Source organism: Diplotaxodon limnothrissa, linkage group LG5 (assembly GCF_057381915.1).
Source record: "Diplotaxodon limnothrissa isolate DT_005_m linkage group LG5, D_limnothrissa_male_GT1.1, whole genome shotgun sequence".
Classification (NCBI taxonomy): domain Eukaryota; kingdom Metazoa; phylum Chordata; class Actinopteri; order Cichliformes; family Cichlidae; genus Diplotaxodon; species Diplotaxodon limnothrissa.
Genome location: NC_140600.1, coordinates 13,282,710 through 13,499,974, shown reverse-complemented (window position 1 = coordinate 13,499,974; position 217,265 = coordinate 13,282,710). Strand labels below are relative to the sequence as shown.

At 41.9% G+C, this 217,265-nt stretch overlaps 1 protein-coding gene across 1 annotated transcript; it reads right to left on the bottom strand.

The window, feature by feature from the left end:
* Nucleotides 1-42,971: 42,971 nt before the first annotated feature.
* magi1b (membrane associated guanylate kinase, WW and PDZ domain containing 1b) lies at nucleotides 42,972-180,508 on the bottom strand. The gene is made up of 38 exons (XM_085353074.1): nucleotides 179,690-180,508; nucleotides 122,120-122,236; nucleotides 98,953-99,072; nucleotides 97,054-97,296; nucleotides 93,971-94,196; nucleotides 93,037-93,119; nucleotides 92,419-92,454; nucleotides 89,127-89,184; nucleotides 88,085-88,218; nucleotides 86,873-86,992; nucleotides 84,073-84,258; nucleotides 83,291-83,950; nucleotides 72,722-72,753; nucleotides 71,575-71,619; nucleotides 71,099-71,143; nucleotides 69,550-69,594; nucleotides 69,187-69,231; nucleotides 68,936-68,980; nucleotides 68,440-68,484; nucleotides 67,571-67,615; nucleotides 66,674-66,718; nucleotides 66,125-66,169; nucleotides 65,759-65,803; nucleotides 65,508-65,552; nucleotides 65,065-65,109; nucleotides 64,610-64,654; nucleotides 64,328-64,372; nucleotides 64,090-64,129; nucleotides 62,045-62,296; nucleotides 58,046-58,137; nucleotides 57,085-57,277; nucleotides 55,153-55,530; nucleotides 53,296-53,499; nucleotides 50,799-50,892; nucleotides 50,616-50,700; nucleotides 49,622-49,765; nucleotides 47,520-47,658; nucleotides 42,972-44,345 (listed from the first exon to the last, which is right to left on the bottom strand). The coding sequence occupies exons 1-38, from the start codon at nucleotides 179,997-179,999 to the stop codon at nucleotides 43,051-43,053; spliced, it is 5,871 nt and encodes a 1,956-aa protein (XP_085209200.1). The 5' UTR covers nucleotides 180,000-180,508; the 3' UTR covers nucleotides 42,972-43,050.
* Nucleotides 180,509-217,265: the final 36,757 nt, after the last annotated feature.

Below are 217,265 nucleotides of genomic sequence, written 5' to 3'. Positions count from 1 at the left end.
GGGTGTGCGGGTGCATAGCTGAAATTAAGCACCTCATATAGAATGCCTGTGTTGTTCAGAAGACTCTAGAGCGGCTCTTCCTCAACCTCCTCCGACCACAGGTACAACATGCCCAGGACCCACTACAGTTTGCATACAAGGCGGGTGTCGGCGTGGAGGATGCCATCCTGTACCTCCTACACAGAGCCCACTCACACCTGGATGGGGGAAAAGGCACGGTCAGGATCCTGTTTCTTGACTTTTCCAGTGCCTTTAATACCATCCGGCCCTGTATGCTTCAGGAAAAACTGAACAGGATGGAGGTGGACCCCTGCCTGGTCGCTTGGATCTCCGACTACCTCACCGACAGACCACAGTACGTCAGGCTGAAGGACATCACGTCTGACACTGTGGTCAGCAGCACAGGAGCACCACAGGGAACTGTGCTGTCCCCTCTTCTCTTCACCCTGTACACCTCTGACTTCGGCTACAACTCTGAATTATGCCACATTCAGAAGTTTGCAGACGACACAGCCATCATGGGGTGTATCTGGGATGATCAGGAAGAGGAGTACAGAAGTCTGGTGAGGAACTTTGTCGCATGGAGTCACACAAACCACCTGCAACTCAACACCTCAAAGACTAAGGAACTGGTTGTGGACTTCGGGAGGTCCAGAGAAGGTTCACTGCCGGTTCAGATAGAGGGGGAGGAGGTGGAGGTGGTCAACAAGTACAAGTACCTCGGGCTGTGGGTGGACAATAAACTGGACTGGTCATGCAACACAGAGCACCTGTATAAAAAAGCCCAAAGCCGACTGTACTTCCTCAGGAGCCTGAGGTCTTTTAACATCTGCAGGAAGCTCCTGAGGATGTTTTACCAGTCGGTGGTTGCTTGAGTACTTTTCTATGCTGTGGTGTGCTGGGGGAGCAGCACAGCAAAGAAGGACTCATCCAGGCTGGAGAAACTGATCAGGAGGGCTAGCTCTGTGGTCGGCATGAAGCTGGACACTCTGGTGACAGTGGCAGAGAAAAGGACATTAAAGAAACTGATGGACATTATGGACAATGCTGGGCATCCTCTGCACACGGCCATAAACAACCAGAAGAGTCTGTTCAGTGACAGGTTGCTTCTCCCAAAGACAAGAACTAACAGACTTAAAAACTCCTTTGTCCCACACGCCATCAGACTGTTTAACTCCTCTCTGGAGGGGAGAGGGAGGGGAAACAGGAGGACAAAGGAGGGGGGAACAACTAAGCTGTAGTGCCTCTTCATCTCACTGTGCAATACCTTTTGTGCAATACTTTTGTAAATAGTCAACAGTGCAATAGACCTCAATACTTGAAATGTGCAATTCACTTGTATTTTTATTTTTTATTCCTATTTATTCTATTTATCCCCTTCGTATATTTTATTTATATTGTCTCTGTATTTATATATGTGTGTGTGTGTGTGTGTATATATATATATATAATATTCTGTAACTCTGTAACTTCTATCGGTGCTGTGCTTTTTTGGAAATCGAATTTCCCAGAGGAACCCACCCGAGGGATTAATAAAGTTCTATCTTATCTTATCTCTTATCTTCAAAAACACAAAATAAAACAAATAAAAGTGGAGAAAATAGCTCAGTTGCTTCTGTAATTATGTTGATTTCATATGCGTGTGAAATCTATTTTTCTTTCTTTCTTTTTCTTTCTTTCTTTTTTAATAGAGAACATCTTTAAATAAATTCACACCAGCCTTTTTAATCATGGCTTTTTCCTCTTCACAAAATCAACATTCTTGGCGAAATGGCAATTGGCCACCCATTTGCACCAGTAAGGGCTAATTTTGTATGATGGATGATCCACCATGAACAAGTTTAGTATGATCATAGGGGTCAGTAAAATGTTAGCATTTGAGATCACTGGTTGTAATGACCCACACTTGAGGTTCCTAAGAATACCTTTACGTCATGACTTAAAAGAATTCCCGAGCCTCCTAGCCCTTCCACTGGAGCTGGAGCATGTTTTTTCTTTTTTTTTTTCTTTTTTGGAAAACCATCCCAAATAACAACCCAGGGACAGCTGTGGGTCACAAACCCCTTTTAAACACACCCCTTTTATCTCCAGTTAGTCTCTTTTCCAAGAATTCTTTTTAACACAGTTTTACAGCACACTGGATCACAGGTAAGTAATAACAGTTGGGAGAAAATGTGCTTAGGCAGCATGTTTATGTACAGCAAATACAACTTCAGAGGGCTATTTACTCTTGTTCCAGTTGCTGCATTGTTACAGATTCTATTCATTTAAAAGAAATTATAATTATGTTTTTCAACGAATGGCTAGTTGAGTTACTGAAGTCACTGTTGACACAGCGTTTATGAAAATGGATTAAAAAGCTACTTTTCCACCTTAAATATCAGCATATGGTTAACATCTTTGGTGGGCTGATTTTGATTCTCAACAAAGCGGTTACTACAACTGGGGGCGTGTGTAGTGTGTGCGTGTTCTCAATGAATGGTGGTCACTGAGGTCATCAGAGTCACCCTTCCTGATTTGTGTGCGGGCAGCATCATTCAGAAGAGCTATCAGCAGTGTAAACTTCACTTCCCCTCCAGATCAGATAAAGAGCTGATAGGAGGCGGAAAGCTTGAATGAAGTAGCCAAGCCTGGCCTGGGATTTCAAAGAGATACACTTTAATTGTTTGGCTTTTAAAATCTCCCTTTACTTGATCTTACTCTCAGCCCCCACCCAACAGACCTTCCAGGCCCAGTGATCTTGACAAGGCAATATCCCTGTGTAGTGTAGTGAATGTGAAAAAGACCAAGTGCTGAATCTTTATTTCAAGATCATTCATTTATAGGCATGCACACCAAAATTGACTTCAATTAGGTCTTAAAAAATAAAAGATTTTCATGATGAAGCATGAAGGATGAGTTCAGTAATGCGAGTGAAGAGACTGTCCAAAGTTTGGTCGCATGGCAACCAGTATTACTTGTCAGCTGGTTGCCGGGTGAACAGGCTGTGGGTCAGGTGGGGTTCCCTTTCCTTTTGTCCTGTTTTTTTCCTCTTTACATCACTTAAGTTTTAATCAGTGTTAAAGGAAACATAGTTCTTCTTAAGATGGAAATTAATTTGTGTACCAAATGTATTGTTGAGCACTCCAATATTTGTTGAGATATTTCACATTAAAACACATGTGATGCTAAATTCATGATCCCACACCTGTTTGCATACGGACAGACTGACATAGCTACTGTGACATCACCGCTGGCTTCTGAAAGTCTCGAAATGAGCGCTGGTTCTCAAAAAATGGATGTGACTTTGACATGGCATGGTCATTCACCAATGATGTGATTGACAGTTAGTTAGCCAATAAGCATGCTCTCTCTTATGAAGATAATTCTCCATTTTGAAACATGGTATGACCAAGATTTACAAAACATACTAAAATATTTTTTCAGTATAATCGAAAATGAGTGACTGACCCTGTCAATTTAGCAGGAAAGTGTTAAAGAGGTCGACACAGAAAGGCATTTTCTTGTAGACTTATATGTGACTTATAAGTATTTTTGCAGCCACAGCTATCGCCATCTGGTGGTCTTCAGCTGAAATGCAGTTTTATGTCACTTCTGCATTGGCTTCACTTTTCTACATTATTTTTTTTCTGTGTATGAATTCAACACATAGCATAGCATAACCAATGCATTGATTGAATAATCAAAATAATCAAATGATCCATGTATTTTCTTTATACTGCCCCCTGGTGATAGTGTATAGGCATAACATGTAGTCATAGGTATGAAAAGCTCTTTATAGCTCCTGCTGACTACCCATGCATGATTATGCTGGTTGTGTTCATTACATGAATTCATTCAGGAGTCTTTGAGATATTACAGTGGACTCCAAAAAAAGTCCACTTGGCAAACATTGCCATCCATTAAGCCAATGTTTTACCATAGCCCAACAAGGCAGAAAATACATATCGCTATTTCTTGAGGAGTTATTTTGTTTGCTGAATATTTTGTGATTCCATTGCATACGTCTGTTTGTGTTTGTGATTTCTAAAATGGAAAAATGTCTCAAATAAATACCTCAGAGCTTCCATTTCTGTGGCCTGTACATAATATACATCAGTATAATCCACAGGCCATGAAACAGATGTATTCCTAGGAGAAAAAAATATGGTTTCTGTGGCTGCACACTTACTACATCTTTCAACATGAGACTACTTGGACTTCCAACAGTACATTGGTAAATAACCAGACACAGAGACGCATGGCTTCCTAAGACCTGCAGGCAAAGACGGGCAACCGCACACAAACACAAATGGGTGCACATGTTCAAGCTAAGTCACATGCTCTTATTCTTTAACTAGCAAAGCAGACAGCAGGCACTGAGAGTTTTACCAGGGAGGAATGGAGGGAGGGGGAGGTGATCCTGTAAATGGGCTTTTTAGGATAGTCTCAGGCAAGTTTATGTTGGGTGAGAGCTTGAGCGAAAACATTGTTCAACATCTGAAGTGCAATTAAGGCTTTGGTGGAGCTTTCACAGACCACAAGATAGAGGTCTGGATTCTGCCCAAGTCGTACAGCAGCTGTCAGCAGGTCTCTCCAAAATCAGAATGCTTCCCAGATTCTCTGGCTCTCTGTGGAATGGCAACAATAGACTTCATGCCAGAGACCAAATTAATCACTCCACAGATTCAAGAGGGGAGGGGGATAGTCATCAGAGGTGTAGTGCAGCACAGCTTGTGTAGCACTGTGACAAAAGGTACCATATTCATACAGTAGGGGATCCAACCTCTGTGATCCTTTAAAATCCAAAAAGCTTTCTTTAATGAACTCTTTTGTTTACAGAGGAGTGAGCAAACAGAACCACTTCATCACTAAGTCTTTGTAGAAGGTAATCCATTCTTTCACACCAATATTATGATGCATCCACAGGGTGAAGAGTAAAGTCTGCAGTAGGAGGTTCTGGACAACTATGGTGTTATGATAAGAGTTTTAGTAGTTTGGTCTTATTCACGTTTGAGAATGCTTTTTCTCATGTGAAAGTGACTCTGCGTATTAGTACACACAACAAATGTTTCAGTCATGTGAAAAAGTAGGAACATCAGATGGAAATTGTTGGCTTTCAGGCCACCACTTCAACTTCTTTGAAGCCGAGTCTAAAAATAAAGACGGTATATCGAGACAAATTACATGTAAAACTGACATTTTATGGTGACTTTTTTATTTGACATGACACCAACTATGAATCACACCGATTATGAATCTTGGTGGTGGAAAAGTCTTGGTTTGAGGTTGTTTTGCTGCCTCTGGAACTGCAGCTTGGAGTCACTGGTTTAACTATGAAATCTGCATTATATCAGACAGCAATTTAAGAAAAAAAGATACTTAACTAGTTGATACACGGTTTCATACATCACAGTTGCAGACAGGCAGGCGTAAAGCCCCACTAGCAGCTGAACACACGAAGGCAGCACAACAAACTTGGAATCTTAAAGACTGACAACCAGTATTGATGAGGAATTTTGCAAGGTTAGTAAAGCTCCTGTTTCAGCAGCATTTAAGTATTCCATAGTTATCACACATGTTAACCTGGCCAGCACACATGCTAACGTTAGCTGTTTAACTATTAGCACTTACCTGATAGTCATTATTAAGATAGTTGGTAGTAAATTGATAATATTAACATGGGAGTTAGGCAGCAAATATTTTCCTGTCCACCTGTAACATCAAGAGATAGCTTTTAGACAGATATCAACACATGATCTTAAATAGTATATAGTAGCATACGTTGAGATGTTTGCACAGACCAATATTGTTCTTTAATCGTTCTTTTTTTTAAATGCATGCCTCTTTATTTCGTCATTGTTATTTTTGTCATTAATTTTGATATGTTCCCTTGTGTTGTGATATAGCTGAGGCTCGGGTGGTAGAGCAGGTCATTTACTAAACAGAGGGGCCGCGGATTGACCCTGGACGCATTCGTCGGAGTGTATGATTGGATGAATGATACTTGTTGTAGAAAGTGCATTGAGTGCTTAAAATTTGTAGAAAGGTGCTATATAATTCTTGGTATCAATGGTACTTAGTATAAAATCTAGTATTGTGACAACTGTATTAAAGATAATGTGCAGATAAATATCTGTCTAAACGTTGTGGTTAAATCGAAAGATTAAGGCGGTGTAAAGAAAATCCATGGATCACCGTGTTTGATTTGTTTTTTTCAAACAGAAGAGGACATCTTAAGCGCATTAGCATATCCACCCTCCATTTCACCAGAAAGCAGAAATGTGGAGGTAAAGTCAAACACTTTTCAGTGAGGTGTTATTTGTCTGTGAGCCTTGTTCAAAGGGGGATTCCTTGTCTAATTTTTCCACATGACTGTATGTCAGAAACTTGTAATTGTGTTTAAAGACACTGACACTAAAACCTGCATACTCTGCATCGCTGTATGGTTGTGGGATATGTATGGGTTTTCACGTTTTTGTTTTTTTTTTCATTAACAAGCCACTCATCAGTCTGCAGTAAGATCCATTTCTCCTCTGCTTCATCTACTTCTTTGTCATATTGGATATAGTTTAGTGTTCTGGGTCAAGGATTCTATTTTGTGCCTGTCAGAGCTTGTAGAATAGGCTAGCCTAGGTCCTGCTGGCAAGGCCATCATATAAGTGGGTCATCTGGGACCTAGAGGAGCCAGCAAGCTCACTATAGCTGACAGGCACACAGCAGTGTGCACCAGTATGCAGCCAGATGTCAGGGGGAGTGCTTTACCACAGAGAAAATTTGCGATAATACAAAGAAATTTTCAATGAAAAGGGTATGAAAAAGGTCTGTGTGTGTGAGGGGGGGGGGGTTAAGGGCTTATAATAGGGGTGCATGAAACTTCTACAAGGAGGAAAATTTAAAATGTCTTTGTAAATATAAAAATTCTCTCAACTTGTCACCTGAAATGTTTCCATCGCGGGGCCATAAATCCTGGTCTGCCTTAATCTAATCTTTCAGAGGCCATTTAGGATTAGCTTCATCAGCTAACAAAGAAATAATTTTTTGGCCAAATCAGATTTCATCAATCAATAATCGCATCATGGAATTAACACAGAGAGGTGAATGGTACCAAGGCCACAGTGACTTTGACTGACAGCATGAAAGTGGAAAATATGAGCACACACACAGAAATATCTCACTTGCATTACGTCATGCTACACACAAAAGATTTATAATGCTTATAAATGGAAGCAAAACTTTAGTAAAACAAAAATGTAGTATTTTATTTGCAAACATAAAAAAAAGAACTGGTGGAGTTAAGATATGAAATCCAACTCAAAGAATGTAGTTAAACATATTTCTCACAATACAGTAGAACCACAAAAACCTTGTTCTACAACTTTTAAACAATCCAACATGATGTATGCTGCACTGTAATTATGAAGCATAAAAAATGGTAAACAAAATGACAAATTTGGTATAAACAACCAACCAGCAATGCAGCTTTTCAAGTGCAAACTGCAACGTTCAATCTAAAAGAAAGAAGGAACCACCAATTTGTTGTTGTCAGCTTTGTCTTGGCTGCTCTTATTGGCTCCATATGCAGAAGCTGTGAGTCACCTCTTTAATGATTTCATGTTTTTCTGTTTTGTTTTTTTCCAACAGGATGTAAAGCAGAATATTCATCGGATATACACAAAAGGCAGCCATCTTTAAAATTAAATTAGAGCAGTCGTAGCAGGCTGATCCTGATTATATCTGGGATCAAAACTATAGAAAAAACCCCAAAAATCTCTGTGGCCAGAGGGTGGTGGATTAGATCTGGGCTTTGCTGTAATGTCATTAAAAGTCAAAAATCTGCAGCTCTAACACAAATGTCTCTATATGTTGTTGCACGAGCACGGACAGTCACTTTAATTTTGACTCTTGTTCGACACCTGGCCGTGCCGTTTTGACAAATGAAGATCTGTGCTGAAAAAACTGTTGTAGAAAAATTGGTCGTCTTCTATACTGTGCCTTTGTTTTGTGTACCTTTCTGTTTAAGACGTCAGCGGTACAGGTAATATCCCATTTCAGAGATCTAGGATTCCTTTAGATTAAATGCTAAGGAAACAGCCATTCCAGACAGACACAAAGGTAAGAGCACTGCACTGCAGCCGAATAAAAAATATGTCACATGGACATGCTATGACAGCTTGGCTCTTCGTGCAGTTCAAGTGAAACGTCCAAAATCTGCAAATGAAATCGCAGATGTTTCATACTTCATTGCTTCTTATTGCCTCCAGATACACAGGGGAAGGCAATCGATCCAAAGAGATCAGGACTGCCCACACTTGCTCTGCTCTCTCCGTCTTCTTTGTCGTGTTTTTTGCATTTACTCCTACCTGGATCACCCTGAGGTTCAGTTTCTATCCTGTTTAAGCGTTGGCGTCTCATAGCTGAGGTCACATCATCACACATTAGTTTGAAACTAGTTGTCATCTTATTCGAGCCTCACAGGTGACTTTTAATTCTAGTCGGTCTCTTTGTAAAATGCCTCTGGTTTTTGTTGTTGAGTAAATCCAGACATTCTGAAAGTGTGACTCATCGCAAACAACATACTCTATTATGGTACTCTCTTATTATGTGTAAGCGTGTTTTGTTGTGGGGGCCGTGAACATCAGCGAGCCAAAGTAAGGTAAAAATTCTTCATATCAATCTCATTGTGGCACCTGTTTCTTCATTTTTGAATGTCTTATTATGACAGGTATGACAAGTTAGACACAAAGACAAAGCTAAAAGTTAAAAGGCAGCGTGTGGAGTTAAGAGAGGTGGAAAGCTGCTCTGTTAATGGCTGTGTAGGCGGAGCAGGCCTCTGTTTTCGACATCAGACAGTGCAAATGTAACCATTTTCATAAGGAATGCACAAATATCAAGGAGTAGGGATGAAAGTTTAGGCTAAACCAAAGAAGTGTGCCACAATCGGCTAATGGTGGTCACGTTTGGGCTGGCTTTTAATCTGCACTGCTGGGATCTCACGTCATTTCCCATATGAAAACGAGCAACACTGACGGGTTTTTGGCAAACAAAGAGAATTTGAACATATTCATGAGCAGCACTGTGGACGCAAATCAATTTACACTCCATTTAATGTGAAACCATATGAGAGGTAAGCCATTTTAGAGCATAAGACTTACATTAAGCCATACACTCGGTGTTGACAGGAGCCAGTCCACAAGAAAATAACTTTGGGAAGTGAAAGATGGAGACGCTTTGCCTGCCTCTGTCCCAGACCAAAAGTTTGTTCAGCTGTTATTAGAATTAGAATAGTGTTTCAGGTTTTTCTACTCTATTTCATATATTTGGGTTGCTATTTTATCAGCCGTTCTTTATTAGAATTGGAGAAACTTTTTCAGAGCTCTGAAAAGCACGTGTGGCATCATCCCAAAGTAAAATCTGTGACCTGAGCGGGAAAGCATGGGCCAGTATTAGAAACATAAATGCATGTCTGCAGTGAACCATACAAAGCAAAAGAAAACCTCAAAGCCAGATTTTTTTTTTTTACCACTTAAGCGCTTAGTGAGCAATTTTTCAGTAATTTCAATTGATCAGATGATTACTGGAGTGGTTTTTCAGATCATACTTTAATATTATAGCAGAAGCTCAAGCAACTGTGGGGAGAAAGCCTTGCTCCTCTGTCCTTCTCATGCAGGTTTCTGCTCTCTCCATCACTTGCTTGCCATCTGTTGGGCATCCTGCTGACACTATTTTAGCCCATTTCACAAGGGTGTGCTGACCACAGCCTTTGTAGTTTGTATACTAAATGCACAGCAGAGAGGGAGCCCTTTTGGACGTGTGGTTTTCTGAAACAAGCCATCTGCAACTGCTCTGCTCTCTGTGCATAGCCTGAGGAAAGAGGACAGACACAAACAAAGCAGATTCATATACTGTATGGCCCTCCACAAGGAATTCATTCTTTTTCTAGTCCTTACTTTGGTTCATAAAAATGCTTTTGTTTTGGTTTTTTTCCTCATCTCAATTAGAATCTCTGTTAGAAAAGTCCTTTACCTCAATATGAATATCTGCTTTAAAAAGAAAAACTGAGGCACATGAATGGTCAAGGCCATCTCTCGGTTTTCACTTTGTTCCTTTTTCAGTACTTATTTCTTTATTCTTTTCTCTGTATGAGCCCAGTTTTAGTATTGATGATGAATGATGGTCCATTATTGTTATAATTAAAGTTGTAGAATGGTGAGCAGTAGCACCAGGGAAACGCGATTAATGTTTGACCTCCTGGAATCAGCAGCCTCATATCTATAGTTCTAAAATATTTCAGGAGCTTGCAGTCTGGATTCAGATGTGCTGCGGGAAAACAGGGAAAAGTGCCCAAGTGACTAAGTGAGTGCACTATGGGAGGTGATGAGAAAAGAGTCACTGCTTCACTATTTATCCAGGAAAAAAACATCCACAGAGAACAGAAAATTACAAACCCTTTCATTTTGCAGCTGGGGCTTAAATTGAGTATCACTTGAAAACCACAGCAAGAAAAGATGTCATGCAGTGATTCCAATTGAGGACTTCTTGGTAAAACCAGTAAATAATTGTTTTATACGACAATAGCACATGCATAAACATGTCAAAAGTCACTGTGGAAAATCATTTTTATTGTAACACTGTCTCCCCAAAGACTTTGGCCTCTGGGGGAAACGGTGTTCTGTGTCAGAGTCAAAGCAACTACAAAGACCTTCTCAAGTCATTTTAATTCTAAAGTTGCTGATATCAGCTGTTAACTCTGTAAAAGTTGGTCATTCAAAGCCAAACAGAAAACTTGAGTTCCACAAAACTTCAGCCCACACTGAGTGAAGCAGCCACAGTTGGCTGCAGCTTTTTCTCTCTCATCAGTGTTTGCAAACTTCACTCAGAACACCCCCCAGAGCCCAAGTGGCTACACGAGGACCGGTCCATCAAATGAACAACAGATGAACCGAATTATACAATTTCCATCTCATTAGCAGAAAGCTCTTAACCTGGTTATTCCTCTAGTTTTGTTTTGTATCTGATAAGACAGTCGCTGAGTGCCCTGCAGGGTAAAGGGCAGATATGTGCCAGGCCAACTTCCCCTAGCACGATTACTAAGCTTCCATCCGACATTAAGGCATCCCCAAAGAGTCAGTTAAATAAGCTTTAACAGATTTATTTGCAGGTTTTCACATTTGTCCACGTAGCTACGGATACCGAGGGGAAAACCTGTACGTGGCAGCACAGTGTTGACACAGAAACGGGTCTTATTACAGTTTGCCAGTATTCATCTAAGTCTTCATTTGTTTTCCCACACTTCTGATGAAACGGCTCTGGAAAAACATTTACTGTTCTCAACATGAAAGCATGGATTTATCAAACACCCATATGTTTTAGGTCTGTCTGTTGTGGAATTTCACAGCAGTTATCACACAAATGTCCAGCAGTTAATTCTAAAACACTATCTTTGTGTCATTTCCATTACTTCACCCTGCAAGTATGAAATTCAGTCATCATCTCTAAGTAAGAAAGTAGGAGAGGTGCTGCCAGATGAAGCTGCACTTTCATACTTATGTTACTGTGTGTCATAAACACCATCAGAGAACTTTCCATACGGGCTCCATGCGGGGCTCCAGATACTGACATCAGCCACCTTCTTTCAGTCTCTGGTTTCAATAAAAGTGCAGAAATCAACTCAGAATTCCCCCTTGAATCCGCGACATCTGTTTTTCAATGCTGAGATAGGCACGGTCGTGCTCTGCATGCTTTGATGTTGTTAGCGATACATGACATGTCGTTCTCTTTTACAGGTTTAAACACCATCCAATAAACAGGAGAGATGACAGAGATAATTAGGGAGAAAAAAACAACTGAATTTCTGCTCAACATTTAGATTTAAAGCCATGGTTAAAAAAAAAAGGAAATGGGGAAATGAACGCTCACATAAAAGGAGTAAAAATGTATCTGTAGTTAAAGATATACAGAATATACATAATGGAGTTTAATTTCATTAGAGTTAGTCTTTCATAGGCTCAGTGTTGTTGGATCTTTGCAGCGTCTTTTAGCCAGGCTGTCATTTCCAGCCTTTTAATCAGTGTTTATATGAGAATCTGCCTGTGCCTGATAAGGGTTGGATGTAGTAGCCCAGGGGAGCATCCTCCCCTCCCATCCTGCTCGCTGAATGGAAATCAATGAGATTACATCTTCAAACACAAAAAACGGACCATATTACTATACAACCACATCCCATGGTCAGAGGAACTATGGATACTACTCATCATAATTTTTCACAGGAGTCAACATCCACTGCCACCCACCCCAAACACCAGCATCCCTCAACACACCCCTTCGTAATTTGGCAGGAGTGGCGGCCCCGCTCTGCCGGGTGAACAAATCGTTTCCAGCTCAGGTCCCATTCGGGATGTTTGAATCTGAGAATGACGGGGGGTCCAGATGTGCTTTCAAAACACATTGTAAGCCTCTTTGTTTATGGAAATCGCAATCTTCTTTGAAAAATGCTGATGCAGGGTTTCTTTCTTGAAAATAATACACAGAATCAGTGACTGTTATCAAAACCTCCTTGGTTTAGCAGCAGAAACATCAAAATGTGCATCTGAGCAAAACACAAAGTGTTCCAACTCCACGTTTCACTGCAGTCTCACCAGTGAGTGAAACATTTTATTGCCGAGTTTCCCAACTGTATTTTTAAACGCTGTTAATTATGCTTTGTAAGTACCCTTCATCTCCTTCAGCTAACTCGACCCCATAAGGAGGAAAAAAATCAGAAAGTCCCCCCCAGAAACGATACTTTTCCCTGTTAAGGAATGAAAAAACAAACAGAAAAAAATCCTGTGAACCTGGGTTTAGTCTTCAAAGACCTGGACTGTTAATCCTTGCTCATAAAATGTATAATATTGCAGTGTTTTCATTCTAAGCTAGATTGTGTGTCAGTCTGCTTCTAAAACTGGTGTGCTTGCGAAATGCTACCATATGGCAGTGTTTCTAGGAAAGTTGAATGAAAGGACATGAGATGAGCTCACAAGTGGAGAGGAGCTGAGCCATATGGTCTGTCACACTAAAAAAAAAAGAAAGATGATATGATAGAAGTTAACATTTATGGTATCCACTGAAATGCAAGTGCAGATAGATGCGAGTGTATGTGTTAGGACACATCACATTACATGTGTGCCAACACATGGAGGAAAAAGACGAAATCACTGGGTCAGAACAGCTACTATTTAACATCCTTTTTCTCTTCAGAACATAGACTCTTGACTAAAGATTGATATTGTTTTTCTGGTTTAAAGCCTTAACATTAGCTTCGTGGCTGCTGCACGCTTGGAGTTTTGGGGCTATGAATAAACATATTGGAGGAGAGGGTGTATATAACATCTATATTCTGTTGGCTTGTAACATATGGAGCTTTTAAAGAGTAGTTGCATGCCAGTCTGGTGAAAGCTATATCCTTGAGACTGTCATTGAATCCTCCATTAGTTACACTCCAATGGACCCACAATGCATTGGGTGTTTCTTCTCCACTCACCTTTTTTCTCTATCTATGTGTTTATACACCACTCTGCCTTTAATCATTTGTTTTTAATAATGTCTGGCTCTCTTCCACAGTTGCTCGTTTATTCCCCAAGGCCACCACTGTAGATGGATCCACATGTTGATTTGGCCAGGTTTTACAGATGTCCCCCCTTGACACAACTCCCCCATTTAACTGGGCTGGGGACCAGTAACAGGAGTACACTGGGTTATGACCTGTGAGGCTGAGTTTATGTCTCCTCCTGGTTTCAAACCAGGGATCTTTTCCATGTAAGGCACATGTGTTAATCACTACAATACAAAGCCTCTGGAAAGAGTTTTTTTTTTTTTTTTTTTTGCTTATGGTGCAATCATGATCAACTGATCAGGCCTGTGGTGGAAAAAAATGTCTCTGTTTATTGTTATATTTTCTCTTTTAAAGAAATATTAAGGTTTTGGAACTGACTCGCTCACACAACACACAAGTACAGAGCGTATACACACATACCCACAAAAAGGTGTCCATCTGTGATGCCATTACCTACATGCTTCTTTAGTTGTAACTCAAAAATCCTATTCTATGCAGCCTTGGGGAAAAAATCATTAGGGCAAATATGGGGTTAAGATTGTTGTGCTGACAGATCTTTATTTTTCAGTCAGATACATTTGAAAACATTACTGAGATTAACAATTGCTGGGTGTCATTTCTACAGCGTAGCCACCACTGGTTAACACCTGACAGCATATGACATCTAGTGCTACAGCACCTGGGGTGTGAAATAATTTATAGGATTTTCAAGTTTAAAGTCCTATAGGTAGAAATGGCAGGATCACTTGGGACCCGCCGTCTCTGCCTACGCCTCCTCTGACACGCAGGAGAAGCTAAACAGAAAAAAGTATCTCCAAGAACACAAGTTTGTGGATTTCCGTCATGACTGCCATACAGCTTGTAGATTTATTGTCCAATTACTTTACTTATTTACTGTGGCTTTTTAGATCTAGTTTGGGTATGAAGATTGATGAGGGTGTAATGCTTATTTTTTTGTAAAGCTGTTTATTTACAGCTGCCTTCTCATCTCCCACTGTTTTTGGAGCTCAGCATAATAATAATGTGTCCTAAAGTTAGAATGACAGTACGTGTGTAAATCCAGTAAACAAGATCAGTTGACAACGAACGGAAGAAAAGGGGGAGGAAAATGGGAGGATAGGAGGCAATGAAAGAAAACAGGAGGGAGAAAAGGAAGGCAAAGAAGAATATTCTAATAAAGCACAACTTCAGATGTGACAATAGTCGATTTAATATGGTTATTTAAATCCAATACATTCACTTTGAAATAGGTAATTTATTCAATCAGTAACTACCGAGGAAACAAAGTGGATGAATAACAGACTGTATCCAGACGTTTCAAATGTCTAACATGAAATAAAAACAAGGACTTTTTCTGGTCTTTTCTGTTTCTTGTTGCCAGTAAGTAAAGATGACTTTATCAAGCTGTAACCTCCAGGACTGAAAAATGACACTAATGCCACTAGGGCGATCGTGGCTCAAGAGTTGGCAGTTCATCTTGTAATCGGAAGGTTGCCGGTTCGAGCCCCGGCTTGGACAGTCTCGGTCGTTGGGTCCTTGGGCAAGACACTTCACCTACTGGTGATGGCCAGAGGGGCCGATGGTGCAATATGGCAGCCTCGCCTCTGTCAGCCTGCCCCAGGGCAGCTGTGGCTATAACTGTAGCTGCCTCCACCAGTGTGTGAGAGTGAATGAATCGTTTTTTTGTCTGCTTATTTAGTTGGTTTTTGTTTTTTTGCCCTTTATCCCCGTCCCTCTTCTCCGCTGTTTTTCCCCCTCTTCCTTTCTCCCGTTTCTTTTCCTCATTCAAGTCTGTCCCGTATCTAGCAAGTGAAAATAAAAACAAAATAAAATAAACAATAAAAGGTGAATCAAATAGACCATTACGGCAAGGCTGGGATGGTCAATTTGGTAAAGTAAATCCGTTGGGCATCTTTCTTCGCCTTTAGACAATAATTCTGATGGCAAAAGAACCAAACGGGACAGGCAAAAAGAAAAGAAAAAAAAAGAGAGAGTGAATGAAGAGTGGAATTGTAAAGCGCTTTGAGGGTCTCAAAAAGCGCTGTATAAATGCAATCCATTATTATTAATGCCGAAGTGTGAAAAACTTCATTTCCGCAATGGCTGCTGGTCAGATGAATTTCAGTCAGATTTCAATTAGAAAGCAAACATTTTGTAGCACTGGAAACAACAAATCTAGATAAGATAAGATAAAACTTTATTAATCCCTCGGGTGGGTTCCTCTGGGAAATTCGGTTTCCAAAAGCACAGCACCGACAGAAGTTACAGAGTTACAGAATATTATATATATATATATATACACACACACACACACACACACACACACACACACACACATATAAATACAGAGACAAATATAAATAAAATATACGAAGGGGATAAATAGAATAAATAGGAATAAAAATAAAAATACAAGTGAATTGCACATTTCAAGTATTGAGGTCTATTGCACCATTGACTATTAACAAAAGTATTGCACAAAAGGTATTGCACAGTGAAGTGAAGAGGCACTACAGCTTAGTTGTTCTTACAACATATTTTAAGACACACAAACATGGAACAGGAACAGAAAAATAGAAATGTACAAAACGGGAACACGACTGAATAAACCTCCACTAAACTGGCACTGAGTGCCAGATGAAAGCCAATACTGAAAAAGGACACCATGGACCCATGTTTGGCATCACCTGGTACCAATCTGCAAGTCCATGTTTTAGACTGAACCCCATTGCTCCAGACTCCAGTAGATGGTTTGTTTATTATATGCAAGAAATGCTGTAGAACTTCATGTGTTTACAACCTCAAAATGAATCTGGGCTGCTATTCTGTCATTACAAAAACCTTCTGCCACACACTGAATTCCTTCAGATTTAAAACGGGATCTCCAGCTTCCTGACAAATACATCAGAACATATGTGCTCTGGGGATTGTTTGACCACAGCGTTGCTTGCGTGTCTGAAAATATTACAAAAACTACAAAAATGCAAAACTCGTTTGTAATTACACTGTTGAAAGGAATACAAGCATTTTTCTTTGTTTGTTTGTTTTTGTTTTTGCTTTTTGTCAGCACTTCCAACATTGCCCATGTGGAATCTATGAATCTCCATTGTGGTCATTCCCATTTTTAGCACTGCTGTAGTTAGTTATATAATGAAATAGTTTTAATCAGGCATATTCTTTCATGTTGTGAGGGAGAATAGCCACATATGTGCCTCTCTCTGTGAGAACACAGAAGACTCACAGGACTGAAATTGTGCATAACGAGCCGTGATCATCGAACCACAAACCACCAATGGGTTTTATCTGTCTGCTGCATCCATCAAGAAAACCCCGAACGAGGTCAAAAGACTGCCAAACACTACTACACTACTACGCACTAAACCTTTTTTTTTTAATGCTGTAACCCCTATAGACATGGTTACTAGTATTTTCTTGTTTTTACCTGGTATTATTATTTCCGACACCCCTTGACACACTTTGATTTTCCGTAGTTCAGTGAATGCAACAAAAGCACGTTGCTGGGCTTTGGAGTTGACGTCACGCCGCAATGCATTGTGGGAGCGCGGCACCATTTTCGGGGTCTACGAATCAAATCAAACACACTGTGTTGGAACGACGATTACAAGATGCTTAAAAGCAGCTCAAACGAGAATGGACTGTATAGAGACCGATTGCGTCCAGAGGCGAAGCGGCGGTACTTGCAGAAAATAGCCTGCATTGGAAATGTGGACCCATATGAAATACGGCCGTGGAGTAGAAACCCTGAAGACCAACCGCTATTGACGTAGCCTGACATATTTCATACCTTATCTGTGGAGTCCGCGCGTACAAGTCGTCATTCAAACAAAGGTAAGTCAGCTCGAGTACTGCGTGTGAAATGCGTTTGATTTCCCTGCAAACATTCACATTACTGCAGCATAAATTCATTCATGAGGGGAAATTACAGTGAGAACATGTGGAGGCTGTTAGGTGGATAACATAATGAGTTCAGTGCACTGATGTGACACTGTCCTGAAGGATTTAGTTATTCTGTATGGTTAAAGAAATTGCACTATTCATATTTATTATAAATAATCCTAATTATACATCTTGCTTCCATATTTGTATCCTGTGTCACTAAAAATACTTTTTATTTTAGTTTTATACATTGATTAATGACCTGCAGAATCTCCTTATCATATTAAGTGATTCATAATTGTCACTTTATGCTTTCTCCATCTCTAAAGTGATGACATCCTTGCATTACATACTTTAGGTTCATTTTCTGCAGGCAGGTTTCTGACAGAGAACAGACAGATTTAGACTATAACATGCAGCGTTCTATAGATGGACACATAAAGAAATGCATAATTACATGTATGTGCTAACTTTCTAGACACTTTGTTACATTTATGATAAAGTAGATTAAACACATTTGTGTCGGCCTTGGCTCATAGTTCTTGTCTTTAAATGAACTTTGTCTGTGTGTGTTTCAGGTGCTGCTCTCTCAAAGACTGAATGAACCAGCATTGCAGCCATGGGTCACTGTGAGCATCACAGGGAAGGTTGAAGTCGCCCACTGCAGCTGTATGGCCGGAGTCGCAAAGACCTGCACCCACGTCGCTGCTCTTCTGTCTAAAGTAGACGGAACAGTGTTGATCTGTGGCACAAGGACTGTTACAGATGAACCTGCATACTGGGTTTTGCTGGGTAATATTACCAAGATACAGCCAGAGGTTGGCCATAAGATAGACGACTTCTCTTCAGCTGCCCAAAAAAAGGCTCTTGATCAAAACATACACAGACCATCTGTAGTGACAGGTAAAAGGAGCCGTCCCCAAAACAGAAAAATCCCACCTGCTACTGTGGAGGAGTTGTCACTGCTATAATGCCATCATGTTTTATCTAGGGGTCTAGATGTATGCCTGTAGTGCACTGCTGTGTAAATAATTTGCATTTACTGAATATGTACTGACTGAGTCCCGCTGTTCAAAACTTGAATAAAGAAACAAAATAATTTTGCCTTTTTTTTTTTTTTTATTAAAACCACTTTATAGAGCATCACATCAGTTACAGTGTAGAATCCATGTCATTTACAGTTTACAAATGACAAAATGTTTACACCAAATCATGAGTGTTTACATGATATCACCCACTACTAACATTACTTTATTTACTGTATCTTTTGAAAAAATAACAGCACAATACTTAAGAACATTTAACAGGAGCAGGTTTCATTCTTCTCTGGTTTTATTATCACACTGTTCACCAAACGCAGCAAACCTTCACCATCTTATCCAGGAGGGTCACCTCTTCACCCTCACATGGAAGAAGTAATCTGATTGGCATGGTGGTTTGTTTGAAGCAGGTCCCTCGTGTAGCGCTGGAACTCAGTCATGATGTTTCATCCATTTCATCGGCTGGTTTGCTGCAATAATGCCAAATAATTAGCAACTCTATAAATAGACGGTAGTTCTGCAAAATCACTCAGTAGGATGTTTGTTCTAATTTGCTACAACCTCAGAGCGCATAGAAAATGAAACTAATAGGCTATAAAGAGTGATATGAACATATTTAGAACTTACCGGAATGAAAATGTCTGGAGCACCAACAGATATTTGGAGATGGAAGAGAACTGCACGTCAGCTCGTCTCACAGCTGCTCTCCAGGCTAGACGCCTTCGTTTGCTAACATCGATACACAAGCCGCTCATGTTGCTTCCAGGTTGGGAAAGAATGAAAAGATAAACCATTTTCAACCTTATTCTCTTGCCGGTCGTGCGATCGAACATTGCAGCCGACCACACAGCAAATACGAACCGTGGCTGTTGTGTGTGCTCCCTTTTCACTTGCGCTAGACCCCCAAAATGGCGGATCGGGCCAAAATCCTTTCCACGCCCACCCCCGTGACATCACGCTCCAAAGCCCTATTAAGCTAGGCAAAACGGAGCAAGACACCGAGAGCAAATAACAAGCTACACAGTGAGTCTTTTTTACTCTCGACCAAAACCAGGCAGAGCGTGTATTTGTTTCTTGGGAATTCCGGTGAGTTACTAGAGATGATAAGTTAGCAGGAAAACTTATGCTAATTTTACATGTGGTAAACACTGCAACAGTGCGAATTCCGTATTGTCTAAAAAAAGCTAAAACCAGTCGGAGTACTTGAATCGTGTGTGAAATGGAATGTCGTATTTTATTTTATTGTCTATTTGATTGGGCATCTTCACAAATGTGCAAAACTAATGCAGGATGCACTTTTCTTTTAGCCATAAATGTTGTCCAGTGCCTTTCCTGCACTTTGTAATTTCAGTTATAGGTTAATACATGTAAATAAGTTATTTAAAACTAGTTACGTTACAAACATTTCATGATGTGATTACATATGCCTTAAAAAGGGGTATTTAAATACAATTGATTGTAATGCTGTAAAGCAATACAAATGGAATTCGTAGAGACAGAACAATGTTAAAACAACAGTGTACTTGATTTTGAAAACTTTATGAGATCTCATTTTATTTAGAAAAACTGTTAAGAACTATTTTGTTTATTGCTCTGTACTGTATGTGCAGACTGGTTTTTTGTGATCCTGGATCTAAAGTGGTTCTGGATATGGATGGCGAGCCAGACCCTGTGAAAACTCTTGGCGAATCCAAAAGCAGTGTGGCCAGCTGTTCTGGATGCAGGGGTAGAGCTACAGTCTGAATTACTTCGAATCGCAGGATTTCAGATAAGCAAGAGCAAAAACTGCTTACTTCATACGGATTGTTTCTCTGGGAAACTATTGAACTCCCAATATCCTGCTCATCAGGAGTCAGGTCTAAAGAGACTACTTATTTTATTTTATTTTGTTGTTATTTTCAAAAGAGCGCTCTTCTCTGTTGATTTTCTGTTAATTTTCTATGCTGTTTACATTGGATTATTGCACCACTGTAACATTGTAATAAATCTGCCGGCTGTTCAACACTCAATTCTCTCAAATTTATTTTACTCCTCTCGAATCTAGTCTATAAGTTTAATCCTACTATACTAAGCAGGTGTTACAATGCCATCATACAATTAATTCCCTTCACCTTTTGCAGGAGCCGAGTCTCCTTATCTGTCAGTGCTGGTGGACCGTGCGAACAACATGCCCAAATATTAGCGAGCAAGAGAGTGTGGAAAAGCAAATGGAGCCGGCTGACTGACGGTAACACATTAACCAGGCTTAAATGAATAAGCGGATGTGTTATGTGTGACGATATGATGAACGGGGCCAGGGCTTTCTTTGGAGGATGTGTGGCTAATTCTTCCTTCCTGGCCTCACTACGGGCTGCTGCATTGTGTTAAGGCAGATTTCATCAGCAGAATCTGGCTTCCACCACCATAAGTGGAGGTATGAGACGCATTTTTGGCCTGAAGTTCAAGGTTAGCTGACACAAATCTTTAAAGCATGTACTTAAGGAAAAAAGAGAAAGGGAAAAGCTTCACACAAAGTACAGATAACCTTTAGGTAACCTTTATCGCTATCGAAACACCTACATATGGATGTGACCGCAAAGTTCTGTAAAAAGATGACTAATTTTTTTCAGTCACAGGTACAAGCGGAGGAGTGACGTTTTCAGCTTTTTACTTCTGTATTTTTGTAGTGCACACCCCAAAATATTTTTGCATTAGTCATCTACAAGCCACCTAACATCCTTGTTTCATTTCATCTCAGTGACAGCCACCTCTAAAGTGTGTTAGAACAGCATTCTCCGGGCCTGCTGACAGCATGTCAGACAAATCAGCAACCAAGGGAGAAAGATGAGTTCCTTGAGGAAAGGTTGAACTGATAAGAGCGACAAAAGCAGAAAGATGGAGTTGGGATGTGCAAGGGAGAGGACAGAGAAAGTTTATTTACACTTTGCTGGAGCAGGGATGAGCTCACAGACCAGCTGCATCTTACGGGGTGTGCTTGAACATGAGTGAGGGAGGAATGAGAGGGGTGGGGTGGGATGGGGAGTGGAGGGGGGTTGCCAGATCAAAGATCATCCCTCATTCCCCAGACTCGGTCCTGCAAATGCAGCAGGGAAGTGAAGCCACAAATATGGCATCCAAAGCCATGGGGTGAAATATATCTAGTCTGTGAGCTTCTTCAACAAGACCATAAACACAAAAATGGAAATGATGTGAACATGTGCAAACATGGCTTGGGGTCACAGACAAAACCAAAACTGGAACGGTTTTGTCAAGTCTATGAAATGAGCAGTTTGGTCTCAGAGTTAAAGAAAGCGTGCAGCCTCTGAATCGCACAAGCAGCAGTCTTTCTGCACTTCTAAATCTGTTTGAGAATACCCGATGAAAGAGTTCACCTGCATACAACTGCAAAGCAGTGCACGGTGATTGTAGCAGACAGAAAGAGGTGACAGCAAGTGTTTGTGGCCGGTTATAGTACCGGCCATTTTTCAGCACAGGCAGACAGGACATGGTTATTCGTAATGAGCAGTTCTCCATTCTCAGGCCCTGTGTGATATTCCCACAGTGCAATGTTGTTATTTCACATTCCACAAAGGTATTGTCCCATTTTTGTGCCGAGGTATACACCAGAGATTTCCCAGTAAGTGGTGTAATGAGCAGGGGTTGACAGGGTTTAACAGGAGAATTAGTGCCTGCAGAGTCAGTCAGTTGGGGGCAGATGAGGTCCAAAGCTGTGGGCTTTTGTCTCCATCAGCAGCTCCCAGTTACCCAGTCCAGGCACTACAGGGAACTACTGAGCCCCAAGCATTTGGTATTTGCTCTAGCGCCAGTATTACCAAGAGGTCTTTTTTTCCCTTTTTCTTTTTTTACATTTCCTCAACAGAAACTGGCTTCAAATCCGCTTAACCTTGTCTAAAATCTGGATCTCACCATAAACACTTCCTTCTGAAACCCAGTGGAGTGGGTGCAACACAGTTAAGCTAACCTCAACCCTTTGCACAAACACAAACACACTGTGAGCAGCCACGAAGATGTGGAAAGTCCGGTTATTTGAAAATCAGCTAATCCTATACACTGCCCGATGGGGAGAGCGGGGCTTCAAACCAAAGTCTCCCACAACTTTTCAGTCCAAATAGTCCAACGTACACTAAACTAACCTACACATCGTTTCCACCCTGATCTAAACGTCCGCCCACAAAGATGAAAGATAATTTGTCTAAATAGCTTCACTCCCGGGGTGGGAGGCTAAACTGAACCTGGTGGTGTGGCAGAGGACCAGAGAGTCAGATGAAAAGCTCCGTAGGCTGATAAGGAAGCCTGGCAGACTGCATGATGAGAAACCTGGCCTGTAATGGAGTATTGGCGATTTACCGGGTCTGCATGTGTGCAAATGGCTGCGGCTAGATTGAGCAACAAGACAAGGCCACCTACAGAGAGACAGCAATAGAGAGAGAGAGAGACAGAGAGCAAGAGAGAAAATCAGAGGAAGGGGCTGTGCAGATAAGACGGGATTAGATTGTGAGAGCAGAGAGAGAAATTGGTCAGCTCAAGCAGTAGTCTTTTCCGCTTTGTAAACTGCTCTCAGAAAATACACAATATCCTGACTGTGCCTTCTTAATCAACTGATTTAAGAAAGGAAAGGCTTCCCATTTACCTCAAGATAAGAAGGTAAAAAATATCATTTTTCCAACTGTCAAAATATTTCTTCATGTTCGTCTGTAAATGCAGCGCTGAAAAGACTTTTTATCTGTTTAACGCCTTCAGGGAGCAGAAGACACTGGGCTGGCCTAGGAATAAAAATAAAGACATATCTTCAAAGAGCATCTCAGTGGAGTCTTCGTCTCATTCTACATTTTCCATACCTTGTGGCTAGAATACACAAGCTCACAAAAAGTGGTAAGCATACAGTACGAGCGGGTATGAATTTAAGGAGGAAACGTGAGTGAAGGCGTGAATATAAAAACAGCTTTTTATGATCCCTGAGACGTTGGAAGATTGGAAGTACGGTGAACACGGAACAAAAACGTGCCGAGCAGGAGGAGGAAGAGAGGAAAACTAAAAGTGGAATAACATAATAATGTTGCCGCGTCTTCACCGCCAGTTTATCCAGTGTTCTCAGCCTGATCGTACCCGCCTCACTGTTCCTCTGTTTACGATCAGGCCCCATAAATTCACACATAGCACAGACTCACGCAAGCTCCCACTCGCCCGCTGTTTGTGCTGCTGGCATCCTTTTACAGTACTGATAGTTTGAACACCCAGGGATTATGCCTTCATAAAACACTCCTTGTCTAATTAACAGCCTGAGAGACACATGAAAGGGAAAGGATTTTTTTCCCCCTGCCTCTTCTTCCCTTTTTTCTTTTTTCTTTTTTTGCTCCTCTGGCCTACCTTTTCCGGCAAATTTGGAAAATACAAAATGATAAAAGACAAAAAAGAGAAACAGCTATCATGTTAGGATACAACATAGGAGATGTCCATCATTTGCAATGTACACTTGTAGTGTGGATTGCATGTTTTGTCATACTGTTGTACTCTGTAATCGATGCTCTCATTCATTTACTCAAACATTCATCTGCAGAGTCAGCCATATTATGTGCACTAGCTAAAGCTGCCTGTGTCAGCATCCGTGTGCAAAGTCAAGGACTCAAATGCATAACTTTAATACAATTAAAAACAGGTCACAAAGGGCGCCTGGCTCTACTTTAGCCAGGCTAAACACAGTTTCCACATTAAAAAAAGTTGTGTATTTTAACCTTCTCTGGGGATCTACTTGGTATTCACAGTTACCCTTGAATGGTCATAGAAGAAACTGTGGTTCTTGGCACCTCTACTGTATGTTTGCTTAATTTTTAAGCCCCCAGATATTGATACGTGGCTGCACTGCACAACCTCAACCCACTCCGTGTCATAAATAAGAAACTACAAAAGTGGATGAGACTTTGTTCCTCAGCATCCTCCAAAATGAAAATGAAAAATATATTTAGAAAAAGAGACTGCAGACACTCTGTAGAGCCACACTCCAGACTCTTTTCATCTGGTAAATGATGGCTTTCCTCACTTCAAAGGGCAAACGCAACAAAACTCGATGACCCTTAGAAGCTCGACTCATCATCCACGCGGGCGCTCTGCAAGTTTACCAAGCTGTATGGGTGTTAAACATCTGAGGGCTCCTGGCAAACATCATCAGCTCCATAGAGAACTCACTTACGCCCAGAGCCTCTCACGAGTCACACCCCATTAAGATCAAAGGTCAAACGAAAAAGCCTTGTAGACCTTGAGAAGTAAAGTAGCGTAGAGAATCACCACACAGACACACACAGAAAACATCCAGGGTTAAGTCTAGAGACTCCAAATCAGGAGGTCTGCTAGTGCTCAAGGGCCACTTCATCCCTCGTGTGTGTGTGTGTGTGTGTGTGTGTGTCTGTGCTTGAGAACGGGGGACGCTGACTCAGCGTGGAGCGGCTTATTTGACCGCAGTCAGTCTCGTGGGAGCGTTCAGAACATCAGGGGCCAAACTGCTCTGAGAGTCATGCGATAACCTCTGGTGACCTCTTTGTCTGACATCATCACTGACAGATAGATGTAAGCGGGGCGCTGGAGTGACTTCCCTTATATACACAAAGGGGAGATTTAGGGTGTTTGAAGGAAAAGAAGGACCTTGTGTCAGCTCGTGCAGTCAGGCAGTTTTCGCTCTAGTGTTTTTAGCGGTTTTTATGTTTCTTTCACACAAGTGGATATAGAGCATTTTCACAGTGACAGCTCTAATAAAAAAAAGAAGGGAGAACAACCTCTAACTTGCTGCCAAAGTCAAACCCCAGAGTAGGAAGCAAAGCCAAAAAAACAAGTGCAACAGAATGTCTAATAATAACAAGGCCTAGCTACCGTAAACGCGTTGACATCACACTGCTGCTGTTCTTATGGGTGACTCTGTACCAGTGACACAAATCAGACCCCACTCCTTCACTCAGCAGACGTCACAGTGCTATTAGTCCCACAGTGCTTTCGCAGGCATGTGACATCAGCAGGGTGAAGTATGGGCGGGGAAATTTTGGGTTGGGTACACTCTTTAAGAAGATACGATCTTCTGAGAAGCATCTCTGCGAGTGTTTTGCTCACTTTGTACAGAGCTGTCTGTACTTTCTGTCCACACACAGAGGGCCAGACAAATACACAGCGATTAGAAGAAATGATGCACATAGCGAGCGTCAACATAAGCAGAAATTAAATAAACGTATCCTTCCTGAGAGAACTGCTGTGTAAAAACATGCAGAGAGAAAAGCAAAAAAGGGTTTTTTTCTGCACAGCAGGCAGAGCAGAGAAATGTCCTCTGGGGTTCTTCCTCTTGAGAAGTCCCCATCAGAAAGTGGACAAGCTGGTCAATGGGGGTCACGGAGCATGCTCAGTGCTTCTTTCCCACAGAACTGCCTCAGTTTATATCCTGGCTCCTACATACCGTGTAATGCTGCCCAGAGAACTGTCACTTCCTTGAAACCACTGGTCAGCAGAGGCCCTGCCAAGTCAGCGATTTTATAACACATTGTTGGCCCGAGTTTGCCTTGAGAATATTGGCAAAACACAAAACCTGTGATAAGTTGATAGCAGTGTCTTTCTATATTCGGGGGGGGGGGTCAGTAGTTATAAATAACCCCTTCCCGTGCGCCATTTACTCCCTCCGTCTCAAACTTGTGGCTCCGTGAGTCGCTCCAGGATGTATGTCCCCAGTCAGACATGCATGGGGAAGTACACGTTTGAGCTCACAGGCGTTTCACACAACACATCCGGCTCCGCCAGGTATGAGACAGACCACGTTCTCGTCCAGCCACAGCCCTGTCCTGTTAATCACCAGCCCACCACCCTTGCATTGTCCAACACAGGGTGGGATGTGGGTGTGTATTGGCAGTTACCTTTGACCCACTGGAGCAACTTATGCACACACCTTTCACAGTCTTCATTCATCCCTTGACTGCCGGGCGTCAGATCCTGGACACACACGTGCTTACTCACACTTACCATCAGAGGATACCCTGGAGAACGGAGAAGAATTCATGGAAGGAACATGGACTCTCTCTCCTTTATACACACACACACACACACACACACACACACACACACACAGAAACTTGTCCAATGCTCGTACAACATGAGACGCATGCGATATCATCACTCAATAACTTTTATTGCTCAAGAAAATATCCTATGAATCAGAGTTTGCTGGCTTAAGATGCGGATTTCTAAACAGAAGCAGGAAGCGCTCCTGTTTGTTCTTCTGATCTTAGTACATGAAGTTTTTATGATTTCCCAACTGAAAGAGATCAGTCAGGATTTCTGGTACAAAACAGAGAAAAAAAATCCCCACCCCCTTTCCCAACTTTCTTACACCCCTTTAAAAACTATTGAGACATCCTGTGGAGGATCACCATACTCACACAAAAATGCACTACAGTCACACGGTTGCCAATAACAACATTAAATCCACAAAGAAATCGAAAATATTAAATGCAGTTTCTTTTTCTCCATAGCTGTGCCCTCTGTGATTCGCTGCCATGCCTCTACAACTGCACTGCGAGGATTTCCCGTGTAAATCAGTAACAGGTACCAGGGAGATATTTTCTGTTTGAGCCTCAGGTGACAAAGCTGATTCCTGAGAATGGCAAACTTAACAGTAAATGTGGACTTTCTCAGTCATTGACTGGCTATTGCCTTCTGTATTTTTACTGTAAATGTGGGCCTCTTACAATGGCAGTGATAATAAAACCACTTTTCACTCCAAAGATGAATAAACAAAAACTGTCTTCTCACTGCTTTAATTTGCTAATGGCTGTTATCAAATACAGAATTAAAAGGCACACATAATGCCCTCAAGGATAGTTGTCACAGAGATGCATTCTTATAAACATTGCCCCCTCTCCCAAATCACAGCGACAAACGATGTTCTCTGTGTTTGTAGAAATCAGAAAAGAAGGGAAGATTAATGAAGAGCGCCTGGTAACTCCTGTATTTTACCTGTAAGCCTCCTTGATTTATCTCCTCTCGCTTGAGGACTCAAACGGGCCTCTGTCTTTCAAATTGAAACTGAAGTTATTTCTTTTGGGCTGCAGCTGCCATAAAAGGGTGCACAGATCACTGGTCCTTTTAGATTATGGCCAGGACAACTCCTGAGATGTGAAACCAGCTTTTTAGCTGTTAAGTTCTGAATTCAGCAGCAACTTTGACTCCTGTGTGGTTCTGATAGGCAGTCAGTCTATCAGATGTGATAACTGTATTTGATTTTCTGAAAATATCTGAAGATGGAAAAAAAAAAACCCACTGAACTGAAAGATGAATAAATATTTTGTAGAGCTGAGGGAATCTACGAAGTGTTGTGACTTTATTGTTCCAGGTCAAACCTTTTTCATGCTTGGAATTTTACTGGAGAAATATGAATCATTGTTCTGAAAGAATACAGTAATCTCTTTTCTATCTACATTTTAATGTTGCTGCCATTGAAAATAGAGAAAGTCATCTCTTTGCTCCAGGATCTTCCATAGGTATAACTTTACTAACCTTAGTGAGTTTGATTCACAGTTGTTGCTACTCAGTAATTAGCCAGTCATTCAGTTGCATATATAACTTAAGCTGACAGAGATCCGACTGGGATCAAAATGTTAAAGCTGTAAGTAACAATGCAATTTTTTCACAGGGAGTGATCCAGACCATGATGTTTAAAGCTCCCTATTTTAACTCTTTTTCACCTTTGGATGTGTATTAGAGGTAACTTTTGTCATATTCCACCCATGCTTCCTGAGCTAAATGACTGGTTCTGCATCAGAAGTTAGTGAAGATAATCTCTGGGCTACTCTTGGAAAAACCCGGAACCTCTTCCTGTGCTAAAACGTGTCACTAAGGGTACAGCGGAGGTTGTCTAATGTCATCTTTATGGGGTAAAGAGTCAACAGTTCAAAAAATCCTTATTCATCTTCTACTGGGCCGCTGTGCTGTCCATTTATTCTACCTTCAGTTCGATGTTTAGTTCAGATCTGTTCTAAGGCCGCCCTCTCTTTAAGCCAGCTTTCTCCCAATTGGGTGTCCCTCACAAATTTGACAGCATTTAAGGCTAGGTCACCTTTCACAATTAATGTGTTTTGATCATAGCTAACCCAATGTATTTTAAATATACGCACAGCTGTAGCTCAGGGGTGGAGAGAGTTCTCTACCAATCACAAGGTCGGTGGTTCAGCCTTGGATGCTCCAGTCTGGTTGTCTAAGGAATTTTACTTGGACCTCAAGTTGCTCTCCGGTGCATTCATCAGCAGTGTGTATGAATATATGTGTGAAAGAGTTAGATAAGTAAGCGTTTGTGTGAATAGGTTAATGAGGCATGTTTTACGGAGCACTTTGAGTGCTCAAAAACAGTAGAAAAGCACTATATAAGAGCTAGTCCATTTACCATTTAAAATTTTTATAGTTAGGTATATATGCTGACACAACAGCTTCCTTTCTACAGTTAAAAAGAAAAGAAAAAAATAATAACTTACTAGTTTATCACTAGATCTTCCCAGCTGTAAAAATCTACCTACTAGTTGGGATGCAGCCTGGTTTTCTGAAAGGACCGCCTTTGCGTGCCCACTCCAAAGAACCCAGTTTCCTCTGGTCAGCCACTTTACACCAGTAGAGCACACTGAGCAGGAAGTTTACAGCCACCACAGTCAACTCAAAGCATGTCTATCTTTGTTCAAGCAACCAAACAGTCTTTGTTCTGCGCAACAAAGGAGAAGCCTTAAAAACAGAGAGCACAGAGAGTGTCTCAGGACTGTTTGGTGCCATGATACAACTCAATACTGTGCAGAAAACAACTACAGTCTCCAGATCTCCACAGCCTCAGGCACACTGACAATAATCAGGCCACACTAACTCTATCATTTGTGGAAATGTTTATTCCAAATGTATCGTTCATTATTTCTGCTTTGTATTATGCAGCAAGCCATTCGAGGTCAGAACGCAGATGTATATCTGATTTGTGTTTTTCTTGGCCGACTGCAGCCTTATTAGCATGCTGTGGAACTTCTTGCAATTCCCTCTGTGGTGGAGATCAACTGTGTGTATGTATGTTGCACTGAAAAACCAATTTAATTTGTGTACACAGTATATATATACTGTATGTGTGTTGTATATGTTAATGCATTCCCAGATTTGCAGCTTTAAGTCAGTTATTGCCTTATGTTCTCTTAACTTTGTGTGGATTATGCATTCCAACTTTATCTCATTGTGTTTATGGGGCTCTCTAATACAAGCTGTCACTCCACATGAATCTTTGCTCTTAACCAGAACTCCCTACAAAATGGTCCTTACAGTGGAGCTGCTGTTATAATGGGAATAAAAACTCTGAAAGGGCCCATGAGAAATCACTTAACTTGTGTTGGCTCAGCATAATTCTGTAGTGGGTTCTGCTGATGACTGTGTGTCCGGTCCTCACAGCCTGTCGTTAACTCTGCCGTGTTAAAGATGAACTAGCACTTTGATGTAGTGATGCATAAAGGGCCATGGAAAACGCACCGTGCAGTGGTCGGGTCATAACTCAACTTGAAAGCAAACCATGTGTTAATTGTCCGTGAGTGTGTTTGCTGGATAGACGCACAGTGTATATAGGGAGGCATGCAATCATTCTTTTTCATGTAGTAAACACCGAATCGACCCACGCAGGCCTTCCAGCCCTCTTTGCAGCCTAAGCTAGAAGACTTTTATATCACTCATTAAAGGAAACAGTCTAAGAGGCCTTATACAACCTTTGGCATTTGGCAATCTGTGATTTGAGTTTGCAGAGCTTCCAAAAAAAAGAACATGTAGTGTGCTCAACTCCACTGATAAGATTCATCCTCTTACCCTTGTACAGTGAGACCAGTGTATTACCAGATGGTGTGTGTTCTTTAAAATCCAAACAGGTCAACGGAAAATGGGAAACCCTGAACCACCGAGAACTATGCATGCTTCAAAAAGCACTTGAATATCCAAACACAAGCAACAGTAGAGGGCGTCTCACCACAATATCACTGACCCAGAGTCAGCATTTGCCCCAGTGGAATCTGCTCACACTCTGTTGGACTGAATCAATACTGTGAACAAAGAAGCTTCAGACGGTCATCTCCTCTCCAACCCTGGCTTTGATGAATACAGTCAAACACACATACATGCACAGAAATTCCTTCGGTGACATATTGATCCGTTTCTCTGATGGAGTCCTTGGCCTCAGATGTGTGACACAGTGGCAGGGAACCCAAGGTTTTTATAATGGAGAACGGGGGCGGGAAACGCAGATTGCTCTTCTTTTCGAGCATCAGTCACACTCAGCTTCGTGAGTTATGGTTGGCGAGGCGACGGCATGTTGACACCATTTGCCACAAATCTGAAAACAGTCTGTTCACACAGCTTTGAGGGCATAAGACTGTGATGTCTAAAACTGGCCACAAGATGCCACTGTGGGACACAAACCTTAACTGATGATTTTCCCTGCTGAGACAGCATTTTATAATCATGCTTATGTTTATGTTTGTAAAATCTTTTCATTTATAAATCGGATATAAAGTAATCTGTCTTTTTTCAAGACAAGTGGTGGGTTAATTCTTTTTAACAAGTGCAATGTAACCACAGTCTTCTGTAGCAACTACAGTATTTAAACGAAAGTCTTTTTTTGGCATATCCCACATTAGAAACCAAAGAAAGTTGTAGTTTTCACTTTATTTTTTTCAATTGTTACCAATACATAAACTGTCCCAATTGATTTTCAAGAAAGCTGATGCACAATAGGATCAATAATTTATTGCCTGTCTATTTTACCTTCAGAAATCTGAGTTTCATGTCATATTTTTCTTATATATTCATATAAGACTAAGAGTTTGTGAAAGTCTAATCTATTTTTATTAAAGTTTAAAATATTCCAAAGGAAGCATCTTAAATTTCCTGTATTGCAGTGGCTGTTTTTGTTTACAATTTTAATTACGGTTATGCTTTCAAACCCTAACATACTTAACCAAAGAACGGGTTGCCAACCCAAAATTGCAACAACCCTGATGAACAACATGAGTTTTACTTCTGCTAAGAAAGCTTTGTGATTGATATGTCCATCTTTTAGCTAGAAGTGATTCATTTTTTGAGTTTATCTGAAGCCTTGAGTTTAATTTTTATCATTGTGGATTATGGCAACATTGTACATTTTGGATCGTATCTTTACAAATACAAACAGTGTGTGTACTTGCAGTGCTGGCCTTGATTGTCTGAAGAAAATATAAAAACTAATCTGCAGCTGGATATCCTTTTTTATCCAGGAATGCCATTCGTGGATAGTATGAGAGGAATCTTCAGCCTTGTTGGAAGTATGCTGCGCTTCTTTAATAATGTCAAGTTACCAGTCATAATATAATAATTGTACCAATTTAAATTACATGAGTCATTTCACAGAAGAATTAGTGGAAATGATTAACAAGTGTGGGATATGAGGATATTATTATTTGTTGCTCTCTAGGCCTGGATTTTATAACGGAAACCATAGCAACATTGTGCAGGTTATACGGTTACAAACACTGAGTCGTTGCAGCTCAACTCCTTATGAAAATGTGTGTAAGTAATTAATGTATTCAGCTAATCAGCCGAGTTCAGATAAGCAGCTTTTTTGACTTTTAATAAAACACCTGCATTAAAGATAAATTGCAGCTTAATAACTGCTCGTTAAAATGCATTTGATTTTTACAACATTTTTGCATTTTGTATGCATTTTCTAGAAGATATTGGGATTTTAGTGTTGTGCCTTTAAAATAAATATCCTTTTTTTCAAATGTTTAATTATTAAATACAACCTGATCTATGACAGACTAAGTTAGGTGGCAGTGCAAAATCTTTCACACTGCCAGAACATTGTGATTTCGTGTCCTCAGCTGCTTCTTCTAGCACTAAACCTGCTTCTCTTCAGCACTGTCTTTGAAGTGTCACAGGAGTGTTCTGGGAGTTTTCTGCCATCTCATCAGCAAAAAGGAAAACCAGCACTCATCCACTCAGAATAACAATAATGAAGCCACTTCAGCTGGATCCTCCACATCAGCCAGGTCAAACTGTAGAGCTCTTACTCCCTCTACTTATGTGGCCAACCGGTGTTGTTTTTTTCAGCCGAGGGACAAATTACACTCTGTGAGAGCTCATTTGAAGACATGACTGTAAATCAAGATTTTTTTTTCTTAAACAAAAACCCAACATCACCGAGACACCTAGTGGCCAGCTAGTGAAACGGTTTAGTGTCTATCAAGACCCTGAAATAGTTTATCACAACCTCATATAGCCTGAAGGAGCAGCAGCTGTTTGCAGGAGTTCTCATCAGGAATAACACGAGTTAGTCTTCAAACACCTGCCACCCCATTTAAACACGCCTGTCATAGCCTAATTACAAAAAAGCAGTCAGCCAGTAGGAGATCCAGATCATTTTAAATATTACAAATTCAAAACTTTGTGTCATATACAGTCCAAAAACGACTCCTAACCTAAAATACGTTTTTTTGAACTTTGGATTCCAGTGCTGTTCTTAGTGCATTGGTTTGATGTACAGTAAGTATTAGAATATTTGATTACAATGTAAAAATGTCAGCGGAAGAAATGTTTGCTTTTGCTGGAATATATTACAGCCCATTGTCCAAAAACGACTGGACCCTATACGAAAATTTACAAATTTTATAAACTCATGTTTTATTAAGGAGAACGTTAGAAAAAACATATGAAATGTTTAAACGTAGAAAATATCCCAGTTTACAAAAACATTAAACATCTTTGAATTTAATGGCAGTAATGTGATTCTCAACTTTTTTGAGATAAAGTCAGTAAAAAAAGAAAAAAGAGCAAGAAAAGTGAGCGGTACAAAAAAGAAACAGCTGGAGGGAAATTAGGTTAACAGGCAACAGGTCAATAACATGCTTGGTTGTAAAAAAAAAGAGCATCTTTGAGAGGCAGCATTTCTCAGAAGTGAAAATTGGCAGTGGTTCAAGAATCTGCAAAAAAAATTAATAAATAAAAATAAACATATCTTCAAATTTCAGAATAATGTTCTTCAATGTACAATTTCAAAGAATTTGAATATTTCATCATCTACATTACAAAATATCATGAAAAGATTATGAAAATCTGAAGAAATCTCTGTGCATGCAAAAAATCCACATTGGATACCCAATATGGAAATGTACCAAATGTCCCCAGGCGACCTCTGAGCATTGGCTCAGAAATCACTGTCCGTGAACATAATTTTCTATGCCATCCAAAACGCAGGTTAAAACTCAAAGATGCTATGATGTGAAAATGGTTCAGGAGAAAACCTCTGCAGTCAGTCAAATCCACACTCAATTAAAAAGCTTATTTTTGGTCCTCATAAACATAAAGCAACCATTTCGAATGACATGCAACTGAAATATATGAAATCAAAGATTAATTACATGGAAAATGTACATGTAATCAGATTACTTAAAGTCAACATTTAGGACATAAATGTAGAATTAGTTTTGGAAAATATGGATGCCCCATCCCTCCAACTGAAGAGGAGAATGACCATCTGGTCATCAAAATGACTATTTTTCCTTTTCCTTGTAAATCTTTTCCTTTTCCTACTCTTTTTTTTTTTGTGTGCCTGATCTAAAAACGTTGCAAATCACATTTTTGGCATCCAATTCATAAATGTGTTAATGTGTATTTTTAGGTACATTTTCCCAGGTTAAACATTTGATATGGTTTCGGTTTTCTATTGTAAATAAAATATGGGTTTTAGAGATTTAATTGCATTGCATTCGGTTTTCGGCAAATTTTTGAAAGCAATTTTCCTGCTACCCCGTAGTCTAGTGTCCTCCTCCACCTCTGGAGGTGTTCTGGGCATGTCCCACCAGAAGGAGGCCCAGGGTTGACCCAGGACACGCTGGTTATATCTCTCAGCTGGCCTAGGAAGACTGGGCAGAAACAGTTGCAGGTAAACAGTTTCATCACCAAACCGAATTACCAACTGTCATAAGATCTGAGTTGCTCATTTGTGGAACCAGGAAAACATTTTAAAACAGTCACAGAAGTATAAATTGTATGTACATGTGTTGCCTGAGCATTACAATAAAAAGATTTGGCATTATTTTTGGAAACAATCTTCCTGGCACCCCCGTAGTCTAGTGTCCTCCTCCACCTGGTTTCAGTCTCCACTCCTGACTCTCCTCTTCTGTCGTGTCCTACATATGTGGTACTGTAACTCAGGCCAGAATTCTACTCTGCTTTGCTCACTTTCTCTCCAGTTACCTGAGTACCTTGTACTTGTGCTCGTCTTCTCCCTCCTTGAAATCCCAGTCTCACTCTGTCTCAGATACTTGCCAGTCTTGGAACTTGTGGGAAACTGGAAGCTTAGACTTTTTGCTGGAAGAGTGGAAATATATATATATATATATATATATATATATATATATATATATATATACATACATACATACATACATACCGGTACTTTTTCATTGCTAGATAGTGCCAATATTTATTTCTTCCATTTCCACCATACAATGATGCATAAAAATCACAAATCGGTGCATTAAAATTCACCAGATGGTGGAAAATTAAGTATCTGATGGTCAAAATTTCTTGAAAGACTGTAGGCCCTAATGTGTTTTCCTCCAAAGCTAAAGCCAAACCTACACTGCTGTTGCCAGGTGCTATTTATTAATGTATGAAGGTTACCAAAAAGAAGTATATTCAAGCATTGCAAATATACCATTTGGTATCATCTGCATGCCGAGTAATGGAATACAGGTGTTTGGTACTTGAATAAAGGGATTTAGCCTTGAGAAGTAGTCTCATCCAAAAGATGTTTAAGAACAAGCCCGGGTGTAGTTGTGAATTCAGTTCAGACACTTCACCCGTTGCCTACTGGTGGTGGTCAGAGGGCCCGGTGGCGCCAGTGTCCGGCAGCCTCGCCTCTGTCAGTGCGCCCCAGGGTGGCTGTGGTTACAATGTAGCTTGCCATCACCAGTGTGTGAATGGGTGGATGACTGGATATGTAAAGCGCTTTGGGGTCCTTAGGGACTAGTAAAGCGCTATATAAATACAGGCCATTTACCATTTACCATATGAATTTGTATAACACTCAGAACTAATAAATCCAATGTAAAAGGCATTACTAGAACTTGTTCACCTCTATGTGTATGAATGAGAATAGTCTATCTCAGGTCTTTTTGTTTCCTCCTTTTCCAAATTCCTCACCCAGTTAGCAAAACTCTCAGTACTCCTTTTGTACGTTGCCAAAGTAACGCTCACTCCCTCTCTCCTCAGCTCCTTTGAAGCAACTTCAGAGCATCAATATTTAACCTGACATTGTCAAAACTAAAAAAAGAAATGATGCTGAAGGGAAGGCAGCGCTTTGAAGCATGTTTGCCTGTAGACCTGCGCCGAACATGACTGATTTCCTCTCCGAGTTTGTTGACAACACAGGCAGGCAGTGCGGATCATACAGTCGTAACACACACATTACAGTCATTACTGAGGAAGTGCTTGATTAAATAGCAACTAATGGGATTTGGTGTTAACCTGATGGATTGCTCACAATGGCACAAAACAGGAAGGCTACATCACATGCGTGACGGACTGTTCATGTGTCCTCCTTCTGCTGACAGGACAGGGCGGCCAATCTCACATGTAATACTGACAGAAGGACCAAGTTGCGTCCCGTGAGCTCATTGCAAAGTAAAACTCAAAGGTACCATGAACAGAAGTGGCAGATTTGACTCATACAAATGAGTGTGAATAGTGCGGCGCAGAGTAGAGGAGGAAATCTCGAATGAGTTTGCCGCTCGCTCTAGCTTCGCTCATTAAAGTTGAAAAATTAATGACCATCGACTATGTTGTCGTGCATATTCACCCCCCACAAACCAAGATGTTATATTACCTTTCAAACAAAATATTTCACAGTGAGCATCAGTAGCTGTGCACATCTCCATTCAAATGCACTTCCCTGCACGTCAGCACTTTCAGAAGCACCAGACTTTCAGACTAGATACTGTGGCTCTGTTCAGAGTGCAAACATGTGGGCGTGAATGCATGTCAGCACCGCATCTGGATGAGGACATGAGTGAAGGTTACATGTAGGGCTACTGGTTCGAGCTTTGGTCTCGTGTGTGGTTTTAATCAGTATTGTCTAGTATTAATATTTCAGTATGCATTTCTCTTTTTTTTTTCTACAGTTGTTCGGGGTCTATGACACACCCAGATGTGACCCCATAAACCTTTGAAAACAATTGCATAAGACATAATTCACGTGCATCTTTTGAATGAGAGAAATACATTTTCATGTGTGACAACTGATATCTGGAACATGAAGGTCCCAGACCTAATTTGACAAGGGCCAAATTGTGGGCAACGTTCTGCTAGGAAACGTTGGGTCCTGCCATCCACGTGGATGTTACTTTAACCCATCCCACCAACTTTATCTTAGCATTTTTGCAGACCATGTACACGCTTTTCATACTCCATATGCATACTGTGCATGCTCAAAATATGGTGTAGAAGAAAGTCTTCCTGAAGTAACCATGACCAAATGGCCTCACACAAAGTTTTTCAAATGAATCATTCAACAGTGCAACAGGAAAGCTGACATCTCCACATGCATTTCTTATGAAAGTATAACTATTTCATTGCCTCAGCTCAGAGCACCTTTCAGTGGGCCACTTCTCTTCTGAAAGGGAAGAAGACAATCTGAAAATTCTATTATTCTTTCCATGAGGTGTTAGCCATACCTCTGATCAGGGGAACTGCTTGCATTCAAGGGGACACAGACCTGAAAAAGACTTGACGCACGCTAACTGCACAAAGTGAGAGATTTATTTATTAGACACTCACGCATGGACACGTTTGAGCAAAGGAAAGCCAGAGGTGATGCCTCAAGGGAAGGCAAACGTTCAGTGTCTTGGCATTGCTGAAGGAAGGGTCATTCAGGGGACACGAACCCTCCACTTATGAAGTCACATATGGGACTTCAAGATCAAATCACAAGTGATATTTTGTCAACTTAAACAATCAAGACTTCCTCTAGATGAGCCCTGATTCTGATGCATGCCTCAGCTCTTGCGTGCTATTACTGGAGTCCACCGATCCTCTTTTTAAGAAAACAAACAAGTTTCAATATAATCACACGCCTCACCCACAGCAGCAACACTTGCACATAAATGAGTACTTACAGTGCTGTGAAAAAGTCTTTACATTTTGCTTTAATGGAGTCAGACTTTCTCATACTTTTTAAAGCTGTCTTGAGCAACAGTTCTCCAGGCTTTCAAATCGTCTTTCAAAGTTTTTCTTTGGACATTGGTTGCTTTTACACTCATTTTCAGTCCAGTCTTCGGCCATTTTTCAGATGTAATTTCCTTTTTGTTGTTCATTAACCCTTTAAGACCTACCATAGAACCAAGGCCGCCAGAGCTTACTTTATATTTTTACATGCTGTAGTGCCATTTTAGGGAGCATTTCAAGTTGCTATACATCAATACAACTGTTATAGCCCACATTTTAATAATATGTATGCATTAAGTCCATAGTAACGACATAAATTGCAAAAAAGTGCAATAAACTACAAAAAAATTGAAAATCGTTTTTGATTTTTTTACATATATTTCTACTTGGAGAAATTTAAGAGGTTTATCCCTCAAAACTTTAAATACAAAAAAGTTGCAAAAAATAGTTTACAACAACAGGAAATTTATTTGGAGTGGCTTCATAGTTTTATTTTTGAGATACACCAATTTTTATATACTGCAGAAAAAACGAAAAACAATCTTATGATGCAAATTTGCAAAGAAAACAGCATGTGCATCAAAATAAACTATTTTAAGCAGTGCAATTTGAGTTCTAAGCATCACAGAAACTATTCAGAAAAGCATAAAGTTAAACATGACTTATAAAAATACCAGTATAGGCTTTTAAGGGCTACAAGTAAAAAACTACATTTTCCGCGAAAATGACGTCACTTCCGGTTTCGGGCAGGTAATGGCGAACATGCGATCGTTCATGCTGACGTCTATTTCAATGTGGGAAGTGTTATGAACAGCTGATCGGATCGAAACATACTGAAAGTCATGCCTTTAAGAATTCGAATAGGAAAAAACAGCAAAGACCTGACACAGGACCTGAGAGACACACTCGGTGTATAAATGCTCAGTCAACAATCTCTTTATTCCATACAACACTTTGAGCATTACAAACGTCCAGACGGGAGATGTGGACAGGAGGGTGTCCGTCAGATCTCGAAGTGTCTAACCGTTTTGTAATTCTTATAGCTTCAGCCCCCTCCAAAGTCATAAAACCTAAACATCCACATTCTTTCTCTCTCAGTGAGCCTAAGTTATGACCTCGGCTTCCTGTGCAGTATGTTCTGTTCTTTCTAATCAGACAAATAAGGCCATGATTCTCTGAAAACAGTATTTCTTATAAATCAGCAGTATAATGCATCATAAAACAGTATAATGATTTCACAATCTTTAATCCAAGGCATAATGTGGCCTGTAGCCGTATAATGATTCAACAATTCTTTGATTAGAAGTATAAGGTGGTATAAGATAGTATAATAATCTCACACAAGAAAACAGGACTGTTCAGGAAAAGGAAAAAAAACACCAATTATGTATAAACTAGCTCTACGCTGCTGATTATTTGACACAATGCTTGTGGATTTATTTTTTAACTGACCGATTACAGCTGGGACCAGGCTCCTCACACTTTGCTTTTGAATAGATAGCTTTAACTCTTTGAAAAAGATAAATAAATACAATTGTGAAACTTTTTCTTTCTTCTAAGTGAAATCATCTTGGTCCTCAGCACACAGCCAAAAATAACCCAGTGCTGTTGTTTTCTCTTCTCCCCCCAGCCTTCGTATGTGCACGTCTACAATTCTTGTCTGCTGTCAGCTTAAGGGAAGAGCCCGTTGCATTAGTGTTGCCATGGCAACAGGGCAGTAGAGGATATCTAAGGTCAGAGCAAGAGCACCTGAAGCTTAGCTGATGGGAGAAAAGAGGCTGTCGGTGAACACTCATGTTGTTATTGGACATTTTATTACTGCTGCTTCCTCCTGCCTGACACTGACATGATAAATTGTCCCAAGACACGTGTTGTTAATCATTTCTGGGATAACACAAGAAATAAAACCAGGGGCTCTGCTCCTGCGTCAGATGATGGAGAGTGGAATAGGTCTTGATAAAGAGGGGGCAGAGATATTTAAAGAGAAGGGAGAAGAGATTTTCGGTGCTGGAAAGTGGATTGCATCCATTATTTAGGAATGGTTTCCTCTTCTGTGAGGGGACAGGGAAGAGAAATGTGTTTGCAGGATACAAACTCCAGCCCTCTGTATTCTGTAGAAATACTAAATAACACATGCTTCTCTAATAGGGAAAAATGTCGGCATCCAATGAAAACAATGCAAATCGTATAGCCTGCATTAAATATACTCAAATGGATATTTGCAACTTGGATTTTTGCACTTACTAAAAAGTGAGCCGAAGAATTTCCATGTAATGCTTCCACACTAGTGCACATCCCATAAATGTAGCTATGCAAAAACAGTTTCAGATCATTGCATCAAAAGGAGTGGAATGCATTGAGGCTCCCTTGAATTGCACAGAAACTGGGCCAGAAAAAAGCTCTGATATGTTACCGTTTGATCACGATGCTTTAACTCTGTTTCACATTTCCTCTTATGAGCTGCACAGATTGTGTCCACAGGGTAATCTTGAATGCAGATTTTTGAACATATGGCATTAAGTACCTTGGCATGTGCTGCAGGAAAAAGCACAAACTTCATATGATGCAAGCTCAGAAAATCTTAAATTCTCCCCATATTTGTGTAAACATACAGTTAGCTCCATAACATTTCTTTTTCCTGGCTCATCTGTTTTTTTTCAACAGCAAAGTGGGCTTAAAAGCAAACGATCAATGCGACTGAAGTGCAGGCTTTCAGCTTGAGTTCAAGGGGCTTGCAAACAAACCGGAACGACAGCCATTTCAATAGTGAGCTCTAAAGCGATGGGACGATTGACTGACAAGGGGTTTCATAGACAGGTGAGGCCTGCTGCTGCCATTTCATTTCAGAGTTGATTCCAAGTCTTACATTTTGTAACTCTCAAAACGAGATTCAAAGTGAGGCTGACGCAAGAGACTGAATAAAGATAAATTTGAAGAAAAAAAAAAAGCAAAGAAAAAAAAAAGCCTAATATCGCAAAAATGGACGACACAGAAGACAACTGAAGCAGATGACTGCAAATTCTTTCCTCTGTAATGAAAATCATTCATAACTTTTAGAACACTCAGAGGCATATCACTGTAAAAGAGACGCCTTTGGAAATTGGAATACAGAGTTTCATCTAAAAACAAGCTTTGGACAGATGAAACCACATGATGGGAAATAGTGGGAGGAAAACAGTATGGAGAAGGAAAAAAAACACATCATGATCTGAAACATATCACATTATCTGTCAAACAAGGTGGAGGCTGTGCGGGCATGTGTGCCTGCCAGTGGAGCTGGGTGACTAGTGTTTTTCCCTGACAGCAGCAAGTAGCAGGAGGAATTCTGAAGTTGCTCAGATTCATCCAAATGCTGTGAAAAAGAACAACAGACGTTGCTTCACATTTCAGATGGATAGTAATCCAAAGCATACTGCAAAAACAATCCAAGACTTTCTCAAGGCAAAGAAACGGGATATTATTCAACTGCCAAGTCTGCCTTGACTACAGCCACCTTCAGCCTGAGGGAGGAAACATTTGGTGACATCTATGAGTTTTAGACTTGAAGGATTTATCATTAAAAACAGATTTATTTCCTGTTTATTACCATAATCACCTTTGAGGTCTTTGAGAAGTTGGTGAAAATTCCTTTTTTCTTTTTGTAAATTAAAGCTGAAGTCGGTTCAAATGTTCAAATTAAATCCACTGTGGTGCAACACAAAAGGGTGTCATTGTCCTAATGTGTAGGGACAAAACTGTATGAGCATCTCATGCCTTAAATTAGAGTGTGAAGAAGGTAGATATGAGAGGTCATCCCGATTTCTTATCGCTGAATGTTAGGAAATGTTAAAGAGGTTAAAATGCACTTGTGTATCTTTCAGGGTTTTGTTTTTGTTTTTTATTGCCGTGGTGAAGTATATTGTGAATTGGTATTTACCGCTCACCCAGGGTGACTTACTTGGTTTTTATCTAATCTCCACATTGTTTGTCCCAGCATCACCACCTTCCTTCTGCCGTCACCGTCCTGAAATAGACACGCAGCATCCCCGCTGTTTGTTCTGTATCAAATGACAAATCTCGCAACCACAAGAGTGGATGGAGGAGGAAGGTGAAGGACCGTAGAGGGCGATGGGAGAAAGAGGGCACTGAAAAGGCACAAATCAAAGTAAGCTGTGAAGAGGAGTGAAGGAACATTTTTAAGATCGTCCTTTTGGGCTTTGATGTTGGGGAAAGGACAGAAGCTCTTTGCTTTACTTTTCTTCAAAGGCTTTATCTATATGCATGCACTTTTGGCAGGGCTGAGATAACAATGTTAGTCTCCCCACTGTTTTGTTTTCTGCCTGGCAAAATGAGAGCTCAAAAAAAAAAAAAAAAAAAAAAGCTGTTAGTGTACATCTTTCTTCCCATCCAATATCTGCATTTTTTTCATGTTACTTAAGCAGGTCAATCAATCCCAGAATGACTCCAATGGCAATAACAAAGGAGAAAAAAGATAAAACAACTGTTCATTTGTTGAATATATTATTTTATTTTAACATCATCATCATAGTTTAACTTTTTCATTTTCCCTTCCTTCATTTAAAATGATCACCTCTGAATGTACACATACTGCAAACTGTCAAAAATATACAAACAAATGCAGGCTTGTGCTATAGTCTGGTCAAATGTCTAAAAAACAGTGGCACTGGAAGGAGAGAGAGTACGAAGGCAAGAGAGAGAGAGACAGAGAGACAGAGCAAGAGAGCGAGAGAGAGAGAGAGAGAGAGAGAGACATTGAAACCGGTAAAGACATGCACAGCATCATTGTGAGCACCTGTTATGGTGACCCAGGTGCGCAGTACTTCCAAGGGATCTTTGTGGAAAAGTACATATATTTCATCATCTGACAGTGGGGCACACAAACTGCCCTCCACATATCAAACCCGAAACAAAAATGTTGTTTGTTAATGGAACTGTTGTTAGGCACATCATTGTTTTTTATGGTTTTATATTTTCTGGAAAAGTCTGAGTATCTGTAAATGTAGAATACTTTAACAAAACAAAGAAACAAAAAAAAAAACAACAACCCCAAAACAAAATGAGAAAACAAAGAAAATCAAATATACAGTTTAAAAAAAAAAAAAAGAGGAAAAAAAAACAGCTTTCAAAACTACGACCTTGTTAGTAACTCAGTGTTGTTACAGTGTGTGTGTGTGTGTGTGTGTGTGTGTGTGTGTGTGTGTGTGTGTCAGCATGTCTACACAAGTTGGGTGCGTTTCTGTAGAACAAAGTGGTAGTGATGGTGAGTATTTGAGGTGTTTTGTGGATGGTTGCTGTGATCAGCTGACAGCTGTCCAATCAGATGCTCAGGTCTTTGGGATTCTCCTTGTAGGTCTTCTTGGGCTCAGGGAGCGTGGGCTTGGATGAGCGACTGGTGTTGGTCTTGTTCTTGACCGTGCTGTAGTATTGCGTCACTTGAGCCGCCACAAAATTGTCATCGTCCTCTTCATCCTCCGAGTCGTCCCTTCTGAAGCTCCTGATCGGGGATATGTCTCGTCCGAGACTGCGGGAGCGGTACCAAGGTTCAGGGGTGCTGTCTCGGCTGGGGTAGCGCTCATCCCTGTCAAACCTCTCAGTCGAACGACCCCTCAGCTGTGTGCTGTCAAACCTCTCAGTCGAACGACCCCTCAGCTGTGTGCTGTCAAACCTCTCAGTCGAACGACCCCTCAGCAGCGTGCTGTACTTCTTGTAAGCTGAATCTGAATCTGGAGTGCGTACTCTGGGCAGGGTGATGTCTCTCTGGTTGCGAGACGCCATGTCCTTCAGCAGGTTATCCCCCCCTCTGTAGGACCTGTCCAAGGTAGAGGCTTTCATCAGCAGGCTATCTTCTCCATAGAGGCGGTCTTCCCTGCGCAGTGGCGGTGTGACCTCCCTGTTTAAGCGGTCTAGGGCTGGGGACTCTCGCAAGATGCTGTCTTCCAGACGGAAGGTGGATTCAGGAGTTTTGATTGGCTCCTTTAATACAGGCTCATCCACAATAGGCTTCTCGGTGCTGCGGGTCTGTCTCTCTGGGGAGCGATACCGGCGGTAGGGGTCTGAGGATTGGGCCCGGCGTCTGGTGGGGGACTGCTGCCGAGTGCGGTAGGGGGACCGATGGCGATGAGGGGAATGATAGGGTGAGCGACGGGGTGAGCGGTGGGGCGAGCGGTTGGGTGAACGGTGGCGGCGGTGGCGCCTGTCTGGAGAACGGCCTCGGCGCTGACCCCCATGTCGGTCGTCCAGGACGTTATCTGCACTGCGCGACCGGGTGTGCCCCTTATGAGGTGACCGATGGCGGCTGCGGTGGCGATGGCGGCCATCACTTTTCTTGTCATCTTTCTTCTTAGGAGTGTTCTTCCCTGTCGACTTTTTGCCCTTGTGTTTTCCCGTGCTGGTTTTCTTGCTGGGGGAGTGGTGGCGGTGGTTGGAATGTGTGTGCCTGCCAGTGCCGTGGGAGCGGCGGCCTGGCTCCTTCTTGCTGCGGGATGATTGTTGGGGTTCTGGTGGGTCGCTTGACTCTGATGGTGCACCGTTCGGGGGAAGAGTGTTCACTTCCGCAGCGTTTTGTACCCCTGAGGCTGGGTTGGCTGCGCTGATGTTGTTGGTGCTGTCGTCTGCAACACATTGGGACATACAAACGAGGGCAGGGGGATCAAACATGCATCGACACACTAAAAGCTTCTATCTGCTTTCACATTTATCATGCTGAGTCACTCAGACATGAAGCCGAGAACACTTTCAATGGAAGCCATTCTGATGTTAATACCAGCAAAGATGGCAAGTTGTTGGATGGCACAGCAGCAGCCAATGGTAAAACAGTGTAGCTTACACAGATTAAAAAAGGCAGTGACAGAGTTATGAAGCAGCCATTTCTTGAAGAAACCCACAACAAACCTGCTCCTTGGTCTAAAGGGGGAAGTCACCTCTGTGAAGCAGAACGCCGGCTTCTCTGGTGGCTGGACCGGATGCTGGTTACAGTCAGTGTAACTGCTGCTTCATACTGATGATGCTGCTAGATTTGACTCATTAGCCATGCTCTTTCATGTACTGTCAGGGCACGTTGTAAATCTTTAGAATAAATTAAATGGTCGTGATGAGATCCAGAGACTAGAAGTTGCTCTAAGTGCATTGCAGTTGCAGCGGGTGAAATTTAGCATTTTGCTAAGAAAAAACAAAACTGTATGGAGCGCTTCCTCTTGCTAAATCTTCAACAAAAGCTGCGACAACAATGCTTTGATCAATATGGCATTTTTAAGACAAAACTTTACAAGTGCTGAGATGGCAGAAGAACCATTCACTGTTCTAAATACTTCACATCGTCGGCCCTGAGATATAGTGAGTGGGAGTAAAACTCTGGCTCCTGTCAATTGAGTAAATAGTCTCCACCTGTAAATATACACTTTTTAACATTATAGCTTAGTTTGAAAATGTACTGCAAATGATTCTGGAGACCTTCAACAATGGATCATGGACAACTCGAGGAGAAGAGTTGACTCCCAAAGAGAACCACTGGTCTGAAAGTATCAAAACTAATTCCCAAAGATAAAATAATCTGCATTTTCACTTTTGACTTGTTTCCAACAGGTTGACTGCAACTAGGACATGAATGAAGTATCCAAAAGAACGGCTATGGCAGCGGTGACACTGGAGATGTAGTTGGGTGAATGGATTTGTATGCATGAAGCAGCGCACAGGCACGGTTGAACTGAAGCGACACCACGCACATCAGGACATAGAAGAAGAGAGAGAGGAAGACAGGAAGTGGGAGAGAGAGCCGAGATGAGAGGGGAGGACAGCTACAAACCGTGGTCTGATTTTGGAGGACAGAGGCCTCCCCCATCTTGTCATTTCTCATACATGCAGTGAGATGGGGAGCGACCATCCCTGAAGGAAGACAAGAGCCCAGCACAATACGAGAGGAAAGGGAAGATACACAGAAACAGAAAGGAAAGAAAAAAAGAAGAGCACAGTAGTTTAGAAAAATATGGAACCAACTAGAAGGAAGAAAAGGAGAATTATTCAGTGTTGATTCTTAATGAAAAAAAATGTGTTTATTTGATCATCGACCCATTCAGAATAAAGAGACAGTCCAGGAAGTTGCCCAAACCCAGTGAAGACCATCAGTTACAGAGTAAAGTCCCCTGGAAACAAGCGTGCACACATCGGACATAGGAGTTGCCACACCCACCCACAAACAAGCGCACACACACGCCTTAGACACGTTAATGAAGAAGCAGCAGAAAATCAAAAAAATGAAACAGTGAGACTGGTGCACAGACACACACACGCACGCACACACGCACACACACACGCGCATACACACACACACGCGCACGCACACCAGCAAATTAAGCAGTTTTACAGTGCTGATAGAAATCAAAAGAAATACTGGCGAGACTGTCAAAGGTTGTGCCAACTAAAAAAAATAAAATAAAATAAAAATAAAGATTTTTAAAAAGTACAAACAATGATCCAAAATATACAAGTTCACATGATGTCACATCGGTGCAGGTTTTGACAGCACATTCTCAGCTCAAATAAACTTTACATTGATGAACTTTTCAAAACAGGCAAAATGTATCCAGTCAAAAAAAAGCAACAAAATGAAAAAGAAAACATTTAAAATGACTTGTGACTATCAAAACTAATCAATACGATTAGAAAAAAAAGGAAAACAGAAAAGAAAGAAATGTTCCATAAATATTATGGAAAGTAGACAATAGAAGGGGGAAAAACAATTTACACTTTTGACATGTTCATGCAGCAATAAACTTTTATCCATTAATATGTGGCTTTGATTCATGGCTCTGTACACTGAACAAAAATACTTGTAAAAATGCCTCTTTTTTTTTCTTTTTTTTTTTAAAATCATCACTATAAAAAGTTAATATAACTGGAACGAATCAACGTCTTTTTAAACGGGGATGGGTGGAGTCCCTATCTTCACAGCTTTTCCATAACACTGACAGTGGGTGCAAAAAAAAAGTCCATGGATGAGTGAGTAATGTCAAGCACAGTATAGTGAGATTTACTGAAAATGGCAAAGTGGGAAAAAAAAGTCTTAGACTGTCTTTTTCTTCGCAACACAGTTCTCACTTGGAAAGGAGTTCAGTAGCTTACATTCACCTTCAATAAATATCATAAATATGTTTGTCACATCCTATCCAAAGCTGTGAAAGGTCCCATTTTATCACGGGATGCCACGGATCAAGTTTTCTCTTCCTTTTAATGCTAAATTAGCATGTAATGAGAAATGAGAGACATCCATATTACTTCTCACCCACAAGAAACATTGATTTTCTTTCCTTTTTCTTTACTACTCAGGTCAAACCCTGTAAACAGTTTCCTTTTTTTTTTTTTTTCCATGTAGCACTGAAAATCAGACCCACCACCTTCCTGTTAAGTCCCAGCAGAGTGCTTTTGCTCAGTGCCCAGAAGGTGAAAAGTGACAGCGAGATGACATGACAAAACTGAGAGCAGGTGACAGCAGGAGGGGGTGAGAGCACCCACAGGAGCAGCCTCGACCCCCTCGCTCTCCCACGAAATCCCAAAAAAGCCCAGGAGTGACCGCCACCACAAAGAGACCAAAAGCGCGAAGCAACACCCCCCACCCCCCTGACTCCCCTCTCCCATCCCTGGTAGGTTTGCTCCAGGGAGGGGTGAAGGATCCTTGGGGAGGGGGAGCGATTTAGTTCCTTCACCTTCAACCCACCACCATCCGCTTGAGTGTCCCCTGGCTCAGGGTGTGAAGATGGGCGAGAAGGGAATGTTTTCGTAGATTGACCCACCATATTCAGGCACAGAGCCGTCACCCCTCTTGAGCACCAGATGGACTCGCCGGCCTCCATTCTTGATGAGCTCGATGGCTCGCGCGTGCTTCATGCCCTTGGTGCTCTCGCCGTTGATCTCCAAGATTTCGTCGCCGACCTAGTGGGAAGGAGACCAGGGGGGGACAAGAGTGACAGATGAAAATGGAAAAGAGAAGAGGTGAATCAGAGGGAAAGGTGAGAGACAGCAGGAGCCCAAATAAGGGGAGGAGACCGCAGAGCCACACGCGGTGCAAAAGAAAACAAGTGAGAGGAGGGAAGAAGGTACACAAGGAGAAAGATAAGGTTCAAAGGGAAACAATGACACGAAGGGAAGGGTGGAGGGGATGAGGAGGAGTTAATTATCAAATCTGCTGAATGGTAATCTGCACAATAAGAAAACAAGTATATATGGAGGGCAAACTGCATCAAAAAGCAGCAAGCGTGACACGGAGAGTCAGAGAGGGAGAACGACAGAGAAAAAACGAGAACTAGAAGAAACATTTTTGCTTCCTGATTCTTTGAATCCACTCCTCAGGTTATCTGTCAGTGCTGACTGCGTTAAGGGAATATTTCTCTGGCAGAATACGGATCCTCTCGCTGACACCTCTCCCTGCCTCACAGAGCTGCGACTATTAATATCTCTGCTAACAAGGTGCACACACACACACACACACACACACACACGCTCCCACACACTCCCTAACTGCAGCATATTAATATATATGAAAAACTATATCTCAGATTCTAACAGTGTCTGCCAACAGGCTCCCTCCGTGCAAACGCACAGTGAGAGAATAAATAAAAACACCTCACACTTCATCAAGCACTCCGGGGAAAGTGCTATTATTTATGTACAATTAATCAGATGGAAAGGTTAAATATTGCAGTTTCATCACAGCTTTTGTGGCATGTATGAATGCCACTTTACGAGCTTGTCGTGAAACATAAATTAAAATGTGCATATTCTGTTTGCGTGTCTTCATATTACAATCAGTGAACCGTCTGCATGGCCGAGCCCGGAGGTGACTGTTTGCGAGTCAGTGAAGCATGGCTTGCAGTAATTGGGGGTACATTATGCAAAAGCAATTATACTGATAAATAATATTATTGCGATGGCTGTAAGGTCTACAAGGCTGCCATCAACCCCCCCCCCCCCTCCTGCCCCCAGCTAATCAATAAAGTCAACTGGCTTGTGCTGCACCTGAAGGCAAGGATTTATAAAATTATTATTGGTATTTATAACAACGGTTACAATCAGCAGTCGTTTTTCAGATATGCTGTTATGTGCACCCCCGACAAAAGATAATTTTATAGCGTTCAGGCAAGCTGACGGATTAAGGAATGAGAAAATTTGACAAATAGTTAAATTAAACATTCATTTTAAAAACACTCTGGATTACTAAGGGAAAAAAAACCCGGAAAGAGACGTAATTTTTCTTAGCTAAATTGCAGAGCTAATGTCTCGCACAGCTCCACCAAAAATAATTAAGTCCGAACATTTCTCATTAACATTACAATTATTCCACTAGAACGCTTTTTTCAGATGATTTCAAACTATGCTGACAAATGCCAAGACGACTATATTACAGAAAATTAACTAAAACAACCGAGGGAACTGTCCGCCGTTATTTCCAGACAATCTGTTGGCTGTTTCCAAAGAAAGCAGGCTGTTAAAAAATAAAACTTATTTGGAGGTATTCTAGCTACTGAGGGAATATTGGCATCCCTGTTGACACAGCTGCATATAACCTTAAATTGATAAAATTACATCACAGTTTTCCATAATTAAGTATAATATTAAAGGGGTACAAGCAGTGGTTACATTTCAATAGGCCGTCCAACATTTCCTGTAAAACAGCTCCATGTTATGTGGCTGCAAAAAAGGCTGTCTGTCATAAATTTGTATGGTCTAAATATGAGCACAGACGACGAGATTGCAGTGTTACTTGGGTAAGTGCTGTTTTTCCAGCACTAGTTCTTATGATGGTCAAACTAAACTTCAGTGTTTGGTGGCGTGACCCTTTCAAGACCCCGAGAAAACAACCTCTGAGCTTCTGCGTTTCCCATTTGTGTGTCCATACCATCATCTTTCCGTTGCGAACAGCTGCTCCGTCCTCGGCTAACCTCAGCACGTACAGGTCCATGTTGTACTCGCGGCCTCCTCGCAGGCTGAAGCCGAAGCCTTTGTTGTCTCGCTCCAGGTCCACGGAGTAGAACTCAGAATCCTGATGGAGTCAGACGCCATGTGTGGAGGGAGAGAGAGTAAGAGGAGAAAGGAGATGTTTGCATCAAAGTCACCTTTGTTTCAAGTGTGCGCATGTGTCTGCGTTTGTGCGTGCTTGTGTGTGCGTGTCTCCTTTGAAGGGGGATCCTATTTCAGAGGCAAGGGACAATTGCCACCTTCAGGCAAGTCTCACCTTAACAGTTGTGCTACGCTTTTCCCCTTGGTGTGTGTGCGGGTGTGTGCGTGCGTGTGTGTGATTGCGTGTGGACATGCATATGCTCAGGTGTAAGGACGCTGAATTATTGATGCTGTGGGCCCTGGCCTGAAAAAGTAGAGAGGGCGCAGACGAAGAGAGAGGAGGAGGTCTGGGAACCACACAAGGACGGGCAGACAGCCTCAGCAGCTCCTGTCTTTACGCCCTCCTAATCTCCTCTGCTGGAGGATCAATGCTATCTGTGAAAGCCATCTCCACACCAGCAGATTAATTCAGCGGTGAACAGAGTGGACTGAGGGGCTACTTTGAAAGCAAACAGGCTTTCCTTAATATGCACACTCAGATAACGCCAGCAGGTCGGCGTAAAGAGATAAATAAATAAAAATGCACTTGGTTTGTCCTTGGGAAGGTAAGTGGGTATATTAGTTGATAGATGGAGGGACAGGGGAGGGGATGAATGACGGTTTAGATATCGCGAAACAGCTGAATGGATGTATGAAGAGACAAATTTAGATTAGATGTGGGTAGAAAAGTTGATGGAGTGTAGAGGACTGGCGTGTTTTGATGGAGACATGAAATGGATGGGTGTCCGCATGACTGATGTAACTGCTAAGACTGCGGCGCCTCTCTTCCTCACCTGAGTGCTTGGGGGTTGCTGCGTGGGGGGCTGGGGAGGGGCGGCTTGCGGGGCAAATGACTCCTGTTTTGGTTTAGTGTTGGTCCTGAAACAGAAAAGGCGTGACATATGAGGCCTAAGCAAGGGGTCGCTCCAAAAGACATTTCATTATTAGGCAAGTCTGTTTTCTGCCGTGCTCCTCACCTGGCCTCCGGTGCGGCCTGTTGCTGAGCGGTGTGAGTAGTGGTTATAGTGGCGATCTTCTCTGCATTCGTCAACAGAGATGCGTTCGATGACTCTGCGGAGGGCGGAAGAAGAGCAAGTATATCGTCACATGAGATAACACACAAAACAAAAACAAAGAACGAGAATGATTGTGTTTTTCAACCAATGAGGAGACGGGGGAAAAGGCTTGTAATTGAATATGCTGTCATTTTGTATAGACATACTCTAACAGAAGCCTCTCCAGTTTCCTTGAAAGCCTGGGCGATATAATTTAATTTCACATGTGGAGACATTTCATTGTTTTCCTTGTGTCAACCCGACCTACAGGGTCCACCACGAGGCTCGAAACCAGTTTCCAGGCTTCTTTCACCACTTAGCCATGTTCCCGCACACTTGGGTAATACTGCGGTTTGTGCCATCAATCATTTGGTAAACGTCCAAAGGCTGTACATCACATTTAGGACTGAAACTAATCCTTTCTGCCTCTGAATTGTCAAGTAGGGAACATCTACGCCAGTGGCATTAGAGCTCGTGCTTACTCCGTCTTTTATCTCTGCACTGATCCACTCATTTTCAGTTATCAGTGAAAAACACCAGACAGGCCGTCATCACGCGACACCTGCTGCATAAAGAAACCTTTGTTTTATCTAACGACCTCATCCTTCTTGGCCATCTACCGGCATCCTACATTCGATTACAACTCTGCACCTCCCCTTCCCCAGTCTGCTACTCGCCATTCTTCTCATGGTCACTTCCCTTCTCACCTATTAATCTCCTTTCCCTCCGGTACTCCACTGGAGCCTGGTGGCTCAACCATTCCTTTGCCCGCTGCTCAAGATCTACAGTGTCGACCACTCGAGCGGGAGTGCAGGTGAGGTGAGCTTCACTTGAGACGGCAAAGAGGGGAACCACGAGGAAAACCTTCGACCACCCTTTCAGTTTTGCAGTCTCACGTTAAACTCCTGTAAAAACACTATCACTATCTTTCCCTCTGCCTGATTTGCATGAATCACTTCCTTCTTTTGTCGCCTCTCTTCATTCGTCTCTCCTCCGACTGCTTTCTCTCCGGATATTACTTCTATTCTGCGTGCGACCTACTGCCTGCTTTCCCCTTTCTCGCTTAACTAAATAAATAAGTAAATAAAACGTGCACAGAAAAGGAACTGAAGCGTTCTGTAATTCGTCTGTGGCTTTGACCACGCATTTGCCCTCCAGCCCTGAATGGCGTGAGCCGGGAAGGACAGCAGGTACAATCAATTCAAGGGAGGTAAAGAAAATGAGCACTACAGAGGGTAAAAGGATACGAGAGCTACAGATTACACTTAAAATACAACATGTGCTAACAATAAAAATCATATCACATACAGCACGTCTAGCTCTCTTTTCTCACACAGTGGAAAGAATGAGGAGGGCTTTGTCTGTGCTCCAAGGGTTGAGCTGAATCAGACTTCACCTTTAGAGGAAGCTCTCGCTATGGCGCTTGTTCCCATCAGAAAGCTTAAAGATTGGACTGATCCACAAAGAAATTGGCGATGCTCAGCCATTTGTAAACGGAGGCAGCCAGAACAGTCATTCAGAGGCACAAGTTTAGAAACACAAGCCACCATCTCTGCCCGACACTCTTTCTGCCTCTGTGTCAGACGGCGTCTGGTTGTTTGACACATGCACATAAACACAAACCAGAACTTTTCCGATAAAGCATATCCAGTTATTCCTCGCCAGCGCCTTCTCTCTTGCTCTGTGTCTTCTTGGCAGAGCAATTTTGGCTCACTGTTCTCATCAACTGCTCTGAAGGGAGAAACAAAAAACCCTCTCCATCCATAAGAAGCGAGGCGGAAAGCAACGAGCGGCGGACAAATAGCTCCTATTCCTACCAGTGTGCAGGTTGACAGGGAGTATTGCCTTTCCATGAGCACACACACACGCACGCTTAATTAAATAGCATTTGTGAAGCACGCTAGGGTGATATGTCAGCACAAAACACAGAAAGTTCTCAGCTGCACAGCGCAACATACAATGCACACAAACTTTTCCTTAAATCCACTTTGACAGAGGAGACACACCCACATGCACAGAGGAAATTCAGCATCTCTCGGTGCCTGTCTCGCTCGCCCTCTCTCCGCTCACGCACGCATACACACCGAAATCTAAACGGCTCTTGCATGTTTTAAAAATGCGGGCACGCCAAAGGCAGGAAGCTAAAAAATACCAAAAAAACAAAAAAACAAACAAAAACCCAGCAACCTCCCAAATATCCCCAAAGAATCACTCCTGTCAACACTGCGGAGGCGTTATAGTCACTTTGAAAGCCACTGAAGAAAGTGCACTTTACATAACGCCGAAGGAATACTTAATAACAACAACGACAACCCAGGAAAGTGAGAACAAGTCTCCTCAAACATAATCAGGAATCTAATAATAGCTGATATGAGGAAAAAATTCGGACCTGGTTTTGGATTCACTTTTCTCTACTCACCATCTCCAGGAATGATGCGTAGTGTAACTGTGTTTCCAGCCTCCTTGATGAGGTTGACGATGTCCGAGTGGGACTTGTTGGTGATCGAGCATCCATTCACAGCCAGGATGCGGTCGCCGACTTTCAACTTCCCGCAGCGGTCTGCTGGGCTTCCCTCAATGATGCGTCCTATTTTGTGGGGCATGGCCACACAAGCATTTCCAGCTATGGTCAGCATCGATGTGGATGTGTAATGCATGCGTGATTGAGTGTGTGTGTGTGCGCGTGTAAATGTTGGGGGATTGTGTTTGGTGAGAGGAGGAAAACGGGAGGGAAAAGTGGGGAAGGAGCAGAAGAAGAGGACCAAGAAGGGTTAAGGTTAATTGACCCGCAGCCAACAGTCAGCCAAGCAAAAGTCACTGAGAAGAAGAAGAGGATAATATGCAAGCACTGGAAAAGAAGGGTCAATTTAAATGTGCACTGCAAAGAAATAGGAGGATTTGTCTTACTATTTTCTCTAAATAGTTTTTCCAAACGATTCTCAACATCTAAAAAACTCTTAAGTTAGAGCTCTGTTTCATCTACATCCCAAACACCTGCAACTGCAGAAAGTTAGACTCTGCAAACATACATCAGAGCTGACATCTCACCAGCTACCCTGAAGTCTCTGTTTGTTTCACTCTGCAGGCCGACATCAGTCACTACAGACTGACGCCCCCAATCACTCATTACTCTCGCCACCCTCTCCCCTCCTTACTTTTCATTATTATTCTTCCATCCTTCCCGCTGCATTCACACTTTTAATACACAACAAACTCATCTGATCCCAACCCGTTTCTGTCCCCCTGAATAAACCTGACCATCTAGGACTGTGAAATATCAAGAGCAGCGGAGAGATAAATCTTCCTTTACATGTTAACTGAAATGAAAGCTCATCTACTAGCCTATGCTTTCTGCTTTGGCCTGTGAAAAGGAGCTTCACTTTACAAAAAGAAGAAAAAAAAAAGCCAATCTGTAAAGCTAAGCGTTCACAGACCTTTCCAGTGCTGTACACCCACACAGGGAGAGAAGAGCATGGTGCAATGTCCTTCTAGTGTAGGTAGGAAGCCATAGCAGCGAGCAAAAAACGTACCGGTACATGGAATACGAGTAGAAAAGATGCAGTGCTACGAGTTTGTAAAAGCAACGCTGAATCTGATTTACTTGCGTTGCTGTGCAATATCAAACAGAGAAAAACGACACCATTCACCAGCTAAGCAATGAAAAAGAACCTCACAAAAAAGAAGAGAAAAGAAGATAACGTTTGAGTCAGCGAATATCTCTAATCACATGCTGGAAAATAAATAGAACCCATTCACGTTGATCATTTCCCCTATTTATCTTTCTTGCAGTGCTCATTCTCATTAAACTGCTATTAGGATTTTAGTGCCAACCTGCTCCGCACAAGCCATTTAAGTTCAGCTGAATAATACAAGTGGCTTTATGTAAGACCTACTTCACTTGTGATCAATTATGAAAGCCTTATGTGAGTGTGAGCAGCAGCTGCAGGCAAAGAAAGGGTTTCAGTGTCTTGGTTTGACAGGCTCAGATGAAAATGAGAAAGAAGAACCACTTCTTTGGAGAGTGTTGATATTGATCTGGTGGGACTGTAAATAGCCAGACTGTGCACTGGCTGTCAGGCTATTTAGCATTCAGTGGTTTTTATAGAGGATTCAAAGGATTCCCGTAGTGCAGACGAGAAGATAAAAGGCCCCGGTGATGAGGCAAAAGCCAAAGTGTGATTCGGGTTTTTGCGGAGTAGAAGTGATTTTTGAAATAACAGCATGAGCCGCCATCAACGGTGCGCTGGTGGTGGTGTTTGCGGGTGCTCGTGCTTACCGAAGGTGGTGCCAGCTTCGGGCCTCGACACCGACGAGACGATGACGAAACCGAATCCTTCGTTCTCGCCGCGGCGGATCTCTACGTCGTAGGGCTGCAAACCGGATGAGACGACAGCGGGGGTGGCGATGGGCGGCTGAGAGGAGGTGGTGGCGGCCGCAGCGGCGACCACGGCGCTGCCGCCGCCCCCGCCACCCACTCCGCCTCCTCCACCGCTGCCGATGCCAGAGGTGGAGCCGCTGCCGGAGCTTACTGTGTTGAGGGAGTTCTGGCTGCCCTGTGGGGTGCGCTTCCCAGTATCTTCTGTGAGACTGGGCGCCTGGGTGCTGCTGTGGTGCGAAGATGCCGGCGATGGAGGCATGTCTCCCTCTGCTTTAACTAAAAATGGCAGGAGGAGGAGGATATGGTGAGAAAGATACATAGATGAGGTGCAAAGTGCAAACAGGAGGGTAAGAAAAACACAGATATAGAAGATTAACAGTAAAAGATCACAAGGGAGGTGAAACCAAAGGTGAGACATTCAGGAGACAATCATGTACAAAACAGAGTGAGAACCTAATGTAATGAAAGCAAAGCTGTGCAAAAACATATGACAACATCCCTAAACGTTACGTGAGCAGTACAATATTAAAGGAGGCAAATAACAGATATTTAGCTCCTCTAGCACACCTAGTTTATCTTATGATTTAAAAAAAAGGACAGCTTTGGAAGAAGGCCTCTTCACCAATCTCTGCTCTCATCTGTTTCCAAGAAAAGATGAACCGAGGACGTGTTCTGCCTGCTCTATCTGGACATTTCATTCCACATTTCATTTCCTGTACAGCTGCTCAAGGAAGGCGCCTCATATTCTCGACGCTCCGAGGCAGACAGGGAGCAGCAATGCACTAATGTCTGGCTGCTGTCACTGGGCCGAAGGTTGGCCACCCTCTCCATCATATTTATGGGCCTTTTTTTTTTTTTTTTTTTTTTTAAAGGAGCAGAGCTGTGTTGACCGGAGTGAAGTCAGCGGTGGGGCGTGGGTGTTAGCTCGTGGTAGCGGCTGACCACTTCCACACCCACACTAAATTCTAAAAAGGTGAAAGGTTGACCTTAGATATATATTAAGAAGGCCTCTGGGCTCCTGATGGAAGTATGACTGACATAAATGTGGCTGTTGGTAAAGCAGGGAGTGCATTTCTAAAACTGAACAATGTTTTACTGTAAGCAAAGCTGCAAAATCCGAATATAAATGAAGCCATCTCAGACTGCTCTCAAAACTGATTCAATACACATTAAAATTCACTGACATGTTATCAGTGAATACACTATATGTAAACAAACTGATCAGTTAGAGATATTTATACTTTTTGCAATTTATAAAACAAAACAAAAAATTACAGTTCTGCTAATTCTGAATCCTGCATAAAGGAATCTAAATAGAGAAACAAATGATGGTCATTTTTGGACTATTGGTCAACAAAGCTACTAGCTTAACTTGAAACTACTTGAAATTGGATCCTGACTGTTTATAAGAGGATGAAATTAACTGACTTAATAAAACATGTTCTGATTGGTTGCACTGTGGACGGATATACCCGTTTGTCTTTTGCAGTACACTTTAAAAGTTCTGCAGTATTATTTGTCACTGTTATTTGAAGTAAAATCAGTAGAATTCAATAATAAATGGACTGCCACATTCTTACGGTACTATTTTCTATCCATCTGTGTATTTTCACAGAACCACATATTGGTGGATGATGTATCAGAATCAGTTTTCCTTTCAGTATCTTACACACTTTGCTATGTGGACTGGAGTAAATGACCTACTCTACGTCCTGAGCCACAACAACCTGAGTGTATTCTTGGACTTCAGTAAAAAACCTCTCTTGGACCTCTTAGGAGGTCTTTAAAAAGCTTAAACTACTCCTCCATCTCGAGCTGCTTGCTTCTCACCAGCGTAAGTGCTTTTGCGCCGCACTGTGAGGTTGACATGGCCCTGCTTGGCAGCCTGCTGCATCAGCTGGACCACCAGTTGGTGCGACTTTCCCACCACCGCCGTTCCATCCACGCATATCAGCTCATCACCGGATCGCAGGCGTCCATCTTCATCTGCAGCCCCGTACTTGACTATGTGGCCAATGTAGATCTGAAACGCAGCAGACGAATGAGGTTGCCGTGCATTCGAAACCACGCGTCGACAAAGACTGCGCAGCTATACGTTACGCCGCACCTTTGCAAAATAAATGCATGGAAAGCGATCAAGCGGTATTCTAAAAAGAAAAAGTACGACATTAAAGTGCATGACATATAAAAATGTGTCGATTTTCTCAGCGGCCATAAACTTGGCATGCTGCACAGCTACAATTTAAACTTCAGCATTAAATCTTTACTATTCTCTCAAGCCTGTAACAGCAGTAACCCAAGCCAAGCTCTAAAGTAAATCATTATTTTTTTTTCCCCCTTCAAGAAAAGCAGGGGGGGGGGGGGGGGGGGGGGAGACGCAGTGCAGGCTAGTGTAAACAAGAACAAACAACTTTGACTCTTTAAAGGAAAAGAAAAAAAGAAATGGTGTGTGTGCAGGGTTTTTTTTTCTTCCCTGACTGGTTAAGGCTACATTGGTCAGATCAGAGAGAAGCAATCACAGATATGAAATTGCTGAATTCCAATACACAAGCATGGACACGCACACAAGGGGAAGATAAGAACTGTTGTGTTGAGACTGTTGAAAGAAAATCCTATAGCTGCTGCTCCCACTAGTGCTGGGAATATAGCATCCTTTTCATCATTCAAGCTACACAATCTCGTCAGTTTATCCATTTCTTCGGAGATGTACGGTGAAAAGTGAGGAAATTGAAACGCAAACTGGAGAGATTTCAGCCGTGAGATTGAAAAAGATTGAGGGAGAGAGACTCACAGGCTCTCCTGGCTCGTTGCCTCCGAGGATCCTGAAGCCGAACCCCGTGTCCTTTCTCCACAGGAAAATGTCCTGCTCCTGGAAGTCTGGAACTGTGAAATCAACAAGCTGCCATAAACACTTATGCACAAGCACAGTTGGCCTTGTGGGATCTCTATTCCTGCACCGTGATGCCTTCAGACATTTCATTTAATACCCTCAGGTACACAATAAGCCAACCACAGTGTGAGCATAATGAATACACCTGCTCTTCTGAGACAATCAGATATGTTTGTTTATATCAGCATGTAAATACTGTCATCATTTGTGTTCAAAGCTTTGTCACTGTGGTAGCACACTGCACAAAGACAGTAAAAAAAAACAAAAACAAAAAACGAGCCATCAAAAGATAAAAAAAGATCTATTTTGGGCCAAGAGTATAATTTTAGAGCGAAAACAAACTGAAAAGACAGGCTGAGAAAAAAGATATCGTGTCCATCGTTCCCATAATTAGAAACGATCAGATTATAATTCCCTTCTGATCGTTTCAGAGTATAGTTTCACTTTCTTGCAGCTTTTTGAGACAACCTTAGAGATGCTCAAATGGGCTACAGTGTTTGTCTTGTGAGGTGATGTGTGACACGCGATGCATCATTTGGCTATGCTGGAGTGCACCTTCCACCTGACCCCCCACCCTGAGTATGGCTAGTCACAGCACACTCGTAGCCACGAGGCAACCGTGTGCGTACGCTAGTAATTCGAAAGGTGTCGCGATATAAAAAGAGGCATCGCACCGCAGCGAGTGACAGCTCATGGTTAATGTAGCAGGGGAGACTGAAGCGAGCTCAGAGCCCAGAGGACAGGAGGAGATGATTTGCATGCGTGTGGCCTTATCCCATTGTACATAGGAGCTTCTTTGCTTTAAATACGCGGCTTTGAATCCCCATATGAGTACGTGTGCATGCATTTCCATGGGCGCAGATGTGTTATGTGTGCAGACAAACATCTCTCAGGGAGATTTCCTTTTTTGCTCCAGCTGAAGCTGCTGCTGCCAAGGCCGCTAAAACCACTAAGAGAGGGTGGGATGGCAGAAAGCATAAGCAGTCTGCTTCCAATCTGCTCCTTCAGTCAACACTTAAAATCCCCACGGAGCGCAGCTATCTCTTCCAATCTATCACAGGGTTACTGTGGAGGAACCAGAGGAGGAAAGAGTCAAAGGCTAACTGTCGCAATCTGCACCCGCACTCAGGAAGGTCAACTGCACACGCTGCTCCTGCCCATTAATAGACCCATAAGTGATCCCCACAGTGAGGCAACTGGGCATGAACGGATCAATATTTTCCCAAGATAGACGGCCCTATTCAAAGCTGTGAGTGATGATGTTACAAAAAAGGAGATAATTTTTTTTTTTTTTTTTAAACCCCAAAATAATCGTAATGAAGCCCAACAAAAGCACGAGCAAGCTTCCTCCGCTTTTACAGCAGGCTAATGCTGTGCGAGATTTTGGGACGTTTTCTTCCTGCAAATGGAAATCACTCCCTGCACGGTAAGTTTAAAGACCTTGATCTCGGCAGAGTTTTTCATTATAGTGAATGCTGCATGGAAAAATGTCTCTGCCCTATCCAAGGCCTGAGAACTATGGAGTGAGTTTTATGGAGAGAGCTCAATGAAGCGTGAGGAAGTGGAGGTTTTACACCTGCTGTTCATCCCGTGCTGTTCAAGGTATTTCGCCTTGTGACTCTATACCTCAGAGTGCTCAGCTTTCTCTTATATTTCTCTTTACATCCCCTTCAAATGTTTTGATCAACTCTCCTATTATTATTCTTTGTTTTTGCTTTTCTAACATTTTACCAGATCAAACTGGCTGGGCAATTTAGAAATCCCCTATTGGGATGTCATCATATGAGGGCGGGTATGTAGACAACATCCCTCCCACCCTTGGTTGTGGATTCTTTCACTCCATTTCTATTATTGTTATTCATTTATTTATTACAAAATCAAATACTATTGACTCAACTAATCATGGCAGCTTTCCAACAGGTGTCTGAACCACTGCCTACGCTCAGCCCTTCATTTTTCATTCTTCTTCATCTAAATAATGAAAATCCTCAACAAGTGCGCCTGGAAAACTGATTAGATCTTTAAAAAATAAATAAATGAAAGAATAAAAACCCTTTGCAGATGTCTCTCTCTTTTTTTTTTAACTTGACAATGAATATGATGGTTATTCTTTTTAATTAGTGCAATCCCCTTGCTTTGCCAAGGCAGGGGGTGGGGAGGTTTACAATCCGCCAACATCTACTCCACTCTTGTACTAATTATACACCATGTGCCTCTTAAGGGAAGTCTAAAATAAAAGTGTGTCAGTGGTGCTGTTGTCTGGCACTGGGTGAAAGCGGCAACTAGTAATTTTAAGAGGACACAATCAACAACACACTGGAGGCCTACATGTCTACAGCTAGTAACAAAGTAGCATGCTAGCTCTTTTGGCAAATACTATTACTATTCAGTTTCTTGTGGAGTCTCAGTTTCAAAGACTGACACCACTTTGATAGCTGAATGCTAAATGTGAAAGAAAAGCCAATTAGCTTAGCTTGGGGGAAAAAAACCAAGGAGATGCTTGCCATGGCTATGCCAGAAAAAAAATACATGTACCTGTAGACATAAAGCTAGATTCTAGTAATTTTACAAGACAGCCTATATACAAATAAATGTAAACTGCTTTCTTTATTAGCTAAGCTCCTCATCTACCATCACGGACATCTATCAGCAGTTTTCCTTCAAGGCAGTGACGGAGTACATATGAAAATATGTAGGTGAATTGATTTTACATTCTACAATGTCCTCCCAATGTAAGGTTTATGCCCTAAATTAACAGTACTGATAACTTCCAAAATCTTTATTTATTTATTTTTCTGTAATGGTAAATCCACCAGCATGCACAAGCTCTTTTATCTAAACCAGCAGTGGGGAACTCCAGGCCTCAAGGTCCGGTGTCCTGCAGGTTTTAGATCTCACCCTGGGTCAGCACACCTGAATCAAATGATTAGTTCATTACCAGGCCTCGGGAGAACTTCAAGACATGTTGAGGAGGTCATTTAGCCATTTAAATCAGCTGCGTTGGATCAAGGACAGGTCTAAAACCTGCAGGACACCGGCCCTCGAGGCGTGGAGTTTGACACCCCTGATTCTAAACCATATATTTAACCTCCTAGGACCTGGCGTCCACATATGTGGACATCGCATTTTGGGTTATTTAGACCAAAATACTCAATTTTGCTCTACAAGGGCCTGATATCCACGTACGAGGACATTATACTGCTACTGTTCTATCGAAATTTTAAACGAATATCCTCATATGTGGATCTCATTTTTCTTAGAAACAAAAATTAGGTAAAAAAAATTAATCTGGTAATTCTTTGTTTTTACATTCATTGGGTCCCAATCAGCCCAAATATCAAAGAGAAGTTAAAAATGCATGCTGTGGAAGAGTTCGGGTCTTAGGAGGTTAATGCCAAATGTCAATATTTTACATTAAAGAAAGCTGAAAAAAATAGCAAAGCTCAATTATGCTCATTAATTTGCACCCCTGAACAGAAAAGTTTTACTGGTTGATCAGAACATCAGACTTTAAAAAAAATGTATATATAATTTCTGACTTCTCTGTGAAGTCCAGTGTGCCAGCTCAAATTTGGGTATAAAAATATGAATTCAATTTGTCATTTGCCTAATAAATAATAACAACAAACAAATTTCTTTGACAGACTCCTACAATATTTATGTTTTATCACAGGCGGTATAATATAGTTGTTAATCACTATGTGTAGTGGAGCATTTGAGCGCAAGCCAGTCTTTAGTAAAACATAGATCAATAAATAAATATAAATATCTGACCCAGCTTACTTACAAGCACAAAACGTTCCCCAAAATGAGCAGTACCACCAAGACACCAAGGGTCTGCACCGAGCCAATACCCCATGCTGCCCTCATCCAACCGCCACCAGAAATGAATATACTTACGCCTACTTTCATACATGCTCCTGGACTGGGCCCAAATCTTAAAGGGGTCCGGTTTTCTCTGGATGGTCCCGTCTCCTGGGGAGTCCTGGATTGGGAGTCCCGGCAAAGGCTGCGAGGGAGGTGGGGGCGCGTTGCTCTCACTGAGAGCGGGTGCCAGGGAAGAGTGCACAGGCGAGTCCGTGTGCGCGCTCCGGTGGCTGGAAACACTATGCTGGGAGCTGTTCTGGCTGTCCTTTCTTGACAACTGCTGTTGGAGAAGCAGATCAATATCATTTGACTGTTTCAAATCTTCTGCACAGGAGCATGGAAGCTGAACTCAAAAATGACTGACAGGAGGAGACAAAAACATTAAAAAAAAAAAGAAGGTTATTGCATCGTCAACAGCGGAATAGAAAATATGAATCTGGGTTGTGGTTTGTGAGAGGAACAGGGACAGCGGAGATGTGAATACAGAGCAATTCTGAATTAGAGTTCAAAAAGATTAAACATGGCTTCTCCTTGGGGTGAAAGGAAGCACATTCTAAGAGTATAATGTCAACCATTGTCGTATTGCTCCCTTATTTAACACAAAGAATAATCAAGCTGTTTTATGCAGAGAATTCTTTTAAAGCTAACAAAGAAGGAGAAAAAAAAAAAGAGGACCTCAATGGTTTCTCATGATTAAGTCATTCAGCTATGGGAGAAAACTGTGGAACTTACAAGAGTACATTGCCTATTCCTTTTGTTTAACAGAGTGGAATGTATTAAGAAGGAGCTGCATTCCGTGCTGTATATGGAGGGATAGTCACAATGAATAAAGCACTCCAGGGTTTTAAAAAGAAGAGAGGACTTTACTGGTGAAGGTAGAAATGTAAAACTGCTTATAAATTGCCACTCGCCCCTCAATAACATGCGCACTTAAGCATCTGTTCGAGGATTCGAGCTGAGTAAACCTCACAATCCCGAGCTCAGGCACAGATACGCTGCGAGTATCGGTAAAGATCCTGTTTGTCATCCTTGTCACAGCATCTCTCCTTTGCAAGCATCACATCGTCACCATTGGTCTGCAAATTCTCCACTGCTGCGAAGAAGCCAGCGACGTGAAAGGGTTACGGGGCAGAGCTCGGGAAAGAAAGGCCGATATTTTAAGACGGTAAGCGAAAATGACAGCAGTTCAGTCTCTTCACGTCACGTGACTGCACATTACTTTGGACGCTGAGGACAAAAATATACCAGGAAAGGGTGGAGGCAAGTGGCTCGTCTGTTCTCAAATATCAAAGTGTTTGGCCTTCAAAGTGCAGTCATGTCTTCACACTCATTACTCACTGAATCACTCTCCTACACCTCTGCAATTCATGTTTATATTCATCATCCTTGTTAGACATAAAATAAGCTTGATGCTTTAGGAAATATTAAGTCGGGGCTGTGGCTCCAGCTGGAATGCTTACTCTGCTGGTGCTGCAAATAACCTCACTAGGGTTTGTGGTGTACTTAAAAAAAATAAAAATAAAAAAAATCAATAGAGTCATATACTTAATCAGAAATGCAGGTCGTGTTGATGCTGAAGTCAGACCTGAGGACTGATTCTCAAAAGAAAAAAAAAAAAAAAAACCCAGGCCAACCAATCTGTGTTTTTTTCTTGTTGTTTGATGCACCAAATCCTATCCCCCTCTTAAATGAAAACAAATCTCCTATACTTGATGAATCTATTAGATTTTGACCTTCTGCAGTCATTGCGTTGTTCCTCGGTGGCCTGCGAGTAGTTTAATACATGGGTTTGTGCTGCTCCAATAACTTATTAAAGAGACAGAAGATGGGACGCGAGAGGCATTGGTAGGTGGGGCAATGAAAGCAAATCCTCACTGCTTCCTAAGACTCAGCTCAGTCCTGCTTAACGTGACGCATCACTGGTTTAGCACACATACAACTTCTTAACATAACATGCATTTAAAAAGCATACCCATCACCTCGATTATCTGCTATAGAAATCCCATCATAATCATATACCCAGCATTAATATCATCACACATCCCAACAATTTTCTTCCCTAGCTAACTGAAATCAGATAGGGTGGTCTCTATAAGTAGAAGCCAGTGGAAAATCATCCTGCAAAACTATTCTATACTATTACTGTACTTTCACTCAGACACAGCTAATAGTGACTTGATGGTTTAGCACTGGCAACTTTTCCATCACCTCTGTTACGCTTTCAAGAACACCATCACCATTACCTAACTAGCACCACCATACATGACATCAATCTCCCACCAAAATTCTGTACTGTATCTAAATTATATCACATACCCTGCTTCCATAAGCTCTGTACCGAGGATCCATCTCAAAATCATCCTGCAAAACAAAATTGGCAATCACAGATTGAGTCTACAAAGTGCTTTAATAATCAAAGTTCTAAACTTCGAGCATTTTAGCCTCATACACTAAATGCAATGTTAAACATTATGTAATGCTAAAATGATCATCGGCACCTTTTTCGTTGTGTCATTTATCAGCCTAGGATTATCAAACCAACACCAATATCACAACTTATTTCTAAAGCCTTCACCCCATCTGAACAATATCACATACCCTCCTACTGTTATCTGTGTATGAAGATTCCGCATCAAAATCATCCTGCAAAACAAAACAAAGTTTAGCTCCTTGACTCTTTATTGAAGCCTCTTGATCTTGTAATATGTGCAGAATTTGGTTTAGCATTTGAAGGGCATCATCAAACGCAATGTTAAACATTATGCTAAAGATTATGCTAAATATTATGTAAGGTGGGATGCTAAAATCTACATATGTCATTCAGTATTAGTGGTGCTGTCACAGATATACACTATATCTGTCCATATGTACTACTAAATTAAGAGCAATAACTATATTAAAATATTAAAATTAAAATATTCTGTTGAAACTTCATGCATTAAACCCATGATCTTTGGCACCTTGCCCATTCCCTCTATTGTTTTTATAAGCACCATCTACGCACACAAGGTTATTCGCGAAAAGTTTCAATGTATCTAAATGACATCACGTACCCTTATTCTGTTATCTCTGTATGGAGGAGCCATCGCAAAATTATCCTGAAAAATATATATTTTTAAATGGATACAAATGAATACAAAAGAAGCTCCTGAAATACATACAGAATGTGGTTTGGCAATAACTTGCTTAAATAAGCTATCTGGGTAGTAGCATTGGTTGCTTCCAAAAAAAAAAAAAAATGCATTAATGTGTACAATACAATCATGAACACTGACTGTTAAATTATGTGCTTGTAGTGAGATAAATGTTCCTCTCTGTTATTGAGCCTGAAGGATGCAATATCTCCCCAAAATTAAAAGATTAGCTGTGTCATGCCAAGCTGCCAACATCATCACACAACCAAAGAGTAAATACAGTAAAAACATTATGCATTAACACATTTATCATTGGGAGCTTAATCCTAAAATCTTCACGTCATGTAAACAGCATCACATACCCTCCGAGTGTTATCTCTATATCGAGGACCCGGCTCAAAATCATCCTGCAAAACAATATTGGCAAACACATTTTCAGTTACATACAGTCTGCAGAATCCCTCTATTAATAAAGGCATTACATCATGCAGCATTTACACTGCTCTCCCAGGCACCTTATCCATCACCTCTCTTATGAGCTAAGAATTATAGAACCACCACCAATGACGGCTCATTCCTAAAACCGTCACCCCATCTAAACAATAACACATACCCTCCTAGTGCTATCTGCGTATGAAGATGCCACCTCAAAATCATCCTGCAAAAGAAATTGGCAAACATGTCCAGTCTAATAATGCCTGAATGACACTTCTAAACTGCAACAAGGCCAGTGTAGCACCCGAGCTCCATGCTATGGCTCCATGCTCATGTAATATGTACATTTATGTAGCACAGCATTAACAGTCATAAGTAGTTTGTTGAGTCACACATAATATCGTTCTGTGTGAGACAATTTAAGCCTGAATGCATTAAAATATGATCACTTTGTATTAACATTATAAGAATACCATCTCTATCATCTGCCCAGCACCAGTATGATTACACCTCACTCTCAAAAACTTTAAATGGCATCACGTACCCTTCTTCTATAATCTCTGTTTGGAGGAGCCATTGCAAAATTATCCTGAAAAATAATAATAATATAAAAATTAATACAAAAAAAAGCTCCTGAAATACATGCACAATGTGGTTTGGCAATAACTTGCTGAAATAAGCAAGGCTGTCTTTTAAAGCACATTATCTGGGTTTGGCATTGGTTGCTTCACAAAATAAAATAAAATAAAAAAAATAAAAAAAATCATTTTTGTGTACAATACAATCATGAACACTGACTGCTAAATTGTGTTCTTGTAGTGAGATAAATGTTCCTCTCTGTTATTGAACCTGAAGGATGCAATATCTCCCCAAAATTCAAAGATTAGCTGTGTCATGCTAAGCTGGCATCAGGCCTGACTATGTTTTTTTGTCTTTATGGGCTACAGAATTAACAGCAATTTAGTTTTTGTGTCGCACACAGACAACATCACACAAGCAAACAGTAAATAAAGTAAAAACATTATGCATTAACACATTTATCCTTGGCAGCTTAGTCCTAAAATCTTCACGTTATGTAAACAGCATCACATACCCTCCTAATGTTCTCTCTATATCGAGGATCCGGCTCAAAATCATCCTGCGAAGCAAAATTAGCAAACACATGTTTAGACTATAGGACCCTTTTATATTATCAAGAGGAGGGTTCTATTTTAGTTTAGCAACTAGACTTTTTGCAATGTATTCATGATTGTGTAACATAGGCAGATTGTAGTTTGCTAACATCTTGCTAAAATAAGCAAGGTGTTCCATTAAAAAGCATCATCTCAATGATGGCATGCATTGCCACACCTGAGAAGCTATCATTTGAACTCTAAATGGCTCCTTCCTTTTTAACATGATGGTATCGGCCTCCAACAGGAATGTTAAAGTTTAACTCTGTCACCAGCAGGAATGACTCATGTTCACTGTCTTTATGCACTGTAACGCAAGGAGTCATAATTTCTTTGAGGTGTGACACATAAATAGCCTCATACACTAAACGCAATGTTAACCTCCTAAGACCCGAAGTCTTTCATGACATGCATTTAAATGTTTTCTTTGCTATTTGGGTTTATTGGGACCTGATGAATGTAAAAACAAAGAATTACCAGATTTTTTTTTTACCTAATTTTTCTTTTTGAGAAAAATGAGATCCACATATGAGGACATTGGTTTTAAATTTCAATAGAACAGTGGCAGTATAATGTCCTCGTAAGTGCATATCAGGCCCTTGTAGAGAAAAATTAAGTATTTTGGTCTAGACATCCCAAAATGTGATGTCCACATATGTGGACACCGGGTCCTAGGAGATTAAACATTATGTAATGCTAAAATGATCATTGGCACCTTTTTCATTGTGTCTTTTGTCAGCTCAGGATTATGAAACCACCATCAATATCACAATAACTCATTGCTAAAACCTTCACCCCATGTGAAGAATATCACATACCCTCCTACTGTTATCTGTGTATGAAGATTCCACATCGAAATCATTCTGCAAAACAAAAATTGGCAAAGACATGGTCTGTTAGACACAGTCTACAGGGTCCTTCTAACAATATCAGAAAGAAAGATCTGCACTAAAACCAGCCCAGTTTAGCACTTGGCATTTTTGATATAGAGTCATGCTTGTGTCCTTTGTTATTTCAGCATTGTCTTGCTGAAATAATTTAAGACTTTCTTGAACCCGCCTTGAATATTATCTGTGAGAAGAATCCACATCAAAACCATCCTGCAAAAACAAATTGGCAGCCATGTTCTATCAGACAAAGTTCAAGCAGGCAAAGTTTAGCTCCTGGACTCTTTATTTAAGGCCTCTTGATCTTGTAATATGTGCAGAATTTGGTTTAGCATTTAATGGGCATAATCATGATGGTGGGATATGTTCCTCTAAAACCTAGATATGTTGTTCAGCATTGGTGGGGCCGTCACAGATATACACTTATACAGTGCAATACCATCATGAATGATAACTTGAACTGTATGCCGATCACAAGATGGAAGGTTTCCGTTTCATTTAGCCTGAAGGTACAGCACCCAAAGGGAGTCTTAGTGCGGTTCTGAAAAATGAGCAGCAGGCCTAAATTGGGTTCACTGTCCTTATGTACTACTAAATTAACAGCAATAACTAGAATGCAGGGCCTCACATAAACAGCATCTTGCATTAAAATATTCTATTGAAACCTCATGCATTAAACCCATGATCTTTGGCACCATGCCCATCCCCTCTATTATCTTTATAAGAAGACCACACCGTACCATCTACGCACACATGGTCATTCCCGAAAAGTTTCAATTTGTCTAAATGACATCACGTACCCTTATTCTGTTATCTCTGTATGGAGGAGCCATCGCAAAATTATCCTGAAAAATAAGAATGTGCAGAATGTGGTTTGGCATCGTCTTGGTGAAATAAGCACGTCCCTCCTTTAAAAGGAATGATGTGGATCGCTCTAAAACCTATACATATTATATTGTAATCCAATGCTGTCACAGAAACAGCTTTTTAAAACGATTTGTTTTTAATGAGATTGATAGTTCCTCTCTTAATTAACCTTGAAAAACATTGGGTTAAGCAGAACTTCAAAGTTTACCATTGTCCTACTAAGCTAACAGCCAGCTTGACTTTGGTTAACTGCCTTTGTGTACTACAGAATTAACAGTCACATTTACTTTTCTGACAACCAGACAGTTAGTAAAACCAGTATGAACATGATTATCACTGACAGCTTATTCATTGCTTTCATCCGTTATAAGAACACCATAGCCATTGTCATTCACAATACTTCCACCACCTCTGATTAATATCACATACCCTCCGAGTGTTATCTCTGTATTGAGGACCCGGCTCAAAATCATCCTGCAAAACAATATTGGCAAACACATTTTCAGTTACATACAGTCTGCAGAATCCCTCTATTAATAAAGGCATTACATCATGCAGCATTTACACTGCTCTCCCAGGCACCTTATCCATCACCTCTCTTATGAGCTAAGAATTATAGAACCACCACCAATGACGGCTCATTCCTAAAACCGTCACCCCATCTAAACAATAACACATACCCTCCTAGTGCTATCTGCGTATGAAGATGCCACCTCAAAATCATCCTGCAAAAGAAATTGGCAAACATGTCCAGTCTAATAATGCCTGAATGACACTTCTAAACTGCAACAAGGCCAGTGTAGCACCCGAGCTCCATGCTATGGCTCCATGCTCATGTAATATGTACATTTATGTAGCACAGCATTAACAGTCATAAGTAGTTTGTTGAGTCACACATAATATCGTTCTGTGTGAGACAATTTAAGCCTGAATGCATTAAAATATGATCACTTTGTATTAACATAAGAATACCATCTCTATCATCTGCCCAGCACCAGTATGATTACACCTCACTCTCAAAAACTTTAAATGACATCACGTACCCTTCTTCTATAATCTCTGTTTGGAGGAGCCATTGCAAAATTATCCTGAAAAACAATTTTTTGAACACATGAACACAAAAAAGCTCCAAAATACATGCACAATGTGGTTTGGCAATAACTTGCTGAAATAAGCAAGGCTGTCTTTTAAAGCACATTATCTGGGTTTGGCATTGGTTGCTTCACCAAAAAAAAAAAAAAAAAAAAAAAAAAAAATCATCATTTTTGTGTACAATACAATCATGAACACTGACTGTTAAATTATGTGCTTGTAGTGAGATAAATGTTCCTCTCTGTTATTGAGCCTGAAGGATGCAATATCTCCCCAAAATTAAAAGATTAGCTGTGTCACACTAAGCTGCCAAAATCATCACACAACCAAAGAGTAAATACAGTAAAAACATTATGCATTAACACATTTATCATTGGGAGCTTAATCGTTAAAATCTTCACGTCATGTAAACAGCATCACATACCCTCCTAATAATCTCTCTATATCGAGGATCTGGCTCAAATTCATCCTGTGAAGCAAAATTGGCAAACACACATTACTCTGCAGGGTCCTTCTAATAAAACCTCAAATGAAAGTTATAAAAAGGGTCAGTTTTGTGCCTGGTCTCTGATGACAGAGTCATGGTTATGTAACATTTACAGAGTGTAGCGTGCGATCAACTTGCTTTAATAACAAGAGGCTTTCTTTAAAAGTCATGATCGGGATGGTTGCTCCAAAACTTGCATATATAATGTATCATTGGAGCTGCTCTCACAGATGTGTGGATCAACCATACTGTATGTAATAGCACCATCATGAGTGCTGGCTTTTCAACAGCGCACTGATAATGAGATCAATGGTTCATTTCATATTCAGCAAGAAGGACCCAGCATTCAGAAGGTCCAAAGCTTGTTGTGTCACACCTAAGCAGCCTCGTAGAGCTGAAATGTATTATGCAATAACACCAGCACTACTGGCACTTTATCCATAACCTTTACTATTTGCTGAAGACACCAGAACCATCATAAACCCACCACAGCCTAAAGCCATTCTAAACATGATCACATACTCTACTAGTGTATTTTCTGTAAGGCTGATCCAGCTCAAAATCATCCTGCAAAACAACCCCCCCCCGCCCAAAAAAAACAAAAAACATGCTCAGTTTACAGACTCTTTCCCAGAACAGGTCAGGTCAGCACCTGGACTCTTTAAGAAGAGAGTCCTGCTCGTGTAATATGTGAGGAATGCCGTGCATTATTTTGCTGAAATAAGCAAGGGCTTTCTTAAAAAAAAAAAAAAAAGGCATCATCAAGATTGTGTCATGTGTTGCTCTGAAATATGTTTTTGTTCTTCAGCATTACTGGTGCTTTGAAAGACGTGGGGATTACTCCTGCACTAATGCACTCCATCATGATTGCAAGCTTTTGAACTGTGTGCTGATAACAAGATGGATGGTTTCTCTCTTATTTAGCCCGAAGGTACAGCACCCAAAAGGAATTTTAAGTTTTTCCAGTTTAGCTCAGTCAAACCTTCTCCCCATCTTAAAAAAACATCACATACCCTCCTAGTGTTAACTCCGTATGGAGGATCCAGCTCAAAATCATCCTGCAAAATGAAATCGGCAAACACGTTTTGTTAGACACCGTCTACAGGGTCTTTCTGGTAATACCTGAAATAAAGACTTTTGAACTGTACGCTGATAAAACGATGGATGGTTCCCATCTCATCTAGCCTGAAGGTACGGCACCCAAAAGGAATTTTAAAGTTTAGCTCTGTACTGCTCTGTCACCTGCAGACTCATGTCTTTATGCACTGCATTATGTAGTGACATAAGAGTCATGATTTGATTTGTCACACATAAATAGCCTCATACGCCTAAACACAATGTTAATGTTAAACATTATGTAATGCTATAATTATCACCGGCAGCTTATCCACCATCTCTTTTATCAGCTAAGGATTATCAAACCAACACCAATAATATCATAACACCTCATTTCTAGAAACCTTCCCACCAACTAAACAATATCACATACCCTCCTACTGTTATCTGTGTATGAAGATTCCACCTCAGAATCATCCTGCAAAACAAAATTGGCAAATACATGGTCTGTTAGACACAGTCTACAGGGTCCTTTGAATAGTGCCACCAAGTAAAATTACTGAAAACATTCTGGTAGCTCACTGCCCAGACTGTCCTGTATTTATAAAACAAAGTTTTGGTTATTCATAGATTTTTTTAAAAGTTGGTTATAGATAAATATTTTAAAAAGAAAAATTAGTAGTAGATAGAAAAGCTCCTTTTTTTTTTTTTTTTACTAATATTTAACAGTTTATGTCTTACGTAACTGCTTTGGTGTAGTGAGAATGGCAATGGTGAAAGTCTTTAAGCTGTAAAACTTATGAAAATACAGTTAAAAGTTTCCTTCACATTTTCCAAAGCCAGATTAGATTAGAGTCTTTGCTAGGCCATTTCTGCCCCCCTCGCCTTATGTTTAACATCGCTTCTCTATAAAACTGTAAAATATCCTGCACCTTTAGTGGTGCCTACACAGTGGGGGGGCTTACCCATGCTGTGCGCATCATGAGTGACGCTTGAACTGTACCACTTATGCACAGCTATGAGAATACCATTAACTACCCAACGCTAATACTACAGCACCATCATTTCAAAAGCACCACTGCATATCCTCCTAGTGTAATCTCTGTGTGGAGAGTCAAAATCATCCTGCAAAACAATATTGGCAAACACGCCCTCAGTTGCAAAGTCTACAGGGGTCTCTCTTTTAATAAAGACATTACAGGATGGAGCAGTCTCTCAGCTGTGATCATACATCAATGCTCACACTGCAAACTTAGCACCCAGTGTGATGCGATCATCAGCGTGTTAGCAACCCAGCTCACGCGGTGCATCAAAGCTCCTCGTCCCATCCCCCGTCAGAAGGGGGGGGCTGATGTGAAGCTACAGGAATCCGCCCCCGCGCAGTACAGTATCCCATGTCCACAAACCGACCCACAACATGAGCACAAGTTGCAGCGCACAGAGAGGAGTTAGAAATGAGGTGGGAAAGGGAGAGATGATGATATTGAAACATCCCTCAGAAAGATGCACACATGTGGTTAGAGGACTGAGGTGGACAGAGGTGGATGGATGTAAAAATTAAGATTAAAACAACTACTTACCAGTTTTGGGCTCTTCTTTGCAGGTGCCACTCCTGTGAAGCCAGACAGAGAAACAGAAGGAAAAAAAAAGAGAAAGAGAAAAATGTTACCAAAGGAGTTAGAACATTTATTTCACATTAAAATAAAGGGGAAATTTAAAAAAAGACATGGGTGGAGGAAAAAAGATTAACGCAGACTCCCCAACATTGTCACAACAGAGCAAATCTAGCTCTCGTCTCATTCTCTTTCCTTTCCTCTCTTTCCCTGCTTGATTTCATTCGCTCGCCCCTCCGTGGCTTACGTTTTGGAGGAGGGGGGGTGTGGGGGAGGTGGGGAGCAGGCAGCGCGATCTATCTGCATCGCTGCCGCGGCCAGCGTTTTGGCTTGACTGGTGCGGCAGAAGAGCGCGGCCAGCGCCGGGGGGCTAACCCAGCGCTCCCGAGACCCTGGCTACCCAACGGAGGCGCGCACAAGTGTGAGCGTGTGTTTGAGGGAGGACGAGTGAGAGTTAAGGGGAAAGACAGGATCCTGGAAAGCACCTAAAGCGAATAAAAAGAAGATTGTCAAAGAGGAGAAAAGCAAGCTTTGCTCCGGAGTTCCTGGCCGTAGCATTACCCATGGAGAAGGAGTCCAAGATATTGAACATTAAATTATAGGCAACCGTCAGTTCCCCTCTTACTGAGACCATCTTCCTGTGTCCGCTGAGCACCGCGCTCCGCTGTCAAAGGCTCCAACATCTATAGGCAGTTGGCGCGTCCTCCCAGTCTTTCCCTTCCCTGCTGCCTTTTCCTTTTTTCCCTGTCCCTGTTCCTTTCTCTCTCTTCCTCTCTCTCTCTCTTACTTCACTGCACACTGTCCTCCCTCCCTCCCTCCCTCCCTTTTCTTCCCTCAGCATCATCACCCTCCCTCCCTCTTCTTCTTCTGTACGCTCCATCCCAGCCTCCCCTCCCACCCCCACATGCTGGTAAACATCTACGCAGCTACACATGCACTCTCACAGGCAGGCTTCTGACACAAATCAAGGTGTGCTTATGACAGCCACGCTGCTTCTGCCCAAGTGAGCAGTGACCAGAAAATATCGTTTGCAGCAAGATCGTTGTACCCGACAAAGCGCGCGCACAGACGGAAAAGACTGACAGATTACTGAAATACCAACACAGCTCAGCTCCGACCAGGTAAATGCGCTCCTTAAACACATCGCTCCCTCCCTCGGCTCTGCGTGAAAAAAGCAGCAGTGTGAAGTCACGGATATGAGAACGCGTGGAGGAGTGCGTGAAAGAAAGAAAATACAAGAAGTGTGGTTTTATTTCCCTCTACAACGTTACAGTTCAGCAGCGAGTGGAGTGCTGGCCAAACACAAGCTCCTCTGACATACAAAAGATGTGTTAAAGCACGCACAAGAGTAGGCTGTGCTTCATCTGCGAAAATGGGCCACTACTGTGTGTCAATCCTTTAGGGAAGATGAGAGGATAACATCTCTCACACACACACACACACACACACACACACACACACACACACACACACACACACACACACACGCTCTTGTCTTCTTTATCTCTCAGACATCTGGGTTCATTCACAACTGACAGCTCCAGCTGTGTTGCGTCTGCAGTTCTTCCTTCTTTCCCCGCTACTCCCCTTTTCAAATCGATAGGAATCGTTCATTCAGAAGTGCGAAACAATCTGATATAAAAAAAAAAAAAGTTAAAAAAAAAGGATGCATACTAGACATAATCCCACTGAATCCCAAGGTTTTCTCTTTGGACCGAGGAGGCTGTCAGTCAAGGACTCAGGACAGTGTTTTACTATCCTTCATCTGTCCACTGCAATTGATCTGCCGCTGCTCCCTCTCAGTGCCTCTTAGCGGCTCTGCAGCCACACAAAATTCAGAATTTCATAATGTGCAGCACATGTTTTTTGCTTGCTTTTTTTGATTAACAGCTTTAAAAATTGAAAGACAAACTGAATATGTTTGTTATTTAAACAATAACAACATGACAGGCGTTCATTTTTGTGCTTGCAAGCTGCATAGCGATATTTCTAGTCTTTTAATGATGCTGTACTCTAATTAGTTGCAAGATACTCCACTAGGTGTTTTGACAAGCGTGCCACAACTTCCTCAGTCTTTTGTTGCCTTCGACTCAAACCTCACTTGAACATCAAATTCCAGTTTAATAGACTGAAATCTGCAAGTGCATGAATTCCATTTAGAGTTTATGCTTTTGTTTAATATTCCAACTTTTTGGAGAAACTACATCGGATAGGAAAACCTGAGATAAATCAATTATTGAAATAAATGTCGGTTTCAATCATAAAGCAAATAAAAACAGGGAAAACACAACTGTGCAAAGGTTAGCTTTACATCTGTGTGCGTCTCTCAGATCAGAAGGGATTGTGAATGTTTGGGCCAACTTCCGGTCCTAATTACACACACGAGGAGGGAAAGAGCATTTTTAGACAGGTGGGCAATTTGGCCTGGCCGGCAGACTGACAGCCTGAGTGAGAGAGCTCAGCTAAATCCTCAGCGCCTCCAGCTCTCAAATAATGGACCAGAACCACTGTGGGCCCTTTTGCTCATTTTACTCTGCTTAACAAATCTTAAACACAAGTGGCACGAGACTCTTTCGTAAGAGCCAATAATCCAACTACTAGGATTTTTCTTTTTTATGATTGAAGATATCAACAGAGCGGCGTGAATTTCAAAGACAGGAAAGTAATGAACTCTACTGCATCTTTGAGGACTGTGACAGATTAATTTAAGTAGCTTGAAGTAATACTTTTGTTTGATTGCCAGAGGAAATAAAACACCTGAAGTTGAGGGAAGATGACTTGGTTTTCTTTTCATATGAACACCCTGAGTTTACCACAGCAAAGAATTTTAGGCAAAAACTAGCACAGTTTAAAGTAAGAACTGTTACTAACAGAATCAATATATAAAAATCGAAGCACTGACACACCAAGTCAAAATCTGTGTGCAAAAAATTCAGCAAAACAAGCTGCCAAAGGTGGGTACAGTCTGACAAAAGGCAGTACACCTTGTACACGACCCTGCAACAGATAGGAACTGTTGCACCAACCTGGCAACCCAGCAGTTACTAAACGGAAGCCATTACTAAGCAGATTATGTTGTCTGTCCACAGTGCGTGTCTGTGTGTATGTGCTACTAGGTCTCGGCGAGGAGTGATGGCTTCCAACAGGCAGGTCCATCTGTCACCGTGGCGACAGTGCCTGGTGACCGTGGGGAACTGACAGATGGTCTCTAAGCAACGCTTGTTGTGGTGAGCTGCTTTCTGCTGTACAGTGAAGGAGTGAAAAGCTCATATCAGCCGTGTCCATCGGCATCCTGAGTGTGACAGTCATGATAAGCGCAGCGTTACTGAGGATCCTTCTATGTGTGCCTGTGTGTAAATAGAGAAATTACAAGTGCCAGTGTGGCTAAATAGCAAAGAGGACCAGGTTGAACAGGTTAAAAAAAGAAAAAGAAAACGCAGTGGAAGGTAACAGGTTTTCTTATGGGGAAAGAAACTGTCCTTTTTTCCCTCTTTAAATTAAAAATGGTGAACTGGGGAGTGTTTCTCTTCTAGAACTTTAAATCTGGGGTGAAATCCCCTCCTCCCACAAATGCACACATCCGCCCAGGGGAGACCCCAGCGCAAATTATCTGCGGAGCATTATCCTGGAAACAAAAAGATGGTGCAATGTTGGAGATTTACGACTCGCCCAGTGGCTACAGAGGTGTGAAGACATGGGAGATTGGTATGGGCTCGGAGAGCGAGAAAGGCTCACTTCGTCCCCGCCGTGCAACAAGCAATGATTCACCAACTCGAGCCCCTAGCGAGCCAAAAAAACGAGCAGAGGTGAATCGTGGGCACCCGGTGGGCAGGCTGCTCCCGCGATCATTGCTTTTCTGAACTGCAATGCTGTTCGTTATGGTGCCACTGGAACGTTCAGTCAGCAGAATTTTTAATGCGAAGTGGGCAAAAATACAACACTTCCTGCCCATACAGTGAATTGATTTCCTGCTTTAGTCTGTGCAGGGAGCCATCATCAGCGTTTATCTCTTTCTAATGGCTGTGAAGAAGACTGGAGACACTAAACGAGTCTTATGAATGTGCGTGCCGGTAACTCTGAGTTTGTTTATGTGGGTTATGCAGTTTCACATAATTGTGTTCCCGTCTATCAGTGTGCGCCCTTAAAGAAAACAGATCCGTGGAGTGCTTTTTGACAGGAGGCACTTACAAGCCATCAGTGCACTTGCCCACCATTACGCCAATAAGAGCCATCTACAGTGACAACGACCCACTTGGTGTTTTTACCTTCATACCTTCCTTAATCCTAAGGTTACCCTCCTTATGTTCCTTGCATGCTGATGGAAAACACATAGGGAAACTTGTATTTAAACTGTGATTGTCTTTAAGGGTACATGAAGTCACCTGCATGCTGCATAGAGATAAATAAGGGGATTTTGCCCTCTTGCTATAACACCAAGGCTTCGATTACAGTCTTTTGTGGACCCGGACATGCTGGAGACACCACATCTCCTGTAACTTCTCTGACGTCCGTTACCTGGTTAGCAGGCACGCGGATGTTTTCACTGACCCTTGTGGTCGCTTTCAAATGAGGAAATTTACATCACTCGGTCCCAAGTGAACTCTAGTGGACTTGTGAATGCTGTTTCTAGGATGATTTGTAAGTGAATGCTAATAGAGTTTTCCAAGGAGCCATGCAGTTAATCTAAAGTCTTGGACACGTCTTTGGGCCCCTCATTTATTCAAAGGAAATAAAAGAAAGTAACTTTACAGGCAGCGGGGGTTCATCAAATACTTTGACACATGAAATAATTTAAACCTCTTGGCTGTTTCACTCCTGTAACCCGTTGCTTGCTACGGAGAGAAAGGGTCCATATCTCACTTTGAGAGCAGAGACGCAAGAGGCCTGATTGCCAAGCAGGGACTGTTGTGTCACTGATGATTGATGAGTCATGAAGTAGAGGGAAAGAGAGGAAAAGACAGAGAGCAGAGCATCATGGGGGTTTCTACACTGCTCTTTCATCATCTCTCTGATCCTCTGACATCGTTCCTGCCACCATTTTTTTCCCCTTCTCCCCTCATCCACTGCGGCTCCAGTTAATTAAAGGAAAAGCCTAAAGCCTTGCCCCTACGGTAAGGGACTCCATGGGCTCTGTTATGCTTTACGGGTTTTTTGCTGGCTTGTTTTTAGGCCTTTTGTCCCCTTAGAGGAAATGGTCGGAGCAAATCAATGCAAAGTTGTTTTCACTGATTAGATTTATCCTATAATTAAACCTTTCCACAGTGGTTTAAGAGGTGTCTTTCAGTATGACAATGTCCTCATCCATAGAGCTCGAGGAGGTTACTGAATAGTTTGCAGACTATGATGCAAATGCTGGTAATCACATGATATACCTTTTACAGTCACCTGATCTCAATTCAATTAAATACCATTGAGTGACTTAACACGTGTTGCACAGCATTGTCCACCACCATCAAAACACCAAATGGGGGAATTGATTGATACACTGTATTAGTGGTTATTTAATGCTTTAAAAATAAGAAATTCAGTAACCTATTTTGTTCTGGACATAAACTGCTGTGGATGCTGGGAGGAGGCGGCACTGAGACAAGAGCACGCAGAGCAGAAGGGAGAGAATTTTCTCCTCTAATGTTAATTTAATTGGAATACCAGAGGAAAGCGCCATCAGAACATATCAACAGCCAAGGCATGTTGTTTTTAATTTGTTGGAAGAAAGTTTTAATTTGTTGAAGCTTCCGAATCAAGAACGTCACAAAAGCCACTGTATCCAAACCTTTATTATTAACCTTATGATATTTTTGTCCTTCTTCTTATTACTAGGACATCAAGCAGAGCTTTAATAATCCCTCTCAAAGAAAAAAACTACCAAGAAATACATGGAACTGTCAGCTTAACGACATTCAAATGACCATTTTCATTATTTCATTGTAATTAGTATAACAGATTTCCACATTTCCAAAACTGTCCCTTGTATCTGGGCTTCTCCACTGTTCACACAGTCACTTTAGCATTCACCTTGACCACAGTGGTGTTGAGAACTCCCTTTTTATGAGCCAGTTTAAAGTATTGTTTTCCTAAGTCGTTCCTCTATTAACACCTCCGGTTTCCACCATTCTTCCGCCTCCCCCTGGCCCGTGTTGCCAAGCTGCTTCCTGAGCGAAATGTGGGTAAAACCTACGCTTACATTATGTTGTCAGATTACAAGTAACAAGCTGTGTCTGTGCTGTTAGTCGATTACTCACACCCTCATCGGGCCTGCTTGTTTGCAACCCTATGCTCATTTGCGCTGCCATTAGTAAACTACATTAGGTTATTATTGAGCTGAAGTGGCTGCGCCTGTGTTTATAAATTTACACTGTGTTAATAGATTACCCGGAGGACTTTCCACTCCCATTGCTCCCATTTGCCCTGCTTAGTGAATCAGGCCCTTAATGTAAGTTGATTTTTCCTTTAATTTGTCATCCAGAGGTACGTATCCTTCCCCCTTCATGTACATTGGTATGACCAGTTTGCTGCTAGCCCAGCGCGCATTACCGTGCATTCCTGCCTAGATTTTCAAACAGGTAAAAAATGAAAGAAAATAATGCAACTCTGCATCCATGCTGAGACAAATAGATGTATTTTTTTTTCCTGAGCTGACTAATGACACGAGCTGCCGGAGCTGCTAGGAAGCTATGTTTCAGAAAAACTGCACCGAAACTAGTTTTCACTGACAAACAGCTATACAACAGGTGTATGCACTCCTATGGACAAAAGAGAGTGGGGTAATGGAAATTAGCATCTATGCAACGGCAAGACATCAGGGGCCAAAATGAATTATGCTGGTGCATCAGTGGGGGCAGGAGAAGACAGGCAGGGGAAAATGAGCCCATTACAGGAGTGTAATTAGACAAATGAAAGCACAATGGATTAGGAAACCTGACTGAGGTAATAAATCATTCCTGCGCGCTTATAGGAAGTACATGACAGAGTGTCAAGTGTCTAAAACCCACTATTTAACCTACGAAGCACTGTTAAAGTGTCTCCACGCTGACCCATAGCTCTTCCTCCAAATCTATTAAATGAGGGAGAGAGGCAAGTGAGAGGGGGGGCATACTGTTGCACGCAGCGGCTTTAACGAGTTCGCTTCTTCGCGCGCTAGTCCTCAGGGATTGGCTCCCATCTTTACGTGGGCGAGCAGGTGTGAATCTCCATCCTGGCAGTGGGGGAACAGAAACGGAAAAGGAGGGACGGAGGGGCGGAGGAGAGGTGGATTTCCACCAATTAAGGCTGAACCAGAGTCTTTCTGCCTTTAATCTATAATTGGATGCATGATCATGAGACTGGCTGAGTGAATGCCTGTAAGCAAGCAGCGTTTGGTTGGAAGGAGAGAGACACAGAGAGAGAGAGGGAAGCAAAGAAAAGACGTATGTGTATTATAAGCAAAGCTGACATCAGGACCCCAATTAGAGGCCAGTGTGCTTTGCTGCTACTGGTGGAGTGATCCTGATTGAGACAGCAGTGAAGAGAGTGTGAGCAGGACAGTAATTAAGGCACCATGACTAGAGCCTTAGATGATGTGCTCCCCAGAGTGTAAATGTAAAAAAAATAAAAAAAAGAAATACACATGACAATCGAATGATGAACAGCCGCGCACACACACACACACACACACACACACACACACACACACACACACACACACAAAATGTGCAGCCTAAACATGCTTAAAGACTCTAAAGGATGGGAAACGTGTGGGAGGAAGGGATACACAGTGGGACACTGTAAGCTTTGATGGAGAAAAAGGGACCCAGGTATTCGCTCATTCTCTTAAACTGATTTAGCCAGCCATAAGATCTAAACAAAGTCTACTCATCAATCCTGCCACAAAAAGGCCATAGGAAAAAATGATTTGTCCAGTGAGAACACATTGGAGATGCGATCAAAAATGGTGCTAAAGCAAACATTCAGCGAATCAGCAGAGAATTAATTAGGGGAAAATGAATTGTCAACTATTTTGTTAACTTCAAAGTGTCATTGCTCAAGTTATTTATCAAGACAATAAACATCAATAATCTGTGTCTTCCAGTATTGGAAAGGTCAGAATTTGCTTTGATAAAATTGAAAAAAATGATCAAAAGCAAGCTACACCTCACATCACGCTACTAGATTGGCGCTACATCATGCTCACATACCAGTATCCCTAAAAGAGCTGGAATTTAGTTTTTGGGTTTCATGTGGTTTATTCTTGACTAGCTAGCACCCAGGAGAGAACCACTGCTGTGCACCGGGTATTTTTAGTTGTCTTTGTGAGTTTATTCTGCAGGCTGCTGTCTGTTTAAATGAAAACTCATTATATATTGATTTCAGATTCACGGCCAGAAAAAACATCTGAGGATGTCTGCTTTATTTCCAGGAAACTTAAACTTACATTTTCTTTCCTTCTTTTTTGATAACTTTTATTCTTGCATAGACTTCATAGCTTCACAGCTCTCAGAATTCAATTGTTGGAAAGACATGAGATTTCTCAGTACTAATGTCAACATGACTGGAGTATTGTCATGAGAATTTCTGATGTCTTGCTTTTAGGAGCAGAAACATGAAAATCAACATAAAATGCAGTCCAAAGTCACAAAGACTGATTTAATTTGGAAAAAAAAAGTTTAGATGAAGAAGGTGAAGAACTAATCTAATTTGTACCTTTGCTGTCCTATTTCTACGTTAAAAGTTAGATATCTGATGTTGGAGCCATCAAGTCAGCGGATCACTTTCTAATAATAATCTGAAGGAAATGTGTTAGTTTCCTGCTTTTGTATCCACCCTTTTGTAAAAACTCTAGTGCAATAAAAGCCACCATAAAGCGCATTCAGTAATGTTGGTTCGCTTACAATGCTCCTCATACTTTATCCATACCATCCTTGTGTTTCCTCCAGTATCATTCTACTGTCATAGTCTGTCTGTGTCGATCGCAGCCAGCCAATGCATTTACAGAAGCCCAATTAAACTGACGTCTGTTTCCTTGACAGCCCATTAAGCTCCTGCCTGAGATGAGATGAGGCCGAATCGCTTTACGTGCTTGTGTACACAAGCGTGATGAGGAAATGCTACTCATTACCAAAAGCCAGAGAGGAGGGTAGAGAAGCCGTTTGGTCTGCATAGTTTTTGGAAGGTTTAGCCATTTGTTGAGAAGTCAGACAAACAGACTGTGGCAGAAAAAGATTGAGATACAACTTCAGAAAGAGGAAACAGAAAAAAGATTCCATGCGAGATTACAGTGCGAGCTGCCTGCCATTCATCTGACCAATTTCCCTTGGCAGTTCTGAGCACTTAACCTTATGACGGAGATAAACTGCATGCGTGTACACAGACACACACAAAACCTTTTAGTAACTAGAATTAATAAGCCCTAAAGCAAGCAAAAGGAGAGTCTGGCAGAGAAAATGGTCCAATTACTTGTATCACACGGGGCGTTTAGAGCGGCGGAGGTCTGCGTGTCTGAGGGGGGATTGGAGGGAAAATACTGAAATTCAATCATTTCAGTTTTATCCTATTCACAGTTGCTTTGTTTCCATTTAGTGCTCCTCTGCTACCGTGATTTTCAATCAGAAGCCATGACAAACGCTGAGTGGCGCACGGCGAATTACAGGCATTTACACGCGGCTGCACCATTTTCACAGCACTAACGTTGACCGGCTAGCACCGAATTTTTTTACGTTAAGGGCAAAATGTCGCGGGCTTATATCGAGGCGGAGAGCCAGGTGGGTGGATAAAAGGCATGCCGGCACAATTGGTGGCATCTTCAAAGTGATGATCTTGAACGTGGGACTACACTAAAACCCCAAAACACACTAGACATTCTCTCTCCCAGCAAACACAGCAAAAAGAAACAGAGCAGACTGCAAATGAACAGAGACAGAGAGAGAAACTGAGTTTTTCTTTTTGAAAAGGAGCGAGAATATTCATACTCTGACCTCAAAACACCAACTAAACCTGAATTTCTCTCCTCTGTTTATCCCTCTTTCGATACTTCTCCCATTTAACCTTTTAGTCTTCCTTCTCCACTTCCGCCTGTCTTCCATTTCAGGAAAGCAGCTATAACTGGCTTGTCAGAGCCGATAACTGTAAACACCTCGCTCTCTCTTCACACTACACTACACCACATCCTCAAATGTTATTTCAACTTCCTCTGCGGCTCCTTCCTTACCGTAATTATCCTTCTATCTTTCCTCCTTTGCAATCTCTTGTATGCTTCCACCCTCTATTTGCATGAATAAATAAATGTGTGTCAATAAAAGAGCACGGTGAGCGGGAACAGCCTGTAAGGCAGAAGCCTATTATTTTTTTTCTGTCAACAGCATCAAGCAGATGCATGCGAAAGGTTTCTTTTGCTTTGCGCTGCTTCAACATATGGGCACATAACTCAGAAACTGCTGCATTTCTACTTGACACCTGCTCCCAACACGTTCCTCATCTCCATCTGCTGTCACAATTTACTAGACGAATGACAAATTTACCGACACGGCGAGTGAACGCAAAGAGAAGTTAGCCTTCACTCACCTCTTTGCACCAGCATGGTGACCTCACTGCCTTTGGGACACTTGCTGAGCAGGTCAACCACCTGGTTGTGGGACATGCTCTGCACATTTCTCTTGTTCACCTCCACGATGATGTCGCCCTCCCTGAGACCGCGGCAGCGTGGGTAGTCCACGATCTGTTTCACTCTTTGCCCCCCACCCCCGGGACTGTCAGCAATGGTGAATCCGAAGCCCTTGTCTCCTTTCTCCATGTGTACGGTGATGAGCTCTGGCTGCGTTGCGATGGATGAGGCCAGGGTGACTACATCACTAGGGTAGCCATGCTGGGAAGAGGTATCAGAAGCCACCTCTGTGGAGGGGCTGTGGGGTCGGGGGAGGCCGTTGACGGGGACCCCGCTGTTGGTTGGACCATTGTTGTTGTTCTGACTGCCGTGGCTGGACGGCGAATCGTAGCTGTTAGAGGGCTCCTGGCCGTTAACGATGATGGGCTCCTTGTTGTCGAGGATAGCCACTGAGGTAACCAGGCTGGTGTTTGGGTCGTCGGGGTCAAAAGGCAACGGATAGCCACGGCACAGCTCCAAGTTGACCATGGAACCAATTGGAATCGATTGGAAGATCTTCACAACTTGAGCATGGGTGTAGCCGAGCACACAGGTGTCGTTAACACTCACAATCACATCACCTTAAAGGGGTGAGAAAGAATGAAGTCCATTTATTTTTGTCAAGTAGAACATCCATCCATGCGTATCCAATTCAGGGTCACCTGATGCAGCTACCCTTTGTTAATAAATACAGGATACTTACCAGTCTCCATCTTGCCATCAAGGGCGGCAGGGCCATCTAGGACTAGGCTCTTTATCTGCAGGAACTCATCTGGCTCATCCCCTCCCACAACAGTAAAACCAAACCCCCTACGACTCTTCTTCAGTTTGGTATTTATGAATGTCCCCTTCAGCTCAGATCGGTTCCTGGTAAAGAAAGGCTTCCCTCCTAAAAACACAGACACAGATAGCTCAGCTTTCACCACATTGGATGCCACAGCAGATACTCAAGAACTGGGTTAAGCAGCAGTTGGATTCAGTTTGCAAAGCCCTGGAGCTACTAAACCTCCTCAGGTAAAGAATTATTGCTACAGTGAAGAGCCTTTGCTCGCTTGTGTCAAACCATCTCTGCGCAACCATCGCAGCAGGTATCATTAAATGCACAACAAATCTTCTCTGATTGGTGTTTGTCTTGAACAGGCAAGGACAACTGTCACTGCTTGACGATTGCTCACATGGTGCAAACAGGTCAAAACAGACCTATTACAATAAAATGATTAATCAGGTTAAAGGGAATGTCTGTCCCGTTTGTAGCAACTGAAAATAAAATAAATTCATAATTATAATAAAGGTCAATCAAATGGACCAATATGGCAAGGCCATGATGATCCACTTGGTAAAAATAAATCCGCTTGGCATCTTTCTTGGCCTTAAGACAACAATTCTGATGGCCAAAGATCCAAACGGGACAATAAAAAAAAAAAAAAAAAAGTTAAAGGGAATGAACAGAATCATAAGCATCAAGTCAAACTGAAGGCTTAACTGATCCCATTTGGCAACTACATTAAAAGTTCATATAGAAAAGACTGAGTATGGTTGAATGACTTTCTTCAGCACATGCAACTCAGTGAAACATTGAGCAAAACCGGAAATAAGAAGCCCGAGTATAGACATGCAAAGCCTTTAAATCTGAACTCATCTACTGTTATCGCCGCTGGAATCAGTCCATATTAACTTTTTGATAATAATGATCATTTATTACTTATAATTTTAATTTACAACGTGATGATGTGATGGGACAAAAACAGTTTAGACAGGAACTTATTTCAAAATAGTATGACACCACTTCAGCTCTTTGAATGTCTAATATGCAGGCTGCTGTTTGCTTTCACTGGCGGTTTGGCATTTGAAGACACAACAGGCGCACCAGATATCTGTAGCCTGAATAGCAATGACATTGCTTCAGATGAAGGTCACATGACCGTCGTGTTCGCATAAGCGATGTCTCCGGCTTGTTTCAATCAGCTGCTGAAATCTCATCTGAGAAGACATCTGTATCACTCCACACTGGTTGTGAGGGTTTAACTGAGACACATCTATATGAAAAAAATTTGACAGTGATCTTGTGAAAGAACAACTGCTCAAACGACGACAACGACATCTAAACTCGATTCTCTTTTTCTTGATTTTGCTATCTAATTATACGGCATTAAGGATAAAGTTTATCTTTTCTACTAGGAATGAAAAACAAACAGATGAATACACAGGCACAGGCTGAGCTCCGCTTCTCTATTAAAGGACACGATGCATGCCAAACGCACAATACTTCGGATACACAAATAATTGAGGAGATGTTGGCAGAGAAGAAAATAAGAAGAGAGAGGATGATGAAGACTAAAGGAACGTCTGTGTGGTGACCTGCAGCACCACATTAGGTTATGGCAGTGCTACAGCTTACGCATTCAATGAAAAATGCATTACCCTTGGAGTCGGTCTGTGCCCTTGTGTTTTATTGTCTACATGCATGTGTGTTTTCATGCTCAGTGCCTTTTGAATTGGATTTTTTTCCCCTAGACTAGGGAAAATGTAACTAAACTGTGTGCTGATATGGGTGGCTTTATCCACCAGGGATCTAGAGATGTAAGAACAGACCAGGAAGCGGGGGGAACATGAAAAGCAAGTGTGTTAGATTAAAAGATTTCAAAAGTGATGTCTTTCTATGGAGTAATATGGAGTGCCGGCACAGTCGAGCTAGCAGGAGTTTGAGACTGGGGGTGTGGAGGGAGGGGTAAGACAAAAAGATGGACAGCACCAAGCAGTTAAACCAAAGCAGAAAGCTGGGTGGGACCAGACAAAAGGCAGCGAGACGACAAAAGGCAGCGAGACGGCAAATGTGCGCTATAAAATAAAGAGATCGATGAGGGAGAAGGAAAAGGCTGCCGACAAAGCAGCAAGAGAGAGTAAGAGGGAGAGACAGGGTGAGGCAGTTAATTCTCTGCCATGGCTGTGCTAATTAGACAAGCTGCTAGTGGGAGGCCGGTATAAAAGGAACTGGCAACCAGGAGAAGGAAACCCACTGTAACGGCGAGACTCTCTATTTGTGTGTGTTTGTGTGTCACTAAATGATGGGTGAAATCAGGCCATTATGTGGAACAACACAGCAGAGGTTTCCTGAGAATCAACACGTTGCCACGATAAACACAGGCAGAGGGACATTTATGGAAGGGCACTCGGCAGAGCGTGTCTTCGTAAAAATATGCAGACTGGACGCAATTTTGTTTAGTGCACGTGTCACGCGAGTTCAATTTGACTTATAAAAAATGCATGATGTGATTTATACAGAGAGCAGCTTTACAGTGTCAGTTCAGTTCTGGTCCTCCATCACGACAACTCAAACAGGGCCTGAGGCGCTGGCACAGGAAAACAAACTAAGCTGTAAAAGATGAATTTTGTTTAACTTATAATAAGTCGCTCTGGGTGACGCCGCCTGGAAACAAAAAAGTTATGCATAATCCTCATTTCGCTTGGTTGCAGGCTTTAGCTCTCTGAGGATGACAACTTACGTTTTTGTCCCATCGCGTTGGGCACTGCGGGCCCTGTCTGAGGGTCCCTGTAGGTCTCCTGGTGGTTGGCAGCATAGCTAGCCAACGGAGCCCCTGCCATCGTCGAGTCTTCGATCCATTCTGCAACAGCGAGAGGCACATGTTCTCGAGATGGAGTCTAGACAGGTGCAAAGTTGTCCTACTTGAACGAAACTGAGGCTAAGACAACACGTCCTGCTGTGCTGTGTGCTTGCAACAAAGCAAATGCAGCTCCGATGAAGCCGACAGAACTACTGTGCAGCGTGTTAATTACAGTGGATGAAAGATTGATGTGAAGCCTTCTACCCACTACAGATTCATGTTTCACTACTGAGCTCAGTATGAACACAAGCATTAATATGGTTTCGCATCTCTCTTCTCAATAAAACTGGTGGTGTGGGAAACCAAAAACAACTGATTCCCTTTTTCTTGACTGCCTACCACCTTTGATTAATCACCTTGCTAGCCTGCAGTTTGTCATAATATTCATAACAGATAGATGAAGTAAACACGTGTTTGAAAAACTGATTGGGTTTTTTTTTTTTTTTTTATCTTTTACAGAGAGATTCAACCTTCAATTGGGGGGAAAAAAAAAATCAGCAGGTGAATCTAATGTTTTATGCTGAATGAGCAGAATGTGGAGTGCAATAGGAGAATTCCCTCTTGAGTTGACCTGCATTTGCAATTAATTTCACTGTAGGGTGTCCTGTGAATATGCAAAGAAAGGAGGACAAGAGCATCACTGAGCTACCCGTTGCTTGGTTTTGGGCAGCTGTCTCAGAAGAAGTGTTTGGGAAGAGTTCTTATTAGTGTTACAACTGGCAGCATTTTATTAAGTAACACAAAATTAAGGGTCTCCACTCCAGCTCTTAAGCAGGCAGGTGGGAGCCAAACTTACCTTCGTCCAAAGCAAACAAGAATCAAAAGGTAGCACAGAAAACTGAAATTAACTTCAAAAAGGCTGCGTGGTGCAGCCGCAAATAATAGTTATGCCTTTATGGGAGGGCACTTAGCAAATCATAAGGCAGGAGCTGGCAGCAAAAATAAAACCGTAGCAGTAATAGGCATTGGCAGATAAAGTCACACTCGCTCATACTCACACAGACAGACACGCAGAGCATGCAGGCAACTCATTTATACACATGAATAAGAAAGAAAGAAAATGACGCCCCTGGTGGGGGCTTGTGAACGAACCTCGGATGTAGCGCTCACCTTCAGGTGGCTGCTGGCTCTGGGGCTGAGGCTGCTGAGGCTGCTGCTGTTCCAGCTGCCTGCGCTTCTTAGCCTCTAGCACCGGATTTTCATACTGGGTCTTCCTGTTGATATGACTTTGGGACGGTGGACGGAGTGGATGAAAAGAACATAAGAATACAGAACAAGATGTAAGGGGGGTAAAGATCAGCAGGAGAGTAGAGCACAGCAGGGACACGGAGAAGAGGATAAGGTAACAGCAGAGCGGGAGAGGGTCAACAAAGGGCGAGGGGATTGGGGTGGGGAGTGGAGAAACATGGCGATAAGCTTTGATTAATACATGGTGGCACAATGCACACACACCCACGCTTACACAGAAACCTCTCTTTGAGATGCACATGACACAGCCGTGCCTACAAATCACATCAAATAAATCCTTTTGTGCTGATGGCTTAATTTCGCTGAAACCACAAACATCTTTCACATTACAGCCTGGGAGGTTTCCTACTAGCCTAACTAGCACTGAAAAATGGAACCTGAAAGTGCCAAATTATACAGCAAATGAAGGAAACTGTGAATAATGTATATTAGAAAAAATATTGCAGAAACAAAGAGGGGGGGGGGGGGGGGGGATGCCACAGCCTTGGGCCCACAGGTGCTGCTTTGAACAACATAAAAAAAAAGAAAAACTAAAAAAACCCAGCATAAAACATATTTGTATTAATGCTGAGGCCCAGGGGCTTCACACAATATGAGATACGCACATATGTGCTCGCACAAACACGCTCGCTGCATATTTTTGTTCATTTATTTCCGAATGTTAATGACACAAACAATGGCCTACATTTTCCAGGACACAAAAGGACTGAAATAGCTGAAGCAAGAATCTGGCTGTGATGTCTTCCATTAGCAGTGAGGTTAAGAGTTTTTGTTGCTTGAAAGAAAAGAAAAAAAGAAATGTGTGGATGTACTTCTATTTATGCACACGAAGAAGAAGCTGGGAGCTATTTCTAGATTTTTCTGCGGTGTCAGCCTGTGCACTTACTCAACATAGTAGACTCCATACACTGGATCATCTATTTTCTCCCATCCTGGAGGAAGTTCTGTAAAGAAAAAAAAAAAAAGATAATGAGACAAAGGAAGTAAGTAAATCTTGACTTGCAGGAAGCCGTGTATTGAGCCATTTGTGGCAAAGCCAGGAAAGACCTTTTGCCACGCCATTGTAATCGGCCCGTCAGTCAGTCTCCGAGGCCAGAGCAGCTCAACAGCTTCACAGGCTGTCTGGCTGTTCTCACCTCTGTCCCCCTCACAATGCTGACATTTCCACCCATCAGATAAGAACAGAGCAAGACCCCCATCGGCACAGGTGGATGTATGAATGCGGGGAGGGGGGTAGAGAGATGAAAGGCACATGAGAAGGAAATCGTGAGAAGGAAGTGGACAGGAGCACGGGAAGTGGGAAGAAATACAGGGAAAAAACGGCAATGAAGAAGAGGCAGCTAAAGTTATAAATGACAGGAAGCAGGTGGAAAATTCCAGGCTTAGAAACCTTTGTGCAAAATACATTGAAGCTAAATTCTGTGAGATGATTGGTTGGTTTCTGAATGAACGACTTCTCTTCTTTTCTTTCCCCTCATACAGAAGAAAAACAACATTCTACAGAATATCACACAGAAACACACGTCTCTAATCAGTGCGCTGGAAAGGTATGGTCGAAAAGTACCTGTCCTTGGCTAAACAAAGGCTCTTTAGTTTTCACATGGATCGCTAAGTGTCTGGTAGAGATTGTTGCAGATTTGACTTCACATTCGTCTCTTTGTGGGCAGAATTAAAACCTGCTTGAGTAGAACTGAAAGGGACACTGTTCACACTGATGTAAGGACACGTGTGCGAACGCTAAAACACGTGAAAAGGTGAAACTTAAAAGATGACCATAGAAAGACATGAATATGATGCCAATGTGCAATCATCCAGTGGTGCAAACTTGCTGCAGCGCAAAGCTGTTATCTTCAACTGAGCCATCTGATTCACTTCTCCCGCCTGATTACAGCAGCATTGATTACTGGCCATTCTCCACACAGATAATGTCAGACGCTTCTAATTGGCTACAAACAGAGATTGTCCGGTAATCCTCTCCTGTGACGAATAAGTTCTACATATTACCATTATAATTATTATTATTGTATATATATTTATATTTCTTCATACATTCTTATATATTTCTATACTGTGTATTTGTGTATTGTGTATTTTGTTGTACAGTTGTTTCATTTTATTCCTTCCTAGTTAAATTTACCCTTTTTAATTTTCATATTTATTTCCTATCTTATTCATAGCCTTTTTTTTTTCCTTTAGGTCACGAGCAGTTGTGTAAGCATTTCACTGCATATTGTACTGTGTATGACTGTGTATGTGACAAATAAAATTTGAATTACCCCCAGCCAATTTCTGCTCTGCCCTGCGTGCAAGTAGATGGTAATTACAATCATCCAACTTGGAGAGCTTCCCTCTGCTTTTTAATAAGGAGGACCTCGGCTGGAGTGGAATCAGCTGCAGATGCAGACACACAGAAACACGCCGCCGCGGTCTACATATTAATTTATCATTTGTAAGTGAAACCAGAGCCAACAGCTCCGTGCGTGTAAGCGGCTCGGGCTTCTGTGGGTTCCGTCTTTTTCTACACCTGCTGAAGTGCATCTAAAAGCACAAGCGGCAAAGAAGAAATGCAAGGTTACGGGAAAGAGATGTCGCGAGGGTGAACGTGCAAGGCGAGCACGGTAAATTATCATTTAGATGTTTTGAACTGGAACGTTAAATGGAATGCGGTCCCGCCTGGCGTCACGCACAAATTTGAATCACCCACGTTATTTCACACTGCACTAGTTCCAGTCCGGGAGGACCACCTGTGTGTGTGTGTGTGTGTGTGTGTGTGTGTGTGTGTGTGTGTGTGTGTGTGTGTAAGCGCACAGAGAGGACGTTCTGTGCTGCAAACCTACTGAAAGCCTGGTTTCGCTGTGTTTGCAAACACAGATGACAACAGCAAAGACAAAGGGAGGGAAAGTCGTCGCTCATTAAGCCGTGTTTTGCTCTCACCCCGTGTCCCTCTTCCCACTTTCTAGAACATATTGTGATTTCGAGGGGGAGACGAGCGTGATGAGTTACGCGTTTAACTGTTCGCATCTCATTCTGTTGATATAGAGCTGTGATTGATTTCTCCGGAGGAAGAGTCTGCCACAGAGAGGCACTTCTCGCGCACGTGGGTGTACGTGAGAATTTGGGCATGCGTGCCGGCGTTCATAAAAAGGCTTTCGTCTGCTCGTCTCCTTCGAGAGCAGGATTTAATTGCGGTTTCTGTGCCCACCTGCATCGGAGGGTGCCGATCGATAATTATTGAGCATGTTCATCCAGTTGAGGATGTCTTGTGGACAGGGTTGGGGGGGGTTGTCTGACCTGAAGATTTAAGCGCTGTTGATGCTTAGCAATTGGAGTGGGTTTAAAAATAAAGAAATAAAAGCGTGATAGATTCTCCGTTTTCCTTGGCAGCATCTCATCAACCTGTTTGGATCTGGTGTGCTCTCTTTTTCCTGCTTTTATTGCTTTTTGCTGGAAACACCTTCTGCTGCTCGGGAAAAAAAGAGCTGGAGAGACTAAATCGAAGCCGTTTCTCTGTAGTTGAACCCTTTCATATTACATTTAACCATTTTAAACAGTGCTAATATAGAATATATTTACTAAAGCAGTAATGACGGTGATGAAAACATCCTACATTCATACAGATTTTCATCACAGTATTAGATGTGGGCATTTATATTTTTCCCCCCTTGTATTGCACCGTGTACCCCCAAGTGAAGTCCAAACATGTCAATCATTATTCTGATATATTTCCTCTAATGGAATAATTCATTACAGGTGCATAACAGTGCGGGGCATCATCTCCAGACACCATTTATCCTGCACAGGTGGCCTCACCGCTCTGTCTGAGAGGCTAGTTAGTGTGCTGATGGGCATCAGAACAAAAAGACCTGTAGCTGTCTGGCTCAGACAGGCACATTAGGAAACCATCATTACAACAATCTTCTCTGGATCAGCTTTTTGCCTCTTATGTCTGATATGATGGCCTTCTGATGTGGGAGTGTTTTGTAAGGCTGTGTAGTGGGTGCATGGCTGGTGGCATGGGGGTTTGATGACAATTATGTTCAAGGCCGCATACAAACGCACATTTAAAAATCCCACGTACTAATGGAAGGGCAGACAAATGTCATGATGTGTCATTTCTGAATGATTAAAGTCACAGTAACCTAACTGATACATGTCAAAAAGATGAGAGAAGTTCCTACCTAGGTCATTATCCAGCTCCTCTGTATGTACCCCTTCTACTCAGTTGAGTGGACGGCACAGCAGCGCCACAGGATTGTTGTTGGGAAGGCAAAGGCAGGGGGGGTGGATTGAAGCAGAAAGACAAACATCTGTGAGTTAGGCGGCTGTAATAACAACATCTGGACACTGGGTGGCAAGATTTAACCAAAACCAGAGCAACAACCTCTGAAAAACCATGTTTACTAAAATCAGGCGGCACTAAAGACTGGATCTCTGAATGTGGTTTGACATCATAATGGAGTTGAGCTTGTGACCTTTTCTTTTTCTGTATACTGTAACAATAGACTACAAAATTGGGGAAGGCAATTAATGGAAGTTGTAGGTCTTGTTGCTCCAAGAAACAGCTGGAAGAAGAGCAAAGGTGGCACCAGCCAGTGGACTGCACACCATTTTCTGTGACCCAATACTGACACCTAAAGACTAAAAGGGTGAACCTCTCAGATGTGTTATGAGAGTCTGAGTTTTTGGGTGCGGTGTAGAAAAACATGCTCTAAACAACGGAACAAAACAAATGAAAAAATATCACCTCCTTTAGCTTACAGAAGATTTTGCACAAACATTGACAGACAGACACGTACCATCATCTTCAGATTCTTCCAGGGGTTTCTGAGGTTTGTCCAGGCACCGAGGGTCTATCCAGGAGGTCGTCCTTGTATTGTGGCTAAGCAGAACACACAAGACAGGCCAGACAAGACAAATTATTAGAGGGTAGCTAATAGACGTCGGAAATTTGACCCTGAAACAGGTGGAATGAATGATTTATAAAAAAGGAAAAAGTGACACACACGGCACTTGATCATTAACTGAAAGCCCTGAAAGTCTGGTCAATATTGCTGAGAATAAACAGGAAACATTTAAATCTGAGCAAATTGGAATGCTTTTACCATGTTAATAATAGTAAAAAAAGAACATTATGATTGTTCATTTTAATGGGTGTAGAGAAGAATAACACAGCTGGAAGGATCCTAAAAAAAGAACAATATAAACGCAAGTAAGTTACAGTGGATATTTAAAGTTTTATGCCTCATATTAAGGAATTTCAAATCTATTAGAATCTGTTTGACAAGTAACAACAACAAGGAGTAAGGCATCATAGATGACCAGGTAATCTGTAATAAATTTCTTGCAGACTTTAAATTGGTTAAAGGTTCATGGCTGTAGGAGCGATGCAGGAGGAACTCTTTGGTATCCTGAATTATGCTTCATGTAGCCGCCGGTAATGTACGCTGCATTCTTTAAACTTTCATGCTTCCTAAAGCCTTCGAGTACTCTCCACAGCGACACACGTCTGTCACATTAAGATGAAACCTGGATCTGGTTTAGACGGTGCAGACGATGGTTAATACAGAAAGAGAGTCAGCCATGAGAAAATGTGTCACGTTAGATAAAGTCATGTCCTATTTTAAACAGAGTTTAATCGAAAGGAAGCTTCATTCAGCCACATTGACAGTGAACACTGATAATATCTGATTTAAGAGTAAGCACTACTGGAATCCGACCTTTGGTACTTACTCTATAAAATAGACCTCTCCGTTCTCGGTATAGGCCATCTCCCAGTTGTCGGGCAGAGGTCCCAGCGGATCCTCTGGGGGAGGATGGCTCAGGTGAGTGTGTGTCTGCTGTGTGCTCTCCGTGATGGCCGGTGGTGAGGGGGTTGTCCCAGCGTAGGACAGGTCACTCTGGCGGGGGGCGAAAGGGCGCACCGAGTGATGAATCTCGTCTAATTCACTAGAGTCTCCTGGAGGGACAAAAAACCCAGAACACACACAGCCTGGTGTCAAAAATCTGTCAACTAAAGGACGCCAGTAACACTTTCAAGGAGCAACAAGTAGCTGTGAAAACAATGAGTTAACCTTGGGACAATGGTGCGCTCCATTTCAAGCTGGGATTTCCAAGCTACCAGTTGTCAACCGGAAAGCTCCCACCAAACCCAACTCAGCAATCCAACATGGCAGCAGTGCACGTAAACATGAGTGAAACTGTAAAACTTGCAATCTGCTGCACTACTGTTGTGCATCTGTGACTCGCTGAATGAGCCACACACAGAGCACTGACCGCACTTTACTAGGATGCACTCAATTAGGAAATTCCATTTGCTCTGGAAGATGGCCGAGGCAAATGGAACGCATCACGAGATCAACTAAAGAAAAATTTATTAACAACTGTCTTCAAACAAACAAGTGCTCCTGTTGATTACACCGTTTTTTTAAGTATCGTCACAAGATACAGCCTATTATGTAACCTTAAAGTCTGTGCGGTAATAGAAAAAAAACATACATTTCCTAATACATTAAGAATTATTGAAACATCATTTGAATGGGAGTTTGGAAGAATTCCAGTCATTTAGTGTATTTCTGTAATGTTTTAAATTTCCACAGGAATAAAAATATCACCTGCCTGAGCAGTCTGAATAATTTAAAGACTAAAATATTTGAAAAAAGTTTCATGAGGCTGTAAAAATCCACAACTAGATGACAAGAAAGCCTCATGTCAGTGAGTTTTTGCATCTACTTATTGAATGAAATCAGTTATGTTGCTATAGCATGTTTCCATTTAGCCCAATAACTTCCTAAAGACAGAAGTACTTTGGGCTTGTTTCTTTCCTCCTTCAGTAAAGAATGCTGAGTGGGCAGTTCACGCCTTGAAAGTGCTAGCACCTTGCTTCCTGCCGGTTCATTTCCACACTCACACTCGAGTGGCACTTGTCACACAATCACAGAGAGTTAAACAACTTCTGGTGCCACATTTGAAAAACACATGTCAGCCACAGCTTTAAGGCGGAAACTCCTTAAATTTCCTACTCACCGACTAACAAGGAAATCCCAAAAATTACTCCAGTTCATTTCTTTAATGTCAAACAAGCAGCACTGCTGTCATTTTACCAACTTAAACTTAATTTAATGGACTATTATCCCCCCAAAATCAATTTCACATATGGAATCTGCTCAGGTGTCTAATGCTCGCAGCCAGATGGCACTATTTTACATGTGTGGATGCAGATACGCAGGCAGCAGATGTAGTCAGAGCCAGAGACCACTTACTCACCAATCAAAGAAGTTCTTGTATTCTGCAGCCCCTCTCCACAGCAAAGGGCTCTTTCTCTCTCCACTTCTTTTGTGCTTTCTCCTACTTCTTTTCTGAGCTTATCCTTTTTCACAGTATAAAAACCTCCCCTGCTTGTTTCTTTCTCCCTTTTCAGTCGTTGCTTTTTTAGACTTGCCCTCTTTCTCAGTCACCTCCTCTTTCTATTTAATTTCCTGCTACCTTCTCTCCACTTCCATTCGCCTCCCACTTTATCCATCACCTCTCAAATGATTTTTCTCCCCCGCTTCTCCTCTCCCAAAAATTAAAAGTGAAAGAAAGTGATTCTCAGGCTGATCTGCAGGGTCTGTTTGCTTTGGTGTCCAAATCAGCTGAAGGAGCGGTGAGTCCCGTGAAACAAGGAGGAGTTAAAAACAACCACAGATGCTAGGTGGTTACAGGCAAAGTGTGAGAAAGAGGAAAGATCTCTTTGAAAATGCAGATAAGCATTTATAAGTGTCAGATGTGATGTATCACTTTGGGTCTTCTCTGTGAAAAGAAGGCAAATTTAATTTAGCTTTGGGTCTGCTGCCAGCCTTCTGGGTCCATTCTTTTATCTTCTGTCCAAAGTTGTATTCAAATGAATGTGAGACAAAAATGCTGCTCTTAACACCTGGCTTCAAAACATGGCTTACACGCATCTTGAGTGACCATTTGCTTTTTGATTTCAGGTGCCAAGCTCACACCCTACTTGAGAGAAGGACACACACATCTGTGCTGAGCTGGCCAGAGAAGATGAGTGCACTGTGTGGTGCCACAGCTTGTGTACACAGCTACCAAGGCGTTAGTGCGGGCAAATCAACTGTGCTTTGGTTTGGTATTCACATTATTTTATTTAGTATTTGCTTTTCTGGCTCCACTCATATAGTATTCAATACTATATTGGATAGAAATCAATTATCAGTTCCTCCAGGAAACACTTTTCAGATTAATATTTTTTATGGAGTTAAAATGAAATAAAAATGAACAGGAAATCATTTGAGATGCTTTAAAAGATCTTATTTTGTCAGATCACTTATCTGAAGTCTAACACCAATTTATGTAAAGGAGGGTTATCTGCAAGCAATCAAGTATTAATGTACTCAGTGTACACGCAAAAACAGTGCTCTGTCAGTGTTCCCTTCATGACTCAATAATGGGATATTCTCGTCTCATCAGTTTAAAATTTTAACCAACTATAGTTGTTATTCATTTAGAGTTATTCACTTCAGTCTCCCTCATGTTTTGCTAATCTGACTTGAGTAAATGTACCTTTGCAGATGGTTTAAACCGTGGCTCTTATTATGCATTTGTTATAGCAGAGGGTTATTTTCTTCAACATGGCAGCGTCCTGACAGAGCCATACATGGTCATTTATACACGTGCTGTTGTACTCTTCACTAAAAGCAAACAGCAGAGTGCTTCTTCAATGCACAAAATCATAGAGATACAATGCTCAGTGTTACTCGAGTGTCAATCTAAACTTATAAGAGACTCTCCGCCCATCCGATTTCCTCTCCTTCCTCCGCACGTACCTGTAAAGCTGCTGTTCATGTCATGGAGGTCCTCGTCGTCCTCCTGCTGCTGCTCTCCAGGCACTAATCCAGCATTGTGCATGTCATTGTAGGACTTGGAGCGTCGGGGAGTGGAGTGCTGTGAGCCCGGCAGGCTACTCCTGAGCCCGTCTGGCAGTGGGGCATCACCGCTGTTACCACTACTGCTAATCACTTTCCCACTGGGGGGCTGCACTGGTGGCTTGGGTGTCCCATAATAGTTACCTAGGTGATGAAGGAGGCAGAAGGGAAGATGGGCGGGGATCAGAAAGACACAGAAAAGAGTAGTGGGAGGGCATAAGAGGAGGGGTCGAAGGGCCTTTTGTGTGTGAGTGAAGTGTGTGTGTGTGTGTGTGTGTGTGTGTGTGTGTGTGTGTGTGTGTGTGTGTGTGTGTTGAAGGGGGTTTAGTCACAGTCTTTGTATGCAAATTGTGAAGTTGAGTTTGTCTGTGGGAGAATGCTAATCTCCAAAGCAAAACTGCTTTTGTTCTTTTTTTGTGTTTAATCTCAAAAAAGTTTCACAAGCAGCACCCCCCCTCCCTTTTTTGTTTTATAACTAAACAGTTACTTTATTTCTCAAATCACTTTTTACTGCTATAGCTTAATTAGGCTGATATTTTCTAAGTCAACCTTAAACACCAGTTTCTCAGATAACAGATACTCTGACACATGCACAGCACCTGCTTTCCTCCATAAAAAATCCTCTCCATTTCTTCAGTGCCAGTGCAACATTTTGGTTTAACTGAAAAATTCTAATTCAAACACACAGAAAATCACTCATGCTCATCCAAAGAGTAACCAGGCAGAGGTAAAGAGACTGTACCATCTGCAGACCAGCATCTAAAGCCACAGTCTTAATGAGCGAATGGTGTTTGCTCCAAAATATAAGTAAGCTATACTGAGCTAGTCTAATTATTTTGCATTGGCTTGAGTACAATTAATCAACCGTGCTCACAGACCTAAAGGATAAAATAATTAAATTCTAGAAGCCGATAGTTACAGATGATTCATAGTTTGAACTTTACATTATCAGAGGTGAAGATATAATAACAGCGAAAAACCTGCAGTCAAACATGATGGAATTATCCAAGAGGATAATGTTTCTGCTTTTCTGTAAGAGCAAAACACCCAGGTTTACACCATGCACAGACTGAAGAAGGTGGACTGATGTTTACATACTGTAGTTTCAGTTGTCAGTTATTATACGCAGTCTCGAACCACATTTTAGATCCTAACCAAGCTTCAGACTTTACTCTCACACACTTCAGACCTGTCTGAGTTTGACAGGCATTTCAAAACATTATGTAATAGATATGATGGGAAAAGCAAACTACATGACGGTTAACTTGTCATGTTGCAGAGCTCTGTGTGTGCCCTCTGCTTAGTAAAGACACGGAGGCTTTTGTGCTCTCTGCAAGTTTCATTATGGGCGTATCTTTGTGTGGAAATAAATAAAGTTTAAAAACTCGCTCAGAATAAGAGTAAAAGCTGTCTGAGATTTTATAAAATGGGTCTGTGTTGAACAAATGTTCTGTGTAGAAGTATACGCCTGTGCCTTTGTATCTCTTCCAGGAAACTGTTAGCTCAGTACGGTATCTAAATGTTATTCAGTTAATTTCAACCTTTACACTGTGTCTCTTATTCAGAAAAATAGCAAAAGCTCCAACAAACTACAAAACGAGTCTTCTAATACAATACAAGCAGCAGGTTTTAAAGTGATTTAAACCCTGTTTGTGTTATATTGTTGTTGGTAGAGATGGGAGGCTCGATCTGCTGGTTCTACTTCTAAGATTCACCTGTCCAGGTGTCTGCAGGACGGTGGGTTTTTTTTTCTTTTATAGTTGGCAAGGTCCAACAACTACAGCAACCTTTCTAATTTACCATCATATGTTCCTATCTCCAAGAGGGTCCCACTTTTCTCCAATTCCAGGAATTGCTCTACTGAGAGGAATTCGTAGTCCACGCCAGGAACTTCTCCTTCACGTGGGGCACGGGTAGTACCTAGACAGAAAAACAGAGAGAAACGTAAAGTTAGACGACTTCTTTTTTTCCCATTTCATTATGTGACATTTCATCACCTTGGGAATCTGAGTGCTATGATGTCAAATGAACTGCCATGTGAACCCTTTGGGATTTCCCACACACACTCGTTCCACCTTCCTCCCCATAATGCTAATCTTTCTGTTCCTATATCCTCTCGTTTAAGTTGTGCATATATATCCACATGCATTAGAAGCCTCCATCGCAATTGGTGCAGAGCGAGTTGCAAACAGCAGAGCCTAAAAGAATGATTATCAATTGTCTGCTATGATGTTATTTCTCGGGTGGGGTGTATTGTAGTGGCACCTCAGTGAGAGCCTGCCATATGTGCCGGGGTGGAATGGGAGTGTGTGTGTCTGTTTCTGAATTGGCATGCAGCCTGTGAAATTCTAGCACTTGCCTTTAATGGCTGCAGACAGTTGGCCGGTGTGGCACCAGCGGTAAACAGCTTTACACATGAAACGCTGTGTTTCTATTTAACCATTCAATGTTTGCCTGACTAATGCGATTTCCACGCTATTGTACGCGCCGCTCTGAAGTTCTCTTTAGCGTTATCTCACTCTCTACCTAATTGATTTTATCCTACTCCAAAAATCGAATTATTCTGGCACAAATAAAAGCATCCAGTGCCCATGGCAAAATATCTTTTTCTTCTATTTAGTGACAGCAGAGGGCTTTCCCTGCTTTGCCTTCTTCCCTTGAAACCCCTTTCTTCCATCTCCCGATCTGTCTTATCTTGCAATCATTTTGTCTCCAGTGGGCTGCTAAGCAATAAGCTGGTAAAAATAGATGTGTGAGAATACGGGGAGAGGCTCCCACTGCAGCCACGTTCGGTGACACTGGTGATAAATCACAGATGCGCACATCCTAACTCGAGCAAGCGTACAATGCACACAGAGAGTTTCCACGTCTGAAGATAATGAATCCCTTATACAAATATTCTTGACGTGCATCAACTCAATCATCTATTACAGTATATCGCCTATTCTATCACGGTTATATGCCATTGTATGAAGGACACAGACAGGGATAATCTTCTTGTGCATTACCAGAATTCGCAAGTAGCGCCCGCAAACATCTAATCGCTTGCGCACCAAGAGGAAATTGATTTAAAGTCAATTGGATACCAGTCGCTCTTTGCACGTTCCCAGGCAGAATTTCTTTTTGCCGAATGTCAACCGTAAAGAGTGCTCAGACAAGCCGGAGTGTCCAGCCGACTGTCAGTTCGCTTCGCATACAAAAGCGGCCATTGATTCGACTCCATTTAGACGGTGCTGCTCTTAGAAAACTAAATAGGAAGAATTGTGACCAGTGTTTCAAAGGGGGTGTTAAAAAAAAAAAAAAAGGGAGAAAAAAAAGCAGAGCCTTGGCTTATACCCAGGGTTGAGACACTGTTATCACTATAGGCCTAATTAATTCAATATCCCCTCCCCACAAAAGCTCCATTGACCAAACTGTGGAATGGTACGAGCAAGAAAGACAGGTTGAGAGCCGAGCATAGAGACTCCTGCGACTGTGCTAAGAGTTAATGTAATCCAGCTGCTGGTGCACACAACGAAGCCTCGGAGGGTGTTCATCTAAAGCTGGCTGCCTTGGGGCTTAATGGTTTCAGCGTATTCACGAGTTGAGTTGGGTAGGTGGGTGTTATGTAGAAAGAAAAAAAAAAAATCATCATTAGCATTTCAGGAAGATGATCAAGGAAAAATGGTAAGACACTGGCAGTCACACTGTAATGCTGCCGCTGCATCAAAAACATCCCTCCAAAAAACTTAAAGCATTGCAGCCTGCAACTGTATGACACACACAGCAATGAAAAACTGTTTTTTATAAGGACAGAATAGAAACATTTAAGTCATTTATGCTTCTACAAGCATCCCGGGCCTGAGTTTCTGCTAATGAGAGGAATAATACAATGTGGGCAGGAAAGTTGCTAACTTGTGAGAGAAAGAAGTTTGTTTTCCAGTTACAACTTCTTTAGCTTCACAACTTCCTTGTCAAAAATAGGACCACATAGTTATGGCTCCATTAGAGAAAGCATGCACGATGTAAGGCATGACACGCCAGCATTTACATCACGCACAGTCGGTTGACCCTCTGAATGGTACTTCCTGTGGTCAGTTTTGGAAAGCATCGATAAAGCTGCTCACCTAAACTGTTCAACTTACATTCCTGCAGGATACTGAGCACTACCCATTAACACGTTGCATCCCACTTCAAGATACTGCCACACTTCCCCTGAATACTGAACTTACCACTAACTGTGTGGAAATTCTGCAAAACACTACATTTCAAGCAATGTCAAGTTTCTTTTTCTGAAGTATGCAGTGGCTGTGACTAGTCAATCCCAAACACCTTACCTAATATCAATAGCTTCAAAACATGTGTATACAACAGCCATCATAGAGGTTGTACACAACAAAATGAAGGAATTGACGTCTTTTTAAGAACAGAATTCATCAGCAATCCATTTATAAAATTAGTGAGAATAAAAAGGTCCAAAAGCGAACACATAACCTCAACCTCCAAACACAATCTCGACAGACCGAGTAGAAGGTTTTTAATTTTATATTAGATTAGTGTGTCAACTACCTTAATCTCGCACAGCTGAGCTAACACTTATTTTAGGTGAAACTGCAAAAAAGCCAATAAGCCTGTGTTTGAGGGTCAGCACGGAGGCTTGGGACTAGTTTTATTCAGCAAGGGGCTCTCTGCTGTGATTGGTGAAAATATAATAATGCATATCTGACTGAAGGGTATTTAGACCTGTCCTCACAGACACTTCACTACAAGGGCAACTATCACTGCTACTACTGCAAATGGAGTAAAAGAAGCAGTACTATAAGAAAAAACACTTGCCCATAGTGAGAGCAGGGGTCCGTGTGCATGTCTGCACACAGAGCAGGTCAACAGCCTCAAAAATACTGTCGCTGTCATAATGTGTGTTTTTTTAAAAAGTGTGGCTTTAAAGCTCTGCTGGTTTTTAATTTCTCCATTACCTGAAAGTGCTTTCACTAGAGCTTATATTTGTTTGTTAATATGTGTATGATTGTTGTTTAGAAATATGTACACGACTTTTATTAATTACACTTGTTCAATTGCTCTTTAATTCACATATCTAATCAATGGCAGTGCATTCGGGTGTGTAGATATAATCAAAGCAACCTGCCCGAGTTGAAACTGAGTGTCAGAATGGGGGAATAGAGGTGATTTAAGTGGTTGGTGCTGCCAGATAAACTCTTGTGAGCATTTTAGGAACTGCTGATCTACTGGGAGTTTCATACACACAACAATCTATAGGATTTACAGAAAATGGTCTACAAAAGAAAAGATTTAATGAGCAGTGATTCCCTGGGTGAAAAGTCTTTCTTGGCGTCAGAGGAGAATGGCCTGATTGTTTTGAGCTGTCAGGAAGGCTTAAATAATGACTTGTTTCACTTTTTGTATTCAGAATAGCATCTCTGAATTTGCAAAACATCAAATGAAGCAGATGGTCTAAAAGCAGGAAACCGAGGCTACATATTCACATGGGCCGGGACATGAGAAGATGGGAAAACGTTGACTCGTCTGATGAGTCTCGATTTCTCCTGCAACATTGCTGGGGTCAGAATTTGACATAAACAACACGGAAGCAACCGGTTCATACTGCTGGTGCAATCGGTTGGGAGATATTTTTTTTAGCACACGTCGGGCCCCTTAGTACCAACTGACCCATCTTCTGGTGGCTGCTTCCAGCAGAATAACACACCATGTCACAGAGCGCAAATCATTGGAAAGTGCTTTCTTGAACATGACAGTGAGTTCACTGCACTCAAATGGCCTCCACAGTCACTGATTTCAATCAAACGGGGCTCCTTTGGGATGTGATGGAACGAGAGATTCACATCGTGGATGTGCAGCCGACAAATCTGCAGCAGCTGTGTGATGCTGTCATATCAATATGGATCAAAATCTCTGAGGAGCATTTCCAGCATCTTGTTGAATCTCTGCCATGAAGAATTAAAGCAGTTGTGAAAGCAAAACTGGATTCAAACATGTACTTGCAAGATGTAACTAATAAAGTGGCCATTAAGTTATATGCAGTATTTTGTTTTAACTTGGGGCCCACTTGCAAGCAAGATCTTGATCACAATTAAACTTCTTAATTAAATAAATAAAATAAAAATACATTTGCATATCCTCCTGGTAAAACAAACCACTTTGTGTAGGATCAAGACTTTTTGCGCATGTTTGTGTGAACATATGGAGCTGTGCCTGACCTTTATTCCTTCCTGTCCGCCTGACTATCCGATTGTCTGTTCCTTCCCACAGATAAGAAACCAGCAAGCTGAGCCCAGCAGAAGGTTGACTCAGATACCCACAGTCAGAAGCAGTCTTCTGGCTCATATGTGAATGGCAAACATGCGCGCGCGCGCGCACACACACACACACACACACACACACACACACACACACACACACACACACACACACACACACCTACCTTTTGGCCTGTAATAGTATAAACAGGTTTGAGAAGCAGACACTTCCTACTCAGTGTCCTTGTCATAATCAGCAGCTGTTCCCCCTCTGCCAGCCAAAACATGCATATGTAAGTGCCCGCACACAGACAGTGGGGAGGGAGGTGTCACCAAATGGCATGGTCTACGGATAACGGGGGTGTGGGTGGAGGGTAATCACCTAATGGAGCTTTATGCAACGATCTCCTTTGCAGCACACACATACACTCATAAACACCGCTTCATTATCATAACAGCTACAGAGGGGGCGCTGCCCTGTCTAAGCCGTGTACCACCTATGGCGATCGGATCAGACTCTACGAGGAGAGCAACTTAAATTCAGCACATCTGTACTTATTGGGTGCGGGGTGGAATGGATACTGGCCACCTTTGCTAAAAAAATGTTTTTGAAAAGTCAATGATCATATTGCTTCGATGCCCCTTAACTTATTGGCCAAATAATTAAGAAAAGTAAAAGCAGAAGGTAGACAAGAAGCAAAAAGGGAGACAGAAAAGATATACTGAAAGCATTCAGATGAGGCAAATAGTCAACATGGCACCCAAACTAGAACAGGTATTTCCACCCAAAAAATTTGATAAAATAAACAAATAGTGTAAATAAAAGTGGTACTAATGATTTTAACTAATATTGGATCAAAACATGGCTTATGGCAACTTAACTGTGTGAGAGCACAACAAGATGAAAGTCCTTTGAAAAGGAAGTTTTAAGGCTTTTGAAACATGAACACATTTATTATCGGCTTACTTTAGTATTTCAAAGCGTTCCAGCAAGGCCTGTAAAACTTCTGTGATTTTTAATGTTGCCATCCTCAACAGTTGGCAACATCATGTCCACTATCAAACATGGCCATGGCTGGCTTTATCAACTGTGAACCTAATTGTAACCAAGTGACAAACTTCACTTTGTACGTTGAGCTTAAAAAATAAAAAATAAAAAAAAAGGTAAAATACCATTTTCAGGTATACAATTGTTCCTGGCTAACAGAAGGCCCCTTCAGACTGAATTTCTCAATCATTTCAAAGTGAGGACATTCTGTCAATCAGACATGTGTCACCTTCACTATAACAATCTTCAGTAGTATCATCTGTCGTTTGTGAGATTTCATAGGACTCCGTCTGACCTATAACGCACGAGGTCAGATTTGTCAAACCTCGGCACCTTAATTCTGATACCAGATTTATGACTGAGGATTTCAAATTTTGAAATGGATCCATAAACTTTAGTAAATGGATTAGTCAACTATAACTGACAGCTCAACTGTCTGTAGTCAAATATATAATCAGTCATTTTCTGTTAGATATGAATCGATGCTGTCTTCATGACGGGATTAATTTAACCTACACAGGGATGCTGCTGCATCAGGGAGTGCAATTATTTCCCTGTTTGGTTTCCTCTATTTGGTGCAGCAGGTGTGGAATACAGTGGTTCCTCGCTGTTTCGATTGCTTTTGGTGCAATTTTGCACTTTTTTGGTGGTGGTGGTGGGGGGGGGGGGTGTTTTGTTTGTGTTTTTTTTTTTTTTTTTTTCACAGCACATTGTGTTCTGCGTCCTGATCGACTGTAGACCATCTTCAGTCAATCAATCTCGTGCCGTGTCTCCTGTACAGAACAGAATCCGTCCAGCTTGTCAAATTTACATAAACCTTTGCTAGCAGAAGACAACAAACGCAACAGTGTTGACGTCAAAGGATTATAAGGCGCATTAAGTTAAACCAAACAGTCAGATAAGTCAAATTTTACTCATTCTTCTTGCTTCCTCCACTTCCGTACCATTGATTCATTAATGTTGAATTCTCTCGCAGCTGCTCTGTTCCCACGTTCTGGACCTGAAATCAGGGCTTGATCTTTGGTGTCATTCTATAATACTGGACTTGGTTTGAACTTTGAGAGCATTTAAACAAGAAACGTGTGAAAATGTCAACGCCTGTCTGAGAAAAGTGTAGAAAGTGTGCAGTGAGGGGTTTTACAGCCTTAAAACATCTATAATAATTGTAAAAAATAAAGTTAGCTATTTTGCGGATTTCACCTATTGCGGGTTATTTTTAGAACGTAACACCCGTGATAAACGAGGGACCACTGTAAACCCAGAGGAACTATTTCTGGAAACAAGTATCAGCAAGGCTTTGTCAAAACTCAGATTGAACGTCATTATTCTGAACTGTTGTAATGTGTGGAAGTTCCTTCCAGGAAGTTTGTTTTTCGGGGGGATTTTTTGTCAGGGAGTGAGCAAAAGCAACATACAAAAGGTATATGGTGAGGTCAGTGTGTGCCTCAACGTTTGTATTCGGTTGCATTTAGGCACCAGCGTTGATAACACGTTCATCTTTGCCGTCTGAACAAAAATTAGATTCATCTCTAAAGAAGGCAGTTTGGACAAAGTGAGACTGTGAGAGAGGTTAGAAAGCAGTCATTTCTTTATTTTGCTGTGCTTTAAATCAATCATTTCTGTCAGTGAGCTGCGAATATCACGACAAGACACATGAGCACAGCTGTTATCTTGTGCACGCCAAGCTCTTAATGGGATAGTGTTCAGATGTGCCGTGCTGAAAGTGATGTGTAAATGTTCGTAACACACTCTTCCAGAAATGTATTTAGGGTGTGCATCCAGCGAAGAAGCCGCCACGTTCAGATAGTGTCAAATTAACCGAAATGACTGCACGTTCTTACAGCAAAAGCATTGAAGTCCTCTGACTTTGAACTTTACTACATTCTAATAGGCACAATCAAAAACGTATTCACTCACTACAACAGTATCTGCTTCAGGGTCTACACAGCCCATCACCGACGAAACTAGATCACTCCGCTCTTCATTCAAGAAACACTCCCTGTAATTCTTTCCATTTTCTCCATGTTCCTCTAGCATTACAGTTAGAGGTTTCATAGGCAGATAAGCTCATGAACTCTGTGACCTCCCAGTCATCATCCTGAAATGTTTAACATCCCTCTTCCACTATAGCCTAAGACTCCACGTTCCTCCCTGCAGCAACTCCCCCAGCTCCTGACTCCAAAACAAGCCCATTGCCATTTTCTCGTAGCATTGCAACACTCAACATTAGTCAGCGTTCCTTGTAAACACTTGGGAAGATATTTGCAATGACAATTTTGTTGTCAGTGCTTTGAATTGAATATTGAATTGAATTAAGTGCTGTCAGGTTTCCAGTGTTGTCCACCTTACGGCTGCACTGAAAACTACTGATACTAGCTGAAGTTTTGTATAAGCCCCCCCTAGTTTCACTATATTAAAGTTGCTAAAACCTTAGTGATAAATTCCTAACTTGGTAAGCAGATAACATTTCAGGGCTTCTTATTTGAGTTGCTCTTGAACCTTTTCTTGAATGATGCAGTGTTCAAAAGTTGTTTATAACACTTTTAAATCAGCTATTTTGATCGTGTAAAGATCTGGATTGCACATGCATGTTTCTGTTGGCAAGTAAAAGTAAAAGAAACCTTCATAATTCTTGAACATCTGAAGTTTAATGTATTTACAAAACAAGTGAATGACGACTACTTTAGTGACCTTAGTAATAATCAGAATTTCGCAGAATCGGGTTTATCAGCAATCAAGGGCATAATGTTGCACGTGCACGTCTTTCAAACCACAATCAATAGATGACAGCAACTAGCCACGACCCTCACTGTGACCTTGGCCTGCCCACTTTGTCTAAACTGTCACTCGGCTTACAGCAGATCAATATCAGACTGCCTCCTTTTGTGCCAATGTCCCATTATCCAAACTGAACCGGGGTGTTCAGGGTTCATATTTTGGTTCAACGACGAGGAGAAAAATAATTTGATGTGTAATGGTGACACATATTACATACCAAAGGAAAAAAAAATCAAGACTTCACACAAGATGACTAACAATAACTGTCTCTTTCACAAATACACGGCCTAAGAATTTACATGGAATCTCATTACTTATCAAACAAAACATGCATGCAGTACACCTTATGATTTCCTGCTCTAAAGCAAAAAACTGATATAATGATCTTTACAAACTAACTTCAAGCACAGCTGACACTAGTGCCAGAGAAATCCAAGCAGCTCATCCATATTTAATTGATGGTAGACTATTTTGAGGGATCGTCTCCCCAAAGCAACCAAGTTGCCAAATAAGTCGGGACGCTGTGTGGAGACTGAATCTAATGTTTTATAATCATTTATAAATCACTCGTGTTTTAATTGGGAAAAAAATATTATTTTGGGGGGGGAAACCCAACTTATTAAACTAGGTGATATGTTTGAGTCCAATTTTGACAGAGCCATATTTAATAATAATTATTAACCACCTCCTCGAGAATATGCATGGTAGACTTAACTTGACGAGGCAGTCTTTCACAGCATGGTGAACACTTCCACACCTTCACCTCTAAAAAGCTCAACCTTCTATAAGACACTAACCAATTATTGTTACTGACCTGTTTCTTAATAATGTCATCAGCTGTAAAATGTCCAAATAGCTGCTGTTTTGATCATTTGTCTCCATCTCACCCTATCCCTAATATCCTTTCTCACCCCAGCCCTCTGCATGTCCTCCTTCACCGCATCCACGAGTCTTCCTCTGCTCTTTCCTGCCAGTTTCCTCTTCAACATCCTTTGTCTAGTGTATCCAGTACTCTGTTCTGAGCGCGTCTGAACCATCTCTTGCCTCTCTAACTTTATCTTCAAATTGCTCAACCTGAGCTGTCCCTCTGATGTACTAATTTCTAATCCGCTCCCTCCATCCCCTACCGGGTCGGCATCCTGTCCAAACCACACATCATAGCAGGTCTCACGACCATCATGTGAACCTTCTTTTTCACTCTTGCTGCCATCCTTCTGTCGCAGATTGGCACTGGCACTCATCTCCACCCACTCCACCCCACCTGCACTCTCTTCTTTACGCCCCTTGTGGACTGTCCATTGCTTTGGATGGTTGACCCCAGGTATTTAAACTCTTCTACCCTCACCACCTCTGCTTGTTGCAGCTTCACTGTTCCACCCATCTCCCTCTCATTCACACTCACAGCTATATGTATTCTGCCAACGTTCATTCCTCTTCTCTCTAGTCCATGTCTCCATGTCTCCAGGCTCTCATCCACCTGCTCTCTCCTCTCACTACAGATCACAGTGTCGTCTGTGAGCATCATAGTCCATGGAGACTCCTGCCTGGCCTCATCTGTCAACTTGTCCATCACCACTGCAAACAAGAAGGGGCTCAGAGACTATCCCTAACATAATCCCACCCCACCTTGAATCCATCCGTCACTGCTGCCCCAGACCTCACCAATGTCTCGGTGTCCTTGTACATGTGAAGTGTCATCTTTGGGGTATTTTTATAAACCACTACATTCTGTTTTAATTATATTTTATGTAGTTTTTTTTCTAACCTTACTGGATACAAGGTTGGACACTAGGTTTAGCAACATTTGAGAAGTCAGTGCATGATATCTCAGTTAGATTTGAGAGTACAATGACACAAGAGCATGACAACACTGTTTAATTATTCTTCACTTAAACATATTCCACAACACTATGAAGGACAGAAGTCTATGAGGACTTGAACCTTGATGAATTATATAGGAGACAGAAGACCTAACATAGGAGATGTTCTAGTAGACAGTAGCTGGGCAACAACTGAGTCAGATGATAGTCAGTGACAAAGTAAAAGACAAAAGTAATCTTAGCCATATTTCCTTAACACAATGACATTAAGGCAGATGAAAAAGAAGTAGAAGGAGGCTCTACAGGCACGCACACAGCTTCTAAAAATAGCCACGTGTGATAAATCTGTTTATTTCCTACACTTGCATTCCCCCAGAGCAACAGAGGACCCTGGGCACATATCCCCCCAGGCCGAGGCCGGGCCTTTCATTTTGGTGGTGACCTACATTTAATTCCTTCCACAAGGACAACGCAGGGCTTGACTCCACGGATGACTTTGTCATCATAGCTGGGAGCTGGGAAGTCGCCCTCCTTGACATCTTTATTTGATCCAGTTTGAAGCTTTAGTTTGGCAAAAATCATTAGGGCATCTTCAGCCCGCTTAAATCTTTAAGCTGTCATGGTTTAAAAAGAGGCAAAAGAACCAGGCTGAAATATACTTCTTTGATATTACTATCAGCTGGTCTTTTAACTCTTAACCCCTTGGACGCTAACTTGGAGTAACCCTTGAGCTTTTTTCCAAAAGCAGTTTCAGTCATATTTCAGGCCTATGGTCTCTGCCTCTGCAGCTACCCTTGGAAAAACTCTGAAACTATTCTAATGATCATTAAATCATGTCTTTACTGATATAGCAATAAAGGGTATGGAAGGGTCTTCAAATGTTGTCCTTAAGGGGGAAAGATTTACAGCAAGAAGGTTCTTAGTGCAAATCTCAAGGTTTGAGCGTTTCTAGATGATGGTGATGATGAAGGTCACCATGGAAATATAAGGTTCAACTTAAAAAAAAAGCAGTGACCCAGGTCAGGATATCCAAATAACACGATTATAATAGTTCTAACCTTGAAAAACTGTTCCACACAATTACTGTGTACCTGATATTTGAATTAAAAGACTTATAGGTCAAGCCTGTCCAAACGGCATTTCTTTATGAATTCTTTCACAACGACATCCAAGACAAATTACTGCCGCACACGTGCCGACTTTTTAAACATGTTTTTGCACGTGATCGATACCTGCCTAATCTGCAACAGCCACACCAGAAAGCAGAAGTTATTTTGTCACTGCTGATGACGCAACAGTATTGTTAAAAAAGCAACATGAACTGGGTTAATGCACACATGTCACACTGTATGGTTATAATTAGCAATAGTGTGCACACCGCAGCAATTTCTGTATAAAAAATTTGCAGCATCTATGTAAAACCATGATGTATTTGATTACACACACGCACCCTTTCAAAATAAAATAATTTTTGATCAATCACAACAATAAAGACATCTTTCTTTATTCAGTGCAATTGTTTAGATATCAGATATATCAATAAAGGATACTGTGCCACAGACAGGCACAAAGGAGTGTATTTGCAGGCTGTAGCAGTTCAGGTGAGCGGTTTAGGAAGCATGCAGAGGGTTCTTTCACGTAGAGATAGCATGAGAAAATACATTTAATGATTTTTTTTGTATGGAGTCATTTTAAAAACTGACAGCATGATTTTTGTATTTTTGGTTTGTTTGTTTTTTTTACTGGAAACTGTCAAATTGACTCCAACTAATCTGTATTGGTGCTGAAAATAACTTATCAGTTTTGTAATGGGGCACTTCAGGGTATGCCCACACTATATCAACAGACACGCTATATCAACAGAATGACCAGTGTGACCTAAAAAACAAATGTCATTCAAACATCGAGGTTCAGAGAAACAACATACAGATTAGTGGGTTTCTGGATTTAGAAATAAAAGCAGCATATTAAAACAATCATTGTTTGTTTCAACACTTTCACCACTGAAGTGATCAGTGCTGTGAGTGAAAAGTAGGCCATCATAAATGTGTTTGGCAATGATTCATTATCATAATTGTTCTATTAATAGAGCCAGCTGTTCTTATTCGGCTTCTGTGCTGCCATTCAGGTCACTCAGGACAGGAGTTATTTGAAACGGTGCATTTTAAGTGGTCTGTGACTGACACATAGACAATGGCGCCACTCCTAAACTCTGACAGCATATTTGGACAAAATGTTGTTTTTCTACACGTGATAAGACACACACACAGACACAATACAAGGCACAATGTATTCCAGGTTATATGTATGAGCTAGGGTAGAGCAGAAGCTGTTATCTGCAAAAGTTGGTTAAAACTTTCATGACACGACTCAGTGGATAGTCCACAGGGACTTGTGATGTTCACTCCCTCTGCTTCCATTCCCTCCATCACTCCTTTCTGCTTCCATCACTTCTCCAGTTCATTGATTAAGACCACAGGCTCCACCCAGTCTCTGATCTGCTCATTTGTGATTTCTCTGTCTGCAGTACGCTTGGCAGTTATAACAGCAGCTTGTGTGGTCGGGCAAAACTCTTCCTGTTTCGGGTTTGAATGGTGGAGAACTGTGGTTCTCCTCAAGTCTCACACCGGGTCCCACTGTAGGCCCAAATCTGTTTTTCTGCTCTAATGTTGCTGATGTCATACAATCCAGAAGTATAATTACAGCTTAATTCATTTTGGCTACAGCACTTATGTAAATGACCAGTGATACCGAAATCCAGATGTGAAGGATAAAGAGGATTCGCTTATGGTTTGCGTCAAGTAAAAGAGAAGACATTGTTTGTGCCTGGCTACTGAGATTAATACAATGCATGCTACCAATATTAACTCTTTCCCCATCAGATGCCTGCTAGATGTAACCTTTGTCCCTTTTCTCAACAGAGTGGTCCTATTTCATGGCTGCTTCACAAGTTAGTATAGTCAAACCACAACTTTATTGATATATATCAGGGGTGGGGGAACTCCATGCCTCAACGGTCGGTGTCCTGCAGGTTTTAGATGTGTCCCTGATCCAACACAGCTGACTTAAATGGCTAAATAACCTTCTCAACATGTCTTGAAGTTCTCGACAGGCCTGGTAATGAACTAATCATTTGATTCAGGTGTGTTGGCCCAGGGTGAGATCTAAAACCTTCACGACAACGGCTCTCGAGGCCTGGAGTTCCCCACCCCTGATATATAGTTATGTGCCAAAACTTGGGGGAGGTTGCCAGATGTCATCTTTATGGGGGTAACAGTTAACACTAAAAGGCATTCTGGTTAAAAATCTACACCAAACATTTCAGATTTTGGTCATTTTTTAGTCATAGGATGCTAGCAGCTGCAAATGAACTCTTGACCAGCTATCTTCTAGCAGCAATGAATAGCAGGTTAGAGAGGTCATGCAAGTTCATGTCCGTAAAACTCGATACACCAGGATCTTTTTAAAACATCTTCATAGACAAATATGATTGTCTTGACGTCACATGAGGCTGATTACCAGGGGTGGGCAATTCCAGGCCTTGAGGGCCGGTACCCTGCAGGTTTTAGATCTCACCACACTTGAATCAAATGATTAGTTCATCACAATTCCTCTGGAGAACTACAAGACATGTTGAGGAGGTAATTTAGCCATTTGAATCAGCTGTGTTGGATCAAGGATACATCTAAAACCTGCAGGACACCAGCCCTCGAGGCCTGGAGTTGCCTACCCCTGCTTTATATGTAGCCCTTTTTACTAGTCTCCAACTCTTCCAATCAACTAGACAAGGCACCTAACACATAAACCTATGGGACACAAAGTGCCTATGGTTTGTTCTTATAACTGTGACAACATCCAGACAATTTATTTTTTAGTCAAACTCATTACAAAAATTCCATAATCGTTATAAAAGAGAAAAGCTTATTTTGGAAAGTATTTACGCATTTTGCTTTTGGTAGATTAAACACAAGACAAGAATAAAGGGGGGGGGGGGGGGGGGGGGCACCACACACACAAGGTAACTATAGCCAAGTTTTCAGGGTTTTTTTCCTTCAAACGGGCCACATTTTGTTGATTCACTGTGGTTTATTAGAGCATCTGCTTTGATTAAATAGGTGCCAATTTAAAGAATACTGTATGTAGCTGGTGGAAAATGACAAGGAAGCAGCACGGATTATGGGCCTGCCTCAGAAATCTGGCTACAGTCTTAGACCCAACTGTTGTGCAGAAGCTATTACAAAAGCATTTCCCTCAGTCTCCACAATAAACATGCTCTCATGTCAAAGCTAGCCGGCTAGTCCACATTTTCCAAGAAGATACTGAGGCATGTCTTCATGGATAATTTTCAAGACGCGCACAAGCACACACACACACACACACGTGGGGGGGTAGCAGACTGGCGCTATAGTCCAAAACCAAAACAGAGCCATCCACCATCTTGGCCAGAGCAAGCCTGCCAGTGTTTTTTTCCCTTCTTTTTTCTCTTCCCCTTTTGGTGTAAGAATGCACGCACACACACACACACACACACACACACACACAAATGCAGGAGGGGTCACAAGCTGACTGGGGTTTGTCACCACGGCAGGGGGATAAGGCCATCTGTCTCAGTAAAGGGTTAATCCAACCAAAAGCACAAGCCACAAATTCCAGCATTTTCCAATCCTCACGTTTCTGTTTACATTACATCTTTTTTGTTTTTTTGTTTTGCTTTATGTTTTTTGACTTTTTTTAGGTTTGAGGAGAGGAGCAGTTGCAGTCCATTGTCCAGGCTTTCAAACAGCCCCAACACCCCAAACAATCTCCCTTATGTGGTGATGATGGGCAAACAAATATTAAAAGGGACCATTTTTGTTGGGGTTTTCTAGACCTATAGTTGCTTTTCATTTGCGATTGACTGCTTTGAGTCAGGGGAGGTAGTTTTCGCCACTCTGGTTGGCTGAAAGAGGTATGCAAATAAGAGACAACGCACACATAAAAATACAAATACACACACCACAATCAGATCAAAGCAGGATTTCTCTTGACCCGCTATGTTCTCCATTCTTTCCCTTTATAAGAAATTCATTCAGCCCCATATGATTCCCATACAGATAGATGAGGACCAGGTTAAAAGGAGAGAGCTAATAAAATCCACTGCCAGTAGTGCAGTGTGAAGCTAAATCAGGCAGAAACCTGCCTGAAAATGCCCCTGCGCACACACTCACAGCCGGCCTTTGTCTTTTTTATTCCACCCATAAAGGAAAAAAGCACCATGGGCTAGCTACTACCTACAGCAATATGAAAATGGAAAAGAAAGGCTCTAAAACGATCCATTTAGAGGGGCGGGGTGGGAGCAGGGATGGGGATGGGGAGGGGGTCATCCAGACATGAGATCGAAGAAAAAGAAAAAAAAGAAAGAAAAGAAAGGTTGGGGGGGAGAAAGAGGAAGGATGAAAGAAAGGCAAAAGCTAACCGTAGCATCCCAGAAGCTGCAGACAGACAAACATACAGGCGGCAGTTTGCTGCTGGAGGCAATGGCTTCCAATGTGATCACACATGTCAACAGATCACACAGCCTTAACAGAGCCATCACAGGGCTGAAGAGCTTCCACCACAAACACACATACTGTACATTCACAAACAGGAAGTGACACTTTGCGCACACAAACACACACGGGGGCAGCGTGTCGGGCCACAGACAAAAATACACACAGACACGAGCATACCTGAGACAGACAGACACAGACACACACAGCTTCCGTTTGACCACAACACATCAGCCTCCATTACTGCCAGCGATGTGCCTCCGTCTCCCTCGCTCTGCTCCTCATACCTTCCGCCTGATGCACAGCCATCCCCATCGCCTGCCTCTCCATCCCAACCCCCAACCATTAAATCACAGCAACCCTAGGTGTCTCTTCTGCAAAGAAAACTCAAATCAAAATACCTCAATCAGGGAGCCTTTGAGGGGGGGGGGGGGGGGGGGGGGGGGCTTCTGCTCCTTCCACTACAGTCCACAGAACAACACCACGTCAACAGGAGACAGGAGGAAAAAAAAAAATCCAATCAGGTGTAGATGAGGAATGAGGAGGGGGGAGAGAAACAACCCAAAAAACAAACAGTGCAGCTCCACCGTTCCTTCTCCTTTCCACCTTCTCCTTCCTTCTCCTGTGTGTCTGTCCTCTGTCCAGCTTTGTGATGCTAAGCTAACGAGAGCTAAGCTAAGCAGCATCCACACACTGACTTATAATGCGCTCCCGTCTCATACCCACACACACCAGCGCTGAGCTGAGCTTCAGTCTCTCTCTCGCTGACTGAGCCCCGCTGTTTTCCGTCTCGCAGGCACCCACATGCACCCGCCCACTTCCCCCTGCTCCCTCCCCTCCTCTTGGCTATTCACCCCTATTCTTTCTTGTTCTCATAGATCCCATCGGATCCCAACGACACCTCTTGTTTCACCGCTCCTCTCAGGACACTGATGTTCTTATACACACAAACACGTACGCTTGCTCTGGCTGTTGAACAAGTTCCTGGCAAGTCATCCTTGACCGACATGTGACGAGGAACCTTTTGCAGCAAATAAAGATGTGGAGTTAGGAGGTGAGATGAGAGCTGGCCACAGAGGAATGGACTGAAGTGAGACTGAGGCTGCATAAATATATATGTCAAACGCAAAAGAAGGAGCTAAATAGCCTAATTCCTACACTGCTGATATTTATAGAGGTTACAAGTCTGGTAGATAGATAAGCAAACTATAACACAACTAATCAACCGGGATAACTGCAGAACAATCCCAAAAGAACGAGTTCAAAGGTCCTTCATGTGAGAGTCAAGCTGAAATATGGACAAACAAGAAAAAACATATTTAAACTTTCCAAGTGGAAGAAGCTGCTATGTTGTGCTTTGTTGTTAAGGAAGGGGGCTGGGAAATGCAGTGCAAAGATATACAATGGAGTAAGGTCAAAGGTCAATAAAATCTGCATGCATGGAAATCTCACTTTATTTTGAGTGTGGTGTTGATGGACTGCAGAGCTCAAAAGTTAAATTTTAAAATGTAATGAAGGAGCAACTGCCATCAGGAAAAAAAAAACAAAGTAAATCACTGCTGGACACTTGCATTGGTGCGAGATTTAGCAATAATATTAGCATTTAATCTACAAGGTGTGCTGCTTCTTACGCTCCAAGGGACTTCATCTATCACAAATCCCCTTTATGGCAGCAATCCTTTGATCCTGATAATGGTTTTGTACCCCGGAGAAAAAAAAATAAAATAAAAACCATTTTGCCTATTCGGCAGTTACTGTTTCCTGCACAGTTGGCTTCATCTACCTGCAGCATGCTGGGAACCCCCCATTTTAAGTGTGCTCCAACTAATACAGAGATGCTGTTTTGTGACCTAGAGCCCTACCCCTGTGGTTTAAAAAAACAAAAGTCAGCAAAAACAGAAAATAAATCTGTACAACAACAATGTTCCTATGTCTGCATGAAGCTACACCCAGCAGCTGGTTAGCTAAGCCTTGCAGCCGTTTTTGAAATGAGCAGACACAAATACTGTTTTGGCTACCGTTTCCTCCTCCTCCCAGTTGTCGGGCTAAGCTAACTGTCCCCCGGTTCTATAGCTTAACTTCTGACATAAAGAGATAAATGTATTTCAGAAGATTCTTTTAATTCGCAGATGTCAGCAGGTGTGGTGTGGATGGACTACTGAGATAATGCCAATGTATAGTTCTGTGTCAGTACAAAAGTTGCACTCAAGTATGGCCGTGGTGTAAGGTGTTTTGAGAAGTCCAGCGCGTGGCAAACTTGGCTTTGAGAGATGGTTGAATTCAACAAAGAACTGGTTTAACAGGAAGGATTAGTTGTTGAACAGACATGTTCGAATACACTTAGGAGAGCTTCCCTTACATAGTGCGTGACAGATACCGGACACACGGATTATTTGACTGACATGCATCCTCTTCTCAGGAAAAAAAAAAAAGAGCCTCAAGTTTAGATCTAGGTCTTGTTTTTACCTTGTAGTGCCTTTACTTGACTTCATTTGCTGCTTAGAAAGGGCACCGCCACTCTCAGAGCTTTGTGCATTTCTTTTGCTTTGTTGAGGTACCACTGTGTGATTGCATCTCCGACTGCAATTTTTAAAGTATGACTAGAGAGGCGGCTTGTGTGTCCGTTGTTGACACAGACGAAAACCCGCTCGTATTGGACAGGACAGTGAGCTCTGATCCAACCACAGGTTATACATCTAAATGCTTATTCATGTTTATGTTAGCTTGACTAGCTAGCTAGAATCAACACTGATTTGAGTGTGTTTGTCCCCCAATCTTTCCATCCCCTCTCTCTTTTCTCCTCTCTGCCCATCCCCCCCCGCTTCTTGCCCTCCTCCCACACCCAAACTCCACCCTACCCCCATCTCGATCCCCACGGCTTCAGCCCACACCTCCCTCCAAGCCGTCCTCTTAGCCTATATACGGGTCGTCCAATTGTCTGCACTGCCAGTCCCGCAATTCATCATCACTCACACACACACACACACACAGACAGACACACGCACGTGAACACAGACTTGTGCAAACCCTGTCCATTTCAGGAGCGATCCCCAAGCCATCGGCATCACAACAACTACAGCAGACAATACTGCTTACTTGCCTTGATGCAGGCGAGATCAGAGCTCCCTTTTCAAGGCTTGTCGACACAGAACGGCGAGATTTAAATATCAGGTATTAAACCCACAGAGCAACCGTCTTCTTCTTGCTACTGCTCCGATCGTTGTAACTGGCAGGGAGGAAAAAAAGAAGAGGAAGACAAAGACTGATACAGAAGGAGAACGGGAGCAGCAGTGGCAGCGGGAGGACGAGAGGCAGTGGTGTCATGAGTTGGGGGGGTCAGGAATGAAGAGGAGGAGGATAGAGGGAGTGGAGGGTCGGTGGGGATAATGGGAGACTGGGAATGTTTGACGTACAGATGGGATGACCACAAGGGAAGCAGATAAATGCCTCGGCAGATGGGGGAGGGTGGGAGTGCTGTGCTTCAAATATTAACAGGGTTATAGGGACAGCTGACTTTTTTGGACATGCGAGTGAGGAAACTAGTTTATGGACAAATGACAACAACAACAACAAAAATTCTCTTGCACTTCTTGTTAGTCATTTCTCCAACCATGTTTTAAAAGTTCATTTTTATCTGGTTTTTACCCCTTAACTATATAATTAGTCCAATTCCACTGTGCCTTTTTAAAACTGCTGGTTGGATGGTAAAATAGCCTCCAATCATTTTTCTATGAAGTGAGTGTGTCTAACTGTTTTTTCTGAAACTGAACATTAGGATATTTACACCAGCTGCTTATGTTTTTTTTTTAATAAAGCTACATTCAAGTTTAAGATATAGTGAAGTGGCGTATGGACAGCAGACAGCAAACACGCACTGAAAACTGTTACAAAATACTGTTTAATCCCTCCGTTGTTGTGTAGTTGTTTAGGGAACCAGTGTGTGTGATATTCTTGCCGATTTCCAGAATAAATCTTAAATCAATTTCTTTACCTTGCTAAGAACCAAAGCAAAACCTGTTTTTCCATGTTTTTTCTAGAATGCACTGACTTTGGAACGACGTCACTCCCGAGTTCCGACATTGGAGCTCTAAAGAATCTGGATCCTGGCGTTTTTCTCGTCTCCCTCACCCAGTCGCAGCAGATAGCTCCCCCTCCATGAGCTTTCCTGTTAAAACAGAGTTCTTCCTTCCCACCATTGCCAAGTGCTTCCTCGCAGCGGGCCACCTGATTGTTGCGGTTCTCTCTCCATTTATTGTACAGTGTACCTTACAATGTAAAGAACCTTGAGGCGACTGTTGCTGTGATTTGGTGCTATATAAATAAAACTGAACTGAGCTAAATGTCAAGCAGCTCACAGGTAATACATGGATTTTGACCTATAGTGCTCTGACAGTGACAGGAGGACTATAAAAGTGTAGAAAGGTTGATTAAGCTGCGATACAATTTTTGCCAAATTACACCAGACCTCTCTCTCCTTCTGTTTCTCCACCTGCTGTTTGCTTTAAAAAAAAAAAAAAAAAAAAATCACACGAGCACAGGAACATGTGAAAGCGCCTTGATCAAGGATCCGACCATTATAAACAAAGATAAACACTGACCTCACACAACTGCAGGTCAAATGCAAACACACCCATTTCACAAACACGTGCTTTTTGCTCTGACTGTGATGGGCATAAGGATACATTTAGTCACTGCCCCATGCAACATGACCTCAAACAACACAAAGAAAATATTAAGCTGTTGCAAAGCATCTCTGAATTCAATATTCTGGTAAAAGATGGACTCTCCACTACGAGCCATGACAATGAAAACTTTAGAGTCCTATTAAACATGTGGCCCGGAGAACACCTTCATGCACCGTTTGCTGCCAACAGCAGCGAGGTTTTTACTGGTGTGCCTCGGACCACTCCGTAATTAAAACGGCTGGCCCCTCCCACCCTCTACCAGTGTCTAGCTGACATATGGCAGTGGAGGTAATGCAGACAAAGTCAGATAGTAATTTGTGTGAGAGACCATGAATAAACTAATTAAAGAAAGCCAGCTGATAAGAACCATGAACATTTTCATCCTTTGGCAGATCCTTTTCAAATCCAATTCCAAAAGAATGAACTTAAAATCCAATATGGCGAGGACATGGAAACCATTTAGCTGTTGAATAACGCTGATGAACACTTTCATCGCAATTTGCATACTGTGGATTTTAATTTATACTAAAAAACAAAACAAAAAAAACAAGCAAAGTTTTTATTGTGGAAATTGTGAAATTATGTAATATTGCTATTGTGAGACTGATGGATATTACTAAAGATCACTATATCACTGCACCACAGATGCAAATATTAAAATGCTGAGTAGAGACATTTGCAGACAAGCCAATCATTTATGCAGTTTTGCTCTTTCCCCCTCGCTTATTATAAGTCAGGCATTCTGTAACCACGATAAGTAGGGATTTCCAACTCGAGCAGCAGGATAATGATTCACTATCCTCTGATTGGTCCAACTGGACCACTTTCACTGTCCTGTGCAATTCAAGGTTAAGTCAAAATTGGCAACAGGCATCAGGCATAAATCTACTCTAGGAATATCATCTGTCTATAAGAATGCTATTATGTTGTTTATACAATAACGCCACATCATTAGCACCAACACTGTATTCAAGTGGTTTTTTTCCTGGAGCAGAGAATGAAACTTCAAATGTCTAATTCCACTTTGAAGCAGTAGATATGAGAGAAATATGCGGCATTAGAAAATAAATGTGCTTTCAAATAACTGTTGCTATATCAACACTAAGAAAAAACACATCAAAGACACCAGGCCTCTATTCCTGGATTATCCAACCAGAGAAGATACTGGTTAGTGATAGAGGGATGCTGATGAAGCTACAGGTACTATATTTACTGCCTTTATTGATCCAGTGGTCATGAGATACTACTAGGCTATTCATCGTCTTATATGCTGGTAAAAAGAAGGCAAATCTACTTTTTGAGGTTTGCGAAGACATGTTATCTATCATCCAAGAGGCTTCTTAAGTAAAAAACAAAAAGGTGAATAGAGGTGGTGGCTTATGATACCAGCTATCAGCCACTTACAATGCAGTCTTAAGACCTCCTCCCAGGTTCTTTAACTCCAACACTCACACCTAACCTAAATGGATCTCAATAGGCAATATGATAGAGTGGGGCAAGGCCCTACATTGGTTTCACCTTTAACCCCTGGTTATGCTAATGACACCCCTTTCTTCACACCGTGGCTTATGTGATGACTCACATGATTGATAGGTCAGGACCACCTCCAAAGACCGCAATCCCCACTAGGGGTTAACGCTGCATTCCAGAAACCACAGAACTCGGGAGTGACACCACTCCTGAGTTAGCATGTTCCCAAAAACACGAAAAACAAGGTAGAGCGATCCAGGCTTTACTAGCAGTTCAGCAAAACACTTGTTTTTTGCACTTAAAAGCACATTCATGGATATGGCCTGGTCAGTGCTCTGAGTATGGCTTATTTAGTGAGTCACAAATACACAACAGTGGCATTACAGAGAAGTTTCAAAGTTCTATGTTCAATGCCGCCATCATGGACTGTTAACTCTGGGCTGCTCAAACTTTGTGAGTAGGACATCAGAGTTGAGAGGGTGTTCCTACTGGGAGCAGGAAAAAAAATCCAACTTTCAACTTATTCAGGAACACACCATAAATGTGCGAATAAGTGAAGAATATTCTTGGATGAGCGGTAAAACGTCTTCACAAACTTGACCCTACACAGACTACACTCTCCATTGTGGAAACGGCAGATATTTTTTCCCTTGATCTAACTTGATCTAACGTTACTTGACAGGATGGGTGGTGCGTGCAGCATGCCTAACTTTGTGTCAACTAGTTGATGATTAGTTTGGAAAGAAGGCAGAAGAGCGGGATGAACAGAAATGTTGTGTGATTAAACAGATGAAGTCATGATTAAGGTTTTTCAGGAACAGGATATGAAGCAATCAGTCCTGCTAATTGCACGGCCAATATTGGTTTAAAGACAAACAATCAGGCTTAATTAGAAACAGCGGTAAAGGGTCTGTGTGAGGCAAGCAAACTCATTCATACATGGATCTAAAACTAATGAAGCCTGGATGTGAGACGGCGGTTTGCAATGACCTAAACGAAGAGTTTTCTGATTTTGTTTGGATGCTTACACAACACTGTCCCCTGGTAATGGTAATACGCTACTGCTTAAACAGTATTTAGGGATGGTTAATCATGTGCAAAAGACTGATCAATACTGATGTTCTTTAAGAATATCGTTGCTGATGTGAGGAAGAGGAAGAGCACTGGATAAATGACTGATGGTCACGTACCCTAGAATCTTCTGAATGTATACTGTATGTATGTATACTGTACTTGGACAGACTTTGATGTATGCGTTTGTATGATTCCTTTAATTATGTGTTTTGATGCAAGTCTCATACATTTCTTGAATGCATACTTATTAAAAAGAACGGAATGTGAAAGACACAAGAAGGATTCAGCAAAAGACATGTCATGAACTCACAAGGCACAGCGTGACGGTAGAGGTTGTCTCTGATGGTCTGCTGCAGTTCGTGGTCAGGCGAGGACTTCTGGAAGCGCTGGCTCAGATACTGCTTCAGGTCCTTGGTCAGCTTGCTTCCTGTGATTGTGAACACAAATGTATCAAAACAACTGAAGTAAAAAGCAGGCCAGCACACATAAAAACATCACAAGAGCCAAAATGACACTGTTAATCCACAGCGGAGCGTCAAATGACCACACCGCTTGGCTCCTGTGAAAAGAAATACACAGGTTTGTCCTGCAACTACAGTAAAGCTTGATGCTGAGCGAGTGCACAGCCGTGAATTGTACACTTGCCATCGTCACTGAGAGGGGGTAGCTGGCCGCTCACTCTCGCTCCAGCAGGCCAGGACCAGCCAAATCTAAGACTGCTAGCACCATGGCTAACACAGAAGCAGCCCTCCTACCGTTTAGCCATCTGCACCTCAGACACACATTAGGCAACTAAAGGGCAGCATGAGGGGAAAGTGTCCATATGTGTGTGTGTTTGCTCCCGAATCTGTGCCTGTGTGTGGTTATTACAGATACTGTCCACGTTAGTGGCAGTTCCACGCCTGTTCAAACGCATCACATGCAGTCTGAGAACATAACAGAAAAAAAAAAAGAGCCGAGATGTCTGCCGTCACCCTAAACAGACTGAAAAACTGGGTTTTATACTCAATTTATACTCGATGACAATTTCATGATCGAATTTCGTGACAAGACTCCTTCAGGCAACAACAAACATCTTATTTTCTTCATTAGTGTATGTCCCATTACTCATTATACAAATGATGTATCTCCCATCTTTGCATGGCTGCCGAGACCATTTTTGGTTGTCTTGGGCAAACAACCAATCATAAAAGGCCCTGGTTTCTGTTTCCATGGAAACTGTGTGTAAGTGTGTATGTGTGTGTACATGCGTGCCAGTGTGTGTGTTTAATAAGATGATTGAGATTGTTACCAAAGTACAGAAGAGCATTCTGCATTGGTTAGCAGAAAATATTGTTTTTGTTTTTAATGATGTGAACCTACAATGGAAGCACACCATGCACAGGTATGGTGCGCCTGCCTTTTATTTGATTGTGACCAAATATTTTGTCTGTGATGCATGACAATATACATGAAGAAGCACAAAGTAGATGCAGAAACATATGGGCAAATTATCAAATTGTGGTTTGGAAGCAGTCGGGTAATTAAAATGTCAGCATAGAACACATTTAACTGTTGTTCCTCTGAATTTGCAGTTTTTTTTCCTCATCTTCATTTTTCTGTTTTAAATAGAAAGTTCAAATTTAATATTTCTCTTAATTTGTATAAAAAATAAAAAAATTTTTTAAAAAAGCGTCTGTAGATCACACTCCTTACTAGGAGTTAATCCAGCTCCATGTATTGAAATGTAATTGACTCCGTTATAAATAAACTGGGGTCTTCGACCACTGCAAAGGTGAACCGTTATAAATCAGTTTTACTAATCGATGATGCGTAAGCTGTCTATAAAAAGAGGTCAAGTCTTCCATCACTATCTGAGCTTGCTGTTGGGAGGGTATGCTGCTCCTGGCACCGTCCCATACAGACATATCACTCAGTTGTAATCCTCACAACAGGTCACAAGCTAACTCTCACACCAACAGAGAGCCTAACGCACTCTCTGATGTGCTCATGTACACAATTACTAGAGGGCCATGGGTACTCCTTCCTGCCAGACTTCAGACTGATTGTGTAACCCAATGTGAAATTTGGACTGGACTCCCTGCAATATCACTAAAAGGTCACCCAAAGTGAATGATGGCACAACATAGTACAATTTAGGTTTTTCCTAGTAATGTTAACTCAATATTGTGGTATATTTTTAGCCATAAAGAGGTGTAGCCACTAATATGAATCAAGATCCAAAAATGCTGAATTCTGCAGTTCCAATCAGGCTCAAAACCAAGTGCTCATCAAACTCAGCAGCAGCTTTTGTGCATCATCAGTACACATTATTTTGGCTGATTAAAAGATGAGTCACTCTTTCAGATGAAGCAGGCCGGCTTAAGAAAGCTAGCACAATCCTTTTACGTGGTTGGTGATGGGTGTGCCATCAACAGCACCTCAAGGAGCAATTGCATGCTTCGAGAAGCTGGTCAGGGATTTCATCTGCTCTGCACTACCCGACTCACTGGACCCTCTACAGTTTGCATACCGCCACAACAGGTCCACTGATGATGCCATAGCCCTGACACTACACACTGCCCTGTCACACCTGGAGAAGAGAGACACGTATGTGAGGATGCTGTTTGTAGATTACAGCTCAGCATTCAACACCATCGTTCCCTCGAAGCTGGACAGGAAACTGCAGGATCTAGGACTGAGCAGCTCCCTCTGCAGCTGGATCCTTAGCTTCCTGTCTGACAGACGCCAGGTGGTCAGACTGGGCAGCATCACCTCATCCCCCATCACACTGAACACTGGTGCTCCACAGGGGTGTGTACTGAGCCCTCTCCTGTACTCACTCTACACCTACGACTGCACAGCCACTAACAGCTCCAACATCATTGTGAAGTTTGCGGACGACACTACAGTGGTGGGTCTTATCACCAACGGTGATGAGACGGCTTACAGGGAGGAGGTCAGCGCCCTGACCCACTGGTGTCAAGACAACCATCTCACCCTCAACGTCGCAAAGACAAAGGAGTTGATAGTGGACTTCCGGAGGTGCAGAGAAGTACACACCCCCATCACCATCAACGGCGCTGCTGTGGAGAGAGTGAGCAGCTTCCGGTTCCTTGGCGTACACCTGGCTGAGGATCTTACGTGGTCAGTACACACAAACAAAACAGTGAAGAAGGCCCAGCAGCGCCTCTTCTTTCTCAGGAGACTGAAAAGATTCGGCATGAGCCCCCGCATCCTCAGGACCTTCTATCACTGTGCCATTGAGAGCATCCTCACTGGATGCATCACCACCTGGTATGGCAACAGCACCGCCTACAACTGCAAAGCTCTCCAGCGAGTAGTGCGGTGCTCTGAACGGATAATTGGAGGTGAGCTTCCCTCCCTCCAAGACATCTACAGGAAGCGGTGCCTGAGGAAAGCGGGGAGGATCATCAAGGACTCCAGTCACCCCAGCCATAAACTGTTCAGACTGCTTCCATCAGGAAGGAGGTACTGCAGCATCCGGTCCCGTACCAGCAGACTGAGAGACAGCTTTTTCCATCAGGCCATCAGACTGCTGAACACGTCATAGACACCTCAGCTTCACTACTGGAACTTCAACATTATGCACTCCACACTGTATATAAATGCCACTTGTTTTGCACATATTCAACTCTGTATATTTTATATATTTTATTATTATTATTATTATTATTTTATTTTTTTACTATTTAATTTGTAAAAATGTGTATACACACACACACACACACACAGGAAAATATTTAGTATACACATCCAGAAATGCATACACTATTATATATTGTACATATATTTATTAGTTTCAGGTTGGCCATTCTTGTATTTTGCTCATTTGTGTTGTTGTGTTTGCACATCTCTGTTGCTTGTGGGGCTCGCACACAAGAATTTCACTCGCATGTGCTGTGCCAGTGTGCCTGCACATGTGATGTGACAATAAAAAGTGATTTGATTTGATTTGATTTGCATAAGAACTAATCCAGTTACATTGAGTCTGTCCTCCCCTAACTCTCTCTTTGTGTGCCATTATCTTGATGGAACAACGATGCTTTCGTAAAAATGAGCAGCCATCCTTCAAAGTCACAAAAGTATGAATAACAAGACCCTAAAGGACTGCCAGAGTAGTAAATGATAAGAAGATAATCAACATGTCCCAATGTAATTAAGTAGATAGCGCTATCTGTCATCCTTCTGCTCCTGTACAGAGCTGATAATTAAGGCTATCCACTGATCCCCACCTGGTGTCAAAATATGGCATTTAACAGTAAGCATTTAGGGGAAAGTCTGACCCAATTTCAACTACCTGCATAGACCAGGCTGGTACTAAAGCTCACCATTACAAAGAAGCTGCTTAAGCCTTTTTTCCCTAAAACTGAAATTACCTGCTAGAGCTCCATATTAAGACTCTATGCCAAAAGTCAAGTCCTAATATATTTCATCTGGCACATCTGAAAGGAACACAATAAAACAAAGCAAAATAAAAATACAATTAGGATTTGTTCAGGATACAAGATCCAGATGTGAGAAGCAAATCAAGTCAACTTAGATGTTACTTGCCTTGGAACTCAAGGCAAATACAAAATAAGGAAAAAACAAAACTGAATCAGTCTCTTTTCAGAAATCACAAGGCCCACAAACTATTTTTTATCTAAAGTCTGCATTTGGCAGCCAAAAGAAACATACAGCTAGCTAACAGTAGAACCTGGCTGAAGGAGATGCTGATAATATTTACATCTTTTCAAACTGTCGAGCACAAGCTTCCCATCACACGTTAAATTATTCTTTTCTTCTAATGTAGTTGGACACTACGAATTCTCCTGACATTTAAACCTTGAGTGGCAAAGTTAATTTTAAGGTCCACCAGAAAGGACAGTAGAAGTACAGCCAAACCCCCAATCTTCCTGCACACTGTGGTACTATTACTTCCATGCTTTAAACGCAAGCCAAATAAAAGCACACCATCTTGAACAATGTTCTACAAGAAGTGCAGGATGAGTGACCACTAGCTTTTCCTTGGCCGGTACTTAGATGTCTGCTGGGACCAAGTATGCATGAGGTTCGGGAGTCAAATGAACCTCTTTCTGCAGCTACACGATGTACTCTGTTGTTTCTGGTATGAGGTCAAATACCATTCGACCACATTTCCTATTGCCTTTCCCTTCCCAGCTGAGTACTTTAAAACCACTATCCTTAAGTGATCCAACAACGTGAGATTCTTTTGTGTCTTTTGCCTCCAAATATGTTTTGGTTGATGAAACGGTAGGAAAAAAAAAATCCACTGTTATTGAGTGGATAGTGTACCAGCAATCTGTCAGGTCAACATGATACCTCTCATGATCACCTCTCCTTAAACCTTAAAGACAGCTAGTCAGCTCCTTAAAAAGACTGCCAAGTATACATTTAAACCATTAACTGCTACCAAGGTGCTGTTTTGGTACCATCTATACAATGACACAGCACTCTGGCTGTGATGGCAAATAGCGCCGCTTCTGTATGTAAAATGAACATCTTAAAAATCTTTCAGTTTTAGTTTTGAGCTTTAATTTCAGATAGTTTTAATTCTGATGCCCTGATGATTTTACCTGTAATTCAGTTAACACAAAAACATCACCGAACTCTATGAACCTGCCATGATGGAACAAAGAGCAGGCAGGCAGCAGACTAGAATTCAGAGACCATTTAGCCCAGAGGCCACCCACCCAAATCATACTGCAAACACATAATTAGAAAAGACGTATCCCTAAAACAAAGCCCACCTGTTATAGATTTTCCATAATCCCACTGAAACAAGCAAGATTTTCTAACCGGAGACGTGCGATCTACAACAGAAGGGAGGTGAGCGAGAAGGTTTTTTATACAAAACAGAGAGAGGCAGGGTCTGTCACACAGAACGTGAACATCAGAGTAAGCCAGGCAAAACATCAAAAGAGTTTTTAGACATAGCTGAAATGTGGAAAGCCCCTCTACTTTCCAGGCATCTTCCCCCACTGAACCCAGCCCGGCACCCCTCGGCTGTGATCAGCCAGCCAAGTCCCTGCTCAGACATGCATAGCCAGCCGTGGCACCAGCTAGACCCTCCACTGGCAGTTGACATCTGTATTCACAGCATGGAAAAAGAAAACTTCATTGAAACTCGATCCTCCTTGCTCGCGGGGCAGCCTTAGTAAGAAAGGAAAGGTTTGACCGATTTCTGCTGATTTAGTAATGGGAGGAGTCACGCACCCGTTACACTCTAGACAAGGAATGGCATTGCATAGTGGGGGAGCCCCCAAAAAGCTGGCTCGATATCCAGCAACCTACAGCTACACGTTGGCTACATAACCCTGCTGCTGATCCTAAAATTAATCTTACATGTTTGCACAGTTTTAAAGTAGCTGAGGCTGTCCATTTAGGACTTGGGCTCAGGCCAAAATCCAAACGTACTTAAAGTTGATTACTTTTTCTGGAAGAATCCCATAATGGAAGTTTGACATGCTCTACATGTAATTCCAGACAAGTACTCGCATAAGAGAGTGTGTTTTTCCCCGCTCACATTACTCTCAATAACTTGCAGAAAACAAACTATCATTTCTAATTTTCTCCGATGTGGCAAGAGGAAAAAGATGTCAAAACAGACTGAGTGCTCATGCCACAGCTCAAGGAAACATAGCACTTATAGGCCAGTTGGTACATCTTTCTGTCCACTTTGATACAGAGTGAGAAACCTCGGCAGCCGTTGGATTGATCATCAGTTTTCATCGATGCTGCTTGCAGGTAGAACCCACCATCTGATGGTGATGCCCTCACCTGATTTTTAACATTTTGCAATAGTCTGCATTGTGATTTATCACCTTTTTGTTCAATTGCAAATTATGTCCATGAAGTTATTTCATAGCTGCAAAATGACTTTGTAAAACATATTAACCCTGGTACTAAAACCTGCAGTAAGATAGAGTTTATTTACAGTTGGACATCAGCATGCTGGTCTTATTATAACCATAAATTCCCCACCGCTCTGACTTAAATGCATTTCCTGCACTGCTTAAAAAGGCTCTTTGTGCAGAGGCATCTAACGATTTTGACCGCAGGTTCGGTCTTCGCAGCGGGCAATGGTAGATGCAATCGTCCTCTTAACACAAAGCAACACAAAGTGACAAAGCAGAAAACACTGTCATATGCCAGCGAGGATGCCAGCCTGTTTTACACTTAGCCAAGCCAGACTTGGCAGTGCCACCATGTTTGGCTGGGCACTGGGTGTCGTATCGATGTAGAATACACAAAGAGTCTGGCACACAAGGTAACAAATAACTTTTTTTTCCTCCGTCCTCCTCTCACGAATTGTCTTTTGAACATCAAGGGGCATGTTGCCAGGCAAAAGCTATGATTAGAACTAAATCCTCCCTTTCTCTGGGCTGTTTATTGTTAAATTTAGTTCCTCCAAAGTGGGACATAACCGGCTTTAAAGTCAAATGGATTCATGCCATCCCAACTTGACCTACTACAAGTTAAATTTAGCTATGTACACAAGCTGCCCAGAGTCATGTCTTATATAATCACCTCTTAAGTGAGCAGTCCATCCATGGCTCTAGTTAATCAGATAATCGGGGCTAATCAGCATTTAATTGATTTAACTCAGCAGCTATCTACACTTAACATTTTCATCACCCCTGATCAAAGCTTAGCCATATGTCATAATGATTAAGAAACAGGCAGAGAAGTCAGAGAGAGCCGAATGTGACCCTCGACCAGTGACCTCTAGATAGTTCACATCCATATTATCACCGATAACTAAACCACCATGGTTAGGTCTGTGTGCACCAGCGGAGATTATGTAGATCCCTGCGGGTGAAAAACATGGTAAAATGAGGATGGCAGAAATACTTTCCCTTCTAAGTTTTTTATTAAGGTCGTTGTCAAGATATTACTATAATGAACAGCCCTTTGAAAAAGAACTCCCAAACCACCAGGCAGAGATTTCACATTCACAGAGCAGACAGGCATGTGTGTCTGTGCGAACAAGCCCGTCTTTGAACTCAACACTACCCCCTAGGTTGCTCTATTAGATGTGGCTTGCATCACAGCAATAGATGGGCTCTGTATCCATAGCAACAGCTGCCAGATGAGTACAGGCTGTGGTAAAAGGTGGTGATGGGAGACAGCAAGGCATAGTCTGCTGCCCCCCTCTGGACTATCAATGCTTTACAAAAATACAAGAAAAAGCAAAAAAATGGATCAAGAGCCACATTAAGAACAGTGACACATGGAACTGAGTTTTTAATGTAAATGTGCTGCTCGGTGCAATATAAAGAAATTACGACTTACTCTAAACGTATGCATGGCTACTTCACATGTAAAATATTGCTTGAACTGATAAAAATGTCAACAAAGAGACTGAAATACTACAGCTACAAAGACTTCACACTAAACAAGAACTAAAATGAAGTTTAGAGCTTAAAGGTAAAAGAAAATAAATAAATAATCTGCCGCAATAGTTACAAGATGAGCTACATGAACCATAAATCTGAAATGCCTATAGTGAGACATCGGTACTATAACCTCACGGACAAATTACCGATGCAAAACTGATTGAGGTGTGTGGATGCTAAAAAGATTAGTTGAAAAACAATGTTGAGATGTATACCTTACAGTTAACTGAAAAATGTAATCAAGTCTGCACATCAGAGGTACTGGGAACTCTGTGAAACTCAAAAGTGGTCTTTGCAGTGACTAACTGAAGTGAAAAGATCACAGACTGCCTTCAGCGCTCTGAGACGTGAGTTTAAGTCAATGTGTTGGGTTTGCAGTTTTGTGTCACGATTTCTTTAAAAAGAACTGCTAGCGGCCTCGCGTACGCAACCATGCAATTGTTAGACACAGCATTATGGATACTGTTGTACTCGTGCGTTTGCAACAAATCGCGTGAATGTGTGACTGAATGAGTTTTCGGTCAGAGGTAGGGGTACGCCGCTTCTCAATCAATGCCTGCATGAGGCAGCGGAGATCTAAATTGAGGACTAAATGCACTCAGATGCTGAATAATGTATCTGGATATGACTTTGACTGAATGACAAAGCCATCTGTTTTCTCAGAGGAAAATCCATTTTCACCAGCATTTTTGTTCCCCCTAACCAGCCCAGTATAGCAAGAAAAACATCAGAGCCCATCAGGAAACATAGGTTGTCCTCATAATGTCAGAAACGGTACTCAATTAAGTGCAAATCAGATCTTTTTTGTGAGAGGTTGCTACACAAATTGCTTGTTTGCTAGCATGTTTCTTGAAAATCTTCACAGCTGAGTGAGTCTCAAATTAGGTGCATCACTTTGCAGCCGAGGCTGTGAAAGCGCAGAAGATGCAGGACGAGATATGGTCTTTTTGGTGCAGCGGTGAAACAACAAATACAAAGTTTGGTACTTTGACAGATGCACCTCGTTGAGTCCAGATCAGAAAGAAAAAAAAAAAAAAAGCATATCCAACACGATCAGGGTTAAGTCTCTGACACATTTTCAATCCTGTCTATATGGTTGCGTGTCCCAGAGCTGCTTGCCTGTTTACTATATTCCTAGATTGCTTTCATTGATTGCAGTCCTTCACAGAGGGGAAAGAAATCCTCAGAGGATTTACATCAGCATGTGGGGCGGCAAAAAAAGGCTGCAGTAGAGATATCACTTCCTCATCTGCAATCTGACAGTGGACTGTGAGAAGCACATCATGCAACCATTCACAGGTTTGAGCACTGTGTGTGTGCTGCATGCATGTGAGTGACGTCGAGTTGGTATTTGTAAAGGCCATTATTTACACAATATGAGCACCTGTCTGATGTGACAAACACCAGCAATCCGCTAGCCAAGGACTCAGACACTATAAATAATAACAACAGTGGCTGGATCCAGATTTGTGTGGGTGCTGAACAGTGCCATAAGTTCTGTGTTATTAATATTGCTTTGATGCCTCCTACATACAGTATGAGCCTGTGCGAACAAAGAGGCTTCCAGATTAGGCTTGTGAGTGAGAGGACCCATCATGCATGGATCTGTATATATTTACAGTCTCCATGATCACCACAGAACCAAAAAAAACAAAATAAAGTTAATATGCAAAGTAAATCAACATCATAATAACTGCTTAATTAAGAGGTTCATTTATTTAAAGCCAGGATTTACTCAGCTAACAATGAGATTATTGACTGACTGACGTAAAAGCCTCTGAGACAAGTATTTTGGAGATAATTGCCTCTCCATCACCGTCCCTAATGCACTGACAGGCAACATTTCAAGACCAATGAATGTTCTAGTCTCCTGTGACAGTCCAACTGATTGGCCCTCTGATACGAATAAGGTCCCCGGCTGGAAAGGAAGACCTGTGCTTTAAGCCAGACACAGACAAGGGAAGCACAGGACTGTGATACGAAGGAAAAATCCACTCAAAGTGGAAGATGGCAAAAACGTGTAAGATAAATAAGAACAGGCAGTAAAATGTTTACACTCAGTGAAAAATGTGATGGCAGAGGTCTCTGTGTGCACACATAGGAAAGACAGACACAGAGATAAGGGGGATCCTGGGACACAGCCACCTTAAACCTTCAAACACAACAACTGTCATTTAGCAAAGTGCTCTTCTTGTACAATCACAACCAGAAAGACATGTGGCAGCTGAAGAAAAGCCCATTTTAGAACAACTCGCCACTATAAATAAAAGCCCTGCTCTGTTATTAACCTGGTTACGGCATGACACATGGATTTTTCTACTCGATGATTTATGCAAAATAATACATCACTTAATGCAATTAAGGACAAGTTATGAAAAGCAACAACGACCATCAGGACCAATCAGACACAAATTGTACAATTTTTAACTACAGCATCATCAGTATCTCCCACCTCTGCAAAATGCATGCACAAGCACAGAGGTAACAGTGCTAATTACATGCCTCGTTGTGCTGCGGTTTCTCAGAGGTCCTAGATTTAGTCTGTATGTAACTAATATAATACAACCATAAGGATTATATCTGATGACACGAGCAACATCAGATTGTTGAGCTTTGAAAAGAACCTCCAGATAATAAAAAGAAACCTTTGGTCGTGATGACGCGGTTATCGAAATAGCTATACAGAACAACAAACTCCACAAAGGTCTCTAAGCTAACTTAACTATGTGCTGACCAATAAGCACCACCAAAGGCCTGTTTCCCCCCACCCCAAGTCCAAAATTCCCATGTATGCAGCAAAAGCATGACAGTAATCCAAAGCAAAGATGTGCTCAAAATATCAAGCACAGACCACCAGAGGACTTGCTGGCAATTTCTGTGACTAAGCTGAAAATGTCCATCTTTATTGGCCCTTTAGATTGCTGAGATGAATTACCATAATATGTCCTGGCCTCTCTACACGCTCTATTCCATTTCAGAGAAAGATAAATTGGTCATCTGCTGGGGTGTAATCAGAGTCAGTGTGTGAAGTCACCCCAGGACCACAGTGGGCGAACACTGCATCGACAGGCCAACCACTGGTCAAAGCCACGGATGGATTAAAGGGAGGAATAACTTAAAGAATGGGGTGAAAAGTGGCAGAATTACAGCCGTGTCACAAGCAAACTAGTAAAGCAAAACACAAAAATGTAAACAAGTCAGGAAAACATCAAGTCATAAAGAAAATAATAAAGAAAAAAGAAAATCACAGAGAAATGGGAGGCTTATTGTAAGCGTGTTCATATTAAAGACAGACCCAGAGTGAGGTACGTCCCTCCTGCCTGTCTACAACTGTACAACCAGCTGTTGGGATTCCTTGTGTTCATTACAGATTTCCTGGCTTCTAATTGGCCACATGGGGAAGACTCAGTTATTCTCTATGATTAAACAATGTCTGCCACAGTCGGCCTCACCTCGGAGCCCAGGGCGAGCTCATTAAGTCTGCCACCAGGGGGCACATGTCACTCAGGATCATTAAGTATGAGAGACTGTGAGTGCTGTGACTGTACAGCCTGTTTGCTGATTGTTGGCTGTGTTTGCTGATGCCTTCGGTTAGAGGTGTGGCCACGAATAACAACTGTAATTACAACAGACACCTAAACAGATTCCCCAAAAGAGTCTCCTGAGCTGATCTGACAACATGCCGAGTTCAGAGGAAGAGGAATCCCACAGAGCGTTTTAAGTGAATGAGAATTTGTTTTTATATAATTAAGCCTGACCACCCTTTTGAGTCTATCCCAGCTGCCATACAGCAAGGAGGTGGGGTACGTCCGGGACAGGTTGCCAGGATAATAAGGATAATTCCAGTGTTTATTACGTGATTATTATTATTGTTTGATGCACCCTTTTGTTTGCTTCTGCTAAATTGCTTTAATAAAACATCCTGTGTTTAAAAAATCCCCATCGTGGACATTCACTTTTAACTCTTTGTGAAACAGGTAAAACTTGTGTATCTAGTTAAGTGTTCTTACAGGTTACAGGTTTCAAAACCCAAAAACTTTTCGGGATTTAAATCAAATTGGAGATAAGATGCTATAAATGCAAACAAGCTGGTATGCATGCATTTTTGGGAATGTGTCTGCCAACAAAAAAGTAGACAAAGTCAGTATAAACAAGAAGGTTCTTGTCATGCAAAATGTCAGTTCAATGTCACGTGTGCCCTTTCTGTGCTGGGCATCGTAGATTTATGGATATAAACTTCTTTCTATTACATATCTTGAAGAGCAGACCACCTCTTCCGGTTCTGTCTCATCTCTTTCCCCTCTTATGCAATTCCTTACTTGACCCGCCTTACATCATTAAAATACTAATTTCCTTCCCTCTGCCACATCCTTTGAGCCATCAACATCTACATCCAATCCTCCTCTTCTTTTTCCATCCATCTGTCCATCCATGTCTCATGCCTGAAGAGGGCATGACTGACCCACTTTCCCATCGCACTGCTGACTCAAGACGCGCTCAAGATGTTGTGTGAACGCATTAAAAAAAAAAAAAAAAAAAAAACAAAGGCAACGCAGTCTTGCTCATGCGGATGAACACTGAAACGAACTACATCTGCTGGCCGATCTAATTTTAGAAACAGGATGAGAACGCACACGCGCGCACACTTGGAGACATACAGTGTGAACGCGAGAAACACAAACTTATCCGATGTGCACCATGCTGATCATCACTTTGTCCACCTTTGTAACGCTGTGTGTTATTCTGTTGTGGAAACGCTGACAAATGTTATCTGAATACCATAGTTAAAAAAGAACAAGTATTAGAAAATACCTACTTACACACACACACAATGAAATTTCAGAGTTGTGGGCTAATAGGGCAGCAGTCACTGCCGGTTACGTCTACAGTCGTTTCTGGGTCAGCATCAGGCATGGCTCATCCAGCCCTGCATCCCTTAACAGCTGACTCCAGGCCAGACAGGATGTGACACACACACACACACACACACACACACACACACACACACACACCCCCCCAACAGGGACAGATGAGCATGAGCAGTGCATTGGGTATTAACAAGACATTTACTAAACACTCAGAAGCAAACTGTCATAGCAAACAGCAGTACACCAAAATTCATTAGTTAAAAAGTGAGGCGCTCTCATGCATTCAGCACCAAACACACACACACAAAAAAACCAAACTCTTAAGCCCGAGTGCCTGCACAGGCAGCAAGTTCTCATGCATCAATTACTCCACATCACACTCCTGCCTCGTGAACGCATGTGTCCTTGCACGAGTGCATCATGCATGTGTTCATCTGCTGCCCGTACGGTTATCTACGGTTATTTCCCAGCTGTATAACATAACGAGCAAGATGAAGCCCAATGAACCATGTGCTGCACTTTGTCTATGTGTGCGTGTGTACGGAGACACTTAAAGTGAATCTGCGTCTATCTGCGTATGTAACTCGAGTTGTTCTAACACACACAGAGCAGGAGGAGAATGTGCAGAATCCGACTGCACACATGCACGCACAGAGACATGTGTAGCACTTAGCACCACAGTATTACACCAGAGGCTCAGGCTGGAGAGAGCCCAGGTTTGAGGACACCAGTTCACCGCCTTAATCCACTGCAAAGGTCCAATTCCAAACCACGGTGACGAAGCACTGACGAACAGGACACATCCCCCCAACGCCGCCGCCGCCCAACACTGTGCTCTGCCCGTGTCGCAGCTTCTTCTCCACTGCTTCCTGTCAACAGGAAAAGCTGAACTGCTCGACTGGCTGTCAAATGTGAAAGCTCAGATTTTCCTTTAAAGTGTGCTTATCATGGACAGACCATTTCATAACCGTAATTTAAAAACTGCTGCATTTCTACCACCACCACGTTTTTCTTTGAAGGAAATTACTGGAAGAGGCCATAAAGTAAACACAAAGACATGCATTCAAGGCCAACACTTTCTCACCCTCTGAGATATAAATTACCCTGTGGAAGGAGACCACCAAACTGAGACGGTATGCCTTATCCAACTGAAAAAGAGCCTGAAGGTGGGGCATCATGGTACCACTTATCACAAGCAGATTTCATCTCTGCAGCTGGGGCACAGCTTCAGTCATGCCATCATATTATGCTTGGACTTAAAACAACTAGCATCTTCTTTTCCCCAGCATGTGCACAACTTAAAAAAAAGTAAAAAGAAAACAAATCCTACACCACACTGCCTAAGAATAACCCTTAAATCATCCTCTCACCTAATCTTAAACCTGTCAGCATGGACGCTGTCCAGATACCACCTTAAATCTCCCAATTTTAGAGCCAAGACGTGACCATGTGATGAATCTTTGTGATCAACAAAGACGAGAGAGAAAAGAAACTCCTTGAAAGTATTTACTCTGAAAGTGTCTTTAAAAGTTACTCTAAATATGTTACAAATCATCTCCACTATATAAAAACATACTTGAGAATATCTACAATTTGTTTGTTATTCATTAAATCTTTGTTGTTTAAAACTCTTTTGGAGCCGTCGGAGCGGCCATGTTTTTTTGCACACAATGCATTCTGCGATGATGACATGTATTGGTTGTCAGCAGTATGGGCGCTTTTGTTCAGCTAACCCGTTTTGTTTTTTTATAGTGTAGCAACGATATTAATTAATTTGCCTATTAGTGACCTGGTTACGACCTGGTAGACCAGCACTATACTGGTCATGGAGGCTAACAAGGGCTGCCCAAAGAACATCTGGATTAAGACATACGGCTTCAACGTTCTGGTGCACTGTGTTGCATGGAGAATCTGTAAAAACAACGATATCGTAATTTCACTGTATAATAAAAATTAGAATTATATTAATGTTTTTTTTTTTTCATGTGGTTATATGATACCATGGATAGTTGCTGCCATAAAATTGAGCTCTTTAAAACAAACGCTCTCAGTCGCCGTTGCCATTGGCAAGCAGTAGCCGCACAGACACCAGTAGTTTTCCCTGACTCTCTCGTCCTCGTGTGACGGATCGTTTTCATCTTCATCTAAACTAAGTGCTGGTTGACTATTTTCATCCTCTGTCTCGGTTTGCTCTGGTTCAAACTGGAAAGGTTGAACAGAAGCCATTTCCAGTGCGCTGCCAACTGTGAACTCGATGCGGTGCAACCGTATGACGTCACTACCCAGAGTGCATTGAGAAGTAAATAACAATGGCGGCCTACTGGTAAACTAGTTTTATATAAAATGTGCTTAAAAGGAAAACATTTGGAGTATTTTAATACCACATATATATTATCGAAAGCACAGTACATATTTTAGAGCAAACATGTCTTAAAAGCCGGGGTTCTTTTTAAGTTCTAGTTGCACAGGCCTCAATCATCCGCTGCATATACTTTATGTATGATTAGAATCGTTGTGTGATTGCTGTGTCTCAGTTTGCTGTAGTATAAGGAATAAATCTTCATGTATATAAAGACCTTTACAGCTACCTCACTTGAAGTTGAATTTCCTCCTAAAATAAACTTACGGACAGCCTATTTAATCCATTAAGCTGACTTTTCCTTGTGTTGCTGGCCAGTGGTTTAACATAAGTGGTTATGGTTCTGCTTATTATAATACATTTAACCCATATTCAGTTATTATCAGTGCAAACTGCTTAATAATTATCATATTCCTTGAGATGATTTAACTAAAATCATTTTGTGTTCATTTTTGGTAGAAACGTAACAAAGAGGCCCAGAGCATATGAGCGAGCAGAGTCGCATGGATGATGGATGATGTTTATGTTGTCATTAATGGATTACTTTTTAAACAAAAGGCAATCTATTATGAAACGGTGCCCTTTGAATTTCTGCAACAAAAATGCTGGAGCTAAAATACTTTCAGATGAAGGACACTCGGTCTTAATGCAGCCTGATAAGAGCAAAGTCGAGAGTCCTGCAAAGCAGTGAGCCACTCAGCCGTGGGAGAACATTAGTCAAACTTGAGGATGAAACAGAGTGGAGCATGGCAGGTCTACGTTATTGGCAGACAGGGAATCAGCGGGCTGAGAGCCAGTCATCACCATCAACTCTTTACATCGTGCACCATCACGTGTTTGAGCCGTGCAAAAGCATCCTAACGCGTGCAACTAAACGTCAACAGCTCATCTTTCACTGCGACGGCTCGGCAGGATAAACACTGGATCGATGCTAAACATCGCTCCTACGCACAGATACTAGGTTACATTTTTGCATCAGTGTGAGATATTGCAGGTCAGGTGTCAGTATGATATCATCTAAAGCCTCCAGGTTTGAATCAGTTCATATCCGACAGAATTGGTCATTCAGTGATGTTAAGTGGTGCCTAAGTAGACATTTTCTACCTCAAGTCCATCCACGGAGCATTTCCAGATATTTGGTGAATGACAAGCAAAGCAAGGGACCAAAATTTAAGGTCTCAGCTGCATGTTTCATTAGCAACAGCTTAAATTTTAATTTTCATCTTTGGCTCTCTATGGATGAGGAGCTGTGCTAGCAGCCTTTTCAAAATTAGGGTCCGTGAACCAGTGAAGCTCTGGGGATTCTCATGAGACAGCCCAGTTGGAGGTAGATGGAGACTGATGGAGGGGTGATGGGGAAGAAAGGTACAGGCGAGGGCAGTAAGAAAGAGGTGAGCACAACAAAAACCAAGAATTTAAAGTTTTAAAGTGACTACTTCCATCTTGCACATGAAGCTGTGAACAGTTATATACTGTTAATCTCTGAAGACAGTCGAACTGGTTCAGGCTGGGAGGGCACTTGGTAAATCAAAAGTTAGCAGCAAGGCAGAGCAAGTGAAATATTTAAAGAGAACAATATCTCTAGTGCCAAACAGGATGGAGTTGCTGTTGGAAGGCAGTAAAAGTAAAATTGGAGGGAGAGCAGAGACAAAACGCAAAAGCAAAAAAAAAAAAAAAAAAGTGAAGGACAAGCAAAAACAGAGGAAGAGGAAGGCAAAAAGGCAGGGAGGAGAAAGCCTGGAAGGATGCCAGGAAAGGGAGTGTGTCACCGATGTGCCCCCGTTACTCAGGGGAGGATGCGATAGGTTGACCGGGAACGCCCCACAAACTTTACATGCCGAAGCTCCCGAGGTTCTCGTGTCGCTGAAGTCACCGATTGGACAAGAACAACTACATTACAGGCTGTGTGTGTCTGTCACACTGTTAACTGCTGCTCAGGCTTTACCTGACACACAGCAAAAGTTGACTAATAATTGACTCTGAATAAGAACTTGCTTTTTAACTCTGAAACCAGTGAGATTCAAAGTGAGAACAAGCATCAGGCTGCCACCTGGTCACCTGCCATTCAGTAAGATCCCCGTAAATATACTAAGAACAATATTTCTCCCAGTTTACTTTGTTATACAACAAATGACCCTTAATGACTTTTCATTCAAAAAAGATAAAGTTTAATTTATTCATGAATGTACAATAATAATCATTAAAGTGTCTTCAATTTAAATTCTTGACAGATTTCTTTTAGCAGTCCCAGATGCCAAAAACTGGCTTCCTGGGATCTCTCAAACTGCACTGAAATTGAGAGATGCGTTCAAGGTGCTATAAATGTGTAGGCAAATGCTATATTCATGAGATAAATCAGTGAAAACTGCTGTATAATTCGCCTCTTCCCCTTTAGACAACTCCCCATTGACAGCTTTATCATGCTGCTGCCCAATGTTGGATTTTTCCGCGGTTCTGTGGCCAACCTTGAAAGCTCAATTCTCACAGAGACCCTGGATTTCATGAAGATCAGAAGAATGGGATAAAAACTGTACTAAATATCAGTAACAGTGACAAAGTGAGCATGGTTGCAGGCCTTGTCACTGGATACAGGCAGATACAGTCTAAATATTATCATAATCCCCCCACTGAAAGATAAAGAAGTACGGAAAAATCTGCTCATGTTCACGACTTCCTTTCATTCTTCTGGATACAATTCATGGAGTGAAGTAATTTCTACATTGTTCTTCCTGTCACAACATGTGGATTAAAGGAAGCGTGTTCTGCTGAAAAACTGCATTCGTCACAGTTTATTTTCAACTACATGTGCAGGTGTGCCACATGTGCAAGTCAAAAACAATTTCTCTTACCTGATCGCGTGGTTGAAGAAGAGTCATGGTCATTTTCAAGGATCAACAAGAAAACCAGGAAAATGAAAAAGAGAAAAAAAAAAGTCAGGTTAGAGTTCATGCCGAACCGAACTTACAGTAGCTTCTTCAAAGATTCTGTCTCAACACATCACGTCATCAGTTATGCGGCATCGTGAGCAGCTGCGATACTAGTTTGCTGACAAAAATCCATCTTCAAAGTATTCAAAGCTGCTTTTGTGGTTGTTCTCACTAAAGTTGTGAAAACATTTAATTCTGTGGCAGAAAAATCGCCAACAAATTTATTAGAATTGCGCCACTGAAAGATGTTTTTTCCTTAAATCAGGCTAAAAGGCACCATATTCCTCAAAATTCAGAACCAGAATTGGAAAAAAATATAAATAAAAGGTTAGCAGCAAGACAGAAAGAAAAGTGCATCTTAAAATTTTAAAATAAATGTATGATAATGATTGTATTACACTAAGATTTAAAGTTGATGTAAATGGTTGCATGTTCTGTAATAGTGGCTTGGAACATCAGCATCAGTGGGATCTACCGTGGGAAAAAAACGTAATTAACTTAAATAACTTTGATTTACTATGATTGTTTTTCTCTGCACATTTGCACTTTATTGATTTATACAAGATGAATTTGGATTTTTTATGCTTAAACTCCCAGATCGTTATATTTGCCCAACCAGTTTTATTGTTTGCTGTGTACTTTTGATTGGCAAATATCTGCCATTTTGTGTACATATGTTCAATAAAGTTTTTTAGGGGGGGGAGAAAAAAAAAGTATTTTGTGATTCCCCCCCCCCAATGATTCTCGCCATTGTACAGTGTTAACTTACCAAGTTTACAAAACACTGGCAGTGGAAGTAGATACACCTATGGTATAAATTTTAAAATCCTAGGTGACTTCCTTCACACAGGTGACTTTCTTATCACTTTCACAATATTTTCAGAAAACCTGAAGTTGACCTTGAGGTTTCAGGTCACTGAGAGTCAATGTCGTTGAAGATTTTTTAGCAGATACACCTATGGTATCAATTTGACAGTCCTGCGTCACTTTGTTCTCAAGATAGCGCGTTCACAAACTTTGGCGTCCACGTCCAGACCAACAAAACCCCAAGTCAAACAGTGATCTTACAGTCTTTCTGTTATACTACAGTATCAATATACTTTGGGCACTATGGGATGGGAATCGATTTTGTGGTTGGTGAGATAAGTCTGGACCAAAGACTAACATACACCTGCTTAGCCGTACATTAATTCAGCAATCAGGCAAATGTGTAGCAACAGAGAAACTCAAAAGCACAGATCAGAAGTTGTAGAGGTTTACATCAACCATCAGAATGAGGGAAAATGTGATCTCTGTGACTTTCAATCTTTGTGACCTTGCTATAATTGATTGCAGCCAGATAAACTAGATTGAATATTTCTGACCTGCTGGGATTTTCACAGCTACACTCTCTGAAGTTTACCCAGAATAGTGCAAAAGTTGCACATATAGACAAACTTGTAGTACCTGTCCTACAATTGTTCTCACTTGCAATTTACCAACTCTGTCTGCTTGCGTGTTCAGAAGCTCTAGTAAAATTCATTGAAAAGGCCACGATCAGCAAAACTGCTGAGGAAAGTAATGTTTACACATAAACTGAGGTGTCACATGGGCCATAAGTGAGTTCTCATTATGCTGTGGTTCAACACAGCAAAGAATATCAGTGTTATTTCGGAAAAGCAGAATTTCGAGGGAGGTAAGTGAATAAAATCCCATTACAAATCTTCACAGCCTAAGAAATTCTAGCCTAGGTGAGCCAAGACAAACACTTAACGGGTCCCTGCAGCGAACGCCATCACAGCATGTCATCACTGCGGGCCCTGGCGAGCCGGAGGAACGGCAGATGAAAATGTGGGTCGTGCTGGAAATTGAATTTGTTTTAATTAGGTGGTGAGGGCTTATGGTGTTGATGTTAGCGCTCATGCTAAGTCCCGGATGCAGTCAGAAGAGTTAGCGTTAACTTGAGCAATGTGCGGGAGCCGGCCCCAAAGCTAACATTACGCAGAGCCAAGGCTGCTGAGGCTTAGAGCTGTGTTTACCTTGGAGTCTGGCTGGGCAAATGGAGAGTTATAACTCAGCAACGCTCGGCTCATAAAAGCTAAAGAAAGGCACAAAGATTCACCAGCATGAAGAAAACACAGTGGCACACCTAGAGCAATGACACAGTGGTGTTTAAACAGTAGCCGACTGAAGCGAAACCACTAGACATAGACAGGTCTTAAAAATCAAAATGAATCTGCCTCCCAAAAAGCAGAGAATAGACGTCGTTGCACTCACAAATCAAATCCACTAAAAACACTAATTAAAAAAAAAAGACCAAACAGAGGAGGAGGAAGAAAAATCAGATAGGGAGAGGTAAGTGCCTCGTTGATGAGAGCAGGTTATGAGTGTTTGCGATTTAAGCCTCGTTCCAGCAATTAATATTCTTCCAAACTGGGGCACGCTCACCAGCTCTGCCTACTCAAAAAGGTGGATCGTTAATCATCGTTTTGGAGGGGAAAGCAATCTTCCGCCAAAGAAAAACGAAATCTTCCGGCAACTGTGGGCAGGTAAGCCCCAATAAGTGTTGGGGTATTGCGACAAAAGACACAACACAGCTGATGAGAGATTGAAAACCAGGAAAGAGGAACAGACTGAGGGAGAGAGGAGGAGGGCGCCGACGCTGACAAGCCAATCTAGAGGATTCATCAAGCAGACGGGGAGACTGAGAGAAACAGACGAAGGAAAAAGGAGAGACAACCAGAAACACAAAGAGGTCAGGTATCATATCACTTGCCACACACTGTCCGTCAGAAGGATCCCCCCCTGCTTCCTCCGCCTCCTCTGAGACAGTCAATTAGTGGTTTAAAATGTTGTCAAAATGACACTGAGTATTAATCAGTTTATATAAATGAAAGACAACATGAAAGAAGCCTCAAAGAGTCGTATTTGAGTGAATATGAACTCAGGTCACCACAGGCTTGCTTGTACATAGCGGCTTCCAAATATTAACTATGGGACAACAAGGACCAAACCCCTCTTCTTTACCTCGCTCTCACACTTGATTTCTCTTTGTAAGCACTGGGAAGAAACAGAAAGAGAAAAGCCCAGCACCAGTAACATATGGGAGAGTGAGCAATACTTCTGGTTTTCCGATTCTCTCCTCCTTTGCTCTGACTGTAATAACACGTTAACCTCTGGGGAACATCAGGTTGCACCCACGATTCATAGGTTTCTGAGTGTATGTGAAGTGGAAATGTGTGCAAAGTTCAAGGTCAGGTCACAAATATGTACCCAGAATTTGGGAAGTAAGAGGAAACAAATTGTTCCTCTTCAGGAGAAGTTTCCTAAATGTTTAGCTACTATTAGTGCAAAACCTCACTCGGGTCATCTGAACACCACAATGTTACGCAGGCTTTACAAGCTGGCTACTTTCCAGCTCAGAGGAGCGGATGTTTTCACTCTTCAGCCATTGAACTAAAAATACTACTATGTCTTAAATTAAGTCACTGCGTGGTAAAATACTAGCTACTGCTACCAGAAAAAGGACTTGCAACTTCGTTTCCGAGAATCGAAATGGTTTTGGTGACACAAAGAAAGAAACGCAGTGATGGTCACTTGTTGGGTGAGGAACAAGAGGACGAAAGAAGAGAAGGAATGCACAGAGGATGTGAGTCAGAGAGCAGGGGAGGAAAGAGAAGAGCTGAGGAAGAGGGTGAGCAGGAGAGCAAGCCACTTGTCCCCAAACAACTGAAACAACCCAAAAAACAGAGCAAGCATGGCAGCCTACCATGACCTTGCTAATGGAGTCTAATGAACCACTTTAGCAGATCCAACCATAGACACAAAATAAACATCTCCCTAGTGCACTTCTTTAGTTTATTTCTTTAGGGTGCGGTGGGGGTGGGACTTTAATTTGAGGTCAAACATGAATACGTGCCTGAAAACTTTGCAAAAGCTGTTTTCTTTTGTGTCAAAATCTTTCAACCAAGAACTATTAAGGAGCGAAGAATTAGTTGTCCATTTCTATGCAAATGAGCTTCAATCAGTGACAGCTCACTGAAAAGGATGAATGCAGTGAGGTGTGGCTAACCCCCGAATCCACTGGAGAACTTATTTTTTTGGGGAAGGGGTGTGGATGAGATGGTTGGGTGAGGGACGGGAGGTGAAACAGAGCACACAGTGATGGAGTTCTCTACTGATGAACCAAGACTTATTCCAGGCAAAACAATAAGGCTGTTATTGTAAAAGTAGCGGGTCTAGGATGTAAATGCATCAACATGAAAATATTAGAGAGTCATATACACAACTGATCAAGGAACTGTTTTCTGCTGGTGAGATTTTTGTAATTAGTAGTCTTCAAAGGTTCAAGTGCAATAGCTGAATAGTGTATTTATTCATTTATTTATAACTTGTCTGCATATACTCACTAACTACTAGTTAAACTGTGAAGAGCGTGACAGAAACTGCAAATGGAGACAGAAACCTGTTGATTTCAGTGGCAATGCACAACTTTTACTTTTCGGTTTGCATTGCCGTTTTTCACGTTTCGCTACAGCTCTGTGATTAGTTAGCAAGTGTTTGCAGGCCAATCGATGTCTTGCATGCAAACTGTGGGTGACTGTGGAAATCTGCCTGCAACCAAAGCAATCAAGCAGTTTTGGTGCAGCAACATTTTAGCCAAACTACAACCAGCAACCACTCGCCAACCAGTCAGGGAATATATGTTCTTGACAAACCCTCCAATTTTCTGTAAGGTGTGAGTAGCTTGTGTGGATGGTCGGCAAGATATGGCAGTGCTTCATAACAAGTATTTGATTCTGTTAAACAAAATATGAAAAATAAGTGAAAGTTTTGTAGATGCTTGTCTTTTCTGCCCCATCAATTATTTTGCATTGTTATGTCAAGGTTTCTTTAGTCTGTATAACCAATTTTTTGTTTTGTTTTTTATTTGAGAGTGAGATGACAAAGTTTTTTTTTTTCAGATTTTTTTTGCCTCCCCTGGTACAAACAATATAGAAATAAAAAAGAAACAAAAAGAACAGAATTTTCATAAATTATATCCAGGTTGTACCCTGCCTCTCGCCCTATGACAGCTGGGATAGGCTCCAGCGCCCCCCGCGACCCTGAAAAGGATAAGCGGAAGCGAATGGATGGATGGATGGATGGAAAAAACGTGTTCATTAAAAATCTATCACAGATTTTGAAAACAATTTCAAAACTGCATTTGCAGATGTCCCTCCCCCTCCTACCCTACCTGCCCGGTGAACCTCCCTATCAATTACAACAGTTCTCAACTCTTAATTTACTGAGGAATGCAGGATCACGAGACATGCAAAAGATGTAGTAACTTCACAGCATGCAGTCCCCCATTACAGCTAACTAAGCAAGTCAGCAGCAGCCTTTCATGACGTAAGCTGGAAAAGGAAAAAAAAAAAAAAAAAAAAAACCCTGAGTGGAAAAATCACATCTGATCACATAAATGTTGGAAAAACAAACATGGATAAACATAACAATTTGGGTTCAACTCGCTCAGGAGGCAAAAGAGGTGTTTAAGAGTGTGTGTGTGTGTGTGTGTGTGTGTGTGTGTGTGTGTGTGTGTGTGTGTGTGTGTGTGTGTATGTATTAGTTGTGGTCGCTCATTTATCCATGCGTGCGTGGTAAAGTATGCATTCCAGTGAGTGGGGAGAGAAGCACTGTGAGGCAAGAGATTGAGTGAGTGAGAATCAGTCACCGTTAAACCACATTACAACAATTAGGCAAATGTGCCCCCCCAACCCATTCCCAATTGTCGTAATACCCCCTCCCTCCAATGTTCGCACTCTGCCTGCAGCAGAGTCTGTATGCAAGGCTGCTGAACTAGAAACAGCTCTTCAAACAACCCTCTACCTCCTAACACACACGTCAGCTACCAATGGTTTGATGACCCCGTGTCTTTCCTGGAAACTGCATTAGCAACTTCAGCAACACGGTGGAAGCATCTGTCTGCACATTCTTAAACACTTAGTGGTTCAATTTAGGATTAATACAGTGGATTCCAACAAGTCAACAAATTGGTGAAAAACCATATAAAAACCAAACCACCTCCAAGGTTTAATCTTTCTTGGATCCATTTCCTTGATAGTTTTAACAAGTTGAAGATTTATCACGACAGAATATTGCACACAACATTAGGAGGGTTTTCAAGAACTTCAACCTGATTGGTCAGTGCAAAACTAAAGTTGGCACCACAAACCTGAGAGAACTGCTCATCCATAAACCCTTTAAGGAATTCTTCATAAAGCAGTTCAACATAAAAGCGTATCATTAAAAGCTCATTTGGCCACTTGATCATTTAGCCTTGTGCCTTGTTAATGAGTTCTTAGTCTGGCAGGTACTTAGGGTAGGAGTTTTTGATAGCCTGCAACAGCACCTCAGTAACGCAATGACTGATTAATAAATTAGTAAACAAGTGATGACAGACACAGCATGGTTTGTGGGACTGCGTAGAATTTTTAGCGATTTATCGGTGGCGCCCCATCACAGTGGCCTCCACGCAATCTCCCCACCTCTTGAACTGCCAGGTTTCAGAGAAAGACGCCAAGCTGGAAATAAGCTGAAGATAAAGATGTAGAAATATGTTTTTGGAAAGGACTGGCAGAGTGGTGCGTGGGCAGAAACTAAAAGAGATCGCAAACCAAACATGTACAGGAAGGTTTGGCAAAACACCAAGAGTTCCCCCCCACATAACTTCATGATGTTTAACAGCAACGAAAGGAAACAGAACATCAAAATATCAGAACAGACCTTTAAAATGACCAGCCTGGCAGGTCAAATCGGTCAACTCACAGAAGAGAAACCAGTGAAATTACTGGTCGGAGGTCAAGAAGAAAGGAAAAGCACTACTGAGATAGGAACCACGTTACCACAGCAAAAATTAACAAATGGTCATGTAGTCTCATTCTCCATAGTAATAGTTTTAAAAGAGAAAACCAATTCTGGTAATCATTTATTAGAATCCAGTCAACTGCAGCACAGTTTCACTGTAGCATAACAGTCACAAATTCCTTCTCTCCACAACATCCCAAAATCTAGGCCAACTTGAGTAAGAAAAAAAAAAACAAAAACAAAAAAACCCAGAGTCCTCTAATTTGTTACCCAGTGACACAGCAGTGGTGCCAATGTAAAAGTCTGTGGCGAAATGCAACTGAAATCTGGATTTCGATTAATTACCACATTTGACAAAAGATAAAACAGTTTCTCTTATCTGTTTTCTAAAGTTCTAAAATCCTATATAATCCTTTTAATGCATTACTTACTTCAAATAGACTCCTGTGGTATTTCACTGGCTCAGTGGTCTGAAACCCTGCTAATAAGCCGACATTACTTTCAGACTCTCTTTGAATAAAAATATCACCTCGAGTCCTTTCCAATGTAAAATGCAAGCCAGTTTGAGAGCCGCTTCTAAATGTCATTTCCAAATCTTGGGGTTTCTAGGTGAGGTTTTGCATAACAAGACAAGTGAACGCCTGGAATCTTTATTCAGAACACACACACACACACACGCACACAAAGGAGCGCCTCACAGAGATGTCACCTACAGTGCTAAGTGGTTGCTTTGTTACCCAATGGTTTGACATAATAATCCTTTGTAAAATTATCCAAATGCTAGAGTTATAGAAATAGCACAATATGCCATTTCTCATAAGTGTCATATGGTAGGGTGTGATTTGTAACCTTTAAGCAATATTTGCATGCATCTATAGCAACCCTCCTCTGAAGCTACAGGTAATATCCTTAAAATAGAGACGTGGCAAAAGCATGATGTCATACAATTAAATCCAAGCACACACAGATGCTTTCAATAAAATATTGGCTAAAAGAAAAATCGTATTACATATGCAACAGTAAGTTAGAGTATGTGGTCATACTTTGGGTGTGTACTGGACATAATGCATACCAACAGAACTATGTGACGCCATGTCCCTTATTGTACCCACTTTTTTTCTCCTTTGTCTAATTACTAACCCTATTACATCAACAAACAGCAGCTATTAGAACTATTTAAATGTCATTTGAATATTTGAAAAACTCAGAGTAAAGAAAGTTTCTTTAAACTTTACTTTTGAAATTTCGCTAAGACTTTCACTTGGTGATCTCAGCGTTTTTTTGAGGTGTGATTTTTATCATTTTTATTGGTTATTACAGGGTCTTCATCATCATAATACTCATCTACTAATTTGTAGTTAGTAAGCATGTCTCTGACCCTTTCATTACAGTTGGGAAAACAAAACTTAAAGTCCTGTGATCTAGATCAATGCTCCGGTCCAAAGAAAACAAAAGGCGCCACACACACGTTTGCCAGTGATCACTCAGCGGCGACCACATTAGGCCATCAGCCTCATACTTGGCTAGCAGATCTATGCTAACAATGTAGCTGCAGGGACCTCGCAGAGGTAAAAAGGTCATTAGAAAACAGAAATCAGACTGAATCCAACAGCTGTGAAGTAAAAAAGAAAAATCAATAGCTAACTGAGATGTATAAGGAAAGAGTGGTGAGCCAGAGGTGGAAAGAGCTCAGGGTGGCATGTGGTAGGGAGAAAGATGAGTTATACAACAAGGAGCTAGGGGGAAAATAAAATACAATTTAAAAAAAAAAAAAGCACCCAAACTGAGCCAATCAAATGCGAGATCAGGACAAAGAGAAGGTAGATGTGGGTGGGAGCCTGCTTCTTAAAAGTGAAAGAATAAAGAATATTACTGTCAACGAATTAGCTGATACGTCTTTCCCAAAAAGCTACGCAGCATCTGAAGCATGAAAACATGATGTTGAAAGAACAATTCTCACCTCTTAGAGTCACACCAAGAAGTAATCTGAATCTACTGTAAAACTGGGAAAAGCATGTATTAATGCTTCGATAAATGAATGAAATGAATGAAAACCTTCTATTGGTCATCAGGGCCGTGATTATTGCCAGGCTGAACCAATGTGTACACATTTCACCTTCTCAAGTTCCTCGTGCCTGAAGGACTGACATGCCGTGAAACTTAACTTCTTTTTGAGGAAGGTTTGGAGGAAGTAGCAGCTTTGATGGACCAATCATTTGAGGCACATGGTCTAAGATGTTTCATGACCACCTCTACGTCTACCAAACTGGTTAAATCACACACACAAAAAAGACACCCCTCCACAACACAGTTGCTTTTGGATTCACTGTAAAGTTATTTTATTATCGAACTTGGGGAGGGAAAAAAAAAAACAAAAAAACGTGGAGAGACTAGAAGTTCCGATTTAATTAGTATGCTTTCGGTGCACTCACACTCCATTATTTGAGAGGCTCAAAGAGGTCTATCAAAGCCAACGCTGGCACCGTTTGCAGTTAAGGAAACAATAACGACAGAGATAACGCTCTCCATTACAGTCAGAGCTGGAGGAATCCATCTCCAGATAACCTCCATTTGATTGGACACTTTAATCAAAAGGACCAAATGTCTGTATTCCAATCTCATTATGCAGCAGAGCAGAGGAGAACACGCTATTGAATTAGCTTCAAAGTCAGCCTGGAGCCTTCGTGCAGCATTGTGTCTGCACATGCAGAGTACTCTGCCATGACTCTTGCTTATTAGCGAGTACCGTCTGGCACAGAAAGGACCGAGCACAAAGTGCATCTAAGAAACTTTACCAGAGATGCATTTTTGTCTTGGATCACTCACTTTTAACCTTTGCATTTATTGTAAACTATACAAATTGAAGCTGTCACCTTTTATGCATTTACATGTCGACTACTCTACCCTATTGAGATGGCCATGTAGTGTTACTGAGACAAAAAGCAAGTTATAAAACATGAGCCTTAATTGCCAGCTTCTAGGTGCCGGTGTTACCATAAACAACAGCTCAGGGCGCCTGGAACACTCTGCGGCCATAAACAAAAACCGATTGAAGGCTGAGGCAGGGAAATCGCTGGGAGGACAAAAAAGAATGCTGCTGTCAAAGTTGGAAAGCTGGCCAGTAAATAAAGTTAGCTTTCATTCCTGTCCGCCACGCCAGGAGGCTAAACTTCAGTTTCTCAGATGTGTGAACTTAAAGGTTGGAAAGTGAAGATGAATAGTGCAAACTCTGGGGCTGCCTGAATACTTTTCACTCTAATGACACACTCTCCCATAAAAACTAATAAAAGAAGGTCCAATGTGTCTAATATCAACATGATAACATACTGATTTGTGTCGGAAAAATAGGAAACCCGACTTTTTCTTCTCCAATACTATATATGCAAACTGATCAAACACAAAGCAGAACTATTAAAGCCAGATAAGGAAAGCAGCCTAAGTAATGCAGTGTGCAACATTATAAAGCATCAAATACATCTCGTATATTGCTTGTGCAGATGGTCTGCCAAGGGGCTGCTGGAAAAAGGCCCCTTGCATACGCCTTTGTATCGGTGTGCAGTACTATGGGATTTAAGCTTTGCGAGCATATACTGATAACATAAGAAAAATGGTTACGCCAGACACCCTGCATATGAGTTTAAAATAGGAATCATTGCTTTTTGCTTCTACTTTATCAAATTTGGGATTCAGTCTTTAAGAATTTATATATCAGCAAACCAGTAAAGGATGTACCAGAGTTCATCTATTTGAGCAGTAAGGTGACAACAGACGGTGATTTTGACAAGGAGCACAACATCATGACTAAGGCTGCCACAAACGATTATTTTGATAGTCGACTAGTCACTGATTATCTTTGCGATTAGTCGACTAATCAGATCATCATCCATTGGACGTAAAACGTACAGCTTATTGCACCAGCAGCATCTGCTCTTATATAACTATCATTAGCTTACAGCTTTAAGTGTTTAAGGTCTGTGCTAACTAAAAATAAAAGGCAAGATGATAGTTTATTAAATTTTAATGAAATTTGCACATTGTTTCAGTGAAGTTTAATAAACTCCTTGCTATCTAAAATATAACAGGACAACGGAGTATATTCTCGAGCATCTCACACTTCTGATAATCAGCTGTCTGCTTGACGTTTATTCAGCTGAGCAAAAACTATAACTTTAATCTCAGCCAAACAGATTCACTCAGGAACAAATAAAATACTAAAACAAAAACAAAAACAAAAAAAAGCCAAACAATAACATTTTTAAGTTATCTAAGTGAGTTGTATATCATGTTTAACCTGAGTAGCGAAAGACAGCGGTGGGTTTGAAAACGATTTGCCGGGAGTCCGGTGTTCTCACGGCTCTAGTGAGCCTTACCCCCGGCTAGCTATCGAGCTAGTGGGTAACAGACGTCTCCGAAAACATCGGAGCGCTTTTGAAAATATGTGGTGTCTTGATAAACTGAGCAGATATTTGAGGTTTACACAGCTACATTCTCACCCGAAAACATTTTAAACGTTTATTTTGTGACCCAGAAAGAGTAATAAGAGTAATAATAAAACTAACTAGCTGCCGCCATTGTTGGAAACTGAGCAGGGCTGCACTATGAATTCTGGGACACAGCTTCTTCTTTTTCTTCGGGGTTTAACGGCAGCTGGCATCCTTGTACATGCAGTGCTGCCATCTTCTGTTTCAGTCCGTTATTACACTCTTAAATCCTACTACTTATTCCTGCGTCTTTTGGGATCTTACAAAGCTTCAAACAACGCGTCGACTATTAAATCAGTCGTCGATAGTCGACATAATCGTGACTAGTCGACTAATCGTGGCAGCCCTAATCATGATAAGGTGATGTTTGGAGATCCACTAGCAAGAGCTCTAAAGTCAAAGGCTATTATGAACAATGTCCTTTGTCAGTGTTCTCCCATCTTTAGGTTAAACATCCTCACAAATGAGTCTCTCTGAATTACACTCACTCATTTACACTCACTTTAAGACAGACAGTCCTATGCCACGGAGAGGACTTGACGTGTCTGATGTACACTACCCAGCTCACTAGCTAGAATTGCTCTGTACAGGATGCCTTAAATGTTGCGTCTACAATGTTATTTTCTTCTGTCTGTATAATAAAATATATATATATCAGTAGTATATCAAATTTCTCATTTCAATGAGCAATTGCAACATTCCTGCAAACCCTGAAGCAGATGCTAAGAATGCATGTGTTGGCCAAACTATGTGAACAGATAAGATACTCCAAATAAACTGTTACACTAACTACCCCTTTATAGATGTGAGGAGTTACTTTCCTGTCTAGCAATCTCGGAGGAATCTAAACACACTAATGGGAGGCACTGATGGCTACAGTCAGATGAATCACCAGACTTAAAAAATATGAGCAGAAAAAGGGACAGTGAGTAAGCTGAACGAGGTTAAAACAGAGAAAAATGCTCAAAATAGCAGTAAGGAGAATACATTAGTCTGTTAAACGTATCCCGCTTCGAGCACATTTGTCACAGGTAAAGAATATTCAACAAGCCTATACTTCAACAGCAACAGCAGGTGTTGCTGTCAGAGTATGGATCAATGTAACAGAGAACAAAATAAATGTTGAAGAGTCAAAATGTTCCAGAGAACTTTAAACCCCGAGTGTAAACCACTCTGCTCTGGGCAAGATGAGTGAAGCTGGACCGTCTCTGCCCATTCAGAAAATCAGCCACAGCTTTCCAAATGAAGCTCTTTAATTGGTCTTTCAGTGGGGACTGGGCATGGCTTTGTTGCCCCAATTCTCTCTGATCAATAGCATGACATTTCTGCTGTTCACTCTTCTAATTACATTTTGGGTCCAGGAGAGTTTTCATTCTGCAGCTGTTCCGATTTAGCTCCAGTAAAAATATCAAGAATAAGAACTGACAGTTTGATTAAAATATAATTTTGTGCCATACTATGCAAAAAATATTACTAAAAAAACTAAACTTTTGAGAAGCTTGGTTCTTTTCCTCAGCGATAACCAGTGTTACGGGCTTGCACTGAAAGTACAATGTGTTTCAAATGTTTTTTCAACCATCATTTAAACACGTGAAATGTCACAACTACCTTAGGGCACCACACTATTCCACTGAAGTACATTGCATTCAAAAAGGCAAAAATCCTTTGCAGAATTGCACGACTGGAGATAACAAAAGGCTGCATAAGAAGTTTTTTCCATCTTGATCCTGCATTTAATTACATAAATTTATGGATGAGCATGAACCCGATGATGAATGTATGCAGACGTGCATAAAGGAAGGGACAACAGAAGAATGTGAGAGTGTGCGAGTTTTATATACAACCCCAACAACTCAGCTGACACAGCAATCAGAACTCGTGGGGACACCGATGACTGTGTCACACAGGTAAAGAGGTCAATTACAGATGTACCAGTTGCACTCTTCTTGGTTGATTCCAATTTCTCATTTTTTAAAAGTCTGACATAATCCAGCTCTTGCTGATCGTCGCAAATTTTATGTTCACGCTCATATCAAACGCTTCTTAGCATAAGCTCTTTTTCCCAAGTCATCAACAGGTTATCAGACCTTTTACCATATCTTAACTACTAGACAGAGCTTGAGACACAGCTTAAGAACTAATTTGCAGTATACACCACTTCATCTAACATGTTTTACATGTCCACACGAAAAGCTTGAACTACACCTCCAGAACACTGCTGACTGTGCTGAGCAGATTAGTCACTTTAAAATTACTGACATGCCAAAAAAAGATTTGTGAACCAACTGAATCTAAACTCCAGGCATCGAGTGCCGGTGTCCTGCAGGTTTTAGATCTCACCCTGAGTCAACACACCTGAATCAAATGATTAGTTCATTACCAGCCTCTGGAGAACTTCAAGACATGTTGAGGAGGTCATTTAGCCATTTAAATCAGCTGTGTTGGATCAAGGACACATCTAAAACCTGCAGGACACTGGCCCTCGAGGCCTGGAGTTGCCTGCCCCTGCACTATAGCCACTATATTTTATTTACTGGAAGAAATGTATCAGTCCCCTCGCCAACAGTACCCCTTTGTTTTGCTTTAGATCTTTATATTGCATATTCCTACCAACGGGCGTTGCTGACCAGCTAAAAACGGTCCGATTCAGGTCAGCTCACAATCAACTGATGGATCTCTAGGGGTGGACGGTCCATTTGTGATCTGTGATCAACAGTGTGCACAAACACACCCATTTATTTTCAATTAAGTGAGCCAAGAGCGCCAGCGTGAAGCATTAGTATCAAGTTCATGCTAAGTCAACCCTTTTCTCCTGAGACAAAAATCAAGCTTCATATTGACCACATTACATCACCGACCTCATGAGGCTCCAAAGTAATCATGTCATCATAAAGCAAAGTGGAGTGCCTTGGGATCAATTACAGTATCAATTACAGTATCAATTTACAGATGAACACACACACACACACACACACACACACACACACACTCTGAGCTTTATAGATGGTAGTGGTAACCTACTCCTGACCTCAGCTTGACTGAATGCAGTGAGCCACTGCCAAGTCTGCAGCTTTAGTCACAGCTGGAATAATAAGTCACACACTGCAAAGACACAGTCATCAAAAAGAATGCATGGAAGCCCAGAAAAGGAAAGATGAGCACAATATGCTGTGATTGGGGGGGGGGGGGGGGGTGTTAATGGCCTTCTTCATTGAGATCCCTCAAGGCGAGTATTGGCATTGACAGAGATGTTACACCGACACGTCTGGTGATTCCCTTTCATTTTTCCATTTCTTCTCCTCTACCGGTCCGGCTAACTCAGAAATGCTGAGGCACCATATGGCTGCATGCTGCGGCATGTACTACTGGGGAAAATCATTTGGAGCGTGTGATTGGAGCGTCATATATATTCATTTGATATGTGGCAGAAAAGGAGATGGGATGGAGGGATGTGATCCTCTCCGAGGAAAGCTGCTGATGAATATCAAGATCCAACACCAGCAAGCAGGTGATGGAGTCCGTCTGAATTAGTTTGTTAACAGCAACTAAATCGTAGAAACAAGCATAAAGTGGTCGCGTGCAACTAAAAAAAAATAATTGGGATAGTGTACAGACGAAGCTGTAGGACTACTGCTATGTCTGGTCTCACGTTCCCCAACATAATAATGAGAGCAATAAATGTATTTTTGGAAGTGAGAGAACCTTTTATTAAGTACAGTCTCTCTTCACGCTCTTAAACAATAAAATCACCAAGGGAAGGGCAAACAACAGGATCCTCATCGCAACATAAACCAACTGTTTTTATTGGGAATGCGGGTTGAGTTTGCAAGCACAACAAAAAGCCACCGTTCTCAGAGCGAGGTCCTTTCAGCAATGATCTACATCCTTTGATTTATCCATTTATTTTTTTAACTCAAAAGCTAGTTAACAAAGAAACGTCAGTTAGATTTGGCAAAGTTACAAACTTCCTGAATGCATATCTCCATTTCTCTGAAGCAACTTTCAACTTGAAAGTGACACTGATACTTGAAAACTAAAACGTGGCAAACGGCTGCAAACTTTTGATAACAGAAAAATACGCGGGACGGGAAATTCAGCACAGGCTAACTTGCACCTTCCCCATACCTGGGCATCCACATTTCCTAACCACCGTTCTCATCATAAATATAAGCAGGTGAAGTTTCTCTGCCTCCCAGCACATTTATTAGGCCTCGTCAACAATTACGTCTACTTCAGCATTATGTCAAGCAATAAGGCCCTCGTAAAGAATATAACACAGCAAGGCCTTCATTTCTGAAATGTTGCCACTTCGCCTTGAAGAGCGCAATAAACACAAAGTAAAAGCAGCTTAGCATAACAGTGCTTACAATATTGAGAATGTCCCATAAGCAGCAAGTTAGGAATAAAATACCTTAACAAAACTCTTTTTTTAGGAAAACTAAATAAATAAATAAATTAACCTAATAACTGCTAAACAGCTTGTGAGGTTTCTCTCTGGGGGGGAAAAAAAAAAGAGCCAGAGGTCCGATCTTACCTTCACCTCAACTTGTCCGGTGCAAATCGTTATGTGCAGTGTGGGAATTCAGGAAGAGATCGGGCACTTTTCTGTCTCCTCAGCAAGTCTAGTGTGATTAAACCTGTATGCGAGTGTGTACAAACATGCACACATAAGCATGCACGCTCAGCTGTCACATTGTCTCGGTGGGAAGGGCAAAGCACGGGCATGACTGTATCATCGCCAAACTACTAAAAAGAAAAAAATTGGAGAAGCCATTCCAAATCTCAGGAGCCATCAGCCCACCAACACACGAAGGTGGGCTGATGTGTCACAGTTTGAACACAAAAAACATTCCCCCCCTTTTCTCAACATACTTTGTTAACTTATGTCAAAGGCTGGGAACATACCATTCTTTCAAAAATGGATGTGGCGGCCTGGGATCAGAGCACACATCTGTTGTTTGTACAGCTATTTTTTTTTTCCAGAGTCCAGAGGCGTGGAGGAGACAAGGGGCTTTGAAAATGTTCTGCAAGTGTCCTAACAGTAGATGTGGAAGATCAAAGAGTAAGCAGAGGGAGTTAAAACACATGTATGTATGCTGAAACCGAAGCGAGGCGGCGCAAATGGGAAGACAGAAACTGGCCGCATGTGTAGAGGATGACATCAGACCACCCACAATCCAACTGAGCAGGTCCGACCACATGCGTCGCATTCAGAGCCCTTTTCATCTGCTCCGTTTCACTCTGCCAAACTACCCCTGATTGCTCATTTTACATCCAAGCTTATAAAACTGTTTCTTGTTGCATTCCCGAGAGTTCACCAATACAAAGCCCTACCCAAGACAAAGTCGTCAACTAAACAGATCAAACACTAAAATATGTCCGGGCCATCAATGCTCCTTTTACTTTTCTTTTCTTTTTTTTTTGGGGGGGGGGGATTTCTATAATGCAGATGGATGTCCAGAGGAAAATAAATAGTTGATTGGTAGACTTAAGAAAATCTTGTTTGTCAAAACAAACTGCAGGCATGATTAATGCAAAGCTATTAGCCTGGTAAAAGCAATCCATCACAGCCTCAGAAGAGAAAGCGTGGAGAGAGAAGAATAAAAGTGTGAAACTTCAGACATGGATGAGTTATTGAGCAAAAGTGACTGAAGGAGAGGAGACCAACCAGGAGAGAGACAAAGACCGCAGGTGGAAGGGAAGAGCAGAGAGAGTGATTATGCACGAGACACGGGTAGTGTCAAATGAGACACACACCAAGTTACCATCTGCCTGCCTGCCACAATAGTGGGGTGCACTGAGTCCTCAGATAACCTCTCTTTCTAACTGAACCTCGTGGAGCAGTGATTCATCAGCCAGTCAGTCCCACACAGAGCGGCACACAATGCTATTTCCACTATCTTTGGGTAACACTGAAGAGGAACACAAGGGCCTAACATCTGGAGTCCTCTAAGTACTCTAATGAGAAAGCACCCTGACTATTTCTCAGCAATGCTTCAGGAGAAGTGGAGGAGCTCCAGGAAAGTGAGGTAGGTCTAGCTGTCCAAGTATCCAAACAAACATTACACTGAATACTTTCTTTTTTTTACTAATCGTTATTCACTAACAGTCTTTCTGCACATGTTCCAAATCAAAGCATGAAGTGCACGGCTCTTCATCAGACACAGTTTGTCCATGACTGGGATTAGCTATTCAAGCAGACAGTCCACCACTTTTGGATGAATTATCATTGAAACCTGACGCTGATTACCTCGATCCCCAGACTTCTCAGCTAGCACCACCAACAGGTGTTTTTCTTAAATGCCTTCAGTAGACACAAGCCACGAAGACAGGAATGTGGTGAACCACAGCAACGGTTAGATCAAACCAGCGAAAAACAAAACAGTCATATTTGACAGTATTTGGACTCTTGCAGTATGTGCTCCAACTCCATGGTCATCTGGATGCAGCACAACATTTGGATCATTAACAAGTACACAAACATACCAAACTATGTGATAAACACAGTACCGAAGAACACCACTGTGCCAAAGTACACTCTCTAAGAGAGGCAAGCAGACTTGTCAATTTCCAACTATGGAACAAGGTCAACATGATTCGGGGAAGTCTTTTGTCTGTTCAGTCAGCATTTCTCACACAGGGCTCCCACAATCCTCTGAAAACCCCGTTTCCAAGCTGATTCCGACACTCCCGAGCACAAGTTGGCTCGTTCATATGCCACACTCCTGCCTCCTCAGGTGTGATATGAACTCAAAAGTATACTGAAATATGATATTTTACAGGCAGTCTGTCAATTTCAGGTGTTTCAGCCAAGTAATTCAACAAGCTTGCTAGCAGATTGGCTGTCACATTACTGGCAGACTGTAGGCGGGCTGAGGGTTCAGGTACCGGGGACAGGAATGCAAGGCATATGGTTGTGATTAAACCAGGGGCGGCAGAGCGCAGCGTTTACATTAGCATGCTGCCTATGGGGCTGTGCAGCTTTATGGAGGTGCTGTGCCAGTCACCGCGCTCACTCTGCTGTGCTCTGTGTTTGCAGAGGCAGAACTGAAAACTGAAATAAGAAGCAGCAGCAGTGTGTTTGTCTACCTGTGTGCTGTACAGACCGAGTTTATTCCTTTGCAATGACTGGCATCACAACAGTTTTGAGGTCTCCAGACTGCAATTATGTTTAATTTGTTTAAAACAAACAAAAAAAAAAAAAAAAAAAAAAAAAAGTCAATTTCGCTGGACAATTTATATTGGGGAAAAAAGCTTTAAATCTGAACATCAATTCTTATTACAGTCACCAGAAAGGTGTTGACTTGCAATGGTTTGAAGGCAATAATCTTATACAGTACTGCCAAAGAAGGCCTTATTGTATCGACTTTGAACATAAAAGTGAAACGAGACCACCCCTGCATGAAAATTGATTCTATTACCACAGAAGGGCAGAATACAAGTGAATGTAACTGCAAGCCCGCTATAGGACTCAGACAGAAAGTAGAAATGACGGACAGACAGATGGAGGAACAGAGGGAGTGAAGGATTACACTCCTCCCCTTTGAGCAATGGGAGGGAGTCATTAATACAGACGAGCACTCGCATCTGACACAAGCGAGCATGAATCAAATCCGTCTTACACACACACACACACACACACACACACACACACAAAATCCCTAGAAAGTCTCATGATCCATTTCATCAGCTATTCTGTGACACTGACATTGCTTCACTGAGGTTTGCTTTCTTCTAATATACTTCAGGCAGAAAAGGCGGATGAGCGTGTTGCATTCAGGTGTGAGCTCAGTGTGGGAAGAAAGAGCAATCGTGTCAAAGCAAGATTTACGTTAAATAAATGAATAAATATACTGCAATTACAGAGTGAAACACATGTTATAACAGGCCTACAGCCGACTCCTCTGAGACTTTTTGGTTTCTCGCCATAGTCCAGCTACTAATGACCAGTCGCATTTAAGCAGGCCCAAGAGGTTTTCAGGTAACAGTCAGTGGCTACCCAGACTATTACTAGCATGACACACAGAATCTCTGAAGTTTTGTTGTATTGTGGGTAATCTAAGAGCCTCATTTGGGTTAAAAAAAAAAAAAAGTCTACAACAGTCTCTATTTTGACATCAAAATGCCAATAAAATCATCAATCATAAAACAGCTTGTGTGGATAGTTTAAATGTGAAGAATAATTTTAGTTGCCCACCTCCAACACAGTACCAGCACAGATGAATTAAGAAAGAGCTAAAAATGAAAGAGTTCTGGCAGTTATCTGCTAAACTCTGCTGCAAGTTGACAGCAATACCTGCACGGGTGTCTGAAGTGAGCGTAGCATTTACTCCACTACTTTTTCTTCTAATACAGATGATCTATTGACCAGGTGGATCAGTGGGGGAAAATATTATGTTAAACAATGCTGTAAGACGGTTGTTGACCCTTCCCAGTGTGCATGAACATTTGGAGTGAATGTGAACTAAAATGATGCTTGCTATTCAATATAAAAAATAAACAATACCCAAACTGAGTGTTCAAAAATCTGTGGGTGTTTTAGTACCAACTTGAAGCCATAAGCAAGCATCTTCCCAAGTCTCAAGTCATTATTTTTATTTTTCAAATAACACCACAGTCCTATATTTAAATGAAGCCAATCCAGTTTTACATAAGGAACAGATTTCATTAGGCTTTTCTTTCATGATTTGAAATTGTATTTTGTCTAACATCCATCGGAAAGGACGGTTTAGTAACTGTCCTGACAGAGATTGGACACCATCTGGTGAAAGATGAGGGGCACGGTGCACCTGCAAAACCATTTTTCCTGCTTTCTATCACAGTCTTAGATGAAATCTTAAATGAAACAGCAGGTCGACGTCTTTTAATATCATTCCACTGTTTTCTTCCTAAACATTAGAAAGCATTTTAAGTCTTAAAACACAGCCGGCAGAGGTACTTCGGACAGCTGGATTACTTAAAACACACGAGTTTAAATGGATTGAAGTCGTATTGAAGTTTCTGTGCAGCTGCTTTTAACTTTCCATCCATCAATCGTCTTCCGCTTATCCAGGCCCGGGTCATGGGGGCAGCAGCCTAAGCAGAGAATCCCAGACCTCCCTCTCCCCAGCCACCTCCTCCAACTTATCCGGGGGAACACCGAGGCGTTCCCAGGCCAGCCGAGAGAGGAGTAATCTCTCCTCCCCTTGAAAAAGAGGCATCCATCCATAGCCCACACTGTAGGTACCAGCAGATTTAAATTAAATTTATGTAAGCAATCACATATCATATTAATGGAAAACACGCATATATAATCTCTCAAAGAGAATTCAAACCGTCAGTCCCTGTAGTACAACAACACACCTGAAGCCAAAACAGGACTTTAGAATGATTTGTAGCTGCTGTATATTAACACAGTCCACTTTGGGCTGATTAGGCGGGGGATCGACAGCACACAACCGTTCCTTTGGCCATGAAATATAGAGGTAATATCTGCTGGAGGATCCTGACAGCTTAACGATTCAGTAAGCGCTGTCTGACAAACATGGAGTGTAACCACCCAATCCACCTCGCTATAATTCCTGTCAAATAAAAAATACATTTGAACAATGTTGTTCTGCTGTTTTTGCTTTATTTTTTTACTTGGTGATACTTGTATTGATGGTTTTCAGTGGTTAGGACTTAAGTCCCATAAAACTTTTCTCACAGTCCAAAAAAAGCCAAACAAAAAAAAGAAGCATGAGAGGCAGTTATTGGCCTAGAGTGCTTCCATGTTTGCTTAACAAATGATCAAATCTAGACAATGCAAATTCCACAATGTCAACTGGCTGGGATTCTTACGCCACCATCCACCCAAGCCATGCATCCAGTGTCTTGTTTTGGCCTTGCTCTCATTCAAGGTTCACCTTCTGTGTGTAAGAAAACATGAGAGCTCCACCACAGTGTCAACAAAGGATCTGTTTGGTGTGGGAACACAACGAAAGCCAGGTGCCCAGGGACAACATAAGAGGGGCTAGGAGGTGGACCAGGAGAGAGTGACGAGTCTGAGTACACAAAGACAAAATGAAAAAGCATTTAAGACAGAAAGATCTGAAGGATGGAAGTAGTAGCACTACACTGGATTTATCCTCATGTGATGTAATTGTATTCATGGCAATATATGTTTGGAGGGAGACAGGAGCATGTGACTGAACACAAAGATAGACAGGGATGGAGATGAAAGGAGGAGGGGTTAAGAACAACAGAGGAGAAGGCTGATTTGGTTTTAACACTGGAATGAGTCTCGGGGGAGAGGAGGGAAGGAAAGGGGGCTCCAGGCCGCCTCAGAGCTGAATTCTCTGTAAGGTTTGTTCAAGCTGACCGTGGCAGACGAAGGAAACTACGCACACCCAGACTTTATGACCCGTGTGGATTCTGTTCAATCAGTCGAGGAAACAGACAGATCCCAGGAGAGACTGAGCAAGAGAGCAAAATTAAGTTAAAATGGGTGTGAACTAAAATGCTAATGAGAGAAGAATGAGGCGATCCTTCATCCTCACGGTTCCCACGCCTCAGGCCTCAGAACTCCCTGACCTCAGGTGGTAATTTTTATTTTTAAAGTGTTAAAAAACTAAACAAAACTGGGATTTGCTTTTTATTAAAGCACAAAATGAGGAGCTACGGAGATGAGTTTTGGGCTGAGGCATTGTGGAGGCATCGGTGGAGCTGGGCTGGTCTGTGTGACTGCAGCCAAAACTGGCACTGGAGTTACAGTGCTCATGAAAAGGTAATGTAAAGATCATATTGACAGTGACAGATGTTGCCAGCTTGCAACTGAAACAGCTGGAGAAATTTTCCAGGAGAACAGATCACCCAGTACTAGCCGGTCGTGTCAGGAGGGCTGACGTTAATGAAGGAAAAGCTCAAGCGACGTCTCTCTAATTGGATTCTGAATTATTCACAAAACAAGAGTGAGAGACTCTTTAATTCTAAGATAACAACTTCTGTTCTACAAGACGCTGCGCTGACACTGATGAGCATGAACAAACTCTCCTCCGACTCTTCGTCGAGACCTACGTTGTCCTCTGCCTGTCACTCATCCTACTATAAATAGAGTGATGGGCTCTGTGGTTAGCCTAGCTGAGCTGCTGAACATCAGGTAGGCTGAAAAACCTCCCTGTACAGCTGGCACTTAGCAGGGCAGAAACACATCAGAAATGGACCAGATGAGCAGGTACACACAAACACGCACGCTTAAAAAAACAAAACAAAACGCTTGTCTCTCATCCTGTGTCTGCTCCAATTCATCCAAGTGTCAGGCAGATGGGATGTGTATGTTTGTCTGGGTGCGTGTGTGTCGTCTTTTCCTGCCAGGAACTGAGTGGAGGTTAAGCCAGGATTGCCGTTTGAATGGGTGACTTCCCCACATATACTCGACATCTGAGGGACTATGTGCTTTTAATAAACTTCCCCTGGGAACGGTGACATAGAGCCAAGGCGCATGCGTTAAAGCCTTTGGTTGACATTTCATTAGCAAACAGTAGCTGAATACAGATCCATTGCTGACTCACATCCAGCAAGACACAACCGCCTTTGGAAAACCGTATGAAAATATAGAGCCGATCCTATGTTTGGGACAGCAAAGCAAAGTCACTTTTATGACCTTGTTTGTGCCTCCTGGCGCTCGATGATTTAGGCAACATTAAAGAGCTGTATTTAGACCGCACAAAAGCATGTGTGCCAATGCACGGTTGCCAGCGCTCACACATAGAAACACACACACACACTACACACCCTGTGGTCAAGAGTCTGGCTACTTAGGGAACAAAGCAACACATTTTCCTCTGCTGTCTTTTACAATGGAGCGCAAAGTATGACATCATTTGTTTAAAGTTGCATTCAAACACAACTGGCTTCCCTGCAACTGTTTTCCGGTGGAAACTTTAATGCCTTAGAGAGCTTAGAGCAGCAGTCTCCAAAATGCTGTAAAATAATTTTCAAACTTTTCTGTTTTGGTCAAGTGACAGAATAGCAATTTCATTAGGAAACAGAATGCACTGACACCTCAGTGGAAAATTCCAATTTTGGTGATGTCTGGCACATTCAGGTTCCCCTCTGCGAATATCAGTCAGCCCACCCCAAAGCGCTGAGTACTTCACCCAAAACAGACCATTCATAAGCTCAGAACCTGAATACTTCACCCAGTAGGCCATCTCTACTGGCCTTAATGTGCTTCTGTTTAAAAAAAATAACACAAATGTCCACAAAACAAGAGTGTCTAAGACCCAACTCCAGCCAGATGTGCACAGGCTCTTGTACCCTGCTGTCTGTGAAGAGATATGGCAGGAATGTGCTCTGTCCATATTCAGGCAGCCAAACAAAGTTATCTGCCTGCAACATCATCAGATTAAAAGCTTCTCGCTCTCCCAACCACTGTTTATCTACCGCTTTTCCAAGGCCCTGTGTGTGTCCGGAAACATTTTATTTAGCAAATTAGCCATGCCCCCGGAGATGACCGGAGCCTTGGAATTCAGGACCCCGTTGCCAGGGCAACCTAAAGGTCACCTGACACCAATCACCTCGGACGTCATGTTTACCCTGTTCAGATGAGCAGCTGGGATAAAAGTGGAGGGGACGAAGAGGGCTGGAGAGTGGCATTTTAACCAAAGCTAAAGCCACGTCGGCCTCATTTAAGTGCCGTCCACAGTGCACATGTGACGCTTACACTTTAAACTACGACAATTCAAATATCACGCCCGCCGCGGTTTGACTGCCCACAGGAATTTGCATTCCCCAGCATGATAACATGCTGTGGAGGGAGGCGGGGTGAAAACAGGGACGTATCTAGGCGTGGCCACATTTCCAGGAAGCGTAGCAGTCTTTCTAGTCTTTATCTCGCTCTTATAAGGCTTCTGTGACGGAGCACCTGCTGACAGGTGCCACGCAGGTATGCCGCAGTTTCACTCCAACCTGTCCAACTAGCTCAGCTACAGGAACAATGGCAACATATTACACACCACACACACCACCCCTCAGGGCAGTTTAAATTTGGAATTGTTTTCTCAGTTTTGCTCACTGATGAAAAACTAGTTCAGGATGCTGCTTACAAACTGAATCCTTACTGAGAATAACTTCTAGTCCGTCTTATAGACTAGCGTTCACTTATCCTGTTCCTACCACTTTCTTCCATTTAGCTTCACCCCCAAATAGTTTTGTACTGAACTTAATGTCTGACACAAGCCTGTCCCTCTGCTGTTTACTAACAGCAAGTCAGAGAGGCTGATGATGAACAGAGAAAACAGCCCCGACAGGCTGTAGAAGATTCCAACCATTCCTACCAAAAGGACAATGAACTGGCTGTCGGATGCGTGACACTAATAAAACACACCAACGCTCCGGCAGCACAGGCGGAGTCTTGAAAACGTGAGAGCTCAGGTTGATTTCAGACAGGTCTGGTGCTGTGTCTTTCATTTAGGTATCGGGGAATAAGCTCAAACTGCAGCCTATAAACCTTCGTACGTACGAGGCATTTTATTGTGAACTCTCAAACGGATATTGTCTTCAAAAAAAAAAAAAAAAAAAAATGCAGAGATAAAATTGGGACATAAAAAAGGGAAAGTTATGCAAGGAGAATGTTCTGAATGCTCAGTCTTGACGTGTACTGTGGCATCTTTTATCTGTCCAGGAAAACAATCTGAATAGAAACCAACCTGTGAGTCACATCATTTCATTATCATCAGCCAAAGACAAAAATAAAACAAACTCATGGCATGTGTCAGGTTTCAGATGAAAGCCCTGTAATTAGCAATGTTAGGCAGTCGGCAGCTTTTATAAACACACCCCTTCCGAATGTTTCATGTACTGTGAAACAGCGCCCTATCGATGAGTTAGGCAGGTCGCTGTGGTATTTTACCAGTCTCAAAGGGTATCTGGCAGCTCATTTTGCCTTTATACTTTCAGCCCATCCAAAAGAATGCTGCCATCTGCTATCACTTTGCTAGTGGACAACTCCCTTGCTCTTATTTTGACAGTTCAGTCACAACTGGCTAGACCCAGCCCTTTTCTAACTTCCTTGGCTCACTGGCCAGGTTTGCTGTTGTGACCGTCTTTGATATCTCCGGACTCTCTTCGCTTACAGTCAGACGGCCTCCAACTCCACCCTCTTGGACAGCAGCTGACAGTAGTCCTTGTTCTGCTCTGGGGACTTTTATCTTTATTGGCCAACATATATAAAAGAGCAGAAAAACACTGAATGCAGCTGGCAGGTACTTTTAAAGTGGAATGTTTTTTCTAACAGGTTTTATTTAATCCATGAGTCGATGCTGCGAGTTACACTCCAAATAGCAGTAGAACTCTTCAGTTTGTCTTTATTGGCTCTCATGCATTAAATACACCTCACACACTCACAGGCAGCATGACAATGCCATATACGGCAAATACCTTGCTTGTCATGATAAGCAAGGTAACGGCTTTGCTATGATAACATTGTTCAAATGTGTGTTTGGCACCTTCTTTGACCCTCAAGAGACTTGAGACTAACGCACTTCAACACTTGTAATAAACTCTCACAGTAACACTGTCCCCAGTTGTGAGAAGTCGACTCCAAGATGTTGACTCCACTCAATGTGACAGAAAGCGTGTACTACTTGTCCATAGTGACTCAGCACGCAACTAGGCCACAATCCAGTTCCAACTGTCCTCTTATCAGCCCATTTACATCAAGAAGATATAGAAATCAACTACCCCTGAAAAGAAACAGTGTGTCTGCGTGCACTCAGACCCAAGAGCCCCACAGGGAAATTAGATTTCTTGTCTAATTCATGAGCTCTGGAGCCCAGTAGAGCATGAGGACATGAAGGGCCTTCAAGTGCTCACCAGCAAGCTTCCCCCTATTTGTGCCAATGGGTTTTTAAGAAAATGGTGATTCTCAGTGTGTTAAACAGATTGGTGCAATACATCACCAGTATAGGAACTGTCATTTCACAGCAGTTCACGGTAAGGTGCATGCATTGGGAACATCGCAGAGGGAGGAGGAAGGGCTGGGGATCTCAAAGAGACATATTAAAAAAGCATGCTGATGCTGCACATTGCTGTTACAATGATGCAGTTGGCTGAGGAAGAGTCACTTCCAGGAGTGGTGAGAAAGAAATTCTGCTCAGCAGTCCGTATGGCACTCACTCACAGCGCATAGACTCATTTTTATGGGTTTTCTGCAAGAATACGCGTCACATTTGTATGAAGTATTTACGCTGAAGGCACAACTTTATCAACGCGCTCAAAGTTTTTATCCCCCTTCTTTTAAACGGGCCACAAATTTTTCTGCAACAATAAATGCTATTCATTTGGAATCTTTATAGTAATTCAGAAGTCAATTTGCAGCAGCATTGGCTGGAGTACTGACTATACTGTGGCCTGTAAAATAACTGCTACTGACACACAGCAGACACCTGAGAGACCAAGTTACTGATATGGGCCAGGCCTAGCTATGTAAACACTGCATTCCTGCACACCGCAGAGCACGGGGAAACTGTGGGAGGGGGTGTTTGTGTCTGTGTGTGTGTGCGCTCATGCAAAGTTAATGATGTCCATTTATTAAGCAAAAAGAAAAAAAGTTGTGTAATTATTTTCATGTACGTTTATGCAAGTGTATGAATTTCACCCCACAGAAAAGGTAGTAATGGGTCATTACTTAGCGACAAGAATGTAAACTGAACATACAGGCATGATAACACAGGTTTATGTTACCATTTATGTGTATGGGTATCTGATAAGGCTCGATGCAGTGCACACAACTGGACACTCGGCATACCATCACATCACAAATGTAACACTACAGTGGGAGATTTGATTTCAGAGAGTTAAGTGACAAATTTAGATGCCATGAACACACACACACGTACACACAGCTCTGCCCCAATTTGATAATGCAGTCTCTAGTAAAGACCAGTTGTTAGCTTGTGATGCCTGCATTTTACTTCAGTTACAACTACAAAAGTTTACAGCCTGTTTTCAATGAGTCTACATTGTTTCAGTAAAGTCTATATTCAAATCTGAGCAGTAAAACAAAGCTTATGTCAGTATTTGTTCAGTGCAGTGTAGGAAAGGAAACAAAGCCAGTAACACGAGTAGTGGATGGTGTGAAGCCTATATGTTAGCCTATATAAGATAGAATGAAACATAAAAAAAAAGTTAATCAATACAAAATACATTTTAAGTAACCCTCTGCACTTTTTACTGACCTTGCAGTTGCAAGGACTTCACTTAGCTGTCATCGTGCATTTGTTAAAGGCATGCCTGGGGTGACTTATTTTTGCTGCATGAACCCATTATACTTTAAATACTACCTTTTTTTTTTTAACTTTTAATTCCAGTATAGTGTACCTTATGAACCAGGATGTAATCATGTATTTGTTTTGCAAGTTTTGCATGTTGAGTCCCCCCTTCCCCCAGCTCATAACATAAAGTGGAGACTGAGCCTGACCAAAATAACTTTTGCCGACTAAAGCAAAACAACCTGTTGCATATGTTTGCCTGGTGTTTCATTGATACGAGTGTAAAGTAACCAATTCCGCATCAAACAGCGTGTTGTAGGCTCCAGTTGTGTCAGACTGCTGTGATGAATCCATATCACACCTGCTTTGGGAGGTAGTGCAAAATCTACCTTAAGATTTAACTGAGTCAAATGCACACAGGAGCTATGGAGAAAAAGAAAAGACAAAGTCGTGGCAAGGATGTGCACTCTGCCTTTAAATAAGTGGATTATCATAATTGTAAAGGTGTTTAAGTTTGCATATAAGTGCTACAATACCAGCCTTAAACTTTTAATTCCTACATCTGTCACGATCGTAAGGAACTTCTGAAGTTTGACGCACGTGTATAGAGGGTGGTGGAGTTCTCAAATAAACAGAGGTTTCAGACGTTAACATCTGTAACTGATGACGACAGCAGTGAGAGTAGATGGACACCAGTAACCTCTTAATTAAGACTCAATCCTTTTCCTGTCTTTGCTAATTAGTCTCCGCTTGTCTAATTAAGATGCCATCATTAAGCTGTTACAATTTTACTCACTGCCTGAGCAGGCCTGTTGAAGAAAGTGGAGGACAAAGACTTTATAACGTAGCTTTCATACCATATTGTGTACTGACCTTTAAGGGTCCATATGAATTACTGACCTTTATGTTCCACTATCACACACACAAATGTTCAGCATAACTTTGTGCTGCTACGGTGCCCAGCGACACAAAGACAACCAAAGGAGCCAGCCTGTCCCAGAGCTGTACTGTGCTCTCAAGGCCGTGCCCAATCACTCAGAATCAGATCAGATGCTATCTGCAAATTATTTGTATAATCACAAATGAAACCACACTTGCTATGACCACAGGGTGGACAGGAGTCCTTAGACAGACATTAGCTGTTTGGATGATAAATTGTTAGTTGCGTGACCCTCATCAGTGTTTTGTGCCTGGTTTACTCAAGATCGCACAGAGTCAAAAAGGTTTATTAGACCTTCCACCTTGTTAGTTTTTCTCTGCATGTAGCGGGCAAATTACAGTGAGAATTTAACAAGTCAAAATTATACAAAAGAATTCCCAGAACTACAAAAAAATAAATAATGAAATTAAAAAGTCAGTTTAAAAGGCCTCAATTTGAGTAGTTAACTGAAACAAAGTGAGCTCATCTGGGTCAGCGCTGCATGCAATTCCATCTGAGCTCATTAAGTTTTAGTGAGACTTTAAAATATCTCTAAATGGTTCAAAAACACATTGTTTCAGAACTGTTCTAGACATTAGTAGTCTGCCTACTTACTGATATTTAGAAATTCAGTAGTATTTCTAAATATCAGTTCATGAATAGTTTCACTGAAGTGTTTGATGGTTCTGTTGATACGTATTGAGCCACAGGACCCCTATATTCAAATTCAAGTGCATAATCCTAGCTATGGTGGCTGCTGTAGGACATTCATCTCTGGCCACCGTTAATCTGTATTGCATGCAGGCTTTCACTTCGCTGTTTACCTCAGCTGTAAATATGTCTACATTGTCAATATGCCGGGTGTCCACATCTCTGTGCTCTGGATGAGGCTATAAAACTTTGTGATAGGAGTCCAGTATAAACTGATAAGTAACTGAAGTTAACTTCTGTCCAATAACAGTGATACTAAGTGAGTTATTGAGAATATCCTGAAGTTTTCTGCTGGGAAGTGCAGCTGTTTTAGCTGCTGGTAGCTGGCGTTAGCTGCTGTTAGTCACACTAGTAAAACTTTCTTTCCAGCGGCTCTAACATTGTTGGACTCGGACACTTAAACTCTCATATGATGTGAGAATGTAATCAAACTTTATCAGAGTGAGAGTCTGACTTCAGGTCATTCAAGCCCCTTATTAGCTGGCATGATGTGCTGCTGTTTAGCTGACTTGTTGTCAGCCATCTGGAGATCAGAGTAGGGAGGGCTAACTGCAAAAATATTGGGAATACATAAGCATTAGGGGTGCAACGATATTCGTATCGATATTGAACCGTTCGATACAGTGCTTTCGGTTCAGTACGCATATGTATCGAACAATACAAAAATTTTAATTTATTTTATCAACTTTCCTTCTGACGATGCTGTCTGTGTTGAGCGCTCAGTGGATCTGCGCTCGACAGTGCAGTATAGACGGAGTAGTCGAACGCAGATTCACTGAGTGCAGGGCAAGCTAGCGAGACAGAAGTTAAGCTCTCCTTGCAACATGGCAAATTGAACCTCCCCCACCCTCATTCAGATCTGGCGTTTGGAACTATTTTGGTTTTCATGTGACGTATGACCCTGAAGGTAAGCGCGTGATGGACTAAAGTAAAACAGTATGTTGGATGTGCCACGCAATGCTTAATTACATGGGTGGGAGCTAGTGTGTTAGCGCAGTTAGCTCGTTAATGTGTTGGCCGTCCAGCCCCACGCACGGGGCGATCTACGGTAGCTCGTTAACGGAGATTTGCCGTGTTGTGGCGTTAACGTCATTTCAATAAGATAAGATAAGATAAGATAACATAACCTTTATTAGTCCCACACGTGGGACTAATGAGATTTACGCTGACAGCACTAGTGGGAACACAACAAATATGACTGCACATTTACGCCGACATCATCCTAGTGCAAAGACAAAAACAACAAGCATGCTACTAACTTTAGCCGAGTCATTTAGACAGCCGTTAGCACATGATTCTCCTTATGGGGACCTGATATGTTTAATGTGCTGCTGAGAATATAGCCCAGAAGAAGCGGATAGTATAGCTTTTATTTTGGAAAGAGCCATTTCTCTGTAATAAACTCTCTTTTCCAAAGATGAGTGATTCCTCAATCAGATACAGGGCTCGCAATATCGCTAGCCCGACGTCCCGGGGCTAGCGATTTTTCCAGTCGGGCTACCAAAATCTATCTCTGCCCTGCCCGTCGGGCTATCGTAGGAAGGAAAAATATATGTCAATGCTTTTGCATTCTTTCAGAAATGTAGCTGGGTAATTATGTCATTGGCATCGGTGAGCCACTGTCAATATGTGACATATTGAAATCGCGTTTGAATTTGCGCTTGTTTTTTTGCTTTCACTTTGCAATCGTGCGAACTGTGTATAGAGAGCGACAGCACTGATCTGTGAGTGATGATAATTTGTGCACCAATTCCTCTGACATCGTCTTATTAATCGTTAGCTTACTATGCAAACATGACAAGTGAAATCTCCCGCAGCTTAAACATGTGAGAGGTTGATCGTGCAGAGAATCGCTGAGCGTTATGTGAGTGCGTGTGTAAAAGCAGCAGGATATATATTTTAGTTCTGCTGAGCCAAATAAGACGGGTCAGGGTGAAGAAGTGACAGCCAAAGAAAAGCTTACCACAAAACGGAAAAGTTATGACAAATCAGACTATAAGGCAAAAAGAAAGTGCAGCTTTATGGTTTCATGGACAAAAGAATTTCTGTGGCTGCAATATGACGAGCTAAATAACCAGGGCTGCACATAAGTGGTCCGCAGGTGCGCATTCGCTGTCAAAATAAAAAACGCGCACAAGATAAGAAGTTGCAACGAGTGTTTGCATACATAAGATTTTCTGGAGGAGGACAGACATTTGTTTAGAACTCTTAAAGATGTCGAAGAACCAAGCTCCTTTAAGCAATTACTGTGATGTTCCTCCACCTCCAAAGAAATGTCAGGAGTCCGAACCACAAAAGAAGCACGTATTCTCGGAAAAGTAGTTGCAGGAGGTGAGCTGGCTTCAAACAAATGATGAACGCACAGAGATGTGGTGCGGAATGTGCCGTGAAAATTTAATAAATGACAAATTAAAAAGGCATGAACATTTTTTTTATATCGAAAAAATATCGAACCGTGACACCAAAGTATCGAACCGAACCGAACCGTGAATTTTGTGTATCGTTGCACCCCTAATAAGCATGTTTTATTGTGTTAGAGCAGCGGTCCCCAAACTTTTTTGTGCCACGGACCGGTTTATGTCCGACAATATTTTCATGGACCAGCCTTTAAGGTGTTGCAGATAAATACAACAAAATAAAATGAGTACCTGTACCAAAAAAAGAAGATTTATTCATAACACACGGGAAAAGACCCAGGGAAACAGAGTCAACAATAAAAAATAAAAAAAATAACAATAAAAACCCTGAAAACCATCAATTTCACACCTGAGCCTCAACTCTCACGGCCCGGTACCAAATGTGGCCTGGGGGTTGGGGACCGCTGTGTTAGAGCACCGACTTCAACTCAGAAGAATAAGCCTGAGGTGGGGAGGAAGAGGATGAGGTGGAAATGAACAAGGAGAAAAGAGACCAGTGGTGGAAGAGGAGAAAGACATTGTGAAAATATACATGTTCAAATGTTAAAGGTAAAACATACATTTTGAATTGTGATCAAATGCAATCACCCAGCATGTGTAATGCTGTAAGGGCATTAAAAATACCAGAAACTTGAGTTTCACTTGCTTCTGAAGTGACTGAGTCATGCCATGAATGCACTGCTTTAGGGGGATACACAAGCACAGCCGATGCAATCACACAATCCAACCAGAAGAAAGCAGATAGTTGTGATAGAGGACGGCGTCACTTGGCTGCTAGCTGCTCAGGAAGTTTGCTGCTGGTTATTGCTGAACATCAGAGCTACCCCACCATAATAAAAATTATCAAATCCACTTGGCGTCTTGAAAGTTTCCAGCTAATTGTAGGAGCCACATGCTTTTCTAATCAAGGCTGCTTCAGCACCTGTTACGGTCACAATTTCAGATGGGACTGTCTGCATCTTCTTAACTCTGAATGTTCAAAGGAAAACAGCGGGATGTAATAATGGTTTTTGGGTTGCGAAAGCACATGTTATTAGGTAGTTTTCTTGACAAAAGGTTGCTTGTTTAAAAGAAATTTCAAACTCACTGCATTATTCTTCACATTCAAGACATTAGGCATGAGTTAGTGAGCTTTAGATGCTTTCAGGTCGGTTTTGTTAGCTCAAGACAAAAGCCAAGTCGGCTGCTAAGACAACCTTCTCCAGCTATAAACCACTGAATTAAATCTTTGTCTTTTTTGCCACGATCCATCACATTCTCACATCCCAGTGACTTCTAGCCACATGAGACACTCCTGAATGCTTTTCCATATGCTACCATCTGCAACTACTGAAAAATGGCCCGTTCAACTTCTCTTTTCATTAGGATACTTCTACAGAAAAAAAAAAAAGGAAGTTTTTAAAAAAAGGGTTAGGCTTGGGGAGGGGATGTCTGTCATAACGGTCTGCTCATTATTAAGCCCCACTATTCCCACGTTCAGATGACAATAAGTAGGGAGGGAGAAGAAATTAAGACTTGAGAAGGAAAAGATAAAGAGCAAAGGAGGGGAATGGAGGCAGGTAAGATGACCAAAAAGGCAGCAGCTTTGAGAAGTGTTGTGTGTCATGTAAGTCCTAGTTCAGGAACACTAAGACTTTAGGGCTGTGAGCATGGATGCGTGCTCACAGCCGTGGCCAAACAGACAGACTCAAGTCTAAATCCCCTTAATCAGGGCTGGACCGTTCCTTAAACTGTTTATACCCCCTTCTTTTGTCTACGTGTGCATGTGAATGTGCGTGAGTAAGCTTCCCAAAGACTTGACTTTAATGGGATTTGTGTAAACGGACCCCACAGCTTCAACCATAGTGTAATTAAAGGTAAAGAAAAGAGGAAACAGGTTGGGGAGGGAAAGGACCTTTACAGGAGGCTGAGAGGTAAAGGACAGACATTCTCGATGCAACCACAACTACAACGATAACATTTAACGGACCCATTTATCAACATGATCTTTTTTTTTTCTCTTTAAAATCTAGTACTGGTCGCGCTCTAGTAAAAAGGCAGATTCTGTAAGGCCAAGCAGTCTTAAATTTACAGATGTTTTCACCCATCAGTCCAGACACTAAAAATCTGCAATTTAAAAAAAAATAAAAATAAAAAATACAAATTTAAACACTCAGCTTGAACCATATTGATATAATAGCAGAATCAGAGTATTAGTATCACCCTTTACAACCACCAATATGTGACTTTTTTGTAAAAAGGTAAAGAAGAGAAACACCCATCAAGCAAGTTATGAGTGTTGATGTTGTATAGTTTGTCTACCTGTAGGCGCTCAGCAACGTCCCTATTGGCAACACATCACAAGTGTAAATAAACAACGTGTTGTGACAATAAAACTGAAAAACTATCTTTAAACTGCATTGTTGTAATATTTTTAATAACTCATAAATAAATATACATAATGATGACACATGTTAGAAAAACTGTTTGTGCTTCATGTCTCTGACAGAAAGCCAAAAAAAAAAAAAAAAAAAAATCACCTCATCACCAGATTTTTAAAATCACCAAAATATCGGTGTCATTCTTAAAAGTCATATATGGGTCAGGCTCTACCCTGTACACTCCACGAAGAAAGCATTTTATGAAGATGTTCACCTACTCTGATGATGGATTATGTTAACCAGGTATTGGGAGAATTGGTAAAGAGCTTTTGGGCAGATTTGTCAACTCATCCCACACTTTGACTAGGTCAAGAGTTACTTCACTGAACCAAAGCAGCACAATATTAAGCCTGTGGTTTTCCCCTTCAGTGTGTATGAAACTCATGAGCAGCTCATTATTTCATGGTTTGACAAATGACTCTGTTACAAACTGTCAAGCAGAAACCACTGAAAAAAGAGCAAGTTAATTGGTTTGTTAGAACTGGTTTGGAGTTAGACTAGTATCCTGGAGGAAGTGGGTGAGCTCTTCACCTACTTCCTAAATAATAGCTACAAAAGTCACAACTCTGCCTAAAGGTTTCCATTTCCTGTGCAGAGGACACGTGATAAGGCAGTCAACTAAAGCTTAAAAGACCCAACACTCCCGACATCACCTTTGTTTAAAAGTTTCGGAAACATTTCCCCCATCTCTACTGTACATTTGAGAAGGATGGATCAGGGCGGTCTTCAAAGACAACTTCCTCTCCCACCCTGCTGAACTACCATTAATTAGTTGCCCTTTCTCTTTTCCTGACAGGCTGTGTAACTGCAAATGCCAAGTGTGACCAATGCCCATTCATTGTCAATACAACAGACTACAATGCAAACAAGAGAGAATATGGCACATGCATACATACGTGCTCCTCTTAGTGGGATTATAAAAAGCGCTGCTTAAGTGAGACAGCATTTCATGGTCTATTTAGCTGGTGAGGGAGTGTTCCTCCAGTGCGTCTAAATGTAGAGATCAAGCTGAGCAAACTCAAAGTGTGCAAGATGCTTACACTGCACGCACACACACACACACACAACTCCTCTCATAGTCTCCTTTTCGCCCTCACCTGCACACACATTTGAGCAAATACAAAGACCCTGAAATTAACGCTGAAATTCCCTACGGCACACTATAAGGGAGGAAATAAAGTCGCTCCAAGCCATCAGCAGAGAATACAAAAGTAGAAAACGGGTGTGGGCAAAGAGGGTTGTTCAACACCCTGCTGAGAGAGAGGAAATAAACACTTCCATATGCGATCCCTGCCAGAAATGCTTGTGCGTGCACACACACACACGCGCACACACACAGGGAGTCTGGAGTTAATGCAGTGACACAGTGTTGTAAATTTGAGCACGAGAGTCGTAGTTAACAGCTCGCGCCTCCATACGAATGGGATGGAATATTTTCTGCTTCCAGGAATTTATAGCTGGTAAGGCCTCGTCCATCACGGGCAGCTCTGTGATATAATGAAGTTTGGAAAGAAATACACTGCTGAGAAGCTGTAAGGCTGGAGTTTCCTGATTAGTCAGGTAGCAAAATGGCTGGTGAAGAGGAATCCAATCTTATTTCTTGTGTGTGTGATTGTGCCGACTAAAAGGAACACACACCATAACTCCTGCCTGGGGAAACCCGTGAACTCTGGGCCACTGTGCCATTGGTCATGTCCAGAAAACAAACATTAACAGTCACTTGCATTACAAACACTTCTGAGAATCGTCACTGGCTACACTTCCTAGCATAATACAATTACTATTATCAGTATACACTTCATCCACCCTCAACTTTAAGCCTAAATACAATCCCGACTGTAGATCATATACAGTATCGTTAAAGTGTCCAGCTTAAGTACTAACACCAGCGCGGGCACGACATTAATCTGGTCCCATCTCAAAGCCTCTCTGATGTGATTGTCTGTTCCTATAAGCATGTGTGTATCATCCATAGTTTGTTTACATATGTGGAGCAGACAGTCATCTTCTTAGGAAGATTAGCCATAAAGAAGTTCCAGGGTTGATCAGCTGGTGAAGTTTTTTTTTATAATGTGCATGCTTTCTTTCAAACACAGCACTGTGTGTGTGTGTGTGTGTGTGTGTGTGAGCATTAAACTACATTGTGACAGAGTCATCAGCTGCTTGTTTCGAAAGGGTGAAGAGTTAAGAGTGCATGTCCATGTTTATAATAGTCCCTAATTACATAATCCAGTTATTCTCCCACAGCTTCAGTATACACTGAAGTGGATGGTTTGGCCTCAGCAGTGGTTCTAAGGGTGTGTCTCCTGCAGTGTGTGTGTGTGTGTGTGTGTTGCTTTCTCACCGATACCCAAAACAAACATAACATAAAAAAACTCAGCAGTGGAGCTGGTTGCAGCTCCTTATCAGCTCAGATTAGAAATGCCCTTGCATGCTCACAGGTCTATAGAAAGTCCAGACAACACAGTATTCAGTATTGGAAACCCTCCCCCCTCCTCTTTATAGAGCTGGCAGTCAACATGAAAGTCTGAGTGTGTATCAGCGAGCCAAGACAACGAAGCAGTACCTCTCCTCACATCTCGCTTGATTAAAGTGAGAAAATGGCACAAGCTCCGGGTAAAATTAGGTGACTTAGATTTTACAGATGGCCCTTGTTGCCAAGCATATTTTCTCAATTAAGGCTGATTAGGGAGGGGAAATTCCCTGACAGCGTGAATTATTAAAAACTTGAAATGGAGTCTGATCATGTGACGTTGTACAGCAGTGACACCCGACATTCCCAGATGAATGAAGAAAACGAAAAAGGGATGGGGGTTCTGATTAGCCCAAAGTGAGAACAGAATCTCCTTCCTATCCTAATAAATCATTACAAACTAGAGAGAACGGGTCTGGACTTGTGCAGGTGATTCCCTAGAAAGTGATTAAAAAAAATTGACCAGTTACTTCCTGTTTACAGGAAGGAAAGATCTTAAAGCCTAAGACTCCACAGACAAACGACTGAAAACACAAGGGCACCAATCGCATCAGTTCCTTCACTTTTCCTTTCTATTCCACGCCCTCAGCAGGGCGACGCATGGTAGCGAGGCTTCTGCTGCTACAGCTCGACTAGATTTGCTTCTTTGCTGGAATCCCAAACATTTTGTTTACGCGCGTTTGACAATCCATTTCAGTTTGTTTTTGCTTCTTCACAGCAGCGCCACTGTTGGCATTAATCGGCATGTGATTTCATGGCTTATTTCTATCTAGTTGGTTACTGGGTTCAAGCAGCAGTCACGCTGCGAGACAGTCAGGCCTAGAATTTCACCACAAAAAAGAAATCGGGGTGTTAGTCAGCACATGAGCTGCCATATTTTACCTTTCGACCCCACTTTAGACTGTGTGAGAATACACAGACTGAGAATGATCGACGACTTCTTCTTCTTCTTCTCTCGCTGTTCTTGTATTATTGTTCCTTCTTAAACGAGTCATTTGGACACGACACAGAAGGGAAAACATGGGCGTGAACTATAAAAACTTTATTTGAACAGAGACATTGTAAATTATATAAATAACACTCAACAGCATAAAATGGCTGCTGTGAAGTCAAGCCAACAGAATTCTGTGATGTTTTGGAGTCACCGGCAAAGCTACCCACCCACCTCCAACCTGAACACAGGTATAATTTAGCTGGTAAGTGAAAACAAGACCTTAAAATCTGGAGTGTCAAAAATATGGTCCAGGAGCCAGAATTGGGCCAGCAAACACTCATTGGATGGCTTTGGAAAGGGAACTTTTGGAGTTTTAATTGACTTTATTTAGTTTTACAGCTTTACATATTAACAAAGACCTCCCCCGTGGCCACACTGTTGAAATAGCACTTCTTTAAATGTGTAGTTAAACTTCTGTATAGTGGCAAAGAGGACACTTTCACTGGTCTGGCCCATGTGAGATCAAAAACAGGCTTTCTGTGGTCCACAACATAATATCAGTTTGACATCCCTGCCTAAATAAATAAATAAAGTACATCATCTGTGCCACAATAAAGATGCAAAATTCCAAAGACACGTTTCTAAATTTAAAGACCAAAGCTTGAAAGTTTCAATTCAAACATTACCACTCACAGTTAATTTGACTTGATAGCCAAACCTCAGTCTGAAGTGAGGAACTAATCGGTGGAATATGATTGAGCAGCATTTGTTTAAAATGAAAATCTGCTCTCGGAGCACGCTATTGTAAATAAATCTGAGCACCCAGAGGTAGCAGTGGCCTTTAGCATTGTTAAAATAAGCCCTCTGCTCCTCGTCTCTAAGAGGATGTTCAGATATTCAGTACCAGGTTTCCTTTATAATAAAAGATGTTGCGCAACAACAGAGCACCACACCTTAAGAACAGTGCACGATGATGATCGGAGGACTGTCCTGAAATAAATGAGAAAAGCTACACATTTACCAAAGCAACCTCAGAGCAGACCCACCAGCACGGCCGGCGGCCTTCACAGGTTATCTACATGTAAGGTCGCCCTTGAAAAGAGTTGTTGCTCTTTTGTCCATGTCTAAAAGAAGTCTCTGCGTGTCCCGGGCTGACTTCCGAGCATCCCTTCAGCGGTTTGCGTTGCCACGCTGGGAGCCTGTCAGAGCGGCTCAGTGTCAAACCTCCCAGCCCCGCTGAGTCAAGATGACCATAAACCGAAGGCTAGAGCAGCCACACTGGCCGGATGCTCGCATTTTTGTAAGGTGCCTGATGTTCCCTTTCCTGTTAGGTGTTAAAAGAAGTGCTCCCTGTCGAGCCTGTTTGAGAAGTCATCAGGTAAAGTATAGGAAACAGACACATCTTAAGAAGGCCTAAATGAATTTAAAGTAGCACCTCTAAGCATTACTGCTCCTAGTGCTGGATGTAATTCTCCAGTAGGTTGGAATGTACGCAATATTTTGGACTTTCTTCACCATTTGTGCTTCCTCAACAGCTGGGAAAGTGAGAACACACAAAGGAAAGCTGAATAAACAACGTGTGGTTTCCATGTCCCTGAACCAGACAGGTGGCATTCCCTGTTGGGGAGAAAACCAGGCCCGGCTACTTCAACTTAAAAAAAAGAAAAAGCCATTCACAAATCTGCCAATTAAATGTGACATTAAACGGTTCCGCAGCTATTAAATGTCACAACTTCCTCAAGTTTTAGTATTCATTGTAAAGTTCTATGGGTTTATTTCAACTGAAAATTAACCTCAATGAATCAAAAGTTTCCATTTAGATGAAGCTGTTTAAAAAAAGAAAGCAAGAAATCAAACTTGGGACAAAACCCGTTAAACGCACACCAATAAAAGCGCAGAAGTTTTGCAGCCTCACCTTTTGTCTTACCTTGCCTGACAGTTTTAAACCTGGCGGGTCCTTTGCAGTTCTTTAGCACGGTGTATATGTCGTACAGGGGTAATCCCGAAATCGAGAGATTCTCCACTTCGAGCAGCAGCTCCCCTTCACCCAGTTTCCCACTTTTGTACACCACCGCATTGTGGTTCAGCGGTCCAATGTAGGCGAACTCTCCGTTCTCCGCGCCGCCACGCAGCGGCACGTTGAGCTCACCGCGGGCATCTTTGGACACGGAGACCTCGTTCACCCTGGAGGTCCAGTGGTTCTTCTTCAGCGCGGGTTTGGACATTGCGAACAGTTAACGAGCCGACGCCAAACCGGCCGGACTCTGCCACCGGGGTTGGGGGGGGAACACAGTCACAGCAGTCCCTGTCTCTCTCCTGCTCGTTAAAAAGTAGATTTGTATCCGAGGGACGCGCAGAAAACTTTCTTTCTCTCCCACAGAAACATGAGCGCCTCTGACAGTACAGGTCCCGAATCAAGCCATTCCTGCCTGCGCTGAAATCACTCCTTACTGTGCGGTTATTCTCATCACTTTTCTTAACATCCCCTCCGGTTTAATCCTCCTTTACTGTTGTCACCCTACATCTGCCACGCTCCCACTCACGGCTCGCGTCCACTTCTTAAATCCTCTCGGTTGTTTTCAAAACTCACTTTTAAAGGTTTTCCTTCCTCTCTTCCTGCTAAAAGAGACTTCACTCCTCCTCTGCCCGTATCCGCAGACCCCACTTTATCCACAGTCGACTGCGTCCAGAACTCCTTTAACCAGGTACGTCGCTCTGGTGCGTGGAGCTGAAAATCATTCCCACTCTGGTGCTGGGGATGTGTTGCTGTCCGTGCTGCATTCAGGTGCTGTCGGATTTTTATGCGTTCACGAAGAGGTCACGTGAATAACCTGTGCGAACTCTTCACTCGTCCACAAGCCACAGATACTACAGGTCATTTCCCAGTGTTTCAGCTTGGTTGTAGTTTGAAATTTACATTTAAGTTATATGTAATTATGATGGAACTTATAAAAAATATGGTACAGTGTGTGTAATGCTCTGTGGTAATAATGTTCGACACCTTTAAATCACGACTGTAACCTAACGTAGCGCCTAAATTGACACTTCACTGTGGACTCAAGTACGCGACTTAAATAATTTATCATCGGGCACAAACTGAAAAAAATGACCCTTCACGTGTTTTCTTTAAAGACCTCTCTGCGTGATTTACAACATTAGTATTTACAGTATCAACATGGTCACGGTGAGTTGAAGTGCTGTCAAAATAACTTCGAGTACTGAATGTCAGACTCCAAAAAGGGTATTTGAACGCAGCGCTTTAAAGAGCGCATGCGTGCTGCTGTAGGGAGAAAGAGGTTTTTGGCTTTCCCTAAATTAGAGCCTGGTGTCAGTTTGTTTATTTCAGTCGGTTCAAATTAAATTAAAGTGCGCTTCCTGGTAAAATTATAGAATGTGCAGTATCCATCGAGCTTTGATATAATGAATCTGACTGAAATGCTGATTTCCTAACATAGTGAGTCAGAGGTTAACCCTGTGATCACACATACGTCTGGAATTCTTGTATTTCAGGTTAGACAGGTGTCAAACCATGTTTTAATGTTTGGCTGAAACCTCCCCTCTCTGCTTATGCAATCTCTTTACGCCTGAGACGGTACTATTTACATACTTAGTTGTATCCCTAGCTACTGTTTTTGTTAAACACAAATACTTGTTGATCCACATCTAAGAATCTGAGAGATGCTTAAAAATAATAATGGAGATGGACATATATAGATAGACTGCCTAATGGAATCACATGTGCCGGGCTTCTCACCTTGGGAGCGGCAGATGAACTTTTTTTTTTCCAACCTAAAAATAACAGTAAAGCACTCTTAGTCCCAGCAGATAAAAAAAAAAAAAAGAGAGAAAACTAGTGGCCTGGATGGGACGGGGAAATAGTAAATGCACTTATATAGCTCAAACTGTAGCTTTCCCTCATCTTCATCTATTATTAGCTGCTCATACATGAAATGCACGATTAATATTTGTTCCGTTCAGTGCAGGTCCGTTTCCAGGGGAAATTCTCTTTGCAAGCAAGTGATGAACAACAAACATTAATATGGAAAAAGTACTTAAAACATGACACAGGGCCCAAGTGTCATAAATTATAAACACCTTCATTCATCCACAGTGCACCATTAAACTAAACAGCCCTAACATTGCATTGCTAACTATGCCATAAAAAATGCATTAACCAGAGGTAAGCTATTATGTAGTACAAGAAACAAAGTTTGTCCTTTTCCTGAGAGACACGGTTATACTTTTAGTGGTGCTGATGAACTTAGAATAGGAGAGGATAGAGGATAGCACTTCTTCTTTTGTCTTCCATTTGACCGTCTTCTTCAGTTTTTTTAAGAACACACTACGAAAACACTGGTTCAACCCTTTAGCCCAATGTTAAATGGCTTAACAAACAAACAAAAAAACGTTTCCCTGGAAAGGGTCAGGTACAATGACTGAACCGAACATGAGGGAAAAGCAGCTGATGTACAAAGAAACACTTTGGAAACATCCCTGACCTGCCACAGTAGGTTGGTTGGTATTGGTTGGCCCGTTGGCCTCCAGGAAAATGGAGTAGGGTTGGTTCATGGAAGTTCTATTCATGAAGTCAGGGTTAACTCTGAGATCATGTCTGCCTGAAGTCCAGTAAGAAGGAGGATGCTAAAGGGTTAAAAGAAGTTTAAGTGGTGGTGACTGGGTTTATGTATGCACGTTTGTGTCTGCATGTGTATATGTGCCAGTAACTTCTAATGTGACCTCCGTGGGGGTCAGCCAGCTCCTCTGCCAGCTTCCTGTCATACAGTGTCACCCAAATCAGATCGACAGAGGCAGACACAGTGCCACGGGCCCAAAGTTTCCTATTCCCTTTCCACACATCCATCACTCTGTATATGTCAACATCTTCTTCCTTAGCTTTTGCAGCCTCTCTCTATTTGACTGCCACGTTCTCTCTGCCTTTCACTCGCTCGCAAACACGAAGGAGCCACAAACCATTGGTGGCATCACAGTCATTGTTTCGGTATACCTACGCAGTCAGACAGCCATTCTCACGTTTGTCATTTTGCAACCGTGCATTATAAGTTCTAAAACACGTCCAGTTTCACACATGTAACACAAACCTGCTGATTATGTGCAGATTCTGTGGAGTTATTTATAAAAGTTATTACCTTGTCACTGACAGCTCTCATTAAAACAGCACTTGCGTACGCTCGCACTCTGCCGTTGTGCCCCCTTGTTATGACAGCATTTAAAGAAGAAGACACAGATAAGAATGGTTTGCATGTCATAAACTATTATTAGCCACCGTATTCATTCACTCTGCGTGATGAGCTTAGCGATACCGCTGACAAGTAACGGCAGCTCGCGCTTAATGGCCAACAGTAATAAAGCACCCTTCAAATTTGACAGCTGTGCTCAGATGACTTTGGGACCGCTCTGTGGCAGACTTCCACTATTAGTAGCTTTCATTGTGTGCACAGCGGCCGAGCCATCCATCACTTCTGATTTTAAGTTGTGTAATGTGACACATGCATCGTGGACACGGAGGCTGCCCCTGTTGTAATTCAGCAGAAGTTTCACTCCCAGATGATTGCATAATGTAGGCAGAAACAATGTAAGTCTTTGGATAGAACTTTGAAACAAAACCAGCAATAAAAGGTGACAGATTAGCAAGTAAAAGGAGGAAAGTTGCAATCATATCGCTGTTGTTTATATCTCTATTAACATTAACAAGCAGGAGAGAAAGAGAGAGAAAAATGCTTTAACTTAACAATGGCCGCCACAGCTGTAGAAACAGAGTGGAGTGTATAATCTGACGGGGCCCACCACGCGACCTTTCAACACATTCCTTCCTGTAAGCGACTTCTCTTCTCTGGTACATCTCGTACCTCAAAGCTTCCTTCGATTTGAAAATTTCCAACAGCTTTCCCTCTGACATTCAACATCTCAATCTTTAATGATTTTGCTATCTTTGCACACTTTGTGTATGTGAATGAACTCCATATAAATTTTTAACAGAACTCCACATTTCTTTTTAATCCTTAGGATCTCTAATGGGTTAGCATGATCTCAAAATCCTAAGTCTGTAAAGTTTTTTCGAACCCGTTTTCTGTTTTGAGGGATGAATTCATCTGTGCACCATCCTCTATGCCAGGGGTGGGGGAACTCCAGGCCTCAACGGTCGGTGTCCTGCAGGTTTTAGATGTGTCCTTGATCCAACACAGCTGATTTAAATGGCTAAATTACATCCTCAACATGTCTTGAAGTTCTCCAAAGGCCTGGTAATGAACTAATTATTTGATTCAGGTGTGTTGACCCAGGGTAAGATCTAAAACCTGTGGGACACCGGCACTTGTGGCCTGGAGTTCCCCACCCGTGATACATGCCAAGAGGAAGAAAATGAGGTTCGGGGATGGAAACCTAGCAGCACATGCTTGTGTATATCTGAGCTGATTGCGTACTGATGTACAAGTTTGCACATCTGCATCATAATTCACGAAAACCGTGCAAACCTTCCCTGAGGTCTACATCACTGCATCATAGTCGAACCCACTGAGCAGCTCCCAGCATTGTACAACAAACGGGTTTTGTTCAGGTCACGTCAAAGCTGACCTGTGACCTTTCTGTGCTCATCACTTAACAAGCTCTGCAAATGAGGAGGATCATTTTTCTGCTTTAGATGTCACTTTAATCTGTTTTACCTCCGTGCTCTGATAATGCCTCATTCATCATAATAGCCACAAAGCATTGATGGCAAAGCGAGAGAGACGGAGAGCGAGGCAGGCCGAGAGGGAGTGAGTGAGAGAAAAAGAGCACAATCCTACTTTTAACTAAAGCAGAGCTGCAAAGCTCAGTGTTGCCCTGGAAGATTAAGGATGAATGGCTCAGCACAAAAAGGCCAACAGATTATCAACGGGGCTGCAGAGAGCTGTCATATCAAAGCTGGTGACAGGAGGGGAAGAGGCTGGGGAGTCAGTACAGAGACTAATGAGTTACTTGGAATAGTTACTGTAAGCTGTGCTGTGCTGGAGCTCTACTGTACTAAAATGCACTCTGAATTGAGGTCTTTTTTTACTAAGGGCCAGACAGGAGAGGAATGAGTAAATTGTCCACATTCAGCATATTAAGGAGCCTAAATAAACGTCAGCACATTCTCAAAGTTGGCTGTGATCCCAAGAAATAAAACACAGGCTGGATCTGGATGCTGCGAATGTTTGGCTCAAGCGTCACTTTGATATAGGAATAGCCCAGGCTTCCAACCAGTGTTTTTAATACCTGCAGGAAAACGTCGTCTTTAAATTTCTTGTGTGCATAATTGTATTTGGATGCAGGAATGGTTGCATTTAAGCCCATCTGGGTTTCGAATATGCATCGCTCTAAAGGAGATAATTCAGTTGGAAGGTGTGTTTTGTTTTGTCGCTACGACAAATACACCTCGGCACGCTCAGGTCTACAAATGAGTTTTACTCTTGGACACCATGAATAAAAGAACCTCCAGCTACTGTTAACTTGCTAAACACTACTACTGCCTGCTTTGATGATGCCTTCAGATGTATGCCATATGGGTCATCATGTCAGCACTCTGTGTTGCCCTCCAAAGCTCGTCCTGTCAGTGGGAACCCAGAGAGGATCATCTCCTTTTTTGGACTGGCAGCTGAGCAGAGTTAAGTGTCTTTTTCTTTTTTTTATCTGTAATTTCAGGACCTTATGAAGGGGGACTGACTACATTTAAATAAAGAGACCAGGACATTGGTGCATTTACTTCAAATTAAGAAGTTCTGCTTGTTGCGCTGACATTTCTCATTTAGAAAAAGAAAGTATATGTTCTGCACCAGTGCACATATGGTTTTATTGTATTGACATTATCCAGATTAAAGGCTGTCACTGATGCTACTCGCAGTTGTGTTTGGTAACAGTGAATTTTTGGTGTTAGCTTTAATTTAATGTTAGCAGTCACAGTTCCACAATAGACATTGGACTTAATTTGAGCTGTTACAATTGAGGAAAAAATCCTAAGTTCACCCACTTCCAAAGAAATGAACAGTCTCTATTTTTTATGGAAGTTTTATTTTAATGGATAGAGTGAAATAAGTATCTGATCCCAAAGATTTGCCATGTGCCCATGTGACACACAGGCTCAATCAAGCAAGCAATCAAATAATCCTGATCTCAACTTATTATGTGTCCACATAATCAATTTCTCCCATTACAACCTCTCCACCATCATGGGCAAGACCAATGAGCTGTCAACGGATGCCGGGTACAATATTGTAGACCTGCACACCAGCATGACAATGACCCAAAACATGCCACCAAGGCAGCAAAGCAACAGCTAAAGAAGAAGCACAATAAGGCCATGGAGTGGCCTGCCCAGTCTGCAGACCTCAATTCTGTAGAAAATTTGTCGAGGTAGTTAAAGTTTCGAGTTTCCAAGCATTGTTTTTGCTTGGGGATCAAACAATTATTTTACTTAATGACATGCAAATCAATTTATAACTTTCATGTAATATGTTTTTTCAGGATTTTTGTTCAGTATTCTGGGGGAAATAATTATTCTATCAAATAATTATTTCCCCCACCATTAGGGTACGAGTGGAGAACTACTCAGCTTCAAAACAATATGCAAACCTTTCTGTTCTGAAACTAAGCATGTCCTTAAAATGTTAAATGGAAAACAGTTTGCACTTATACAGGGCTTTTTCTTTTTATAACCTTAGCAGCAACACAGAGCATGTCACATATGATTCTCATTCACATGCAAACTCATACAACAATGATGAAGACAAAAAGGAAAAAGAATAATGAAAGAAATAAAGATAGAAGAAAAGCACAACATAAAAGCTTGGCGGCGTTGATGATGATATGCGCTGATGAGCTGGATATGACTGGGTCAGATCACGTGTGCCGTGTTAAAGCATAACTGAATAATTCAAAACAACATAAAGTCTGCACAGAACAAGGCTTTTCTTAGTGCTCTGCTACAGATCCCAGCACAGCAACCACACTGTCTAGAATAAAACAGAAGGAACTTAAGTGGACATTTTAGGGTCAGAGCCCAGCTGTACAGGCTGCTGATACTCTCTACTTGTGAATGTGCTGATGGGTGAAGCACAACCGTGAGGAACTATGTGTCTATCAACTAGCTTTGATATCCTGTGTTCTCCTGTGGTATGTTTCTAAGCCCGATAAAATACAGAAGAATTTGTGAAAGAAAAAGGCTGATTAAAGGGGTTGTGAGTGGAGAAGTGTGCTGTATTCACAGATGGATAATTCACATTAGGACCATATGAGTCCCTCCCAGCTTGCCCTCGATGCTCCCCCTCTCTTGCCTTTAGCAACTGTTTTGTGTTTCCTCCTGATTTCAGATGTGATTACTTAAAGCCGCTTGGCCAGGCCACATGAGATGGCATTTGCTCTCCTCCACCTCCTTCTCTTGTGCTATTCCTCTGCCTCTTTTGTTGCTGTCTACTCTGTGCAGCGGCATGTTTCTAATTATCCCAGCCGAAGAAGGCTGCCCCGAGAATCAGTGGAATTAGTTTAAAGTAACTGATTCCCTGCAAGCGCAACATGAAGGAATATTTTCGTGGGGGCTATGTGGTATCAGCTCATGTAAATGAAATGTGCATTACAAACGTAAAAATCTCACAAGGCTTCACATGCAACCAAAATGGGAAAAAAGGGGAAATATTTATTGTTATGTGGACTTTTATCTTCATACTTTTTATTCTTTATTTTCTATATTTGCTACAGTATCTATTTAATATACTGTGCTGTGCAAAAGTCAAGCAACCCCTCATTTCTTTATATTTTGCTGGGAAAGTGGGTACTAGGGGCAGAGATGTATTGAAATAGGTTCAAACATACAGGAACACAGCTGACAGAGTAGTTACTGTTCTATTTTTGGGCCTGAAAGTCGGTATTTGGTACGACCAGCTTTAATCTTCACCACAAACTTGAGTCTTTTGGACAAGGTTTTGTGTCATTTCTTTAACTAGCCTTCAGGAATAGTTTTCCAGGTTTCTTAAAGGACATTCCATAGCTCTTAATGGATGTTGGCTGCCTTTTGTTCTGTTCTCTGTCAAGATGATCCCACTGCTTTAGTAACGTAGAGGTCCGGGGAGTGAGGAGATTAGTCCATGACCGATGGCGTTCCATTGTGAGTGTGTTTTATCCAGGTATGCTTTTACACCACTGGCAGTGTGTTTGGGATCATTTGGGATCAGCGGCCAGATGTATCGCTCAGGTCCTGTGTCAGGTCTGTGCTGGATATTTCCAGTTTCTTAAGAACATGACTTTTATCTCCAATTGTCTGCTTTCCCCAGATTTTAAGGACACACAGCACACCAAGCTGAGATATGCCAAGTTTTGAGTCAATAGGTGTTTGGAAATCCCCTTGTTGGTGTAGAAATGCTCATTTAGACTTGTGTCAAACTTTGCTATCATTAGTGATTTTGTAGAAACAACGAAAAAATTGGAATAAATGATGTTTTTGGCCACAGGCTGCTCGAAACAAAGATACAATTTAAAATCAGTTCTTTTCCAAGTTGTCTATTATGTGTAGACTCAACACTAGTTCATCCCTAGAGTTAGATGTCTTTTTATACTTGAATGATTCATAGGTCGGCGTTAAGTGGCTTAAAAAAATCCTCTGAAAATGGTCCGATACATGGACTGGACTGAAAATTTTAAAAAAGCAGCCAATAGCCAAAGAACTACTTAAAAGACATTCAGAAAGCCTCAAGAAGTTTTCTCAAGACCATTTTAAGAATTTACGAGACAGTCCGACTTCCTTAGGAAAATATAAAGAAATGAGAGGTGGCTTTTGCACAGTACTGTAATTATTTTGGATCATTACCACCAGTCCAACAAGCTCGTTGTTGCTTGGAAAATGCATCACTTCTTGATATAGTTACTGCTCCAGTGTCAACCTCTGGAAACCGATGACATGACACTTTCATGGATGAGGACATCTTCATTGTTATATGGATCTCAGGAAAATGTCTTCTAAAAAAGCTGTATCATTAAAGACTTGGTGGACAGCTAGCCGTATCCCAGTGGCGATGTTCCCACACTTTCTCACACTCTCTTCCCCCTTTCTGTATTATACAACAGGATATTAGAGTAGCTAAAATGCAGATAAAAGTTCTTTAATCCAAAAAAAAAAAATGCCACACCTTTTCCACAGAGTGACCAGAAAATTTGAGTCACTGAAAAAGTCAGTTTTTCTTGAAATCTGTTGTGAGTGATTTAATTTTAATTACATTTCTCACATGGGCTGTTTCCTGGTACTGATAGACTGTGTTTGTGCTAGTCTGTGATTTTATTCAAATGTCAGTGACTCCAAAGGACCTTTCTTCCAGTCTGCTGTCAGTGTGAGCCTTGAAATACCTGTCATGCTGTCATGTGGCACCAAACAAGGCTGCTATTGTGTCCAGGTGCTCCTTTGTTTGCTTGACCCTGCTGGGTTTACTCTCGATGACGAAAAACCGCGATACACAATGGGGAAAGAGAGGTAGGCAGCTACCAGTGGCCTTGGGATATACACCACGTTTGTTGTGACTATTCCACACCACTGCTATGTTTAGATTTGGTGGGAAACTTGCCTCAGAGTCCCAGGATTACAATGACCGATTGCTGATTTCACATGCCAAGCTTCAATGTTTAAGCTATATTTGGTATCAGCTTGCAAACTGTAACTGATATCCTGTTATTCCTACAGTAGGTGTGTAATGTTCACATTGTTGATGCTCTGCACTTTTCAGTATTTTATTCAGCTATAGACCCTCTAAACACAGCAACACACATGGGCAAAAATGTCAGGAGAGCCCCTGCACACTTAACACTGAATCCAGTGGAAACTGGATTGGGGTCTAGTGCACAATGAAAAGAATAATTTTTATATTTTCTTCACGTATTATGTCACTAATAGTATTTACCTCTGGGTGCACCAAGTTGGACTTAAATCCAGACTTTCAAATCTCTCTTTGTTGTTTAGAAACAATGGAGTCCCATCTATGAAAGCACATAGGTCCAATATTTTTCCACTGAAGTAGACTGACTAGCTGGAAAGACAGGGTCACAAATGAAAACATGTGTTCAGGTTATAAGGGTTCTTAAGCTGGCATGAATTCAGAATGGGGAACAAAGCCTGAGTGCTTATTACACTCTAATGGAGGAAGCATACGATCCCTTCTGTTGGAGTGCAGGTGGTTCCCCTCTTGCTAACTCAAGCAGAATGGACCTGCTCCATCAAATAGACAACAAAGCTTTGTTCCACAGTGCTGGAAACTGATCCAGAAAGGCTACATCTCTTCTATGCAAAAAAAAAAAGAAACAAAGTTGATCATTTTTCTGTCGCAAGTTGATAAATATGTACATTTCACAATAAAGTGTAAAGTCATTCTGCTCACTCTCTGGTAAGCATTAAAAGTCAGAGTAGTATATTGCAATCCAACAGCAAATACCAACTGATATATATATATATATATATATATAGACAGATGAAGACAAGCATCAATGGACCAACATGACTCCACTCAGCTGACCTGCCTGGAGCAGTGTGTGGCACTCAAACCATCCTCAGTCTGAAGCTCAACACACAGAGCCAGGCTTTGTGCCTGAACCCGGTGCTGATTACGGAGAGAGAGAAAAAAGATTGTTGTCATGGGTTCACTGTCTGGGGCAAAGGATGCCATTGATGATGATTATTAGGCTAAGAATGTCCTGTTGTCTCTCATCATGAGTTTTCAGACATGTTTCGGTGGGTGGGGGTGGGGGGGGTGGGGGGGGGGGGGAAGAAAGATGTTAGCTGTATAATTTGTGGAATTACTCAAATTATATAACACTATGTCAACTGGAAAATGCTGGTGACACTTAAAGCATTTACTTTGCTTGCTCTTATTAATGGATGGAAGGCCACTGAGCTGCAGACGAATCTTTGCTATGTACTGTGTTGAACCTTTGTAATTAAAGACCCAGTCATAATAAATTAAAGCTAGCACAATGCTAACCCTAAAGCATAAAGCACCTGTAACAAATTTTGGCGTCCAGCATCAAAGACAAACCAACTACTGGACAAAGTTATGCATAATGTCGTTGATGCAAAAGGCTTCTTATTTGTCAGATTTCAAAGTGCTGTTTAGCGTTCACTCGGACCATTTTCACACATTAAATCTGGACACTGTTAGGACACTGAGTTAGGACAGGTTGTTGTCCAAAATTATGTTTTCTCATCTGTAGCATACAACAGTCTGCCTCAGGCTATGTCCTCTATATCTCACTACTGCCTATTACACCTTCAATACAGAGCACACTGGTTATTAAGGTGGTATGGGCTCTAAGGCCTGATTTAGACTTCTGCAGGGAGTCTTTGCAGAGCCTACAATGTAACCTACATAACTGGCTGCTGTCGTTCCTGGCATTTATGCTCATGCTGGTGCATTACGTGTTAATTGCCTTGTGCATGTGTCTCAGTGTTTTATATGTGGTGTGAGCCGACAGTAATATAACACGCGTGTTGGGTGTGTAATCAGGCAGCGGAGGCGACGTCTGGGTTCAACATTTTATTTTAGGCTTTACAGCGGAGCTCCATCTTGTTCTCGCTCTCTACTTTCTTCTTCTCCTCTTTCTCTTACCCAGCCTCATTAGCGACACCCCTGGTCTGACAGGGTAACAGCATGTACTAATTTTCTTCCCTTATTATAGAACCTTGTAAACACAACATCTCCCCCTTTTCTCAAATAATACTCTTTCCCTTGTAGCACAACCTGAAACATTCGACAGCCTTTTACTTTTGAGGGAATTAGTAACTTTAGAATAGTATTATATATATATCCTGATAAAAGAACTGTAATGGCAAAGTAAACGTGCCCCGGATCAACCCTGAATCAAAAGGAACAACCATGTGCCCTCTTCTCAGCTTATCAGAAGTCACAGCTGGAATTAAAGATAACTAATGAAACTCAAATGCACTTTCCCTTCACAGTCATTTCTCACATCTGCATATTTCTCCTTTCTTTTTACCTCTGAACTATTTCATAACAAAGTCTTTTGTCCATCTTGGTGGTTGTCTGTCCCTCTGCAGTGTGGGACGTGTAGCAGTCTGTGCTGAGCTGATGTTTTCTGTCTCTGTATCAGCTCTTTGTGTGTGTTTTGAGTTCTCTGGGACAAGTGAGAGACGTGCTGCATTCCATCTTCTCCCATCGCTGAGGATGAAAGAACTCTCACCCGTCTGCTGCTGTACCTCCAGCGGCTTGGTGTATTGTGGCTCTCCTTTTCCCACATGGAATGGCTTTCGTACTCTCACTGACGCACCCACAGTCACTTTAGTAGGTTTAGCACCTCTCTTTCTGTCTGTATAAAGTGCACTTCTTTTCTGTGTCAATGTCACTTTGGATCTGATGTGGTCATATTGTCCAGCATCCTTTGGTGGTGGCAGAATGTTGAGTTTAGTCCGCATGGCTCTTCCTCTGAGGAGCTGGAAAGGGGACTCACCGGTTGTCACGTGGGGAGTCGCTCGATAACTTTGAAGCAGTTCTGTAACCACAGTTTTCCATGGTCGCTGAGTAGCTTGTGCTGTCTGTATGGAGTCCTTCAGTACTCTATTAAAGCGCTCCACACATCCATTTGCTTGAGGATGATAGACGCTTGTCCTGATGTGTTTTATGCCCCTTTCAGCGAGAAACTCAGCAAAGGCAGCTGAGGTGAACTGCGGACCATTATCAGTTGTAATTTCATAAGGGTTTCCTTCACGGGCGAAAATGGAAGTCAGGAATGCAATCACTGTCGCAGTTGAGGCGTTTGGTGTGAATGCGACTTCAGGCCACTTACTGAAATAGTCAACTAGTGTGATGGCAAACCTGCAGTCATAGGTTCCTTGTTCAAACGGACCAACAATGTCGACAGCAACATGTTGAAACGGACCCTCTGGGAATTTGATGGGTTGTAACGGTGCAGGTGAAACAGCTGCAGTCTTGTCACACGATTGGCAGGTTGTGCATGTGGACAATATTTCGTGGACCAGTTCATCCATGTTTGGCCACCAATATAGATCTCTCAGGCGTTGTTTGGTTCGGACCATGCCTTGATGTCCTTCATGGGCTAGGTGCACTACTTTTCCTCGCAGAGATTTAGGAACAATCAGCCGTGTTCCTCTAAATATCAGCGGTGACTCTGCTGCCAGTTCATGTCGGACCAGGAAGTAGGGTTTGACATCATCTGGTAAGGATTTTCTTACTTTCGGCCAGCCCGAAAGAACGATCTGTCTTAGTTTTGTTAATTCAGGACAGTCTTCACATTCTGCTTTGAAGTCAGCCAGTGGAAGCGCTGTTAGCTGAGGAGAAATTTCAGCAATCTCTGTAATTAAGTCCTGTTCAGAGTCTTCACTTGTGTTTGTGGTATGCAGGGGAACACGGGACATACAGTCAGCTATAACATTTTGGCTTCCTGGACGGTACTCTAAGTCATACTGGAAACACATCAGTCTGGCTGACCAACGTGCTATCCTCATGCCAGCTCTGTTCATCCCCTTAGTACTTAACAGGGTGGTGAGGGCCTGGTGATCAGTTCTCAGAGTAAATCTGCGTCCCCATATGTACGTCCTCCATCTTTCAACGGCCCATACGCAGGCGAGGGCTTCTTTTTCAATTGTTGAATATTTCCTCTCGGCTGGGGACAGGGTGCGGGAGCCAAAAGCAACAGCACGTTCCTCATTGTTTGAGTTGATCTGGGTCAGAACAGCTCCAAGACCATAATCTGACGCATCAGTGGTGATGAACGTTGGCAGATTTGGGTTGAAGATTGCCAGTGCTGGGCTTTTTAGTAGCATTTCCTTCAGTTTGTTGAAGCTTTCATTTGCTGTATCAGTCCATTGAAGTTCAGCCGTCTGGCTTGTCCGAAGTAACTCACGGAGTGGTTCAACCACAGTTGCATAGTTTGCTAGGAATTTGCTGAACCACGAAGTCAAGCCTAAGAAGGAACGAAGAGCAGCCATGTCCTTTGGTGCAGGGGCTTTGGCAATGGCAGTCAGGTGGTCTGGGCTGGGGCTCAGGCCATCCTTGGAAATGACGTGTCCCAAGAACGGAATAGATGTCTGTCCAAATGAACTTTTGTTGAAGTTGATCTGCAGACCGACATCCTTCAGGCGTTGGAGGACAGCCTGTAACCGTTCATCATGCTCTTCTCTGGAATGTCCATACACTATTATGTCATCCAAGTAGTTCTGTACTCCTGTCTGGTCTTTTAGGACTGTTTGCATCATCTTTTGGAAGGCAGAAGGGGCTGAAGCAAGTCCAAATGGAACTCGGGTAAACTGGAAGAGTCCTTCATGGGTTATGAATGCTGTGAGGCTTCGGCTATCAGGGTGAAGAGGTAGTTGGTGATAAGCTGAACTTAAATCAATCTGGCTAAATTGTGTAGCCCCAGCCAGCTGTGCGAACAAATCCTCCATGTGAGGAAGAGGGTAACAGTCCATGATCACACTCTTGTTAGGTTCACGCAGATCCACACAAAGTCTTAAGTCTCCCTTACTTTTTCTTCCAACCACCAGAGGACTCACCCATTCAGCTGCATCCACTGGTTCGATGATGCCTGCTTGGAGTAGACGTTTCAATTCAGCTGACACCTCCTCACGTATGCTGAGTGGTAGACGCCGCAGTTTTTGGCGAACCGGCTGTACTGTCTTGTTCACTCGAACTTTGTGGATAAACCCTTTAACAGCTCCGAGATGATGGGAAGAAGAGGAATCAATGTTATTCACCATGCATGTTTGTTTACTGGCTGGTGCTCCTCTTGCAGGATCCTCTCCTTTGTTGATGACTTTTCCAGCAATGATATCAATGTTAAGTGCTTTAATTAAGTCCAACCCCAGCAACGGTGATCCATCTTTAACTATGAAGAATGATCCTGGCACTTTTCTGTCATTGTTTGCAACCCTCACTGAAGCCTGTAGGCAGCCAATGACAGGCAAGTCACCTTTTGCATAAGTGACAAGCTTAACTTTCGGTTCAGTCAAAGCGCAGGGTGCAAAATGTTCTTTGTAGATGGCTTCTGGGAGGATAGATACTGAAGCTCCTGTATCCACAATTAACTCCAGAACCTGAGAGTTTCCCTGTGGTGTTTCAATGTTCATTTTGCATGTAATCTTATCACATGCTGCAGTCATCAGTTTGTGATCATCGACACATAAAACTGTAAACTCAGGAACAACTACTTCCCTGACCACTGCTACAGCTGATTTACAAACTCTGGCGAAGTGCCCTTTTTTGTTGCATTTATCACATTTTACTGTTGCTGCTGGACAGTTTTTATCATTAGCCAGGTGTTTCTCGGATCCACATCTGAAACAATGACGCTGTTGCTCTTTATCACTTGCCTTTTTGTGCCATTCTTTAGATGTAGGTCCCCGAGCTTGAGCCGGTCGCGCTCCTCTTTTTCCCCGAAGACGTGCGTCCTTCACCTCCACAGCTTGTACTGCCGCAGTCTGGGCCGTGGGCGCAGCAGAGAGGAGTGTAGCATTCTTGACCGCAGCCTCCACCTGACATGCAATAGTAACTGCCTTGTCCAATGTAAGGTCCTCCTCCAGCAGCAATTTTTCTTTAACAACACTGAGATTAGCATTAGCAACAAGTTGATCCCGAATCATTTCACCCTCCATTATTCCAAAACCACATGGCACAGCTAATGCTCTGAGGGCGGCAACATACTGGGTCACCGTTTCATCAGCCCGCTGAACTCGCTGTCTGAATGTGTGCCTGCATGCCACTACATTCACTTTAGGGACAAAGTGGTTTTCAAGCGCAGTCATGGCTTCAGCAAACGTTGTACCTTGATTCGGCAGTGTGTAGAACAGTCGTTGTCCCTCTGGTCCCAAGCAATGTAATAAGACGGCTCGTCGTCTCGCCTCCGGCCATGCATCTCCCGTAGCATTTATCACTAGCATGTAGTTCTCAAAGAATTTGCGCCACGTCATAAACGGTATTGGCGGCTCACCCGCATGTTGCAAAAAGGGCGGTGGGCTCGGCACTGAAGCGCTCATCTTCGTCGCCAATTTGTTGGGTGTGTAATCAGGCAGCGGAGGCGACGTCTGGGTTCAACATTTTATTTTAGGCTTTACAGCGGAGCTCCATCTTGTTCTCGCTCTCTACTTTCTTCTTCTCCTCTTTCTCTTACCCAGCCTCATTAGCGACACCCCTGGTCTGACAGGGTAACAGCATGTACTAATTTTCTTCCCTTATTATAGAACCTTGTAAACACAACAACGCGGTAACTTTTTTCCCTCCTGGGTCTCTGCCCTTTGTTGTGGTCAGGATTTTTTTGTTTGGCAAACATATTTAACCCTCTAGTTTTTCCACTTCTTTGTACGATACCTCACACCCATTCTGATAATTTCAGCAATCTACCTCAAGGAATTTGATGCCATATGTAAGTCCTTATATCAATGCTATGATTATTTTCCCTTATATTAAGTTGATTATTGACACTCTCAAAAAACTGAGATGAGAAAATAGCCGGAAAGGACCAACAGTGCTAAACAGGCCAGTCACAATTGTGCATGGGCTGCACTGACCGGACATGTAGTTACATTTCTAGGGAGGTGGATATCCAGTGAAACCGTAAGTTAGATCGAAGGGTTTCAGAGGGGTCTGCAGTTATGAGGTAGCTAAGGCGTAGACTTCCTGCTAGGACACAAAATTCCAGTATGCAGAGTGGACTGGAGGCAGGACACATGACAGTTTAATATCTGAATGAAGGGAGAACAAGATTTCCATTCTCACATTCAGCTCTGTTAGGCATGTCTCTAAACGTTCAAGGATGCATTGCTTGTGTGGAACTGTGAGTGCGAAATATTAACTCTGTTGTGTACTTTAAGTGGCTACTTGATGACTTTGTCTTTGCATACAGTTAGTTTAGCAGAGATTTGCCTCTTAAAATGTGTCTGCGGATATTAACTAGCAGAGGGAATATTTTTGTAAGGGTGTCAGTATGAGTGGCAACTTTCACAGTGCATGTAGTCACTCTGAGCAGTTGTTAGTGTAATAACATCTGTAGGGACAGCTTTAGGTTCATGTACTGCAGTTTGCAATTACAGTTCAGCTTTAGCGCTTCTTATTTAGGCCTTCAACAATAGTCAAAATGTTCTTCTGCTGCTGACGTTGAATGACAGTTCGGCAGAAGTCCAGGAGATGTTGGAGTTAAACTAGCTGTCCCCCTGAGATAGCGGCTGTGTGCTGCTGGGGTGAGAGCCAGAGGACCTGGGAGTGCCTGGCTGTAACTATGCTACATTTCTGTATGTCAGAGCTGTATAAGGTTTCACAGGGAGAGGCAGGGAACTAGTCTGGGAGAACATTCAACGGCAGGGAAGTCTACAGTCAGGAAGTGAACAATAATTCAAAACAGAGCTCCAACAGAAGAGGGCCTTCAGATATGTTGACTTTAAACCATGTCATCTATCCATGCATTCAGTCATAAAAGAAAACAAAACAGGCCCGCAGGAGCTTTCAGATGGAAACAGTACATTCTAAAGTATTTTGGGAAAAAAAGGAATATTCTTTGCATATGCCTGGAAAATGACAGATATATTATGCTAAGGAATCTCTGGGCATTTCAGCACTTCTTGTTGCTACTGGAAGTCACTGTGACTGACATGTTTCATCAGTGATGCTGTATTCCATGAAGAATGACACTACAAATGCTGCAAAGATTGTTCTCGAGCTACGAGAGGTGAGATTTAGTAACCGGATTTAGAAAGCTACGCTGTTTACCTGTTCCCTAAACAGAGCTGTATCTAATTAAGAACCTTTCCCTCTCTCTCATTGGAATTAATTAGAAGTTAGAAAAAGATCATTAAATTGAGCGGGATATTGAACTTCATCATCTTTTTCTACTTTTGACGACATATAACCTACTTAAACATCACCACAAAGGGGCTTCTAAGCCATTTGAGTCCACTTTGACACAGCAATGCATGAACACACACACACACACACACAAAAAAAAAAACCCATCTTGTTACGCTTTTTTTGTGTGGCTGTGCAAACAAAGTGATCCATTTCAGTGAGCTGCCAGCAAAGCGTGAGCAGCTCTGTGGGTTGGGAGGACTCAGTTGTTCTCTGTGTTGAGTGGGATCGTCTTGGTCACACTGCGCTGTGCTGCGTTTACTGTCCTCAGCAGGAATCTGCCTCACCCAGAAGCGGATTGGGCTTCAGAACTGCATGTCTTCAACGACTGATTCAAAGTGGCACTGCTGCTGCACCAACTCAGGGATGCACAGTGTATGCGTGGGTGTCCGTGCATTAGCGTGCTTGTACATTCGCGTGAACTGGTAGATGGTGTGTAATTCAACATGTAGGTTTTGTGTCTGTGTGTGCTTCAGTTCCAATAAACACAGACAGGATGTGTCTGCATTAGCGCAGTTTGCTGAAATGTGAGTTGTTTAGGTCAAGGTTTATCACCATGACAACGTGAGAGACTGTTATAACTGCAGGAAGGTTGTGATGATTGTGTCATTTCTTGGAGGACTCTCAATTATTAGTACACATGTTGGCATCAGAGTTTTGCACAATTTAAAAGTTTTGATCGTAGTTACATCCCTTATATGTTTGGATACAGGCAGAATAATGCATGTTCAGAGTTTGACACCAGAAGGCTTGTTTTCATGTTTAAGACTTGCACATTCAAGCCTTATTGGACTTGGAACCCAATCGTGGTCCTTCAGGCAACAGGACAGATGTTCAGTACTGTCTCCAGATGAACTTTTGAAATTAAAAATATTTCCATATTCATAGGTTTTTGACATTTTGGTTGGATAATAATTTCTGCCCAAACAGATTTATTTTATGGCCAAACTGCCAGAGCGCAAAGTATTTCTGAACATGTCTAGAGGGCATCCTTATATGACTTTGATCTCACACAGACTGGGTGTCAAATTTTAGTCAAGCATGACTTTTATATGGAGGTGACGCAGAATGGTGCATGGTGCATACCAGGGCAAGTGAAAATGGACTGTTAAAAACAAGTAACTGACACACTAAAGACACTATTGCCTCTGATGCACTTTACAGGCATCTCCCGGAGAAGGAAAGTAGTATGAACATAACAAGGCCAGCAAAAGCCAATGTTGTTTGACCCTATGGGAAGGTTTTCAGCAGTTGAAGTAAATTTGTAGCTGTGCTGAAAATATTTTGGCATGACCTGAGGTCATTCACATGTCTGGCCTCTCATATATAGGAGGAAAGAAAATGCTTTATTCAACAAGATCACAGAATACAAAGCTGGAATACCATTATTATGTCATGAAACTTTTGTACAAGGCATGGAGGCTATGTCCTCTATAGCTCACATTTTGGAGTCTTGGAGCAAAGTTTTGGCCTTTCAGTAGAATAAAAGTCTTTTTAGTTTTTCCACATTTTCTTACCCTTCCGCCCTGTCAGGCTTACGCTGTGTCACTGGGGCTGTGGCTGGCGATTACACAGTTTATCTAATAAGCTTTTTGGGAGCATCTTTGATTCTGCTGTTTAGATTTCTGTACGTGAGTGGTCAGTACTCACATCTCAATACTACATTTTACTAGATTTACTTGTTCTCATCTTTTTTTGCCTTATTCTCCCACTGCCACCATCAAAGTAGAAGCTCAAGAAATGGGCAAACGAGTACTTTATCTCAGGCACTCCACCTTTAAGTGAAGCTTAAAGGCAGCCGTAGACAAACAACAGATGTGTAATGGGTGTGTATGAAAGGCTACCATGTGTGAACACCAAAAGACACCCTCATGGTCTGCATATTGCTCATGTTGTGGGGACCTAAATATTTTTATACACCAGGGACTTGTCTTCCTCAAGGGGATAAAAAGCAAGTCAACATGAAAACCTATTAAGTCTCAGTCAGGTAAACTATAGCTGAACACAAGTCATTTCCATCTGAAGACAAAATATTTAGCAGAATGTCTTTTTATTGGGACATTACACATGTATACATGGGAAGCCAGAGGTGGCGAGAGCAGCAGTGAAGCCCCACAGGACAGAGCAGACACCAATAGCAACTGATAGGACTCAGATTAAGCCAGAAACTGCATGAAAGGAAGAGCAGAGGTGGGTTTCAAAGCAGCTTGCAGATGTGCAGACACTCTTGGCAAATTGAAGTAGCTTAACTACCACATGACATATGCCTGCTGGATATGTAGGAATCAGCTAGGTATCAGCTGAACCAATAGCTAATGATGGCTACCACTGAGATCAGCTGATCTGACCAGATCAGACCAGTTCATGGCCTGCCTGAGCTAATGTTGAGCTAAGTTTTAGGGTTCGTTGTTTTCAGGTGAGTGGAATCGTAGATTTAGATCGGGGACAGTGTAGTGTGTAGTGTGTGTGTGTGTGTGTGTGTGTGTGTGTGTGGTAACCCCTAACCCCCTATTCATTTTACACCCCTAAGTGAGTGCATGTGTTTTTATGCATGTGGATTTTATGAAAAAGTCTACCATTAACCAAAAAGGGGTTTGCACCCAGATGTGACCAGACAGGTTGAACAAGTAAACAGACTGTTGTGTGTTGTGTGCATTCATTTTGTGAGTGGTAGATAGTAGTTATATAAGGCAGTAAACTGGGGGGCACAAATGCAATTGGTATTCCCAGGAGTTAATGAAAACCCAGAGTAAATGAGATCCCAGTGGACTGAGTTTGCTGTGAAACTGGTCATCAATGTAGATGCTCAAAGAACAGACCAATTCCTCTGAGGCCTGAAAAACTGTTTTCATTACAGGGGTCATTCAGAGTGTTATCTATACATTATCAGATAAAAATGTTAGGCTCTGCTGGGCCGTTTATGTGGATGCTGCTGGAGTGTGTTCATTTATAATTCAGCAGCCAGCTGTACTAGCTGTTTATAAGTTCAAGATTATCCTGGTTTTAAGATAGGTATTGGCTGGAGACTTCCCATTATTATTACACAGCACGATGGTTCAGTGTTGTAGCACTGTTGCTTCACAGTATGAAGGTCCTGAGTTTGACTCTGACACCATCTGGCTGGAGCCTTTCTGTGTGGTGTTTGTTCTGTATTTGCGTGGGTTCTTTCTCTGTATTCTGGCTTCCTCTCACAAAGGTAGTGGGGTTAGATTAAACTGGTCATTCTGAATTGCCTATAAGTGTGAATGCGACTGTGTATGGTTGTCTGTTTCCCTCTTGCCCTATGGTAGCTGAGACAGGCTCCAGCCCCCCTGGAGCCTGTCTCAGCAGAAGCAAATGGATGGATGGATGGATGTTTGGATGGATGTTTGGATGGATGGATGGATGGATGGATGGATGGATGGATGGATGGATGGATGGATGTTTGGATGGATGTTTGGATGGATGGATGGATGGATGGATGGATGGATGGATGGATGGATGTTTGGATGGATGGATGGATGTTTGGATGGATGGATGTTTGGATGGATGGATGGATGGATGGATGGATGGATGTTTGGATGGATGGATGGATGGATGGATGGATGGATGGATGGATGGATGGATGTTTGGATGGATGTTTGGATGGATGGATGGATGGATGGATGGATGGATGGATGTTTGGATGGATGGATGGATGGATGGATGGATGGATGGATGGATGGATGGATGTTTGGATGGATGGATGGATGGATGGATGGATGTTTGGATGGATGGATGGATGGATGGATGTTTGGATGTTTGGATGGATGTTTGGATGGATGGATGGATGGATGGATGGATGGATGGATGGATGTTTGGATGGATGGATGGATGGATGTTTGGATGTTTGGATGGATGGATGGATGGATGGATATTGCACCAAACAGACCAGAAAAACTTTCAGGGATGAAGTTTATGTCAGCATGCTAATATCCCTTTGGAATGAAGAGTAATTTGTTATGTAGTGCTACATCTCAAACATTTGTTGCTATTCTACCTAGATATGAAAAAATAACACAAAAATAGTCATGAAAAAAACATGACTCTTTCAATTATAAAGTTTTATGCATCAAGATATAATAATTGAAAAACAAATCTGGTCTAGCAGGTATTAAAATTATTTCAATACGAGCTCAAACGAACACCAACACATGACTTCTTACACCATGTCATCATTTATTTAACAGAAAACTGAGCCAAGCTGTGTTTAAAAAAACTAAGTGCACCTCCTGCTGATTAAATGCATTTTCAATAATTAATAATCAGCAAGTGTGTCTGCCTCTGTAAAAACACAAATTTGCGCTGTTTGCTGGTCCGGAGCATTCATCTGTATCTTAACACAAAAGAGGACCGACATGAGCAAAACCAACTATTGCTGTTTATAAGGCCATTACCAAACAATTTGAACTCTATATTTATACAGTGACAAAGATTATTCACAAAACATTCAAGACAGCAGCTAGTCTTCCATGGAGTCGGCATCCTAGCAAATTTACCCCAAGGTCAATGCAATGCTCAGAGAGACTGCAAAAAAATCCAAGAGCGATATCTCAGACTCTACAGGCCTCAGTTACCATGTTAAATATACCATTACAAGTCAAAAAAGACTGAACAAGTTTGGCATGTTTAGAAGGGTTGCCAGGAAAGAGCCTCTCCACTCTAAAAAGAACACGGCAGCATGACATAGCTTTGCAAAGCTGCATCTGAAAAAACCCATAAACGTCTGGAACAAGGAGGAGATGTTTGGGAGTAATGCACAGAGCCATGTTTGATGGAAACCAAACGCAGCATGTCAGCACCTCATACCAGCTGTCAAGCACGATGGTGGAGGGGTGATGAGTTGAGTTGTTTTGCAGCCACAGGACCTGGGCACCTTGCAGTCATTAAGCCGACCATGAAGTCTTCTGGATACCAAAGTATTCTAGTGTCAAATGTGAGAACATCTGTCTAATAGCTAGAGTTTGGCTTTAACACAGCAGCAAATCAACAAGCCGGAACCTGATGGAAATGCTGTGGACCTGGAGAGAGCTGCCCCCAAACTTTACTGAACTGAAGCAACGCTTTAAAACAGATCGATCTAAAAGTTTCCAAATCATGGTGTGTACTTTTTTATGTCATGCGGTCCTGTATTTAAATCATTTTAGAACCGGATAAAGGTAAGATATTTTTTTAATCTGCTGATATGTAAAACCTCAGAGCTTCTTTTACCATTAATACATGTACTTATAGGAGAAAAATAACAAGCAAAACAACCAAAGAGAGAGAGATAAGGACAAGTCAAAGGAGCTTGCAAAGAAAAGCGTCTGGACTTCTTTAAGTTGCTTGAAGACGTTTCACCTCTCATCCGAGAAGCTTCTTCAGTTCTAAGGTCAAATGGCGGACCTTAGACTCCCACTGGGTTTAAATCTGGGACTCTCCACCATTTGACCTTAGAACTGAAGAAGCTTCTCGGATGAGAGGTGAAACGTCTTCAAGCAACTTAAAGAAGTCCAGACGCAGGACAACATTCACAGAAGAGAGATGGTGAAACAAGAAGAGAAGCTGAACCTTTTAGAAGGCAAAAATCCAGATGTAAAACATGTGGAAAGAGGTGGGGGATGACAGGTGATAATACAGTGAAACCTCTGTAAAAAGTAAGAACACAGACAATGACATACAATGAAAAAGAGAAAGATAAAAAGATAATTATGAATGGCCATGCAGTCTAGATGGCCAAGAAGCAGGATCACAGACAAACACAAACTATAGCGTAGTTATAAGGCCTAATGAATTCAGACTGAAACCTGAGGACTAAAGAGCTAAGAGGCTTGAGAGAGAGCTTTTAAAGCACAAGATTACAAAAGTAATCATCTGGATGGAATAAACGCACAAATTAAAAGGACAAACAAGAGCAAGGTCTTTTAATGTGTTCATAGAGTTGATTTCAACACCAATAATCTGGGCTTTTATTTAATGTTGGTGTTCTGTGTCACACACATTATAGTTGAGAATAATGAGTGTATTATAGGATTCTGTCATCAGTTGCACAACACTGACATACTTGAAGTTGCTCATGAAGGTAATCTGAAACTACAGGAGAGATAGTCAGGGCAGAATGTGATTATCCCATGTGATATCTTAAAGTCAACAGTGTTATCGTTGTAGCGAGGGGCTCATGCACAACGTGGGGAAAAATATCAAGGAGAACCTGATCTGATTTAATGATAGGATGTGTACAGTGCACACGTTACTGAAGTGTTTATCGGCTTTCCTCAGATGGAATGGTTCAATCCAGTTCAATAAATCACTGCAATAGTAGTTGAGATCATTTAAGGAAAACTTAAGGGTTTGGATTCACGAATAGCTTGTGTAACCCAGTCCTTGTGGTTATGTCTGTGCAAGAATGTCATAGAAACCATTATATCTATTGTTATTCTTTCATGTGCTATAAATTCAGCATTTCTTCCTCATATTAGCTCTCTGTTTGGGGTCCACTCCAATCCAAAGGCCATTATGATGCCTTGAGTTAAAGACAAGTTATCCCAAATCCTGTCAACACCCTCTCAAGTGGAAATAAATTAGTGAATCTTTCTTGGACAAGAGAGGACCACATTCCCCTCTTTGTCCACAGCCTTGTGATAGGATTACAATGTGAACCAGTCAAGGGAGGATCACTGCATATATTTACTATGGAAGCTGTTTAATAAGATTGGCTTTATTGTGTCCCATCAGTCTGAGACATAAAGCTTTACTGGCTCATTCTTTGCACAATCTGCTTATGCACCGATGCAGCCTTAACAAGCCAATGCTCTTGAAATCAAAGGAGGGAACCACATGGAGAAAGAGCATGAGAAAGGTTTGACCAGCAAGCTTTGTGTCTTTAAATATTCTAATTAGTTCTTGGAGCATGCAAAAATGGACACCCGGTGATGCAGTGCTGCTCTCTGTGAGGAATTCCTCCACATGAGAGACGATAACAGTCACATAAACCAATAGAACTCTTCTTTAGATCAGGTTTGGGAGTATTTTTACCCACATGATGGAGATGCAGTGTCAGTCTTCTGAATGATCCAAAACTTTGCCTCAGACTCATTAAAGTGCAATCATTTTGATTTTGTACAGATTCATCAGCTTTTCTGTTTGATATTTGTCCAACACAAGTGTATGCCTGCCACATGGTATTCCCATTGGTCCCAAATTTAGGCCTATTCTTTTTTTTACTAATTTCTCATAATTTGTAGAGTTAGAACTCAAAAGCTGGACAAAAACAGATTAACAAAGGTCTACGGTAAGCTTCAAAAATGAACAGTCCAAAAGACAAAGACAGAATAAAATCTAACATAGACACAGAAAAAGACAACTAGGAAGGATGACGGATAATCCAACATGGAGAAAGAGTGAGGTGGGACCATTTATACACTATACAGTGTTGATTGGGAATGACAAACAGGAAAGGAACGAGACAAGGTTGAAGTTAATCAGGACTATCATAAAGAAGGAAGCAAAACTGACACAAGTCATGAAGGAAAAGCAACCAAAGTAAAACAGGAAATATCCTAAAGATAAATAGTAAACGGAAACAAAAAAAAAAATACATTACACGGGATACAGGAGGAGGATAACATCAACACAGGAAGACGAAACAGGAAGAAACAGACATAGAAACACTGAGTACTTAGAGTTGGTTATTACACACACGTAATAACCAAGTATAAATGGAAACTGAAGGTACATAAAGACCAAGAAATCACAGCCACTACTAGAACAGTAAATCAAGCAAATACAGCTCCATGAAAAATGAACATGGAAATTTGACAGTAACTAGAACTTCAATAACCCTGTTAGGCTACAACTCATTGTAGCAATAAATTCCAAAACACAGGAATGCAAAACAGAAACTTCTCCCAAGGGGAACTAAGTACCAAAGACGGAAATCAGATCCTCATCAATACCACAAGATACTAAACTCACATTCAGAATAAAAGAAGTCAAAACACAGGTCCAAAACTGTGACCACTGTGGAAGTCAAATACCTAGAAGTAATCACCAAGATTACTAGGGTGATACTGAAATCCAAACCAGAAACAAAACCTCAACTTATCAATAATCAAAAACTAGAACAACACTGATAATGAACAGAAAACTCTCAAAAAGAACCACAAAGACTCCAAAGCAGCTCAAAACCCACAGATGAAAAACCAGGGATCAGCGAGCCGGGACATAATTATGGTAATTATAGTAAACATCTGTATCTGCTTAACCTGTATCTTTGTCTTTGAGCACACATTTCTATCTCAGAATTTAACTGAAAGCATTATAGCATCTAACTACAACTTTATACTCATTTATACAACTTATTTTACAACTTATGTTATCTACAACAAAATTGGCTCTATTTAAAATATACTATGTACCGTGCTCTATAGAATGGACGTTTCACAATGTAATACTTTCAGCTGTCATAACACTGTTGCTTTAGTATTTTGAATATAGTCTCTATAAACAACTTATTACTTTAAAATCCATAAAAGAAGAAGATGATGCTGGCCCACAACCCTTACAATGTTCTCAACCACACAGGGTGAGACTCAAGTTTGAACTACATTGAAAAAAAGAATAGAATAGAATAGAATAGAATAGAACAATCCTTTAATTGTCTCACAAGGGGAAATTTGGTTGTATCAGCAGCAAAAAAACAAAAAACCCAACAAAAACCACACATATACAAACAGAACAGAAACACAATTTTTATTTACATCATGGACAATAGAGTACTGTACACTTATTAAAATTAGAGTACAGATAAGTGGCAAACCCAGGTTGTAGTGTGCAAACAGAGCAGGATACTGAAAGATGTTTAAATAGTTACGAATATTTAGAATAATTAGAAAGATTGTGTATTTTACCTGTGCCTTAAAAAGTAGACATGTAACCTCCGATAAGTTAGTGTATATATAAGCTGAGAAAAGTAATGTGCAGTTATAACAGTAGCAGTTGTTACAGCGCTGATGTAAACATTTGTGTTTGTTGGGAGCAGTTTTGATTGTGCAGTCTGACAGCTGCAGGGAGGAAGGACCTGCGGAAATGCTCCTTCATGCATCGAGGATGCAGCAGTCTGTCACTGAAGGAGCTCTGCAGTTCAGCAACATTTACATGCATGGGGTGGGAGACTCTGTCCATCAGAGATGTTATTTAACAGAGATGTTATAAAACTGTGTAATTCCAACACTGTTTACCGTTTTCCTCACATGCATCAGCATTCAGCATATTCACAAAGAGCGGTACATTACTGCACATTTCTTATTTTATTTATTTATTTTACAGGAATTTATTCCATAGTAGCATGCTAGTAGACTTGCTTTAGCAGTTTAGTATGTGGCTGCCATGAGATTTACCATATCATGCCTGACTTTCTTAATATGAAAAGAACAGAACTATAAAGTACACCGTAAGTATTTAAGATACTTTAAATTAAGCATGAATCCTTGAAGGAGAGTGGATTGGAGATGAAAGAGATTAATCTCTTCGTACGCTAAACTGTCTCACTGCACTTACGTCTTCATTCGTGTGACTGTAACCCAAGTCAGTCCCTTCAACTCGTACTGTAAAAATCTGTGAAATTTATTAGTGGAGAAGAAACGCTTTTTAGGCAAAACGCCTGCGTAACTGAACCACGAAACTGTTCTGGCTTTCAGACTTTATTTCAGCAAGCGAACACTCCAACTGACTCTGGAGCAGGACGGTGACAGCTCTGTCATGCCATTAAAAGATCAGCTCTTCACATATCCATTCATCTCTCCCTCTTCTCTCCTTTTACTGTGCCTATTGCAGGTATAAAATAATCCTCATATCCAGCCTATTAGTCACAGAGGATTAGACCCATAGTAGAGACAAGCTGAGATGAGAGGTGAACGGAGCAAGAGAGGCAGATTAAATGCCTGTGGTATTATGATGTAATGCTCAGGCCCCACAGGAAAGTGTCCATGGAACGTTTGTGTGTAGATAAAGGCATACATTTAGATGAACAGCAGTATTTTACTAAAGTAAAACACAGTGATGAAAAGATGAATTTGCCCCATAGCATCAGCTGTGTAGGATCGCAGTTTGCATGAATGCACTTTCAGGACTCTGTGCGTGTGGTTGAGAGCACATGTGTTTGTAAACAAATCCTCCCCAGTTTTCTGCAGAGGCCCTGATCAATTGCAGATTAGACCCAACTTTATTATCAGCGTGGATAGAGATCTCTCCACCTCCAACCCTTTCAGGAGCTCATTTGAAAGTCAAGACTCATTTATCAGCTTTTGATCTAATTAAACAACCTGGAGCTTAGATGAAAGCAGGGACAAGCCATTATCTGACTCCATTAGCCACAGGCACGGCATGAAAAATCACTCCCCCATCCTTCACAACTTCAAGCCAACTTTCTTACTCTTTCTGCTCCTGCAGCAGCTTTTTAAGAAATTTGATCTTGTTTTTATCTCACCTTTATTGCCTCTGCTTATAACTCTTTCCCTCCATTTACCTCTCATCACTCCCTTCGTAGCTTTCTCCTGAGAAACTTTTCCATCCTTGCTGACTTATTGCATTTAGACCTTTTAATTCTCGTCCCACAGGTCAGCCTTTGGATTATGACTTTATTGTCTGTCCTTACATCAACCTTCGATTCAGGCAGATGGCTGTAAATCTTCAGTTATGATTTGTTTTCCTAACATCGGCGTGTGTGTGTGTGTTCAGGACAGGAGTCACCTCCTCTCCATAACTAAAAAAATAGATCTTCATTCATCCCTCTGCTCAAGGGACTTCAATGACTGACACGAACATTTATGACTATTGATTGAAGCAGATCAAGAAAAGACCAGACTGAGCCGGAAACTGGATCAAGGATTGTTTTCCCCCCAAAACGTAGTTTTGCATGGGCACTGCGTTTGAGAGCATGTTGTGATCCGAAAGAGCTTTCTGTTTGCCAGGTAATGCATGATGCATAGGTGTCAATTGGATCAACAGCCTGAGGAACAACACATGTAGTCAAATACCCTTTCACCCTGCACGGATTCAGCATCGCAACAGAATGACATGGGCCCTCCCTGCTGGTGCTTTTATGCATTGCACTATACAAATACCATGAGGGACCTTCAAAAGTGAACAGGTAAAGCAAAAGTAGTGGAAAAAATGAATGTTTAAAGTTTTTTTTCGACAAATATCCTATGTACAAGCCCTGAGATCGAAAGGGGAACTCTTTACTTATGAGAAATAACTTTACTGCACTGCTGATTTTAACCTTGAAAAAGTAAAAGAAAAGCAGAATGTTTGTAATTTAGTTTAAACAATACCCCATCCCCCACCTCCCCAAGAGACATTATTAATATTACTTTGCACAGTTATACTGTCAGGAGCCATTTCTAATGTATCTAATGCCTCTCGTCTTGATTGCCTTCCCTCAACCACAGCAAAGCGCCGAGCATATTCAGTAATCACTGAAGACATCATGGAAGTCATTTTCAGTAGGCCTGCAGGCGTCTGGGAACATTACCACTGGGAAAATTACATGGCAGCAGTTTCCTAAGATGGGAGATGATGGGGGGACCAATTAGGATGGAAAGACATATGGCAGTCCCTCAGTCAGAAAAAAAAGCTAGGGAAATTTACTGTTAGAGTGTAATTAGCCATGTTTACTGTCCAAGCCATTAACACTAATTTGTGATGCTTGCAAACAAGCTGTTTAAGGTAATGGGGCCTCGCCTTGTTCAGTAGAGTTAATAATACTATTGCCATGCAATTACATGCACAGTTCAGCAAAGTGAATCGTGGCCTGGAGACGTGATTTCAAATTGCTGGACTCAATAATAGAGCTGAAATGGGTCTGTAATGGTAAGTTACACAGTCAATCCATCATCTGTCAGTTTGGCAGGCAGGTAAGTCACAGTGGTGGAAGAAGTCCATTACATGACAAGTCCTCCATTTAAAACCCCACTTATGCAACAGTAGGGTAAGAAAGGAAAGGACTAAAATAGGTAGACTTTTTTTTTTTACAATGCTACTGATAGAGCACTGATCTATATTATGTATCTAACTGTTGTATATTTAAACACAACCCAGGGATATCGCTTATCAAAAGGTCACAGGCCAAATTTGAAAAGGTTACTACATCATCTAGTCAGAGCAACATTTTCACTCGCTGATTTGAGAAGGGGAGGCATAGCAGAGCTGTGTTTAGCACTGCTGTTATAGCGTGAAGGACTGTGGTTCAAACCTTTATGGTTTGGTTTGGTTCTTGTGTGGTTGGTGTTAGACCTGTGGATAAACTGGCAATCAGGATGGAACTCCCACTCTCCCCACCATCAGGATAGAACAATCCAGGTTTTCAGGTCTGTTAAGTTCCTTGTGAGTTCTGAAGCCCTCCCGAAGCTGCTCACGCCGCCATGCTCTTTGCGCTCCATGATGAGGGTCTCTAATGTGTGACATTGATGCTGGGTTTAGCCATGTAAACTCTGTGGTTAGTGAATGTAGGTGGCCATACACATGCTGGTGTAAAGCTGTAATCTTATTAAATGGTTTCGCAGATGTTTATAGTACATCTGGTGCTGCTGTAAGCAGTAAGAATGTGTCATTTTTCCATTTGCATCATTGACGCTAGAATGACAACTATTATACTACTTTTGTGCCTATGGGATGGTAGTGATTCTTTGTCTGTTTTGATTGATAACCCCTGATATTTAGCTGATCTCAGTAAATTAAAATTGGATTGAGAAACAAAAGTCTTTCAAAAAAGTTTGGAAAATATGGATGCCTGGAGCAGAGTTTACAGTTCCATTTATCCATCATCTATTGATCTGTTCCTTTCAAACCAGGAAGAAAAATGCAACAAGGAAGAACTCTGGATTACAACACTTGAGGTTACAGCTTATAATTTGACAAATAAATAGCAAAAAGTTATGCAAACATGCAGAATTTTGTATCTCAGTAAAGTGGGTGTTTAATCCTTACCAGCAGAGAGACGTGGAGCAGTTTATCGATGAATAAGGCCTGTTCTGTTCAGGATTTTCACCAGTGATGATAAAGCAATTTAGAAGAAGTCAACCACAGTATATGGAAGCTCACGTCTTTCATGAGGAGGTTAGCCATCACAGAAAAGAGGCTATCGTGATGAATTCATATCAACTGTGATATTAGAAAAGGTGTATAAACGTGGATCACTTCTTACATTGCCATGGTAACTTATGATGCAAACCAAACTTGCTACGGAGCAGCTTAGAGATCAGCAGGTATGAAACCACCGGCACTACTGATCAATCAATTTTACAGAAAAATAGCATTACCATTCCTAGAAGATCCTGCAGACCTCTGGCTCTGACTACTGTGGTGGTCATAGGCTGCTTGTTAAGTTCAGAAACACATGAGAGAAGCTTGTTCGTACTAAAAAAAACACTACTAGGTTTAACACTACTAGGTTATTAGGTATTTGCATATGACAACTGCAGAAAAGTGAGAAAGACACAATTTGAGACACTGGGACTTGCATTTTTATGTTATGAATAATAGATATCCTAGAGTCACTAATTCATCCAAAGAACAAAGACAATCACTCACGGTGTTATCGGCCCCTTCCCTGTGCCATCCATTATAAATCATAATTGATGTTTAAAAAAATCCAGTTCTACAGATGAAGGCTGCACTGTCTCAATTATATTGATGGAGGCAATTATTGCAGTGATGCATGGTGAAATTAGCATGTTAATTGGTTATTATCACACAATCCAGTGCACTGGTCCCAAAAGACTTCTATCATGTGTTTGATGGAAGTTTTCCCTTGTGTTGAAGAGGGGAAAAGGCACAATACATAATGTTCAACAGCTGATAAATTGAAATAATATGAATTATACATGCAGGCATAATGGAGCTACATGATATTTTGACTTCAAAAGAGCATCTCAATCAAATTAGACACATTTTACTGTAATATGTCTGTGTCCTTGAGTAATATTATGCAATTATTTACCAAAACGCGAGCTGTAATGCATATTTTAAAGTGTAAAATAATTGCTAACTGCAGATGGCCACACTGAGTAATCAAATATTATTCAGGTTACAGCCAGAGCACAGGCTCAGTGAACCATTTGACCACTAGGTGGCACTCTGAGACTGTAGTAAAGCACCCCAAGCTGTCCAGATGTTATTCAAAACTAAAGGTTAGCTTCTCCCTTAGCGCTCACTCTGCTATTTAAAGGTCATCATTTGCAGGCAGAGGACAATCTGATGTAACATTTGTGTTGCTGAATCATAATCACTGTCTGCAGCCGGGTGAAGAGTTGATCACTATCACAGTTTAGATGACACTCTAATTTCTAGACCCTCGCAAAGTTTCTCAATGTAACCTAAGGTGAATGTGGTGAGAAGAGAAGGCCACATGACGTCAAAGTGTCATCTCTCCTGTTGTGTCCAGATAATAGGCCTCTTTAGGAGTTTTTCAACAGCATGAAAATGATTTTCATGTGACTAAATTGGAGCCAGAGTGTAAGCTCATGAAGGGATGAATCAAATGTCAGTCTGACAGGGGCTGCATGAGAGCAGATTTCTATCAGGCCCCGCAGTCAGAACAGATAGAACTGGATTGACAAGCATGTTTGTGCATATTTTATTGTAATCCAACTTCTCTATCTTCATTGGCCAACAGAGGTGATAGAGAGGCCTACGCAGAGTATGGCGGGCATGCACGGATGCACATGTGCACACTATCCCAGCGCTCTGCTCCTATTTGATGTGCGTGTCCTGAATCGATCCATAAAAAGTGAATGGTTTTGTACATGCTTTTTCTACAACAGCCACTCCAAGACTTCTCATTCTGGCTGAGACGGGGGACCGGTATTATTGATCCATCTGCAGTTCCCTGAAGGGCATGACTGCCAGAGAAGATGAAATCCTCTGTTCGTGGTCACATCTGGTCTGTTTCTGGCACGGCGCGGCCTATCGGCAGGCCACACATCAACTGGAGGCTTTTCAGGGAACTTTTAGTTTGATAATATTGAATAAGTTCAGCTTAGAAGTAACACATGTATGAACTAGTTTTTCAGCATCACCTATGTGTGTGTGTTTTTTCTTAATCCCTCAAGAGGGAGTAGCTAATGAGTCCATTATGGCTTAATGCACCACAAAGGTATATCTTATTTCCAGACTTGTTCTGTTCTTGTTTTTTCCACTTTAGGGGCTTCAGCCACTAGAGGGCCATTTAGAGGAAAATGCAAAGACTGCGTTAGTAAATACGTGGCTGACTCACTATTATTTACTTTTTAGTAGTGAAGGAGAATAATGCGCTGTAGAAAGCAGAGAAAGGGTGGAAATATCTGTGTTTTAATAATGTTCAATCTGACTGTTATGAAATCCAGTGACCCTGTTGATCTCTTATGTGTGCAGTCCATACTGCAGAGAAGAAAGGTGTGCTTGAATAGGAAATGCAAGAGCCAGCAGCTGGTAGAATTATAAAGAATTGAGACTTGGTGGACATATTTATCAAAGGAAAAAGTATGCTGCAAACAAAGCTGCTGTGACTCATTTTCCCAAGTACCACGAGCTAGTCTGGATGCTCTCACCTTCTCCCTCGATACGCTCAGGCAATGACAAATGCAAGTGTCATCTGTGACTATGAGCCAAAACAGCAAAAAGCCAGTCAGTTAATACCAGCAGAGGGGGAAATTCAGCCACACTAGTTGTGATGAATAGATACCATATATTCTTTAAGGTAATTTCGTGGCTTTCTTTTCAGTTTTCATTTTTCCACTCAGCAAATTTCTTCTAGGAAACTTCAGGCTGTTGGCGTCTCTCTGAGATCACACTTCCTCCCATTTCTCAACATTTACAGCTGCACACTACTACATGAAAACCAAAGGAAGAAACCAAGTGGGCTGCATTAAGACAACTACAAGATTCTCCTAAAGAACTTATTAAAAGATGTTATGATGTGCTATTTATTATATGCAATAGCACTCTGATTGACTGTGAGGCACCAAGAAAGTAAAGCACAAAATTTAAGGGGTTTGTCCTAGTCAAGTTTCAATCTTGATATTAAAATAAATAAATAAATAAAATAAAAGTTAAATGTTTATATGTTTACAGCCTCCAGGAAGTCAAAACTGGACCCAAAACAGTCATATATATGTGTGGCTGTCTGTTCCCTTACTCCTCCTACACGACTTAATCAATGTGGATGAAACTTATTATATAAACTGCTCAGGGTACCTCATTGAGATTAAAAATCTCATTTCCAAGAGAGACCTGGCATCATGGCAACAAAAGTCAAAATACACATACCACATAAGTATATAACATTTAAAACAAATACAATATCCCATACCAACATGTGTAAAATATACAATAACAGATATATACATCTACAGTGATATAATGAAGATGAAAAGAATAACTTAATAAATTGTAATGAATCTGTGTTTTTGTACATAAGCAGAGCAAACAAGTGCTGCAGACTAATGATACTAAAAGTCAAAATGCCAACAATGTAAATAATTTTCAGTATGAAAAATCATCCGTGGTGATTTGAGCTAATGTCAACATGCTCACAGTGACGATACAACCATGCCGATGGTAAACAGCTGGGAAGTATAGCACATTTGCTTGCACCAAGCACAAAGTGTAGCTGAGGCTGACAGGGATTGCGCTGTCTAAGAGATAAGACTGACTCAAAGTTAGAGTGGCTTAGTCCTGCATGTGTTGCACTAAAGGTCTCAAGGCTTAAGCTTTCTCATAAGTTAAAACAAAATTAGCCAAGTAGCAACCTAACTTGATCAGATACTGGGCAGGACCTAAGACAACTTGGAAGAGCAGAACTCATGCGTTTATAACGACTGTAGTCATTCTGCTGTATAAACAAGGTTTTAAACCCCCGGCAGGGATGAGAAAGCAGACGGGGGGAGAAATAGGAAGGAAAAGATGGGATGATGACATGGCTTTGCAAGGCTCTAGGGGGGTCAAAACACAAAGCGTGGTGCAGAAACAGGTGATAGGGATGCGTCCAGAGGCGATAAGGAAGGAAAAGTTTTGTGTGTAACGCAGGAGTCAGTAGTTTAGCAAACACTTAAATGCAGCATGGACACGGGGCAGCCTGACAGCTTGTCGATTCAGTGAATTTATAATGAATGTTCTTTTATGCTCCACTTTCTCTCTAACCTTTCTCCTCTCCTTTGCTCCCTTTATCTCACCTCCCCTCCTCTCTTCATTTAGAGCATCAACACCTCTCACCCACCCCACCCTGTCACAGGCTCATGTAGCCTATCATCCCGAGAGTAAAAACAAAGAGTTATACGAAAGGTGCTTAGTCGCATTTCTTTCTACCCCTGCTGTTGTGGTGTCCTAATGATGCACATGTTAGGCCAGCTAATGAGCAGGAGCTATGTTTGGGGTGAAGCTCACCTTGCCGCCTCATGAATAAAAGCACCGTGTCAGAGTCAAGATGTGTGTTTCTCTCAGCTCTCAAACAGCGACCATTACAGATGGTGCTTTCTCACATTACATCCAAGAAAAGAAGACAACTGTTGTTCCATAACAGTGTCCAAAGAATAAGCTAGGCATTTGAAATGAAAATTTATTTAAACTATTAAAATGTAAGCAACCTGTCCTGTCTAAAAAACCTCGCACACGCACACAGAAGCAAGAAAAAGTATATAAAACTTCAGCTGGAACTCTGAGCAGCCTCTCACCTGTGCAAGTCACATAACCTTTTGACTCAGAGTTCATTCTGGCTGTCACCGGCGCACGCCTCTAAAGGGGAGTGAAACCAATAGATGTTAGCTCTGTGTTATTGCAATAAACCTCATGGCTGCTTGCTTTTCTCTCCCTCCCCACCTCGTGGCTTAATCCTCCGTACTTTTGCCCTTCAGTTTTTAAAGACAGCCTGCGGGCTAGAAGTGCCCTTTGCTGACTTGTGGCTGACAGTGAATAAGTTCCCCTCTCGTCTCCTCCCTTTTATCTCTGAGATCATACTCTGAGTGGGTCAAGATCAATGGTGCTCCCTGCAAATCTGCCCAGACTCTGGGTGATTCTCATTGACCTTACACGGGGGTAACTGAGCGCTCCTACTCTCATCCTGCCGCTAGCTTTTGCATCCACTCCTATGGAGAAATTCACCTCCTGCTCGCACTGTTTTTATCGAGAAACATGGAGCATACTGGCGCAGGCCGTTGCTAAGTTCTTGTCTGCCTCAAACCGAAATGTATCTGGTTGGAGATTTGCGGTCCTAAAACCAAACTAGTTTCTAATGCTACAGAAGGGAAAACTGTGGTTGGAGACTCAGGCAGAACCGAGATTAGGTTCTGTCTGAGGTGAGGGACAACCAACTTTTGTTGTCCCTCACCTCAGTCCCCCAGGTTAGGCTGTGAGGTGAAAATCCCCAAAATACAGGATATCATTCACATCTTAATTGTGGAAATGAAATCCAGAATTTAAAAAAATGAAAAAAAAAAACAACTTACACATTCATCATGTTTTTTAAAGTGTTCCATCAAGACAACATAAGCACAAGAAGGAAAGAGTAAGTGGTGCGACTGCCATCCTCAGGCCCATGGATGAAGAGAACAAGTCCATCCAGATCCAGCTGGGGCTCTCATCCAATGGGATCCCAGTGAGACCACCTTCAACAAGATGGATGGCGCACGCCGAGCTTCAAACTGGGCGCACCCAGCCCAGACATCATTAGGTCCGGGCTGAATAAAGAGGTGGTGGCCCCTCGCCTGCTCTTCCCTAATAGGAGGCGCTGCCTGGCTGACAGCAGCCCATAAATAACCCAGTCGACGTGTCACTGGAAAAGAACACACTCACCTGAGCGTACTCACTCACTCACGGGCACCACAAGGGAGAAGCAGGGTGCAATAATACAAGGCCATACAGACACAGAATGACAACACGAGTGTGTGAAGATAGGTCTCAAATTATTTGCTCCCTAGCACATATTATGTGGTCTGATTAAAAAGATCAAACAGGATTTGTGCCACACTTTCAAACCACATTAGGGTGGCTTAAATTAGCCACCAGTTCATCTGTGTTTTTGTCAGGTCATCATAATGACTGAGCAGCGTTCTGGGGAGCTGAGGACAGAGCAATTTCCCTTTTTCTTTATTTCTTATGGGAAAAAGCAAACCTGCAATCATCCACTTAGGCTGTAGATGATGACTATTTGTCAGGTGTTCATTTCATCTGAGCTAAAGGTCCAAATCGTCACATTTTACAGCTTTCTTACAGACAATCACACATGGTCACCCAGCTGTAACCACGTTTCTTTTAAAGCCTCGAACTTTTTCCCTGCAGTCATTTTGATATGAATTCGTACATGTGTTAGTAATCACACTAATTACAACAGAACTTTAATTAATGTGATTAGCAGCACCGTAGTCTACCTACTATTACCTCTCAAAATGGCCATCATACGAGGACAGCTGTTGCGTTTGCGCTTTTTTCCCCTCCAAACGCGCCAAGCTGTTTGTCAGAGTTATCTGACATTTTCAGAGTATGTTTTTGTTTCAATTAGTCTTTAATTATTTTAATATTTAGATATTCCTCAATTAAGCAGGCAATAACGGCCAGCAGGAGCCAATCTGCTAGCCAGAATATAGAAAC

Excerpts from the sequence above, each read along its gene's own strand:
- magi1b (XM_085353074.1), bottom strand. The coding sequence starts at position 179,999 with ATGTCCAAACCCGCGCTGAAGAAGAACCACTGGACCTCCAGGGTGAAC. Across the intron at positions 97,297-98,952 it reads GGAGATAGGAACATATGATG|GTAACTATTATGGGACACCC; the intron begins GTAAATTAGAAA and ends TTCATCACCTAG. Across the intron at positions 62,297-64,089 it reads TACTTATAGAGACCACCCTA|AACAGCAGTTGTCAAGAAAG; the intron begins TCTGATTTCAGT and ends ATCTGCTTCTCC.